Raw genomic sequence first — 288,358 nt, 5'->3', positions numbered from 1 at the left:
AAATTTTGTTTTTGAAGGCCTCCCACTTACCAAGTACACCTTTGCCAGAAAACAGACTGTCCCAATCCACACTTGCCAAATCATTTCTGATACCATCAAAACTGCCCTTTCTTTCTCCAATTTAGAATCTCAACCCGCGAACCAGACCTCTCTTCTTGCATATTTACTTTGGAACTAATGGTATTGTGGTCATTGGATGCAAGGTGCACCCCTACAGGAACTTCTCTTGTCTGCCTTGTCTCGTTCCCTAACAGCAGATCCAGTATCGCATGCTCTCTCATTAGGACTTCTTTGTACTGATGAAGGAAATTTTCCAGAACATAGATAATTTCCTCTCTCAACATTGGTTGATTAATTTGAGAATGACATGTAAATTCAAAGCAAACAAAACTTCATGGAAATCCATAAGTCACACAACTTCATGAAGCCATGTCCATACTGAAACTTACTTTATTAATTTAGAATGAACCTGGCACAAGAATAAGTTATTCAGTAAGATCATAGGCAATCTGTATTCTGACTATTCAATTGGCATAGATACATACGTCTTAATACTCCTGACTAGCAAGAAGCCATTAATCAAATTATACAATTATTAATTGAGTGAGCATCTTCTATTTTTTTCTGTGTGGGAGAAGCTGCCACAGTAGTACCACACCTTCTATTTCTGAACTTCCCTTCCCAATGTCATGGCTTGGATTTTAAGATTAAAGCTCTTTGACCTAAATTCCACCAAGGAAAATTAGTTTTCTTTCTCTGACTATCCTTCTCTACTATTTATTTAAAAATATGAAAATCAGCTAATATAACAACCCTAAGCTATCGTAGGTAACAAGTGGGCAGATAGAATATGATGTCAGTAAGTGTAAGGTGATTCACTTTACCAGGAAGAATGAAAAACAAAATATCATGTAAATTGAGTGACACTATAAAATTTTGAGGTACAATGGAGAGGAGGTCCTCATGAATGAAACCCAAATAATTGGCAGACAAGTATATCAAGTCATTAAAAAGGCCAATGGAATGTTGACCTTTACTGCCAAGGGAATGGACAATAAAAGTAGGGAAGATTAAACAAATTTAGTGTGCTGGTGGCACAACATCTGGAATTACCATGCACAGTTTTGCTTTCCAAATCTAAGGAAGAAAATACTTGCATTCGAGGCAGTGCAGATAAAGGGGTAATGTCCCAGAAGACTGGAGAACAATCAATGTTGTTCCTTTGTTTAAAAAGAGCACTGGGGGGTGAAACCAGGAAACTATAGGTTGGTGAGTCATAAATCAGAGGTATGGGATTTATTCACAGCTGGAGAGCATGGACTTCAGATTCAGTTATTTATCACATGTACATCCAAAACATGCAGCGAAATACATCATTTGTACGAAGAACCAACACAACTTAAGAATGTGCTGGGGCAAGCTGTAAGTGTTGCCACTCATTTCAGCACCAACATACCATGTTCATACAACATCACAAACAACAACAGTAACAACAGCAACAAAACAACAAAAGCAAAACAAGCCCCAGTCTCCCTCACACCTACCCACACAAACACAGACACAGACAGTCCTACAACCCCAGGATAGGCTGTCTTCAGTCTCCAGCAGCCTCGACTCACAAACATGGGGCCTTTGACTTCCCCAGTGTACTTGGGCCTTGACTTCCAGACTTTCAATTGACCGTAAGGTTTTGATCTTCAGTACCAACCCTAGCACTTGCACTGATAACAAATGTGGACCTCCAGGTCTTTTATGCCAGATTCTCCAATGAGAAGATCCCAAACACTAGGCCTCAAACTCCGATCTTGATGACTCCCATACCTAGTGGCTTAGTGGCTCTCATCCTTTTTTCCCCACATAGAATTCCCAGGGGCCATCACCTCTTATCCTCACTGGTCTGCCAGCCCAATGTCCTTTGTCACTTTGCTGGCCTTCAAATGCAGAGTGCAGGCCTAGACTCCAGCTCCTAATTTCCCCATATTCTTGTCCCTAAACCCTAAACTGATTCCTAGCTCCCCTCGCTGTCCACAAAACCATCCCTATGAACTTAGAACATGACTAAGTCTGAACCATGACCTTGACAGAAACCACAACTTGGCACCATCTTGGCCAGGAGTCCAACAGCACTTTATTAAGGATAGTTAGCTTTGTGCAGGGGAAGTCATAGCCCGCAAACTTAACTGCACATTTTGCGAAGGCAATGAAAATGATTGATGAGGATTGAGAAGCAGATGTTGTCTACATGGACTTTACTACAGTGTGGTAGGTTGATACAGAAGATTAAGGTAAATGGGACTCATGGAGATCCATGCATTCAAAATTGGTTTGGCTGTACAAGACAGAGAGTAGCAGTGGAATGGTGCTATTCTGACTGGAGCTTTATGGCCAGTGGTGATCCACAGTGCTTTGCACCTCTGTAGTTTGTGGTATAAAAAGACACAATAGTATCTTTTTATATCAGTTTAAAATATGTATGGAAAAATAGCTGATGGTATTTAATCTAGACAAGGTATAGACTGAGGTTTTGCTCTAGGAGGGGGTCAAATACAAAAGGAAGGTTTATGGTAAAGGGCAGGACTTTAAGAATACTGGTGGACAGAAGGATCTTTGGATCCAAGACCTGAAAATTGAGTAGGGCATACTTCTATTTATCTATCAAGCTATTGAGTATAAACAATTGGAAATAATGTTGCAGATGTTCAAACTTAAGTTAGGCCATATTTGGAGTATTATATACAGTTCTGGTTGCTATGTTACAGGAAGGAGGTGGGGGCTTTGAAGACAGTGTCAACAAGAATGTTGCCTGAATTACAGAGTTTTAGCTATGAGGAGAGGTTGAGCAAACTCTGGAGGCTGAGGAGCAACATAACATAAAATTATGACAGATGCACAAGGATAGATAGTCTTTTTTCCCCCAGGGAAGAAATGTCAAATACTCTTGGGCATGGATTTCTGGTGGCAGGAGGAAAGTTTAAAAGAATTATGTAAGTCAATTTTTTGCTGCCAGCGGAGGTGGTGGAAGCAGATACAATAGCAACATTGAAGAGGCATTTAGATAGACACGTGAACAGGCAGGGGATGGAGAAATATAGTCCATACGCAGGCTGATGGAATTAGTTTAATAAGGCATCACAGTTAACATAGACATTGTGCACCAAAGTCCTGTTCCTGTACCAATCTACGTTTTGCTCTTTCTTTGGTCAAAGTAGCAATAAAGATTTTAAGCTATGGGAAAATTTTGCATAAAGCTAAAACCAAAGTTGAGATAGCCCAGAAGGAGAAAAAATAATGAAAGCTATCAATGAACAGATCTTCAAAGTTCAAATTTGAAAGTAATATTATTACAGTACAATTATGTCATCATATACAATCCTGGTCATGCTCAATAAATCCAATATCCATAATAGAATCAATGAAAGACCACACCCAACAGGACGGACAACCAGTGCGCAAAAGAGAACTAACTAAACAAATACAAAAGAAAAAGAAATAAATAGTAATCTAAAATAAATAAGCAATATATATCAAGAACATGAGATGAAGCATCCTTGAAAGAGAATCCATAAGTTGTTGAAACAGTTCAGCGATGGAGTAACTGAAGTTATCCTGTCTCATTCAAGGGTCTGATGGTTGAGGGGTAATAACTACAGTCGGCCCTCCTTATCCACAGGGGTTGGTTCCTGGACCCCTACGGATACCAAAATTCACGGATGCTCAAGTCCCTTATTTAACATGTATTACTGCAATGGTCTTTAGGACCCAGCGGACCCCCGGACTTTATTTAACATGTTTCCGTGCGGTGGACGTCAGGACCTGGCGGTACAGCTGTGAATCCGCAGTGTTTCTGTTCACGAAAATAATCATGATCACGATTGAAAATAAGGTGGAAGTAATAAAGCGATCGGAAAGAAGTGAAATGCCATCGGTCATTGGAAAAGCATTAGGCTACAGTCGGTCAATGATCGGAACAATTTTAATGGAGCATGTGAAAGGCCCTGCCCCGATGAAAGCTACAATTATTACTAAGCAACGCAGTGGTTTAATTATTGAAATACATACTTTTCTTAAGTGTTTTATATGCATAGAAGGGTAAAATATGTACCATATACGAAGAAAAACGTTTGACTAACTGACGCTAAATAATACCGGATGTACCTGTTCCGACTTCAAATCCGACTTAAAGACGGATTCAGGAATGGAACTCATTCATAACCCGGGGACTGCCTGAACTCTTAAGTCATTTCTGGATTACTTATAATACCTAATACAATGTAAATACTATGTAAATAGTTGTTATACTGTATTGTTTAGGGAACGATGACAAGAAAAAAATAGTCTGTACATGCCCAAGCAACGAACTTCCGGGTTTCCCTTATCCGCAGTTGGTTGAATCCGCGCATATGGAATCCACGGATAAGGAGGGCCGACTGTACTCCTGAACCTGGTGGGTCCTGAAACTCCTGTACCTTCCTTCTGATGATAGCAGCTAGGAGAGAGCTTGACCAGGTTGATAGAGGGGTGCCTGATGACAGATGCTGTTTTCCCGCAACAACGCTCTGAGTAGATGTGCTCAGTGGCAGGGGGTATTGTACCCATGATGGACTGGGCCATGTCCACCATTCTTTGTAGGATTTACCATTCAAGGACATTGGTGCTTCCATACCAGGCTGTAATGCAGCCAGTCTATATACTCTACCAAACATCTACAGGAGTTTGTCGTAGATATCATGCCAAATCTTCACATACTTCTAAGACCTTTCATTGTAATTGCACTTACAAGCTGGACACGGGACCAGTCCTTTGAAATTACAACATTGAAGAATTTAAAGCTGCTGACCCTCTCCACCTCTGATCTCCCGAAGGGGACTGACTCACGGACCTCTGGTTTTCTCCTCCTGAAGTCAATAATCATCTCCTTAGTCTTGCAGACATTGAGTAAAAGGTTGTTGCTGTGGTACTACTCAGTCAGATTTTCAAACTCCCTCCTTTATGCTGATTTGTCACCACCTTTGATCGGCAGTGGTGTCATCAGCAAACTTAAATATGGCACTGGAGCTGTGTAAAGTCATAAGTGTAAAATGCGTAGAACAGCCTTGTAGAGCACCTGTGCTGATGGAGATTGTGGAGGAGACCTTGTTACCAATCTAAACAGAATTTAACTGAAAGAGAAAAGAATCTGTGGCTAAATTATTGACTAACTTAAATCTTCAATTGGAGGAGCAGTGAGAGTTGGGGGAGCAGTGTGTGTGTTGATTAAATCTTCAATTCCCCTGTTCTAACTTTCCCAAGGGTCCTTCATATACTATTCATACAATCACAGTATTATAATCAATGTTTTGCTAAACAGCAACTTTAATACACTGTATAACAGAACAATAAATAATTTACATTCTGGCACATTTAAATGTAACATTTGTTCAAAACATTTCACCTTGTCTTGATCCACATTTGAGTAAAATAGCTAATATTACTGCAGTATCAGAGGAAAAGTATAACTGTTAGGTTTAACACCCTGCTCAAAAGTGTTGATTAATGTCCTCTTGTTATTGTTATTTAAAGGAAGAGATTTTACAAATCAAAGGAAACATTCTCTTTGTTTCAGTTCAAAAGAAGCAGCTGAAGTTAAACTTGGTTAAAAATTGTGTCAAGTGGAATACTGTGTGACCAATTGATTGGGATACATATGAAAAGCCCTCATGGCACTTGTATAAAAGGGAATGTGCCATTTGTTGTTTTCTGTGATTGATAATCCTTATTCCTGTCAACAACTAGTAGGTATGAAGCCTGGGGGTAAAAGAGACAACTTTTTAAAATTTTAGATTACCCTTAAGTCCATGGAACATAATTAAACAATGTTCAGATTCTCTAGCTACTCTAAAGTAACTATAATTGTCAGCTTGCCATTGGCCAATTAGTGAAGGCTTAGAATAGCCACTTTTATATTTAGTGCAAGATCTATGCTAATACCCTCAGCTCTAAATATGTCAATTAAATAAAACTGATTGTTAGGAAGACAATTAAACCAGGAAAACTGAATCTCCATGGCTTCACCCATAGAAAGTCTGCAGTCTGTGGTTGTATTAACAGTAAAAGGAACAATGAACGCATTCATTAAATTGAAGTTGGCATGTTGTCCTAAAAACTTGGTTGCTTCAATTCAATCAAAAGAAGCTAACACGAGAGGGCACAGTTTTAAGGTGATTGGAAATAGGTACCAGAGGAGATGTCGGGATAAGTTATTTACGCAGAGGGTGGTGAGTGTGCGGAATGGGCTGTCAACAATGGTGGTAGGGGCAGATATGGTATGGTCTTTTAAGAGACTCCTGGATAGGTGTAGATGAAGCCACAGCTCGTGGAAGCTAGCCATCAGTAGCTTACACCACAGATGACAGGTTGCTGCAACTACTGTGTATACAAAATGCACACCAGCCACAGCCCTGCAGACCTTCACGCCATGCTGCCTTCAACTTATGAGAGATGGCGCACCACACGATCAACTTTATCTATGCCTGCTCATACTGTTCCTATGCCTGATGTGAGAACCTACACAATGGAAAGAAACTTCCTTCATTGTGCTATCAGAATTTGGAACAGCCTTCCAGATGCTGTGGTTGGAAATATCTGTGACGATGGGGTCCAAGCCTTCAAGAGTCGAATGAACAAACACCTATTATCTCTGGGAGTGAAGTCACATGCTTCTTCATAAGCTGTCATGAAGGGGATCAGGATGGCAATTCTTCGTTGTTTGCAGGTAGGGTTAATACCTGACTTTCAAGAGCACTTGTGTGTTATGTTCCAGCTGGACTTAGTCCTTAAACTACTGGAAAACAGTGCGGAAAGATCAGGTGCTGTTTTCTCCTGGTAGGGATTAGATTTTAGATCCAAGTGCTCCTGTCACGTTTTGTCACCCTGTAACCTTATCCTTCAATCTCTCTGAACTATGGAGGACAGCATGTATATAATTGTTTCTCTCCAGCAGACTTCATCATGATCATCATGACTCCAGTATTTCTACTATTTTTTAATGTTTCTTAATTGTACATATGATTTTTTTTATGTTATATTACTGAGCAGCAGTGAACCATCTGACCGGCCTATCAGACTTCTCTTTGGGAACTAGTTGACTTGATCAGCATTTCTGATCTGGCTATTGTTCATGATTGCACTTTAAAAATAGGTACATAGAGCTTAGAAATATAGAGGGCTATGGGTAACCCTAGGTAATTTCTAAGTAAATGTTCAGCACAGCATTGTGGGCCAAAGGGCCTGTATTGTGCTGTAAGTTTTTTATGCTTCTAAGCTACAGAAAGTTGTAAAATTAGTCAGCTTCATCTTGGGTATGAGCCTCCATAGTATCCAAGACATCTTCAAGGAGCAGTGCCTCAGAAGGGCGGTGTCCATTATTGACCCCCATCACCCAGGAATGCCCTCTTCTCAGTGTTACTGTCAGGAAGGAGGTGGAAAAGCCTGAAGGCACACACTCAGTGATTCAGGAACAGCTTCTTCCCCTCTGCTATCTGATTCCTAAATGGACATTGAACCCATGAGCACTACCTCACTTTTATTCTGTCTTTGCACTATTTTTAATTTAACTATTTAATATACATATCTACTTACTATATATTGACTTGCTCATTTATCTTTCTATATTATCATGTATTGCATTGCACTGCTGCTGCTAAGTTAACAAATTTTACGATATATACCAGTGATAAAAACCTGATTTTGATTCATTTTTTCACACACTACTTCCAAAGCCAGGTTGCAGTTTTGAAAATGAAATTATTTATGTAATGAATTGAAATTGCATAAATTTTTGACAATTTTGTTCAAATTATGCATTAGCAATAGGCCCACTGAAGCTGAATGCATTTAGTTAGATTTAGTTATTTGTGGACTAATCTGCTACATTGCTGTTGGATTTGGCACATTCATTCACGTTCATGTGTGGAACAAGGTTCCAGTAGAAGTGGGAGAGGCAGGTACAAAATTGTCATTTAAAGTAAAATTGGATAGGTATATGGACAGGAAAGGAATGGAGGGTTATGGGCTGAGTGCAGGTTGGTGGGACTAAGTGAGAGTTAGCGTTTGGCATGGACTAGAAGGGCCGAGATGGCCTGTTTCCATGCTGTTATGGTTGTATGGCTACTGAATTATCAAATGGACTCACTGCTTCCCAAAGAATATGCCCACGTATCCAAGATGTTCAGTATTTTCTTTCATTATTCTTTTTCAGTTTAGCCATTGAATTATAGAATTGATCACAATTGATTAGTTTTCCTCAAGCTGGATTCTAAGACCAACAAACATTTATTAACAGGTTCACGCAAACCTAATAGAATCATAGAATATATATCATTTTAGGGGGACAATAACATTGAATTGTATTGATCAAAGAAAGAGCTACTGAATCTAATTCTACCTTTCCATGAATGAGTAACGGTAACAGTCCTGTATTTCATAGTTCGTTGAGCACTCAGCCAAATAGTATTGGTTTCTTTCTTATCACCCTTTCGAGCAATCAGTTCCAGCACTTTCCCTCTAATTAATATATCTACTATTTTAAACTATTTTGCTTTTAGTTAAGGTTTTCTATTTTTGCCGACATCCTTGCAAATCTCTTCTGTCCCCTTTCCAGGGTAATAAAATATTTTCTGTAATATTGTTTCCAGTGCTCAAGCAGAGGACTAACAAGCATTGTTTACCATTTCAGTACAGACTTCCTACTCTTATGTTCTAACTAGGGGAACCATTCCATGTGCTTTTGAAATCATCTCATTTTGTTGTTGAGATACAGTGCGGAAAAGGCCCTACGGCCCTTCGAGCCAAGCTGCCCAGCAATCCCCTAATTTGATCCTAACTTCACAGAACAATTTACAATGACCAATTAACCTACCAAACAGTACATCTTTGGACTGTGGCAGGAAACTGGAGCACCCAGAGAAAACCTACATGGTCGCTGGGAGAATGTACAAACTCTTTACAGGCAGCAGTGGGAATTGAACCTGAGTTGCCTATACTTTAAAGTGTTGTGCTACCATGTCATGATCTTGAGTCTGTCCAGCTACCATTAAGAACCAGTAATTATGTTCTCATCTTCCTTGCTGATATCCTCCCCTTCATTGTATATTCCCTCACCTTGCTGCATTGCAATACCGTACATAGTTTCTGGATTAAACTCTATTTACCAATTTTTAGCCCAACTGGCCAAACTACTTGCATCCTTCTTTCCTGAACCCACATGAATAATTTCTATATCGTCTTCAAATTTATTTATTACAGCTGCAAGACATAAGCCAAAATCTTTAATATATTAAACAAAAAAGGACAATGATCAAAGCTACACAAAAGGACAGTGAAGGACAGATCAAAAAAATTCTTATGGGACCGCACTGGTAACAGCCTTCCAATCACAAGAAAGCCAATCAATCATACTCTCCATTTCTTGCCACAGGGATGATCTTGATCTATTTTGCTATTTTCTCTTGCGTCCCAAATGCCTCTACATTTTTATCAACTCTATCTTGGGCTTTTCTCTCAAGACAAATGAAATTTACTGAGGTTACGGTTATTAACACCAAAAATTACTCAGCTTATTCAGTGGCATCAGAAATATCTTGACACAACAGTTACCTCAAAACTTAAAAGCTCCATAGCAAAAGATTATAAGACTAAATTAAAACATATGGAAATAACAAGAATTTTAGTATATTCTAAGCTTCTCCTTAATGAAAGGAAGACCTTATGTATTTATAGCTCAGAAAATTTTATAGCCATTACTTCTGCTAAGAGGCAAAATTTTAAATATGGATAACTGAGGGATGTTCAAGAGGTCAAAATTTAAGGAACATGTACCATTGAGAGGAGAGGAAAGGCCAAGGGTATAGACAAATTTGAAAACAAATGATTTCAGAATGAAAATGCTGCCTAGTTGGAACACCAGCAAGTACAAAAAAAATGGGTGTACAGGACTTGACATGAATCAGAGCACAAGCTCAGAGTTGGGGATATTTCCAAATTCATGGAAAGTAGAATAATGGAGATCAGGATTGGAAATGTCATATCTTTAAGTAACAAAGATATAGAGAAATATTGCAGCAGTAGATAAAACATACATTGGGGTAGGCTTGGATGAATTGTGGAGTTATAAATGGTCAGACAACAAAATTATTGAAGTTACTTCAGTACTTTATAGGATGGGCATTAATTGAAAGTACTAGAGCTATAGTAGTTCCCTGGAAAAATAGTCATGACAGGCTGAGGTTTAACTTGCTTAAAGAATTCAGTGTGCATGAATGTGAACTATGGTAGTTGTTATTAAGTCATGCCAAGAGCACTGGCTTTATTATGAGTTAAATTCTATATAGAAATACAGGAATACAAGAAAAAGGTGCAAAATATTTAGAACTCGGGCCAAATTCACCATTCATTAGGACCATGGGTCATTGTTGAGGTCCAGTTTCCTGACTGGATCATCATATCTGTTGCTTTTCAAAGTGCCAAAAAATCTTAACATCTTAGCCTTGAATACTGAAAAGCAAAAAAAAACATATGCAGGTAATTTGAAATACCACAGAAAATGTCAGAAATAACCAGTTGGTCAGGCAGCATCTGAGAGACAGAAACAGAGGAGTAAACATTTGATGATAGGTCATTCTACTGTGAATGTCTGCAAGAAAATGAATCATGGCGTAGTGTCCTGTAACACATGTTTTGATAAAACACCAATTTACTTTGAACTTTGAACTCTCTCCCCACAGGTGAATTAGCCACCTGATTATTTTTAGAATGCTTGTTTTAATGTCAATCATGAATATGCTAGTAATTGAGCAACCTCAGGTCTCTGGAGTAAAGAATTCCAAAAATTCACTGTTATGAGTAAAGACATTTTTCATCTCCATGGAAAGTGGCCGAGCTAACAATCCTAAGGTTATATCTATTTGTCCTATACTCTCCATCTTCCAGTAAAATTGGCTTCTCTGCATGTTATATGTCAAGGAAATCACCTCTGATTCTTTTAAACTACATACAATTCTGCCCCATTCTATTCAGTGTCTTCTAATAGGGTTACTTATTTACCCCATGAATCAATCTGTGGAAATTCTGGTCCTGTCTGTATATCTTTCCTTCGGTATGGAAATGAAAATATACCCACTACTTTGAGTGCAGTATTACCGAAGCCTTAAACAATTGCAGCAAGACTTCCTTACATACGCACTCATTAAAATCAGGTATCTGTTCCATGGTGGTGTTAATTTTTTTGAACATCAGTAGAACTTACATATTAGGGTTAATCATATTTCCATAGTACAGTAGCTTACCAACAAGCACAGTTTTACGTGTGTCTTTACATGAACCAACTATCTTTATTGGATGAAGAGAGCTCAGTCAATGTAGTTATTTACCCTGGCATGGCTCTTGCTTTTGACAGAGTTCAGATGATTTTTGAATGAAGGCATGCAACACTTTCAACCCCCAGATAAAATGGAACTTAATTATTCTACTCTGCTAGTTTCAATTTCTATGCAAGTCCCTGTGGCTTAGATCGCATCATTACCTTAAGAAAACACTACTAAGGTATTTCTGTGCATAGTACTCCATGTACAGTTAGTATGTTATTCAGCAAATGTATTATATTTCTTGTAATAGTTAAGAGTGCATAGACTTCAGATATCACATTGGTATCCGAAGTTCAAAGTAAAACTTATTAACAAATTACATACATGTCACCACATACAACCATGAGATTCTTTTTCTGCAGGCACAAATCTATAGAACAGTAACGGTAAACAATGGACAATAAGCTGAGCCAATGTAGATATAAATTATGAGCAAGAAATAACAAGATAAAAGAGTCCTTAAATGAGTGTAGTTATCCCTTTTTGTTCAAGAGCCTGATGGCTGAGAGGCAGTAACTGTTCTTGAACCTGGTGGTGTGAGTCCTGAGGCACATGTACCTTCTACCTGATGGCAGCTCTTAGAAAAGAGCATAGCCTGGGTGGTGAGGATCTTTGATGATGGAGGCTGCTTTTCTACAGCAATGTTTCAGGTAGATGTGCTCAATGGTCAGGAGAGCTTTACCCGTGAAGTATCTACTACCTTTAGTAGGATTTTCCACTCAAAGGCATTGGTGTTCCCATACCAGGCTGCAATGCAGCCAGTTAGCACAAACCACCGTGCATCTATAGAAGTTTGCTAAGGTTTTTGATGTCATGCCAAATTTCCACAGACTCCTGAGGAAGCAGAGGTGCTGTTATGCTTTCTTTGCAATTATATTTATATGATGTGTCCATGACAGGTCCTCTGAGACAGTGACACCCAGGAATTTAAAGCTACTGACCTTCTCCATCTCTGATTCTCCAAAGATTACTGGCTCATGGACCTCTGGTTTCCATCTCCTAATAATGGTATCAGGTGACAGATAAATCTAGATGATCACATTACAATCAGTATAACCATCACAGATACCAGCAGCAGATACATTTAAATTGTGTTTGAGGAGGAAGCATTAATTAAAGCTGAGATTTTCATAATATGATGAAATCCAATAGAGCTGAACTACACATCAGTTCATCAAATTTTGTCCCTTCAAGGAGAGCAGCCCAGAAAACACAATTATCAGAAGAGAGTTATCTCCCAGTCTGCAGTGTTCACACAAACACAATAATTATAGTAATGTCTGAGATGGTAATCTATTGCTGTTTTGTACCAAACTACTCCTGCATACACCACTAGTTTGATCTGCTGAGCTGGTATCATAGATTCTGTAGCTTGCGTTAGCTTTGTCTTACTGATCACAGTCTTGTCTGAACCAGGGGTTATAGGTTCAAAGTTCCACTCGAGATTTAGTCTATTATCTCAGCTGAAACTTCACTACTCGGAATTCTGCAGTATTGGACATACCATTTTCAAAAGAGGTACCAACTTAGAGGGAAGTTGGAGGGAAGAATTAGGAAGAATTCAACAGATTGCTGCCTGTGCCATGCACTGGTGAGGGTAAGAATAGGATGATTTGCCAGATAAATGCATGGGCAAGGATTCATGTTTCTGGATCACTGGGATCTCTTCTGGGGTATGACCTGTACAAAAGGGATGTGTTGCACATGAACCCAAAGGGGACTGATATCCTTTTGGGCAGGTTTGCTAAAGCTGTTCAGCAGGGTTTTAATTAATTTGGCAGGGGAAGTGGAACCAGAGTAAATGGGCTGAGGATGGGGTAGTTGGATTATAAACATAGGCAGTGTATAGTCAGGCTGTTAGCAAGGAGAGGCTGATGACAGAGCAAAATTGCAGTCAATGGGATGAGTTGCAATATAAAAGGGGGACAATTGAAAAGGGTGATGAATGCAGGATTGAAGGTTTTATATCTGAATGCACACAGTACATGGACTAAGGTAGAACAGTTAAATATTGGCATGAATGACATTGTGGGCATCACTGAATTGGGGTTGAAAGAATATTCTAGGTGGGAGATTAATGTACAAGGATACATAAACAAGAGAAGATCTGTAGATGCCGGAAATCCAAGCAACACACACAAAATGCTAGAAGAACGCATCAGGCATCTATGGAAAAGAGTACAGTCGATATTTCCGGCCAAGACCCTTCATCAGTACCGGTAAAAAAAATGAAGTCAGAGCAAGAAGTGGGGGGAGGGGAGGAAGAAATACAAGATGGTAGGTAATAGGTGCAACTGAGAGAAGAGGAGGGACAAAGTAAAGAGCTGGGAAGTTGATTGGTGAAAGAAATAAAGGGCTGGAGAAGGGTGATCTGATAGGAGAGGATAGAAGAGCATGGAAGAAAGTGAAAGGGGAAGAGCACCAGAGGGAAGAGATGGGCAGGTATAGTGTGATTTCGGAACACTTGGAGGCACATGATAACTTAGGCCACATTCAGCCGTTCCCCCAAGGGAAAATCTTGCCTGACAATTCTGTTGGAAATCTTTGAAGAAATACCAAGCAGGGTAGACAAAGGAGAATCAGTGGATGTTGTATACATAGATTTTCAGAAGGCCTTTAACAAGGTGCCACACATGAGGCTGCTTACCAAATTAAGAACCCATGGTATTACAGGAAAGATACTAGTATGGATAGAGCATTGGCTGATTGGCAGGAGGCAAAAAGTGGGAATAAAGGGAGCCTTTTCTGGTTGGGCTGCTAGTGACTAGTGGTGTTCCACAGGGGTCTGTGTTGAGACCGCTTCTTTTTACATTGTATGTCAATGATCTGGATGAAGAACTTAATAGCTTTGTGGCCAAGTTTGTGGACTAGATGAAGACAGGTGGAGGAGCAGGTAAGGAAGTAGAGAGGTTACAGAAGGATTTAGACAGATTAGGAGAATGGGCAAAGAAATAGCATGGGTAAGTGTTTGGTCATGCACTTTGGTAGAAAAATATAAAACCATAGACTATTTTCTAAATGGCGAAAAAATTCAAAAACCTGAAGTGCAAAGGAACTTGGAGGTCATTATGCAGGATTCGCTTATAATTTGCAGGTTGAGTTGGTGGTAAGGAAGGCAAATTCAATGTGAGCATTCATTTCGAGGGGGTTAGAATGTTAGAATTGGGACTGCAACATTTCACTCTTATAATTAAGGGCTTTATAAGGTGCTAGTGAGGCCTCATTTGGAGTATTGTGAGGGTTCAAATGAGGTTTATGAAAATGATTCCAGTGTTTGAAGGTTTAACATATGAGGAGCGTTTGATGGCTCTGGGCCTGCACTCATTGGAATTCAGAAGAATGAAAGGGGATCCCATTGAAACCTATCAAATGTTGAAAGGCCTCAAAAGATTAGATTTGAAGACGATGTTTCCTGTGCTGTGGAAGTCTAAGACCAGAGGACACCGCATCAGAATAGAGGGACATCCATTTAGAATGAAGATTAGGGGAAATTTCTTTAACCAAAGAGTGGTAAATCTATGCAAGTCATTGCGTACATTTAAGGCAGAGGTACATAGCTTCTTGGTTCGTCAGGGCATAAAGGGATACAGGGAGAAGGCAGGAAACTGAGGCTGAGAGGGAAATGAATCAGCCATAATGAAATGACCTAGATCTGCTCCTATATCTTATGGGCTGATAGTCTAAATTATAGGAGGAGGAAATTAATAAACTTGCAGAAGAGTACAGTTACACCGATAATTAAAAGTTGCATTGAGGTCATAAAAATAAAGTACCAAATGTCATGGTTTATTTCTGGAAGGATATAATTGAAAATAAGTTAATTAAGGACCTGAAAAGGTGTTGAGAATATCTACAAGGTTGAGACCAGGGATGTGAGGTGTACATATCAGGGTGGATCTCTTTTCCCTTGATTAAAAATTAATCAGTGACACAATAGAGACTTATAAAATTATGTAAGGTATGGTAGATGGATGGTGGGACAGCATTTTTAATAGTGGGAATTTAAGATCATCGCCAAGAAATGCAATGGAGAATTCTGAAGAGAAAAACTTATTTATCTAAAGAGTGATGAAAATGTGGCTGAAGTGAGTATTTGAGGAAAAGTTGGACATGTATACGAGGTGAAGGGAATAGAGAACTTGCTTGTTAGTCACAGATGCTGAATGATAGAAAGAGCCTTAAGTGAATATGTATATGTTGTAAAGGATTAGTTGGACAAAATAGTCTTTACTTTGGTGTGTATCTTGTATAATTCTATCTGGTTAGGACTCATTGCTGAAGAGTCAAAACTTCCATGAAAGAAACGTTCACTTTGCATCAACTTACTGATCAAGTAGATATACTAAAGCATCACATTACCAAACTAGTTTACTTCCAACACTTTTTAAAAACAATTTTCATTAGTTTGCTATTCAACTTTCTTAAGGGGAAATTTATTGGAATTCTTTGAGGAAGTAACAAGCAGGGTGGATAAACGGAAGTTAGTGGATGCTGGTTATTTGGATTTTCAGAAAGACTGATAAGTTGCGTCACGAGACTGCTAAACAAGAGTCTATGGTGTAATAGGAATCTACATGGATAGGAGATTGATTGACTAGCGTAAATCAGAAAGTGGGAATAAAAGGGTCCTTTTTACGATGGGTACAGTGATTGGTTCAGTACTGCAGAAGTCAGTGTTGGAACTGCAACATTTCACTTTATATATTAATGATTTGGATGAAGAAACTGATGGCATTGTGGCCACGTTTGCAGATTATGTAAGACAGGTGGAAGAACATGTAATATTGTAGATGCGGGGATCTTGCAAAAGGACTTGCAGAAGGAGTGGGCAAAGAATTGGCAGATAGAATACAGTGCAAAGAAGAATAAAGATGTATAATATTTTCTAAATAAGAAGGAAGTTTGGAAATGAGAGTGCAAAGGACTTGTGAGTCCTACTACAGGTTTCTCTCCTGGCTAACTTGCAGGCTGAGTCAGTAGTAAAGAAGGCAAATGCAAATTAGCATTTGTTTCGAGAGGACTAGAACATAAAAACAAGGATACTGGCAAATGAGGTGTATTTGATATCTCTGGACCTTTTTTCAATGGAGTTCAAAGGATGTCATCTCACAAATACTTACTGGATACTGAAAGGCCTGCAGAGTTAGCAGGAAGAGGATGGTTCTATTGGTAGGAGAGTCTGGGATCTGAAAATATTGGAATAAAGACATATCCCTTTAAAAAAAGAGACGAGGCAGGATTTCTTCAGCAGAGGGTAGTGAATCTATGGAATTTGTTTCCATGGAGGGCTGTTAAGGCCATGTCATTGGGTGTATTTAAGGCAGAGATTGATAGGTTCTTGATTGGTAAGGGGGTTAAGTTTTATGGGAAAAAGGTGGGATAATGGATTTGAAAAAACTGCTATTATTTAATGGTGGAGCAGACAATCGGCCAAATGACCTAATTATGCTCCAATATCTTATGCTGTCCTTTTCTTGTTGCACTAAAGATCCAATTGCTCTGTAAACCTTCCATTTTCTTGTTTATATAACTGGTAAATTGCTTTATTATTGTCATAGTGTTAAAGCTGTTTGTACACCATTCAATTCCATACATAGGTACATCAAGGTAGTAAAATCAATATCAGAAAAAGAGTTACATTTAAAGAAAAAGAGGTGTGCGAGTGCAAGGGCCACAATGAGGTACACTGAGAGAGCAAGTGTTCATGTACATCACACAGCAGGTCTGTTTATGAGTCTTGTAACAGCAGAGTACAAACTGTTCTTGAGCCCTGTGGTAGTTCTCAAGTTTTGGCATCTTCTGCCCAATGGGAGGGGGTGAATAGAGAATGACTAGGCAGGGAGAGGTCTTTATGTTGCTTGCTTTTCCGTGTCAGCAGGCATTACAGACAGTCAACAGAGGGAAAGCTAGTTTGCATGATGGACCGGAGTCCATTCACAACCCTCTAAATTTCTTGTGATATTGGGCAGAGCAGTTGCCACACCAAGCTTGATGCATCCAGACAGGATGCTATCTATGGTGCATCTATAAAATTTGGTAAGACAAAACTGAATTTCCTTAGCTTACTAATGGAATGAAGGTGCTGATGTCCTCAACCCAGCATTTCAACCTGATCTTACAGCAAAGCCCGCTGCATGGGCAACAGCTTGCTCACCATTTACTGCCTTGACTTGCATATCACTAACAGTTGTGACACAACATCCATGGTTGACAATGGCCAACAGAAGGCCCGCGTCAACTTAAGTAATTAGAACATACACTTGACTTCCTGAGCTTAGGCATCATCTGTGCAAGGGCTTATACTTTCACCATGAGACCATGTGCATTTCCTCTCAGTGCGTTGGTTTCCTTCCACATCCCAAAAGGCATACTCGGACATTAATTGGCTACTACAAGTTGATCCTTATTGATAGCAAGGAGGAGGAGGTAGCTGATGGGCAGGTATGAAAAAAGACCTATTAGATAAGTGTGAGGCTGGTGCTGGGGTAGGATTACACTTTAACTGTGGGGAAACCAATATCTAGGCTGGGAGGTTTGCAGGTGCTAGACAGCCAAATTTTAACTAGTTAGACAAGAGACTGGGAATCAGAGAATCATATCACAAAGTAGAGAGATTAGGAACAAGGTAGCAATTGAGGGGAAACCCAATTAAAATTTAAGTTTAAGAGGCATAGACAGCTGATATCTTTCCCTTAAGCACCCAACGTCTCATACTAGAGATTGTGAATCTAAAGTGAAAGGGGGCAAGTCCAAAATCAGATATGCAGGTTTAGTTTTTTTAAATATACAGAGTGGTGAATGGCTGGACTGCTCTGCCAGGGGTGGTAAATGGATGCAAATACAATAGACGTAGGCACATGAATGTGCAAAGAATGGAGGGATCTAGACTGTGTAGACAGAAGAGATTGGTTTGGTTTCAGTTTTAATTATATTGTGGGCTGAAGTGCCCGTTCCTGTGATGTGTTGTACTGTTAGATACAGTTAATCTCTGTGCTACAGGACACCACACATCATAGTCTGTCTTATTTCGTAAGTTATTACTGAACATTGATAAATTGTCTATATTGTTCTGTACTTTATTATTAGTCAAGTCTGCACACTGCTAAGTGTGTGTTTAAATGTTCCTGCTGTAACTAGAGAACTTCCCACTTGGGATCAATAAAGTACTTATTATTAATGGAGAAACGATGGGGTTATGGAATAATGGGACGGATAGCATGGACCTGACAGACCGAATGGCCACGTCATAAATAATCCTGATGGCATCCGCATCACAGCAATAACACGAGGATAACATGGGTCAAAAAGATTAAATCCAGAGAGATACAGGTGACCAGGACAACCAGTTCTGAAACCCCGTTTCCCTGATTTGTCCGGCAGCATTCCTTTGACTCACCACTCTCTCACTCACTTCCCCATCTCCAGATGAAGAAACACAAAAAAAAACTTTGGCCCTGAAGCAGTCACTCTTGGGCACATCCGATTTCAAAATCTCCCCCTTCACCTTAATCCCTGTCACAGGAGATTCCTTAGAACCTCCCTCTGACCAAGCACTTGGTTTTTTCCGCCAGTATCACACCTCTTCCTCTATGCACGAAATGCGATCCAGCGTCTCGAGGCGCTTAAATGATGCAAGTTCCTGAGAATTGCTTTATCTGTTCAGAAAAGTGTCTTAAGAAGATGGCCAAGTTCATTGACCAAATGTCACGGATCTAGGCAAGTTGAATGAAATAAATTTATTTGGTAATAAACTGGAGGCTTATAACATTAAAAGCCGGAAGCACGCACACTACAGCACTGAACATTTTTAAACGAGACAGTTTCTTTGATGGCAGTCTGTGGTCGGGGGTGCTCAAGCTAACAGATCAGTGAAAAATCAGCGCAAACGAGGTCCATTACAGTACACCATTTATCACACGTTCTCGATTTTCTAAGTGTCCACGTGCAGTTTCCGGTACAGTGCGAACGTCGCTGAACAAGTGCAAACGTATTACAGGAAAAAAGTGCATAAAACGTGCAGAGGAAAGCTGTCCTTCAGTCATACCTACTTTCATTGAAAGAAACTGCTCGATACAAACACAAGTATTCAAATATGGAACTATCAACTAAGCAAGAAGAAATATTCCCAACATTTACTCGCTCGTAATTAAATAATCCCAATCTTGAAGGTTTCTCACAAAACGAAAGCCGTTTTAAAAAAAAATTCTAAATCTGGTGTCTAAAAAAGTTATTTTACTACAATCCGCAAATGGATTACAATTTATCTGTATTTCAATTATTTTCATCTCGTCTGTTCAGTTCACAAAATGAATAGACTTGTAAATTGTGAAGTCTTTTAAAACCAGCAGGGCAGGCCTCTCACCAGCTTCGGGCCCGATTTTTACGCTTGTTGTTGTTGTTATGAACTCTATTTTTCTCTCGCAGAGAGCAATAATATTTGGTCACGATTTGCCTGCATTGGTCGCATTTGACTGTGCAACACCAATGGAATTTGCAGTTGCAACTGCTGATTATTTCCGTTTTCCTCTCCTCTGGCTTGAGGCCGCACTCACCACATAGCCGTCTGCAGCTCCTCCTCTCCCACTGGGAGAGGTTCTTGCTGGCTTGGAGGCACTCTCTTCCTTCTGTCCCCTGCAGTCCCAGCGAGGCGTTACGGACGCAATAATCTGGAGAGTCCTCCAGGTAGACAAGTTCGGTCGGTTGCACCGCGCTGAATGCATCTGCAATCGCTGCACGGTTATCCGCACTGTTCCCGCCTTTCATACGCCGCTTTTCTAAGTCAATTTTAACGGCTTGTTCGTGTTTCACCTTAAGGAAGTTCCCGATGTCTCGAAAGCTAGCCAACTGGAGCCAGCATGTCTGGATGCTGCAGCTCCCCGACACCCCGTGACACTTGCAAGTTCGCTTCATGGTCTCTCTGACAGCCTACAGAATCAACATCGAAATTATAAATTAAAACTCTCCTGTAACTCATACCCACAGTAGGCTAAATAGTGACATTCCGACAACACACAAAATGCTGGATGAACTCAGGTTAAGTGGCATCAATAGAGGGGAATAAACATCGGGCCGAGAGCCTCCATCAGATTTCCCGCATCGGCAGAATCTCGTGTTTATTCCCACAGCTAGTAGTCTAGTTATAATTTATTTGCTTCCATCACAACCAAATCCAGATTTGCGAGATGTTACGGACAGAATTGCTCGATTTGTTGATTCAGTCTGCCTCATAACAGACAATCTGGATCCCACTTCAAGCTTTTACAGTTATTTATATTCAAGATCAACACTTGATGGATCCAATAAACGACAGAACTCTTACTGAATACACAACTCTGTACTCAATGCAAATCGCCCGCATCTCTTTATTACAAACCCAGACCCACTAACGATCCCCGGTTTTAGGCTCCAGTTAACCCGAACAAAAATTAAAACTGCTCTGTGGGTCAGGGGGCAGAAACGGAATGGCAGCGCTGTTGGATGCGCTGCTTCCATCATTTAATGCTTTAAAAATTCAGATTTCCAACATCTGAAAGTTTTGCCTTTTAGTGTTGAAGGAATATGGATAAAACGGAGAATTAAAATTCCAAGGGAAACCAGAAAGTCAAAAATGGCCTCTCCCTTCCAGGCACCTTTGGAGAGTCTAGCAGCAATACTAAAGAATGTTGCAACTTGCTAAGCCCAGACCGTGACTTTTTAAAGATAACAAAAAGCGACAGAGGATGGCTGTTAAGGAGTGGAAATTCCTTGGGGGGGGGGTGAGGGATGGAAGCAGCGGTATTTTAGACTGTGCAGTTACTGAGACAATGTGACCATGTGCAATCCATAAAATGAGAACGAGACGATTTTTCCCGCTTCTCAGACGCACATTACTCTGAAAAAAGTATGTCAACCATTCTTCATTACTCTGCAAGTAGAAAGTACAGCAGCAGCATCGAGGCTGACACTTGTCCTATCGAAGGTCCAGACCCCGCTGGGTACGGATTGTTATTGATGGTCCCAGTCGATCTCTAGCCAAGAGAAAGGACATACAATTTCCCTAACCCTCCGGGAAGTGTAAATGAGTACACGCCCCTGAATATTGTTTTCGAACCATCACTTCCAAGACTGCGATGTTGAGATTCAAAACAAGACGTTGCAGTGAATGTGAATATACCTCAGATTATTGCTTTGCGTCACAATGTGACATGAGAAAATTTTAGCGTAGTCCATATACTTACACTTCTTCCCGCTTCGTTATTGTGGAGGTTCATAGCGGCTCTGGAATCCTGTCCCGTCTCCAGGGCATCGACAAATTGTTTGGAAATCCGTTCTCCAAATTCAATATTGTCGCTGCATCCTCCCCAAACCCACCCCCGTCCTCCTAAAAGAAATTCAGATATGTCAGCATTGATAGCAATACAGAAGTGGATGAGAATTTTTGCCGAAAGTGCATTAGAAATAAGCATTAAAACATTTTAAACTTCGGGATGCATTCCAGGCATACAACAATGTAAAGATCCCTTATTAAGGATAGCCAACCTACCAGCCTGACCGCTTCTCGATTCATCGCAACCACAGTTGGCGAAGTCCCCCAAACTGCAGTTTCTTGTCAGGGTGTACATGACACCTGCAGAACTTATCGCATGCACGAAAGAAGTTTCTCTCGTAGCTAATAAAAGAACAACATGAGAGAATGGGGATTAATGAGGAAATAACCAACTTTAAAAGAAACACTGGGTGCTTACGATAGGTGCTTACCACTGCGAAGGCCGTTGTGCGTCGAAAGTTGCAGTGCGCTCTCTGGACAATTCCAGCGGTCCCAAGCGAACTGGTGCTTACATTCGTCGATCCCGGATTCCGCTCCCGCAGCCACACTGCTGGAATAGGTCAGGAACGCCTGAAAGAAAAGTTCGCCCACGGCCAATTAGGCGAATGGTTGGGTCCTTATCGGCACCAATAAGGCGAACGATTGATTTCGCACAACTTGTGAACCTTTACGGAGCCAGGTGCGGTAACACATCTGGCATAATTACTATTCATACTGCATTCAGTTTTATGCACTTAAAAGTTCCAAAGCATTCAACATGTTGGTAAAGTTACTACTAGTTTTTTTTAAAATGAGGGGGTAGAAATCTTTTACCAACTAAAAATCAAAGTGTTAGGGGGCGCGATGAAAGGTCCTTGCAACCTCGTAAAATATCACTGGCAATTCCAGTGATTAGTGGAATGCTGCCGCATCTGCGAGTGTGCGAGATCCAATAAATAAAGTAACTTAAAAATCGACGAACAAAAAACATTTAAAAATAGTTCATATTGTTTAAACTGATTTTAAAGCTCTAATTCGTAAAATAATTCAAAATAGTATCACTCACCTTTGGTCCAGTCATCAAAAAGTTGTTTACAGACCTGTAACAAGAATGCTATGACTGTTTAATTTGAACACTACACTTTTCCCTACACAATGAAATAAGTTGTTAATTTGTTGCAAGGCGAGCTTACCATGATGCGGCGGGAGTAACAAACACCAAACAAGCAATTATTTCAGCGAGTTTCATCGCTCGTTAGGATTCTGTACTTTTTATTTATTCTTCTGGACTCAAAGGACCGAGCGTGGAATTGAGCTCCGAGGCAGCTGCTCCACTTTTTATATGGGGTGCCCAACGGTCAGGAAAATTACTTTTGTTGTAAATTAACCAGTTCGGAACCGAGAAATGTGTAAACAGATAGCGCAACCAATCGCAGACAAGAAAGGCCATATAATGAATTTCAAAAGGTTGTTGTTAGCACTTTATCACCAATAGTCATTTATTGAATCTTCCACAATGAAGTTAATCTCATGTCATTCCCTCATAAGATTTAATCCTTAATTAAATTAGTCACATTGCAAGGTGTTTGTTTTAACTTTTAAATATATTAGCTTGTTTCGTGTTACGAGCAATCTGACTTGTTTCATCCTGGCAGTGTGATTATTGCAACAATTTACGCATTATTTTTCATTACTTTCTCCCTGTTATCTTTACTAGAAATATCGTTAATTGGGAGTCATGTAACAACTACAGACAAGTTATTTAACTTCCATCTGGCAAGTGAGCGGATTTGCGTATTGATTTAGTTTCGATTACACTGCCGAGGCTTTGTTCTCCCGAAGAGGATTTGGGAGTCTACGTGTAATATACTACCCGTCTGGCTAAAAAATGCTGGGATTTTGTATATTTCCAGGCTTAATGGCGAATCCCTTACTCATACTCATTTTGAAAGGGAAATGTTAAACTTGCAAACAACATGGCGCCCGTGTAGGAAAAATATACAGTTTAAGTTCTGGTACAGTACTGGAGTATTGAAAGTCTGCTGCTAAGATATCAAATTAATCAATTTATCTATTCGTGAGTTGTAACGGTCTCAAACTCAAATTCCCACATGCGCTGATCAACACTTATCCCAATCAACATATTGAGAATTGGCTGTTCCATGAAGAGATTGTAAGTAGCAACTTGTAAAGAAATTGCCCACTTGCCCGTATAGAATAAGAAAGTTACTTAGTTTTGTTACTCTGACAATCTTAAGCACGCTGTCACTCGCGACTCTAATTTTTAGAGTGCATTACGTTTAATGCACTATTTTGACAAATTATAACAATAATATTAGAACGGTTATCGCAGCTAATTGGAGGGATCAGATTAAAGAACGTCGACCTGAAACTTGTCAATATTGCCAGCAGCTGATGGCTTCATTAGTTCAAATACGATTAAGTTTTAGCTAACGGTGCGAGACCATTCCAAGAAGTAGTCTCACACAAATTGACTTCATGCTGGCTTCAACATAACTGTGGCCCATGTCAAAGCAACTAAAATGCTTGCGCTAAATAAGATTACAAACTATGCCACCATTAATAACGAATAGCTGGGACGATTGGTTTTCAGCGAATGATCAGGATCACGGTGAGTAACATGGAGATCTGGGGAACCTGGAGGGACAAAATTTTTTCGGAGTTGTTCAATGGGCTGCATCTTGCTTTCTGGAAAAACGAAAGACCCCCCCAAGTAAGAATTAGTTGGCCGTGATATACATCCTCGGGCTGGTCTGACATCTCTGGGATGCAGTAGCTCAACTGGATAATGTATGAAAATGTACTTCCATGTGTACTCGCTTTCACGCCGCGTAACACTGCGCATTAGTTTGTGACAATACTTTGTCTGCAATCTTCCAAGTTTTATCTTGATTTTAAGATTACACGTCAGCGTCGTTATTTTAAGATCTATTAACATTACGAAATGATTAACAATCAAATTAATGCATGTTCCACTAAGGCAGTTGATATTATTTACAAATTACGGCCTTAAACTCCCATCCATAAGACTTAGAGATGGGTTTGATTATGTTTAACAGAGAAATCTACAGCACATTAAAGACCCTTCGTCCCAGAATGTTGTGCCAACCATGTAACCTACTCTAGAAACTGCTTAGAATTTCCCTACAGTATAGCCCTTAATTTTTCTAAGCACGTACCTATCTAATAGTTTTTTAAAAGACACTATGGTAACCACCTCTACCACTGTCGCTGGCAGTGCATTCCACGCACCCACCCACCACTCAGAGTGAAAAACTTACCTCTGACATTCCCTTGTACAGTACCTACTTCCAAGCACCTTAAAACTATGCCCCCTCGTGGTAGCCATTTCAGTCCTGGGAAAAGCCTCTGGCTATCCACACATTCAATACCTCTCAACATCTTATGCATCTTCAGCAGGCCACCTCTCATCCTCCGTGGCTCCGAGGAGAAAAGGCCAAGTTCTCTCAACCTATTCTCATAAGGCACGCTCTCCAATCCAGACAACATCCTTGTAAACGTCCTGTGCACTCTCTCTATAGTATCCACACCCTTCCTGTAGTGAGGTGACCAGAACTGAACAGAGTACTCCAAGTGGGGTCTAACTAAAGTCTTATATAGCTGTAACATTACCTCGTGGCTCTTGAACTCAATCGCACAGTTGATGAAGGCCAACGTGTCATGTGCCTTCTTAACAGTAGCTTTGAGTGTCCTATGGACATGGACTCCAAGATCTCACTGATCCTCCATACTGCCAAGGGTCTGACCATTGATATATTCTGTCTTCAAATTTGACCTACCAGAATGAACCACTTCACACTTACCTGGGTTGAACAACTCCAATTTTTGTGTCATCAGCAGATTTACTAACTCACCTTTCTACTTCCTCATCCAGGTTATTTATTAACATCACAAAGAGGAGGGGGGTCCCAGAACAGATCCCTACAGAGAACAGTGGTCACGGACCTCCATGCAGAATATGAACCATTTACAACCACCCACAACCACCCTTTGCCTTCTGTGGGCAAGCCAATTCTGGATCCACAAAGCAAGGTCTCCTTGGATCCCATACCTCATTACCTTCCTGTTGAGCATTGCTTGGTGAACCTTATCAAATGCCTTACTGAAATCCATATACACTGCATCTACTGCTCCACCTTCATCAATGTGCTCTATTACATCCTCAAAGAATTAAATCATGCTTCTAAGGCATGACTTGCTTTTGACAAACCTATGCTGATTATCCCTAATCAGTTTAGGTCTCTCCAAATGCTCATAAATGCTGCCTCATGATCTTCTCCAACAGCTTGCCCACCACTAAAATAGGACTCACTGGACTGTAATTTCCTGGGTTATCTCTACTCCTTTTCTTGAACAAGGTAAAAACATTTGCAATCGTCCAATACTCTGGTCCCGTCCCTATTCATGATGCAAAGATCATCGCCAGAGGCTCAGCAAATCTCCTTGCTCGCTAGCTTGTCAGGGTCCGGTCCGGAACCGCGTTCCGGGTTTTGATCCGGTTCGAGGGCTCCGGACTCCGGGTCCTGCAGTTGTCCCTCCCGTCACCCGTGATCTAGTTAGGACCCTCCTGGTTCAAGGAGGCACACCTGTAACTCATTGAGCTGCAGGTGTCTATAAGGGGCCTTGGGACTGGGACCAGGCGGTTGATCGTTTTGTTCCTCCGCCGGCTCCGAACTCTGCTTTGCGTTCTGTGATTCTGCCCGGGCTCAGATCTTCTCTTCATCATGCTTCTCTGCGCCGTGCCTGTACTACCGGGTTGGTCCGCTACCCCACCGTTCTTCCAAAGCGTTCGTCCCGCTTCTCCGCGGTCGCGATGTCTGCCGGCCGTTTCCGAATTTCCCGTTGTCATGATTGTTGTGTTAGTCACCCTGGACCTAAGCCCGTTCCTACCCTTTGCCTCCGTCGGGCAGGTCCGGCCGACCTGCTGCTGCCTGGCAGTGGTTCTGCCCCGTCCTTCTCTTTCTGGGATAGTGCCCCGCACCCGCCTAGGGGTTCGCACCTTGCCCAGGCCTCCGGTGTTTCCGCCTGGGGGCGTCCCTACCCGGGACATATGCGGCCCGCCCAGGGAGTGCTCTCCGCCAGCTTATCTAACCTACCTGAACGAACCCCAACTTCGGGAGCCCGGTCCGCTCTGCCTGCCTGAACTCTATCTACCTGGACCCCAGTTCTACCCTTTAGCGCCATGGCATCCCCATCCTGCCCTCCCACTAGTACTTAAGTGTCTGCGTCCTGCGTTTGGGTCCATCCGGCCCCTCTTGACATAGTCACAGTAGCCTCGGGTAAATCTCGTCCGATCCCGGCGACTTGCTGTTGAAGCGGACGCTACTATTGTAACTTTAACCCATTCGTAAAGGTAAGGTTTAATTCCGATTTTCTCAAATTTGATAATTTGAGAAACCAGAATTTTTCTGGGGAAAAAATGCAAGATAGGGGATATACATATCGTCGGAGAAGTTAGATAAATGTTTTATCACCAGTGATAAAAATGCGCAGTATGAAATTGTACCAAATATGTGGCTTCAAGCATTATTAGAACATTTATTCACCAGCTATAATAGAGCTTTTGCATTCCTTGTATCGAGTGTAATTTAGAAGGGTCACTGCGAATTAGGTGCATTTTTAATGGTTGCATCGCGTGGTGAAAAATTGAATTCAAAATTCCATGACTGGCCTCCTCTCCTCGTGAGCTTGTCATTTTGGTTCACTGAAGCATCTAATTGCTGCTCCTCCCTTTAATTTAACCTCCCCTAGGAGAACCATGGCGTTATGTTTAGAGTCTATTTCATTCTCATCATTGCAATTTGTCCTCAAAGAATGCGCAAAAACAGTTGATTGTTCTGTCAAATGCTAACGCGTAGACTATCTAGGGCAGGCGTTGTCTGACTGTTTAGCCAATCGAGCGCCATCAACAGAATATCGAATATAAAGTCGTCATGTTTATGGATTAAATAATTTACCATTGGGGATTTTTTTCGGAGCATTGATGGGTGGTGGTTTCAACGGAGGTCTCTTGTTTTCGCGTAGTGCCGGGATTCTGCTGAAGTAAACCCAATAGATTCAGATCCACATTCACTTATGAAACTCAGCTGTACAAATTTAATAACTTCCTGCCCAATATCCGCCATTAAAACTATCAACCATATTGCCTACTTTCTGTCTTTACCTACATTATCTCATCCGTTCTGCAGAAGAAATCTTCACTAACATTAACTCAGCCAGAATTATATCAGCCTTCGTTACCGCGGAGTTCGGTTGTAGGGTGGAGAAACTAACTACGAATTCTACCCGAGAGAATGCTACACAATTAGTGTGGTGACTTTCAAAACGAAAACGAAGCCCATCCATTGCCATTTTGATAAACTGGGGAATAATATTTTGCGGCTAATTTATCCTGGAGCGACAGTAGGATCTTATTACATATAGTAGTTGCATCTCCTTTCGGCGATGATTGGAAAACGCCTCGGAACACAGGCCACAAAAGGTGAAAATTTTATTTTATTAATATACGTCACAAACGCTCACGATGCATCACTCGTGCTTCCATCCACTTTATATAAATTTTAAAAACTGACAAGGTCTACAACTCTATCGTCCAATCCAATCATTTAAACCCGAGTTTTAGCCGTACCTGCCTTTAAATTAACACCTCTTTAATCTGTTTATCGGTCATGTATCAAGATTAAACAGCTGAGTAAAAATGTTGAGAGCACAATAAAGTGTTTTACAAGCATATAAAATTGTTAAACAAGCCGCGTTCCTACGTAGCCAAACTCGCACAGATTGTATTATAGCAAGTTATAACTTTGAAAATAATGAAATACTTGTACTTTTATTGAAATACAAGTATGCCAAAAGTTTCACGCAACTGACCCTAGTTCGGATTTAACGCTCATCACCTGTTCGAGCTAATTAAGGAAAGGGTTTTCATGTTTGCATTGAAATCTCGAATCGCTTTTATAGATGCACGGTAATTCTGAATTTTAAATGCCAAAATTTAGATATTTAACCTGTTCATTAAAGGTTTTAGATGCCTAGGTGTTATTATTGAGAGGAAGTCGATCTAATGTAATAGTCTCTACGCCTAACTAATACTTTAAACCCACCCTAGAATTCATAGTAACGAAAAGTGCGGTTCTGCCAAAATTTACTTCTGACTCTCACTGATTAATTGCCATGTAGATTTCTATCAGTATTTTGTGGGTATTTATCTCATTACGGGTTTTTTTTGTAAATGCGCCATTCTCCGCTCTAAAACGTTAAAAGTCGTTACACCAATTTAAAGAGGCCCTGAATTAAAGGGGATTGTGATTTGATTTCAAAATTGATAATTATTTACATTTAAATTAAATTTCTATAGTTGTGAAGTGTAGTTGACACCTGTGGTTTACGTTAGGCGTTTTCAAAACTCCTACTCCAATTAAATTTTGCCATATTCAGACACGAATTTTCCATGAATTGAATTTGTACGGATAATTATTCATTTTTTGAGGCTCATATCCTTTGATAGTGAGGAACTCGCTATTTGAAACTAATTAGAAACGGCAAGACTTCAAGGGAATCGTGGATCTTGAAAACCCCAAATGTGTTTCAAACAACACTTTATAAGTGTGAATTTCTATTCTAATCCCATTAAAGCAAAGAAATTCTCTCGTTAGCATAAACTGTTCAAACGTGTTATGGGACAAATGGGCAGATTTAAAACTTGTGGCAGCTCAACGGCTGAATTTCAATATGATAGAACATTCACCGAATCTTTTCCATTCTATTGTGCGAGAATGCGGTTGATCATAAGTGTTTCCATTTCAAAGTTAACTTGCGAATAGAAGGAAATTAAGTTTGTAATATGCACTGATCCATTCTGAAATATGAATTTGAAAAGTTAACGTTCTATGTTTTTGAGATGTAATGAAAAAATAATGGGAATAAGTATTCTTAAGTTTTAATTGGACTTCGACCAATTAACTACGCAAATTAATAAATCCAAGTATTTCTGATGTCCTTAAAAATTGTTACTAGTAATCATGCATTTGCAAAATAGAAAATTAGTAGTATAGGTTATTTAGGACCTAATTTGTGGTATTATGTGCAGTTTTGGTCACCTACCCACAGGAACAGTCATCAAAAAGTACAGAAAAAATTTACATTAAGAGTTATAGGGAAAGGTTAGGACGTTATTCCCTGGAGCGTAGGAAAATGAGGGGTAATACAGATGTACAAAATTGAGGGGTATAGAGGGTAAATGGCAAAAGGCTTTTCCCACTGAGGTTGGGCGAGACTAGGGGTCATAGGTTAAGGGTGAATGATGAAATATTTAATAGGAACCTGAAGATGAATCTACACAGTGTGGAATGAGCTGCCAGTGGAAGTGGTAAATACGAGTTCGATTGCAACGTTTAAGATAGGTTTAGATGAGTGCATGGATGGGAGGGCTACGGTCCAGGTTCGGCACGGACTGGATGGGCCGAATAGCCTGTTTCCCGATTAAAACGTTAGCCGTTGATTTTATGATAGAGAATCGTTTATATTTTTACTACAGCCGCTGTTATTTTGAGTTTAAACAAGCCAGCAACATACCCAGCATAAACCTTATCCAGCAACATACCCAGCATTTGTAGGATCTCTTGTGTTTATGATTTTATCTAGTGTTCGGCGCTCATAGTTTGGGAGTCCAGCCAAGTCCACTTGCCCAAGACTACTTCGGAGAGATTGTTATATAGAATCGTGCTGCAGTATCTATAAAATAAATATGCTTACTGCCTGTTGAGCCGCTGGTGTTTAGGAAGGCAGTGAAGGTCCTCCATCTCTGTCTGCCCTTGGCCATCTTTATTGTGCCCCAAGTGTAGTTCAGGATCCTTATTTCTGTTGTCTTTGGCCTCCCATGTTTCCTCCGTCCTTCGGAGGTCCTACGAAGTGCTGTGTTAATGATGGAGTTGGCCTCTCCTCATCACGTGTCCATTCCCTCTCCAACGTTTCCTCATGATGATTGTGGCCATGCCCTCGTGATGCCACTGAAGGAGTAGGGCGTGGTTGGAGATCTTGGCCAAAAGATAGTTTTCCGGAGGCTTGTGGTGTGGAATGTCAATAGTTTGGCAAGGTCGCGCTCTCATGCACCAGCTTCCGACCTGTATAACAGTGTGGACAGAGCACAGCTCTGGTACAGCTTCACTTTGGTGTGGACGCTGTACTTGTTTGAACCCCATATGTTGTTCATTGATCTGAAGACATTTCTTAAATGTAGCGAGGGGTCATATAGCATAATGTAGTACCATCTGATGCTCGCCGTGTCAGAATCAGATTGTACGTTGGCGAGGACGGTAAAGTGTAAAGGAGGGTTAGGTAACTTAGGTTCTCATCGGCATTGTTGGTCTTGCCTAACCTGGCGTTTGGTAGCTCACACACCATCTATGGAGGAAAATTAACAGTCGTCGTTACGGCCGAGATCCTTTGTCAAACGTCGACTGTTCATTTCCCTCCATAGATGTGTCTGATCTGCTAAATTGCGCATTTCGCTTATGCTGCACCAAATTTCAAGCACCTGCAGAATTTCATGGGACTTGGAGGAGGTCGCTACTTTGTTTTGTTTTCGCTTCCCGTACATCCCAGGCTTTGTTCCTGCTCATGCACAGGTGTCGTGTCAGGCGACGCTGACTAATTCCAAATGGCAAAATCGCATATCCAAGCTCCAACGCAATTAGTTGAAGGCAATATATGGGATATTATAGGAAATCCTTTTTGGATGAGATGTTAAACAGCGACGCTATGTGGTACCTGCAGTGATGTGTTAGGGTCCTGGCTCTCCCTCCAGTTGAGGGGAATTCAGTGTTTCGGTCAGTTGACACGACTTCCTCAACCGCGGAGCCAGTTTGGCAATTCGTATTATTTTGAAGGGGCACGTGTGAAGATGTTTATTTTAACCTCACATAATTAGGTAAGTCCATGAATGAGGTCACACTCAGGATGGAGGAGGAATATCTTGCATTCCTTCTGGGTAGACTCCAACCTGATGGCATGAACACCCATTTCCCTAACTTCCGATAATTGACCCCACCCCTTCACCAGTCCCCATTCCTGTTTCCCTCTCATTTTATCTCTTAACCTGCCCATCACCTCCCTGTGTTTCTCCTTCCCTTCCCTCTTTCCATGGTCTTCTGTCCTCTCCAGTCAGATTCCCCCTTGTCTCTTTCACCAATCAACTCCCAAGCTCTGTACTTTACCCTTTCCACTCCCGGTTTCACCCATTACCTGCCACTTTGTACTTCCTCCCCTCCCCCACCTTCTTTCACTGATTGCTCCCCTCCCTTTCCACTCCTGAAGAAGGGTCTCAGCCCAAGACATCAACTGTTTACTCTTTTCCCTGGAGGATGCCTGAACCACCGAGTTCCTCCAGCAGATTTTCTCATCTTTTAGATAAGTACAAAAACAGGAAATATGGAGTTTTAAAAGTCACTTTCAAATAATCAATGGGATAAAATTTATTTGGTAAATACTCATCTATTTGTGCCCATCATTCCTTGATACAGTTCAAGGTAGTGCATCGAGCACAAATGTCTAAGGACAAATTAGCCCGTATCTTTTCCAATATTAATCCTATTTGCAATAGATGTAATATTGAGGTGGCTGGTTTAACACATATGTTTTGGACTTGTATCAAGTTATAATTTTTGGAAATAAGTCTTTAAAACCTTATCAAAAGTCTTGAATTTGGATCTACAACCGAACTTATTTACAGCAATTTTTGGGATCATTCCATCAGAAGCAGGAGATATTCCTGTTTCTGCTCAATGGATAATAGCTTTTACAACTTTATTGGCTAGGAGAGCTATTTTGCTTAATTGGAAGGATTCTAATCCACCTACTGCTATTTATTGGCTTACCTCCATGTCCTGTTGAAGTTTAGAGAAAATAAGAACTTGGACATTTAATACATCCTTTAAATCTGAGGAAATTTGGCGACCTTTTATTCAATATTTTCATATGCTGATCTATGGCCCTTCCAGTTACCTTTTCAAAGTGTTGGATTTGATCAGAAAGTTTTTCCTTCTTTCTTGCTTTCACTCTGTTTGAGCTGCCCAGTTCTTTGTTTTGTTTTTTTGTGTACATTTTAATTATAAAAGTTTCTTTCTTTTTCTTTTTATGGATAAGAGAAGAATCAATTATCTTTTTCTTTATTATATACTATTAGATTAATACTATGTATGATTTTGATAATGTTTATTTTACCTTTTGTATGAATTGTTATTGATATAGCATCTGCACTTGTTTATATGTGTACTCTTTTATTTAACAAAAAGATTGATAAAGAAAGAAAAACTGGAAATAACACAAAATGCTGGAGGAACTCAGCAGGTCAAACAACATCTATGGAAAGATGTTTCAGGCTGGGACCCTGCATTAGGACTGGAGAGGAAGAGGGCAGAAGTCAGAAGGAAGGTGGGGAGGGAAGAAGGGAAGTACAATCTGATAGACCAGGTGAGGGTGTAGGTGGGTGGAGAGGGGAAATGATGTAAGAAGATGGAGGTGATAGGTGGAAGAGGTAAAGGACTAAAGAGGGGGAATCTCATAGGAGAGCACTGTGGGCTATGGAAGAAAGAGGAGGAAGGGAAATGGAGGGAGGTGATAGTAGGTCATAAGGGTGAGGGAGAAGAGGTGAGGGTAATCAGAATGGGGAAGGAAAAAGAGAGAAGGGGGGGAGAGGAAATATCTATGTTCCCTGCTGTGGCCTCTTCTACACCAGTGAGACAAGAGGTACAAATAGAGGGAGAGCCAGAATCTGTCTCCCATGGAGGGTGGTGGGGGTGTCTTAAAATGAAATTAATGAAGGTAGAGTAGTGGATGTGGTATATATGGATTTTGGTAAGTTGTTTGACTAGGCTTCTATGGTAAGCTCATTCAGTTGGTCAGTAGACTCGGGCCACAGGGAAACTTAGCTGCATAGATTTAGAATTGGCTTGCCCACAGAAAGTGGAATAAGATAGCAGATGGAGCGTATTCTGCCTGGAGGTCAGTAACCAGTGGTGTTCTGCAGTGGGTCATGTGGAACCCCTGCTGTTTGTGATTTTTAAATAAATAAATATATATGTATACACACAACTTGGATGAGGAAGTGAAAGGGTGGGTTAATAACTTGGCAGATGCCATAAAGGTTGTTTTGTGCATAGTGTAGAAGGGTGCTGTAGGCTACAATGGGACAATGATAGGATATGGAGCTGGGTTGAGAAGTGGCAGATGGAGCTCAATCCAGAGAAATGTGAAGTGATACACTTTGGAAGCTTGAATGCAGAGAAGATTGTTAATTGCAGTTAATATTGCTGTTCAATAAGACACTGGTTAGACCACATTTGCAGTATTTTGTGCAGATTTGGCCACCTCATCATGGGAAGGATGTGGAAGCTTTAAAGAGGATGCAGAGAAGATTTACTAGGTGTGGTCAAGAATAGAGAGCATGCCTTATGAATAAAAGTTGAATGAACTAAAGGTTTATGCTGTCGAGCAAAGGATGATGAGAATTAACTTGATAGAGATGTACTGTATAAAATGTCAAGAGGCATACCTGGAATGGACAGCCAGAAACTTTATTCAAGGTGGCAAAGGCTAATATGTGAACCTGAAGTGGGCCTGGGTAATTTCCAAACTGGAGGAGCAGGGAACAGGCAACACTTGCTCCAAGTGCATAACACCTCATACCTGATGACCAAGCTTTTCCTGAGAGCACCTTGAACCTGAAGACCAGGTTCTTCCCAGTCATTGAGAGGGAGTTTCCTCCCCACAGTCCTAATTTCAGATTACCTTCCCAATCTGCTCTAGCCAATACTTGTAGCACAGCTCAGCCCGTTCAAACCAGATCTCCAGCACCCTCAAGTGCTGAAAGGGATACTAGGTCAGTTGCACCAATTGGGGAAGAACATGACCTCGTTCTTCCATGTGGTTAACTCTGGCCCTCGATGCCAACTCCAAATGGACGCAGATGCTTATCAATCTGCAAACCAACATTAGATCCAAGCTAAAGACAATAATATGTACAGAGAGTTTTCACTTGGGTCCCTACACTGCCTGGCAACATCACCGTTTTTTCTCTGGTCCTTCCTGATGGCTTTGGGAATGGCTCTATATGGCACACAAACAAGACGGAAGATCTTCTCAGTGACAGTTGGCAGCCCTGCCTGACTCCGAGACTTGACGAGGAAGCTATCAATTTTCCACCCATTAACTTGGACTGCACTACAGGTGTCTGTGTAGAGCAATTGGACCCAATTCCCAATTCCCTCCCCAAAGACCAGTTTGGAAAGCACATCCATCACGTATGCGTGTTGTATCCTGTCAAAGGCTTTCACCTGGTCCAAGCTGACTGGGCAGGCATCCAACCTTCTCCCTGTCCTGCACGTAGGTGATGGAGTCCCTCAGTAAAGTGTGACTGTCAATGGTCTTCCTTCCAGGTACAGTACAACATGGGTTTAGTCTGGGTTTAGCTTGTTTCCAATGGCCTTGGACAGGATCTTTTATTCTACAATCCACGGTGGCATAGCAGTAAGCATAATGCTAGTACAGCTCAGGGCACCAGAATTCAGAGTTCAATTCCAGTCTATTCTGCAAGGAGTTTCTGTACGTCCTACCTGTGGAATGTGATTTTTTTTTTTTTCCCAGGTGCTGAGGTTTCCCCCCTCGGTCCAAAGACATACCAGATAGGTTGATTGGTCATTGCAAATTGTCCTGTGATCAGGTTTTCAGGGGTTGCTGGGGCAGGCAGCACGGCTTAAAGGGCTGGAAGGGCCTATTCTGCACTGTATTGCAAAATATTTTTAAAAATGAAATTTAACAGTGAAATGTGTCACTAATTTCTGACATCATCCCTCTCCCCTTCTGCCCATTGTAACTGATGACCTTCTCATTGATGCTGACATGTTGTACTTTTCCAGTAGGCCCGGGCCCACCCGGTTCAACAGAACCAAGTATAACTCGTCTGCTGGAGTTTTATTTGGGTCAGCTCCTCCAGGGGTCAGTCTATCATCCAGACTCTCCCGTTTGCTGTCGTCTGACACCCCTGTGATAGAGGACAGGAAGTTCTGGAAGGTTGTGGCCTTTCAGTTGTACAGATTGGCATAGAAGGAGCTGCGAATCCTCAATATGTCCATCTGCGAGGATACTACTGCTCTGTCCTCTTACTTAAGGCTGTGGATCACAGAACTCCCACCCTCCCCCTGGTGAACATTTTGGAAGAAGTATGAGCAGGTTTCATCCTATTCCATGGTGGGGACTTAGAATCGAAGATGATTTTGAGGATTCAGTGGTGGATAGTTGGGCTTCACCTGTCATAATTTCCTTTGACTGGAATTTTCATGGTTCCCTCTGACCCTGCCTTTCTTTCTGAGCCTCTTGAGGATGAAGAACTTCTTGCTGTTCCTCTTGGTCGCATCTCGCCAGTGGTCAGGGAAATCAGAGGCACCTCCAGGTACTCCTATCTGCATACTCCCTCTTTAGTTCCTTAATGTTCTCTGAGGTCAGCAGCTTGATGTTCAGCTTCCATGTCCCCCTGTCTACCTTCTGGTCCTCCTGTTGAAGACAGAAGGCTCCAGAAGTCGATCTGGATGTGGGCTGAGCTGTCCGATTGTGACCAGGTGATTTGCAGGGGTGTTATGGGTGTTGCACAGCTTGATGACTTTAATAGTTTCCATCAGGAATCGGGAAGTGCATTAGAGTAAACTAACCAACAGGCTTCCAGTTGAAGATTCATTTCCCCCATTTTGAACAGGAGTGGGATTTCCAGTCCTCTGCTAAGGATTACTGGGATATTGTTATCTAATGATATCTCATGATATTTATCCTTCTCTTGAAACCAGGGATGCAGCCTGCCTGGATGAGACAACTTGCTCATTTTTGAGGATTGTCTAAGCATTTAATAAATGATCCCAAAACTTTCCATACTTCTACCATTTTCCTTGCACCTGACTTTGCTAGTAAAGAATCTGATCATATGCTGGGGCATTTTAAGATCGAGGAAGAGCTGGTCTCTTAAAGAACATTAATGTGATAAGTCTCCAGGACCTGATATGAGTCTCATGTCATTGGTTGGAAAGCTATTGGAAGTTATTCTTATGGTTTGGAGTTGTATGCATTTGGAAAGCAATGGCATTTTGCATGGGAGGGCATGTCTTACTGTGATTTTTGAGAAGGTGAGAGTGATCAAGGAGGGTAGAGCTGTGGATATTGTCTACATGGATTTTAATAAGGCATTGGACAAGATCCCTCATGGTAGACTCATCTAGAATATTATGATAGATGGGATCCATGGTGACTTGGCTGTTTGGATTCAGAGTTAGCATGCTCTAGCATAGAAGACAGATTAGTGATTCATGGGGATTATTCTGGCAGGAGCTCTGTCTTCGGATGTTAGCAGGGATCCATATTGAGACCTCTGTTCTTTGTCTTGTGTATAAGTGACTTGGATGAAAATGGGGGTGTGCAGATGAGTAAATCTGCACATGACACAAAGATTGGTTGTTTTGTGAATAGTGCAGAAGGATACCAAAGAATACAATGGGTGTTATTAGATTAAAGAATTCAGCCCAACATCACAAGTTGAAAGGCCTGTGATGATCAATGCTCTAGCAGTCTTCTGCACTGTCCTCCTCAAAGCTTGCTTTCATACGCAGCTTTATATTAATAAACTTGAAATTTTTGCATTTGTTTTTTTTAAACTTGTGTATGGTTGAATACCCATTACTGAATTTTGTGCCATGCTTACAAAAAAAGTAAATTACCACCCTTTGTTTCTATCATTTAACCATCACTCTTTCCATGCTGAAATGTTGCTCATAAACCCATAACTGCAAATGTGTTGTACCCTTTTTATTTAGTGCCTTCATAAGGTTTTTGAAAGTCCAAATGTGTTGCATCTACCTGTTTTTCTCAAATACATCGGTTGTAATATCAAATTGAAAAATTCCTAATCTTCCATTCATAAAACCGGGTTGACACTCCAAACATATTATGATTTTCTAAATGTCTTGCTACCACATCCTTAATGATGGCAGGCTAACTGGCCTTTGGCTCCCTATTTTATCTCTTTTACCCTTTCATATATATTAATGTTGCATTTTCTGTATGTTACTTTTCCAGAAATGTTGCTTAAAATCTTTTCTACGTCTATTCAGCAGGCGGATGTTATGTATATAGGATAGTTTTATCTGTCTATTTCCACACCCTTCATGCATGACACAAGGTGTACTCATGATATTACTGGCTAATAGTGCAGTGGCATCATACTGAATTTCCTGGGTCTGAATTCGGCCAGCTCCTTGCAGTTTCCATCTGTGCTGGGTTGAATATTGATCTAGCAACTCAGCCTCATAAAACAAAACAGGTAAAAAAAAAAAAAATGCTTAAAAGAAAAATGGCAAGGTTGTCAACTGATGCACCACAAGGTGCAGAGAGGAATAACATTCATGAAATTAATATATTTGAGATTGTTTTAACATCCTTATTTATATTCCACTGTAACTTCTGAAACCTCATCTACTTTCATCAAAGGTTCTCAGTTGGCCCATGAAATTTGTCTGCTCATTTACTGAACCATTCCTATTCATCCCTCAGAAATAGTTTGTACCTTCAAAGGTTATGCCCACAATCCTGCACATCTCCCAGACAATCTATCCACTTATTCTACTGCTGGACTCTGTATCTGTAGGAGTGCCGCAGGATATTCTGTACTCTATATAGCCTGAAGGGAAGCTAATAACTACTCGCACTGAAACGGAGCTGATATTTGTGCCAGCGGAAGGCCTTCCTGAATGTGGTTATCCCGGGAACAAAAGAACACAATTTTTTGTATGTGATGTCTCGAAATCACTCGCCTTCTCATAATTAAACATGTAAAGTGGATTCATTTAATGATTTGCTTTATCATGCTATTTACTCTGTATTTTTTTCTATATTCTCTTTTACAGTTTCATTGAATCAGTATCTATATTTGGATATTCTTGTTCAGGAATAAGCAGGTAATACCAGGCTGGCAGTGTTTTTGGCTGATGTCCCAAACTCTGCTGTTTAGGCTACATGGAAAACCTACAGCACAATGCAGGCCCTTTGGCCCACAATGCTGTGCCGAACATGTACTTTAGAAGTTACCTAGGGTTACCCAAAGCCCTCTATTTTTCTAAGCTCCATGTACCTACCCAGGAGTTTCTTAAAAGACCCTACTGTATTCACCTCCACCACTGTCGCTGGCAGCTCATTCCACACACACCATGCGTTTTTAAAAAAAAACAAACAAAAAAAAAACTTATCCCTGACATCTCCTCTGCACCTACTTCCAAGCACCTTAAAACTGTGCCCTCTCATTTTAGCCATTTCAGCCCTGGGAAAAGCCTCTGACTTTGAAGTTTTCTTACTCTATTGTTCCTTATTGATCCTTGTGGGACACGTTTGGCTCTGTTCAGCTCATTTATAACAAGGTCAATAATGCCATAGTGGAAGGGAGGTTGCTTTTAACTCCTGAGCAGAGATGTACTCAGTCATGTCAGTCCAAGCCTCCCTACTGCCATGATAAGGCCACACTCAGGTTAGAGGAGCAACATTTGGGTCAGCCTGCAACTGATGGCATGAACATAAACTTCTCGAACTTCTGGTAATTGCCCTACCCCCTTTCATCATTCCTCCATTCCTTTTCCCCTCTCTTCTTATCTCCTTACCTGTATATTTCTTCCCTCTGGTGCTCCCCTTTCCTTTCTTCTATGATTTTCTGTCCTCTCCTATCTCCCAGCCCTTTACTTCACCCTACTCCCTCTCTTGGTTTCACCTATCATCTACCACCTCGTACTTCTTCCTTCTCCCCACCTTCTTGCTCTGACTTCTCATCTTTTTTTCCAGTCCTGATGAGGAGTCTCTGACTGAAACATTGACTGTTTACTCTTTTCCATAGATGCTGCCTGGCCTGCTGAGTTTCTGCAGCATTTTGTGTGTGTTGCTTGGATTTGTAGCATCTGCGGATTTCTTGCATTTATACTCAATGTGTCTGTGTCTCCTTAAAAGGAGTTTTAAGTGAAAACATCATTAAAATCATTGGGCACCGTGGTAGCGTAGCAGTGCTTTGCTATTAAAGCTTGGGGCATTCCAGATTTTGGAGTTCAACTCCGATACTGCTTTGTAAAGATTCTCCCATTCCCATCCTCCCTGTAGAATGCCTGAGTTTTCTCCGGGTCCTCTGGTTTCTTCCCACAGTTCAAAGACATACAGGATAGGTTAATTGGTCATTGTAAATTGTTCTGTGATTAGGTTAAGGTTAATCGGGTTTGTCACGTGTTGCTGGGGCAGCACGGCTCAAAGGGTCAGAAGAGCCTAACCGTGCTCGCTCACTAAATAAATAAACATTTTGGGTACCTTTTGATTTTTCTTTATCCTCATAGAAGTACAGGTACAGCTTAGAACTAAAATTTGTATTTTACTACATTTTCAGCACTAATAGTATTCATGCCATTGAAAAACTTAATGAATCAAATCTCAATTTGAATATACTAAGGTATTTTGTCACTGCTTAGTCATGATACTGTGTATATCTCAACATGAGAGAATTTCTTCCCTCTAGTAGAACTGATATATTGATAGACCTTATATTTTGAACTTTTCTGATACAGATAACAATTTCACTTTTATTCACCCTGGGGGCTGAGAGGGGGAAAAATAATGCACTTAAACTGTAAATTTTGAAAATCCTATTTTCATTTTGTATTTCTTTGTTTTTGTAAAGGATCATCAGTATGGCATTTAACCGTCAAGCGTGTTGTACATTGCCTTGAGAAGGTATTCCACTTCCACAGCTCTTTTCACATTTTACTGTCTCATTTTCTAAATTTAAAATATATTGAAGCAGGATTTTTTTGAAATAATCCACAAAACATTGTGCATCATGTCAAAGCAAAAGAAACTCCAAAACCTGTCAACAATTTACTAAAAATTAACCAAATTGTTAACTATTCATCCCCTTTGTAATCACTATTCTAATTTTCCTCAAGTGCAGTACTGTATACTGTGGCGACCCACTTTCTGCGCAGGCGAACCAGCTCACAAATAGCCAGTGCGCGGAGGGGGGTGGGGGAGAGTCTTTGGTGACGTACCAATGACGTCATTTCCGCCAGGAGAGGGCGGGCGCTGGGGATTAAATGCTGTTGCCGCGAAGTTTGGATAAACTAAACAATCTCGAAACGATTTACCGACTGCGTGTCGTTATTTCAGCGCTGTGTGTAGCACATCGCTACAATATTACCTTACCCGCTCACCTAGTTTGTAGATGTAGAAAATTGGAGAATCACTACTTTCAATGAATTCTTAAGAATGAATGCCCCCTCTCTCTCTAAGGTCTAAGTCTAGTAGATTTTCAACAGACCAAACCAAAATGAAGACAAAAGAGAATTAAAGGCAATCAGGGAAATGATAAAAGTAAAGCACAAAACTGGGGAAGGGTACAAGGTAATCTGAAAGGCACTGAACACACCTCGAAGCTCAGTGTAGTGCATGGTGGAAAAACTGGAAAAAAATGTGAAGCCATAGCCACACTGTCTATATCAGGCTGCCCCTCTAAACTTAGTCACCGGAGAAGAACCACTTGTAACAGAGGCTACTGTGACGTCAACAGTCACTCTGACTGAACCTCTGTCAGTGGCTGCAGCTGAAGGTGAAATTCATGTCTCTAAGGCCTTGCGTAAAAAGGGTATTTATGGAAGAGTGGCAAGGAAGAAGCTCTCCCTTTTTTTAAAAAAAATCCTTGCCCATGAAGACTTTGTAACGTCACTTAGAAGATACTGTAAAGATATGGAAGACAGTCTATAGTGGTTGGATGAGCCTAAAGTGGAACTTTTTGCCCTCACATTAAGTGGTACCTGTGGTGTAAATCTAATATTGCACATCAGCCAGGTAACACCATCACATCTGTAAAGTTATGGTGGAGGTAGTATCATGCTATGGGAATACTTTTCAGCACGAACTAGAAATATGGTCAGGATTGATGCTAAGATGAATGCTGCTAAATTTTGAGAGATTCTGGCTAAAAACCTGCTAGCCTCTGTCAGAAAGTTTAAACTCGGGCAGAAGTTCATTTTTCAGCATGACAATGACCCAAAGCACACTGCCAGAGCAACCATGGAATGGCTTCAGATGAAGAAAATTGATAGTTTGGAGTAACCCAGAGTCCTGACCTTAACCTGATCAGACTTTTCTGGTAAGACCTCAAAATTACTATCCATCGCTGTTTCCAAACTAATCTGGCACAGCTTGAGCAATTTTGCAAGGAGAAATGGACTAATCTTGATCCATCACTTTGTGCAAAGCTAATAGAGACTTATCCGAAAAGACTAATGGCTGTAATAGCTGCAAGAGGTAGTTCAACTAAGCACAGAGCAAAGGGGGTGAATAATTTTGAACTGCTGACATTTCAGTTTTTGAATTTTAATTTTTTATGCTTTACAATTTTCCTTTTCTGGGCTCTACTGTGAAAAAAGGAGCATGTGAGTCATAAAAATTCTCAGTTAAATTGATTAAAATTCCTCATTGTAATATGCATTTATGTGAACAAAGGGTTGACACTGTACATGGATGACCTGTAGCTCATCCCACTGACCTTAATGTCCAAGATATTTGGCTTAACATATCTACTGATTACAGTTTTGAAACTTTCAATAAGAGTCCATGGTCTTTTAGAAGAATTTTCCAGATTTCTATTACCTTTGTCAGAAGAAGTATTTCTTGATATCAGACTAGCTCCAGTTTCAAATTATATGGATTTTATGGCCGAAGACTTTATCTACCCAACACGGTTAAATCTTTTTATTGTCTTAAACACATGCATGTAATAATATCTCAGTTTTTATTACTTGAGGGAATACAACCCAATTTTAAGCAGGTTACCCACGTGATTCATGTATTTAAACCCTATATTGTGAATTTGTCCTGTATCAAGGTACTTTATCTTGTAATGCAAAGCTAGATGTATCACAATTCTTGACAGTGTGGAACTTCACAAAATCATGGAATGGTCACAATAGAGAATTCTTGAAACCTTTAATCCTTTGAAAATGTTTTTGGAATTTTAATCAACTTTAATCTGTTACTTCCTTATATTCTCTTTTCTCCCCCATAGAAATAAATTTGTTCTAAGCCAGCAGATGGGAAGACACCATATCTTATGTCCTTGTTTAGAAAAGGAGATGGGCAAAGGTGGTTAACTATCAGCCTGTTAGCCTAAGGTCTGTAGTTGGGAAAATGCTTGAAGCTATCATCTGGATAGTAGTGATTCCAAAGGGCAGACACAGTATAGATTCCTGAAGGGCATGTACTGTTTGACAAACTTTTACTAGAGTGCTTTGAGTATACTATGAGCACAGTGGATAGAGGATGCATGAAGTTGGGGGGTAATGAATTAGCATGGATAGAGGATTGATTAACCAATTCAAGGCAGAGGTGTTTCTCTGGTTGGTTGTCAGTCGTGAGTGGAGTGCTGCAGGGGTCGATGTTGGGCCTGTAACTGTTCATGGTATACATTAATGCTTTGTAAGAGAGGTCTGAGTGTAGTGTGTCTAAGTTTGCTGATGATACTAAATTGAGTGGAAAAGCAAATTATGCAGAAGGTGCAGAGAGATATAGAAGGTTAAGTAGGTGGGCAAGGGTCTGGCATATACAATGTTGGTACAAGCTGGGTCATCCACTTTGGAAGGAAAAATAGATCATATTTAAATTGAAAAAAACTGCAGATTGCTGTTGTGCAGGGGGGCTTGGGAGTGCTGTACAGGAATCACAGAAGTTTGGTTTTGCAAGTGCAACAGGTTAACAAGAAAGCAAATGGAATGTTGGTCTTTATTGCTAAATGGATTGAATTTAAGAGCATGGCATTTATATGGCAACTGTGTGCGATTTTGGTCTGCTTACTTCAGGAAAGGCTTAGGAGGCTGTGCAAGGGAGGTTCATTCTGGAGATAAGGTGGTTAACCTATATGGAGGGATTGAGTCACCGGGGCCCGTATTTGCTGGAATTCAGAATAACGAGACAGGATTTTATAGAAACATATAAAATTATGAAAGGGATAGGTAAGAGAGAGGCAAGAAAGTTATTTCCTCCAATGGGTGAGAAAAGAACTAGGAGACATAGCCTCAAGATTCAGGAATAGATTTAAGATGGAGATGAAGAGACTTTGCTTTTCCAGGAAAGTAGGAAATCTGTGGAATTCTGTACCCAGAGCAGCAGTAGAGGCTACCTGATTAAATATATTTAAGATAGTTAGATACATTATTGCATAGCAGGGGAATTAAGTGTATGGGGAAAAGGTAGGTAGATGGTGCTGTGCACGGTCTCAGCAGCCTCTCTGACTCCAATCAATGGTGAAATTTCTTGTCTTGTTCATCTTTTCTGTGATGATAAAAATACTGCTCATCATAAAGAACACTAGAATCTGCAAGTCCACCTCACTAGTGAGCGGGATAACAAAGGTGCTGTGTAGTTATGGCCTTGTGTGTGGGTCCTTGCTCCATGCTGTGACCTACAATGCTACTCAGGAAAGCAGACCTCTGAACTGGTGGGCGAAGACACAGAAGCACAGTAGGCGCACCGGTATCTAAACAAGATTTAAACTGACGATTCTACTCTCTAATGTCCGATCGCGAGAAAATAAGAAGGATTATCCTGTCTCGGTGTCTGGGCCAACGGGAGATAAGGGACTGCTACAAACGTGGCTCCATGACACACTCCAAACTTGGCCATCCATTTACAGGACTGATCTCCTTTTGGGCAGACAGAAATGCTGTGACCTCCAGTAAGACCCATGGAGGAGGTCTGTGCCTACATTAATAAGGTGAAGTGGAGGCCTTTCTACTTACGGAGGGAGTTCACTGCCGCTGTGATTGTTGCTTTCTGTGTCCCTTCCCACCCTTGTGCTAGTGCTGTGGAAGAATTGCAGGAGCTTTAAGGCACATCTGCAACTTCAAAGCCCCTCGCCCTGATAGTTTCTTAATGCTGCTGGTGGCTTCAATCATGCCAACTTAAAGACAGTCCTGCTAAAGTTCCATCAGAATGTCAAGTTTGCTACCAGAGGAGAGGATATATTGGGCCTGGACTATATCAATGTTTGTAGAGCCTACAAGCTGCACCCACTGCCCTCACCTCATTTTCTGGGACCATTTTAGTAATCCCTGCATATAGACCACTGGTTAAACATGTCCACCCATGTTACAGGGCGATCAGGACCTGTCCAGAAGCTGGCACCTCAGCACTGCAGGCAGGACTGATTTGAAAGCGCGGACTGAGTGCGTTCAGGGAGGCAGCTACCTATAATCACCATGTCAACATTGATTGATATGTGGGATTGGTGACTAGCTACATAGGAAAATGCATTGAGGATGTTATTGTGAATAAACACTACACTGCCAGAGCAAATAGCAAACCACAGCTGACTACAGAGGTCTGTGCACTGCTTAAGGATTAGGACAATGTCTTCAGATTATGGAATAGGATGACTCTAATGTCAGCAAGAGCTGTGCTCTCGAGTGCCATTAGGAATGCAAAGCAAGAGTACTCGCAGAAAAACTTAGACACCTTTGTGACACTAGGGACACAGCGCATATGGCAAGGTATACAAACTGTAATAAGTTACAAACCCACCCTGCGCGTCAATGACAGTGACACCTCCCTTCCTGATAGGCTGAATGCCTTCTCTGCATGATTTGATGCAGTGAATGATGTGACTTTAAGGAAAGCCCCCTCTCCCCCTGAGGAGCAGGCTCTCTGCCTGGTCACAGCAGAGGTGAGGAGCATTCTAGCCAGGGTAAGCCCACACAAAACTGCAGGGCCATTTAGCATGCCTGGTCAGGTGCTGAAGGACTGTGTGGCTCAGCTAACAGAGATCTTAATGGACATCTTAAATATCTCATTGTAACAGCCTACTGTCTTTGCAGGTTTCAAGGTACCCACCATCATTCTGGTGATGGGAACCGGCCTAAATAATTCCTGTCCAGTGGCACTGCCCTCAACAATCGGGAACTGCTTTGAGCGGCTGGTACTGGATCATATAAAATCCCACCTTCCAGCTACAATGGACCCTTTCCAGTTTACCTACCATTCACACTGGTTAAGAAGGGTGTACAGGAGTGAGATAAGCTAATTAGTGGAGTGGTGCTGCAGCAACAACCTGGCACTCAACATTCATAAGACGAAAGAACTGATTGTGGATTTCAGAAAGGGTTGGATGAAGAAACACATACCAATCCTCATCGAGGGAGAGAGTGAGCAGTTTCAAGTTCCTGGGTGTCAAGATCTCTGAGGATCTAACCTGGTCCCAACATATCAATGCAGTTATAAAGAAGGCAAGACAGCAGCTATACTTCATTAAGAGTTTAAAGAGATTTGGCATGTCAACAAATATACTCAAAAACTTCCACAGATGTACCGTGAAGAGCATTCTGACAGGTTGCATCACTGTCTGGTATGGAGGGGCTAATGCACAGGACTGAAAGAAGCTGCAGAGGGTAATAAATCTAGTTCGCTCCATCTTGGGCATTAGCGTACAAAGTACCCAGGATATCTTCAGGGAGCAGTGTCTCAGAAAGGCAGTGTCCAATATTAAGGACCTCCAGCACCCAGGGCATGCCCTTTTCTCACTATTACCATCAGGTAGGAGGTACAGAAGCCTGAAGGCACACACTGATTTTGGAACAGCTTCTTTCCCTCTGCCATCTGATTCCTAAATGGACATTGAACCCTTGGACACTACCTCACTTTTTTAAATATACAGTATTTCTATTTTTGCACTTTTAAAAAATCTATTCAATATTGTCATTTAAAAAAATTGGATATATGGACAGGAAAGGAATGGAGGGTTATGGGCAGAGTGCAGGTCATTGGGACTAGGTGAGAGTAAGCATTTGGCATGGACTAGAAGGGCCGAGACGGCCTGGTTCTATGCTGTAATTGTTATATACATATACTGTAATTGATTTATTTATTTTTTTATTTTTTCCTCTTCTATATGTATTTCATTGAACTGCTGCTGCGAAGTTAACAAATTTCATGTCACATACCAGTGAAAATAAATCTGATTCTGATGATACCATAGCTTCAGCCCTCTACTCCATCCTGTCCCCCCTAGAGAACTGTGGTGAACTGCATATACCTGTCTGGACACGCCCCCTGCTGACTGCTCCTGTGGCTCCTCCCACAGACCCTTGTATAAAGGCGATCGAGGCCTGAGCCCGGCCTCTCAGTCTCCAGGATGCAGTATGGTGGTCACTCACTGCTTGTTCCTTCTTCCAGTCAATAAAAGCCGATATCTCGCCTTTACGTCTCAGAGTGAGTTGTTGGTGGTGCATCAAGAACAATGTCTTATACACCAGGTTATTGTTCATTGACTTCAGTTCGGTGTTTAACACGATCATCCCTCAGAGGCTAGTGGGTAAACTGTCCTCATTTGGACTCAACAGCCCTCTCTGTAATTGGATCTTGGCGTTTGTGACAAAAAGATCTTAGTTCAAGTTGGTAGCACCAGGTCAAGTTCCATCACGCTAAGCACTGGTACCTCCCAGGGTTGTATGCTCAGCCCACTGCTGACTCATGACTGCCATGCCACAGCCAGCTTAAAATGCATCATCAGGTTCGCTGATGATACAACAGTGGTTGGCCTCATCAGCAACAATGATGAGTCAGCATACAGAGAAGAGGTTGAGAGGCTTGATAAGTGATGTGAGAACTACAACCTGAGGCTACCTCCACACTAGACCGGATAAATCCGTAACCAAAGCTTTTACTCTTCATTTTGACCCTCCATCCACACTGAAATGGCATTTTCCTCCCCTGAAAACAGAGCTTTGCTAAAATTCCTTCCAGAGTGTGTAAATTTGATAACGCTGGATTGGGCAGAGTAATGTGGATGGGGTAATCGGATATTTTTAAAATTGCTGTCATGACTTGCCGGAACAGATGGCAGTATTTCATTGTTTTCTTGAACACAACCCCCCATACAACCTCAATTTCAGAACAGACAGCAACGAGACTGAAGCCAGAAGAGTTAGAAATGTACTCACCAAATACTTTGACCCTTGACTTACTGAATAAATAAGTATACTCACTTTGCTCTGTTTTCTGTCCTTGTTTGTATGAAGGTGGTTTATTTATGCAAATACTTCTGACAATAGATGTATAACAGCCTAATGTAACATTGTATGGAAATACAAGATAACACTGATGCAGACATGTTTTATACATTTATCAAGGTGCTTTGTTAATGCAACAGAGTTAGTCAGTTTTCCAATGTTCATCGTCAGCTGGGTCATACTGTCTGTGAACCCCATCAGTTGCCTTCATATGTTCCAGTATTTGTTTTTTTAGTTTTAACTCCTCCTGCGTGAGAGCCAACAGCTGTCTGGCGTTTTGCAATTTCCTTAAGTTTTTCTAGTCTGTAACTGCACAAACTCACGTTCACAGTGAGATTTGACTCCAAACATGTCACTTGTTTTCTGTAGATGTGTCCTGCGCATGCGCAGTAGAAGGAGATTTGCCCAAATACCCGTTTTAATGTGGACGGAAGTATTTTCAAAAGTGCTTGGTGTGGACACCTATCATTTTTATGTGAAACCGGCATTTTCAAAATTATCCAGTCTAGTGTGGACGTAGCCTGAGTCACAATGTGGACAAGACAAAAGAGATGATTGTGGACTTCAGGAAGGCACAGAACAACCATTCTCCATTGTACATCAATGGTTCTGCTGTAGCTAGAGTGAAGAGCACAAAGTTCCTTGGTGTGCACATAACTGCTGATCTACCCTGGACCCAGATAGTCTATAGAGGTGAGGCAAAGTGGCATCAACTTCACAGACCCTATACAGATTACAGAGGTGTTTGCTAGCCTGAGGCAAATCAGGGTGGATAAATCCCCAGGGCCTGACAAGGTATCCCCTTGGATCCTATGGGAGGCAAGTGCAGAAATTGTCAGGGCCCAGGCAGAGATGTTTTAAGCATCCTTAGCAACAGGAGAACTACCAGAGGATTGGAGGATAGCCAATGTTCTGCTTTTTTTAAAAAAAACTCTAAACTTAAACCAGGAAATTATGGGCTGGTGAGTCTCACATCAGTTGTGGGAAAGTTATTAGAAGGTATTCTAAGGGAACAGATACAGCTTTTATCTATTTGGATAGACATGGACTGATTAAGGATAGTCAGCATGGCTTTGTACATGGTAGATCATATCTAACCAATCTTGTATAGTTGTTTGAGAAAGTTACCAGGAAAGTGGATGAAAGCAAGGCAGTAGATATTGTCTACATGAAGTTTAGTAAGGTATTTGATAAGGTCCCGCCTGGAAGGCTGGTCAAGAAGGTTCAGTCGCTCAGCATTCAGGATGAGGTAGTAAATTGGATGAGACATTGGCTTTGTGGGAGAAGCCAGAGAGTGATAGTGGGGGGTGGGGGGGTGCCTCTCTGACTGGAGGCCTGTGACTAGTGGTATGCCACAGGGATTGGTGCTGGGTCTTTTGTTTGTCATCTATATCAATGATCTGGATGGTAATGTGATTAAGTGGGTCAGCAAATTTGTGGATCACATCAAGATTGGGGGTGTAGTAGACAATGAGGAAGGCTGTCATGGCTTGCAACAAGATCTGCATCAGCTGGGAAAATGGGCTGAAAATGGCAGATGGAATTTAATGCAGATAAGTGAGGTTTTGCACTTTGGTAGGACCAACCAGGGTACATCTTACACAGTGAACAGTAGGGCACTGAGTATTGTGATAGGATAAAGGGAGCTTGGAATACGTCCATAATTTAAGGTGCTGTTCCAGGAAGATAGGGTAATAAAGAAGGCCTTTGTCGTATTGCCCTTCACAGATTAATGAGTACAGGAGATGGGATGTTGAAGTTGTATAAGATGTTGATGAGGCCTAATTTGGAGTATTGTGTGCAGTTTGGGTCACCTACTTACAGGAAGGATGTAAATAAGGTTGAAAGAGTACAGAAAATTTACAAGGATGTTGCCAGGTCTGGAGGACCTGAGTTATAAGGAAAGATTGAATAGGTTAAGACTTTAGGTTAGGTGAAGAAGACAGAGGTATATAAAATTATTAAATTATGAAGGGTGTAGATAAGGTAAGGGTATAGACAAGCAAGCTCTTTCCATTGAGGTTGGGTGGGACAACAACCAGAGGTCGTGGGTAAAGGGTGAAAGGTGAAAAGTTTAAGGGGAAACTTATTCACTCAGAGTTGTTAGAGTGTAGAATGAGTGGTGCATGCAAGCTCGATTTCAATGTTTAAGAGAAGTTTGGATAGGTACATGGACAGTAGGGATATAAAGAGCCAGGTGCAGGTTGTTGGGAGTGGGCAGTTTAAATGCTGTCTGTATGGACTAGATCGGCCAAGGGCCTGTTTCTGTGCTGTACTCCCCTATGACCGACACTGCCTCATTAGTCAAGAAGGCACAGCAGCATCTACATTTCCTGAGGAGACTGAGGCAAGACTCCCCACACCCATTCTAACAATTTTTTTCAGAAGCACCATTGAGAGTGTTCTGTCTGGCTGCATCATTGTGTGATATGGAAGCTGCGAGGCTTCAGACGACAAGACCCTATACAGAGGATAGTAATACCTGCTGTGAGGATCATCAGAGTCTCCTCTCTCCCCCCCCCCCCATTTGTGACACTGACTGAGATTGTTGTATATGAAGGGCCCAAATCATTGGAGAGGATCCCTAGCACCCATCCCACAATCTCTTTGACCCAAAGAGGTACTGGAGCATCAACACTAGGCCTGCCAGACTGGGTAACAGCTTCTTCCCTTAGGCTGTGAGACTAATGACTGTCCTGCCACCAATGAGGGCTCGTTAAGACAGCGAGCTGTTGCCTGTATTTTTTTTCTCTGTTTACCTGTGCAGTGCACTACATACACTTCCAATCCTATTTTATTAACTTGTTTGTGGTAATGTTTAATATACTGTGTGTGATAAATGTTTTGTTGGTGCACCATAGACCAGATAGCTGGTGTTTTGTTTGATTGTATGTATGTACAGTCAGATGACAACAAATTTGAACTTGGAAATAAGTCAAGTCAATGTTTATTGTCATTTTGACCATAACTGCTGGTACAGTGCATAGTAAAAATGAGACAACATTTTTCAGGACCATGGTTTACATGACACAGTACGAAAAACTAGACTGAATTATGTAATAAAAAAAAACTCAGAAAGCTACACTAGACTACAGACCTACACTGGACTGCATAAAGCGCACAAAAACAGTTCAGGCATTACAATAAATAATAAACAGGACAGTAGGGCGAGGTGTCAGTCCAGGCTTCGGGTATTGCGAAGTCTGATAGCTTGGGGGAAGAAACTGTTATATAGTCCGGTCGTAAGAGCCCGAATGCTTCGGAGCCTTTTCCCAGGCGGCAGGAGGGAGAAGAGATTGTATGATGGGTGCATGGGGTCCTTCATAATGCTGTTTCCTTTGCGGATGCAGTGTGTAATGTAAATATCCATGATGGCGGGAAGGAAGACCCCGATGATCTTCTCAGCTGACCTCACTATCCGCTGCAGGGTCTTGCGATCCATGGCCAGTCCAGCCACAATCTTAAGAATGGTGAAACAGTCTTGAAGGCCTACTCCTGCTCCAATTTCTTATGTTATGTTTTATTTTTTTTAGTAGCTGAATTCCTCGGTTCTGATACCTTCCTTGTGATATGTTTTGAAACTGTTTCCAGGTATTTATCATGCTTTTTACAATAGGGTGATCAGAACTGCACACTGTTCTATGATATGTAGAAAATACTCCTTTTAATGCATCTTTAACGTCGCAGAAGTCCCAATTCTTTTCATCAAAGCACTGTCATAGAAATTTGCTACAGTCATGTAAAGAGATACTGGGAAATACGTTTGAAAGGTTTGAGAAAGATGTGGTTTAAAATGCCATCATAAGGAAGGAACAAGAATGAGTGAAACAAGAGGTTTAGGGGCTCCAGAAATTCATAAACTATATCAACTATTTAGATGAGGGGATCAGATGACATATTTCTAAATTTGTTGACTGTATAAAAGTAGGTGGGATAGTTGGTAAGAATTCACAATCTCTGCTAACGGAACATAGTGATAATAAATCAAATTCTGATGTAATGAGGCTTCAGAATGATTTAGACAAGCTACATGAGTGGTCAACAACTCAGCAAATGGTACAGTATGTAGAAAAAATGTGAGGGTTTCCTCTGCAGTACATTTCCTAAACAGTGACGTATTTAAAAATATTGATGTTCTAGATGTCCCTGAAGATGCAGCATGCAATTAGGAAGGTTTGTTAGTCTATCAAGGATAGCTGTCAAGGAGTTTCTATGGCCTTGGTGAGATTACACCTGGAGTATTGAGCAAAGCTTTGATGTGCGAAATAAGTGGGTAATCATTTAGGATTGAGAGGAGGAAAGTAGTCTTCACCCAGGGGCAGGTAATCCTTGAGATTCCATAGCCTGCAGGACAGTGGTTGCTCAGTTATTTATTCCGTTTGAAATAGAGATTGGTTAATTAGCACAGGAAAATAGTAATGAGGTGGATGATCAGCTTTATCATGTTGAACAACATATCAATCATGAAGACCCAAGTGCTTTCTCTCATCTCTAGTTGTTATTTCATATTGACATTTCAGTCCAGGCATACACAATTATTCTGACTCAGTTGACTTCAATGGAACCAGGTTTCAGATGCCAGTTACTGCCATTCATAGGCACTATTTGTGCAAGCCCCAAAAACTAATTTCTGCCCTTATGTGTCAAACACATGAAAGGAAATGCTAAGATATTGGGCAAAAGATATTGTATTTCTGTTATATTGACTGTCTTGTTGTAAATACTATTTATTACAAGTTACTATACATTACACATTTAGATGGAGTCATAATGTAAAAATTTTTACTCGTATTTGAAGGATGTAAGAAATAAAGTCAATTTAATTCAATTTAGAAGGTAAACATGGGATATATAGTATAATATTCAGTGATTTCCCTTCCTCCACCATTGAGGCTGCCCCCACCTGCATCTCCTTCATTTCCTAAACATCCACGCTCACCCTACCTTCCCACCACATTAACAGTTCCTTTTGTCCTTGCCTACCATCCCATGAGCCTCCGCAACTTCTGCCACCTGCAAAGGGATCTTACCAGCTAACATAACTTTACCTCCCTCTCTGCAGGGATCGCTCCCTCTGAGACTCCCTTGTCCATTCGTCCCTCCCCACTAACCGCCATCCTGGCACTTATCCCTGCACATAGCCAAAGTACTACACCTGCCCATTTTCCTCCCTCATCTCCATTCAGAGCCCCAATCAGTCCTTCCAGATGAGGCTGCACTTTGTCTGTGAATCTGCTGTGGTTGTCCATGATGTCCGGTGCTCTTGATGTGGTCTCCTCTACATTGGTGAGAGATCTTCATTGAGTCTCTCCCTCTCCCCTCTTCTATTCCCATTCTGGCCCCTTACCATCTCTCACCTCCCCCCAGATTCCCTCCTTCCTGCTTTTCTCCTATAGTCCACTTTCTTCTCGCATCAGATTCCTTCATCTCTAGCCCTGTACTTTCCCACCCACCTGCCTTTACCTATCAGCTTCCAGCTACCCTCCTTCCCCTCCCCCACCTTTTTATTCTGACGTCTTCCTGCATTCCTTTCCAGTCCTGATGAAGAGTCTCGGCCTGAAAGGTCGACTGTTTGTTCATTTCCATTGATGCTGCCTAACCAGTTGAGTTCTTCCTGCCTTTTCTGTGTTGTTTTGGATTTCTAGCATTTGCAGAATTTCTCATCTTTATAAAATTCATGAAATTGGATTAATATACAAATGAACAAAATCAGAATTGGGTTTAATATCACCTGCATAGGTCACGAAATTTGTTGACTTTGCAGTAGCAGCACAATGCAATATGTAATAGCGAAAAAGCTGTGAATTACAGTAAGTGTGTATTAACTAGTTAAACAAATAGTGCAAAATTAGAAATAAAAACAAGTAGTGAGGTAGTGTTCACGGGTTCAATGTCCATTCAGAATCAGATGGCAGAGGGGAAGAAGCTGTTGCTGAATCGCTGAGTGTGTGCCGTCACATCTGTACCACCTTGACGGCAGCAAGGAGAAGAGGGCATGTCCTGGGTGATGAGGGTCCTTAATGATGGACTCATATTCTTGAGGCATTGTTCCTTGAAGATATCCTGGATACCATGGCTAGTGTTCAGCATGGAGCTGACTAATTTTACAACTCTCTGCAGCTTGCATTGATTCTATACAGTAACAACCCCCTCCACCCATACCGGGCAGTAATGCAGCCTGTCAGAATGCTCTCCACAGTACATCTGTAGAAATTTTCAAGTGTGGCTGGAGACGTACCAAATCTTCTCCAACTCCTAATGAAATATAACCACTGTCACGTCTATGTACTAGCATCAATGTGTTGGGTCCAGGTTAGATCCTCAGAGAGACTGACACCTAGGAAGTTGAAATTGCTTGCACTTTCCACTTCCGATCTCTCTATGAGGGTTGGTGTGCGTTTCCTCATCTTACTCTTTCAGAAGCTTTGGTTTTACTGACATTGAGTAGAAGGTTGTTGCTATGACATCACTCAACTAGGTGATCTATCTCACTCCTAATGCCCTCTCGTCACCATCTGAAATTCTGCCAACAATGGTTGTATCGTCAGCAACATTATATGTGGTATTTGGGCTGTGCCTAGTTGCACAGTCACAGGTGTAGAGCAATGGGCTAAGCACACATCCCTGAGGTGTGCCAGTGTTGATCATCAGGGAGGTGGAGATGTTGATTCCGATCCGTACGGTTTGTGGTCTACTGGTTAGGAAGTCGAGGATCCAGTTGCAGAAGGAGGTACAGAGGCCTAGGTTTTGGAGCTTTCCGATCAGAACTGTAGGAATGATTGTCTTAAATGCTAAGCTGTAGTCAATAAACCCCATTCTGACATATGTATTTGCATTGTCCACTTAAAATCAACTTCAAATATAAACTAAGGATAGAACCAAAGAAAATAAACTAGATAAAATGTACTGAAAAGTTAAAAGGGGGTTCACCAGATTTTGTTAAAAACGGAAGACTTTTATAATTTACATCAGACTCCGAGAAACTTTACAAGTAACTTGTGCGGAGGAAATTTACTTTAACAAACAGGAAAACGTAATATTGCTTTGCTGATCTGTGGAACCAATGAGAGCTGTGTTTATTGCGCGGTGGCAAGCACCGGTGTCTATATAAAGGGCCGAGAACTAAGCGAATCCACACAGTCGGCAGTGGCGTCGCAGCGAGTTGTGGTCGTTGTGGGAATTAATTCAAAGAAAACTCTTTTGTAATTCCCGGACGAGCGAAGGGGAAAATGACCGACGTGGAGCAGCAGCAGGTGAAGGGATCCCAGAACGGTCATTTTGAAGAGGGAGAGGGTCCGGATGCGGGCGAGGAAATGATGGCGGATGGAGCCGAGGCTCCTACGAGCGCCGAGATCGAGGGCTCGAAAATCAACGCCAGCAAGAATGAGGAAGACGCCGGGTAAGCAGGCCGTGGCCTAGCGATGCCCCATGCCGGCCCGGGCCCAGCACACCTTGACTTTGAGGCTGGCTGGAGAGGCCGGCGCTCGCATGCGGCCCTGTGGCGGTAACAGCATGGTGCCCCAGGGCACTGCCGCCTTCCAGCGCAAGGCGCAGCGCGGCGTTACCCAGCTCCTGGCTCTCGCGTAAACGAGCCGACATTTCTTGTTGGGTTTAAACAAAGATGCGGGAGAGGGCTTCCATCTCTGCCTCTGTAGAGGTGGCGAGCGGCCCTGCGCGGCCGGCGGCGGCTTCTTTTGTTCACTCGCTGCCGCATCTTTGTTCGCGCCATGTGCTTTCCTGGACTGGGGGAGGGGAGCAGCACACGCTGACAATTGCTAGTCTTTTCTCCCTCTGTCCCCCATAGGAAAATGTTCGTGGGAGGTTTGAGTTGGGATACCAGTAAAAAAGACCTGAAAGATTATTTTTCTAAATTTGGTGAAGTTGTGGACTGTACAATTAAGATGGACCCCGCAACGGGAAGGTCGAGAGGGTTTGGATTTATCCTCTTCAAAGATTCTTCCAGCGCCGATAAGGTAAGATTGATAGGCTTCGGTTGTATTTTTTTTTGCACGTAGGATGAACTATCCAACACAAAGGTGAAAGTATTGTGGTAAAATGCAGTTAGTTGGTAGTTGAAAGTTAGTTGCTTGGGTTGTGTGGGTTTTATAATTACGTAAAATTCTGGAAGCATAATAGTTGAAAAGTGAAGTTGACGTACAAAGTGAAGGGGATAACTTGGAATGCCAATAAGAATGCATTGCTGTGCACATAGAAAGTCTATGATGTAGATGGAAGGGTATTGTAATTTTCTACACAATTAGATCTCTGCAGTGCGTGCGGTCTCAGCCCGAAACGTCGACAGTGCTTCTTCCTATAGATGCTGCCTGGCTTGCTGTGTTCCACCAACATTTTGTGTGTGTTGCTTGAATTTCCAGCATCTGCAGATTTCCTCGTGTTTGCTGCATAATGCAATTGTATTTCCTTGTAATATGGCGACCAGAAAAGTTGTGGCCTAACTAGATTTTGTGTCCTAGAATAAACTTTGCTATTTGGTGCCATGGCTGAAGGAAAACATCTGCTGTGCTTTTTGATTGTACGTTTGCCCTGCTGTCTTTAAAGATCTGTGGACACATCATCAGTTCTGTATGTATCCAGGGATTTCAAGGAAAATGCAGTAACTTTTTTTGGAGAAAAAGCTGGTCTTAAAATGACACATTCAAGACCAAATGGAATAAATCCTTGAATTTTTATTTGACCTTGCAGCAAGCCTGCAAGTATAGTATTGTACAGAGAATATTGCTGTCTGATTCTTGAATGTATTTTTGAAGAGACTACTGAAGCAGTAGCAGGGAAATGTGTATAGGTGTTCATGTGGGGAAACTTGGCCAAGGTTATTGGGGTTATAAGAATCTTTGGATCTTTTTGGGGAAATCGGTAAGTGATAGATAGTTGATGGCTTCAGAGTTGTATTGATAGGTTTGTCTTAATTGAGCAAATCAATTTTCCGCAGACAACATTGTAGAATTCTGATATAATTACTGCTGTAAACACTAGGCTCCCTTTGAATGTAGATTTTGGCCTGCCTGCCTAGCTGAATGTCTGGTGGGTGATGAGATTACTGGGACATACTCTGATTAAGAAATATGAATTCAGGCTTTTTATCACTGCCATATATTGTAAAGTGTAATTTTGCATTAGCAATCCAGTGTAAAAGGCCAGAAATAAGTTTGTGCTCATGGACCATTTGGAAGTCTGATGGAAACTGTTCCTGAAACATTGTGGGTCTTCAGGCTCCTGTCCTGCCCCTCTGATGGTAGTAACAGGAAGCGGGCATGTCCCAGAGGGTGGGGGTCCTCAATGGGTGCACAGCTTGAAGATGCACTCAATGGTGGGAGGTGGTTCTATGATTGAATTGGCTGAGTCTACGGCCTCCATAACATGGTGGTGATGCAACCAGTCAGAATGCTCTCCACTATACATCTAGAAGTTTGCATGTCGTTGACAGATCAAACCTCTTCAAACTTAACTCCTAATGATGTAGATTGGCTGTTGTGTCATCTTCATGATTGTATCAGTGTGTTAGGCCCAAGGTAGATCCTCTGAGATGTTGATGACAAGGAACTTGAAACTGCTCACTCTTTCCCCTGCTGACCCTTCAGTGAGGTCTGGTGTGTCCTCCCAACTTCCTCTTCCTGAAGTCCACAATCCTTTTGTTGGTCATGCTGACTTTTGAGTTGTGACACCACTCAATCAACCGGTCTTGTATCTTTGTTGTCATCTGAGATTCTGCCATTAGTGGTATCATTGCAAATTTATAATTGGCATTTGACAGCCATACAGTCATGTAGAGATAGTGGAGTAGTGGTCTAAGCATGCATCCTTGAGGTGCGCCTGCTTTGATTATATTGTCAGTGAAGATGACATGTTTACTGATAATCATGTAAATATGTTTGATTTTAAAAAAAACCTTGCATTCTGTATCTGAGCCACTCATTTTATGAAATGTCATTTTAAACAGTTATAAGTGAAAATAAACATTGAAATCTCCAGGGATACTGCTTGACCAGTTTGGTGCTCTCTACATTTTCTGGTTTTGTTAGGATTTGTAATATCTGCAGTTTTTTGTTTGCTTTGATTACGGGTATAAGTAATGCTAATTCAAACACTTTGAACAAGGTGCCTTGCCTGTTATTTTTTTGTGTATATATGTTAGGTATTGGAACAAAAAGAACACAAATTAGATGGGAGAGTAGTTGATCCTAAAAGAGCAATGGCCATGAAGAAAGAGCCTGTAAAGAAAATCTTCGTTGGAGGCCTTCATCCAGATACTCCAGAAGATAAGATCAGAGAGTACTTTGGAAGCTTTGGTGAGGTTGGTATTTTGATAACTATTTAAAATATTTTGTATTGCCCTTGAAAATGGGTTATAGGAATGCTTTATAGACCGCATGAAAAGCTGTTGGTTGGTGCTTTATAGCTAAGTTATAACAAGGCATTTTGTAATACTGACTGAAAATGTATCTTTCAGTCCCACTGTAGTAGTACCGACTATAGTTGAAGTAAACAGGTCTTCTTCCTGCTTGCAGGCAGTGACTAATGTGCTACTATAGGCATTAGTAGATTGATCTCACTGTCCACAATATCTCAATGATTTTGATGAAAGCTAAATTAATTTCGCAGACAATGCAAAACCAGAGTGGGAGTGAAATGTGTAGTGATGGAAAGAGGCTCTGATGTGATCATAGGCAATTGTTGCTAAATGTATGGCAGATGTATGTAAGATAAAGCAGATGTGAGATTCTCCACTTGACTCATAAAGGTAGATCATTACCTGAACAGAGGTAGATTTGATAAAGAAAATGTGCATGGAGACCTACATTTCTTTATATACAGAATACAAACTACAGGGTCTCAGTGAGACCAAGATTTAGGAGGTTTAAAAGGGTTTCAAGGGTTTATTTTTTCCATCCTGAGGGGCTGTAGGTGCAAAAACTATTAACAGGATGTTAGTATATAGACAAGCACTTGAATCACCAAGGTATTGGTTTACTCTTGTCAAATGTATGGTGAGAAATGTTTTGAAATGCATCCATACAGATTATTTCATCACATCAGTAGGACAAGAGGAAGGTAATAAAAGGATGCAGAATTGCTGAGTGCGGTGTAGAAAACAAGTCCAAGGCCATGATGAGGTAGAGGTAGGTAGGCTGTCCTTGAGCCTGTCCAATGCATTCAGGCTTTGAATCCCAACCCTCTGCCCAGTTGGGATGAGGGGGGGGTAAGAGGAGAGGAGCAAATTACTGGGTTAGGAGGCTGCTTTACTACCTAGCGAGGGGTAAGCAGGAAAATAGAATTATTATAAATAGTGCTTTATGGACATGGTGGCTGAAGGACCTAATTCTGTGTGATATGCTTCTGACATAGGGGGTTTTAGGTGCACTATTGCTCTTTATATGAAAAGAATTCTTTTGCTGTTTAAGTGCAACAGGTGTATACAAGACTGACCCTGAGATGGCTGAACTAAAGCAAAAAGTGATTGGGTTAATGTTCACTGTAGCAGAATGAGAAGGGATTTCGAACTATATCAAGAAAGTACTTGAGACTTGCAGGATTAGGCAGACTATATATAGAGAGTTGTTGCATTGTTCAGAGCCTAAAGATAGGGGCCATAGTAGAGTCCAGGAGGATTCCCACATAGTGATGTACCTGTTGTATTCTCTACCAGCGAAGGCAGTTGAGCCTAGTTATTAAATATATTTGGGGAGATGGATGCATTTTCTTGATACTAAAGGAATCAAGAGATTGCAGAAATAGGAACAGTTTACTGAAATGGGTCATCAGATATCTTGTTGAATGATAGAGCCAACCAAGGACTGAATTTCCTACTTTTTGTATTTTTAAAATAAGTTGTTTGTAGTACAAATTTTGCATTTGGAGTAGGTGTAGTTTTTTCAAAAAATGGATTCTACATTTGAACCAGTTATCAACAACTGAGTAAAGCACTCGGATATGCCTATCATATAAGAGTAGAGTACTTTTGTGACTGGCCCCGATGTGAAATGTACCTTTTGGACAACAAATAACAATTAATGCAAGTAGTCTATAAATGCATCTAATTTTCATCCATCCCTTAATAATTGTGCTAATACATTCAATCAGATGTAATGAAACTTTAGATATATATTTATCAGTGCTTTATTGGAATCTTTAATCAAGGTGGAATCAATTGAACTTCCAATGGACAGTAAGACCAATAAGAGAAGAGGATTCTGTTTCATCTCATTTAAAGAAGAGGAGCCAGTAAAAAAGATCTTGGAGAAGAAGTACCATGATATTGGAAATAGCAAGGTAGTAGCAAGAAAATGCATCTCTTTTCAAGGCAATTCTGTTGCATTTTTGATATTAAAGTAGGTTTTTGTTAAAACAGTGTGAAATCAAAGTGGCTCAGCCGAAAGAAGTTTATCAACAGCAGCAGCAATGGGGAGGCAGAGGCAGCTTTACAGGAAGGGGCAGAGGTAGTGGCCGTGGAGCTGGTGAGTTGCAAATTTATAGTGTTTTAAAGTGAGGGATAAAATTGTGTGCTTACGTTTGTCTCTTACTGAATTTAAGGTCAAAGTCAGAACTGGAGTCAAGGATACAGCAGTAATTACTGGAATCCAAGCTATGGAAGCAGTTATGGTTACAACGGGCAAAGTGGCTACAGTACATATGGAGGCTATGATTATACTGGCTATAATTACAATAATAGTTACTATGGTGGATATGGACAAGGATATGACTACAGTAAGTATATTCATAACTGCACTGCAGCAAAAGTTGATGTTGCAGAAACATGCATTTTTACATTTTTAAGTTACTTAGCTGGAAATTACCTCTAGGTTTGTTCCATTGTTATTTCTGCTCTAAATACTGAATAAAATTCTATTTTATTAATAAATTATGAATTTATTACTGGCTTTGTTTTAGAGGGGAAAAATTGCTTTTTGAGACAAGCCATTTAATCTAGCTTGTTTCTGTTCAGATCAGAGTAATGGTAGCTATGGGAAAGCACCAAGACGTGGGGCAGCTCATCAAGGTGGCTATAAACCGTATTAGAATGGAATCTGAATGCAGGTATGTGGAAATATAAGGATTATATTGGAGCCTATTTATTAAAACACACATCCTCCTAGATATTTGTAGCATTTTTGAAAAGCTTATGACTCTAAATTGATGTTTAGAACAAGGCACTGGATGCCTTTGGAACAGGCTGTTGCAGGATTGGAAAGAGGAAAGACAGTTGATGTGCATTTCTTTTAAGTTTTCCTAATCTGTTGCAATGAATTAATTGCTTGCTGTAATAGTTAATTTTCAGATCCTCACTGAGTTGCATAACGGTGCAAATTTTGTTTTGTGAAAATTTGTATGGACGTAAATGAGAATTATTTGTGGCCAAATTAGTAGAGTTTGGCTATGTTTCATGTTGCAGTCTATTTTAATTCATGATTCTTTTTCATTTTATTGCAGAATACTGTGTATTCATGCAGTGCATAGAACATGATAGGATAGGAACCTACTACCACCAAAGTATAAAATAGTAAGCGTGCATATGGCTCCATCCGACTTACGTAAAATTCGCCTTGCGGAACGGCTTCCGGAACCGAACTCTTACGTAAGTCGGGAACTTTCTATACTAGGTATAGTGTAGCCAGAAACTTAAAGGGTGTTCACTATAGATTTTAGAATGTTTTTAAAATAATTTGGATGGTATGAATTAAACATTGTATTTGTGTGCATGTTTGGGCCATTCAAAAGTCTAGCTAGTTAATATTGCTCAGCAACACATGCTTTTGACAGCATTTGATTTATTTTCATGACTATAATTAACATTGTCCCAATTTCTAGCAGTGTAGACCACGCACTTTTTAATTGGTACATTGTACTGATGACTAGAGTGTGAAGTCAACCTGAACCTTTTTGTAGAAATAAAACATTTTTTGTAGCAATTTTTTAAAGCTTGGATTCACAACTGTTTAACTTCTGATGTGTTCTGCACAATTAGGTCTAAAAACTTTTTATAACTGTTTGGATGAACAACTACAACATTCTCCGGGTTTAAAAACATAGAGAATGTCACATGAAGATTAAGTTAATAACTTCATGTAAAATTAATTGGATTTATTGTCTGAGCAATGAAATGGACTTTCAAGGAACAGTCATTGCTGTGAAATTTCAACAATTTCACCCATAGCAAGATCAGACAGCAAGTAAGTAGTTGAGAATTGCAAATAATACTGGTGAAGAAGTATTTGGACTGAGCTTGTTTGCCTGTGTTGACTTGTAGAATCTCCACCTTGTCCAGGGTAATGTGTTGTGATTTTTTGAAAAAATCATTGCACTTGATTACTATTTTGTCCAAAAATCATGTTTATTCCAGAATAGGTATTGAGATTTCAATAGTTACCATTGAGAAAATTGTTTTGTCAATAGAGTCCAGCGGAAGTGAGGGCAAGGCAAGTAAAAATGTTTTGAAACATGAACAGAACGTACTGAAATATATTTGTTTTCAAACATTGTTGCTTTTGAGAAAGATACTTGTAGAGAGAGGATGCTTGTGTTAAGGTGATCTATTTGGTTGTCAGGCCTTCTGTCTGGATAAATTTGCATACTGCACTTGGATCTATATTTCATGGAAGATCTTTATAATTGAGGCATGTGGTATAGTTCCTGCACCCAGATATCATAAATGTAAAACTCCTTAACCATGTTTTAAAATGCTTACACTTCTATTGTGAAGCTAGCTTGGGAATTTATTACTACTACAATAAATCTGTTTAAAAGCTTTAAATAGTTCATAATTGGCACTTTATTAAATGGTGGGAGAGAGATGCTTCATTTGAGGTATATGGTAAGTTTATTTGTGATTAAGGGGGGGGCATATGAAACTATAAACATGAGGCAGCCTTGTTCCAACTAGATTTATTAAGGACGCTTATAGTTTTCCTTTGCTTTGCAGGTCATCAACAGGGCAAAATCTTACACAAGTCCTCTTGATGCAACTGTGTTGCATTTGGGACTAATTTCTTTGAACTGTTTTCATCCTGGATGACTCCCCATATGTACAGAACAGACTTGTAGGGAAACTTTACAGCTTTTAATTTTGTAGTCTGTCTTCATGTTGTACATTTCCTGTGATGGAAGTGTTTTTTACTATACTTTTTGGTACCCAATGGATGCTGATAATGTATTATGTAAGTTTGTATTTTACCTAAAATTACTGGATTTGCATTACTGACTTGTTTATTGGATTAGTCAAAGTTCCTGAATTAAAGTTCCTTTTGTGTATTTTGGTTGAATGAATTTTTTTTACTAAGTAACTTTAAGGTGTCACTACCATTTGTATTTATATGCATTAGATAGTAATTCAAACCTTTTATACTAATGTGTACTTTGACATTTGTAAGGAAACTTTCTGATGCACCTGTGTTGGGTGAATGAATGATTTGGAACCGTACAGATGAACAGCTGAGCACATCAATTTCAAAACTGGGATGATACAGTAATGTGAATATATCAGATGATTCTGCTAACTTCTGAAAACATCAAAATCAGTGTCTTAGACTTGCACACTTATGTTCTTAAAAGAAATTTGTGTGAAATCAAATATTTCACAAATCTTGTAGTACTTGTGGTATTTGTCATATAGTGGCAATCTCAGAAACGTAGAAACCTTCAGCACAATACAGGCCCTTCAGCCCACAAAGTTGTGCTGAACATGTCCCTACCATAGAAATTTCTAGGCCTTCTATCCAAGTACCTGTTCAAAAGTCTCTTAAAAGACCCTATCGTATCCACCTCCACCACCGTCGCTGGCAGCCCATTCCACGCACTCAACACTTGAGTAAAAAAAAACTTAACCCTGACATCTCCTCTGTACCTACTCCCCACACCTTAAAACGGTGTCCTCTTGTGGCAACCATTTCAGCCTTCATCATCTTATATACCTCTATCAGGTCACCTCTCATCCCCTATCACTCCAAGGAAAAAAGGCTGAGCTCACTCAACCTATTCTCATAAGGCATGCTCTCCAATCCAGGCACCATTAAATCTCCTCTGCACCCTTTCTATGGCTTCCACATCCTTCCTCTAGTGAGGCAACCAGAACTGAGCACAGTACTCCCAAGTGGGGTCTGACCAGGGTTCTATATAGCTGCAACATTACCTCTCAGCTCCTAAATTCAATCCCATGATTGATGAAGGTAAATACACCGTACGCCTTCTTAACCACAGAGTCAACCTATGCAGCAGCTTTGAGCATCCTATGGACTTGGACCCCAAATTCCTTCTGATCCTCCACACTGCCAAGAGTCTTACCATTAATACTACATTCTGCCATCATATTTGACCTACCAAAATGAACCACTTCACACTTATCTGAGTTGAACTCCATCTGCCACTTCTCAGCCCAGTTTGCATCCTATCAATGTCCCGCTGTAACTTCTGACAGCCCTCCACAAAACCTCCAACCTTTGTGTCAGCAAACTTACTAACCCATCCTTCCACTTCCTCATCCAGGTCATTTATAAAAATCACAAAGAGTAAGGGTTCCAGAATAAATCCCTGAGGCACTCCACTTCTGACTTGATCTCCATGCAGAATAATGACCCATCTACAACCACTCTTTGTCTTCTGTGGGCAAGCCAGTTCTGGATCCACAGAGCAATGTCTCCTTGGATCCCATGCCTCCTTACTTTCTCAATAAACCTTGCAAGGGGTACCTTATCAAATGCCTTGCTGAAATCAATATACACTACATCTACTGCTCTTCCTTCATCAATGTGTTTAGTCACATCCAAAAATTGAATCATACCTCTCCAAATGTTCATAAATCCTGCCTCTCAGGATCTTTTCCATCAACTTACCCACCACTGAGGTAAGACTCACTGGGCTATCTCCTCCCTTTCTTGAATAGAGGAACATCTGCAACCCTCAAATTCTTTGGAACCTCTCCTGTCCCCATTGATGATGCAAAGATCAGCAATCTCCTCCCTCGCCTCCCACAGTAGCCTGGGGGTACATCTCATCCGGTCCTGGTGACTTCCAACTTGATGCTTTCCAAGAGCTCCAACACATCTTCTTTCTTAGTATCTACATGTTCAAGCTTTTAAGTCTGTTGCAAGTCATCACTGCAGTCACCAAGATCCTTTTCCATAATGAATACTGAAGTATTCATTAAGTACCTCTGCTATTTCCTCTGGTTCCATACACACTTTCCCACTGTCACACTTGATAGGTCCTATTCTTTCATGTCTTATCCTCTTGCTCTTCACACACTTGTAGAATGCCTTGGGGTTTCCCCTAATCCTGCAGCCAAGGCCTTCTCATGGCTCCCTGTGGCTCTCCTAATTTCCTTTTTGAAAGCGAATTTCACAAATTCGTTTTTTAAATGCAAGATCAAAGGAAAAAACTATCAAACTTAATTAGGTAAATAATTGAAATTGTATTGAAACTAAAACTATAAGAAATGCATTAATGTGTCACTGGTGCCATTTTCCCCCCCATACTGTAGTTTTTACTGACTCAGCTCCAGAGGTTCAGTTGGCTCCTGTTGTGTCAGTCATCTCCATTTCTATAATAAATATTCAATAAATCTTTAATAGTTGGAAGCATAAACAATGTAATCAGTTTTACTGTAACATTGCCTACTGATTAAAGAGGTATTCTTTTTCAACTTGGTACGTTAGCCTTAATAGCTAGTTTACTTTGGAGCTTTGAAAGGTAAACCTAATACTCATGAACATGAAAATGCCGTAAATGATGAATTGGTACTTATCAGAGCACCTTCCAGGCTTGCTGTCAATGGTTATTCAATTCAAGTTGCCATAACCAACTTGGTTTTACATTTTTCATTCTAACCATTTGTTATCTACTAGTCCAAAACAGATCTCTACACTGCAGATTGAGTTCTGGTGTATGATCTGTATACATGAGCATATGACATTGATCACTTTGCAGATGTAATTCCTTATTTTGAAGATGGTGGATCTATGAACCTTTGTTAATGTATGTGACTTGACTAAATAGATAAGCTGCAAACTTGAATGTAATCCATAAAGCACAATTCAAGTACTGTAAATTGTACTTTCCTACAAAGGCCTATCCATAAGACAAAGGAGCAGAAGTTGGCCATTTGGCCCATCAAGCCTGCTCCACCATTTCATGAGCTGATCCAATCTCCCCTTTAGTCCCCTTCTCACCATAACCTTTGATGCCCTGACTACTCAGATACCTATCAATCTCTGCCTTAAATACACCCAATGACTTGGCCTCCACTGCCGCCCGTGGTAACAAATTCCATAGATTCACCACCCTCTGCCTAAAAAATTTTTTTGCATCTCTGTTCTGAATAGGTGCATTGGAATCCTCAAGTCATGTCCTCTTGTACTAGACTCCCCCACCATGGGAAACAACTTTGCCACATCCACTCTGTCCATGCCCTTCAATATTCTTAATGTTTTTAAGAGGTTCCGCCCCCCCCCCCCCCATTCTTCTAAACTCCAAGGAGTACAGTCCAAGAGTGGTCAAACGTTCCTCATATGTTCCCTCTCATCCCCAGAATCATTCTAGTGAATCTCTGAACCCTCTCCAATGTCAGCACATTGGAGCACTATCCTTGAGTTTCTTTCACCCAATTTCAAGAAAGGTAAAAGTGGAAAATAGTACATAGCATTCTATTTTAAAAAAATCATACACTTTATGAGTGCAGAAGGTCATTCAGTAAAATACTTGCCTGTAAGTAGTTCGTCGAGTTTTTCCACAAGAAATTCAGCATCTTCAACAGTGAAACACATGGGGGGTTTAAACTTAAGGACATTTCTATCTGGTCCATCACAGCTCAGTATGATAAATTCTTTCTTGAACCTAAGTGGTAAACAAACAAAATGTTTGAGCTGATTTGATTCCAATGACATTTGCTGATTTTCTACAACCATTTTACTTTCATCCCTTATCCACTTAATGATCCGTTTTCCCATCCTAACTCTGGACTTCCCTATTCATGTTTCACTAATGTTACAAGGATGACCCATTAATAATACTGATTATTATCTCAACTAGCAAGCATGTAAGTTTACAGAATAACTAACTGCTCACTCACAAGGTTTCCCTGACCATGAACAGTCAAAGAATAGAAAAAATAATTGGTGGGGGGGGGGGGCGTTGCGGGGAGAAGGTCTGTTAGCCTGGTGTTCCTTGAGATCCTGATCTAATCTCAATATGCCTGATGGGTCAGCTGTATCTATAGTGGTTGGTCTCAGGTTGCCAGTGTTTGTTCCTGTGCTCCCACACTTAGTCTTTTCCTATTAGGTCAATCCATGAATTTTCAGTTTTGTGGGCTTGAGGTCATGTGACATGTGTTTTAATTCTCAGTGGATGTGCAACAGGGCTACAAGCAGTATCACTTTAACTTTTCCTCTAGCCTTGGGTGATTTTTTTCCCCCCCAACTCAAGCCAGGTTACTGAACAACTGGGCCAGCTAACCAAATCACAGGCTGTTCCTTCTGCAAACCTTCCATTTTGTATAGTAGTAGCTTTTTAACTGAGAATCATCTCAAGTTTAGCAGATCATTAACAAACTGTCCATGTTCAACTGCACAAGGTCACAGTGCAAGAATCAATTCACCAAATAGTTCACATAATGGCAACTGCAAGGATAGTCTCACAAAATGACCACCTCCATTCTTGCCACCACATGGCTTTGTTTGTTTACTGATTTGTAGATTGTGGTTTTTTCTGGCTAACATTTTTTGAAAAATTGGAGGGCCTGCTGAGATGTTGCTCATGAATTTCCAAAACAAAAAAAATTCCACGTGCACCCAACCTCACAGCTGTCATGTTTGGGTTCACTGTGCTAAGGGACTTAATGCTAGTATCAGTGACCCCGGATAGATCTTTTCAAGCTGTGAAAGGGCAGTGATTAACTGGATGTGGAGCAAATGTCTTTAATTTTTGTCTTGGGGATGGAAAATATTGCACTTGCAACATAAAGGTATGAATGGTTTGGTTCTGCAAGTGCTATCTTTGCCACAGAGTTCTGGTTACTTCTGATTTGTACTACAATCGGCCCTCCTTATCTGTGGGTTCTGCATGCACAGATTCAACCAACTGCGGATCGGGAAAATCCGGAAGTTCAGAATTGTTAATCTCGTGTCTCATTCGTTCACTACTTGTGAGCAATACGAAGGAGTTTCAGGCTGGTAAGGGATGGTGGGCTAGCTATATAAAGCACTACAGCCTCAAGAACTTAAGTTCACAGGAGAATCGGGATCGGCTGATGCCGAGGCAGCTTCAGCGTTCCCAGAAGAGCTACTATGATTGCGTCTGTAATAAACATGTACAGACTTTTTTCCTTGTCAATAAACAATACAGTGTAACAACTATTTACACAGCATTTACATTGTATTAGGTATAAGTAATCTAGAGATGATTTAAAGTATATGGGAGGATGTGCGTAGGTTATATGCAAATATTAGACCATTTTATATAATGGGCCCCAGAACCAACCTCACCGCGGATAAGGAGGGCCAACTTTATTAACACTTACAAGAGGGTGCTTTAAGTACTCTTGTAAGTACCTGAAGGGTTGAAAAACAAGGAAATCTCAAGTGATTAATTAAGGTAAAGAACATTGTAGAGTGGTTAACATTTCAAATCAGTTTCACTCTCCACACATTGGAAATGCTGAGGTTGGTAACAAAAAGATCAGAATAGGTGGTCAGTAGTCAAGGGCAATTGGAGAATTTATTTTTAATGGGGGATAGATGATTAATATCTGACTAAATGTAGCTGGCTGTGGTTTGGTTCTATAGATCTGGTCTCATGACCCAACAAAAAGTAGTAGTATTGAAATAAAATTTGTACCATTTATTCAACTAATTAAAAATTAAGGTGGGTTATTGGGAGTGAAATTCAATCTAAACTAGGTTCTCAATCCAATTGGGACTGTGAAGGTCTGAGAGGTGAATTAGCTTCAGTTCAGAGGGAAACATCATTTAAACTGTGGTAATATGACTTGCCAGGTGAGAAATTTAATTTACAAAACATGTTAAAGTACAGAAATCCATCAAGATAATGCCTAGCTTAGCTGAGGGGAGTAGTTAAAGATAATATGTAATCAAAAGATTGGGTTTCTGACATTGTGGGAACACTAGTAGGTCCGAGTACTGGGAACATTTTAGAAGAAGGCAAATCAAAGTAAGAGCACTAGTGAGAAATGAAATGTTCGTACTGGTGTCTGAAATTGAAATAATAAAGGCAAATGAGCTCAGTGTTGGCAGAAGGGAAAGAAATATATTGGCAAATATGGAAATGGCAGAGAAATTAAACCTCAGCAGAAATTACTAGTTGAGAACTGAGCACCCAGCAAGATTGAGGAATGGAGGCAAGTGGAATTAATTTTAAAAAATAGATTGATGGCCTGAAACTCTTAAATTCCAAGGATATAAGATCCCAATCCAGAATTTTGAAGGATATTGGATGCACCTTTTAAAATTCTTTTATATAGTCTCTAATATTTTCTGCAGACAGGGAGCAGCAAATGTGACTGCACTTTTTTTTACAAAAAAGGGGAAAATACTAAATGGAAAAACTACCAATCTGTTAACAAATGTCCGTAGAAGAGAAAACATTAGAATCTTTATTGAAAGGTGTAAAAATGAAACACCTAGAAAATAGGAGGATTGAGTGGCCAGCATTGGTTTAAAGATTGATTGATCTATCGGCATTTTTGAATACTTGTAAATCTTCATGATACTATAGACAAATAATGTACCTAAAGGCTCTAGCCATAAGAGTAAATAGGTAGTTTATCTTCAAATACTAACATTATTAGTACATGTAATGGTGCATTATGAGTTAATGTGTCTGCTTAGGGCCTGCAGCCTGCAACATTTTTAGTGTTAAGATCTTTTATTAAGGCCTGTTTGTTAGGACAAAAGGAGCAGTTAAGCTTATAAATTTTAGCCAGTTCATGGTGTTCTGCAGAGGTCAGTGTTGGGACTACTACTTTTTATGCTGTGTATAAATGATTAAGATTATGCAATAGGTGGCTTTGTTGCCAAGTTTGCAGATGATACGAAGATTGGTGGAGGGGCAGATAGTGTTGAGGAAATGGGTATGATGCATAAGGACTTGGACGTGGCAAATACAATGTTGGAAAATCCATGGTCATGCACTTTGGTAATAGAAATAAACGTGTGGACTATTTTCTAAATGGGGAGAAAATCCAGGAATTTGAGATACAGAGGGACTTGGGACTCCTTGTGCAGAACACCCTGAACGTTAACTTGCAGGTTGAGTCGGTGGTGAAGAAGGTAAATGCCATGTTAGTATTAATTTCAAGAGGTCTAGAATATAAGAGTAAGGACATGATGCTGAGGCTTTATAAGGCACTGGTGAAGCTTCACCTTGAGTATTGTGAACAGTTTTGGGCCCCTCATCTTAGAAAAGATATGCTGGCATTGGAAAGAGTCCAGAGGAGGTTAACAAAGATGATTCCAGGAATGAAGGGGGTTATTAAGTGAAGAACGTTTGATGGCTCTGGGTCTGTACTAACTGAAGGATGAGGGGGGGAATCTCATTGAAGCCTTTCAAATGTTGAAAGGTCTGGGCAGTAGATATGTTAAGGATGATGCCCATGGTGGGAGAGTCTAGGACAGGGGTCAGCAACCTTTACCACTGAAAGAGCCACTTGGACCCGTTTCCCACAGAAAAGAAAACACTGGGAGCCGCAAAACCCGTTTGACATTTAAAATGAAATAACACTGCATACAACGTTTTTTTTTGCCTTTATGCTATGTATAAACAAACTATAATGTGTTGCATTTATGAAATTGATCAACTCCTGCAGAGAAAACGAAATTACATTGCTGCATGCAACAAAAACATTTTGAACTCCGAAAAAAAGACGGGTTGAAGGTTACTTTTAAGTAAAATACTCAATGTCTATTTGTGTCCTTCTTGTATTTATGAAAAACGCCGAACTTAAATTTTCCGCCAGCAGCAAACCAAAAATAACATCAGCCAGCTGTCAGCCTGAAAAATAAAAGGACTATTTCATTGAACAATGAAAAAATATGAATATACGTAAAATAATAGGCAATTAAAATATTTATCATACTTGGTTAATGGGATTTCTGCTCCTGGACCTCAGCGCACAACGTCTGCACATCAGGGCTGTATGACGTCACCTTCATCTTTACACAGGATCGCAAACTGTCATCTGTGAGGCGTGCGCGATGTTTTTTTAATAAAGTTCATGTTGGAGAACACCTGCTCACATACATATGTGGATCCAAAGATCGACAGGACTCCAAGCGCATACTTTTTCATGTTTACATAAATGTCGGGCATAGCATTCCATGTTTGGAACACAAGTTTGTCTGGTTTTGGGAGGTTTTCAATATCACTCCATTTGTGATTCTGAGCAAGAACGGCCTTCTGACGGGCAACATCTTCAAGGTCTGCTGTCAAGCGTCTAAACTTGGACACCCATATGTCTTTGTTGGCTATGTCGGCCAGTTCCATCTCAAGATCAGGTTTACTCACACCTGCCAATGCAGTCGTATTCAGTAGGGAAGGATCGATGCTTAAGGGAGTGACCGGGAAGGATAATGTGTTTTTTTCCTCTCTGAACTCACAGAAGCGTTTCCCAAACGATGTTTGCATTGCGATGATTGCAGAATGTAAATACTCCGAAATTATCATGTCGTGACCTTGTTTGAACTCTCTCAAATTGGGGAAGTGAGACAAAGTGCCTTTCTGTAAATCTCTGGCAAGCACTGTCAACTTGCGCTCGAATGCCAAAACATCCTCCAACATGTGCAGGGCTGTGCGTCCTTTCCCCTGAAGAGCTGTGTTCAGCGTGTTCAGGTGCGCTGTCATGTCTACCATGAAGTGTAGCTTTTCCAGCCACTCTGGCTGTTCCAGCTCAGGAAAGGTGAGCCCTTTGCTGCCCAGGAACGTTTTCACTTCTTCCAGACACGCGACAAAGCGTTTCAGCACCTCCCCTTTGGACAGCCACCGGACTTTGTTGTGCAGCAGGAGATCAGAATATGCGCTTTCCAGCTCGTCCAGTAACAAACGGAATTGACGGTGATTTAAACTTTTTGCCATTATTTTATTGACAATCTGAATGACAACATCCATTACTTCTGTGCATTCTGGAGGAAATGTTTGAGCGCACAGTGCCTCTTGGTGCAAGATGCAGTGAAAAGTCAGCAGCTTTCTGTCCAGCGACTTCTGCAGTAAAGCCACAAATCCCTTGTGCGTTCCCGTCATATTCGGTGCCCTGACACCAGTAGCTACTGACACCAGATGGGTGGTCTTTATTCCTTTGGCTCTTAAACAATTCAAGACAGCCTCACAGATGTCCTCCCCCCGTGTTTGTTCTTTTAGAGGTATCAACTCAATCAGTTCTTCCTGTGGCCCGGCAGAGTTTACATACCGGCAGAACAGCGCTATTTGTTCAATATCACCTTTGTCTTTAGACTCGTCACAGGCAATCGAGTAGGCCACAGCTGAATTGATGTCTTCAATTTGCTGACTTGTGATGTCTTCTGCCATTTTTATGGTTCTGTCTTTGACAGTCTTTGCAGAGAGGGGCATATCCCTGATTTTCTGCACAATTTCACTCTTGTTTTTAAAGTCCGTGAATAGATGTTCTGAAATCTTAATGAAAGATTCTTTTATATATTCACCATCTGTAAACTGCTTCCCGTGCCTGACTATTTCCTGAGCGGCAATATAACTAGCGTATGTCGTTGATTTTCCAGACTTCATCCATTTCTGGAAATGATTTTTGCTCAGATCAACCTTCCGCATCAGTTCCGAAATGGCTTTTTTTCTCTCATCTCCATCCGGATATTTTTGAGCAAAAGCTGCGTGTTTATTCTGGAAATGCCTTGCGACATTTGACTTTTTGTTGTTTGCTAGTTTCTCATTGCATATTAAGCATACCGGTAAACCAGTCTCGTCAACAGTGAAAGCAAATGAATCTGTCCAAGTATCATTAAACGTTTTGTTTTCTTCAGTCACTTTTCTTTTTTTAGAATTCTCCATAGTTGGCTTACCTTGGATCGAAAAATTAAAGAAATCGCGCACTGACGGGTGTCAGGTATTGGCAGTGGTGACGTATATTAATAGCGATAAAAACACGTTGTAGCGGTGTGCTCACGCAGTCAGTAAACTGCAGTCGAATAACTTTATTTGAACTAAACAGCCTTGCTTTTAAGCCTCCCTCAACCCAGCCCCCATGGGCGCGGATGCTGCAAAAGACGCATACTCACAAACCCCCGTAGGCTATCTCCCTTAGCCTGAATGCTGGCTAATTGTGAGCCGTTTTGGATGTGCCAGGAAATGTGTCGTCACAAAGTCTTATTTAGATTGTACAAGATCACCATAATCTTCAAATTTAGAATTACATTTCAAAAGCTAACAAACTAACATAAAATACATTTTAATTAAATACTGACCAATTATTTCCCAAAGCCACAGGGAGCCGCAGCACAGAGCTGAAAGAGCCACAAGTGGCTCCGGAGCCGCGGGTTGCTGACCCCCGGTCTAGGACAAAAGGGCAGAGCTTCAGGATTTAAAACGGAGATGCAGACAAATTTCTTTAGCCAGAGGGTGGTGAATTTCTGGAATTTGTTGCCACATGTGGCCAGGTCGTTGGGTGTATTTAAGGCAGAGATCAATAGGTTATTGATTGGACATGGCATTAAAGGTTACAGGGAGAAGGGCGGAGGGTTGGGGAGATTAAAACAAGGATCATCCATTATTGAATGGCGGAGCGGATTTGATAGGCCAGATGGCCTAATTCTGCTCTTATGTCTTATTGCTGTAAGAATTTCATCACCCTAATGGGCAAATTTTAAAACTATAGGTGGAAAGTAATTACACAATTTTAGACATTCAAAAGAAGGGGGTTGAATCTGTAAACCAGAATGACATTTTCCTTACAGATATATTTGCAGTACCTTGCAATTAAGTACTGGGCTTCCTCAGTAGCTGGTGTCCTCTGCTGTTGATCTTTTACAAGCTCCACTCCGATAAATAAGCCAACACCCCTTTTTAGATATAAAAGAGCTAATGAGTCAATTTGACATCAAATATAATTAGAAATGATTTTATTGATCAGATCTGTACCTGACATCACCGATGATTGGATGTTTGTTTTTTTGAATATTTAGCAGATTCAGCAGGTAAATACCCACTTTTGTTGCATTTCCACAAAGATCTTCCTTTTTAATGACTTCTAAAACAGCAAGTCCAATTGCACAGGATACTGGGTTTCCTCCAAACTGTAATACAACAGTGACATAAGCTCTTCAGGTTGCTCTGTTTCACTCTTGACAAATGCTTCCCTTTCCACAGCATCTTTGGAGGACTGGCACGCCCACCCAGATGTTGCATGGGATTTCTGTCTCAGATCGTGTGTAGTGTAACATGTCCACTGATTAGCATGGATGAGTTGGGGTAAATGGTTTGTTGCCAAGCTGTACCATTCTATGAACATAACACTGAAGCTAATTGTGATCACTAGAAAATGAACTGCAATTATAAAGCAAATGAGATTTCTTGCTCTGAATGATAAACTCGAGACCCTGAAAAAGCAGTTAAAGGTCTTCAATTAATTTCAATAAATCAACACTCTAATTCAGGGTTGTTTTCTTCTTATCATAACATATGCAAAAACTAAAGTTCCTAAGAATCAACCTGTGTAAGCTCTTGTTCAAGTTAGCAGTTTCATTTGATACTGATTAGTGGATTTTCTTTTGTAAATGTAGCTACACCATACTTACTGTATTAAAAAACTCCACTCCAGTTGTTGCAAATGCATCTGCAATTTCTTTTGTTGTAGCAACACAGGCTAAAGGATGCCCATTTCCTATGGGTTTCCCCATAGTTACAATGTCTGGGAAAAAATCATTTCCTTCCAGCTGGAATGCCCAAAAGTGCTTGCCAACTCTTCCAAATCCAACTTGGATTTCATCAGCAACAAACAATCCCCCAGCATTCCGAATCAGTCTGTAAGAGAGAAATTGATAAAAAGCACCTAGCCTGGCCATAGCTTTATAATATAAAGAACAACATTGCCTGGTCCCTCAAAGCAGGAAGATCTTAAGACCATAAGAAACTAGAAGAAAGTTTAACTTCAGGGTCTTTTTTTCATCCTTTGATACTGATTTCCAGCTATAGCCTAAAATAATAAAACTGCCAAGTCTAGAATTACCCAGATAGCTTGCAGTCAAAAGGACATGCATTTTAGAAGTTTAAAAACTAGTTGGTTAGATAAATATTGTGAAATTGATATGTTACACTTTCATTTTTCTTAAGTTTATTCTTTGAATCTTATGGTAGGTGTGAAGTGATGTCTTGCTTTTGAGGACTGTATCGATACACACTGAAGATGTTATTCAGAACTTACTGATTGTAGATCTCAATGGGCAGATTTTTGCATTAAAGTGTAAGGTAAGAACGTTAATCCCTTTAGAATACCAAGAGATTAAAGGGAAAAAAATCTAGAAATATTTTGTAAAGCTCTATAGAGAACAAAATGCATTAAAGAAAGAATGTGAGGCCCACTTAGGTAAAGTAATATTAAGTACTTACTCTGCTACCTTCTGGAAATATCCTGTAGGTGGAATTATGTGACCTGCAACACTTGGTAAAGATTCAGCAAAAAATGCTGCAACCTGGATTGGTGGAAATTAAAAGAAATTCATTGTGAAATTATGAAAGTTGAAAATCAAGCACCTTTAGTTCTTATACACTGTCAGTTATCAATTCTTTACATAAGTCATCTTGGTTATTTCCTTAGTGGCTCATTGTGTGATGTGTGTGAATCCCATAAAATGTCTTTGTCCAGAGTTTGAATGAAGTGTTTGCTGAATTGATTGATGTTAATTGGTGCAGCATGAGGCACAATCAATTATCTCAAACATTGTGACAAATATCTGGGAATTTCCATTACTGCATTCCTATACACTGACTTGTGGAGAATTTGTGATCAGCACTCACTGACGACAGGATCATAGTCAACTCTTTGGGACATTTTCCAGATCATCCTGGGTCCCAGCTTTCATCTGTTTCTGGTAGCAGTGCTGCTTCCTGGATTTTATGGTGGATTTCCACATCCAGTGATGTTCTGCAGGGAAAACTTGTTTCTGCTACATATAAATATTTGGGTGAAAGTGCAGGTCAGTAAATTTGTAGACAACGTAAAAATGGCAGAGTTGTGGATAGTGAGGAAGGTTGTCAAAAGAATACAGTAGGATAAGGATCAGTTGGAAATGCAGTGGGGAAATGGCGCAAGAGTTTAATCCAGACAGGTATGAGATTTTGCACTGCTAGTGGAGAGTATACTGTGGACAGCAGGATCCTTATGCACACTAATGTACAGAGGGATCTTGGGATGGAAGCTATTGGCAACATGAGCAGATGGTACAGAAAGCATATTTGCCTTCATCAGTCGGGTGGGGGGGGGGATGCTGAGTATAACAGTGAAGAGGTTTTGTTGCAGCTGTATACAATAAAGCCACATTTAGACTTTTCTGTATAATTCTGGTCATCACATTACAGAAACAAATGGATATTTTGAAGGGGGTGCAAATAGTATGTCAACACAGATACTGTGAGCTGAAGGATCTGTTCCTGTGTGGTGCTGATCTATACCAAATAACCTTGCTGACACAAATCAGACATACAAACAAAAACCTTCCAAGTGATGCCACTGACTGTTCCTACCCCACCTACCTATAGCACTTTACATGGACCATTACTTCTCATCACACCAATCCATTCTGAAGTCATCTCCAATACTCCTTTCTATTATAATCAAGGAGATGCGACATCTACCTCTTCTCCTACCCACTACTGAGGAATCAAAGCTGCTTTCCAGGTAGGTCAGTGAACTGAAAGTTCTAATTTAATATTCAGTGCTTGTAGCTGCAATGTGACCTTCATTCCATTAGGGGCAACAAAGATGGAATGGGTTATTATTTTGCAGAATACCTCCCTTCAGTTTCGTAACATGAACACAAGATTCTGGTCAGTTTGCTTTTAAATTCTCCCTGACACACCTATTTTAACCCCAATTGCAGCTGGAGGTAACATTTCATTCCAACAATGAGGGGCGTGGGCAGGGCCATGATAAACTCTGCTGTAATAATAGAAAACTCCCACGAGTAGCATGGTGTTTAAGGGCTGAACTGAGATACTTTAATATTAAATTAAATTAAGCAAAAATACAAGAAGAAAAAATAAGTGCTGCTGATCATTTGTACCTGTAATCTTGCAGTCTGTCAGCGTGTACTTTTACACTCAAAACAAAAACTCTAAGCTAGTGAAAAATGTGTAAAAAAAAGAAGTGTATATTTAAAAGCTATCAGTTCAACTATTCAGTCAGGAGGGCAAACATTTCCCACTTGCCTAAACTGTAGCAAGACATTGGATGCATCTATCTTTTCCCCAAGTTATGCACAATGCTGTGGCTTGGTGAATGGTTTGCAAAAAAAAACTACCTTGCAACAATTAGAAAAGCTAACATATTATCATTTATTGTGAGGCACAGTGAATATGTAAGTGGGAAGGTTATACTTAAGATACATAGAGTACTAACTAGATCACCACTTGAGTTCTGCATCCAGTATTACTTTCCTTATTTAAAGGTTGTAAATGCTATGCCGAGGTTTACCAAACTAGTACCTAGTTATCATATAGTCAGAGGAGCTGGAATTTAGAAGAGTGAATAAAGACTTGAATGTATTATATTGATATTTTGAGGGATAGACGTAGAGAGAGTATTTCCACTTGTGGGAGAATATAGAACTACAGGTCACTACTTAAAAATAAGGAGTCACCAATAAAGGCATAAGTGAATTATTTTTCTCTGAGAATTGCAGGTGATTAGAATTTTCTTCCTCAAAGGGAAAGGAGGCAGAATCTCTGAATGGATTTAAGGCCAAGGTAGACAGATACCTGGTTTGAAAGGTTACTGATGAGAATGTGGAGATCAGATCTTTCATAATCATATTGAATGGCCTGAGGGGATTAGTTTTCTATTCCTGCTCCAGAATCATACTGACAGCCCAAATCTCAGTCTGCTACAGGGTTCTACTGAAGCCCGAGGACAAGCAACTTAAGCTTCTGTACTCAACATCAAGTACAATTTCCGATCATGATCAAAGCACCTTCTCTTGGATAACAAGTGCTGCTATTGATTCTGTTGCCATGTACAGCTCCTCCAGATAATTTATTTTGTTACCTGTACCATTTCAGTTCACTATTGCCCAAACTCCTGCCCCTTCACTCATTTTCTCAGCTTTTTCCTCCCCTCTGTTCTCACCCAGAGCATATCACATACCTTAACCTTTTCCTGTTCTAATATATCTCTCTCTGTAAATGCTGGAATACAGCGATACTCTAAGCAGGTTCCTTATGTCCAGTCTATACCGCAATTTAGCTTATGTGGCTCTCAGCTTCTGTCCCGTTTGCTCACGTTTTTTCCGTTGAAAAACTCAACAGGTTTGTCTAAGTGCAGAGTGCTTAGACTTAAGGTACCGAAGCATTTTCAGTGCTTCATTGCTTCATTAGACAGCCTCCTGCCCGTCCACCGCCAGACGCCTTGGTCTGTTCATGGGTGAGGTGAGAGGACAAGGTCAGGGCTGGAGGTCCCCGTGCCGGGGCCACGGCAGTCGCAGTCTGGAGAAAGCGACCGACCAAGCGAGGGGTGCGACAGGATGTGACCCCCCCCCCCCCCCATAGGATCTATCGGCCGACAAAAGTTTGTTTCAGTAGATCGCAGCAGGATAGCTGCTCTGCTACTTACAAAACCCTGATACCGAATTAGGTTGTCTGCCAATATTTTGGCACTGGGTTCCCCACAAACATTCGGTGTGCTGAACAGGTTTAGAGGCAGCGCCCATCTGTCCACGCTCCAGGCCAGTAGCAACAGCACTTCCTGCTAGCCGCGTGAGGGTATCACTGTAGTTCAGTGACTGATGACCTCGCGTGGGTTCAAGTTCAACAGTGGGCGTGATGGAATGAGGAAAGGTGCAGCTGACACATCGTTTCCTCGTGGCCCAGTGGTTGGGGACCACTGAAGTTCACTGTGTAGTGCGGGGGAGTAACACACATGCGCACTGGGCAGAAAGAACGGAACTAAAACCCCGCAACCCGGAAACAATCTCTCAACAGTATTTGTGTATTTCATTTTTTTTCGGGATCTACTGGGAAAGTCTCAAAGATCGACTAGTCGATCGCGATCGACAGGTTGGTGACCACTAGTGTAGAGAGTTAACAGCAGCCAGGAAACACGTCCTTTCAGAGTTGGAAATGTACCTCTACTGTGTTGGCAAACACAAAAATAAGATTGCATTTAATAAATGATAAACCTTTTACATGAGCAAATAAGTAACCAGACACACACAGGTACCCAGCGCTCTACGCTAATGGGGTAACAATAACATACAAACTAATAACATTAGTGTGAACATCTATTTCAGATACAAATTGTACTGTAATATTCATGTAATTTAATCATACATATCTCGATTAGGACTCCCGTCTGACTTTGATCTGAGTATGTGGTGGTGTCATGGTAGCATGGTGTTTTGTGATTACAGCTCGGGGCGTTGGAGTTAAATTCCGCTGCCGTCTGTAAGGAGTCTGTATGCTCTTCCTGTGACTACATGGGTTTCTCTGGGTTCTCCCGGTCCAAAGAGGTACCGGTTTGTAGGCTAATTGGTCATTGAAAATTGTCCTGTGATTAGGTTAGTGTTAAATAGATGAGTTGCAGGGTGGCACAGCTCAATGGGCCAGAAGCACCTGTTCTGCACTGTATGTACAAATAAATAAACAAACAAATAAAAAGCATGAATAAACATTGCCAACATTTTGCCTGGAATCTGGAATGGGAAAAATATGCAGCTATAATTCAGTGGGACTTTTAACCCCAGTTTTATCCTGTTAGTAAGGAAAATATCAGGTTCCATAACTTTAGGGAAACATTTTTTTCTCTATTGTACTGTACCTTGTGATTTTTCCTTTCTATTTCATCAATAACTGCTTTCACCTCACTTGCATAGGCCGATGCTGGATCAGGATGATCTTCACTGTACTTCCCTCGGTAGGTGTCTGGAATAGGAACCTGCACAGATAATATATGTTTCTTACAATAGGCAATATCACAATATAAATATTCCAATAAATAGCATCATTTAGTTAACAGGCTTCAACATACCACGTGAACCCAATCCTTTTGTGGCCTCAGTTTCCTGAATTTGTAAGGACTAATGTCAATCAATGAATTAAGATGTCCATGGTAGGCACTTGAACACAAAAATATGTATTGGTTATGGAATCTAATTAGTGTTACAACAGGACAGAAATGTATTTCAATGCATTATACAAACATTACAGACTAGAAGCAGGGAACACACACAAACTGCTGGAGGAATTCAGTCCAGGCAGCATCTATGGAAAAGAGTAGACAGTCCTCCTTATCCGCAAGGGATTGGTTCCAGGACCCCTCGCGGATACCAAAATTCACGGATGCTCAAGTCCCTTATTCAACCTGTCTCAATGCAGTGGACCTTAGGACCAAGCAGAACCCCAGACCTTATTTAACCTGTCTCAGTGCGGTGGACATTACGACCCAGTGGCAGAGATCTGAATCCACAATGTTTCTGTTCACGAAAATAATCGCGATCACAACTGAAGATAAAGTGGAAATAATAAAGCGATTGGAAAGAAGTGAAACATCAGCAGTCATTGGAAAAGCGTTAGGCTACATTGGTCAATGATCAGAACAATTTTAAAGGATGAAGTGAGAAAGGCTCTGCCCCAATGAAAGCTACAATTATTACTAAGCAACACAGTGGTTTAATTATTGGGTTTTGGGTTTTTGATCCTCCATATTAACCCGACACAGTGGAGAGCGCACTTGGGAGCGATCTGTCACTTCCGTTCCCAAGCCCGGCACTGAAACATACGTTCATAAGTGTTTTATATGCATAGAAAGGTAAAATATACACAATATACTAAGACAAACGTTTGACTAACTGATGCTAAATAATACCGGATGTACCTGTTCTGACTTACTTAGTAAGAGAACTTAAGATTTTTTAAAATCCCGATCCACGATAACCCACGCACATCCTCCTGTATACTTAAAATCATCTCTGTATTACTTATAATACCCAATACAATGTAAATGCTATGTAAAATAGTTGTTATACTGCATTGTTTAGGGAATAATGACAAGAAAAAAAAGTCTGTACATGCTCGAACAACAAGTGCTGGAAGAGCACTTCTGGGTTTTCGCGATTCACGGTTGGTTGAATTCGCGAATAAGGAGGGCCGACTGTACAATCAGCATTTCGGGCTGACACCCTTCATCAGAGTCATGAAGAAGGGTCAAGGCCCGAAATGCTGACTCTACTTTTACCCATAGGTGCTGCCTGGCCTGTTGAGTTCCTCCAGCATTTTGTGTGTGTTGCTTGGATTTCCAACATCTGCAGTTTTACGGTTGTTTGAGATTAGAAGCAGGAGTTGGCCTTTCAGCCTCTTGAACTTGCTCTACTATTCAATAAAATGACTGATGTGATTACAACCTCAACTCCACACTCCATCTACACCCAGTACTCTTTCACCATTCTGCTTATTTTGTGTCCATTTCCCCTCTGCCTTAAAAATATTTATAGCACTTTAGGCTCTGCAATGTAAATGCAGTGTCATAAAAGAGAGAAGAACCAAAACTGAGAACTCACAGAAGAAAACTCATTTGTACATATATATTTACATATCAATTTATTTCAAGCAACTTACTTCTCGAGGACCACAATGTCTTCATGCTGGGTGTAATGTTGAGCCAGCCTGAGGGCAAGATCATTTGCTTCTGAACTACAATGTCATTAAAACAAAATAAAGTTAATTTTAAATATTACATCATAATAATTCGTTATTCCAGAAATTATCATCTGTTTCTTTAAAAAGTTAATTGTGCAATATTATATTCAATGAATACATTAACCATGATGTCACGTGGTTTTGCCATTTTTCTGCAGAAAAATCAAGGAATATTTTTAATTTTTTTCATTAAATTTCAAAAATTGGGCAGGAGCCCCTTCCACTGGTTTGCCTCTTTAGCAACAATTCCTAAAGGTTCCTAATAATACATGCACCCAGTTCCTCAGGAGCCGGAAATTGCATGATCCATGTGCAGTGTGGGGGTGTGGCTTACTTGCCAGTCAAAAACCGCTTCTGCCATGTCAATTGTGATTGGTGGATCTGAAAACTGAAGCTACTCTTCCCATTGGTTGGCTTGTGTGCCAAGGCACCTAGTGTCCAGTTACAAACAGGTTATACGCCAGGTATAAAGAATAACATGTGTGGGAGGTTTCCTCTCACTCTCTGTCTCTAAAGCATGCTTCACAGAACCATTGGGAAGGCATGCTCTGTGAGCAATTTTTAACCAAGTACCTGTGTTGAATATTTAGTTCTGTCATTTGTGTAACATGGGGGACTTTAAATGCTTAGTAAAATTTTTTACTGTTTGTAAATACATTATTAATATGTTAATATATTAATATAATCATAGACTCCTCCATCTCACTCACCAAACCTGTGAACCTGCTTCCACAATACACCTCATCAACGGGGATGGGAGAGGTTCCGGAGGATTGGAGGGTTGCGGATGTTGTTCCCTTATTCAGGAAAAGGAGTAGAGATAGCCATCCAACAAGCCGGAGTTTTCAAGGACATTTTCAACCTCTCACTGCTATGGGCAGAAGTTCCCACTAGCTTCAAAAAGGCAACAATTATACCAGTGCTTAAGAAGAATGTGGGCTGCCTTAATGATTATTGCCCAGTAGCACTCACATCTAGTAATGAAATGCTTTGAGAGCTTGGTCATGACTAGACTGAACTCCTGCCTCAGCAAGGAACTGGATCCTTTGCAATTTGCCAATTGCCACAATAGATCAATGGCAAATGCAATCTCAATGGCTCTCCACACGGCTTTAGACCACCTAGACAACACAGACACCTACGTCAGGATGCTGTTCATCAACTATAGATCAGCATTTAATACCATCATTCCTACAATCCTGATTGAGAAGTTGCAGAACCTGGGCCTCTGTACCTCCCTCTGCAACTGGATCCTTGACTTCCTAACCAGAAGACCACAACCTGTGTGGATTGGTGATAATATAACTTCCTCACTCACGATCAACACTGGCGCACCTCAAAGGTGTGTGCTTTGCCCTCTGCTCTACTGTTTGTATATGGATAACTGTGTAGCTAGGCATAGCTCAAACACCATCTACAAACTTGCTGTTGATACAACCATTGTTGGTAGAATCTCAGGTGGTTATGAGAGGGCGTACAGGAGTGAGATATGCCCACTAGTGGAGTGGTGTCACAGCAACAACCTGGCACTTAATGTCAGTAACTCACTGACATTACTGACTCACTGTCTGAAAGAACACACTGTGTACTTCAGGAAGGGTAAGACAAAGGAACACATACCATTCCTCATAGAGGGATCAGAAGTGGAGAGAGTGAGCAGCTTCAAGTTCCTGGGTGTCAAGATATCTGAGGATCTAACCTGGTCCCAACATATCGATGTAGTTATAAAGAAGGCAAGACAGCGGCTATACTTCATTAAGAGTTCGAAGAGATTTGGCATGTTAACAAATACACTCAAAAACTTCCAAAGATGTACTGTGAAGAGCATTCTGACTGGCTGCATCATTGTCCGGTATGGGGGGTGGGGGAGAGGGGCCACTGCACAGAATTGAAAGAAGCTGCAGAGGGTTGTAAATCTAGTCAGCTTCATCCTGGGTTCTAGCGTACAAAGTACCCAGGACACCTTCAGGGAGTGGTGTCTTGGAAAGGCAGCATCTATTATTAAGGACCTCCAGCACCCAGGACATGCTCTTTTCTCACTGTTACAACAGACAATAGATGCAGGAGTAGGCCATTCGGCCCTTCCAGCCAGCACTGCCATTCAACATGATCATGGCTGATCATCCACAATCAGTACCTCGTTCCTGCCTTCTGCCCATATCTCTTGACTCCGCTATCTAAGAGCGCTATCTAACTCTTTCTTGAAAGCATCCAGGGAATTGGCCTCCACTGCCTTCTGAGGCAGAGTATTCCATAGATCCACAACTCTCTGGGTGAAAAAGTTTTTCCTGAACTCTGTTCTAAATGGCCTACCCCTTATTCGCAAACTGTGGCCTCTGGTTCTGGACTCCCCCAACATTGGGAACGTTTCCTGCCTCTTGAGTGTCCAATCCCATAATAATCTAATATGTTTCAATCAGATCCCCTCTCATCCTTCTAAATTCCAGTGTATACAAGCCCACTCGCTCCAATCTTTCAACATATGACAGTCCCGCCATCCCAGGAATTAACCTTGTGAACCTACGCTGCACTCCCTCAATAGCAAGAATGTCCTTCCTCAGATTTGGAGACCAAAACTGAACATAATACTCCAGGTGGGGTCTCATCCAGGCCCTGTACAGCTACAGAAGGACCTCTTTGGACAACTCAACTCCCCTTGTTATGAAGGCCAACATGCCATTAGCTTTCTTCAATGCCTGCTGTACCTGCATGCTTACTTTCAGTGACTGATGTACAAGAACACCTAGATCTCATTGTACTTCCCCTTTTCCAAACTTGACACCATGCAGATAGTAATCTGCCTTCCTGTTCTTGCCATCAAAGTGGATAACCTCACATTTATCCACATTAAACTGCATCTGCCCACTCACCCAACCTGTCCAAGTCACCTTAACATCCTCTTCGTATTTCACACTGCCACCCAGCTTTGTGTCATCTGCAAATTTGCTAATGTTACTTTTAATCCCCTCATCTAAATCATTAATGTTAATTGTAAATGACTGTTGTCCCAGCACCGAGCCTTGCGGTACCCCACTGGTCACAGCCTGCCATTCTGAAAAGGACCCGTTAATCCCTACTCTTTGTTTCCAGTCTGCCAACCAATTTTCTATCCATGTTAGTACCCTACCCCCAATATGCTGCTCTAATTTTGCCCACTAATCTCCTATGTGGGACCTTATCAAAGGCTTTCTGAAAGTCCAGGTACACGACATCCACTGGCTCTCCCTTGTCCATTTTCATAGTTACATCCTCAAAAAATTACAGAAGATTAGTCAAGCATGATTTCCCTTTCGTAAATCCACGCTGACTCGGACCGATCCTGTTACCGCTATCCAAATGTGCCGCTATTTCATCTTTTATAATTGGACTCCAGCATCTTCCCCACCACTGATGTCAGGCTAACTGGTCTATAAATCCCTGTTTTCTCTCTCCCTCCTTTCTTAAAAAGTGGGGTAACATTAGCTACCCTCCAATCCTCAGGAACTGATCCTGAATCTATAGAACATTGGAAAATGATTACCAATACATCCACGATTTCTAGAGCCACCTCCTTAAGTACCCTGGGATGCAGACCATCAGGCCCTGGGGATTTATCAGCCTTCAATCCCATCAGTCTACCCAACACCATTTTCTGCCTAATGTGAATTTCCTTCAGTTCCTCTGTTACCCTAGGTCCTCTGGCCACTATTATATCTGGGAGATTGTCTGTGTCTTCCCTAATGAAGACAGATCCAAAGTACCTGTTCAACTCGTCTGCCATTTCCTTGTTCCCCATAATAAATTCACCCGTTTCTGCCTTCAAGGGCCCAACTTTGGTCTTAACTAATTTTTTCTTCTTCACATACCTAAAGAAGCTTTTATTATCCTCCTTTATATTCTTGGCTAGCTTACCTTCGTACCTCATCTTTTCTCACCGTATTGCCTTTTTAGTTATCTTCTGTTGCTCTTTAAAAGTTTCCCAATCCTCTGGCTTCCCACTCACCTTTGCTATGTTATACTTCTCTTCTATTTTTATACTGTCCTTGACTTCCCTTGTCAGCCACTGTCTACTCCCCTTAGAATCTTTCTTCTTCTTTGGAATGAACTGATCCTGCACCTTCTGTATTATTCCCAGAAATACCTGCCATTGTTGTTCCGCTGTTATCCCTGCAAGGGTATCCTTCCAGTCAACTTCAGCTAGTTCCTCCCTCATAGCTCCATAGTCCCCTTTGTTCAACTGTAATACTGACACTTTCAATTTTCCCTTCTCCCTCTCAAATTGTAGATTACAACTTATCACATTATGGTCTCTACCTCCTAATGGCTCCTTTACCTCTATTTCCCTTATCAAATCTGGTTCATTACACAACACTAGATCCAGAATTGCCTTCTCCCTGGTAGGCTCCAGTACAAGCTGCTCTAAGAATCCATCTCGGAGGCACTCCACAAACTCCCTTTCTTGGGGTCCAGTACCATTCTGATTCTCCCAGTCTACCTGCATGTAGAAATCCCCCATAACAACCATAGCATTACATTTGCGACACGCTAACTTTAGCTCTTGATTCAACTTGCACCCTTTATCCAGGCTACTATTTGGTAGTCTATAGACAACTCCCATTAGGGTCTTTTTGCCCTTATAATTTCTGTTCTATCCACACTGACTCTACATCTCCTGATTCTATGTCACCCCTGACAAGGAACTGAATTTCATTCCTCACCAGCAGAGCCACCCCAGCCCCTCTGCCCACCTGTCTGTCCTTCCGATAGGACGTATATCCTTGAATATTCATTTCCCAGCCCTGGTCCTCTTGTAGCCATGTCTCTGTTATTCCTACAACATCATACTTGCCAATTTCCAACTGAGCCTCAAGCTCATCCACATTATTTCTTATACCTCGTGCATTCATATATAATACTTTTAATCCATTACTCCCCTCGCTTCTCACATCAATCTCTATTGCACTTGGCCATACTCTCCAATCCCTTTCTGAGCTTTCTGCCCCTTTAATTGTTGCCTTTCTTAACTTTTCTTATTCTCTCTTTCCTTTTAACTCCATCCTTATATTTCCAGTTCATCTCCTCCCCACCCCCTCCCCACCCCACTTATTAGTTTAAACACACCTGTGTAGCAGTGGCAAACCTGCCTGCCAGAATGCTGGTCCCCCGCCTGTTAAGGTGCAACCCGTCTCCTTTGTACAATTTATCCTTACCCCAAAACAGATCCCAGTGGTCTAAAACCCTGCTTCCTGCACCAGCTCCTCAGCCATACATTGAGATCCCATAGCTCTCCGTTCCTGCCCTCACCAGCACGATCAAGTTACCATCAGGTAGGAGATACAGAAGCTTGAAGGCACACACTCAGTGATTCAGGAACAGCTTCTTCTCCTCTGCCATCTGATTCCTAAATGGACATTGAATCTTTGGACACTACCTCATTTTTCTTTTTTAATATACAGTATTTCTGTTTTTGCATGTTTTAAAAAATCTATTCAATATACATAATTTATTTATTATTTTATTTATTTTTTTCTCTGCTAGATTATGTATTGCATTGAACTGCTGCTGCTAAGTTAACAAATTTCATGTCACATGCCAGTGATAATTAACCTGATTCTGATACTGAAATTATAGACCAGTGAGTCTTACTTCAGTGGTTGGTAAGTTGATGGAGAAGATCCCGAAAGGCAGGATTTATGAACGTTTGGAGAGGCATAATAATGATTAGGAACAGTCAGCATGGCTTACGAGCCTGAGTGATTTTTTTGAGGATGTGACTAAACACATTGATGAAGGTAGAGCAGTAGATGTAGTGTATATGGATTTCAGCAAGGCATTTGATAAGGTACCCCATGCAAGGCTTACTGAGACAGTAAGGAGGCATGAGATCCAAGGGTATATTGCATTGTGGATCCAGAACTGGCTTGCCCACAGAAGGCAAAGAGTGGTTGCAGATGGGTCATATTCTGCATGGAGGTCGGTGACCAGTGGTGTTCCTCAGGGATCTGTTCTGGGACCCCTCCTCTTTGTGATTTTTATAAATGATCTGGATGAATAAGTGGAGGGATGGGTTAAAAAGTATGCTAATGAGACAAATGGAGTTGTTGTGGATAATGTGGAGGGTTGTCAGAGGTTACAGCGGGACATTGATAGGATGCAAAACTGGGCTGAGAAGTGGCAGATGGAGTTCAACCTAAATAAGTGTGAGGTGATTCATTTTGGTAGGTCAAATACAATGGCAGAATATAGTATTAATGGTAAGACTTTTGGCAGTGTGGAGGATCAGAGGGATCTTGTGGCCTGAGTCCAAAGGACATTCAAAGCTGTTGTGCAGGTTGACTGTGTGGTTAAGAAGGCATACGGTTTATTGGCTTTCATCAACCATGGGATTGAGTTCATGAGCTGAGAGGTAATGTTACAGCTACATAGGACCCTGGTCAGAACACACTTGGAGTACTGTGCTCAGTTCTGGTCACCTCACTACAGGAAGGATGTGGAAACTATAGAAAGGGTGCAGAGGAGATTTTCCAGATGTTGCCTGGATTGGGGAACATGCCTTATGAGAACAGATTGAGAGAATTTGGCCTTTTCTCCTTGGAGCAACAGAGGTGACCTGATAGAGGTATATTAGATGCTGAGAGGCATTGGTCGTGTGGATAGTCAGAGACTTTTTCCCAGAGCTGAAATGGCTAACACGAGAGGACACAGTTTTAAGGTGCTTGGAAGTAGGCATAGAGCAGATATCAGAGGTAAGTTCTTTTTACACAGAGAGTGGTGAGTGCATGGAATGGACTGCCGGTGATGGTGGTGGAGGCGGATATGGTAGGGTCTTTTAAGGGACTCCTGGTCAGGTACATGGAGCTCAGAAAAAATAGAGGGCCACAGGTAACCCTAAGTAATTTCTAAAGTAAGTACATGCTTGGCACAGTACTATGGGCCTAAGGGCCTGTATTATGCTGTAGGTTTACTATGTTCTATGTCAACTGGTGATTGGAGCTGATGTGATTGGCAAGTCTGTTGTCTAATTATATTACATCAAGAAAGAGAAATAGTAAATGCTGGACATGTTTGGCAGGAACAGAATTGTGGTTTGGGTCATCACATTTCCCTGGGAAGAGTTGGAAATGAAACTAAGTCAAAATTTCAAAAATAGACAAAGTGGATGGTGAGAATTAAATGGAATATAAATTAGTTCATTATTATCTCATGTACCAAGGTACAGTGAAAAATTTGTTGTGCATACCGTCCATACATAACAGTTCACTGAGGTAGTGCAAGGTAAAACAATAGCAGAATGCAGAATAAAGAGTTACAGTTACAGAGAAAGTGCAGTGCAGGCAGACATTAAGCCACAAGGTCATAAAGAAGTACTTTGTGAGGTCATCTTATGAATGGTCCGAGAGCACCATCTCATTATTCTTCTATGGCACTAGTTATTTTTGTATGCACATACATATATGATTGTGACTTTTTAATGTTTAATGTCTTGTAATTTTTGCTGCACAAAACTACAAATTTCATGACATATATCAGTGATAATGAAGCTGATCCTGATTCAGATGGCCACAGGCCTTGCTAGAACATTGATTGTGATGGTGAGAGGTGCCACAAGAAGGGGTATAGTCATTGGTGGAGATGGAAGAATGGACCAGAGAGAATGGGGACTTTGGCATGATGATGATGTCTGGTAGTGGCAATTAGGCTAATTGATTTATTTATTGCGAAGGCTGGTGTGGTGAAATGTGGAAACAAAGGGACCCAATCTTTGCTCTGGGCAAGTGGAGAAAGACTGTAGGTAATGGAATGGCAAAGGGCCCTGCCACTAAGGTAAAGAGAACACATGCTGGGGAATAAAGGACAATATGTCATAGGCACAGATGTGGAAGGTATCATCATCTGAACAAAAGGTGGATAGAACTGAGTCCCTATATGAAGTATGATGAAAAGGCGGCATCTTTCCCTTCCTTCCCTTTTAGCATTCCAGAGATATTGTTCCCTCTACAAAATTCTAGTTGTTTCTTCTGTTTCCTGTTCTCCTTTTACTGCACAACTCACACAACTGCAGATGCAGCTCCCCCTCTTTTGCCTGCTCTTCATGTCATCTGGAGATCCAAACAGCGATTTCAGGTGAAGCAGTGGTCTATTCATGCTTGCATTTGCCATTCAGCACACATTCTCACAACAAAAAACAAATAGATTGGGTGAATGTTCTTCGAACATCAGTTCAGATCAGTAGAGTGATCATGAGCCTCCAGTCAAATATCACTTCAATGCTTCATCCCACTCCTACTCTCAACTGTCTTCAAGCTTCTAATCTGTCCAACAAATCAGCATCCAGATTAGTACATTACAGCTTTTAGTCCTTCATGCTGAGTTCAACTATTTCAGATAATTGCCATTCCAGTGATGTACCTCACATTGTCTCTTTATTCTATTTCCTCCTGTAGTATCCAGCAAAGAATTTGTGCCCCAGCTGGTAAGGTGTACATTGCTTATTGATGAGCAGAGTCCATACAAAACATGAATATAAAATTATTTACAGAATTATGAAGAATACATAGACTGTCAGTATCCTATTCTCAGTATTAAAACATCTAGTACTAGAAAGTAAGTATTTGAAGTGAGGAGGGAAATGCAAGGCAAGGTTTTTTTAAACAGAGAATGATGGGGGAAGATGTGGTGGTAGAGACCCATTTAAGATAGGCACATGAATATGCAGAGAAGGGAGGGATATGCTCGATATGCTGGGAAGAGAGATTCATTAATTAGGTGTCAATAGTTTAAGTAGTTCAGCACAACGTTGTGGATCTGTGCAATACTGTACTATTTTAATATAAAGGCTGAGAGTTTCTACTTTACAGTTGAATAAATTGATAGTAATTCCATAAAATCTATTTTCTATGATTACTTACTGGATTTATGATTACTAAGGTAATGTTTTCTAGTATATTCCATGGTCTAGTTTCTTACTGAGGTGTTGGATGAATGGGGGGGGGGAAAGAGGGGGATCACATGGTGTTTTAAATGGAGTTACAATTCCCAGTTCAATGAGGGTACACAGAGAATGACGAAGCAGGAAGGATCTGGCAACAGTAGAAATCAATTCTATTTCCAATATATACACTTGCCCGTTTTCCAAGGTTGAAACTACAAAAAAAACTTTGTATTTTTTTTTACAGAAAACCAAGGAGTTTCAGATAATTTGTCATTTTGTTGACAGGATTGTTTGCCAATATGTGAGGGAGTTAAATACTGTTACTGAATGTGGAAAACATTTGGTTTGAAATTATAATGACAAGGATTTTTCTAGTAAAATCCATTATAATAAAACGTGTCTCCTCCAATTAACTCACATAAAAGAGGATATTTGAAGTTCATTCTCTTGTCAACAGCCACTGATTTGATCTCAAATGAATGGTTTTATGATATAAAAAAACCTGAACCATCAACTTTTAAAAGACAGTTGAACAGAGACATGAATAGGTAAGGTTTAGAATAGTGGTCGCCAACCCATCGATCACAATCGACTAGTTGATCTTTGAGATTTTCCCAGTAGATCCCGAAAAAAAAAGAAAAATAAATACACAAATACTGCTGAGAGATTGTTTCTGGGTTGCGGGGTTTTAGTTCCATTCTTTCTGCCCAGTGCGCATGGGTGTAGCTCTCCTGCACTACACAGTGTAATTCAGTGGTCCCCAACGAGGAAACAATATGAGTCAGCTGCACCTTTCCTCATTCCCTGTCAAGCCCACTGTTGAACTTGAACCCACACGAGGTTATCAGTTGCCTAAACACAGTGATACCCTCGCGCCAGGGATCACTAGTTGACCTTGGGTAACCGGCCGGCGAGAAGTGCAGTTTTTACTGGCCTGGAGCGCCGCCTCTAAACCTGTTTAGCACACTGAATGTTCATGGGCAGCCCAGTGCTAAAATATTGGCAGACAACCTAATTCGGGCTCAGGGTTTCGTAAGTATCAGAGCAGCTATCTCTCTGTGATCTACTGAAACAAACTTTTGTCGGCTGATAGATCCTACAAGGGAGGCGGGCGGGCGCCATCACACTCCTCGCTCGGTCAGTCGCTCTCTCCAGACTGCGACTGCCACAGCCCCGGTACCCTTACCTTGTCTTCTCACCCCATGCACAACCAGGTGCACCTGGCCAAGGCGTCTGGTGGCAGGCGGGCGGGAGGCTGGAGTTTGGGCTGGGAGGCTGTCTAATGAAGCATAGAAGCCCTCAAAACTGCTCCGGTACCCTGAGTCCAAGCACCCTGCACTTAAAGACAAACCTGTTGAGATTTTTCAGCGGAAAAAACGTGAGCAGCGTGGGACAGAAGCTAGGTGCCGAGAGCCGTAAAGACTGGTAAGGAACCTGCTTCGAGTATCGCTGTATTCCCGTCGTGTTTAACACCCCCCCCCCCCACCACCATTGACTGGTCCAAAAGAATATTGTCAATATTAAACCGGGCCACGGTGTAAAAAAGGGATGGGTACCCCTGCTGTTTATACATTATTTCTACTTCTGGGTTGCAGGGTTTTACTTCCAGTCTTTTCTGCTCCAGTGCGCATGCTTGTAACTAATTGATCTGGGGTCGATCTTGCCTTTCACTAAGGCCGAGGTAGGGGATCTTAGGCTTAAAAAGGTTGGTGACCACTAGTTTAGAAGTTTATGGGCAAAATGCTGGAAAATGGACTAGCCTGGTCTGGTAAGCATCTTGGTCAGCATCAACTAGTTGTCTAAGGGGACTTTTTTCCCATGCTGTATGACTCAATGAGCGGCAACAAGTTAGAAGAATGAGAACAAACTACTGTATATATTTTTCCACTTCGAAGCAAATGTTATTGTCAGACCATTATTGCTAATGGGTGCGTACTTAGTTTTGGCATGCTTCTCTCACTAATCCAAGTGATATATTTTTTAAAGCTCACAGCTAAAGCATAAAGACAGACAGTCCTTTGCCAAGGTACCAGCGAGCAATTCACAACAAGAAGTGACCCCCACTGATGCAGGGAAGAGAGACCATACCTGCAAAACATTTTTGGAATTTAATAAAATCAACTACACTATCCTTGTCAATGTTTGTAATGAAGTTTGGTAATGTTTTCATTGAAGTAAGATACCTAGAATAATAGCAACATTTCAGTGACAATAGAATTATACCATGGATGCATTCAGAGTTACCAGATGAATTTAAACTAGCTACCATTTGAGATGATTAGTAATATTTTCACATTTTTTAAAAGCACATTTAGCAAATTTCAAGTATTAAATTTTACCCTGAGTTCACAAAATAGAAAGCCGATAGCTTCGGTGGCAGTGTTTCTGACAATTTCTTGGCGTACTGGACTATATTGTCGTGAAGAAAACGTGAATTTGTGTTCAGTATTGCCATTTGTGCTGATCCAGCTTTCACAACATCTGGGTGACAATGTCCAACTATGAAAGGGAAAAGAGATTGAAAGGTTAACATGCAGCTTTGTAATATTGGTAGAAAGCACACCAAAGTGCGAAACTGCACCACCATTTAATGGTGTTAAATACCATTGTGAGTCTCCCTTAAACTATTAAAGAAATTGACAAAATTGACATTTCAGGCCTAGACCCTTTATCAGGACTGGAGAAAAAAGTCAGAGTAAGAAGGTGGGGGACGGGGACGAAGAAATACAAGGTGAACGGGGGGGGGGGGGGTGAAGTAAAGAGCTGGGAAGTCAATTGGTGATAAAGGGCTGGAGAAGGGGGAATCTGATAGGAGAGGACAGAAGGCTATGGAAGGAAGGGAAGGGGGAAGAGCACCAGAGGGAGATGATAAGGTAAGGAGATAGAGTGAGAGAGGGAAATGGGAATGGGGAATTAAGGAGAGGGAGTGGGCCATCACCAGAAGTTTGAGAAATCGGTGTTCATGCCATCAGGTTGGTGTTGTTCCTCCAACCTGAGTGTGACCTCATCGCGACAGTAGAGGCGGCCATGGATAGACATGTCAGAATGGGAATGGGAAGAGGAATTAAAACAGGTGGCAGCTGGGAGATTCCGCTTGTTCTGGTGGACAGAGCGTGAGTGCTCAAGGGAGCAGTTTCCCAATCTACATCGGGTCTCACCAATATACAGGAGGCCACTCCTGGAGCACTGGACACAGTATATGCTGCCAACAGTTAACTCACCTGGAAGGACAGTTTGGAGCCCTGAATGGCAGTGAGAGAGGAGGTGTAGAGGCAGGTGTAGCACTTGTTCTGCTCGCAAGGATGTGCCAGGAGGGAGATCAGTGGGGAGGAACGAATAGACAAGGGAATCGCGTAAGGAGCAATCCCTGCACAAAGCAGAAAGTAAGAGGGGGGAATGAAACATGTGCTTGGTGGTGGGATCCTGTTGAAGATGCCAGAAGACCCAGAGAATTATGTGTTGGATGCAGAGGCTGGTGAGGTGGTTGGTGAGAGCAAGAGGAACTTGGGGTGGCAGGAGGATGTGGTGAGGGCAGACGTGTGCAAAATGGAAGAGATGCCGGTGAGGGTAGCATTAATAGTGGAGGAAATCCAAGTAACACACACAGAATGCTGGAGGAACTCAGAAGGCCAGGCAGCATCTATGGGTAAAAAAAAACAGAGTCAACATTTTTGGCTGAGACCTTTGGGCAGGACTGGAGAAAAAAAAGGTGAGAATAGATTTAAAAGGTGGGGGGTGGGGAGAGAGGAACACGAGAGGATAGGTGAAACCTGAAGGGGGAGAGATGAAGTGAAGAGCTGGGAAGTTGACTGGTGAAAGAGACACAGGGCTGGAGAAGGAGGAATCTGATAGGAGAGGTCAGAAGGTCATGGAAAAAAGAAAAGGGGGAGGAGCACCAGAGGGAGATGATGTACAGGGAAGGAGATAAGGTGAGAGAGGGAAAAAGGGATAGGGATTGGTGAAGGAGAGGACAGCATTACCAGAAGTTTGACAAATCAAACTAATAAACCACTGCTGAGTACAAGAGGACATGGCTTTAAGGTAAGGGGAGGGAAGTTCAAAGGGGATATTAGAGGAAGGTTTTTCACTCAGAGAGTAGTTGGTACGTGGAATGCACTGCCTGAGTCAGTGGTGGAGGCAGATACACTAGTGAAGTTTAAGAGACTACTAGACTGTATATGGAGGAATGTAAGGTGGGGGTTATATGGGAGGCAGGGTTTGAGGGTCGGCTCAACATTGTGGGCTGAAGGGCCTGTAATGTGCTGTACTATTCTATTCTAAATCAATGTTCATGCCATCAGGTTGGAGGCTACACAGATGGAATATAAGGTGTTGTTCCTCCAACCCGAGTGTGGCCTCATCACGACAGCAGAGGAAGCCATGGATTGACATATTCGATTGGGAATGGGAAGTGGAACTAAAATGGGTGGACACTGGGAGATCCTGCTTCTCCTGGCAGACGGAACATAGGTGCTCAGTGAAGCCGTCTCCCAATCTACGACCAGTCTCACCGATGTACGGGAGGCCACTTTGGGAGCACTGAATATATGACCCCAACAAGTGCTGACTCACCTGAAAGGACTGCTTGGGTCCCTAAATGGTAGTGAGAAGGTTGGTGTAGGGGCAGGAGGAGCACTTGATCTGCTTGCAAGGATAAGTGCCAGGAGGGAGATCAGTGGGGAGGGACGAATGGACAAGGGAGTCGCACAGGGAGAGATCCCTGCACAAAGCAGAAAGTGGGGGAGGGGGGAGGGTAAGATATGATTGATGGTGGGATCCCGTTGGAGATGGCAGAAATTACAGAGAATTATGTGCTGGACACAGAGGCTGGTGGAATGGTAGGTGAGGACAAGAGGAACCCCATCTCTGAACTGAATACTGGAAGCTGGAAATGTGTACCAGAAAGGAAATGGAAAGCATTTATTCACACTTCCTTCTAAGTCATAGGTGTCAAACTCAAGGCCCGCGGGCCGTATCCGGCCCGGTATACAATTATATCCGGCCCGCGAGATCATTTTAGATAGATCTATTATTTTAATTATTAATGGCCCGGCGATATGAAGCCTATGATTGTAAGTTAATACCAATCATAAAAATAATGCTTGCTCAGCAGTCTTCTTCATAAGAAACGGAATTTGTGAAGTGAAACACTTTGTAGTTATAGCAGAGACTGAGACACATGAGAACAGGCTGAAAAAACGGAGGCAATGAAAGCTGCGTTCGCACGCACCCGACTGATCTGGCCCGCATGAAGCTGCATTTTGCCCAATCCGGCCCGTGACCTAAAATGAGTTTGACACCCCTGTTCTAGGTAGTTGTGCATATTTAAGGAGTCAGAGTCGAACTAACCACTACAAATACAGCACCCCACTACCAATTTGTGACAGTAGCCACAGATAGTCTAGATTAAGTTTCTGGTCATAGGTGGCTCCATGGAAATTAACGAGGGCAGATTTGGTGATGGTGATGAGATTATTGTTTATGAAGACAGTCATTGCTTCATACTTGAATGACACAAATTTTACTTACCACTTATTAATCCGTACAGATTGTTGCCTAGATAATTTTACCTGTGAGCATGGACTGCTTTGTTATGCGAGGAGTTGTTAATGGGATTAAAAATGGTGCAGTCATTATAAAGATCCCTACCTGACTTGGTGACAGAAGGAAGATCACTGATAAAACACTGAAGATGGCTGAATGTGCACTGCTCTGAGTAACTCCTGAAGTGATGTTTCTGTGCTTAGAAGCTGGACTCCCAAACCCACAACCATTTCTCTTTGTATGATGCCCCTTTCCTCTGACTACCCTTCACTGTGCTGAAAACGAAGAACTATTACAAGCACATTAAAGCAAAACAGGACAATTCGATTTTTTAAAAAAATCAAAAAACTATAGTCTTTCTGTTGCTGGATTTAATATTGGTTGCATTAGTTGAGAGAGTGGCCTAGAAATTAATTCACACAACTCCTAGAATAGCACTGTGCATCAGAAAGCTGGAGTGACTCTCAAGATACACATACAGTAAAACACAGGAGGAATTCAGCTGGTCGGGCAGCATCTATGGAGTAACTCTGACCATAGATATGGACAGGTGTCCACTAGGAAAATCAACTCATCTTTTATCTACCCCAGAATTTTTCTTCCCTCCAGTGTAAGATCACCTCAAATGACTTCTAGTAGGTATGCAATGAACAAAGTCTCTGTGATAAGAGCCTGAACCATAGCTGGTATGAAGAAATCAACGGCTGTTATTTACCCATTGAACAGCTGGACATACTAACCCATCTCCCCTTTAAAGCACCACTCACACTGAACTCTTTGTCCCCACTGAATTCTGTGACTTCCTGCAAACTTAGGTGCACCCTCCTGCAATAGATTCTATGTGGTGGGCAGGCACATTATAACGCTCAACCTCTTGACCTCTATATCATTCCAGCTTTGTGCCATATCCCTGCATTAGTGAATTTACTGAAGCTTTATTCATATGGAACAACAGTTTTATCTACCTTTCCTTCAACCCAGAGGAGCCAAGTGTGCACAGGGATTTGCTTGTTGATCTGACTGCACATTCCTGTCTACCCACGGTAACTTTTCACTTCTTTGCTCATCATGTATTTTTTCTGCTTCATCCTTAAAAATACCAGACGTCAATTCCAATGTGCTGGAGAAAGGTTCTTCCAAAGAGTCATAGCTCTTGAAAGAAAAAAGTTTGGCCTTGTCTGGCTACTACATGGGTGACTCATAATTTTTAAAGAGGGACACCTTGTTTAAGGCTCCATCCTATTCCCAGACCCACTCCTCTTTACCATATTTCTATGTAGATGCCCATTGTAACTGTATTGGAACATCTTGGCTAAAAGTGCAGCTTATTCTGGTGCATATTTTTGAACCTTAATGTTGTCTGAAACGCCCTTTCAAGCCTCTCAGTTGTATCATTCTGCGCCATTTAAAGAAAGAATAAACCCGGCATTGATTCAAGTAGAAAATACAGACGCGGTAACGTCACCACCTGCTCATTTACACTGAAGTCCTCCTCACAAAACTGGGGACGGGATAAATTCTTGCATTGATCAAACAACACCCTGGCAGTTGTACTGTCAGAATCATACCTCATAGTCTCCTTCATCACAAAACCCATGAAGTCTCATGGAGTCAGGTCAAAACTAGGTAGGGATATCTGCTTCTCATTATCAACTACCATCCTCCTTTATCCGATCAGTCAGTGCTCCTTCATGCTGCGCAGCACCTGGAAGAAACACTGGAAACAGCAGGAGGTCTCAGTGGGGGCACTCCAATTCTGTCACCAAGATTTGGTAGCAACACAACAGGTGATCTGACCAACTCACAGTGAACGCTGCCACCAGACTGGATTTGTAAGTGAACCAACAGTACAGATAAACTGACTTGATCTTGTCCTCCGCAACTGACTTGAGGTGTAATGTGTCCCTGACAGCATTTGTACAGGTGATCACACACACTCCATGATCACTTTATTAGGTACACCCTGTATCTGTAAAGTGCCACTGAGTGTATGCTTGTGGTCTTCTGCTATTGTAGCCCATCCACTTCAAGGTTTGATGTGTTGTGTGTTATTTGAGTAACTGTCACCTTCCTGTCAGCTTGAACCAGTCTGGCCATTCTCCTCTGACCTCTTTCATTAACAAGGCCTTTTCACCCACAGAACTGCCACTCACTGGATGCTTTTTGTTTTCTGCAACATCCTCTGTAAACTCTCGAGACTGTTGTGTGTGAAAATCCCAGGAGATCAGCAGCTTAGAGATACTTGATCCACCCCATCACGCACCAACAGTCATTTCCATGGCCAAAATAACTTAGATCACATTCCTTCCTTATTCTGAACAACAACTGAACCTCTTGATCACACCTGCATGCTTTTTGTGCATTGAGTTAATGCCATAAGATTGGCTGATTAGATACTTGCATTAACAAAGTGTACAGGTGTACCTAATAAAGTGGCCACTGAGTATAGTCCTCATGGAGACAATGTCCTGTTATCGCACCAAGGAAATCCCCCACTGCACTACATAGGTAAGACCATGAACAGATGTGGCATAGATAGGGTGCTGTGGACCACAAGCAGCAGCAGAATATATATTATCATACCTTCTAACTTCATAGCATGGCATTTCCCTCTTTCTACTGTTTCTATAAACCAGGCTGGACCCCTGGCTTGAGGGTGAAGTGCAGAAGATCAAGCTGGGAGCAGCACCATGGCTAACCAAAAATGAAGTATCAGCAAGTCTGCATGGCTCACGTGCTAGAGCTAAGTATTTGAAAACCAGTGGATCAGACTGAAGTATCCAGCAATGCACAATGGTGAAGTGAGCAGCTAACAGGAGCAGTCTCTTGCCATCACAGAAACTAGTCTCCCAGCACTAGATACAGTAATGTCGTGAGACCAAACAACATCCTAGATGTAATAGTAAAGATCTGTACCTCTGTCTCAGCTATTGCAGTACAGTTATAACAGTGGCATCTATTAATCAGCTCAGTATGTTCCCATTACAAATCACAGGACAAATCTGATCCAATGTCAGAGCTGTCAACTGCTTCTTACTCACCACCAACCTGCTCGCTGATGCCCAAATTGGGTATTGCCTAGACAACTTGACTTCAGATCTCATCACAACCTTAGTTCAAACAGGCTGAATTCCAGAGGTGAGAGGACAGAGTGTAACATCCAGGTATTGTGGTGAAAGCTGAAGTCAATATACATTAAAGGGAAAACATTCATGGGAGTACGTTCACCAGAGGGTCGCACTGGTTTAAGGCAGCAGCTTAACAAAACAAGGATGAACAATAAATGCCAGCCATGACAGTGATATCCAGATCCCAACAAGGAAAATATTCCTGTAAATGTTTTATAACATATTAATTTTAATATTAGCAGTTCACAATTTGTTTTAATAGTTATTCTTATGCTTCTTCAGTTCCATCTATTCCCACCAACTTATCTCCTCCTTCAGCTTGATATGTCCTATGGCCTCCTTTTTGGTTTTTTTAATAATTAAGTTGGCTTTATATTCTTGCAGATCTCTCATCTGACTATTTCAAACCTTTGCCATTTTTCCTTGCAGTAAACACTGGTCTAATTCTGATTCAGGGTAATCCAATCTGTCATTGCAACAGGATACAGGAGTGGGAGGGGGATGGGCAGCAGCCTAAAGACTCCCCTACTAAATAATGCTCCATCACCAGACTATGGCAAGGTCTGTTACCCAAAGAAAGCAAGATGATCTTTATTGTTTTTGATAGAAATATTGAAAAGGACTGTTCCTTCACAAATATGAAGTGCAGGCAGCTGTTCAAGCACAAGGGTGCTCTACAACCAAACAGTCTGTAGTCAGTGTTCACACACACCAACAGAGGTCCCCTGGATCTGAGAAGCAGAGGCAAACGACAAATAACATGAATTCAACTTTTGAATAAGCTATGACTTTCTTACTCTGACACTGCACTGCACTGAGTTCTTGGATAAATGGGAATGAATAGGTAACTTTCAGAGATGTGCCAAATTGTCATTCAAATTAATGTTCTTACCATGAGCAACATTGTTAATACAGTCCAGGTATCTTCTTCCCATTTCATCATACATATACTGTCCACGAGCACTGACAATCTTGATTGGATCGTCTGGGAAAAAAAGCCTACAAAAAGGCCTGAAAAGGAAGTACAGAGAATTATTTTCAAAATAAAATTTAATCTTTTTAGATATACTCTTATTTATCAATAAATCTTTGGCATTATATTTCTTTGTTCTGCATAACATAATTAAACTAAAGGTAAATTTTATATAAGCTCAAATTGCTGTATTTGTGTCCTACTGCCTCTGTTTTAACTAATTTTCAGAAATCCCAGTTATTTAACCTCAAACGTGGCACCCGTCAAGGATGCCCTTTAAGTCCCTTTCTCTTTGATTTGGCTATAGAACCTTTGGCGATAGCATTTTGAAACTGTCCTGAATTGACCGGGATTTGGAGAGGGGGTGTTGAGCATAAAGTTTCTCTTTATGCTGATGACTGATTACTTTTTCTTTCAAATCCGTCTACATCCTTACCTCCAATGTTTTCACTTCTTGACCAGTTTAGCTAGTTCTCTGGCTATAAACTTAATTTACATAAGAGCGAACTTTTCCCAATTAATAAAGAAGCACAAGAATTAACATTTCGTGATCTCCCTTTTAAAGTAGTCCATAATCAATTTACTTATCTTGGGATTACAGTCACAAGGAAGTTTAAAGATCTCTTTTGTGAAAATTTTGCCGATCTTGCATATAATATAAAACAGAGTCTGGTACAATGGTCACCTCTATCTATGTCTTTGGTAGGTCGTATTAATGTTGTTAAAATGTATGTTCTCCCTAAACTTTTATACTTATTTCAATCAATCCCAATTTTTATTCCTAAATCTTTTTTCGATTCCTTAGAATCTATTATTTTGTCATATCTGTGGAAGAATAAGTGCTAGAATTAATAAAGTCTATCTCCAAAAACCTAAAAAAGAGGATGGCATGGCTTTACCTAACTTTCGTTTATATTACTGGGCAGCCAATATACGTTGCGCTACCTTTTGGTCTTTTTTCCATGGCCAACCCGAGTGCCCTAATTGGGTGGCAATGGAGTTGAGCTCCACTAAAGAACTATCTATCTCTGCACTTCTTGGCTATGTACTCCCTAGTAGTTTGTCCAGATTAATAGTTAATCCTCTTGTTAGACACACTTTGCGTATTTGGGCTCAGTTTAGGAAATTTTATGGTTTCCATGGTTTTTCTGTTTCCAGCCCTATCGTACATAATCACCTTTTTCTACCCACTACGTATGACTCAGCATTCCATGATTGGTATAGGAAGGGCATTAGACATTTTGAAGATCTTTTTATTGATAATCGCTTCGCTTCTTTCCAACAGCTCTCTGCTAAGTTCAATCTGCCCAATGCTCATTTTTTTAGATATCTCCAAATCAGACACTTTATTATTCCTTTAATTCCTAACTTCCCTGAAATGCCTGAGAAAAATGTTATGGACTTTTTTCTTTCCATTAATCCACTAGGTAAAGGTTTAATATCAAGTATTCAAGATAAATTAGCAGCCTTACGACGTGCCCCTGTGGATAAAATTAAAATGGCATGGGAGCAGGATTTAAATACCTCCTTATCTGATGAGACTTGGGACTCAATTCTCAAATCAGTTAATACAACCTCTCTTTGTGCTCGCCATTGCCTCTTACAGTTTAAGATTGTTCATAGAGCCCATATGTCTAAATCTAAATTATCTCGATTTTACCCTGACATCAGTCCGCTTTGTGATAAATGCAAAAGGGGCGAGGCCTCTCTCATTCATATGTACTGGTTTTGTTCTAGCTTGGAGAAATTTTGGAAAGATGTCTTTATAACATTATCGTATATTCTGAATCACCACCTAGAACCAAACCCTTTAATTGCTCTGTTGGGTTTCTGGGGTGAGACAGATTTACGTCTGAGTTCGTTTAAGTGTCGAATATTATCATTTGCCTCTCTCTTGGCTAGACGTTTAATCCTTCTTAGATGGAGAGATGTTGCCCCGCCCACACATGCTCAATGGCTTAATGATATTATGGCCTGCTTGGACCTTGAAAAAATTCATTATTCAATTCTTAATTCGGACTTAAAAGTTCCATAAGGTCTGGGGACCTTTTATTGAGTACTTTCATAACCTTCCTCCTAACGAAGGTTTTTTTTTCAGTCCCTTGCTTTCAGCTTTTTCTTTTGGTAGTAGGCATTAATATCTTCTCTTGCTAAGTGTATTCACAGTTTGGGGGTTTGATTGTCCTGATTTATATTCTCTATATTGTGTTGTGGGTGGTCTGGAGTTTCCTTTTTTTGTTTTGTATTGTGGGGCTTGGGGAGGACACTAATTTTACTTGTCTTCAATTTGGGTGCTTTTTCAATTATCTTTCTCTGTAGCAGATTGTTATTGTATGCTTATTTTTGCACTGTATCAATGTCCTTCATTTTGATCTGGGTTTTTTTTTAATCTGTAGTTATGTAGAAAATGTATAAAAAAACTAATTAAATTTTTCTTATATAAGCTGTTTCCTTTCCGAAACAAATGAGTGAAATCAATTATTTTTTAAAATAACTAAGAACATTAAAAGGAAGCAAGAAACAAAAGCATTTAGAACAGGACTCCTGAGTTTAGTGCCTTGCCAGTGGTAGGGACAGCTGTCTCTGGAGAAGATTGGTGGCATTAAATTCAACGTATTTAAGGACTTCAGATAACTCACAGTTAACATCTGAAGGTGATTACAGAGGTAAGGAGGGATCAGGGCATACATAGAGTGTGCTGAAAACAAAGATGACAATTTTAAAGCTGAGCTACTGCCTAACTCAAGTTCAAGTTAAAATTCAGGTTTCTTGTCATTTAACTATATACATGTATACCACCAAATGAAGCAACATTTACTTGGACCAAGTTGCACAACAGATAAAGTAATACGACCACAAATGGGAGCTTGTGTAGATCAGGCTGATGGGTGAGATGCTCAGTGGTAGGGTAAGGGCTGCAGAGAACTTTAGATGTTAAATATTCAAGCAGTAGGTGAACTGAGGTAGGTGTGATATCACAGAGGTGGGAACTGATAACTTAAGGTACCAATAGCTTGGTTCAGTTTCAGACAGTTGTTTTTCACTGTATTCCTTGAGAGTTATTGCACTGTGATCATATCCATTATGCTTCTAGAATTCATGCTGCACTATGAGGAGCAATTTTTCATCTACTGGAGGCAGGCAGTGGAAGGTAACTTTAATTATGGCAGACAGCAAGGAGGAATGTACGTTTATAGGAATACACATCCATCCACATGTATGGTAATGACCATGCAGAAATCCTGGTTTCCAGACACAGAACATGGAACAACACAGCACTGGACAGGCCATTTGCCCTACGGTGCTGCACTGATCTTGACAATGGATTATACTAAACCTCCTCCTGGGTATCATCCCTATCCTCCATTCACTTCATATTCATGTGTCTATCTTAAACATCACCAAACCCCAGATTCTACTACCACCCTTGGTAATACACTCCAGGCACTGTCCACAGTGTGTTAAAAAACATTGCAGTTAAACTACCCCCCCCCACCCTTAAAAGTATGTTCTCTGCTGTTTAACATATGCTGGGACAAAGGTTCTGTCTATCTATGTCTCTGATAATTTGAAATCCCTCTTAACCTCCGACACTCTAGGGAGAACAACCCAGGTTTGTCCAACCTTTCTGCAGAGTTCATACCCTCTAATCCCGGCAGCAACCTGGTGAAGCTCCTCTGCACCCACTCCACAATCTCTACATCCTTTCTGTTGTGGGATGACCAGAACTGAGTACAATACTCCAAGTGCTGACCAACTAGTTTTATTTAGCTGCAGCATGACTTTCCAACTGTTATACTCCCCTCCCCACCAATGAAGGTAAGCATTGCCATGTGCCTTCTTTACCACCTCATCCGTCTCTGGAGCCACATTCGGCAAACTATGGACCTGGACATCAACTCTGTACCTCAACTGCACACTTTCTTCTTTCATTTGACCTCCCAAAGTGCAATACCTCACAATTAAGCAGATTGAACTGCACCTGACAACTCTCAGCCCGTTTGTACCTGATCTATATTCCACTGTATTCTTTTATAATCCATAACTCCATCTCAGCAAGGTGCTAATCCATCTATCAACATGGGTCCCAGCAACAATCCTTGCAGACCACCACTAGCCATGGACCTCCAGCCAAAGTAACAGCTTTCCACCCTTCCTGTCTTCCTAGGGCAAGCCAGTTCTGAATCCAAACTTGCTACTTACCCTAGATCCCCATGCATCTTTATCTTCTGAATCAATCTACAAAAGGGAACTTTTCAAATGTCCAAACAGATAGCGTCCAGTGCCTTGCTTTCATCAAGTTCCTTTATCACCTCCTCGATCAAGGTTTATAAGGCATGGCACACCATGCACAAAGCCACTCTGACTGTCATTAAGCAAATGTGTATAAATCACACTCCTCTGTGCCCGCTCCATTCGTTTCCATACCACTGACGTGGCTTATTATTACCTGGATTATCCCAGCTTCCTTTCTTGAACAGATCCACAGCTCCAATCCTCTAGGACCCTGCTTGTTGCTAGTGAGGAAACAAAAATCTTTGCCAAAGTATCATTTAGCAAGCAAATCACAGTATGGACCGTATGCAAATACTCTGGCAAGAAAATCCTTCATTACCCTACAGGCCCTCTACGTATGTTTTGTGAGAGTGTAGATGAACAAGAGTGAAAAGGATCATACCCAGCTGTTAAAAATGAATACCTCTATATATAAAATTCAGTGTGCAGATGTTGTCACTGAGCAAAACACTGCCGAGTGCGAGATTTCTGCACACACTTATTACAAATCACAGGGAAAACTGCCACTAAGTACTCATTTAATACCTCAGTCACTTGCTCTGACTCCATCCTCTTGGTTACTCTGTTTTTCTTAATACAAGTATAAAATGCCTTGTGACTCTCCAAGCACATTGCAGGGGTCCTTTTGCTTGCTTCACCAATTTCCGGAGATATTTATATTCCACATGGGCCTTCTTTAGTCAAATCTGTGTGACAGCTAGTATGCAGCGGTAAATGAAAGCACATACAGGAAACCTCTATCAACCCTATCAACACCATGCCTCATGTGAAGGGCTCCAAAAGGAACTTGGGTTCTTGGCCTCATGGAGCAATCAGCACAAAACCACCAGCACATAGAACACAGAAGTGGTTATATCTGCGTCTGGGGGAATAGCTAGAAGTGGAAATGTCTTCAGGGCCTGGCAATCACTCAAGAATCAGTAAATCTGACACGTCAGTGATTCCATGATCCCACTCCAGCATTCCTAGAGGCCAACGCTATTTATTGGTCTTGTTTTAAAAAATTCCCCCATGGCCGCACAGCCTCTGACCTCCAGTGGAGTTTGCAAGTCTCCCCAATTGGCCTCGCTCGCAAAGACTGGTAGGTTAATCGAGCACTCCAAATTACTCAGGTGTGGCAGAAAAAATCATGGAAATTGGAGGGACTCTCTCGGAAGAACAAGCAAGCAGCGAATTGCAAGTGTAAAACGCCATTCTCCTTGTTTCTGTTCGCCAACCACGGTTCATGGACCCGAGTTGACGTACCAACAAGTCTTCTTTTGTATTTTTAAACCTAAAGAGATGGAATGAGTCTCCCTAACTCACAGCTACCTGTCTGTCAAGATGCCCCAAATCCCACCACTCACGACGAAAATGGTAACAGAAGCCTTTCGACTTCCACAGATACCTCAGGCCCACTCTGCGTCCGCGCCCCGGTAAAACCGTGCTTACGCAATTAATTTCTTCCGCAGGGCCACGGTCTCGCTTTTCTGGTAGAGTTCAGACGCCATGTTCGGGCGGCGGCAGGCCTTGAACAGAGACGGTTAAGGACACGCCCTTTGTCGTGCTGCATCGGCAGTTAAACCCGTTCCATGATCTAGTGTTGTTTTCACCCCGATTCACAGACAATTTACCTCCAACGAAGCATCTCCGAAATGAAATGTTGACCGTGACTTTTCCAAAGATGCGGCCTGACTTGCTCAGATTTCCAGAATTTTCTGTGTTTATTTTTTAATATGTAATTTAGCGAAGAAAGCCCCGCAGCCGAAACGCCCTCCTCTGGCTCAGTGAGCATTTTCAACGGGCCCTCTCTCCACTTGCGAACCACATGGGCTTGGCAACTATAATCGCTGCGAAATAATATTTTTTTTAAAAAAAGTGATAAATAACGAAATTAAAATGTCCCCGTTGGCTTGATTTGGGGATAACCATGCCACTAAATCATTAGTCTATCTAAATATTCAACTCCTGTGCCAGAATTACTGGAGCTCAGTACATGCGCTGTGCCCCTTTCTGACTGACCAATGGATCTGCTGGTCTTGGCTTTACACATCGCACCTACTCTCTTATTGCCCACCTCGGTGGGACAGTAAACTGGAGTGATAATGTTGCATTAGACACACATTTCCAGTGAATGCATGTACCATGCTTTGTTGCAGAGTTGGTATTGGTACTCATGTCTTTCAGGTTGGGTTTGCAAGAAGGCCAACATTAGTATGTAGAGGTTCAGGTGCACAGGAAGTGCTTGTGTCTGGGCTTTCCCACGACAACTCAGCAGGTGATTTGTGTAGTCCCAGCAGTGTAAAGAAAAAATGAGTTACTTAATGGGCCACAGAATATCAGGATGGCAAATGGGAAAGAGGGAATGATGCTTGTACGATGTGAATGGTTGGTTCCCAAAGGCTAATCAAGTGTTGAAATAATTTGGTAATTACAGAGAGTTATCCCTTCAAACCATTCTCTGCTCCCAAAGCTGCTTCGCCATTCCGACGAGAAGATGAGAATTAGTGATAAAGAGGCTAATGTTACACATGTGGACCAAAATAAAAAACTAATGACAAGCAAATTGATCTCATCTGAGAGATAAATGTGGACTAATAGGCCAGCACTGGAAGCTGAGAATGGAAGAAAAATTCTCAGCCACCCTACTCGTGACAACCCTCTCTAGATGGGTGCCAGTAGATTGGCCAATTATCACACAAACAAACAGTACGGTGTTTTGTAGCAAAGAGCCAAGACTTCGGAAGTGCCTTAATTTTGTGATAGGAGGACCTTAACTAAACCTCAAAGGTGTATACCCAAGAAACTAGGTGAAATATATTTCAGAAAGATGCATGAGTCCAGAATGTTGTGAAGAGCAATTGCAAAGCAGGGGGCTTTGTGGAGCAGCTGCCAGGGATGAGCTGGAGATTTTGTGGGAGAGGTACAGGGTAGGATTATTTTTGGTCGAGGAAACCAAGCTGTGGGGTATTTTGTACCCGTCATCTAGCCCCAAGGTGTCTTAACTCATTCTCTTGTCATTGAATTGGAACCAGTCAGTCAAAAAGAAAAATAATGTATGTTCAGAGTCTCTGAAATGTACCACATCTAGTTTCATTCTCTAAGCCCACGTTCTGGAGCACAGGTGCATAGATTTGTTTTGCCTTTGCCTACATTTTGTATTTTTTTTCCCTTTGCATATTTTTACCAAGCACCAGACAAAACTTTGAATCCTATCTCTTCCTTCTGAATAAAAATCTGTTTGCCATTATTCTTAAATTACAATCTATGATATACTTTATTAGTGGCTCACTAGCCATATTAATCTATCATTAAAGACCCCAAATCACTCTTCTCATTGTTACCATCAGGAAGGAGGTACAGAAGCCTGAAGGCATTCACTGAGTGATTCCGGAAGAGCTTCTTCCCTTCTACCATCCGATTCATAAAAGGACATTGAATCCACGACTACCACCTCACTTTCATTATTTGTTTTTGTATTATTTTTAATTTAACCACTTAATATACATATATACTTACTGTGATTGATTTACTTATGTTTTCGGTGTTATGCATTGCATTGTACTGCTGCTGCTAAGTTAATGACATATGCTGGTGATAGTAAACCTGATTCTGAAACTGATAATTTTTCTAACATTTTAAAACCACAAAATTAAGGTTTATAGAGATTCCTACTTTGATATTATAGTCTATTACTCACATCTGAAAGGTCATTATTTTAATCCTTTTGACACAAGTAGTTTATTAAGCATTAGCCCATGGCAGTCTTTTTTAGTTTTAAACCTCAAATTTAATTTCAGTTTAAGATAGTTACAATTTACCAGCAAAAACCCTTCTCCATGTTCTCAGATTTATACTCGATAAACCCCTGCATAAGTACACACCACTATCATTACTTTTTCTTTTGCACCATCCATCTCCTTAAAACTCTCTTGAGTCCTCATCAGCAAGTGCAAAAATCTCATGGAACCTAAGCACAGTTTCCTTCCTTCCTTAACATGGAGCCCTAATCGAACTCTAGTACCCATGTCCTCCCCCCACCTTTCTAGGAGATGGCTCTTTTTGTTGGTGCAACCTACCTTCTCTTTTAATCATTTTATTGAACTGCTGTACCTTATTTCCCTTCCAGCCTCCATGATAATATTGCAGCAGATCTCTTTACTGTTTATTTCACTTAAAATGTTACCACTTCCACTCCCTTCAACATAAAAATCAATTTTTGAACACTATGTTCTTGCAACTACTTACCTAAGCAAAGCCTGTCTCTCTAGTTATGTGCTTTCTTGTACTGAACACAGGACCAATTTTTAAAAAAAAACTACCTCAGGCTTTCAAGAACTACAAAATCAGACCCAAGAAATATTGACTCATAAGCAAAATCCCCTTTGTCTTAATTCTCAAGTTTTACTTGTTCATGAAAAAAACCATTAATAACTGCTTTATGCTTTTATAACATATTACTTTGCTAACATCTATTAGCCACATCAAGACAGCCTGATCAAAATACTCGTTGTAACCTGAAATTGGTCAGATTATACTGTTCCTTTATATCTTTCCTGACATCTTCTCAGCACACGACCTTTTCTAACAATACATCTCCCACGTGTTTTCTGGGACAATGGCTGCCCTCACTCAGATTCAATTTTCCCCACCTATTTACATAGCAGCATCTTCAATAATGGCTTAACTGATTCCCATTGAACTCTGGATTCTCCAAGGATCAACATCATTAATTCTCTTCTCCTTTCCAACTATTTCCTGAGGTTGACACCAACAGACTGCCACTACAGTGCCCTATCTGATACTGAGCTCAGACACCATAACTTTAAGGGTATTGGCTATAAGTAGAGGTTGGACAGACTTGGATAGTTTATTTTCAGTAACCTGCTGTACTTCCTCTGCTGCTTTCCTCCCATTTTTTCCAACTCTAGATTTAGTGTGTGGCTAGGCACAGCTCCAATGCCATATCCAAGTCTGCTGATGACACAACTCTTCTGGACCATATCAAAAGTGGCGATGAATCAGAATAGAGGAGGGAGGTAGAAAATTTGGCTGAATGGTGTCATAGCAACCTCTCACTCAATGTCAGCAAGACCAAGGAACTGATTATAGACCTCAAGCGAGGGAAACCAGAGGTCCATGAGGCAGTCCTCATTGGAGGTTTAAAGGTGGAGAGGGTTAGCAACTTTAAATTCCTGGGATTACTATTTCAGAGGACAGCACAGCAGTGCCTCTTCTCCCTCAGGAGTCTGCAGAGATTCAGCATGACATCCAAAACTTTGACAAACTTCTGTAGATGCTTATTGACTGGCTGCATCTCAGCCTGGTATGGAAACACTAATGCCTTTGATTGGAATATCCTGCAAAAGATAGAGGATTCAGCCCAGTACATGACAGGTAAAGTTCTCCCAACCATTGAGCACATCTACATGAAATGCTGTCATAGGAAAGCAACATCCATCATCAGAAATCCCCATCACCCAGGTCATGCTCTCTTCTTGCTGCTGCCATCAAGTAGAAGGTGCAAGAGCCTCAGGACTCACTGCACCAGGTTCAAGAATAGTTGCTACCCCTTCACCATCAAGCAATTGAATAGAAGGGGATAAATACACTCACTTGCCCCATCATTGGAATGTTCTTACAATTAATGATCTCACATTAAGGATCCTTTATCTCATGTTCTCCTTATTTATTGCAATTTAATTTGTATTTGCATTTGCACAGTTTGTTGTCTTCTGCACTCTGGTCGCTCTATCATTGATTCTGTTATCGTTAATATTCCATAGCTTGCTGAGTACACCCACAGGAAAATGAATCCTAGGGTTGTACATTGTGTACTTTGATAATGAAATTTACTTTGAACTTTGAACAGTTCCCACCTTCCCCTTCCCTCCACAGACAGCCAGTTCATCAAATCTCTGATCACTCTATCATAACCAGCTCTGGTTTTATTCACCCATCATGTGTGCTTGTTAACTCACTGCCCACGAGCTCTGCATATGAACTCTTCAAGTTCAACTTGAAATTTGATAGGGAGAAAGTAAAGTCTGATGTAGCAGTATTTCAGTGGAGTAAGGGAAATTACAGTGGTGTGAGAGAGGAGTTGGCCAGAGTAAATTGGAAGGAGCTGCTGGTGGGGATGACAGCAGAGCAGCAATGGTGTGAGTTTCTGGGGAAAATGAGGAAGGTTCAGGATAGATGTATTCCAAAAACGAAGAAATACTCAAATAGCAAAATAGTACAATTGTGCCTGACAAGGGAAGTCAAAGCTAATGTAAAACTAAAGAGAGGGCATATAACAAAGCAAAACTTAGCAGGAGAATAGGGGATTGGGAAGCTTTTGAAAACCTACAGAGAGCAACTACAAGAATTATTAGAAGGAAAAAGATGAAATATGAAAGCAAGCTAACAAACAATATCAAAGTGGATAGTAAAAGCTTTTTCAAGTATGTAAAAAAATAAATAAAGAGATGAGAGTGAATATATGATCACTAGAAAATGAGGCCAAAGAAAGAATAACAGGGGACAAGAAGAAGGCAGATGACTGAAATGAGTATTTTGCATCAGTCTTCACTGTGGAAGACACTAGCAGTGTGCCAGATGCTGTAGTGTGTGAAGGAAGAGAAGTGGGTGCTGTTACTATTACAAGAGAGAAGGTGCTCAGAAAGCTGAGGGTACTAAGGATATATAAGTCACCTGGACCAAATGAACTGCACCCTAGAGTTTTGAAAGAGGTAGTGTTAAAGATTGTGAAAGCATTAGCAATGATCTTTCAAAAATCTCTGGACTTTGACATGGTGTCAGAGGACTGGAAAATTGCAAAAATCACTCCACTCTTTAAGAAAGGAAGAAGGCAGCAGAAAGGAAATTATAGACCAGTTAGCCTGACTTCAGTGATTGGGAAGATGGTGGAGTCAATTGTTAAGGAGTACTTGGTGACACAGGACAATGTAGGACAGTCAGCATGGTTTCCTCAAGGGAAAATCTTGCCTGTCAAACCTCTTATAATTCTTTGAGGAGATTACAAGTAGGATAGATAAAAAGGATGCAGCGGATATTGTATATTTGGACTCACAGAAGGCCTTTGACAAGGTGTCACACATGAAGCTGTTTACCAAGTTAAGAGCCCATGGTATTACAGGAAAGTTACTAACATGTTTAGAGCATTGGCTGATTGGTAGGAGGCAGTGAGTGGAAATAAAACAATCCTTGTCTGGTTGGCTGCCAGTGACTAGTGGTGTTCTACAGGGGTGGTGTTGGGACCACTTCTTTTTATGCTGTACATCAATGATTTAAATGATGGAACAGATGGCTTTGTTGCCAAGTTTGCAGATGATACAAAATCCTGTGGAGGAGCAGGTAGTGTTGAGGAAACTGGTAGGCAGCAGAGGACTTAGACAGATTGGGAGAATGGGCAAGAAATTGGCAAATGAAATACATTCTTGGAGAATGCATAGTCATGCACTTTGGTAGTAGAAATAAATATGCAGATTATTTTCTGAACAGGGAGAAAATCCAAAAAATATGAGATGCAAAGGGACTTGAGAGTCCTTGTGCAGAACAACCCAAAGGTTAACTTGCAGATTGAGTCAGTGGTGAGGAAGGCAAATGCAATGTTAGCATTAATTTTAAGAGGTCTTGAATACAAGAGCAGGGATATGATGCTTTATAAGGCACTGGTGAGTCCTCACCTTGAGTATTGTGAACACTTTTGGGCTCCTTATCTAAGAAAAAGATGTGCTAGCATTGGAGAGGGTTCAGAGGAGGTTCACAAGGATGATTCTGGGAATGAAAGGGTTATCATACGAGGAACATTTGATGGCGCTGGGTCTGTACTCACTGGAATTCAGAAGGATGAAGGGGAATCTCATTGAAACCTTTCAAATGTTGAAAGGCCTAGACAGAGTAGATGTGGAAAAGATGGTGGGGGAGTCTAGGACAAGAGAGCACAGCCTCAGGATAGAGGGGTGTCTATATAAAACAGAGATGCAGAGAAATTTCTTTAGCCAGTGGGTAGTGAATTTGTTACCACAGGCAGCTGTGGAGGCCAGGTCGTTGGGTGTATTTAAGGCAGACCGTGATAGGTTCTTGATTGGACATGGCATCAAAGGTTACAGGGAGAAGGCTGGGAAAAAAATGATCAGCCATGATCGAATGGTGGAACAGTCTTGATGGGCCAAATGGCCTAATTCTGCTCCTCTGACTTATGGCCTTATGTTTTAGCCTTTCATTTCCTAACTTTTTTCCTAGCCCTGTGACCATCTGTGTTCCATCAGCCCTGGGAAAACTTGCAGCTGCATAAAACTTTGGTTAGGCCATGTTGGAGCATTGTGTGCAGTTCTAGATGCTGCATTACAGTAAGGATGTGGAAACTTTGGAAAAGACGAAGAAGAGATCACCAGGATGTACCTTGATTAAAGACTGTAAGCTATAAGGAGACATTAGACAGACTTGGACTGTTTTCTCTAGACTGTCAGAGGCCGAGGACTCATAACACAGGACTGTCTAAGGTACTAAAAGGCATAAATAGGGTTAATACTTCAAGCTCATTTTCCAGAGTGGACATGACAGATTGTAGAGAACATAGCTATAAAAGGAAAGATGAAAAATTTTAAGCAGATTTATGAAGCAAAACCTCTTCTTACATTAAGAGTACATTATTTATATTTGTATTTGACAGTTGTCTACTGGTCCTGTTTACAGTTACTGTTCTATAGATTTGCTAAGTATGTTCACAAAAAAAGGATCTCAGGGCTGTATGTGGTGACATGTATGTCCTTTGATAATAAATTTTACTTCAGAATTTGAAGGCTACCCCTTAAGTAAACCATTCTGACTTTAGAAACGTAGAACTTACAAAGACAGAAAACCTACAGCACAATACAGGCCCTTCCGCCCACAAAGCTGTACCTAACATGTCCTTACCTTAGAACTACCTAGCTTACCCATAGCCCTCTATTTTCCTAAGCTCCATGTACCTATCCAGGAGTCTCTTAAAAGACCCTATTGTATCCGCCTTCACCACCATCGCTGGCAGCCCATTCCACACACTCAACACTGCGTAAAAAATTTACACCTGACATCTCCTCTGTACCTATTTCCAAGCACCTTAAAACTGTGCCCTCTCATGCTAGCCATTCCAGCCCTGGGAAAAAGCCTCTAACTATCCACACAATCAATGCCTCTCATCATCTTATACACCTTTATCAGGTCACCTCTCATCCTCCATCGCTCCAAGGAGAAAAAGCCGAGTTCACTCAACCTATTCTCATAAGCAATGCTCCCCAATCCAGGCAACATCCTTGTAAATCTCCTCTGCACCCTTTCTATGGTTTCCATGTCCTTCCTGTAGTGAGGCGACTAGAACTGAGCACAGTACTCCAGGTGGGGTCTGACCAGGGTCCTATATAGCTGCAACATTACCTCTCAGCTCCTAAACTCAATCCCATTATTGATGAAGGCCAATACACCGTATGCCTTCTTAACCACACAGTCAATCTGTGCAGCAGCTTTGAGTGTCCTATGGACTTGGACCTCAAGATCCCTTTGATCCTCCACACTGCCAAGAGTCTTACCATTAATACTATATTCTACCATCATATTTGACCTACCAAAATGAACCACTTCCCACTTGTCTGGGTTGAACGCCATCTGCCACTTCACAGCCCAGTTTTGCATCCTATCAATGTCCCACTGTAACCTCTGACTGCCCTCCACACTATCCACAACACCCACAACCTTTGTGTCATCAGAAAATTTACTAACCCATCCATCCATGTCATTTATAAAAATCACAAAGAGTAGGGGTCCCAGAACAGACCCCTGAGGCGCTCCACTGGTCACCGACCTCAATTCACAATATGACCTGCCTACAACCACTCTTTGCCTTATGTGGGCAAGCCAGTTCTGGATCCACAAAGCAAGGCCCCCTTGATCCCATGCCTCCTTACTTTCTCAATAAGCATTGTATGGGGTATCTTATGAAATGCCTTGCTAAAATCCATATACACTACATCTACTGCTCTACCTTCATCAATGTGTTCAGTCCTATTTTATCATATGTTTCAAGTACCTTGAAACCTCATCTTTAATAATAGACTCCCACCCACTGAGGTCTGGCGAACTGGCCCATAATTTCCTTTTTTTGCCTCCCTTCTTAAAGAGTGGAGTGACATTTGCAATTTTCCAGTCCTCTGGAACCATTCCAGTATATAGTGATTCCTGAAAGATCGCTACTAATGCCACCACAATCTCTTCAGCTACTTGTCTCAGTACCCTGAGGTGTAGTCCATTTTGTCCAGGCGTGTGGCACAGGCAGCAATTCTGAGGTTAGTTAACTGGAGGGCTTGCTTTTCAGCTTTCTACCTAACTCCTTATATTCTCTCTTCAGCACCTCATCACTTTTCCTACCCATGTCGTTGATACCAATATGTAGCATGACTTCTGGTTGTTCACCCTTCACCTTTAGTGGACCTGATCTGAGACATGCTTGATCCTCTACCTCTATTATCTCCTCCTTCGTATTAAGAGGATACAAGATTCGCAGAAGTAATTCAGAGGGGAGTAATATTAGGGTGATGATATTGGTCACCGAGACCATCAGAGAGAACTACCGATATGTTAGAAAGATCATCAAATGAGACGGCTTACCTTGATCTAAGGAAACAAGAGGCAAACACACAGTTGGGAGTATACCTTAGACATTCAACAGTTCATTACAAATACAAATGCATAGTGTAGGCACATTTCTGACAACTGGAAAAACAGCACTGTGGTAGTTGTGTGGGATTTCAAATACTGGAATATTAGTTGAGATACAAACAGTCAGGTTTCGCATTCAGCAGAACTTCTTCAGTGAGTGTGATGGAGCTAGAAAGCAGCAATCCTGGATTTAGAATTAGCAATGGAAGCTGGGCAGTTGCAAGAGTAATTAGTGGGAGAGCATTTCACGCCAAGATTCTAAAAGTGACAGTGTGTTAGTTCTACATCCTTCCCCAGGCTTGTTCCTGCAGCATGAGAGGAGTGGCGGTTTTGATGAGGTTGATCACATCCAGAGAATGTTTTCTCTTGTAGGGTAGAGCAAGGGGACACTTTTTTTTGGAAAAAAAGACAGGGATAAGTTATTTCTTTTTCCTCTTTCAAAGGGTGAAGGGTCTTTAGTGGAAGCACAGTCTTTAAAAACTTTTATGGAAGAAGTAGATAGCAACACAATAATCAAGCAGGTGAAAGATTATAATTAAATATATGGAACGTTACAAACAGATCAGCCACAATCTTATTAAGTGGCAGAAAAGGCTAGAAGGACAAGTGTCCTACTCCTATTTCTAATTCAGATGTTTACAGTTTTCTGTAAAAATAGTTTGGAATTATGTTAGCATTTGACAACAATTTAAACTGCAATTAACACATTAGTGTTAACTGCACAATTATTCCGATTTTTATTTTAAACACTTAGAAGGCCTAATTGCCAATTTCTAAATACATTTCATGCTATAGAATACAAGGTCTTAATTGGTTTTTGTAGAAATCAGTCATTATTGAAACAAACTAATTATTTGTAGATGCAGTTCTGAGGGAACAAAGCTCATCTTTATTTTTAGCTAATTTTAGTTATAACTCAAGTCCAACAGTAATGAAATTAACATCTATTACTTTGCATTTAAAAAAACTTTTAAATGTTTAATGCACTATGATAAACAACAGCAATTATTTTTAGTGTTCTATGAACTAAGAAGCTACAAGATACAACATAAAAAAGGCTGTACAATATACTGATTATGACATATGAGATTTATGCAAACCAACATGTATGTTGTTTGCAAGAACCAGCTTGTCATTGGATAGCAAGATGCAAGCTGTCACCAGGGTTTGGTTCTGAGTATTTTATGGCTCATCTCACACAATCACTGCTACATACAAGGAATATCGACTCTGTATTGTGAGATATAAAATACACATTAGTAATGAACACTTGCTGTTCATCTTTAGTACTTTATGTACAGCAAGTTCCATTGTGACAAAACCAGGGTATACAAGCAAAGATTAAAAACAGTAAATTGGAATATCTTTATTTCTTATGTAAGACTTCCTTTGCAACTCAAAAAGTTTGATGATATATAATCCCATTTGATGGTTTGTTATCTTGCTATTTCTCATCTTGAGCAAGTTGTTCCTTCCACGGATTCTTGCTTTGAACTAGAGTAATTTTGAAGTTTTTAGATATTTATGCTGATCAGAATAAGAAACTGCATTCCACGTTGTTAAAATACTATGAAGATCTTCTTATGTATTTGTTCACTAAACAATCATTTTACCCGACAGACCATTTTTGAACATTGATGAGCACAGAATTGAAGCTTCTCAGGTGAGCTTTGTAAGGAAATTCAATGTATGGATCTTTGGTAGATGTCTTAGCAACTTAGGTGAAAGTGTTTTCAACATTTAACATGGTGAATATTTTGTTAAATGTTCCCTAGGCATAAAGCAAGGTGATAGGTTGGCAGACTGAATACAGGTTGGGTACCCTTTATCTGAAATGCTTGGGGCCGTAAGTGTTTTGAACTTTGTACTTTTTCTGATTTTGAAATATATAATGAGATAGCTTGGGATCACCATTATTTCTGACTCTAAACTTATGTACTACCAGTAAGCAGTCTTTGTCTTACACTTGTTCATCACAAATACATACTTAACAGTAAAAATTATTATATACCATTGATATAATGAAGATATGTGTGCAGGGTAATAAAAGCAACACAGCCACATTGGGAGAATACCCAAATCAGCTACTGAACAAACAACGGCAGGCTTTCAGTCTCCACCTACAATGCCGTGGATGATCAATAGTTTATAGTACACTATATTTTTATTTTACTTTTTAAGGTTTTATGTAAGGTCTAAAAACAAACAGTATGTAGTCTTTGTTCTGGTGTTAGATCTTCATCAGTGACAATCTTGTCAAACTCATCAATGAATTTCTCTGCTGCTTTGTGATCAGCAGATGCTTTATCTTTAAAATTGGTAAAATCTTAAAAAAATTTAATGCTGTGCCATAAAAAAATCTGCAAAGACCCTGCTGAATATTCACAATTACCTTCAATTTTCAGTTCATCATGATAGATTTGTTCTTGATTAGCCAGGCCATCAAAGGGTATGGGGTGAAAGCAGGGGAGTGGGGATGACTGGAAGAATTTGATCAACCCCTTATTGGATGGCAGAGCAAATTCGATGGGCAAAATGGCCTACTTCTGTTCCTATATCTTATGGTCTTATGATAGGTCTTCCCTTGTTTTATGATCAGTATACCATTAAGTAGCACATCTTCACTCCGCCAATGAGGAATTCACTCATTCAATATATACTTAAGAACCGCAATTTTCACTTTATGCCGTGTTTTTCTATTTTTTTAAATTAAATTCTGTTTATTTCATCCATGAGGTCACTTCTTAGAATTGTCTGATCTTAGACTTCTTAGACCTATGCATCACCCGGGAACCTTCCAGTGCTTTGTAGAACTATCCATTTATAATGGCATGTCAGCATGCAAAAATATTTTGGATTTTGGAGGTTTTTCCACTTTGGATTGTCAGATAAGGGATAGTCAACCTGCATTACTTTAAGTCCGATTGAAGGATAATTTGGATAATTTCATCTGCTCCATACTAGACATGTCACACGAGAGTCTGTTCCTGAACCATTATCTTCAGCCTAAATTTGTTCCTATCATAATGAAATTGAGGCAGAGATAAGCTGAGAATCTGAAGAGAGCTTCAATTTTAGAAAACTCTGCATTAAGGCAGCACTGTTGTTCATAAACAGTATCTGCTGATTTTTGTGGCCAACTCTTTATCAGAGATGAGAACTCTCACTGATGTCGAAGGTGGCAATGTGAGTACAGCTAGAGGCTGATATACTCTTACAACTTTAGAGCTGATAATTCAAGGTGAAAAATTTCCCTAACTCCCAAGGCTTTTCATGAAGAATTGCAAAGATTGGCAGTATTTCCAGTGTTTGGCAGCTCTGAAAGCTCCTATATGTAACATAATCAAAATGATACAGGTATTGCAGAATGCAGTGCTGTTAATTGAACCATTAAGTAAAAGCAAAATCTGAGTTTATTTATAAAAAATGATCTGAATTAATCTTGATTAATATGTCCAGGCTAGCACTAACTGCAGTTTATATGATCATATTCCTGGAATAGGTCCAGGTGTTGATAATTATGGCCCGATCATACTGGCAGAACAAGAGATGACACCGAGGAATACAACTCTCCAGCTATTCCTGGATTTGCCTGAATGGGTACAGGTAACATAAACATGGAAAGCTTTTCAGGATGGATATTGTATACATTTGCCTGACATTAAATGAACCTTTGAAAATGTGGTTTTGTAGCAATTGCATTTTCACATCAGCTCCATGCAAAATAACATCGTTGAGAGGGTCAAACACTCATTTTCATAATTAGACTCCCACTATCACAATGCCTAGAGGTATCTCCAGAAGTTACTAAAACAGTCTTCAATTGAAGTTATATAAAGCACTAGTGCTTTAATATCCACAACTGGAATTGTAGAATATATTTTTTTTTATCATAGCTAACATGTTTTCCTTTCACTTTTAATAAAAAAGGATAAAATGAAAATAAGGAATAATATTCTGTTCCATACAACCCAATCCTTGTCCAAATATGCAAGGCTTAACACGTTATTAGTTGAAGTTCTGTACAATATGGTGAAGTGCTAGTAGAATGTACACACTCTTGCTTGATGATTAGTAATCACTGGGAAAGAAAACAAAATAATTGGTTATAAATACAAATTACAGTGCCTCTGTCCACTGAAGGTATTATCAGTCACCCAAAATTCAGGGCAAGTTGGAAAAACCCATTGACATTTCCATCGTGCAGAGAGTCTGAATCATAATTATTTCATTAAGCAATACAGATTGGTCCCAGGTTGTGCTGAATCTTAAGCCATGCCATCAATTAAAAATACATGAATGTGGCACAATCTTTGCACAATCCTCTCAAAATATCACTAATCACTTTACATTTCTTTAAATGTTTTTAACTTGCAGTAACTATTGTAAGTAATAAAATAGCCATTTTACCAACAGCAATCTCCCAGCTAGACTATTGACCGGGTAGACTATTAATAGAAATGCTTATTGAGGAATAAATATTCCTAGCACAATTGGGCTAACTGACCAGTTCATCCCCAAAGTAGCATACTGATTTTTATTTAGTACCTCCATCCTAAAGCAAGCAAGATTTAATGTCTCATCTGAAAGATGGAATCTGCACTTCCTCGTGCAGCACTGGATAGATAGTCCAGATGCAGATTTTTAAATCTCTGGAGTGGGATCCAGAAACCTCTGACATGAGTGTCTGCTGGCAAAGATAAATATTCAGGAAATAGGTAGATGGAAATTGGGCAGAAACCCTATTTAAGATTGCAAGCCAGAAGAAGATGTTTAAATGCTATTTTACATGCAAGTCTCTCCATTAAGACCTAAAAATAGATGGGTGATCATTTGAATAAATAATTCATCATCACATTGTTCAATACATTTAATGATCAATAGTAACATGGGTTACCAGTGAAATAACAAAAACTATTTATTAAAACCTTGATTCAGTTTCAATTTGAGTGATAAGTACTCTAAGCTCAAATAAGAGTTGGAATTTTCTAATCTGCATATAAGATTTGAAAAATCTTTCTAGTTACTTAGATATTATCCTTATACTCTTGCTGTTGCAGTTATTTTAGAATATTGCCATATCGCATAGAAGGCAAAACAAAAATAAGATTAAAATGCAAGGAATAATCAATGTCAAGAATCCAGTCAAAATTAATTCCCTATTTTACAGATAACTGTCCAAAGTTACCATAAAGTTTGATTTTATATATATCTGAATAAATTGAATTACATAAGCCTAGAACTTCTGAGTAACACCCACAAAATGCTGGAGGAACTCAATAGGTCAGGGAGAATAAAGAGTTGATGTTTTGGGCCAAGCCCCTTCCTCAGGACTCATTCATGGATTATCAGGATTTCCAGCATCTACAGAAAATTTAGAATGAAACATGGCTGGGTACTTTGAGTGCATGTGGATGTTTGATCAGGATTTCTGTGCAAATATCGGCTGGCGAGCATGTGAAAGTGACTTCAAAGAGCAGCAAATATTTGATCGGCACCTCTAGTTGAAATTCCTCCATGCAGCAAGGCATGTGAATGCTACAAGCCTTAGGTTAGCTCTTAACCTGAGAACTGAAGCCTACACCAGTATTAGTGATAAAGTCTGTTTCATTTCCCAACTCCTGATGATTTCCTCAGATTCCCTGATGCCTCCCCAAATCACACTACCTCTCTGATAAAAAAAAATCCACCCCATTGGGATCTTTTCCTCAACCATATCTCCTGATTTCTGCCACACCCATGTCTATATGATTGTCCTCCAGATCATCACCTCCTCCTGCCCCCTTCCCTCCTCCACTGTTGCTTTATGAATAGGCTTGTACATGTGATAATGGAGTTGTTCACCAGTCCCCTGCTGGGAAGGATGGGTTTGAGGATCTAGAAAAGCTTTGCACAATGTTTGCATGTTTGTTGTACTGTGAGAAACTGCTGTTTTCACAAGTCAATGGGCATGAATTATCACACAGGCTTAAAAGAAAGTAAAGTTGCGTGCCTAAACTGCCTAGTAAGCTGCCTCAGTTTGCCACAGTACCACAAGTAGTTAATCTGGATCATCTGGTAGATAGACATCGGTGTGCTTTGCTGAAGTTACTACATTGAACAAGGTAAAGAGGTTAAAAACGCCTGCAGAATGAAACATGGTTGGGTACTTTGAGTTGCTGTGGATGTTTTATCAGGATTTCTGTACAAATGGAGGAAAAGGCATAAAAGGCTGGTTGATATAAGAGATAAATTGAGAGATCTGTTTGATTTAGGTCCCATTAACCAATTTACTTGTTGCAGGTCATATCTGTGTTGAATAACCAAGGGAGTTTTCACTGTTGGATTGGTTAAGTAAATTTGAAAGGCCATTCCCATAATATGGTTGCAGTCAATCCAAAATGTTCATTGGCAATATCTTCCAGCATACAGGCTTTTAGACAGAATTGTTGATCCATCAGGAATTATATGGTGCATGCTAATTAGCCTCCACTGACGGGAAGGAAAAAGAGTTTGCCAGTAATTGGGCATTTTTCTAAATCTGTGCCCAATGGCATGGGTGTTAATAATGCCCTATTACCGAATACTCCTTGTAACATTACATTCTCTTCACACAACCTCTGCTGAATTACAAGCTGTAGTCAGTACATGGATTCACCCTTTATTTCCAGCACCCTTAGCCAATTATAAGGCATTTCTCTTTGAAGTTCTTCAATGGGGTCACGGCTGATTGTATCATTAGCACAGTGATGTTTATTTAGTTCCATAGTGTCAATATAAAAATAAGTGCAGATTGTACTTGAGATTGTCTCAAATAGCCTGAATTAAATCTACTCATTCTACTTCAAATCCTAAATGCCATGCAGTTGAACTAAAGATCAAATGACTTCATAATTCTCCCAAGAATTCTTTTATCAAGGCATTACCTTATGTAACATCTTATTTTATCCATTGCCTTTATATGTTTGTTTGAATTCACTAGATTTGGCCAGCATTTTGCTCATTCCCTTCTTGTACATTTTGAACAAGTCTTGACCTTCTGTTTAACACAATAGGCTCATTTTCAGAAAACGAAGAAATAACTTTCGTGGTTCAACTGTTCCTGTTGGAATTAAGGAAGCTTAAGAATGTTACCTTGTGCCAACATCCTGGAATCGGCAGACCATCAGGGCCCTGTGGTGAAGACAGATATGGGAATGTAAGGAAATAATAGATTAACTGATCCTGATGAAGTCACACATTTTCTTTCTAAAACTCTTTATAGGAATCATTTGAAAACCATGCCATTTCCTGAAGACTATCTTTCAGAAAGATGTTTAGATCTTCGAGATAACCAGAAACCACTGACAGCTGATCCAGCGTGCTTGTAAAGAGATCTGGTATTGGTGTTGCATGAAGTGCTTTGAGAGGCTGGTAATGGCCAGAATTAACTCATGCCTGAGCAAGGAGCTGGACCCATTGTATTATGCCTACTGCAACAACTTGTCTACAGTGGACACAATCTCACTGGCTCTCCGCTCTGCTTTTGAGCACCTAGTCAACAGCAAATCATACATCAGATTGCTGTTTATTGATTACAACTTGATATTCAATACTATAATCCCTTCAATATTAATCATTACATTTCTAAACCTGGGACTCTGTATCTCCCGGTGCAACTGGATCCTCGACTTCCTTATTGGGAGACCATAGTCAGTACAGATCAGTGATAACATCTCCTCTTTACTCACAACACAGGTGCATCTCAAGGATGTGTGGTAAGATCACTGCTTTACTCTCTACAATCATGACTGTGTGGCTAAGATAGCTCAAATGCATTCTATAAATTCACAGTGACACCACTGTTGTTAAAATCCTAGGTGTTGACGAGGAACGATCCAGGAGTGAGGCAGATCAGCTGGTTGTGTGGCATTGCAACAACAACTTTGCATTCAGAGTCAGCAAGACCAAGGAACTGATTGTGGTCTAAGAAAGGGAAGTTGCATGACCCCCCATCACCCAGGACATGCCCTTTTCTCATTGCTTCTATCAGGATGGAGGTACAGGACACTGACCCTGTATATATATACATACATACACACGCACACACACTTACTTAAAGGGAGCCTTTTTCTGGTTGGCTGCTGGTGACTAGTGTTCCACAGGGGTCTGAGTTGGGACCCATACTTTTTTACGTTATGTGTCAATGATTTGGATGATGGAATTGATGGCTTTGTTGCAAAGTTTGTAGACGATATGAAGACAGGTGGAAGGGCAGATTGTTTTGAGGAAGTAAAGAGGCTACAGAGGACCTAGACAGATTAGGAGAATGGGCAAAGTAGTGGCAGATGGAATACAGTGTCGGGAAGTGTATGGTCATGCACTTTGATGAAAGAAATGAAAGGGCCGAATATTTCCTAAATGGAGAGAAAATACAAACTCTGAGGTGCAAAGGGACTTGTGAGTTCTTTTCCAGGATTCCCTAAAGGTCAATTTGCAGGTTGAGTCTATGGTGAGGAAGGCAAATGCAAGTTAGCATTCATTTCAAGAGAACCAGAATATAAAAGCAAGGATGTAATGTTGACATTTTATAAAGCACTGGTGCGGCCTCACTTGGAGTATTGTGAACAGTTTTGGGCCTCTTATCTTAGAAAGGATGTGCTGAAACTGGAGAGGATTCAAAGGAGGTTCATGAAAATGATTCCAGGATTAAGTGGCTTGTCATATGAAGAGTGTTTTGATGGCTCTGGGCCTGTATTCACTGGAATTCAGAAGAGTGTGGGGTGATATAATTGAAAACTATTGAACAGTGAAAGGCCCTTGATAGAATGGATGTGGAGAGGATGTTTCTTATGGTGGGAGAGTCTAAGACACAAACCTCAGAATAGAGGGGCGTCCTTTTAGAATGGAGATGAAGAGAAATTTCTTTAGCCAGAGAGTGGTGAATCTGTGGAATTTGCTGTCACATGCAGCTGCGAGGCCAAGTCTTTATGTATATTTAAGGCAGAGGTTGATAGATTCTTGATTTGTCGGGGAATAAAGGGATACGGGGAGAAGGCAGGAGACCGGGGCTAAGAGGCAAAATGGATCAGCCATGATGAAATGGTGGAGCAGACTTGAGGGGCAAATGGTCTAATTCTGCTCCCATATCTTACAGTCTTATGTAAGACTGTAATTCACAGGTTTTTTATTATTATGTATGGCTGCAGCAAAATCAACAAATTTCATGACATAGGCTGGTGATATTAAACCTGTTTCTGATTCTGTTAAACACATCACGTTGTTAGTTGCAGGTGGAAGGTTGCGACGGGAGCAGCAATACAGAAGACTATTGAAAGAAATTTGTTCAGCTCTAGCTCGTCGCTGAGTCAGCTAAATAAACAGCCAAAAACTTTGAATCCCGCCAGCATTCAGAGACATTCAAAGACCATTTAAGCCATTTAAAATAATTCAAAGATGAATAAAGTTAAATACTTCAATATTTTTAAAAGCACTTAAATAGATTCAAGTTAATAATAAAAATTAAGAATACTAATACAAAGCTTGATTACTTGCAGACAGCCTCCTTCAATGATATCAATGGAGAAAATCTCCAGATGCAAGATCTAACCTGGTGAAAATTATTCAGAGAATTGGGCCTAATTCATCCATGCCAACCACGATGGCCATCTGCACTAATCCCATTTTCCCACATCAAGCCTGCAAACCTCTACTTTTTTCCTATCTAATGCCTTTTAAACATTGTAATTATATCTGGCATCTTGTTCCATATAATTACCACCGTCTGTGTGAAAATCCTGCCCATCAGATCTTTAAATTTCTCCTCTCTCACTTTAAACCTATGCCTTCTAGTCTTAGACTGCCCCACTACAGAAAAAGGCTCTACTTACCTAGCTGATTGGGTCCTCGTGATTTTATAAATGTCTATAAATTCACTCCTCAGCTTCCTGTAATTCAATGAGAATAAACTCAACCCATCCATTCTATAAGTACAGGTCTCCATTTCAGGCAACATCCTGGTGAGTATCCTCAGCAGTCTTTCTAATGCTTCCACATGCTTCTTGTCGTGCAGTAACCAGAACTACAGGCAATAATCCAAGTGCAGCCTGACTAACATTTTACAGCTGCAACATGATATCCCAACTCTGATGCTCAGGTGCCTCAGCATTTGAAGGCAGGCATGCTGAAGGCCTTCCTCATTACCCCTTACTCCTGCATAACCATTTTCAATGAGTATGAACATGCATTCTGAAGTCTCTTTACATCAACATTCCTAAGGTCTGCTGTTTACTGTATACATCCTGTTAGTAATTGCTGTCTCAAGGTGCATTACCTCACACTTGTCTGGATCAAGATCCATCTTTCCAAATGATCTATGTTCCTCTGTATCCTTTCATAACTTTCTATGCTGTCTACCACTCCACCAATTTTTGTTAGCAAAATAACTAATCAGTCTACCTGCATTATTATCCAATTATATAAAAGACAAAATAGCCATGGTTGTAGCATCAGGCCCTGCAGTACGCTGATGGTTATGGCCAGAAAAACACCCCTCGACCACGACTTCTTCCCAAAACCAAGCCAATTCTGGATCCAATTTGCCAACACACCTTGGATCTACATGTCCTAATGTTCTGGGCTAGCCTTGGTGATTTTGAGGTGAGGCAGGAATTGAATTCTCACAACGCTATGGTCCAAGCTGTTAGAAAGTACAGGATTTAATTTCTAAGATTACTTCTCTGAGATTCACCTCCTTTTTGATAACAGTTAAAGTTTATCATATCAACCCTTCAGTGTTAAATTTAGCTTGATAATATTCCAGTGACTTGGCTTGGATGTTTCATTCACCTTATAAGCCACCACAAATTTGGCAAATGTAATATACATGGAAACTGTATGCATGTCCTTCATCCGAATAAAGAAACATTTTAACAGAAATTGTAGACTATTATAGTCAGCACAATTACAGCTAGTAGTATTATTTACAGATGATAATAATAATTCATTAAAACAAGTGTGTTATTATACTGAAAGAACATATTGTGTAAAATGCAGAAATACCTTTTGAAGATAATGTCAAAACTGAAAGATTATGGCTATAGGCTGGGGCATTTTTCTGTTAAAAAAAACTTACAGATGACCTAAAATCAATCTTTAAAATAACGTGTGTTTCCACCATGTGGAAGAATTAGGGCCTGCAGAATCAGGATAGTTAATTATAAATCTTTTGGTGAATTAAGGAAAAAGCTTCATTATTCAGATATTTAAAGTAATTTCTGTTAGACCAAATCACAGCAAGCAACTTAGGTCCTTCATTAAAGGAAATTGCATGAGATTACAAGGGAATAGAAGAAAATGCTTAAGACTACAACAGGGAGAAGAGTAACTAGGCTAAATAGCTTATTTTAGTGATAAATACATACATTAGGCAAATTCCATCAGGGAAAAAGACGTCAAAACCACTTCCCTTCTAATGGCTTATCTGGCAGAATAGTTAAGAGTGTTATCAATGTTTTACAATACAAACCTTATAAAAAAAAAGTTGTTTTTTTTCCTTCAAACATTATAACTTCCTGAAGGATTTTCAGTAAGAGAGCACAGAAATCACGTACCACTGGACAAGGTTGGTCTAATCCAGGAGGGCCTTGATCTCCCTTCTGTCCCTTGGGCCCTCTTTTGCCTGGATGACTTCTTTCACCCTGTGAAGATAATTGTAGAGTGGTCAAGAAATAAAGGACGACTTGTTTGTAATTTAAGCTCAATCAAATGTAACATGGATGCTGCTTACTTCAGAATTCATTTATTGACATCCACTAAATATGCATATTAATATCTACTAATGGTTACAGTTTTATTATTTACCGTAATTTGCAGTAGTTGCAACATATATTATTAAGATGTAGCTCAATTGATAGGGTTTGGACTTGCATGGAATTGCAGTTTAGTAAACTGACCAATCAAGATTAATTTGCTCTCATACAGCCATAGAGTCAAAGAACACTACAGCACAGAAACTGGCCCTTCAGTCCATCTAGTCTGTGCTGAACTATTAATCCTTCTAGCCCCATTGACCTGCACCTGGACCCTAGCCCTCCATAGCCCCCATCTATGAACCTATCCAAATTTCTCTTAAGTGTTCAAATCAAACCTAAATCCCCCACTAGCAGCTCATTCCATACTCTCAACACCCTCTGAGTAAAGAAGTTCATCCTCATGTTCCCAGTAAACATTTCACCCTTAACCTCTCATTCTAGTTGATGATTACTTTTAGAGATTATTTAGAGAATGGTATTTAGTGTTTTCTTTTAAATCAGTATTAATTCAAGTTGTTCTAGTCTTGGTCCTGCATCTGAAAATCAGATCTGATTCCAGCACACAATGTCAGCTTACACTCATGGGACGCAAAACCCAATCTTACAGATTTTTGTAAAAACTCCATTGCACCATTCAAAATAAAAACTTTTTCCTGCTAATTTTTCATCCATTTTAAGGTCATTGGAGCACTTCTCTGTAAACAAATTAGCTAGGTCATTTTCCTGTCTTACAATGGTAAGTGTACTTGAAAAACCCCTCACGGGTTGTGAAGCACATAAGAAAGTCCAAAGTTCATAAATATGGCTTTTTAATTGCAGATTCCTCTTCCAGTTGTAGTTGCACTGTCATTCAGAGCTGCAATGCGATGTTATTATCGATTTTAAAAAAAACTTTTTTTGTAATTAAAGTTATAATTATAATTTACTTTCATTGTATCATTTACCTTGTCTCCTTTTTCACCTCTGTTCCCCTTTTGTCCTCTGGGCCCTGGAAAACCCTGCAATATAATTGTGCAGAATGCTTGAACACAATTAGTCAATATGGCGAATAATATCAGTCACATAACTCTCCGAAATGGAGTCAGAGAGCTACAGAGCAAAAATAAGTTGTAATTTAATACAAATGTTCTGAATCTTTATAAATACATGGAGTTTAGATCTTTAAATAGTGGAATGTTTGAATACTGAGATTAAAATTGGAGGTTTTGCTTCAGGAATTTAACACACCAGGCACTTGGCAACTCTAGCCTGCTAATGAAAATGGTAGACACCAACAGATAATATGGAAGTATTCTCCAGGGTTCAAGCATATGTCTTTGTTTAAGCAATGGCAAACAGATTGCATTGGACTACAGAAAAGTTAGTTAAATAACAAGCTGAGACTGTTTTTCTGATCACAAAGGAGGTTGATGGGTTATTTTATAGGTTTACAAAATTGAGGTACATAAATAAACTAGATAGTCAGAAACTTTTTTTTTGCCAGGGCAGGGTAGTGTAAAACTAGGGGGCATAGGGTTAAGGCGAGAGGGAAAGATTTAAAGGGAATCTGAGGAGCAAGTTCTTCACACACAGGATGGTGGGTATAAGGAATGAGCTGCCAGAGGAAGTGGTAGAGGCAGATACAGTTATGGTTAAAAGGTGCTTGGACAGATACATGAATAAGAAAGGTTTAGAAAGATATGGATTAAATGTAGGCAAATGGGATTAGTATAGATAGGTATCTTGGTTGGCATGGACAAATTGGGCTGAAAGGCATGTTTCTGAGCTGTATAACTATAAATTGATAAACTTAAGAAACAAAGTTAATTGAAACAATGCAACTGGTATTTCCAGCAAATGCAAATTATGTTATGTTTCCCAATCTACTCTTATTTTTTTTAAAACTTAACTTTTTTCCCTTTTGGACAAAAAACTAACACCAGACTGTGGGGAAGCTTTATTTACGATGGCTTGGTGAAATGCTCTGTGTGTTGAGGTCAAAAGGGAATTCTGACTTTTGGCAAAACACTGACATACTAAATATAAAGTCTCCCTCACAAAAAGATATTCTGTGTCTGTAATAAGATGAACTGCAGTTTGTTTTTATGAGGATAGCAGCACATCTGAATCTTGTTTGGCAAACCACAGGGAGTCAGTCAGTAAACATTCACTTTGGGTCCTCTGTAACATTAAGTGAATTAATTATTCTATAACCAGCATCCTCACAACATCTTCCATTATGTACATGTCATAGGAAATATTTTAATTCTTTGCTAGATATATTGTGTCAAAGTGAAAATCTGTACAGTTCCAGGTTATTGATACAACTCTCTAAAAGAAGTAATTTCAGGTTGTATTGATTTCCAGAATCTGTTTAATTAATAAGCTTGTGTTCCAATTTAATAAATTACTTTAAACATGCAGACAGTATGGGAAAGTATTTAATTGGAGGAGGGCAAATTATAATGAAATTAGGCAAGAACCGGGGAGCATAAATTGGGAACAGATGTACTTGGAAGTGCATGATCAAAATGTAGAGGTTGTTTAGGAAGCACTCTCTGGGGGTTCTGGATTGTTTATCTCATCGAGTCAGGGAAAGGATGGTAGGGTGAAGGAACCATGGTTGACAAAAAATGTAGAAGATCTAGTTCCAGAAGAGGAAGAAGGAAGCTTACTTAAGGTTCAGGAAGCAAGGAACAGACAGGGCTCTGGAGAGTTACAGGGGAGCCAGGAAGGAGTTGAAGAATGGACTTAGGAGAGTTAGAAGAGATCATGAGAAGGCCTTGGCAAGTAGGATTAAGGAAAACATGTGAAGAACAGGATGATGGCCAAAGTGAGGGTTAGGACTATTCGAAGATAATAGAGGAAACATGTGCCTTGAGTCGGAGAAGATCGGGGAGGTCCTTAATGAATACTTTGCCTCAGTATTCATTATCAGTGAGAGGGACCTGGATGATTGTGACTACAATGTAAAATAGGCTGATATGCTTGAACATTCTAACGTTACTAAAAAAAAAAGATGTGGCAGAACTTTTGAAGATAAGTTCTAGTTACGAAGATAGATAAGTCTCTAGGGTGAGACGGGATATACCCCAGGTTACTATGGGAAACAAGGGAAAAGATTATTACACTCTTGGTGATAATCTTTGCATTTTCATTGGTTAGAAGAGTAGTACCAAATGAATGGGAAATGTTATTCCTTTGTTCAAGAAAGGGAGCAGGATAACCCAGGGCAATATAAACTCAGTGAGTCTTACATCAGTGATGGGCAAATTATTGGACAGTATTATTAGAGACAGGATTTATGAGTGTTTGGAAAGCATAGTCTGATAGGGATAGCTGGGCTGAGAAGTGGCAGATGGAGTTCAAACCGGAGAAGTGTGAAGTGATTCACTTTGGAAGGTTGAATTTAAAGGTAGAATACAGGATTAATGGCAAGATTCATAGCAAAATGTGGAAACACAGGGGGATCTTGGGATCAACATCCGTAGATCCCTCAATGTTGCCTCACAAGTTGATAGGGTTGTTAAGAAGGCTTATGGTGTGTTGGCCTTCAATAGTCAGGGGACTGAATTCAAGAGCCACGAGATAATGTTACAACTCTACAAAACCTTTATTAGACCACAATTAGAATATTGTGTTCAGTTCTGGTCACCTCATTACAGCAAGGATGTGGAAGCTTTAGAGAGAGTTTAGAAGAGGATTACCAGGATGATCCTGGACTAGAGGGCATGTCTTATGAAGATAGGTTGAGTGAGCTTGGGCTTTTCTCTTTGGAGGGAAAGAGGACGAGAGGTGACTTACTAAGGGGTACATGATGATAAGAGACACAGAGTGGATTGCCAGAGACTTTTTCCCCAGGGTGGAAATGGCTAAGACAAGGGGACATGATTTTAAGGTGATTGGAGGACACTACGGGGGGCGGGGGGGAATTGTCAGAGGTAAGTTTTTTTTACACAGAGGATGGTGGGTAAGTGGAATGCCCTACCAGGGGCATTTAAAGAACTCTTAGACTGGTGCATGGATGAAAGAAAAAAATGAAAGGTTATGTAGGAGGGAAGGGTTAGATTGATCTTAGAGTAGATTAAAAGGTCTTCACAACATTGTAGGCTGAAGGGCCTGTACTGTGCCATAAAGTTGTATTATTTATGCTCTATAGTATAACGTCAAAAGATACTTACATCTAATCCCGGTTCACCCGGTTTTCCCTGCGTAAGAGAAAGGAATCAATTGCTAAATTCCAGGGCTAGCTATCTGGTTTAAAGTTCAAAGTTTAAATTTATTATAAAAGTACATTTATGTCACCCTATACAAACCTGAGATTCATTTTCTTGTGGGCATTCTCAATAAATCCATAATAGAATAATAACCATAACAGAATCAATGAAAGACCACACCAATTAGGATATTCAACTACTGTGCAAAAGATGACAAATGCAAAATAAATAAATAAATAAACAAACAAACAAACAGACAAACAAACAAGCAATAAATATTGAGAATATGAGATGAAGAGTCCTTGAAAGTAAGTCTATAGATTGTGGGAACATTTCAGTGATGAGACAAGTAAAGCTGAGTGAAGTAATCCTCTTCAGTTCGAGGGCCTGATGTAATAACTGTTCTTGAACATGGTGGTGTGAGTACCTTCTTGAAGGCATGACCTGGGTGGTGGGGTCCCTGATAATGGAAGCTGCTTTCCTGCAATAACACTCCATACAGACACGCTCAATGGTGGGGAGGGCTTTACCTGTGATGGACTGGGCCATATTTACTTCTTTTTGCAGGATTTTCCATTCAAGGGCAATGGTGTTTCCATACCAGGCTGTGATGCAGCCAGTTAATATACTCCCCACTACACATCTATAGAAGTTTCTCAAAGTTTTAGATGCTTGCTGAAACTTTGCAAACTCCTAAGGAAGTAGAGATGCTGCTGTGCTTTCTTCATCATTGCACTTGTGTGCTGGGTCCAGGACAGGTCCTCCAAAGTGATAACACAGAGGAGTTTAAAGTTGCTGACCGTGTCATTTTGCACGTAATGTAATTATGAAGATTCTTATTCTTTGCCTCAACAAATTTGCTTTAAAGCAGTAAATTTAGCAAGCCTGCATATGTCACAGCTAAAATTAAAGAAACCAACAATCAAGAATACTCACATATATAAGAGCAGGCTCACTACTCAAGCATCCCAGAGATGGTCTAATTCTAAAATGAAGTTAGTGTTGGGAAAATGATGCTACTGTGCATTAACCTAATCATCTCTTTATGCACGTAGTACCAAATTTTGTGTGATATTGCCTGTGCGAAATATTTTATGGCTTTATGTAATTATTTAGCTCCCAATTCAAGTGTGCCTGATCAAGCTGAACATATCCAAGGAGTTCAACTGACTACTTTGGTCATGGACCAACTGTTAAAAACTTTGGAAAACTCAGAAGCTTCCAAACAGGCACTGCGTATTTCTGAGGAGAAACATGTGGAACACGTGAGAGGGTGAGAACTTTGCAGCCGTCACCCTTAGGTGGTCACAGCAGCTTCACTGTGAGGGCATGGGTGCCTGCCAGGCAAACGAGGAGGAGCAGCAGGAAGGTGATGCAGGAGTCCACTGAGTCAATTTCAATCTATAACAGACTTTGCCCTCATGATGCTGTTGGAGGTGATGGAGTCAGGACCAGCAATGTGGCTTGTTAACTGGGTCAATCGCACAGGACTGCAGGAAGAGTGACACAACCCCAGTGATAGGGGATTTAGTAATTAGGGAAAAATAAGGGTGGCAAACATTTGAAATTCTCTACCTCAATGATGATAGAAACTAGAAAACCAACAGCACATTACAGGCCCTTTGGCCCACAAAGCTGCGTCGAACATGTCCTTAGAATTACCTCGGCTTATCCATAGCCCTCTATTTTTTTCCAAGATCCATGTACCCATTCAGGAGTCTCCTAAAAGACCCCATTGATTATGGAGCCATTGTGTTCATTTAAAATATTTCCAGACATTAAAGTTTATATGTGAATTGTGCTGGAAAACAGCACTGAGGTAAAAGGTGAGCCATTAACTTGATCAATGATGGAGCTGGCTTGAGGGGCCCAATGGCTTACTAGTCACAGAAAGAGACCCTTCAGCCCCTGCCAAACCATTTAAACTGCCTACTCCCTTCCACCTGCACTGGGACACAGCTCTCCACACCCCTTCCATCCATGTACCTATCCAAACTTCTAAACATTAAAATTGGGCTTGCATACACCACTTGTGCTGGCAGCTCATTCTACACTCTCAGGACCCTCTGAGTGAAGAATTTCCCCCTCATGTTCCCCTTAAACTTTTCACTTTTCATCTTTAACCCATGACCCCTGGTGGCAGTCCCACCCACCCTCTGTGGAAAAAGCCCGCTTGCATTTACCCAATTTATAACCCTCATAATTTTGTATACTTCTATTCCTGCTCCTGTTTGCAATTTTATTGTTTCTTAATGGCGTCCACTCCTGGGGCAAATTGACCCAAGTTGTCTGTGTCATTTGGTGAAAACTGTAATCGGACTGGAGTGACATGAACAATCCATGAATGAATGGATTGCTGAAACGATCCGCGAGCACAACATAGGTACAGTGAAACATGTGTAGTGGGGATTATGCCTCGCTTCCGGTTCCGGTTTCAGGAACGAGGGAGAAAATCCACTAACTCCTTACAGGCTGAGGAAGGACGCGATCCTAATTGCTGAAAAACAACGGTTCCGCGCCGCCCACAAAAGTGTTTCCGCCCGGTTTCGAACCGGGGACCTTTCGCGTGTTAGGCGAACGTGATAACCACTACACTACGGAAACAAGCACGCTGGTAAAATCCGGCGTCAGATAGAGAAGTTCAGAAAGGGCACTTGCAACTACTGTCTGAACACGACTAAACGCGTCCCGAGGTCAACATCCAGTGAAAGAAAGTTCTTTTTTGAAAGAGGGTTTTGTTGTGTCTAAAGCTGGAGTAAGGGTATGCGGCCTGCAACTGTTGATTCAATTTTGCTCACAATGAAAACAGCAGCAGGTCTCGAACAGTGAGGGCAGACGGAGACTTGTCTAACCAGAGAAGAGTTCAGATTGGAAGGAGAGGGAAGCACAAAGATGCAATAATGCAAAGGGGACAGGATGAGCAGTTTATAGTTCTTGTATCCAAGAACTTGAATTCTTACCTTTTCTCCCTTTTGACCAGGGATACCTGGAAGACCAGTGGAACCAGGAGTTCCCTTTAAAAAGGACATGCCACATCATCATTAACTAATTTGTCTCTCATCTTCTATAACTTGCAAAACATTTTTAGGTCACATCATTTATTTACGTTCAGCATTACTAAGAATAATTATTGGATGCCTCCACACTGAGTAACTACATCAAATGGGTAAGAATCTCCCCCTGAAATGCACAGAAAGAAAACTAGACACATTCTGTAAAAGGAATTGTATTAGTCCTTATTATTTAAATATATTGCTCCAAAAGAGAGTTTGTAAAAGGTTGAATTTTGCATATGCTACTTTTAGTTTTAGTTTCAAGTGCATATCTTTAAAATTTATTTTGGAAAAATCCTTTTAAGAGCTGGCAGATTTTCCACCTTTACAAAGAGACCTCAAAGCTAGAGTGAGAATCTCCACTGACCAGACAAGATCAGAAGAGACAGCGTGGTGGTTGACTAATGTCAGAGAATGGGCCAGGTAATCCAGGTGCCTTTGTGAGTCATATGGTGAAAGTTGAATGTCTGTTCTTCCTACTGCCTCATGCTGTGTCCCTGATACACTGATGGTCAGAACTGGCTGACCTTTGTACAAGCAAATGACCTCTACTACAGGCAAAACCTGTAGGCAAAAACAGGCAGACCTTAGCACCTGAACTACGGCAGACCTTGCTGAATGAGACCCTCGGGAAGAACAGAAACTCTCTCGTGGTCGGGACTCCGTTGGGGAAGAGAGGTTTTGCTGGAGATAGCTCAGGGAACTGTAGATCTCCGAAGCAGCTTATACAAAATATGTCTGTAATTTCTGTTTACCGTATAATCCCCGAATCTCTCAATGTGTTTCTCTCAAATTCCTCTCCCAGCTCTCCGTAAATAATGGAACCTCAAGACCCTTAATTTGTGTTTCCCTCAGGGCTCTGTAGAGATTAAGCTCCAAACCTACTGATGAGACTCTCCTCCAGAACTGTGCATTTATTGTGCACCAGCTCTGTATACAAAATCACTAAACCTTTCAAGGTGTCTCTCTGCACCAGTTGTCTGTATACAAATGCCCCAACCCCTTCAGTCAGTCTCTGCCTTAGTTTTCTATACATGTAACTCAAAATCATTCAATGTGTCTTTCTGAAGATGATTACCTAAAGACAGATCAGTGCACTCAAATAATTTCTATAACACACAAGGTTTGCCAGACAAACTGACTGCTCAGCTGTTTTGGGAGTTTGGAAGGGACGTCAAGGGGTGAAGGGACTGCGGATGTCGTGATTGTAAGTATGCAGTCAATAGCAAGTGAGCAGCTGACTAGATGATCTGACTCAACACAATGCTAGGTAGCATCATACTGGACGACCAGTCAAGAATCTCCCCAAAAGAACGGACACAGACTTTTTAGCTTGACAAAGAAACTCACAGATAAAATTCAACAAGTAAGAATGGGAAAACTAGTGAATAAAAGAATGGCTTTATTTAGTGAAAGACACAGTAAACTGCTATAAATCTCGGTTAATCTGGCAGACTTGGGATATTAGAGTTGCTAGATGTCCCAGACAATCGGATAATAGTCTATCATTTCTCAAATGCACATTTCATTCACATTTACTTTAAATCATACATAGCAGAACAGTATTTTTTTGAGTGAACATAAAGAGTATGAAAAAGAGAACCAGACTGATTACAAGAGAGTGCAGTCAACTGAAGCAAGTAGGTCTCCATCACTTGTGTACCAAGTGCCAATGCACCCCTTGTGACACATCAGTAAAACAATTGAGCCATTGGGGTGGGTGTGCAACGATTGTGTGTTTGATTGAAGGACTGCGCCGGGCAAAGGGAGGTGACCAATGGATTACATTTTCCCCCGTGTGAGGCTGCAGTATTGAGAATTCCAAGGAAAAATGTCTAATTAGTGTTCCACTTTCATATTGCTCTCAGTCTTCCGTTTCTCCTCATGAGGAGATGATTGTTTAGCTCCTAAATTATTCTCCACCTCCATTCCTCGCCCTTGTGCACCACACTGTCATAATTCTCAATATCCTTGTAGGCAAATTCTATTTAGACTTCTGAGGTGGCCATGTCAACGTGTGTTAAATGTGCTAAATGCATGCAGTGAAGCATGAAACGTGGCACTGTGCAGATAGATGTGTGTTGGGTGTGAATACGTTACCGTTTGTATGTGCCTACCCATCCTGTCCCAACCCATTCCATTCCACAAATTAAAACCCTCTTCATTGAATTAAACTTGCAATTGCCTATGAACCAAAGTCATTTTCTGTATTAACTATTCTAACAAAATAATAATATAATGTTTAGATGTTTAGACAAACTTCAGTGTTCCCCATTTATTAAAGAGAGATACTTGTTCACATACCTGTACACCAGGGAATCCTTTATCACCAGCATCACCCCTTTCACCTTTAACACCTTTCAAACCCTGTTCACCCTAAACAGAAAGCAGAAATAATCTAATTTATTTGCTGCATTAACCAGAGATTTAAAAATAGCAGAACTGTATGTAATTAGGTAACGTTCTTTAGTGATTTTAGGAATGATGCACATCAAGAGTCAGCTTCAGAATAGGAGAGATAAACGTGGACAACCGTAAGAGAATAAGAGTTGGAAATTCAAGGGGCTAGTGTGCTCAAAGGTACCTACTATACTGTGCGTTATTAGTTACTCAAGCTGAAGTTATACAATTGTTTTGGGATTGATACTCACCGGTGGACCGAGTGAACCAGTTTCTCCTTTGTCGCCTTTCTGCCCTGGAATTCCTGGAAGTCCCAAGTCTCCCTTACGACCCACTATACCCTAAAATGTATGTGACAAAACACCAGAATTGGAAGTTCATGTTTACCTTCACAAGGAGGGATGTAAATATCAAGAGCACTGAATTTTCATGTTAGATCAGAGATTGCAAAATAAATCACGGGGGGGGGGGGGTTGGCAGAGCACTGGCAGGCACCAAATGCCCATAGATAACTGGCCTTCTGGTCATTGAGTTGCTTGTTGGGGAGGTGGAGGAATGGTGACGTTGCCTATTGGTAAGGGGGGCCGGATGTGACGAAAATCCGGCTCTCAGCAGGTTGGAAGGTGCTTGTTGGGTTAGGAGAAATAATTGAAAGAGCCAAGACTGTCGAGGTGGCTCTGTGCCTGGAAGAACAAGGCACTTCTCTCACTGGTTTCACCTCTGACCAGTCAGGGTTCCTAATGTTCCCCTGCAAGTCTGACAAATCACAATTCCTGTAGGTGGAACAGGTCCCTGGAAATTTGAATCACTCTCATACTATTTTTTTTCGATTATTTTAGTTTTCCCAACGGTGTACTCATCTTTCTCCTAGTGATACTTAGATCAGTGCATATCTGCTTTAGCCAATCAAATATACCAACTCTAACTGGACATACTGTAATACTAGAGATGTTGTCACCCAAGTCCCCATTCTCATCATAGACCACTCACCAGTGACAGCCTGCCCCTATTAAGTGGAAAAGCAGCATCTTTTTTCATTAGGCATTTGGATGATTCTTCCCATCCACTAAATGATGAATTTTCCAACTCCATGTTATAACTAGTTAACAGCAGTGCCAAAAAAGTTAATCAGCATGCCTACTGATTATTCCACAGAGCTGACCTTGGCTTTATCATGAACAAAGATTATTTCTCAGAGATGACGGCCAATCTATATTTATTCCTTGCATTGGAGCAAGTTGATAAAAGTGTTTTATCTCTGTTTTTTGGAGACACAAGGTGCTAGAATCATGAGTAAAGGACATACTGCTGGAGGAATTCAGCAGGTCAAGCAGTCTCTGTGGAGAAAGAGGGATTGCTGATGCTGCAGTTCAAAACCCTGCATTAGGACCACAAGTGTGGAATGGAGACAGACAATATAAAAAGAGGACAGAGAGAGGATGGCACGGGAGCCGATAGCAGAGGAACAGGGTGAGGTGGGGGATGCTGGGTAGATGGAGCCAGATGGGGGAGGGTGAAGTTTTAAGACAGAGGCTGGTTGGTGATAGGTGGAAACAGATAAGAGGGCAAAAACTTGGGCAGTCCAATCACAAACAAGAGAAAATCTGCAGATGCTGGAAATCCAAGCAACACACACAGAATGCTGGAGGAACTCAGCAGGCCGGGCAGCATTGCTTCGGCAGGGTTTTGGTCCGAAACGTCGACTGTACTCTTTCCCAAGCTGTTGCCTGGCCTGCTGAATTTCTCCAGCATTTTGTGTGTGTTGGCTCAAAAAATTGGGCAGAGTGAGGCAGGTGGGAGGAGTGGTAAATGGAGCCAAATAGAGGGGGGGGGGGGGGAAGGTAGAAAAAGGTTGTGGAATCAAATAAGGGAGAGATGATGGGCAAATGGGGGTAGACAAGGGAGAAGAAACCCAGGTGACTGTGCGGTAATAGGCACATGGACCAATGTTCTCTCTGAGGTGAGCGCGCGCACACATCTTTTGCTCCTAGCACACAAAGGAATTTGAACTGCACACAAAGGTTGTCACCCTCTACCCCGTTGGCATGTTAAGTATATTTCCTGATCGTACACAGTCACATTTCCTTTTCTGGTTTCTGACGTGGATGGTGTTGACAATGAGGAGTTTGTGATGATTAGTCTGCAGATTTTAGAACTGGTTTACAATACTGTTTTTATTGAAGAAATTATTGATTTCAGTATGTTAACTTCCAAAGAAACAAAGGATGTGGAGTGTAAAAGAACCACCAGTTCATTTAAAGCAGAATGGCTTAATGGAACAGTAGAAACTGCTACACTGAAAACTCATGAGGTCAGGAACATGCAGCTACGAGAGATATTTATGTACAATACAGAAACTGATGTTACCAGCGTGTATTGTCATGATGCAAAAGTTGCTGGAGAATTTGTAGCAACTTGAAACTTGATTTTTTAAAGTGTTATTTAGCAAGCAAATCACATATGGATGGTGTGCAAGAGCTCCAGCAAGAAAATCCTTCATTACCCACTACAGGCCTGCTACATATGTTTTGTGAGAGTGTAGATGAACAAGAGCAAAAATGATTAAACCCAGAGGAGGTCAAAGTTCTTATTGACAAGTGTTTCACTCGCTGTTAAAATGAATCCCTCTATATATAAAATTCTTTGCGCACGTGTTGTTGTCACTGGGCAAAAAGTTGCACAGCACAAGAGTTTTGTGCACACTGGTCATTACAGATTAGAGGGAACATCAGCATGGACCCAGGTGAGGAAGTGTAATTTGGGGCAGGTGGCAAGGGAGGAATTGAAAAGGTGAATGAAGGAAGAGTTGGAAGGATAGGAGTGGTAAAGGAACACGGAGTATAGAGACCTGAAACTAGAAAATTCAATGCTTGCATCATTAGGTTATATGCTTCCCAAGTGGAATATGAGGCACTGTTCTCCTAGTTTGCATTTGGCCTCACTGTTCAGGCTGCCGGATTTAAATGGCTTTGGAGACGGCTGATTCAAGGCCGGTGCCCCTGACTGACACATCGTGGGTGAACACAGAACATTGGGAGCAGTGGTTTGGCTGCTGGCTGTGTGTCCAGAGCCCCGAGCTCTCCGGGCGCAGAGCTCAGACAAATCAATGCAACAGACTTTAACACCATAAATCAGCGAGTTGCTTGCTATGTCTCCCCTCTTGCTGTGAAATGGGGCCACCTCTTTTTCCCTTATTAGGGAGAGAGAGAGCCTGTGGTATGTTGAATTGCCAGGTGAACGGGTAGTCTTCGGGGTACTGCAGGTCTTTGTCTTTATTGATATTTTGCTACACGCTTGAGTGATCAGTGGGGGGGGGCACCGATGGTTTTTTTGCTGGTGGGGGGTGATCATTGCCTTGCTGCTGTTTGTGCATGGGAGGGGGGAGCTGTGGGGGGCTTGGGGTTTTAATGTTTAACTGTCCTTCATCCTTTGGGGCACTCCTCCATTTTCGTGAATGCTTGCAAAGGAAAAGAATTTCTCTGACATTGAATGTACCTATTGACCTATCGCTCCAGAGGGAAAGGTTGGGGTAGAAATGGGGCGCGAGTTGAGATGACATGCAAGGAGACCATTATGAACAGAGTGCAGGTGCTCTGCAAAACAGTCACCTAATCTACACTTGGTGTCATCGATGTAGAAGAGGCCATATTGAGAATGTAAAATGCAATTGATGAGGCCTCATTTGCAATGGGTGTTTATATCCCTGGATGATGGCTAGGGACGAAATATAGGAAAAAGTGTTGCCCTAAGCCTAACACTCCTCTAGCTGTTGCAGATCCATAAACCTGGGAGTTCCTGCCTGCTCCTACTCCACTGAATTTATCTCTTCATACATCAACACTACCTTGTCTGCTTTCGATCAGTCCCTTCCCACCTACAAGTAGGACACCTCTCAAGCCCCCTGACAAAGTGACTAATTTTCAATGTGTTGCATAGGGGGGCCACTGGGATGAAAGGTAAGGATGAAAAGATCTCTAATATCGTGTCCGGGGAGAAGGGGGAAGGGAATCAGTGCAGATTTGTGTGAAATTAAGGAGATAAGCATGAGAACTCATTCTACTATGGCAGAGGGGAAGCACACTTCTGTAAAACGAGGATAACTCAAACATTCTACAGCAGAAGGCCCCATTTTGAAAACAGATGGCGCCGGGGTTGAGGAACTGTGCAAGTGAGATGGCTTCCTTACTGGAGGCAGAGTGGGAGTATAGTTGAAGAAGTTGTGGGAATTAGTGGGTTTATAAAAGTTCTCAATGGAAAGTCTGTATCCTGTGATGGAGACGGTGAGAAAGAAGTATCAGAGGTGGTGCAGATTAATTTGAAGGCAGCGTGGGCCGTGGTGATGGTGGTGATGAAATTGATTAATTGTGCACAAACATACGAGCCAGCTCCTATGTAGTGAAGAAGCACTTGGGATGGTTCTGGAACAAACTCAAATCAAGGACTGTACCAACCTGCAAACCAAAAGGCAAGCTACCTCTTTGAGAAAGATATGGACAACTCTGAGACCTTCCTGATGGAGATGTTGAAAGATTGGTGCCTTAGGGCCTAATGAGCACAAATGCCACATTCACCTCAGAACGTTATGGGAAAGGAAATGAACATTTTGTGACTAGAACTGAACATTAGGAATGATCTGGAAGTAATTTTTATCTGAACTGAACATTAGGAATGACCTGGATGTAATTTTTATCTGTCCCATCAACATTTCTCTGAATTTAACAAAGCAGGATTGAACATTACTCGGGCAATCATGCGAAAAAGCAAGGGACAGATAAAAGTTAAAATGACATCTTGGTACAATAAGGTGCTCTCTTCAAAGATTTGAAAAAATGAGTAGAGGACATCTGGTCTATTTCATACCTATATCATCTCACCCATTACCACCAGAGAATACTTGATCTTGCAGAACAAGGAAAGTAGTCCATTACTTAAATGGTTAATCTTCAGGAGCACTGTGAAGATCACTCCTAATCTATGGCATTTGAAACCCTGGGATACCTGGGGCACCAGGAGGACCCTTGACAAATTGCATGTACGTTTTGGTAGAGATGCTCCTTTGATCGTCTTCCAGCTCCAGTGCATTGAAGGAAGAGAAAGTCACTGTTCATAATCCAGAGCAAATGGGCTACTTTACCCTGGATTGTGCTGAGCGTTATGTATTGTTTGCACTTATATAAACAGGGTGGAAAGCATTCTATATTTGATGACAATAGGTAAGTCAAGCACAGCAGCATTTGTGCCCAAAAATGTGCTCTTTTGGCATAGTCCTTATGTGGCTGCTTCAAGCAAGGTTCTGAATTGGCCAACAATTACAATCATCTTCCTGTATAATACGTAGAGTTTTCTCCCTCGAGTTATATCGACATCAATTTTGCTAAATTCTCTTGATGCCAAGTGTTGTCACTTTCTGATGGACTGGATTCCTATTCTCTTCACCCACCTCATTCTCCTCTCACCTCACCCTCACCTCCCTGAGGAGTTGACAATGACTTGCTGACTCTCCAGTAGTGGGTTTAGAAGGGGCTGAAGAGCTCTTCACCTGATCTGCTTCACTTGTAGGCAAGTGGTGCTTAAGGACACAGTGCCCTCCAGATGCTTGGCACCTGCATGCTCCTGTAATGGACTCAAGATTGTAGTGAAGCTGAGTGGTCCTACACATTGGCAAGCAACTGTCTATTGATAGCACTGTTGATAATGTTTTTCATCATCTTGTTGATAAAGAGTGGGGAGGTAATGAGTGATTTTTCTTGCTGGTTTGTGTGAACTGTACTTTCCACATTAGCCAGCAGATGGCAGTGTTGTAACTTGGCTAGAGGTTCATTTGGCTGACACAAGACTTCAACTTCACGCCAAGGTGAATTTTGGGCTAGTGACTTTGATGCATCAAGTGTTGTCAGCATTTCTTGATTACATATAGAGTGAAGCAAATTGGCTAAAGATTGGCTTTCCTCGTGCAGGGATGATTCAAGGAACCAGAGTTGTTATTTATGCATTTATGCACTTTTTATTCCATATTTTATTCCATTATCATTTACTCATTGTATTTGTTGATAGTTGATTTTTGTTGCATATTATGCCAACGTACCTTGACAAATTCCAAACACATGTTAAATGTATATGGTGATTAAAGTTGATCCTTAATCAACTTTAATGAAAGTTGATGAATGAAAATACATTGATCTTTTTTATTGCCTATGCCACTTTCTGTCAATGTTGAAGATGGAGACATCTGCAAAGCTCCCTTGATTTGTTTTATAATTGTACTGAGAACACATTTTGGCAGAACTGGGTCTAGCCTTTTAGAAATGAGGCCATTTGTATATTTTCTTTGGAGCTGAAGTATTTCACAGGTCTAAACTAACGCACCTGTGATAAAGGACCTCTGTGCATGAGCAACAGTTACTTCTGTCTGCTCTGCCTTTCACACCAAACTCTCTTGTGTAATTTCAGCTTGTCATCAAAACTACTGACTTAGCTACGGCTGTTTGCCCAAATATAACATCATTGATATTAGGTTCCAGTTGAATTTAAAAGAAACATTTTTGGAAACCATGAATGGGGCAATTTCACACTTAAATGTTATATTTTGTATACTTCAGAATTTACATTAAATTTGCTTGTGTGTTAAATCGTACAGGAATCTGGCCGAAGGCACTAGGTTCATAAAGGAATGAAAACCAGGGTACTGAGACAGATTCTTCAGTAAAACAGATTAATGACTAATGGCCTCACCTGGCCTTTTGTTTCTGGTTCCAAATTTCTATGATCTTGGAAAGTGCTCAATTGAAGTGATCCTGTAATCTCTTTATCATCTGACAGGTGGAACATTTTTTTTTGCCTGGAACTGTCAAAGTAGCATATGTATCAAGGGGCATCTCTAAAAATAGAGGCTATTGCTTTCGTATGTTCCCTTAAGGCCTCATTTTGAGCAGACTCATCCCTCTATTGCTCTCAACTATATTATTTGAATATTAACACCTTAAATCCATTCTGGCTCATGTGACCTGGAGTTTAGAAATAGGGAAGTAATGTTACAATTATGCAGAATTTGGCAAGACCACACCGATAGCACTCTGAACAGTTTGCCTCATTATTAAGAATAAATATAATGCCATTGAAGAAAGTACCAGAGAGATTTGCTAGGCCTGGTCCTCAGATGAGAGGGTTGTCTGAGCATGAGAGACTAAAGTAAAACTAAATCCATTATTCTTTGGAGGTTAGACAAATGAAGGGTGATCTTACTGTAGCACAGAAGGTCATTAAGAAACCTCACAAGGGTAGATGTCAAGATGTATTCACTAGTGGGAGAATCTTAAAGAGATATAGCTACAAATTAAGAGTCATAGAAAAGTACAGCACAGCAACAGGCCCTTCAGTCCATCTAATCTATGCTGAACCATTTAAACTGCCTATACTCATTGACCTGAACCAGGACCATAGCCATTCATACCCCTACCATTCATATAGCTATCCAAACTTTCCTTAAGCATTGAAAGTGCACCACTTGCACCAGCAGCTTGGACCACACCGTTGCAACCCTCTGAGTGAAAAAGTTTCCCCTCATGTTCCCCTGAGACTTTTCACATTTCACCCTTAACCCCCTATGACCTTTAGTTGTAGTCTCATCCAACCTCAGTGAAAAAAGCCTGCTTGCATTTACCCGATCTATACCCCTCAGAACTGTGTGTACCTCTATTATATCTCCCCTCAATCTTTTAGTTCCAAGGAATAAAGTCCTAATCTATTTAATCTCCCCTTCTACCTCAGGTCCTTCTCCAGACCCAGCAAAATCCTCGTAAAATTTCTCTGTACTATTTCAACTTTATTTATATCTTTTCTGTAGGTAGGTGTCCAAAACTGCACACAAAACTCCAAATTAGGCCGCACCAACATCTTTTACAACTTAAATATAACACCCCATCTCCTGTACTCAATACTTTGATTTATGAGAGCTTTCTTTATAACCCTCTCTACCTGTGATGCCACTTTCAATGAATTATGGACTTGTATTCCCAGATACCTTTGTTCTACCACACACCTCAGTGCCCTGCTGTTCACAGTACAAGACCTACAGTGGTTGGTCCTACCGGGCCAACACTTTGCATTTGTCTGCACTAAATTCCATCTGCCATTTTACAGCCTATTTCCCCAGCTGATCCAGATCCCACTGCAAGCTCTGACATTCTTCCTTGCTGTCCACTACACTTCCAATCTTGGTGTCACTCACAAATTTGCTGATCCAGTTAATCACATTATCATCAGGATCATTGATATTCAGGACAAACAACAACAGGCCCAGTACCGGTTCCTGCGCACTCCACTAGTCACAGGGCTCCTGTCAGGGTGGCAACCATCTACTACCACAGCCTGGCTTCTCCCACAAAGCTAATGTCTAATCCAATTTATTATCTCATCTTGAATACCAAATAACTGAACCTTCCTGACCAATCTCCCACTTGGGACCCTGTCAAAAGCCATGCCATCAAAGTCCATGTAGACCACATCCACTGTCTTGCCCTCATCAACTTTCTGGGTACGTTCCTCAAAAAACTCTATAAGATTGGTTGGGCACGACCTACCACGCTCAAAGCCATGATGACTAGCCCTAATCAGTCTATGTCCAACCAAATCTCTTTAGGGATTTCCAATAACCACTGATGTCAGGCTCACCAGTTTATAATTTCCTGGTTTATGTTTAGAGCCTTTCTTAAGCAACAGAACAGTGTTGGCTGTTCTCCAATCCTCTGGTACCTCACCTGTTGCTAACAATGATTTAAATATCCCTGCAAGGGCCTCAGCAATTTCTGCACTTGCCTCCCCCAGGGTCCAAAGGAACACCTTGTCAGATCCTAGGTATTTATCCACCCTAATTTGCCTCAAGGCAAAAAGCACTTTATATTCTTTAATCTGCAAAGGGTCTTTGAAGTTGATGCTACTTTGCCTTGCATCTATTGACTCTGTAACCATCTCTGAGTAAATACAGATGAAAAAATATCATTTAAGATCTCCCCCATCTATGTTGGCTCCACACACAGATTACCATTCTGATCTTCCAGAGGACCAGTTTTGTCTCTTACAATCCTTTCACTCTTAATGTATCTGTAGAAGTCCTTCACCTTGTCTGCAAGGGCAACTTCATGCCCTCCTGATTTCTTTCTTAAGCATTCTATTGCATTTCTTGTACTCCAAAAGCACCTCATTTGTTCCTCTCTGCCTATACCTGCTACGCACCTTTTTTTCTTAACCAGGGCCTCAACATCTGTTGAAAACCAAGGTTCCCTAAACCAGTTATCTTTACCTTTTATTCTGACAGGCACATACAAGCTTTGTACTCTCAAAATTTCACTTTTGAAGACCTCCCATTTACAAAGTACACATTTGCCAGAAAGCAGTCTGCCCAATCCACATTTGTCAGATCATTTCTGAAACCATCAAATTTGGCCTTTCTCCAATTTAGAATCTCAACCCAAAGATTAGACCTATTTTTTTCCCTAAATACCTTGAAGTAAATGGCATTTTGGCTTCGTAATGCAAAGTGTTCCCCTGCACAAACTTCTGTCACCTGCCCTGCCTCATTCCCTAATAGCAGATCAAGTATCACACACTCTCTTGTTCTACATACTAATTAAGGAAACTTTCCAGAACAAATTTGACAAACTCTTTTCCACCTAGTCCTTTAACAATACGGGATTCCCAGTCATATATGTGGAAAGTTAAAATCACCTACTATAACACCCTTATGTTTCTTTCAACAGTCCGTGATCTTTCTACAAATTTCTTCCTCTAAATCCTGCGGACTGCTGGGTGGTCTGTAATATAGCCCCATTAACGTGGTCATACCTTTCTTATTCTTCAGTTCCACCCGTAAAACCTCACCAGATGAGTTGTCTGGTCTGTCCTGACTAAGTGCTACCATGACATTTTTCCTGACTAGTAATGGCATCCCTCCTCCTTTAATCCCTCCTATATGTCATGTCTAAAACACCAGAACCCCAGGATGTTGAGTTGCTAGTCCGGCCTCTCCTGCAAACAAGTCTTACTAATGGCCACAATATAATTCCACATGATTATCCATGCCGAGCTCAGCAGCCTTTCCTACGATATTTCTTACACTGAACTATACACAGCTCAGGACACTAGTCGCACCATGCTCAACCTTTAGATGCCTGACTTTGTTGGAGATCTTAGCAACATCTGTCTCCACAACCCCTCTGATAACTGTTCTGACACTCTGGTTCCCATCTCCCTGCACCTCTAGTTGAAACCCCACCATGCAGCACTAGCGAACCTTCCCGCTAGGATATTAGTCTCCCTCCAGTTCAGGTGCAAACCATCTCTTCCCTGGAAGAGAGCCCAATGATCCAAAAATCTGATGCCCTCCCTCCTACACCAACTCCTTAACCACATATTAAACTGTATAATTTTCCTAGTTGTGGCCTCACTAGCACGTGGCATGAGCAGCAACCTTGAGACCACAACCCTGGAGGTCCCGCCCTTTAACTTATCACCTAACTCCCAGAACTCACATTTCAGAACCTCATCACTCTTCCTACCTTTGCCATTGGTACCTACATTTGCCCTGACCTCTGGCTGTTTACCCTCCCACTTGAGAATGCCAAGGACTCGATCCAAGATGTCCTGGACCCTGGCGTCTGGAAAACAACATACCATCTGGGATTCTCATTCTCATCCACAGAACTTCCTTTCTGTTCCCTTAACTAATGAATCCTCTAACACCGCAGCATGCCTCTTCTCCCCCACTTCCCTTCTGAGCCACAGAGATAGAATCAGTGGCAGAGACCTGACTGCTGTGACCTTCATCTGCTAGGTCACCCCCCACCAACAATATCCAAAGTGGTATACCTTTTGTTGAGGAGAATGTCCACAGGGGTATTTTCCACTTTCTGACTGTCACCCAGTTTCCTGTGTCCTGTAACTTGGATGTAACTACAGTGCCTATAAAAAGTATTCACCACATTGGAAGTTTTCATGTCTTAATTGGTTTACAGCATTGAACTACAGTGGATTTAATTTTTTGACACTGAGCAACAGAAAAAGTCTCGCTCGTGTCAAAGTGAGGACAGATTTCTACAAGGTGATCTAAATTAATTACAAATAGAAAACACCAAATAATTGATTGCAATAGTGTTCACCCCCCCCCCTTTAATAAGACACACCAAAACAGCACTAGTGCAGCCAATTGGTTTTAAATGTCACATAATTAGTCAAATGGAGATCTGTTTTTGAAGACGTGTGTGAAGTCAAGGAATTTCAACTGATGTAGTATAAATACACCCGTATCTAGAAGGTCCAACTGCTGGTGAGTCAGTATCCAGACAAAAACTACACCATGAAGACAAAAGAACATTCCAAGCAACTCTGCAAAAAGGTTATTGAAAAGCACAAGGCAGGAGATGGATACAAGAAAATTTCCAAGTCACTGAATATCCCTTGGAGTACAGTCAAGTCTGTCATGAAGAAATGGAAAGAATATGGCACTGCTGTAAATCTGCCTAGAGCAGGCTGTTCTCAGAAATTGAGTGACCGTGCAAGAAGGGGACTAGAGAGGGAGGCCACCAAGAGACCTATGACAACTCTGGAGGAGTTAAAAGCTTCAGTGGCTGCGATGGGAGAGACTGCGCATACAACAGCAACTGTTGCCCAGGTCCTACAACAGTCACAGCTTTATGGGAGAGTAGCAAAGAGAAAGCCACTGTTGATAAAAAAAAACCTCACATGAAATCTTGGCTAGAGTTTTCCAGAAGGCATGTGGGAGATGCAGAAGTCATCTGTAAGAAGGTTCAATGGTCTGATGAAAATAAAATTGAGCTTGTTGGCCATCAGACTAAATGCTATGTTAGGCATAAGCCAAACACTGCACGTCAAAAACACACTATCCCTCGCATGAAGCGTGGTGGCTGCATCGTGCTGTGGGGATGCTTCACTGCAGCAGGCCCTGGAAAGCATGTGAAGGTAGAGGGTAAAATGAATTCAGCAAAATACAGGGAAATCCTGGAGGAAAATCTGATGCAGTCTGCATGATAACTGTGAATTTGGGAAAGATTTGTTTCCCAGCAAGAAAATGACACCAAGCATAAAGCCAAAGCTACACAGGAATGGCTTGAAAACAACAATGTCCCAGAGTGGCCAAGTCAGAGACCAGACCTCAATCCAATTGAGTATTTGTGGCTGGACTTGAAAAGGGCTGTTCACTCACAATCCCCATGCAATCTGACCGAGCTTGAGCAGTTTTGTAATGAAGAATGGGGGATAAATTGCAGAGTCCAGATGTGCAAAGCTGATAGAGACCTATCCACACAGACTCAAGGCTGTAATTGCCGCCAAACGTGCAACTACTAAATATTGACTTGAAGGGGGTGAATATTTATGCCAGCAATTATTTTGTGTTTTATATTTGTAATTAATTAGATCACTTTGTAAAGATTTGTTTTCACTTTGAAACAAAAGGGACTTTGTCTGTTGATCAGTGTCAAAAAAGCCAAATTAAATCCATTGTGATTCAGTGTTGTATAACGATAAAACATGAAAACTTCCTAGGGGGTCAATACTTCTTAAAGTCACCGTACCTCTCGATATGTCCTGTCTATCACCCTCTCGGCCACCCGAATGATCCGGAGTCCATCCAATTCCAGCTCCAACTCCTTAATGTGGATTGTTAGAAGCTGCAGCTGGATGAACTGCTTGTAGTTGTGGTTGTCAGAGACACCAGAGGTCTCCTTGCCCTCCCATATCCCACAAGAGGAGCATTCCACTATCCTGCCTGGCATCCCTAGTGTTCTAACTGAGCAAATATAAAGAAGGAAAAGGAATAGATAAACTGTGGGGGATAAAACCTAGCTACATCTTCTCGCTTTCTTGGACTGAAACCTCAAAATCCCCACTCTGTCTATTCCAAAAAATGGTCGCTCCACTTGCCCCTGCCTTATGTTAATTGTTTTCTTGGCAACTAATCCCGGTCGTTGATTGGCCGCTGCTCAAAACTGTGAGTCGATGCTTTGAGTACTCAGTCAGCGAAGAGCTACGTCTTCTCACGCTTGGATCTCTGATTGGCAGCTGCTTGAAACACCGAAGTGGCACGAGTCAATGTCTTCTGTACTCAGTCACTGAACCTGAGTAAGTTACGTCTTCTCATGCTTCAGATCTCAAACTAGAGTGCGATCATTTAGATTGGACAGAAGAAAGTGCTGGAAATGCTGCAGGTGCTGGAAATTCAAGCAGAACACACAAAATGCTGGAGGAACTCAGCAGGCCAGGCAGTATCTATGGAAAAGAGTAAACAGTTAACGCTTTGGGCAGAAATGTCGACTGTTTACTCTTTTGCATAGATATTTCTTGGCCTGCTGAGTTCCGCCAGCATTTTGAGTGTGTCAGATAGCTTGGAGGTGCATAGGAGCTTCTGCGGAACCTGGTGAACCTCTGGAATTGTCTACCCCAGGGTGTTGTAGAAGCTAGAGCAGTGGCAGTATCTGAAGAGCATGTAGATCATTTTTTGTAAGGAATTGATGGCTATAAGGAACTGACACAGACAAGAATTGAGACTTTAGGTGGATCAGCCATGGTCATGTTAAATGACAGGGCAGGCTTGAAAGGTCTTTTTCATGTTCATAAACACCAAGCTTGCAGATTGGTTTTGAGCCATTGTCTTGCACTGTTCAGGCTTTTGTAGACACAAAGCATATATTTCACGATTAGCATTTTTATGCATTGTTTCTCCTGTATTCAAGCCTGAAGTTGAATGCAGGAATGCATATTGAAATTGCTGTGAGGAACTGCATGCTTTCCAATTCACCCTACCACAATGAGTATATAGTTGCATTCAATACTGAACAACTCTGTCATTTTGGGCAGCTTCAATTCATTTCCATTCTACCTTTGTTACCAGTGTATCCCTGATGTTTTTTAGTCTATAGTGAACATGCAGAGTCTTCAAATTATAATGCAGGACACATAGAAAACTCTTAAGAGGCAAATGTGGCTCATTTGAGCTTTTGGTTGCCACGTGCACAATACATGGTTAAATAGGTCATGCAGTGATGTCATATGCATATAATCACCGCTGATATCAGTAACACCGATGTCACATAAAGCCTGATCAAATGAAGTTGCATTAGTGAATTAGAAGCATTTTTTGACAAGCTGGTACTTTTATAGATGCTCTTACTGATAATTACTGTATTCCACTTGTATCTAAATAAATTAATAACCAGAAGGTCATAATTGAATTTGAAAATTGGTTTTAAATGATCGTATCAGCAATACCACCACATTGGTGTAGAATTAATAACCAGAAGGTCATAATTGAATTTGAAAATTGGTTTTAAATGATCGTATCAGCAATACCACCACATTGGTGTAGAATTAAATGGGAGGTGTGGACAAAATATCTGCACGATTAGGTGAAACCTGTAATTAAAAAAAGGTGCCTTGAAATCATTGTAATAGCAAACATGTCAATAAATTGCCTTGATCACTTGATGTAAAGATTCCAATTTTAAGGCACATAGATGCTTATTGAATTTTTCCAAAGTCTATTGCCCCTTTTGTTCTTCCTTTACCTTTTTCACTCTTCACAAACATTTGTAACAGAGGAGTGGTAGTAATTAGACAGTACGGGAATATCAATTTAAACCACAAAGCTCAAGCATGGTTGAGATAATCTCAAAATCTCTGTGATCAAGTGGCTCAACATGAGCAAGAAGGAACAGACCAAGCACAGCAACAAGCGGGAAGTGGAGAAGTTTCCAAAGGACATGGGGCCACAGTAATGCACATCTCATACCTCCTTCCGTGTATTTGCTTGCTTGATGCCAGGAACGCATCCAGCACACAACAGGCGATCAGTGACTTTTCACTGGTTGATGAGGTCCAGCTGCTACCTTTGGCTCTTCAGAGAAATGCCTGGAGTACTAATTGGTTATGTAACTAAACAGACCTCTGATTAGCATGCAAGACCAGCTGTTTCTCACACAGGCTTTGCACAATATGCAGGGAGACTATCATGAGCCTATTCCTTGCTGCACTTTAGGATTAATCTTCTGAAGAATTTTGCAGCAGAGAAAACTGTTTGAATGCATTGTCTGATAAGATTATGGCAGATGATTCAATTGTTTTCAAAAAGGTAATAGATAAATATTTGAGAAGGGTACCAATTATAGTTTGGTAAAGATCAGAGAAGCAAATCTAATTGGATATATCTTTCAGAGAGACTGATTTTGACATGGCAAACACAGAGAAAATTGGTTTATGTATTAAAAGAGTAAGATGGATCATGTTTCCACATATCAGAAATTCATAATGCATTTTCAACCTATGGTATAGTTTGTGTATTAAGAAAAAAACTACATCTCCACAGTAATTTTCATGATCTTAGGTTATCTTTAATCTTATGATGTCCTTTTAAAGTGTAGCAACTATTGTAATGTAGGCAATAAAATATGTCTATGATTTAACAAAATGCATCTAGGTTCAAGGTTTTCAGTCCTTAATTTTCAAAGACCACTCTTCCAGTTTTACGTCCGCTTCAACTAAACTGGTGTTTGCTTTGCGTTAATGGCCGGAGTTCTGTGTTAGAAATTGTTAGTTTAAATTACACTGCACAGAATTGAAGATCTAACAGCAGCTGACATTCCAGATCGGGTTAATGTTGCATTATTGAGGATGCTGTCTTTGTGATTTAAACCAATTCAAAGAAAAAAACTCAGGGGGTTTGGCATTATCCACTGACTACTTATCCTTAACAACGGTGCTTTTACAACAGATTTCACACATATTGAGATATACTGAGTTTTCAAAAGGTAAAATGCTTTATAAGAATGTGAAAGTAAAATTTCAGATTGATGTGACACCACCATATATGTTATTTCTAGTGTATAGAAATGTGTTTCAGCCATTACAGACATTATTATTTTCACAATTAAGTCAATTGCTAATTAACATCAATAGCAGAGGAAATCTTCTCCCTTTAATAACTTAAAGATGTCAGTAGATTTAATGAGCCGGACACTGAAATTGGTACTGAGCAGAAGAAAGGACTGGAGAAGGGTGTATGATGAAGCTTAGTGATGTTACGTGGCTTTAGAAAGTAACACCTACACGGGTACTGATTACAGATGTCTTTTTCTGACTATTTGTTCTGGTTCCCTGAAGAATCCTGAAAATGAACATGATCAGAAGAACTATTACTTACATTTAATCCTGGAGTGCCACTTTCACCTTTCATCCCAGGTTCACCCTGAAACATATTTGATTAAATCTTTATTAAAATCAATGGACTGCAGGTTTAAAATTAAATACAGTCATAGTAAAATACCGTCTGAGCCCTGCCGGTTCCTGGCAGCTTCCGGTCACCTTTCTCTAGATGTGGAAGCCTGATCAGCACTTAAACAGGCAAGTAGGATGAACAAATTTAAAGAAAGTTGAAATAAAATTAAATAGTTAAAAATAAATTACATTGAAATGTTGTTAAAAGTCAAAGAATAATTCTTCTAAACATTAAAAATAATGTAATATAAGTGAAACACTGACCCATAATTATCTTAAATTTAGTAAATGACGTACAATCAAATCATATACAAGTGTTTTTGCCTTTCAGAAAACGGTTCTTAACATATCTCCAGTTGAAATTGAATCTGAAACAGTAATTATATTTGCTGCTGCATGTTTTTGTAGCACAAAAATTAACTTGGTCTGAGAAAACTGGGTTTTGCAACCAACTGGTGTTGCTTCTACAGAACCTAGCAAAACATTCTGAATACTTTCAATAAAGATGGGATATTGGGCAGAGTATTAAAGGAGAAGATGCATTGGCATGGATAGTGGATTGGTTAACCAATAGAAGGCAGAGAGTTGGTATAAATGGGTGCTTCTCCGGTTGGCAGTCAGTGGTGAGTGGGGTGCCGTAAAGGTCGGTGCTGGGCCGGCACTTGTTTACCATTTAGATTGATGATTTGGAAGGGGGGGACTAAGTGTAGCGTAGCAAAATTTGCTGATGACACTAAACTGAGTGGAAAAGCAAATTGTACAGAGGATGTGGAGGGTCTGCAGAGGGATATAGATAGGTTAAGTGATTGGGCCAAGGTCTGGCAGATGGAATACAACATTGGTAAATGTGAGATCATCCACTTTGGAAGGAATAATAGAAGAGCAGATTATTATTTAAATGGTGAAAGTTTGTAGCATGCTGTTGTGCAGAGGGACTTGGGAGTGTTTGTTCATGAATCGCAAAAAGTTGGCTTGCAGGTACAACAGGTTATTAAGAAGGCAAACGAAATGTTGGCCTTCGTTGCTAGAATTCAAGAGCAGGGAGGTCATGCTGCAACTATACAGGGTACTGGTGAGGCCGCACCTGGAGTACTGTGCGCAGTTCTGGTCTCCATACTTGAGGAAGGATATACTGGCTTTGGAGGCAGTGCAAAGGAGTTTCACCAGGTTGATTTCAGGGATGAAGGGGTTAACCTACGAGGAGAGATTGAGTCGCCTGGGACTATACTCTCTCGAGTTCAGAAGAATGAGAGGGGATCTTATAGAAACATACAAAATTCTGAAAGGGATAGTTAAGATAGAAGTAGGAAAGTTGTTTCCATTGGTAGGTGAGACTAGAACTGGGGGATATTGCCTCAAGATTCAGGGGAGAAGATTTAGGATGGAGATGAGGAAGAACTGTTTTTCCCACAGATTGGTGAATCTGTGGAATTCTCTGCCCAGGGAAGTAGTTGAGGCTTCCTCACTAAATATATTTAAGAAACAGTTAGATAGATTTTTACATAGTACGGGAATTAAGGGTTACGGAGAAAAGGCAGGTTGATGGAGCTGAGTTTATGGACAGATCAGCCATGATCTTATTGAATGGCAGGGCAGGCTTGATGGGCCAGATGGCCTACTCCTGCTCCTATTTTTAATGTTCTTATGAAACCAAAATTGTGATTGAAATAGTATGGGTTGAAGAGGTCTTTGAAAACAGGGAGAGAACTGAAGATTTAAAGTTCTGCCATCTTTGGTGGAATAAGGACTACAGTATGGAAGGATGGAAAGTATAGGTTGGAATATTGTTCCTGGGGAAGATTATAAATGTACAATCAGGTGTTCCAACACTGCATTTTCAAAATCAATATCCTTGGTTTTGGGAAGGCGACAGTGTTTGGGGATATGTGATATATAGTGCAGCTACTATGAGGTAGGAAATGGGGAGAATTGGTTCAAATGCTGATTTTACGATCATTTCAGTGTTAACAAGATAACTGAAGTGAATTTGACCAACTAGACTGACATCCCTTTGCAATCTCAACTGAGGCAGGTAATCAAAATTAGGAAGTCACCAAGGTGATTAGGGCACATACAGTGCCTGACATTGATTGACATCTAGCATAAGGTGTAATGTTGCTGTAAAGAGACGACTTCAGCTTCATCTTGGATGGTTTGTTGGACATTGTGTATAAAAATTATCCATATTAAATCATATTCACAGATAAACAAATGAGCCTTAGCCCCCTTCCCCCACCACCACCCAAAGAAAGTTTTAAAAGTTCTGACTGTGACCTCTTTGGAACAATCTTGCTGGGCTGGGAATTAGAAATCACATTAGTAAATCTGATATGAGGCAAGAACTGAGTAAAACTGCCACAGTTATAGTGCCAACGATTTACAAGCACAAACTTGAGCAGAACAGTAGTCATCCTTTTGTGATGTATGTCTTCATTTTAAAATAATTAGAAAATTGCTTGTTATCCAAAGGGATTTCACCCCATGACTAAATTAACTGAAAATGTAAATTAACAGAATTCCATGAGGGCCGAATGAAATATGAAATACTCACAGTCTTAGGTGATCAGTTCTTAATTATGGTCCAAGTTAGTTATAGTTATTGGCCATCAGTTTCATTGGCCTCACACACCAATGACATAATATAGGTCAGTCAGGAAAACTGCAACTTTTCCATAATATATATATTGATTTGGAACAGTTTCACATGAGTGCAAACACCCTTCATTAACCTAACTTCAAATGGCTGAGTAACTGAGACCCTTTCTGGTTAAGTCGGAGGGTATCTGGTGCAGTGTTCAGACCATTATAGATAGGTCCACTTTAAGCCACTGCTTGTTGTCAAGCTCGTCACCATTACAGCCTGGCCTGTTCATAATTTTAACCATTTTCCCCCCATCTAGCAACCCTGAATTCACCTCACTGTCACAACCCAAATCAATGCGCAGCTTTAATTCAACTGCTTCAGTCTTTCTGCGTGGTCCTGTCCTTCCTAATACTGATGTGAAACAGTTTTCTTAATGATGTTATAAATGATGAGGAAAGTTTGCTGCAGTGTGAATATTCTGCAGGATGTTTCAAACAATTTGCTGTAGAAAAACATTTTTGTTCAGCAAGGATTTCAAACTACTTAAAATATACTCTCCTTTCACTATTCCCATGTTGCGTGAGATTTCAAGGGATTGTTTGAAATATTTAGGGTGACTTTCTGAATCATTGTATTTAAGGCCAACACACAATTTTTAATTTTACCTCTATTGGTTCTTTAACTTAAATCTTCGTCTGCATGCTTTGAGAAGTTATTTCTCTTCAAAGTCTGATTCTTATTGCACCGTTGACCATTGAGCGGCTGGATGAAGACTCAAGTTACTACTGCTAATAATGGAATGCTGGGTGGACCCATGCCAGAAGCAAAATAACATTTATATTTTCTTGCTTAAATTAGCAGTGGATTTTTTAAAAAACATAATCACCAAAAACATCCTCCAATTTCAGTAATGTCATTGCAGGTTACCTGAAACTCTAGCCTTCTCATTTGGGATGTGGTTTTGTGAGCAGACAGTCAAATAGAGACACATGGCTATAATTTTCAATTATTTGTACCTTTAGGATTCAACCTCAGCTTAAAGAAGCTTAGATAAATAATGCTACTGACAAGAATGTTTCCATATTTTCACAATTTAGATTCAGTTGACAAAAATCATATCATTCTTTTTGCTAATGCTACATACAGTATACATTGGAAACAATCTGTGTTCAGACACAAATAACATTTGTTCAGCCTAAAAATGCACAGCTTAGAAATGCCTTTACAAGTAAAACAGTTTATAAGTTTAATTTATGCAATCCAAGCTTTAAAAGATTCAAATTCCTTAGCATCACCATTTATCAACTCCAAATGGACTGATTAGCAAATGCAGTGAATTATCAAATTGCAAGTAGAAAACCACAATTAGAGATCTATTATGATTATTTACAACATTAGTCATGATTAACCATAGGGAGTTTCAGAGTCAAATTAGATTCAGACTCATAGTATACTAAATAGTCTATTCAGTGCTTTATATTTCATGTAGTAACTCGCATTCTATGGCAACATGAAATCTCTGCCGATTTTCAACTAGAAGGCATCAACTGCCACATGGGAAAGAAAGGCAAATGGTCGTGGCATGTCCAGATCTGAAAGAAGCTTTGGGCATTTTATTTGCATATGCAATATAGCCATTTTGACAATTCCCACACCCTGTCCACTACTAAGACTTTCTCCACTATCAGATTGCTTTGTCTGAGTGAGCAAGTACGAGGCGCATTCAAGAAATGAGAAAGTCCTCCTACACAATATGTGTGTGTGTGTGTGTGTGTGTGTATAGACCATACCAGACCCTGACTTTATCATTTCCTATCAGAGTCACCTTATGCACAGATACTCCTGTACCTAGCCTCTCTTTATGGACATACAAGCTAATATTACATATTTATTGTGTTTTTATTGAGTTCTTTGTGTTTATTTTGTTTTTTATGCTGCATTGGATCCAGAGTAACAACCATTTCGTCCCCCTTTGCACTCGCGTGCTGCTGAATGACAATGCACGATCTTGTCATAGAAGAGCAGATATGCTCATCCTGCCAGCATATTGCAATTGTCTTCTCCCTGCAATCCACTATTCTCGCCTCAGCCTTTTGATTTCTCTTTGGACCTGACCTCGAATTTCCCCTCACTGTTCTCGTATCCCTCCACCCCAGTGCCTGATACTCTGTCCAAGTCTCCACTTCCCACTCGGAATACTGATCATGGCATATATGCAGGTGGACTGGGAAAATCTACAAGATGGGGCATTTCTAGAATGCCTACGAGATGGCTTTTTAGAGCAGTTTTTGTTGAGTCCATTGGGGATCAGCTACTCTGGATTGGTTGTTGTGTAACGAACTGGAATTGATTAGAAAGCTTAAGGTAAAAGAACCCTTAGTGGAAAGTGATAACAATATGATCAAAAACAAGAAAAAATCCGTAGGTGCTGGAAATCCAAGCAACACACACAAAATGCTGGAGGAACTTAACTGCGTCTATGGAAAAGAGAACAGTTGACATTTTGGCTGAAACTCTTCACAGGGACTAGAGAAACAAAGGTGAGGAGTTAGAGTAAGAGGGGAGGAAGAAACACAAGGTGACAGGTGAAATGGGAGTGGGAGGGGTGAAGTAAAGAGCTAGGGAGTTGATTGGTAAAAGAGATAAAGGGCTGGAGAAGGAAGAATCTGATAGGAGAGGACAGGAGGCCTCAGAAGAGAGAAGAGGGGGAGGAGCACCAGAGAGAGGTGATGAGCAGGTAAGGCGATAAAGTGAGTGAGGATAAAAGAGATTGGGACTGGTGAAGGGGAGGGCATTACCAGAAGTTCGAGAAATTGATGTTCGTGCCATCAGGTTGGAGGCTACTTAGAATATAATATAAGGTGTTGCTCCTCCAACCTCAGTGTGGCTTCATTGTGACAGCAGGGGAGGCCATGGACTGACATGGCTGGATGGAAATGGGAAGTGGAATTAAAATGGGTTGCTACTGGGAGATCCCACTTTTTCTACCTCACTACCCTTTCACTACTTCTGTTTTTGCACTATTTTTAATTTAACTGTTTAATACACATATATGTGTATATATATGTAAATCAATTGTAATAAGTATATACTGCTACCACTAAATTTCACAACATAGTCTGGTGATATTAAATCTGATTCTGATACCTGGATAGATTAGGAAACTGTGCAAAGAAGTGGCAATGGAATACAATTTCAGGAAGTATACGGTTGGTAGAAGAAATGAAAGGCTTGACTATTTTCTAAATGAAGAAAAAAATACAAAAGACTGAGGCACAGAGGGACTTGGGAGTCTTATTGCAGGATTCCCTAAAGGTTAATTTGAAGGTTGAGTCTGTGGTGAGGAAGGCAAATGCAATGGTAGCATTCATTTTCAAGAGGACTAGAATATAAAAGAAAGGAGATAATGTTGAGGCTTTATAAAGCACCGATGAGGCTTCACTTGGAGTATCGTGAACAGTTTTGGGCCCCTTCTCTTAGAAAGAAAGCACTGAAACTGGAGAGGGTTCAAAGGAGGATCATGAAAATCATCCCAGGATTTGATGGCTCTGGCCTGTATTCACTGGAATTCAGAAGAATGAGGGGTGATCTCATTGAAACCTGTCGAACGGTGAAAATTCTTGATAAAGTGGATGTGGAGGGGATGTTTTCTTTGGTGGGAGAGCCTTACACCAGAGGACACAGCCTCAGGATACAGGGGCATCATTTTAGAATGGCGATGCAGACGAATTTCTTTAGCTAGAAGTGGTGAATCTGTGGAATTCTTTGCCACAGGAAGCTGTGGAAGCCAGGTCTTTATGTATATTTAAGGCAGAGGTTGATAGATTCTTGATTGATCAGGTTAGAAAAGGGATATGCGGAGAAGGCAGATTGGAGTGAAAGGAATATTGGATCAGCCATGATGAAATGGCAGAACTGACTCAATGGGCCAAATGGCCTGATTCTGCTCCTATATCTTATGGGTCTTATATCTGCAGTGAACTGAGTAAGAATACTCATGAATCAGGAATGCAGGGTTTTTTTTTATTGACTCCAAAAAGGAAATAGAGGACCAGAGCAATAGCAGGTGGTGAGGTAGGAGGAACAGATCTGCATAATGTACTGACACTAGATGCACATTAATGAGTTGGAAGCCCCTGCCATTACAATGATAGGATAGTTCACTTGTATCCTTTGTCTTGATCCTTTCTACTGCAAACCCAGGTTCTGTATCCCTTTGTTTAAAATTTCTTGTGAAAACGCTATCAGAATGCTTACTACAACAAATCTCAGCCTCTTTAATGCATGCATGGAATGTAGCCTGAATGGCATGTACTAATATTTCATGATAGCCTGGCTGGTGATTATCCCAAATTTCATGGCCCTTTTGCTTTCAATTAGAAGCACATCTGAGTCAATCTTTGTAAATCACATTCTCCCCACCACCAATGACATCCAGTGCTTCCACAGCACTGTGAAGCTGCAGGTTTTGCTTTTCACAAAAGGACTACTGTTACCATCTTCTGTTCTCCAGTTCCTTTAGTTCAGAACACAAAGCTTAATTTTAGTCTCACACTGTCTGCCAACCTAATGTTGTAGGCTGGACTTATGTCGTCAAACATATTAACAAAATTTATAAGGTGCCATTGCTGAGACAGTAGAAAAATGGTTGGAAAATTTATTGCAATGCCCACCCTGTGGTACAATATAGAATATTACAGAATGTACTTTTATGCTTCACTCGCCTATTTTAAATTGATTTCTGAACATATTCTCCCTAAACTACTGTAAGTTCATTGCGAGAACTCCTCAAGTAAACATTTCAGAGATACAGACTAATTCTACACAGCTGCATTTTATTTACCTGAAAATCGCTGCATTGGATCCAAGAGCACAAACATTTCATTATGACAAAGGCTAACTGTGGGCAGCTGAACTTTTTAAATACTCATTAAATCAAAAACATTCTGATAAGTCCTGTTGGATTGAAAGAATAGCAAGCAAGGGGGATTCCAGAACTTATCTTTCAGCAGAATAAAGTAGTGAGAATGTAAGGAAAATGTCTGTAAAATAATATTCAGCATACATACAAGGCAAAATTGCAAAATTTTTACAGTATTTAAAGAGGCAATAAAAAGTGAATTTAACATCTTTCTTGGGCAAGACCAATCTTGTGATTCTGTGTATTTGTAATTTTCAACACAAGCTCTCTGCCTAAGCTATGGAATGATTTGCTCACTGCCCCAGCATTCTTGAAGGAACCAGTCACTCAGGGATAAGTGGGCAAATTAAATTAAACAGTAAATTAACTATATTAAAGATTGCTATTACTTTTCAAATATTGCTGCGGCAAGCAAACTACATGGAAAATATGTGACTGAGTAAGGAAGCATGAAATGGAATCTTAGGCAGAATTGCTCAGAAACGGAGAGCCAGTAAAGTGAGACAACTGCACATTTTTAATAATCCTGCACAAGGAAATACAAGGCAGTTTAATCTTCTATTCACTGTTAATGGCATTTTACCACAGGAATGTAGTGGTTTATACACCACTGCTGGTTCAGATTACACCACGGCAAACTGTGAATAGGCCTGGTAACTTACGCTTCTGTGTAAGTTTGCCATGGAGGTTGCCAGCTTGTCTTAAAATGCAATGTATGTCCTTCTAGGAAAGGAGCATCATATCTACCTACTCCTTTCCGCCTGCGATGGTAAATATGTAGCTAATAAAACAGGGGATGAAACAGAAAGAAAATATTGGCATCAGTCTAAGCTTTGACAGTAAACAACTCCTTCCTAAGAAACAGGCTGCTGTAGTTAAAGAACAACCTGACAGAGTACAGGCACCCATCGGTACATACTCACCTCACTCATACTTCCAGAAAATGTTTACTCGCTGTGTGCTCCAGTGCGTGAATCCTCTGCCAGTGCTCCTGCCATAGTGAAACAGTGACCTCATCCTCTCAGGGCTTGGAATGCAGTGAGCCACTGGATCACTGTACAGAGGCTGCTACTGTTGGGCAGGCAGTCAGAGCCCGAAAACTTTGGTCACATGTTGACCAGTGGTCACTGGGGTGAGCACAAAGGGAGGGCAAGGCCACAGCTTCTACCTTACCCAGCCAGAGATTGCAGACTCAAGCCAGCTCCATCACCGGTACAAACTTCCCCAACATCAAGGAATCTTCAGAAGGCAGCATCCATTATTAAGGACCGTCACCATCCAGGGCACGTCCTCTTCTCATTGCTAATATTAGGGAGAGGTACAGGAGCCTGAAGATGCACACTCAACATTTGAGGAACAGTTTCTTCCCCTCCACCATCAGATTTCTGAATGGTCCATGAACACTACCTCACTCTTCCTCTTTTGCACTATTTGTTTATTTAATTTCTTATTATAACTTATAATAGTTTTTTATGTCTTGCACTGTACAAAATAACAAATTTCATGACATACGTCATTGATAATAAACCTGATTCTGGTTACAAGGCAGACTGCAGGATCGGGGTGATCTGTCAATGCATGGAGCGCACACTCACATGCTGGCCAGGGTGCAGCGCGGAACCCACAGCTAAACCCTGAGGAGTCTCGCCTTTAGATCAGATCACAGGCAGCCTTTGGACATTACCTCAGTGCCTCACTTCGACTGAGCCTTGCAGTAATCAGAGCACTTAATCTTCCAATTGCAGCTGGTAACGGCCGAGCCCTCAACCAGGCTCCCAGTGGAACAGGGGTTGGAGCACACCTTGCATCAGAATTTTGGATAAACAGTGGTGTCATGATGCCTCTCGATATATAGTGCTATATTGGTGAGCACTCATCAGTATCCTTCACTGGTGGGAAATTGGCACGCAAGAGTATACAGAACACTTGGAAAATAGCAACAAGATAGACAGATCAACTTGGCAGCAAGGTAGCGTAGCGGTTAGTATGATGCAGTTACAGCACAGTGACCCGGGCTCAACTCCACATCTGTCTGTACATTCTTCCCCTGACCCCATGGATTTCCTCCGGGCACCCTGATTTCCTCCCAAATTCCAAAGGAACGAGGATAATTGGTCACATGGAAGTAATTCGGGTGGCACGGGCTCATTGGGCTAGAACGTCCTGTTACCATGCTGGCTCTCTCAATAAATTAGACATTGATTTCTGGAAGGCAATCACCATCGGCATCTCTTTGGAGTTTTTGTTTGAGGTTATAACTGATCGAATACATGAAGGGAAACCAGTGGATATGTAGTGCAAAATTCTCAGAAGGCTTTCAGGTCATTTTTAGTCCAAGATAATATATTATATCCCAAATATTGCCCTTTAGTTTTATCCTGATATGTCTAGCTCTTTTAGAGTTCTGTAATTTTCATTTGGTTCCTCTTTCATACTTTTGAATTCTAACCAGCAAACCTAATCTCAATTCATTAGGCAATATCGCCAACTCGAGTATTGGTCTGGTGAACTTCTGGTACCTCCCTCTAGAGTTTTATATCTTATATTTGAAGCACATTTTTAGACTTAAATATGAAATTTTGGAGGATAATTAAAACTCACAAGTATCTTTAGAACAGTTGATGACATAACTCTCTACAGAATACATGAGACATTTTCCATTTTACATTCATAAAGCTAATGAAAAATGGTGCTCATTACACAAAGTTAAGACCCATGCACAATCAGTAACTGCATTTGGCTCTGCTGGGCAAAACCATGAAGTTAAAGCCGAGGCTTCTGAGACACCAAAGCAGAAGTGACGGGTGAAACTGAAATAAAACCTAACAATGGTATAAAAAAAATCAAAAGAAAACCATTTAACTGTGTGTCCATAAACACAAGAGATCCTGCAGACGCTGGAAATCTACAGCAAAATGCTACAGGAACTTAGCAATTCATGCAGCATCTGTGGAGGGAAATAGAGTTGACATTTCAGGCTGATGCCCTTCCAACAGCATTGGAGTTAACTGTGTTGTCGGACATGATAGGCACCAGAGCAAGTTATGTTTTGAAGTACGTAATTCTTTTGATATTTTGTTTTATTCTAATGCTTATCTTGATGTTTGTGATTGGTAATGTTTATTATTGTTACATGTACTGAGATACAGTGAAATGCTTTTGTTTACATGTCATCTAGACAGATCATTCAGGCAAAATGACATTGCGTTAGCGCGAAAGAAAGCACACAGAATGCAGAAGGTAGTGTCACAGTTACAGAGAGACTGCAATGCATTTGCATTTGCAAATTGCAAATAAATGAAAGGTCATTGATCAGACAGATTGAGAGATCAAAAGTCAATGTGGAGAATTATGGTTACTACATTTTTAATAAAAAGCATATTTGGTGATTCTATTAGTTAACATTCCATCCAAGTTTCCTTGAATGTTCATTCAGGATTGGAATTACAGTGCATTTTTCCTGATTTGCTGATTACCTACTCTTCAGTTCCCTAATCTAAAGTGTAGTTGTTTAACTTTGAGACAAGTGTGCCAATTTGGAAGGAGACATGAATATTTAAAAACCTGGAGAATTAATACAACCAAGGTTTATCTTAATCTTAATCAGACCTTTGTGATTAGCCTCTGATATTGACATCTCTGCGCCTCACACCAACAATCCCCTGGAGGAAGGACTGGGCATACCATTAACCACTAAAGTTACAGACCAACCACGTACTGCCACTACAGCAGCATGTGGGAAATATTCCCTGTCTCCCTCGCCATCCACAAGGCACATCATGATGAATCATCCATTTGGATAAGCTTCAAGCTGCCCCTCTGTAGGTGCTCATGCTTTGATGCAGATCTCTGGAATTCTGTGCCTGGGTTTTTTTTAAAGCTCATTTTTCCTTTTTTAAGGTGCTCCTTGAACAGTCTTCTGATTTTCTGCCCTAATATCTCCTCGACACCTGACAATGATCCCCACCCCAAGTGCTGTTGTAACTGGCACACCACAGTTTCAACAACGATTCATTGATGTTGGTAGCTTCCCAATGCATGTTAACTGCAACTCAGCTCTATATTTCTTACACTTCTTATTGCAGTGAATTTGGACTACTTAACCCAGAATTATTTGTGAATGGGCTGCATTGCTACCTGGCTAAATATCCACAGGTTGGTCTCTAGCACAAATTCTCTCTTCGGTCACTGTTTAAGGCACTCTGGCATTCCACCTTGTTCCAAGCTAAACTTCCATCCAACATGACAAAGACTCTCTATTTCCACTCCCTGCCCCCAACTCAGATTCCAGCCAACTTGTTGAAACCTTCATCCATACAATTAGAAGGAAATTGTACACCCAAGGGGGAAATCATCAGGGTGCAAAGACAAGGTCAAGGAAAATCCCATGAGATTCCACAGGTAAATTAAGTGTAGGAGGGTGGCTAGGGAGAGAGTAGGTGCCCCTAAGGACCAGCATTTCCATATGGATGTGCAGGTGCAGAAGATAGATCAGATGAATGAATTTTTCCATCAGTTTTTACGGTGGAGGAGACCATGGAAGTTAAGGAGTTGAGGCAAAGAGCCATGATGTCTTGCACCGATATGAATGAGCAAAGACAAGATATTGGCAGTCTTAAGGCACGTTAAAGTGTATAAATCCCCAAGGCCCGACCAGATCATCCTCAGACCTGATGAGAAGCTAAGGAAGAAATTGGGGAAGAATTATCACAGATATTTGTATCAGCTTTAACCACAAATGACCTTCTGGATGACTGGAGGGTGGCTAATAAGGCACCATTGTTTAAGAAGAACAACCAAGTCAAAATAGTGAACTACGGGCCGATGAACCTGACATCAGTGGTGGGTAAGTTTCTGGCGGCAATTCTGAGGAACAGGATCTACCCGCATTTGGATAGAACAAGGACTAATTGTGGATATTCAGCATGGCGTCGTGTCTACATAGAACGTAGGTATCTACAGCACATTACAGGCCCTTCAGCCCACAATGTTGTGCTGACCCTGTAACCTGCTCTAGAAACTGCCTAGAAATTCACTACTGCATAGCCCTCTAGTTTTCTAAGCTCCATGGACCTATCCAAGAGTTTGTTAAAAGACCCTATTGTATCTGCCCCCACCACCATCACTGGCAATCCATTCCATGCACCTACCACTCTCTGTGTGAAAAATGTACCCCTGACATCCCCTCTGTACCTACTTCCAAGCACCTTAAAACTGCGTCCCCTCGTGTTAGCCATTTCAGCCCTGGGAAAAAAGCCTCTGGCTATCCACACGATCAGTGTCTCTCATCATCTTATACACCTCTATCAGGTCACCTCTCATCCTCTGTTGCTCCAAGGAGAAAAGGCCGAGTTCACTCAACCTATTCTCATAAGGCATGCTGTCCAGATTGAGGAAATAGTGTCTCACAAATCTGTTGAGCATTTCTTGAAAGAGGCAAATAAGCAGATTAGCGAGGACAGGACAGGGGACGGTGGATATTATCTATATGGACTTCAGCAAGAATTTTAACAAGGTCCCCTTTGGAAGCTCGTCTAGAATGTTAGATCACAGGGGATCCAGGGAGAGCTGGCTAAGTGGATACATAATTGACTTTATGTAAGCCAACGGTGATGGTGGAAGGTTATTGTTCAGACGGGAGCCCTGTGACTAGTAATGTGCCACAGGGATCAGTGCTATGCTCATTGCTTTCTTTTATTTATATAGATGATTTGGATGAGGTTTAACAAGTCATGCTTGCAGGTTTGCAGACGACATTAAAATAGATGATGTCATAGACGGTGGAGAAGGATACCAAAAATTGATCTTGGTAGCTATTTAAGTGGGCTGAGGAATGGCACATAGAGTTCAATTCAGATAAATGCAAGGTGTTGCATCTTTGGAAGTCAAACCAGGGTGGGAATGGTAGGGATCGGGGGAATGTTATAGAAGAGGAATCTAGGAGTACAAGTGCTTTGCTTGTTGAAAGTGCCATCACTGGCAGACAGATTGTTGAAAGAAGAACTCGGCATGCTGGCTTCCCTCAGTCAGGGCACTGAGTATTAAAGATAGGATATTATGTTGCTGTGGTAAAAGATGTTGGTCAGGCTGCCCTGGAACATTGTGTAGAGTTTTGATGACCATCACAGAGCTGAAAAGGGTGCAAAGAAGATGTATGAGAACGCTGCCAGGACTCAATAGCCTGAGCTATAGGGAAAGCTACGACTTTATTTGGAGCATATGAGACTGATGGGTGACTTTATAGAGGTGGATAAAATCATGAGGGGCATAGATAAGTCCTTTCCAAAAGATTGGGGAATAAAAAAAGAACTAGATGGCATAGTTTTAACGTAAGAAGAGAAAAATTTAAAATGGACCTGAAGGAAAGTTTTGTCACACAGAGGGTCGGTATACATGGAACGAGCTGTCAGCGGGAGTGGTTGAGGCAGGTACAATAGCAACATATACTAGGCTCTTGGACAGGTACATGGGTAGGAAAGATTTAGGGAGATTTAGGTCACAGGCAAACAGTACAAAGTTGTAATGGAGGCTAAATATTTGCAACCCTTGAAAAATCATATAAACGCAGTTTTAATGTGCTTACATTGCAAAGCATAAACTTGAAAGATTGTACGTGTTTGGTTTGATTTAATGGCTTTTACAAATCAGCTTTGAATAAATTTGCAATACCTCTGCAAGAACTTTCAAAATAGTCTTGAAAGCTGGAAGGGAAATAGAATTAGCCACAAAACAAACAAGTCTGCATTTAATTTAGGCTTCGCTGTGACCAGTCAACAAGTCCTTCAAGAACAGATTGTTTCATTCAGTTAACAAACTTCCAAAGGATCGTGATGATAATTATATTATATCATTTCTGCAGGATGCCTCTGTAAAATATGATTCAGATGTGTGGACTTACTGAAATGAAAGTTCATGAAAACAAATACAGTATGGCATGCAAGACATAAAATTGCAAAGCTCACTCCACTTTTCAAGAAGGGAGGGAGGCAGAAGAAAGGAAGTTGTAGGCCAGTTAGCCTGATCTCACTGGTTGGGAGTTGATTGTTAGGGATGTGGTTTTGGGGTATGTGGAAGCGCTTGATAAAATAAGCCAAAGTCAGTATAGTTTCTTTAAGGGAAAACCTCGCTTGACAAATCTGTTCAAATTTTTTGAGGAAATAACAAACAGGATAGACAAAAGAAAATCGGTGAATGTTGTGTATTTAGATTTTCAGAAGGTGTTTGACAAGCTGCAACACATGTCTGCTTAACAAGATAGGAGCCCATGTATTACAGGAAAGATACTGGCATGGATAAAGCATTGGCTGATTTGCAGGAGGCAAAGTGTGGGAATAAAGGGAGCCTTTTCTGATTAGCTGCTAGTGACTAGTGGTGTTCTGCATTGGTTGGTGTTGGGATCACTTGTTTTTATCTTGTATGTCAATAATTTGGACGACGGAATTGATGGTTTTGTGGCCAAGTTTGTGGATGATACAAAGATAGGTGGAGAGGTGGATAGTGTTGAGGAAGCAGAGAGGCTGCAGAAGGACTTGGACAAATTAGAAGAATGGGCAAAGCTGTAGCAGATGGAATATATTGTCAGAAAGTGCATGGTCATGCACTTTGGTAGAAGGAATAAAAACATAGACTGTTTTCTAAATGAGGAGAAAACTCAGAAATCCAAGGCACGCAGGATTCTCTAAAAGTTAAATTACTGTTTGAGTTGGAGGAGAGGAAGACAAATGTAATGTTAACACTCATAAGGAGGACTAGAATATAAACACAAGGACATAATGCTGAGGCATTATAAGTCACTGGCGAAGCCTCACTTCGAGTATTCTGAGCAGTTTTGGGCTCCTTATTTGGAAAGGATGTGCTGACATTGGAGGGGGTTCAGAAAATGATTGTGGGAATGAAAGGCTTATTGTATAAGGAACGATTGATGGCTTTGGGACTTTAGTCACTGTAATTTAAAAGAATGAGGAGAACCTCATTGAAACCTATCGAACGTTGAAAGGCCTAGAGAGAGTGGATCCGGGGAGAATGCTTCCTATGGTGGGGTAAGTCTAGGACTAGGGGACAAAGTCTCAAAACAGAGGGATGCCCATTTAGAAAGGATAAGAAGAGGATCCTAGATGGTGGTGAATCCATGGAATTTGTTACCAGAGGCAGCAGTGGAGGCCAGGTCATTGGGTGTATTTAAGGTGGAGATTGTTAGGTTCTTGATTAGTCAGTGCCAGAAAGGTTACGGTGAAAGGGCAGGAGAATGGGATATGAGACAATGATGAGATGATGGAGTAGAATCGATGGGCTGAATGGTTTAATTCTGATCATCTGTCTTATGGTCTAAAATTATGCTATTTATAGTAGACAGATTTTAACTCTGCCCAATCATCTGAACTGAAGTGTACGTGGGATGCACACTCCTGCACACTGTCGTCCCAACCAGACTGCTCTGTGAGCCAGAGACCAAAAGAACAATCTGAAGGGGCAGTTGAGCACTAAGATATTGGGCTGTAAATAATGGATACCCAGTTGCAGGCAAGTGGATCACCAACATTTATTTGTAGTTCTGATTATCCAGGGGACTTTGCTGTCTCAATTTCACGCATTTCTAACTTTCTAGCCTTTTCACCATCAGTTTGCTTCCATTATTACTGGGTTAATTTGAATGAAAGAAGATTTGCAGGATAAGACTCAGTGTAGAGCAGCCACTAGCCCTGTTGGAAGGCAGATGAGGTTGCCTCATTGTAGAGCTATCAGTCTGTTGGGCCAAAGGAAACAGTTTCAGTCCCTGCAGCAACTTTTTGGGATATTCTACCCACAGAGATCAGGGCCATCCATATGTGACAGCCTAAGTCTTTGCAGAACTTCTGCATTTGGTCTTCCCAAAATAATTTTAGGGATTACAGATACATCTCCCTAGTCCTTAAATCACTGCCAAAATACCTGTTCTTAAATGTTCACCTTCTCTACTAATGCAAGAAAACTTTAGCCATTGTATCAATGGCAGGCCTGCCTCACATCCAGAGCAAAATTGACTCATACGTTTTGGTATCAGGTGCCGGAAAACCAGCTAGAGCATTCATTAACAGAGACAAATACCTTTTTATTAATGAGCAGATACTGAAGGGTGAGAGAAAGAACATCATGCCTGAATGAACACTTCTCAAGCTTCTAGCCAGAGAGGAGTTTATTCGTCATATACTCCAGGAAAGCACTAGATCCTTCTTCAAAATCATGCAAATTTCTGCGTAATACCTTGCTGTCATAATGCACTTATCCTTCACCTTTCTACCACTGCACCACTCTCTCCAATCCCCAACCACTTTCCCTAGGTTTGTTAGTCAAAACTGTTGCAAAATCATTTCAGTTATTTACAGGCCTAGAACTCATGTCTTATATAACCTGGATTCTATGCATCACCTATCAAAACTGGTCAAAATTATTATTTAATGACTATAGATAAATGTGAAAAATTGGTCTACAGCACTGGCACAAAATAGGCTACTTACTGCACTGAACTACAAAATTGGAAAAGTTTCAAGTAGTAACGTTAATTATCAGTCGCTTTTGTCACCATCTGTCAGGAAAATGTAACACCCAAAATTGTTATTATTTGTTAACCATTCAAAGTGAAATCTGACAAGTAAGAAAATTAATTACATAAAATGTGCTTCATAGTCTATATCTGCAGTGTCACATGATAGGTAATAAACTTTCTTACGGGAGCTCCTGGAAATCCACGTGGGCCATCTTTTCCTGAGACTCCTGCAGAACCTGTTGGACCTGGAGGACCAGCAGGTCCAGTGTAACCTTGATCACCCTACATAACAAAACGAAATTAGTAAAGAATTAGCACTAAACAAGTATTACATATTGGGCAATAGAATAAGGAGAGGCAACATGAGCTGAACGATAATATTTTAAAAGAGAACCCTAGGGGTATAATGCACACAAATCTTTGAATCTTGCAGGACAAGATGGAAGTGCTGTTAAAAGAGGAAATGAGGCTCTTTGATTTATTATTTGAAGATTAAAGTACAAATGCAAGGAAATTAAGCAAAGACATCAGTTAGGGTTCATTTGGAGTGTGGCATTTAATTCTGGCCTTTACACTTATGCGAAGATGAGGTTTGCTGGAATGTATCAGTAATGATGGATGTCAATCATATGGAGGGACTGGACAAGTGGCAGAAATGTTCGTAACCAACCAATGCTGGCACTATGGTACAATTCTTTTTGTTCCGCAACATTTTGTGGTTAGGAAAAGTAGTACAACCAGATGTAATAGTAAAAGCCCTAGGACTGAATGGCCAAAGGAAGGAAAAATGAGCCCTGGGGAAAGAGAAAGAACAGTTTAGTTAGTGGTGGGATGAATGGCTACTTGTGTTTATTCACTTGTGACTTGGATGGCATTAATATCTCGTATTTTCCAATTGTCCTTTAAAAGGTGGCGGTGAACTACCAGAGTCTCTAAAATGAAGCTGACTCCCACAATACATAAGGGTAGGGTGTTTTAGCATTTGACCCAGCAACCGGAAATATACTTCCAAGTGAAGATAGTGTGTGACTTGAATGAAAACTTCCAGGTGGCAGCATTTCTTGCACCTGCTGGCCTTGTCCACCCACTTGCTAGAAGTAGCATATCTGGGACATCCTGTTGAAGATACTGTACACAGGTACATTGATGCATCACGCTTTGTTGATGGTACATGCTACAGAACAAAACCCCAGGGTTAGTGAGACTGAATGTTCAGGATGGTGGACGCAGTAGTGATCAAGTAGGCTGCTGCAGTCTAGGTGCTTTTGAGTTTCTTGAGTGTTTTGGAAAGTACTTATCTAGACCAGTAAAGATAATATCATCTGACTATGATTACCATCTTTCAAATGGAAGAAAGAATTTCAGGAGTCAGATGAAGTACTTACTACAAAATCAGTACTTAACCTGCTCTTGGAGCTACCACACTCAAGTGGCTAGTTGTCAAGTCACACTTAGATGTTGATGGAATTTGCTGACGGTAATGCTAATGAATGTGAAGGTTAGGCAGTTCTATCCTGTCCTGCTGCAGATGGTGGTGCCTGATTCTTGGGTGAGACAAATGTTACTTCAAGAATATTTAATCTATTGAAAACTTTTAAAAAATTAAACAAGATGAATCTTGAAAAAGGATCGAAACATCAAAGTCGATTATTGTACCCGGCTGTAAGTCTGAATTTATTTGTCAAGATTAATCTTATTTGTCTAAATAATTGCAACTTATTTTAATGATAATAGCAAAATAAGGGAAAGGGGAAAAAATTGAATTTAAATAAAAGTTTTGATTCTCCTTTCCAGATGACCCAAAGAGCCCAATGAAATGTAGGCTTCATTGCAATGCAGGAAATATAGCAGCTGATTTATACCAGCAAGTTCACTGAAGTTGCAATATTGTATTCAGCAGGTAATATGTGAGTGAGGCTGAATAATTAACCTTGGCTGGACTACATGGTGAATCCTACAGGCTTTCTTCATAACAATGGTGTAGCAGAAAGGGAGCAAAGGTGAGGTCTGAAGTTCAGTCCAACATTGCAAAATTCTCGCAGATTTTTCTGTTCAATTCTGACATTCTCTGAAAAATCATCTATTTTTGGTGTACTAACAGATAAGCAGCTACATATCTTTTCTCTACTGGTAGCACATTTTATCCCAAAACGTTAAGCAAGAATGGATCATCATACTAAAAGCATTTCAATGATGAATATTTAAAAATAGCTTTATTAGAAAACAAAAATATCAAGATTTTAAAGCACTGAATAAACCAAGAGGTTTTAAAAAAATAAACATTATTCTACCTTTTCTCCTTTTGATCCAGGAAGGCCCTAAAATAAAATAATTTCAGTGGATTAATGCATATTTTACTCAATTCCTCATTCAACCATCCTTTCTGGACACTCTATGCTAATTATTTGTCATCAACAAGATGAGGCTGCTAGAACTTGGAAATAAAACAAGTTTTCCTTCTTGCTGCCCAGTGACACAGAAACAATGTTACATTATGTGCAGAATAACATTTCTTTCACTTGATTAGGAAACAAATAGCAGATTTAAGGGAAATTAATGAATGCTGCTGAGGGATCTGGATTGCCTCATCTGCTTTCAAGCATGTACTGTATATGTATTTATTATAAAAAGGAGGAATACATGAAGTTAAGAGTTCGAGTAAGCAATGTAGATGGGACCACAAAATGACAAGGACAAGCTAAAAGACCATGCAACACTAATCCAGGTAGAACTTAATCTGGAAAAGTGAGGAACCTTCCTTTTAGAATTTGAGATAGATATAGTGATTTTGAATCCGAGACAATGTGAGATCGGTAGTTGTTAAGGGATGGGAAAATTTATATCTTCACACACCAAACAATAAAGCAATGATGCAGAATGTGTTGACAAAAACTCATGGAATAATGCCGTTTTTTAAAATTCTGTCAAGTGTGTTGTACATAGCCTTTTTCAGACAATCAGTACGTTAGTCTGTAGTACTGTTTTCTGTGTAACACAAAGAACCTTGGGAAAGATTTGCAGGCCTATACCACTGGAGAAACCAAATGCAGATAGGGCAACCACTTTGCTGGAGGGATTTTGACCTTCCAGTTCCAAGCTATTTTAACGCTCTGTCACACTCCCACTCTGATCTTTCTGTGACCTGTGGGAGTGTTATAACGTGGTTCAGAAATAACACATTTACAGCCTCTGGAGTCAATACTGAATTCTCTAGCATTGGGCAGTTTGTGTTCCATGTTTATTTCAGAGCTGGCTATTTCTGCTGCATTACCATGGAAGAGCTTTTCCCTTTCCACTACAGCATGGCGACTGCGGACACCCCACAGCCCTGCTATTTGCAATATATTATTCAACTTTGTCTGCCTTATCACCTCCTGAATGACTGGATAACCTAACAATATATCCCCACAACAATCCTGGCATCACCCTGTCACAAGTATGTCCATTTGTCATACAGTTCCCTCACTTTCTCCACAACTTCAATCTCCTTCCCAGTTCTGACAAAGTATTTTTGGCTTTATGTGTTAATTCACTCTCTTTCCAAGGATGCTGTCTAACCTGCTTTGTTTCAGCATCTGCAGGTTTTTTGATTTCAGTGGGATTGATAACCTTCATTTGTTTGTATGTTCACTTGTTATTAAGATGGTTAAATAAAACCACAAACGGCAGTGCGGTGTATCACTTCACACTGTGGCATGCAACACAAACTCCTTCACTTACCCAATATTTCATTTTTCCAAAGGATAATTTCTCAGTGAAGTTACATAATAGTACAAGTTATTAATTAATGAACAAAATATCTGTTTAGTTTGATAAACAAAATTACTTATGGATAAAAAGATATTTTAGCTCTTGGCAAAGGAAATTATAATGCATTAATGTACTTTTACCATGTAAGTGCACGCCTAGCGTTCTGAATACTTTTTTCCCCACAAAGGTATGAAACAATTAATATATCACAAAATGTTTACACAAGGGGTAAGATATAAAGTTCATTGAATCTGCGTTTCCCAGATGGAATAGTTTTTCCCAATGAAAGGGTCTTTGATGTACACTCACCACCATTGGGGAAGTACCCAGGTGCTGGGAAGGGAAATGCTGAGGCTAGTCATGATTGTGTTGATCAGATTACTCTTCTGAAAAAGCATCCCTTCAATTACTTGATGAGGCACAGAAAGATGGTGGTTAATTTACCTCCTCGTTTTTTTCTGTCACTTTCCTAATCTTTCCATTCCATTTCTTAATGCCTCTTTTTCTGGGGTACTGCATTTATCCTCTCTGATACACCCCCGTCTCTGTTTTTCCACTGTTAATGTACATATTTGAATACCACTTTGGTTAAGGGGATAAACTGTTTAATAGAGTTGCTCACTAAGAATCCATTTTCCCTGTTCTAAAACGATTGCCCTCCATTTATTTAAATGTTGTTGTTGGTTAAAAAAAAGGCACAAAGAAATTAAATAACTAATGAGATAAGTCTTGAGATGACTTGATCGAACATAATTTGGCCTGTTAAATATGGAAACTGGTTGCTCTGTTTAACTTCACTTCCTCAAACATTGCTGCAAGTATCCTAAAACTATATGCAGAACACTTTAAATAGTCAGCAGGTTGCTGTTCGGGGTTTATCTATAAAGTTACATTCATTAAGTGTTGCTGAATTTGGCTCACTGAAGTTTTTACAGAATCACATTCCGAGAGAATGCAGATTTATTGCTACACCACTAAACAAATATATGAGATACTGAAATTAAGGAAAAATGAGCCAGCCAACATTCTGGCTACAGCCTGAAGCTGAATGCACCAGAATTAGCCTCATTTCTAGACTGTTACAACTACAATGATGATATTTACCTAACCATCTGGAAAACAGTCCAGATACACCCTATCCTCAAAAAAGCAAGACAAATTGAACCATCTGATTAACACCCTGTGATCCATTCACCAGCAAATCATAAACAAAGAAACAGAAGAGGACTTAATTATGCTATAAAGGAACTCCTACTCACTAATAAATTGTTAAATGATGGCCAGTTTGAGTTTTGCCAAGATCTCTCTACGCCAGAACTAAATATAGACTTGATCCAAACATGACAAGAGACCTGAATTCCTGAGATGAGTTTTGAGTAACACTCCACGACTCCAAGACTGCATTTGAACAAGTACAGTATCAAGACGCCTTAGTAAAATTATAGTCAATAGGAATTAATGAAAACCCTTCAAATATGGCTGAGATCGTATTGTAACACAGCAGAAGGTATCTATATTTGCTGGAATTTCAATTACAGCACAAAGACATCACTGCAATGTCATTGGTCCAACTACTTTCATTCTTTTAATATCCTTCTGTAAGGTCCAAGGGGGAGTTGTTTACTGCTGATTGTGCAACAATCAAATCAATTTGCAACTCGTCAAAGAAGCAAAGTTAGTTCTTACATCAAGACCTGAGCAACCTTTAGGCATGAACCTATATGTAGCAGGTAACAAGTGTACCATACCAGGCAACAGCCATCCCCAGCAAAGGTACCTTGATGTTTTATCATCGAGAGCTTTGGAGAATCTTCAGGCATCCACACAATTTGGATTGACACTTGGTTAGAAACTTAACTGGACATTATACTGTGGCTATTACAGCAGGTTCAATTCTGCATTTTCTGCGATGAGTGACCTACAGTACTTCACTTCTCAAAGCCTTTCTACTATCCATCAAGCTTGACAGGAATGTGATGAAATGCTCTGCATTTTTTGCATTAAAGAAATTAGCTAACTGGAGGGGATTCTATCCAATAATAACAAAAAAACGCAAGCTTAAGTGGGGTAGTCATTTTCGAGTGGTCATTGTGAGAATGGGCCAGTGTAAAAGTGGAGACTTGAAGCTTTGCCTAGAAAGGCTTCTGCAGGGAGGAACAGGTGATCAGGGTTTTAAAAGTTTCTTATCCATCCTTAGCAGTTTACTCAGTGTAGGCAGTATGGTGGTTCGGATAACAGAACGCTCCTGCAAGCTGTGGGAGGTCAGGGAACCTCACGGTCTCCCTCATGACCCTATCTCTGGGAAGTGCACCCTGCTGCAGCTTCTGGGGGGGTCTGAGGATGGCTTAGATGAGATTTACCCAAAGCACAGGCTTCTGATAGATGGGCGGCCACCAGGAGTAGGAAGTGTGTAGTCATTCCCCTAACAGATGTGCCTCTGTAAACAGTTGAGAGGGACCTTCTTTCAGAGACTAACACACTAGACAAATCTCTGGCGCTGAGGCTCAGTTTGACAGAGTGACAGTGATGGGAGATGCGTAGCAAGTGAGAGTGGGAGGGGTCTCTGTGGCAAGAGATTCTGTGGCTGCCAAAGGGACACCAGGATGGTGTGTTGCCTCCTCTGTGCCAGGGTCAAGGATGTCTCTGAGTGGGTGCAGAACATTCTCAAGAGGGAGGGTGAAGAGGCAGAGCTTGTTGTCCATGCTGGTACAAACGACACAGGCAGAGCAAGGAAAGATATCCTGCAGAATGAGTACAGGGAATCAGGTACAAAGTTAAGAAGCAGGACCTTGAGTGGAGGTGACCTCCGGATTATTCCCGGCACCACTTGTCAGCGAGATGAGGAATAGAAGAATAGGCTTGATGAATATATGACTGAGGAGCTGGTGCAGGGGTCAGAGATTCAGGTTCTTTCACCATTGGGACCTCTTCTGGTAGAGGCAACGTGTACAAATGGAAAGGTTGCACTTAATTGCAGAAGGGACAATATTCTTGCAGGGAAACTTGTTACTGCTACACGAGAGGGTTTGAACTAGATGATCGGTTGGGGGGGGGGGGGGTAACACTGAGCAGAAGCAAGTCCTGTGAGAAAGCATTAGCCAGCAAGAGGGAGAGGAATACTTATTTAAATCCCATTTATTTCAACATATGAGGATTAACATGTAAAGTGGATGAACTCAGAGCACAGATTGGCTCTGGGGACTGTGATGTGGGGTTGTGAAGGAAAAACTTTATTCGAAATCCTCAGCCTCACTTTTAAGCCTCCCTCAACCTGCCCCCCGTGGCGCAGAGGCTCCAAAGCTCTGTGCCCGCCAACCCCCAGCCCAAGGAACACTGGTGCTTCTACCGCCAACGGTGGGGCACAGAAGCCCGCCGTTGTCGCCCGCCCTGCAAGTTCCCGGGAAACGCCAGGGCCAGCCACCGCTGATGGCTATGGCGGCTGGCCATTGGGATAGCCTCCTGTATGTGTGGGATAGAAGATCGGGACGCTGGTTTTTGGTCGATACTGGTGCCGAGATCAGCGTTTTACCTCCGACGAGTTACAACACCCGCAGCAGGGCACCGGGTCCCCCCCGAGGGCTGTGAACGGCAGCACAGTAAGGATCTATGGCACCCGTCAGGTGCTGCTACAGTTCGGCTCCAGCCAGTTCACGTGGGACTTTACACTGGCCGCCGTAGCCCAACCGCTTCTGGGTGCGGATTTTTTGCGGGCTCACAGCCTACTGGTCGACCTGCCCAGGAAGAGACTGGTCCACGCCGAGACCTTTCAGACGTTCTCCCTGGGTGCAGCCCAGTTGCCAGCCCCTCACCTCGTCTCCGTCACGCTGTCCGTCAACGACTTCACCAGGGTCCTGGCGGATTTCCCTTCGGTTCTGGCACCGCAGTTCACAGCGGCCATGCCCCGACATGGCATATAGCACCACATCCCGACCCAGGGACCACCCCTCCACGCCCGCGCTCGGTGGCTTCCCCCGGACAAGCTCCGACTGGCGAAGGAGGAGTTCCAGAGGATGGAGGAATTGGGGATCATCCGCGGTCCGACAGCCCATGGGCCTCCCCCCTGCACATGGTGCCCAAAGCGACGGGAGGCTGGAGACCGTGCGGTGACTATCGCAGGCTGAACGAGGCTACCACACCGGACCGCTACCCTGTGCCGCACATTCAGGACTTTGCAGCAAACCTGCACGGCGCACGGATCTTCTCCAAGGTAGACCTCGTCCAAGGGTACCATCAAATCCTGATGCATCCTGACGATGTCCCCAAAACGGCTCTCATCACCCCGTTTGGCCTTTTCGAGTTCCTCCGCATGCTGTTCGGCCTGAAGAATGCCGCACAGACGTTCCAGCGGTTAATGGACGTGGTGGGACGGGACCTGGACTTCGCGTTCATCTATTTGGACGACATCCTCATAGCCAGCAGCAGTCGTCAGGAGCAACTGTCCCACCTCCGTCAACTCTGCGCCCGACTGAGTGAGTACGGTCTTACCATCAACCCCGCCAAGTGCCAGTTCAGACTCGATACCATTGACTTCCTGGGCCACAGGATTACTAAAGACGGGGCAACTCCTCTGCCCGTTAAGGTAGATGCGGTCCGCCACTTCCCCCGACCCACCACGATCAAAGGCCTTCAGGAATTCGTAGGTATGGTCAATTTCTACCACCGCTTCCTCCCTTCAGCTGCCCGGATCATGCGCCCCCTGTTCGCCCTGATGTCGTGTCTGAGCAAGGACATTACCTGGGACAAGGAGTCCGCTGCTGCTTTCGTTCAAACGAAGGAAGCTTTGGCGAACGCTGCAATGCTAGTACATCCCAGAATGGACGCCCCTACCGCCCTTACAGTGGACGCATCTAACACGGCAGTCGGTGGGGTGCTGGAGCAACTCGTCGCAGGTCGCTGGCAACCCCTGGCGTTTTTCAGCAAACACCTGCGGCCACCCGAGCTCAAGTACAGTGCTTTCAACTGGGAACTGTTGGCGCTCTACCTGGCAATCCGGCATTTCAGGTACTTCCTAGAAGGTAGGCCCTTCACCGCGTTCACGGACCACAAACCGCTTACCTTTGTGTTTACGAAAGCGTCCGACCCCTGGTCGTCCCGCCATCAACGCCACCTGTCCTACATCTCTGAATACACGACGGATGTCCGGCACGTCTCGGGTAAGGGCAATGTCGTGGCGGATGCGCTCTCTTGCCCTACCGTTCATGCCCTTTCCCAAGGGGTAGACTTTGAGGCACTGGCAGAGGCACAGCAGGCGGATGAGGAGATTCCGAGTTACAGAACCACAGTCTCCGGTTTGCAGCTCCACGACCTCCCCGTAGGCCCGGGTGAGAGGACCCTACTCTGTGATGTCGCCACCGGCCAGCCCTGTCCCATTGTCCCGACAGCCTGGCGGCGCCGTGTTTTCGACTCCATTCATAACTTGGCGCATCCCTCCATCCGGACAACTGTCCGGATGGTTTCCAGCAGGTTCGTTTGGCACGGACTCCGCAAACAGGTCAGTGAATGAGCCAAAACGTGCATGCACTGCCAGACGGCCAAGATGCAGCGGCACACCAAAGCCCCACCGCAGCCGTTCCATCCCGCCCACTGGCGTTTCGACCACATTCATGTGGATATCGTGGGCCCCCTGCCTGTGTCCGCGCGGCACCTCCTGACTATCGTGGACCGGTTCACAAGATGGCCAGAGGCGGTCCCGCTCACCGACACCACCTCTGAATCTTGCGCCTGAGCCCTGATCACCACCTGGATATCTCGCTTTGGTGTACTGGCCCACATTACCTCCGACAGAGGCGCCCAGTTCACCTCCAGCCTGTGGTCAGCTATGGCCAGCCTTTTGGGGACTCAACTGCACCACACAACTGCCTACCACCCACAGTCGAACGGGCTAGTGGAGTGTTTCCACCGTCACCTGAAGTCGGCCCTCATGGCCCGCCTGTGAGGAGCCAACTGGGCGGATGAGCTTCCCTGGGTCCTACTCGGCATCCGCACAGCGCCCAAGGACGACCTGCACGCCTCGTCGGCTGAGTTGGTATACGGCGCGCCCCTGGTCGTCCCCGGGGAGTTCCTACCAGCCCCACGGGGGCAAGAGGAAGATCCCGCAGCAGTCCTGGGCAGACTACGCGAGAAGCTCGGTAACCTGGCCCCCATACCCACTTCACAGCACGGGCGGAACCCAACCTGCGTACCCAAAGACCTGCAGAACTGTAAATTTGTGTTTGTACGAAGGGGCGGGCATCAGCCACCGCTGCAGCGGCCATACGAGGGGCAGTTTATGGTGCTCCGGAACAATGGGTCCACGTTCGTGCTGGACGTTGGGGGGAAAGAGGAGGTTTTCACGGTGGACCGCCTCAAACCGGCCTATGTGGACCTGGCGCAACCGGCCGAGTTTCTGGCACCTCGGCGCAGAGGCCGACCTCCCAAGCAGGTTCTGGCCCAGACTGTGAACATTGGGGGGTGTATCGCCGGTTCTGGGGGGCGGGGTTATGTGGTGACCCATTTCCTGGCACATCCGAACCGGCTCACAATTAGATAGCCTACGGGGGTTTGCGAGCACAGAGCTTTGGAGCCTCTGCGCCACGGGGGGCAGGTTGAGGGAGGCTTAAAAGTGAGGCTGAGGATTTCGAATAAAGTTTTTCTTTCGACTGCAGTTACCGACTCCGTGTCGTAATTTTAGCGCTGCGTGTAGCACACAGCTACAGGGCTGTATTATAGACACAGTCCTAATAGTCACTGGGGATTTGAGGAGAAGGCATGTAGAGAAATTGCCCATAATTGTCAGAATAATAGGGTTGTATTAGTGTGAGAGATTTTAATGTCTTTAGTATTGGCTGGACCATTCAGAGTGCTCAGGGCCAGGATGGGGTGGAAATTGTGAGATGTACCCAGGTAAGTTTCCTTAGTCATTATACAGAGGACCCTACTCAGAAGGATGCAGACCTTGACTTCCTCTTAGGGAATAAGGCAGCAGAATAACTGAAGTGTTTGTCAGAGAGCACATGTTAGTCAGTGACAATAATTCTATTAGTTTTAAAACAGTGATGGAAAAGGATAGGACAGGGTCCACAAGTTAGGGTGTTAAACTGGAGCAGGGCTAACAATTCAAATTCACAGGCCCTTTGAGCCAAGTCATTCCAGCAACCCCCAACAAACCTAATTAACCCTAACCTAATCACAGGACAATGACCAATTAACCTATGTCTTTGAACTGTGGGGGAAAACGGGAGGATGTGGGGACAACCCACGCATTGCACAGGATGGATGAAAAGAGACCCTTTACAGGATTACAGGGAGATCTCAATCAGCTGGGGATGTGGCAAATGGACTTCAATGCAGCTAGGTATGAAGCAATGCATTTTGGAAAGTTGAACTAGAAAAGGACTTACAAATGGTAAGGTACTAAGGAGTATAATGGAAAAGAGAGATGCAGAAGCACATCACAAGTAGACAGGCTGGTGAAAAAGCAGTTTAGCATGCTGGCTATCATCAGTAAGGACAATGAATACAGGAGTTGGGACATTAGATTGCAGTTGTATAAGTCACTGGTGAGATCACACTTAGAGTGTTGTATACAGATTTGGTCACCCTCTTATGTGATTAAACTGGGAGAGAAAGAGAGCAGAAAAGATTTACAAAGATGTTGTCATGACCAGAGGACCTGAGTTGGCAAGCTGGCTCTCCATTCCTTGGAATGTAGACCAATGAGGGGCGACCTTGTTTAAGTGTTTAAAAATCAGGGAGGCTTTCATAAAGGCTTTTCCATGCATAGGGGAGTCCATATCTAGGGGACATAAAACTAGGGTGAGAGGGGGAAGATTTGCGAAGGATTCGAGGGTGGTGAGCGTACCAGATCATGGCTGATCTGGCACCAATATGACACTTCATAAAACACTGTAGCCCAGATTAAAATTGCATGCGCTCTTCAATTCAGAAAGACGAGGCAATGTCATGTCAACTTTGCCAGAAAACTCACAAAAATTTTTCTCCTTTCATAACACACTTTTACAGGGTATTCTTAGCAAACTTAGTACATTTAACCCCAGATTTTTTTCCAATTACATATTTGGTCATTACTAATAGGTTTTCACCACCAGAACATCATTTTACTGCATCACCTGTTCCTCAAACTCTTATCCATGTCTTCTGTTACTTCCATTCTTCATTGTTTCAACATGGTCCTGACTGGCCTCCTTTGGTCTAACCTCTGTAACATGAAGTCTGCTTTCTAATTCCCCTCTGCTGGCTGTGCCTTCCTTTTTAAAATCCTGATCCTTGCTTTCAAATTCCTCCCTAGACTCACTCCTTCTGGAATTTTATTGTATTTTAGTGCACTAATGGATGTCATGGTTAGTTCTAACACTCCATTAGAGACTACAAAAAAAATCAGAACTTTGGAAAAATTGACCTAAAAAATTAACCTTAAAAAATTTAGGATGGTCTTCTCTCTGATTGCTATACTGAATGTGACTTGAGTTGCTCCAAGTTGCTAAGGTTTTACTGTCATGAAATATGGGAGGTGAATTATTGCCTTAAAGAGTCTTCAAAGAACAGCAGCATAAAATGTGGGAACAGAGGGAAATTCCTTCAATGTGGGTGGCAACACTCCTTCTTCCCAAGATCACCCTTACAGGCTGAGCCATATGCCACAAGTGCCTTCAATCCAAGGGACAAGCTCACTGTTCAGGCAGAGGCCACAATAGAAATGTACTGGGGAAAAAATGCTATGAAACCTCGCAGTGTGCATACTTTTGAAAATTCAGGCAGGTTACAAAACCTTAGTGTCACAGTCAAATCATGACCCTTCTGACTTGCAGCGGGCTTTTCTCCTTGTTTTATCAGGAGTAGATGTTATTGCTCTGACCTCCTTTGGTAAGGCAGAGAAGAACATGGTCAAGGTTGATGACATCATCATGAGCATGGAAGACGCTGCAAAACGTACAACTCGCTGAGGTGACTGGTGAACAGAAGTGCCCGGTCCAACTTCCTGACGGTGGGAATTCCACAAGAAATGGGCATTGTTATAGTAAGGAATGACTCAAATATAGGAAGGCCATCAGAGTGGAAAAGATTTTTATTAACATAAGGAACACTTACTTCAGACTGTACAACATAGGATTTATTCAGATTTGGTCCTCACTTGGTAAGCAAAAAGCAGGCCTCACCGGCATTGTCTGCTTGGTTATTAGAGGCCTGCACTGTCTGTCCTGCTCATTATTTAGTGCACTGCCCAGTTTACTTGTTAGATTAAGGGAGGAACTTCAGAACATCTTGCACCTGATAGTTTTCCTAAATAATCACTTCCATTTGAAGTGTTACCAAGCAGCAAAATTTCTATGACTTTGATCATTTTTTCTTGTGTACCAATCCCTGAAGGCATATTTTTTCCTCACTCTCCAAAACAAGATTTGCCACATTTCCTAACTGAGAAAAGCTGGAAGCCCTAATAAGCTGATAACTCAAATGGAAATGATAATAGCCCTGAATAAAAGGCAATCAAAGCAATGAAACAAATTTCTGCATTACTTCATTGCACTTCAGAATGTTTAAAGCAGTTTTGTGATCACATCCCATGATGAAAACTGAAATCTAATAGATTGATAGGTGGTTTGTCAAGAAACAGTGAAGGATGAATTCAGCTGCAGCTACACACTATTCCATGAGTCAAACTCTCAGGAGGATAAAAGAGATCTTGTTAAAAATAGTTCTGGGTAAATGGTCTTCACCTTTGAAACTATTTTGAACATTATCTCTTTCCAACATCTTTCCCAATGTTTTGAAGCATATAAAGTACTGGACCCAGAGAGGGGTCAGAGAACATATGGAGAAAATGAAATGTAGCAAAAGAGCTCAGCAATACCAGAGACTGTCAGCCATGTACTGTTTGGTTTGCTCTCACGTCCCTGGAGTTCAAACAATTACTAATATTTTTCTATCTTACTTTAATGTTTAGTTATAAAGGTCTAGATTTAAGGAAACCTACTAAATTTGACACGAGGAAACAATATAATGAATAAGATTAAGAATACACCGTTAACACATTGAGATTAATATTAACCTGCCACATTTCTGGTAAGCAACAGAGAGGCATCTCTGAGAAATGGAAATTTTGAGTAAGGAAATACTTTATTTTCACATTGATTTTTATTTACTCAAACTGAACTATAATTTCCGATTTCCCTGCTCTTTCTATATCAGGTAACAGTAAAATAAGGCAGGATTCTTTTGAACACATATACCAGACGGTACCTACTGGTTTTCCATCCAATCCAAGAGGGCCCTAGAATCCAAAACCAAAACAACACTTTAGGATGATTGAATTATTTAATGACCAAACATATATCAGCAAGGCTAAGTACATAAAGAACTAGGAAATAATAAATCGAGATGATTTTCAGTTTTGTACTTCGATAAGTAATATAAGTAATGAAATTAAGTACAATGTGACATTATTCAAAAACATTAAAAGTGCAACTTGAAAACATTCTTCTGTATGCCAATTTCATGCAGATGGATTTAAAAGGCTGCAGTTGCATGAAAAGCTATTTTTGGCACTTACGAAGAATAATTAAGTAGTGTTAGTAATTCCATTATCCTTTAAAGATTTTATTAAAATAATTTTAACATGTAAAAAGAAACAAGGATTATCATTGATTATGGTGGCTGAAAAAATGATTAAATGTTTTCTGGTTCTTTTGGATCAGTGGCATGCCAAAGAAGAAAGCCAGTCAGGTATTATGCTCTGCTACATACCACTGTTTGAGAACTCTGTCACACCACATGTTAGTGGACACGAGGTAATTATAAATGTGTCACAAATTTCCTACTATTTTCACTCTTCACCATGACACATGGATTGTCAGTAAGAAATAACATTGTGTTCAGAGTGAGTTGAGGAGAAACCCAGAGCAAGAACTGAAGAAGATTTGTACAAGTGATTTAAGAGTAAAGCCATACACAGGTCCAATCAGTTCAATGAAAATATGGAAGATATATTAAAAGGAGGCAGAAGATCAGCAACTCCTTCTCCTGTTTCACAAATGCTTGAATTAGACAGTTCAGCAATATATCATGAGAATCTTTATTTCTTCACCCGGATTACTGCAATGAACTTCCTCAAACCAGTGTAATTTGCAACTATCTTCTACTTGTCTCCCTGTATTAGTCTGACACTTACCTCCAAATCCCTGCCAGCAGGAGGCACTTTTTTTTCTAGTTGCTGAATTAGGATACATTTAAAAAAATTACAATACAGTATTGCCTAAATAATGGTTTCAGCTACATAAATATCTATGAGAAGCTTTAGAATAGAAATACTTACTCTTGGTCACTAAATGGAATGAGATAAAGTATACACACAAGTGCATATATCATGGAAGAATTTTTACACAATAATCACACCTGGAAAATATATAAAAACTTTGCTGATTGTGTTCTGCACTCCACTCATCTTGCTACAGTTAATGGCTAAGCCTTGATACAAGTAGTTGCAGGGTATTTGATTTCCAGGGCCATTACTGTCAAAATGTTCCCTTCTCACCTGACATGACACGCAGACCTCAAAAGGTAATTGAATAAATTTGAGGAACCAGAAACCTAACCAGCTTTCTCATTGTAAACCAGCACCCAGTAAGCAGTTATATGAAGTTAACTAATTCAGAACAAGGTTTTTTTCTGGGGTCTTTGTGGTTTAACTTGGTACTCTCAAAAACCATTTAACAGCTCTGCAAGAAATTTCTAACTGGGGGAACTACGTACAGCTTCCACGATTTTGTGTTATCTTTATGTGCACTATTGAACCTGAAGGCATAAGGCAATGGAAGTTAAATTGGCATCTGATTATCATGATAAAGTCAATTACTGATAGATTATCAATTGAAAGTTTATCCCTGAAATGATTATGCAATGCTTAAAAAATCTTAATACAAGGAGGTTAGAATCAAAAATGATTCTTCATGGTTATGTAACAATAGGTACAGTATAATTTTAAGAGTAGTCATCACTGACAATCATATCATCTAGCAGTCACCATCCACAATTGCCCACCGCAATGAAACAGACATTTCTAATCTCCCATTACTCCTATTGCTCAGGTACAAATGGTTTGGTATGTGGGCACTGAGCAGAGGGAAGCTGGTTAAAGTGGAAGACAAATTAGTTTCATATCACATTCTCGCATCTTAACATAACTCTAAGAAACCACAGAAGTCTGAGAAAGAAGATGTACATATTCCCAAGAGCTGCATACAGAAGTTAGATTGGTCATCTGAGCCCAAGCCACCAGGTCCTACTCTGGTCTGTTCATGTTTTGTTATCTGTCTTCAGAGGGCAGAAGGGAATTACACAATCTGGGCTAAGGTCAGTTCCTTGCAGGAGATTGCTCAGCCTTGTGAGAAAGGAGATAGAGGAGGGAAAGAGCATCATGATACTGGGATATGATGGATTTAATAGACTGTGCAGAGCTTGGTTTCTAAGTTTGCACATTTGGAAACATGTCAGCATGTATTTCCCTTTTAATCTAAACCATCGCCATTCCCCACCGCAGCATCCCTCTAGAAACACACTCAGCTCTTTAGTTCTTCTTCTCCCCATGTCCCCATCTCACATTCTCCTACCGTAATGATGAACTCAGGGTAGTGAACCCAGGTGGGGAGTAACTGGAGATTTGTGAACAAAACAACAATGAGAGTTTATTCACAGAAGAATGAATGAATGAAATTAATTTATTTCAGTCAGTACAAACATAACAAAAAGCATCACTTACAATGACGATTTCATAAATTAGAAGCTTTCTGTATGACGCATGGCTCCGGGGTTGTACCCCCAATGGGTTTCTTTTTTTTCTCACTTTTCTTGCTTAGTAGGGTTTTTCTTTAATTCACAAAAATTTTCATTCTTTAAGATAATTTCTTCTTTTTTGAGGCATTATAAGTATTGTTACTTCAATGTACCTGCGCTATTTTTGAATAATACTAATAATAAAAAGATTTGAAAAGATGATTTCATAGGAGAAAATTACAACAAACAACATAAATATTCTTTAAAACAGACCTGAAGGGTGTAGGCTCAAGCTATAGCTTATTATACCTACTTCTCTTACTTCTACAACAACATATTTATCAACTAACATACATAGGTAACTCAGGAAAGGACAGCACTATGGAAAGGCTAGTGAAGACTGAGTGACAAGGGCTCAGTACATACAACTTAAATAGTATAAGGTTGCAAGAGAAACCCGCAGTTACTAATAAACAGCACAAAAAACTTCAGAACAATTAACAGGTGACAAATCCATAAATTAATGATATTCAGGTGAAGTAGAGCAGCAAGGTCTGGGGCTATCATGGGCCTCTGGCTGATCCAAAGGGCAAAAACTCCCTCCTATGGCAGGCTCCTGATGGCCCAGGGTGATCAGAATGGTGGTTGTGAAAGTCAGGGTCCAAAATGTCCTGGAAGGAACCCAGCACCTCTCCTCTGTACCATATCCTTCCTAGTCTACCATGTGTTGCATCTTGCCACATACCATGTGGGAGCCCAACAGTCACCGAACTATATACACCAGGTTCCATCAGTGATACGGGGAGGTGTAGGAGGCCTTGAGACAGAATCCAAGAGGTTTAAGATGGGACACGTGAAAAGTAGGGCGGATGCACACAGCGTGTGGTACCTTCAAACAATAAGTAGCAGAATTGATCCAGCAAAAGATCTTAAATAGATTGATATAAGGGGGGAGCCAACTTCTGACATTTCACTCGTATGGGGAGCTCTTTGCTTCATAGCCACACTTGCTGTCCAGAATAAAATGATGGGCCTTGCCCTTTCTGATGGTTAGCATGGCATTGGTGTTGTTGAGAAATGGCCAGCATGGTTGCCCTGGCCTTTGACCATTTGTCCTGCATCTTTGAATTAGTTGGTCAGTTGACAGAGCACTCACCTCAGATTCCTGCTCTGGAAATAATGGAGACTTATAGCTGAATTGGCATTCAAAAGGTGACATTGCTATGGAAGAATGTTGGAGAATTCAGCCCAGATCAAATGGTCACTCCGTGCTATAGGATTCCCTGAAACCAGGCACCTTAAGGTTCTCTCCAAATCCTGCTTAACTCTCTCAGTCTGCCCATTGGTCTTCAAGTGGAGGCCTGAGGAAAGAATTGCAGAGGCCCCAGTGAGATGACAGAAAGCTTTCTAGAATTTAGATATGAACTGGGGACCGTGATTCAAGATAATATCCTGGGATCAAACCATGTATTCAAAAGATGTTCTGTAGCTGTGGTGAACTGTATATATACCTGTCTGGACAAGCACACCCCCCCACTCACTGCTCCTGTGGCTCCTCCCATAGACCCCTGTATAAAGGCGATTGGAGGCACTGCTCCTCCCTCAGTCTCCAGGATGTTGTGTGATGGGCTCTTGCTGCTGACGGTGCTTTCTTCCAGCTAATAAAAGCCTATCTCGACTCACATCTCCGAGAGTTATTGATGGTGCATCAGTAGCAAACCGATATCACAATCATAATCCCAATGAGGTGGAAGTGTGGTGGCCCTCTTGTTGCTAAATACCTCCAGCAAATCAGAATAATCAGGGGTGCTCCAGAAAATTCAGGTGAAATAGGATCTGGCTCCAAGGAATCTAGAGAGGATCCAGGAGAACCAGGAAGTGACTCAGAAGTTCCTGTAGGCAACTCGGGAGAACCAGGAAGTGACTCAGAAGTTCCTGTAGGCAACTCGGGAGAACCAGGAAGCGACTCAGAAGTTCCTGCAGGCAACTCGGGAGAACCAGGAAGTGACTCAGAAGTTCCTGTAGGCAACTCGGGAGAACCAGGAAGCGACTCAGAAGTTCCTGCAGGCAACTCGGGAGAACCAGGAAGCGACTCAGAAGTTCCTGCAGGCAACTCGGGAGAACCAGGAAGTGACTCAGAAGTTCCTGCAGGCAACTCGGGAGAACCAGGAAGTGACTCAGAAGTTCCTGCAGGCAACTCGGGAGAACCAGGAAGCAACTCAGAAGTTCCTGCAGGCAACTCAGAAGATAAGCAAGATTCAAGAACTTTATTGTCATTCTAACCGTACATCAGCTCTGCAGGGCAGAATGAGGCAGCATTTCCCAGGGGCAAGTGCAATCATAACATAACAAACGCAACACTAATTAATAAACACAACAATAAATAGTAAAACACAACAGCCACATGTCAGTTAAAAACAAGTTATAAGTGTCCAGTGCAAGTTAAAAGTGTCCAAAGCAGAGTCAGGTAGAGCAGCTATTTAGCAGTCTGACTGCCTGTGGGAGGAAGCTGTTTAGTAACCTTGTGGTTTTAGTTTTGATGCTCCTGTAACGTTTGCCTGATAGCAGAAGAACAAACAGTTCATGGAGAGGGTGTGAGGGGTCTTTAATGATGTACCGTGTCTTCTGGAGGCATCGACTCTGAAAAAGGTCTTGGACAGAAGGTAGGGAGACACCAATAACCTTCTCTGCTCCCCTAACCACCCTCTGCAAGGCTTCTTTGTCGGCAGCACTGCAGCTGGAGTACCAGATTGTGATGCAAAAGGTCAGCACACTCTCAACCACTCCTCTGTAGACTATAGTTAAAATGTTAGTTGGGAGTGATGCTTGTTAAGGTTGACCACCCTGGATGGAGCAACTGGACCAACTGATCAGAGGGTTTTGGAAAGCCAGCCAAGGATGACCAAGAGTGAGTGAAATCTCAGGGGAATGGATAAGATAAAATTGAACAGATTGCACATGCCAGCTATAGTAAGCTTGAGAGGAGAGGTAAGAAAACAAACTTGCCCCGGCACCAATGATCTTCCATCCAGAGCCGTGGTGGAGAGTAACTGGTCTGGATGGGAAAATAAGTTGTCTGATCAGCCCGAGATTTAGGAAATCGCCCGGAGCATCAAAATGAACAAAGGCTCCAAGGGCATGCTGATGTTCCTTCCATGGTAAAAGAGAAGGTAGCTCCACTCCTGAAGCAGCAGAGCCAGTAGAGACTGTCACAGTCCTCCCCTTCCTGAACGGTCCTGGGAGTCTTCCTGATATTGCAGGGTAAGAAGAGCGATAGTGGCCAGCCTCTCTGCAATAAACACAACACTTCTCTCTTCGTCATCTCTCCCACTCAGACTAGTTCTGCCTAGTTACATTTGTTCCTCAGGAGGAGGGGGTGGGTGGAGGTCTGGGTGAAGTCCTTGAATGCAGGGTCGAAGAAGACATTGAATCCGGGTGAAGGAAAGTTCTTTGGGAAAATTCACCACATCTTTCTTGCTTCCTTTCAAACAGTCAGTCATCAATCTGGATTTCCAGGTCTATGAGACTCTCCAGATCTTCAAACGGTCTCTGGCTGCTAAAACATCCTTAAGGTCACTATTAGGACCCTGATGAATTATGGTGGTCAGTGCCTCCGTGTTCTAACTCCTCTCTGCAGCCAAAGTGCAGAATTCTCTAGAGTAGTCCACCACAGACCGTACTTCCTGTTGTAGACAGAGGGGCCTATTGGCTGCCTCCTGACCACCGGTGAGTGATTGATAACTCCTGACCACCGGTGAGTGATTGATAACTCCTGACCACGGGTGGGTGATTGATAACTCCTGACCACCGGTGAGTGATTGATAACTCCTGACCACGGGTGAGTGATTGATAACTCCTGACCACGGGTGGGTGATTGATAACTCCTGACCACGGGTGAGTGATTGATAACTCCTGACCACGGGTGAGTGATTGATAACTCCTGACCACGGGTGGGTGATTGATAACTCCTGACCATGGGTGGGTGATTGATAACTCCTGACCACGGGTGAGTGATTGATAACTCCTGACCACCGGTGAGTGATTGATAACTCCTGACCACAGGTGGGTAGATAGAGGAGCCTATTGGCTGCCTCCTGACCATGGGTGAGTGATTGAACACCCTCCTCATTGTTCCAGTAAAGAGGTCTACTTTGAAGCAGGTGGGCAAATTCTTCTCCTGTAGTGCCATTGTCCAAAAGAGGGCCCAGTCCAAATAAAGTGGGATAATGTATGCCTCCTGACCGCAATCTGAAGGGACCCAGAAAGCTGCAACTCAAATGCAAAGGTGCATTATATCAAAATGCCCAGCAAGACATGGGATTACCATTGAACCAATACATTTAATGCTCCTTCACAGGGGTTAGAGAAATCCATGGCAGGAGTGCTCGGAACTAGAACCAATCTCAGAAGAACATAAATCACGCCCACTGGACTTGGAGAATTTCTACAGCGAGGTTAGTATCTCCTGGAGCATGTGTTCATGTCTCCCAACAGCTTCTCCTTGGCGGGTCAACATTGTTCACATCTGTCCACAGCCAGCTAGGTCCATGTGCTGTAAATATGAACTCAGGGTCGCAAACCCAGGCGTGGAGTAACTCGAACTTGAGTATAAAACACAGACGAGAGTTTATTCACAAAAGAATCAACAAAGATACACAGATCACTTGGTATGATTTTCTTTTTATTTATTCCCTTATGGGATGTGGATGTCACCAGCTAAGCCAGCATTTATTGCCTATCCCTAGTTGCCCTAAATCGTTACTATAGAAAGGCTGGGTAAAGACTGAGTGATGAGTGCTCAGTGTGTGGAACTCAAATAGTACAAGATCGCACGAGAAACCCACAGTTACCAATAAACAGCATGAAAAATCTCAGGGAGCAATTAACGGAAAACAATTGACAATGAGGTAAATTAATGATGTTCAGGAGAAGTAGAACACAGAGGTCTGGAGTCTGGGGCTCTCGGGGACCTGCCACTGATCCAAAAGGTTTATGTTGCCTGCTCATTACTCACAACACATAAATAAAAGACCTCGACTTAAAGTCTTGGGAGAATCGGCCCAATCCAGAGACAATGAGAAAGCTGGGCTTGCCACCACAAGCAGCAGGTGAGGTAACTGGCTCTAATGCATTAAAGGGACAGCTAGATAAAAAGAATGCAATGGAGAAAAGGATGGAGAGATACTTTGATGGAGTAAAAATATTCTGGAGGAAGCTCATGGACTGTAGAGCCTGCAGAGCTGATCTGTTTTGGAGTAATAAGAAATGTTTTTTAAATTTTGTATTCACACTCCTTCCTCACAGTACTCTGCACTTGCCTCGATATTCATCTTCTCCCTCCCAATTTAACTCACTCAGCTGCTTCCACATCACTCAATCCATCCAGTATTTGAACAAGTGCAGCATGTCACTACTCACTTGCAACACACTGTTATCCCCTTTCTGGAAGAGGGCACAGCCCCAGAATACAAGGATTTAGAAAAGAGATGAGGAGTTTCTTTAGCCAGAGGGTGGTGAATCTGTGGAATCCACTGCCACAGACAGCTGTGGAAGTCAAATCATTTCTTGTATTTAAACCAGAGGTTGATAGGTTCCTGGTTTGTCAGGGCATCAAAGGGTACAGGGAGAAGGCAGGAAAATGGTGTTGAGTGGATAATACATCAGGCATGGTAGATTGGTGGTGAAGGAGACTTGATGGACCAAATGGCCAAATTTTACTCCTATCTCAGATGGTTTTATGATCTTACATGGAGGTGGGGCAGAAAGAGGTCAATACTGGAAAGACGCAGTAATCCCCCACCATGCATTTAATTTTATGCTTTCTATGTTACTGGTACTTGGTTAGGATTGTACTTTTCACGGCCAAGTGTTCTGGCTCACTTTAAGATGTGTTTTATATGTTCATCAGCTCTTTCCAGACTATCCTGGGATGAGGCCAAACCTGTTCTTGGGAAAAGTTATTAGCATCATTACATGGAAAGACAGAGTCAATTAACTGAAACCACAGTGTGGCTTTCACAGTAAAAATGGCTTATATACGTCACCTGGATGTCAAGCTCAGACTGTTACAAACATGTCTTATAATTTGGTGAACCATTCAAGCACATGATACTTTTTCCTATCATCCTTTCAGAGGAGGATTAGGATGGTACGGTTAGGAAATAACTGACTGTAGTGAGTCACAGTCTCCTGTGACTTGCTGAGAAAATAATGGCTGTTCCTAGGTTACAAAATTATTTCAACTTTGTACCCGTTTCTGGTTGCAGCACAGAGGAAGACTACTTAGGAAATCATGCCTGTACAGATCTTCTGGAAGAATTAGTCCCACTGCCCTGTTCTTCCTTCATTGCCATGCAGACATTCATTCCCTACTCAAGTAGTCAATTTTCATCTGTACATTCCCCTGGATCAGCTTCAATGATTGATTCAGCCACCAGATTCCAGATAAAATAACAATATAACCATATAACAATCACAGCACGGAAACAGACCATCTTGGCCCTTCTAGACTGTGCCCAACACTTACTCTCACCTACTCCCACCAACCTGCACTCAGCCCATAATCTTCCATTCCTTTCCTGTCCATATACCTATCCAATTTTTTTTTAAATGACAATATCGAACTGCCTCTACCACTTCTACCAGAAGCTCGTTCCACACAGCTACCACTCTCTGAGTAAAGAAGTTCCCCCTCGTGTTACCCCTAAACTTTTGCCCCCTAACTTTCAACTCATGTCCTCTTGTTTGAATCTCCCCTACTCTCAATGGAAAAAGCCTATCCATGTCAACTCTATCTATCCCCCTCATAATTTTAGATACATCTATCAAGTCCCTCCTCAACTTTCTAGGCTCCAAAGAATAAAGACCTAATTTATTCAACCTTTCTCTGTAACTTAGGTGCTGAAACCCAGGTAACATTCTAGTAAATCTCTTCTGTACCCTCTCTATTTTGTTGACATCTTTCCTATAATTCGGTGACCGGAACTGTACACAATACTCCAAATTTGGCCTCACCAATGCCTTGTACAACTTTAACATTACATCCCAACTCCTACACTCAATGCTCTGATTTATAAAGGCCAGCATACTGAAAGCTTTCTTCACCACCCTATCCACATGAGATTCCACCTTCAGGGAACTATGCACCATTATTCCTAGATCACTCTGTTCTACTGCATTCCTCAATGCCCTACCATTTACCATGTATGTCCTATTTTGATTATTCCTACCAAAATGTAGCACCTCACATTTATCAGCATTAAACTCCATCTGCCATTTTTCAGCCCACAAATAAATGGCAGAAAACTAATACTCCTCTCATTCTGCCTCAGAAAGGCGACGTACATTATTAAAGACCCCCACTGTGACATCTGGCTCAATATTTTCTAGACCAATGACCCGGCCACCCCCCCTTAGCACTACATACTGATCTGTAGTCTGTGCACATGCTATTGTCCATGCATGTGCATTGTTCGCACTTTCTCTCATTGCAATGTGAACACACCAGTTAAAGCCATCTCCTGTGTGTGTGCTTTTACTTAATTGATATGTATTTGTGCACAGGCAAAACAAATGGGTAATGAGTACAAACCTGAATGTCAGAGAATATAATGAATGGCACCGACAGTCATGGGACGAAACAGCGAGTGTTAAACAGCATGAGTAAGTCATCACATACACTAACAAAGGCATGAGTAGTTGCCTGCATTGTGTCCAATGAAAGATGGCTGAATTTATAGTGAAAATAATGTGGTGATGCCTTCAGGTGGGAAAGTTGATGAATTTGATAGCATTAATGAAGGCTGGCAGTCGCATCTCGAGAGGTTTGTAATGTGAACCAGATTCACATTCTGATCTGTGATCAGATCACAAAACCATCTGGATCACAATAGATGTCTCTGGTGTAAAACTGAAAATAGAGCTGGATACATGGTCTGTTTTGTCTATAATTCCAGAGGCTGACGACAATAGACTGTTTTGTAAGATACCATTAGAAAAGACCTTAGTGACGCTGAAGGCTTACACAGTTGAAAAAAACGTCTCTCAAAGGCAAACTGAAAGTAAATGTTGTGTATGGAGGCCAAACACAACAGCTTGAGCCTTATGTATTGAAATTGGAGGGTCAGCACTTTCTGGATGTGAATGGTGGAGAAAAATCCAACTAGACCGGCACTCAATCAAAGCTCTGTGTGGCATCAACAGGTAACAGCAGTCCAGAGACAGGCACAGATACTTCATGCTAATGAGAAGATATTTGAAAAGGGGATTGGTAAACTCAATGGCATCAAGGCCAGAAATGAAATGGGTGAAACAGCAGCGCTGACATTCCATAAAGCGTGACCAGTGTCTTTCGCACTGCGTTCTAAAGATGATGGTGAACTGCAGAGCCTGGAGGTTTCTGGAATTCTCTCCAAGGTTGAGTGGAACAATTCAGCCATGTCCATTGCCCCAGAGGGCAAGGAAAGGAAGGCCGGAGCCGTTTGTATATGTGGGGATTTCAATGTGAATGTCAGCCTGGTGCTGCGTCCTGTGTATTATCCCCTGACACGAACGGAATACATTTTTGCATCTTTGACATGTGGGGAAAGGTTTTCAAAGGTTGACTTGTCACAAGCCTATCTGCAAATGGAGATTGAAGAGTCAAGCAGGAAGTTCCTCACAATCAACACTCACAAGGGACTGTTCCAGTATAATTGTCTTGTCTTTGGCATTGCATCAGCTCCAGCAATTTGGCAAAGAGCAATGGACCAAGTGCTCCAGGATATCCCCAGGAACACAATGCTATCTTGACGATGTCATTGTGACTGGCAATAATAATGAACAGTACCTCCAGAACCTTTGTAAAGTGCTTACCCCAGGCTGCGTGAGTATGGTCTGCACACAAAGGGAGAGAAATGTGAGATTTTCAAGAATGAAATCTCATATTGTGGATATGCCATTGACAAGCAAGGCTTTACATAAGTCACAAGAGAAGACTGAAGCAGTGCTACAGGCACCCAAACTGGAAAATGTGTCACAACTCAGGCCTTGTAAACTACTGCCACCAGTGTCTCCCAACTATTGCTACAGTGCTGCATCCATTGAATGCACTGTTACAAACAAAGGCAAGGTGACAATGGTCAGAAAGATGTGAAAGAGCATTCAAGGAAACAGACTAAATACATCTGATGAAATGCTCACCCATCCCTGCCCATCAGACACATCCCCTGATGGCGTTGGTGCCATTCTGTCACACATAAAGAAAGATGGATCTGAATCCCGATTGCATTTGCTTCAAGATCGTGGATGAGTGCAGAACACAATTATGCACAGATCAACTAAGAGGCCCTTAGTTTAGTATGAGGAATAAAGAAGTTCCACTACTACCTCTACGGACAAAAGTTTATGCTAGTGACAGATCACCAGCCCCTTGTGTCCATTTTCAATCCCAGGAAGGGAATTCCAGTGATGACTGCTACCCAGTTACGATGTTGGATCTATTCCTAGGAGCCCACTCTTATGACATAGAGTTCAAGGGTACCAAACAACACAAAACTGACCTTGCTTCCCATATTGGCGCCAAACAAGACCTTGTAGAGTTACAGTTGTACCGTTTGATAACTGACAATTCCTTGGAGTCATGTTTTCCAAATCTAGAAAATGCCTTGCGCATCTATTTGTCACTCATGGTTACCAACTGCAGTGGAGAATGCTCATTTTCAAAACTGAAAAGGATTAAAAATGAACTAAGAAGCACCATGGGTCAAAACAGATCGAACAATCTCACTCTAATGAGCATTGAACATGAACTTCTGCATGAAATAGACATTTCCAGTATCATCAACAAATTTGCTCATGCTGAATCTAGAAAATGTAACTTTTAAATTGTAGTTTTGTTACTTCTGACATTTGAAATTGATATCTACATGTAAGTAATACTATTACTGAAGTGTCAGATATTTGTTGTATTATCTGGCTGTATAGCAAATGAAAAAATTGAATTACCTTACTATGCAAGTAAATAGTTTATGTTTTAATACTTATGTGCATTTTTAAGATTTAGGGCCCCTTTATAACATATGATATAGGCCCCGCACTAGCTTAATCCGGCCCTGACTACTACCACCAGTTTCTCCCAAACATTGCAATAGTGCTGCATCCATTGAATGCTGTTACAGACGGGAGCAAAGTGGGAATGATAAGAAAGATCTGAAAAAGCATTCAAGGAAACAAAGAGATTAATAATATCAGATGAACTGCTCACCCATTGTGACCCATCCCTGCCCACTAGACTGATATGTGATGCATCCTTTTATGGCACTGGAGTCATTTTGTCACACATTCAGAACGCCTGCTTATGGTTGCTTCAAGATCGCTGACGAGCGCAGAATGTAACTATGCACAGATCGACTGACAGGCCCTTAGTCTAGTATGAGGAATAAAGAAGTTCCACCACTACCTCTATGGACAAAAACTTATGCTAGTGACAGATCACCAGCTCCTTGTGTCCATTTTCAATCCCAGGAAGGGAATTCCAGTGATGACTGCTTCCCAGTTACGATGTTGGATCTATTCCTAGGAGCCCACTCTTATGACATAGAGTTCAAGGGTACCAAACAACACAGCAATGCTGATGGCTCGTCACGTCTTCCACTTTTGGCAACTGAAGAAGAAAAGCTTTCATACTGTGATCCAGAAGTGTTCCACACCACATTGATGGACCAGTCGCTGGTAATAAATTCCAAAATACAAAGGGAAACAAGAAATGACCCGACATTGTCAAAAGTCTATGATATCACCATGCAAAGATGGCCAGCTCATGGTAACTCTATGTTTTCAGAGTTCTCAGTGAGATGAGACCAACTGTCGGGATGTTAAAGAATGCTGATGTCCACACAACACATTGTGTTGTGGTTCCCTTTAAACTGCAACCCAGTGTGTTAGAGAATTTGTGTGAAGGACAGCTGGGTACAGTCAAGATGACGAGTCATGCCTGGAGCTATGTGTGTGTGGCAGGGAATAGATAAACAGATTGAAGACTTGGCCAAAAGCTGATTGGGATGCTAAAAGTTCAAAATGCACCCCCACAGACACTGTTACACCCGCGGGAGTGATATCACCATGGCAAAGAGTACATATTGACTTCGCTGTGCCATTCATGGACTCCATGTCTCTGATTGCTGTGGATGCTCATTTGAAGTGGCTGGAGGTTATACCAATGAAGTCAACCACCTCAACAAAGATTGTCACTGCCCTGAGGACTATCTTTGACAGAAATAGCTTACCAGAACAAATTGTGAGTTTCAAGGGACCACAATGTATGTCAGAAGAATTCCAACTGTTTATGAAGAAAAATGGCATCAGACATTTCAAGCCAGCTCCTCACCACCAAATGGGGTTAGCTGAAAGGCTTATCCAAACCTTCAAAAAGTTCATTACAGCAATGGACAAGGATGGCATTTTGTACAGCACAAGGTGGACAAATTCTTTTTTGTGTATTGGAAATCTGTTCATGTGATAACAAATCAAACACCTTCAATGCTGTTCATGAGCAGCAGGAATCTGAGATCTGGCATAGACCTCCTGAAACCAGATCTTCAGAGGGAAGTACAGAATAAGCGGTTCAGCTACTTGCCAAATGAAGCAGCACGGAGCTTCGAAATTGGACAGGAAGTCCTAGTGCATGATTTTAGAGAAGTCAAGTGGACACCCGATAGGATAGCTACAAGAACTGAACCCTGATGTACATAGTTGATGTTGGAGATCAGACATGGAGACGTCATGTTGACCAGATACTGGATGCTCAACTGAAGGACATACCTGAGTCAACTGCAGCCAACAAGACGGACACGTTACAGTCACCGGACTCACCTCTCAGTGATGATCATGTCACCGACAGCAATGTGACACGGAAAACTGATAATGTTGTGTTAGACAAGCTGTTGCCACTGCACAGATCCAGAGGCATTATCCTGATAGAAACAGAGCACCACCCAAAAGACTGGACCTTTAGAACTATAAAGTTAGTTCTGGACTGTTATTGTGAAAGCATGTTTATTTGGAATGTGGATCTATGAAAGGGAAATTTAATTTTTTGTATGTATACAGTTTATGTTGTGTTTATCTAAAGAGGGTGGAAGTGTAATGTATAGATCTATTTCTTTTAGAGCAATGACCTCTTCCCCCAGCGCTATGTATTGATCTGTTGTCTGCACAAGTACTGTTGCCTACGCATGGGCATTGTTCTTTCCAGCTCTCACTGCAATGTGAGTACACCAGTTAAAGGTATCACCCACATGCGTCCTTTTATTTAATCGATATGTAGTGGAGCACAGACACAACACCCATCACCCAGGACATGCCTTCCTCATTGTTACCATCAGGAATGATGTACAGAAGCCTGAAGGCACACACTCAGCTGTACAGGAACAGCTTCTTCCCCTCTGCCATCTGATTCCTAAATGGACATTGAACCCATGAATACCACCTCACTACTTTTTAAAATATATTATTTCCATTTTTGCACTACTTTTAATCTATTCAATATACATACATACTTAGTAATTGATTTATTTATTTTTTCTTTCTATATAATCATGTATTGCATTGAAATATTAAGATAACAAATCTCCAACATATGCTGGTGATAATAAACCTGATTCTGATTCTATGATGCAGTGGGTCTTCCCATGAAAGCTATTTCTTCTTTTTCATTCTCTAATAAATCAGAAGGATTGTGACAATTTTATTGGGTGGCATCTAAAATGCCATTTATAACTTATAAACTTGGGTATAAAAAATAAAGAATCCCAAGTGAATTTCCAGGTTTGACTGTTATATTTGACAGTAACTGACAGAAAGGGAATTAACATTTGAGGCAATATGGGGAGGAGGCAGAAGACTGATGTAATAATTACATCAATGTGTTTGAGACAATATGGAGACATACTGTATGTATACATAATAAATTCAACTTCTCATTCAGTGACATCTATATGGCAAGTTAGATCATTTCCTTTATCGTCTGGCATGTTAGAATAAGTAGATGTCACAATCCTTATTATAATTAATTGCTCCTTTTCTTTGAGTTTTCTTGCTGATTTCAAATGGCGTTATTAAGCAAAGAATCCTAACAGGAAACTTAATATATCCTTCGAGTTTGTGCTTTTCTAGTTTTCACACAGAATCTCACACTTCATTCCTGTTCAATATATTGTGCCATAAGAAAAATTCTTAAAGGTAGAATTCTACCTGAAAAAAAAACAATAAACCTTTCATTGAGTGTTCACTGAAAACTATCCGTCACCTAATTGCTTTAAATGATTTGTAACGATGATAAAATTAGGGCAGTTCTTTAATGCAGACTTCCAGTAGAGTTTGGGTAATAATTCCCAAAATACCATCTTTCTCTATTGATAGCAATTATTCTCATCAAGATACTACGACAAACAGGATTGTTGTACAAAGCAACTGGGAAATTTAAAATGGGCTGTTAGTTTTATGTTACACCAAGCCTGTTTCAGATTTTACCCCTAGGCAAAGCATCTGCATTACTTCTGTTATTGTTTATTTTTGTGCACAGTACCCAGAATTTTAAAGTATTGTATCTCAAGGCCAGCCTTTAAGAGTAACCAAATGAAGATTTCTAATTCAAGTCTGTCCAATTTCTGTGGCTCATTACCAGGGTAGCATTCAGCCTTGCAGGATCATTAATGTTGTTCTGTTTTAGACAGTGTGCCGTAACCACAGATATGATAATGGTCTTGATCTTTTTCATGTCTTCTGCCAAGCTTTAACTTTAACAATGCTCTTTAATAGCAAGGTCTGCACTTGCCTAAATATTTGCATGTTAAAAAAAAGCATTTCCGAAAGTTAACTGTTTATAGGGATTGTTAACTCCCTGTATCCACTAAAAGCTTAAAATAAGTTAAAATCCAAATTCTGCACTTAATTCTCAGTTCAGGATGTTTAAGTTGTTTTAACACAGATTTAATCCTTGTTTACAAAGTACTGGCCTGGTTCAAGCACTAGACACAACAATACATGTGTGCTTTAATGCAAGTTTAATAGCCTACTAAACAAAGTATTTAAGGTCAGACACCAGCAGATAAGCACTCCAAAGATAAGAATTCCAAAAGGCAGAATAGAGAAAAATAACAGGCCACATGAATGGATTTGAATGGATACTCATGCACTAATTTGGCACTCTTAAATACGGATGAATTTTGCTCTCTCAGTTGGGTGCACAAAGGCAGAGTCTCAAGCCTACAAATTTGGTCCATGTATGAACATTTTTCTTGTAGAAATCACACATAGAAGCAGATTTACTTTGTTAAATCACACTAATGATCATTTCCGGTGAAATTACACCCACTGAGGAACTGGACCAGGCACTTCCATGGCTGTCATTATTCTGGTTTCAGTCAAGCATCTGACTTGGCCAGATCCATGTAATTTCTGCATTGAGCATGTTTTATAGAAATATTGCGTGCAATCTACAACTTTAACTAATCATTCGCAAATAAACCATGTCACAGTGAGACGGTGAGTAAAGGATCAGCACTGTAACATCAATGTCTTACACACAAATCCTAACAATTTGGATTATGGAACCTGTGTCACTGGTGCTCCGTTCACTCTGCACAGGCTTTTTGTTTAAATCAACACTGAGCAGCATATTATGATCCATTTACAACTTGTGCTGTTTTGGGGACACTTGTGGCATGAACACTGCATGGAGAACTGGAGACAAAGATTTCCCTGTCCCCATCCCTCAGCTCAACGGCGTCCCTTTCTGTCTGGGGGTGCCGAGGGGACACTTCTTTAAGGTAACTCTTTTCTCAGAAGTCATAAGCTCCTCAAGCAGCCGGGGGTCACATGGATCCTATTACATTATAACACACTACTGTGTGTAAAATGTTACATCACTGCTTTTACTATCTTGTATCCAGCTTCTCATACCTTTGTGGAGCATTGTAACTGGTGTTAGTGCTATGCATTTGGCGACTGAAGCATAGCATTCTCAGACTCTGTTGGCTGTTGACTCAAAGGACACACTTCACTGAATGTTCCAATCTTTTGATGTAAACAGAACAATTGAAGCTACTTTTTTAAATGCACAAAACTTATTGGTACACTTAGAAGAGGTTCTCAATCCTTTCCAAATTTTGATACTTTCTTCAGTGATTGTCACTTGAGGACACATAAAATTAACTAAGTTCACAACAAAATTAATTTTTACCTTGAAAAGAGTCACAGTTTGGAGTTTGGGTACTTTTTTTTTGTAAAGGAAAACAATATTTGAATTGCTCCAGATGGCTTAGACCTAGCTTTCAATTGAACCTAGTTACAGAACAAGTTTGGAGGAGCCCCAAGGGGAGACTGGTTTCTTTCATGCCAAATTTCCTGTTGAGTATAAACAGTGCAGGTAGAATACAGAGAAACAGGGACAATGTTTGCATGTTTTTAATCATGCAATTAGATCAAAATTGCTTTAACAAACAAGTACACAGAAAATCTATTTTTCTTCTCCCTGTGGATCAAGGATGACTTCAGTTTCATGGGTTCTGGAGCGGCTAATGTAGGAACAGCTGGCTCTTTTACAGATGGGACAATCAGAGCCTGACAGGGTGAGTGGGGAATCTACCAGTAGATCCAGGCATCAGTGAGGATGCTGAATTTTTTAAAGGTGTTAACAATATCCTTGAACTTTTTCCTGTTTACTTAATGTTCTTTCCCCAAGACAAAGCTCTGAACAGATTAACTGTTCCAATAGTCTGATGTCGGACATGCGAACCACATACCCTGGCCAATGTAGTCAAATGAGTGCAATTCAAGCCCTGGTGCTCAGATTGTTGGGCTGTGAGAGGACACTGGTAATCATTAGCTTATTCTTGAGGTGCATGTTATACGTAGTTCAGGCCTCAGTAGTATGAAGTACAACAATGAATGTAACTGCCAAGGATGATAAGCTTTGTTTCATGTCTAAGATCTTGAACTTCAAATGCTTTTTCCATCAATCGACCTAAAGCTGAACTGGGTGCAGAAGGCAGTTGTGAATCTCATCACCAATGCCTGCCTTCACCAGATTGCGGTCCACGATTTCCAGGGTACCACCATGAACTTTACTGTCAGGCAGCATTATGGTGCAGCAGAAGCAAGCTGGTCGAGGAACTTTGTCTTGCCGGTGTTGAGCGTATGGCCCATCCTCCTGCTGGGTTCAATGAAATACCGTAAGCAGCCAAAGAAGGACATCAGATCAGAAATGGACTGAAAACTTAAGGTCATCCTTGGAGATGTCCCACAAAGTCATTGCTCAATCTACATTGGTTTTTCCAATATAGATGAACACTGAATGCAGCCCACTACATTGGAAGAATTCTTTGTACACAGGCATAACTGCTCCTGCTCCACCACAAGCCTTCTTTACTTGACTGAAACGGAACCAGTTCTCATTTGAAAACCTTTTCCTGTAACTACCTTTTTTCTTAAAATTGAAGTGTCCCAATGGGAACAGGCATGGGTCTAAGTGATACCTGTTTCTCTGTGGGGTACAAGGAATAGCCTTTGTTTCTTTCCTAATCACGGCCCCTCCCTCACCCAGTTTTCTAGTATATAAGTGAATGTATAAGTACTACTTTCTGCTTTTGTAATTAAGTTACATCAACTTTGTTACCAATTTCCACCCTACTCTCAGATTCTAAAGGTCAATCACTGCTTCATCATTAATTTCTATTTCACGCATTTAGCTTCGTGACAATGTCCAATAACATCCCACAGACTTTGTTGACAGGGCTCTCAACCAAATTTCCTGCATTTCTCTCCTGCATCCCTCCACTTAGAGTGAGGATGGGATTCCTCTTGAGTACTCTCCTTTCACATTCAGCCAATTATCCTCTGTGATTTCAGAATTCCTCTTTTATGATGCTCCCACTGGACACATTTATGCTTCCCCTTTCAGCTTGCGGTTGAGATGGGGTGGAATGAGAGATCCCTCATTACTGCTTTCCAGTGTGGGCTGAGTGCAGGGATTCGACGACATGAGAACACAGTGTGTGATGAGCAGGACAGTCTTGGTGACCTCATAAATCTGCCTTCCAAACTGCCAATCAAGCATCTGAATAGAGCAGAGAAAGAATACACCAGGCTTCCTACTCTTTAGATCACTACCTTCATGCACTCCCTTATCACCCAGTATCCAGTACATGAAGGAGCCTTTACAAGTGAGTTGTATCACCTATCACAGGAGGAATGAGATCAGAGCAGGAGAACGGGTTCCTTCCTCTACTGTGCCGATTCACTTCCAGACTTTATGACCCAAATATCCAGTAAAACAGGATACCTGTCAGCAGGAAGGGCAATTCTGATGGGTCGATTCTCCCTTCAAACATCTTCCCCTAATCGTGTAATGCTCCCAGCTTCCTTGGTGTGGGAGTCCCAGACCCATGAGCCTCAGGCACTTATTGACTCCAGGGCAGCCAGGAACCTCATGGATATCTCTCCGGCTCAAATCGAGAGACAACATTGACATTGAGGCTCTGGATGGTCATCTGCAAGATCCATGGAACCCCTCCAACTTGTGCTTGAAGGCAACCACAGGGAACAGCTCTCCTACCTGTACATTTGCCTGAACTGCCCCAGGTGCTTTGCCTTCCCTGGCTATCTCGATACAACCCATCGACCGACTGTTCGCTAAGGCACTTCAAGAAGGGGACTGACATGTCTGTCTACCTGTCTGGGTCCAGCTCAAATCCCTGTCAGCATATCCCCTTGTGCCAACTGCCAGTGTGGACCTGTCTGCTGAATATGCCGACCTTCCTGAAGTCCTCAGTAAGAAGACCACCTCCCTATCTCCATACTGGCCACACAACTGAGCCATTGCCCCCTTACCCAGAACTAGTCCTCCTGGGGACAGCTACTTTCCATCCCTGATCCAATGGAAGAATACACCAAGGAGGCATTAGCCTTATGGTTTATCCAACTGTCAACTTCACCAACAGTAGCAGGCTTCATTTTTGTAAGCCAGAAAGATGACTAGCTCATCCCTGCATTGATTATTGGCCCCTTAGTGAAGATCCTCTACTCTCTTCCTCCTGTGTTTGAACATTTCCAAGGCGCAACCATATTCTCCAAGGTAGACCTGCACAATGCTCACAAGGTGGTTTGAAAGGGACGAGTAGAAGGCAGCATTCCATGCCATCACTGGCCACTATGAGTACCTCGTGATGCCATTTGGTTTGGCTAATGTCCCTGCTGGTTTTCAGACCCTGGTCAACAATATGCTCCGGGACATGTTAAATCAGTTTGTTTGGGTGACATTCCTGCTCCTGCCAGGAACACATTCAGCATGTTTGGAAGGTTCTCAGATGGTGCCGTGAGAGCAACCTTTATGCTGAGCCAGAAATGCGCGAGTTCCACTAAGAGCAGGTGTTGTTCTTGGGCTACCTCCTTGCTCCTTCCACTGTTCAAATGGACCCATGCAAAGATCAGGCAGTCACAGAGCGGCCAAAACCATCTACAGTCAAACAGGTGAGGTGCTTCGTGGGGTTTGAAAACTTTTATCATCACTTCAGCAGAAACGTCAGTTCCACTGCCGCCCACATAAATGCACTCAACAAAAGAGACCTCTACAGGATTCCTATGGACAAGCGGAGGAGATCAAGCATTCTCAGAACAAAAGCAATGTCCTGCTGCTGCAACATCCAGACCCATTTCATCTATTCATCAGAGGCTGACATATCAAATGTCGGCATTGAAGCTGTCCTCTCCCTGCTCTCTTCAGTAGGTAATCAGCTGCACCTCTGTGCTCTCCTTTCCCGTCCCTTGACTCCTGCTGAATGTAATTACGATGTTGGGAACCGAGAACTTCTGGATGTCAAGGAGGCTCTGGAAGAACGGCAACACTGGCTAAGGGGGGCCGATGCCAAAGCACTCAACTCCTGTCAAGCTTGTTGGGTTCTTTACCTCACCCGGTTTAACTCCCCCCCCTTACCCTACCTTCCCAGCAGCAAGAATACCATGTCTGGTGTCCTGCTGAAGGGTCTTGGCCCAAAACGTCGGCTATACTCTTTTCCATTGATGCTGCCTGGCCTGCTGAATTCCTCCAGTATTCTGCATGTGTTGCTTGGATTTTAGTGTCTGCAGATTTTCTCTTGTTTCTGATGCTCTTTCCCACCAGTTTGGCATCTCTGAGGACAATGCCAATCCACAGTCTATCCTTTTTCACTCGTGCATTGCTGCTCTGGGAAATAGAGGTGGAGGAGATGGCTGCCCAACAGTCGGATCCAGGCCCAACCAGCTGTTTCTCCTGGCACTGTGTTGGTCACTCTTCCTGACTGGCTGGCCATCTGGGAATTCAACAGCTTCTGAAATTTATAAAGGGATGATTTTGGTAGCCACCTATGTCCCAGGATGTCCATGACAATGTCTCTGTCTATCCCACATGTGCCTAGAAAAGACAACATGTCAGCGCCAAGCAGAACTGCAATGTCCACAGCCTGTGCCTCACTGCCCCTGGTCCTGCCCTTAGGTGAATTTCCTTGTCAGATGGAAACATTACTATTCTTGTGGCTGTGGACAGTTCCTCAAAGCTGTCCACTTCATTGCTCCCCTCAGACTCCAGTTGGCTCACGAGACTGCCACCCTCATGGTTCAGCAGGTGTTCAAGCAGCACGGTCTCCTTCAGGACATCCTGTCTGATCGAGTGCCACAGTCCATGTCCCATTTCAGCAGCACGGTCTCCTTCAGGACATCCTGTCTGATCGAGTGCCACAGTCCATGTCCCATTTCTGGAAGGCTTTCTGTTCTCTTTTGTGAGGCTCAGCCAGCCTCTTGTCAGGTTTCCACTCCCAATCTAACAGCCAGTGACTCAGGAATTGGAGACAATCCCCTGACCTGGAGCTCCCAACCAGTTTGGGCAGAGGTGTCCACAATAACCTCCAGTTGCCCTCCACGGCCATGTTCCCCTTTGAATACCAGAGGGGACTCTAGCCCCCACTCTTCCCTGACCAACAGACTAATGTGGGAGTTCCTGCTGCTGAACAGTTGATCCGACATTACAAGCACACGCTGAGTTCGGCCGGGGCTGCTCTGCTGTGCACTTGAAAACAGTAGGCCTGGCAGGTCGATCAGCTCCATCAACAGACGAGGCCTCTAAAGCCAGGGTAGAAAGTCTGGCTGGCGCATGTAGATCTTCCACCAGTTGGCCCCATGGTACGTGGAACCATTCACTGTGGAGAAGGCCTTCAACAGAATCTCATTTAGACTGAGCCCACCATAATCGATGAAGATTCTCCTAGTGTTCCAGGTTTCTCTGCTCAAGCCTGTGACTTCCTCCCCCCTTGCTCCAGTCAGCCCCTCCCTGCTTGGCAGACGGGTCTCTGGCTATTCTGTGCAGTGCTTCCTGGCATCTTGCCAGGTGTGGGGCAACAACCAGTATCTCATGGATTAGGAAAGGTATGGGCTTGAGGAACGTTCTGGGGTTCTGGCCTATGACATCCTGGGCAGGTCTATCATCTGGGACCTCCAGTCTCTGGCACCTCAGGAGGTGCACCTAGGGAGGGGGCCCTGTCACAACCACTTGCTCTGCTACAATACTGTTGGAGGTGGGCAGCAGAATGTGGTGGGCCTGTTGCAGCCCATTAGTGTTTCGTTGTGATTGTGTTTAACCCCTTCCTCTCATTTCAGTCTTGTCAAATCTTGACCAAAAGCACAGCAACATCAACGCTCCCTGCTTACCTTTGCCCTCATTCCAGGAAAGACGATGACCATTTAGATTGACGTCGTAAAGGTGCACTTTTTGGTATTAAGCTGCTGCTTCCGAGCTAGATGGCCAGTGTCAGTTAACAGCCCTGCTGCCTGGTGTTTATCGTTTTCCCTTTAATTTTGTGCAGTTCTTATTATAAGTCAGTGAATTGTTCATTGCTTCAGTTACTCTCCCTCTGCAATTAATGGTCAAATGCATCTATACATTCAGGGAATATTAGGCTTTGCACTCAGTGGAGATCATCAGGTTCATTTGAAAGCTTGTATCAAACTGAGCTGACAGGTATCATTCACTGAAAAGATGGGAAACCTGCAAACCTGACTAGCTTATACGACCACAATACCTGCTACTGACGACACGAGGAGGAGAGGAATCCCCTTCTCTTTAGTAAGAACATCTGTCATATAGATTGAAATTGTTGTGTTTGCTTCATAAGGTTTTCACAATTATCTGCAAATGAAATCTTCTTTTCAATCTTCTGTTGAAATTTTCAGTTAAAAACTACACAGATCAATTAAGAGCAACAGGAAATGAGGCACAACTATTATCCTGCATCAGTTTTAATTTAATAATAAAAGTTATATTTTCTAGAGGATTAGTCAAATTATCAGATAAGAAAGGTTATTTTAAATCATGTTTATTTAAGTATGAATATCATTCCCGTTAGTTTGATGAATCAGTTGAAAATGAATATTGTGCCATCTCTCTTTGATTTCATTGTAAGTGCAGAGGATACAAAACAAATTTAAATGTAATGGTCATTTACCGGATAGCCATCTCTTCCTGGTTCTCCCTGTGTTGGGGAATCAATCATAAAAGAAATAGAAAGCAGTCAAATCTTAAGTTATTTTTTCTTCTGCAGCCCAGAAGTAATTCTTCCCTGAAGTTAAATGACAAATGAAACAAATATTCCTGATGCATATCTCAAATGACAAATGTTAATAAACCTTGATGTTCACCAGTTTAGCAAAACTTTTCATTCATAATCTCCAGATCCATAAAATCTAAACAGCAGAACTAGAGGGAGGGCTGACAGGATTGAATTAGCCAGCATATAAGAGCTAGACTGCCTGGCCGCAACAGCACTCGTGCCCACAGGGCTTTGGGTTGGACAACCCTGCTTCAAGGCTTCAGTTAGCCAATGCATATGGCTATGAAATAGACACGGTATTTCAGTAATAATCTGCAGTAATCATTTGCTTTTAAGTTCTCTCACCAAAGCATACAAATAATAATAAAATGTGAATCTATTTGTTTGAAAAATATACATAGACAAAGGAGATGAGGTTCCTTAACTCAGTAGACCCAATCAATTCCGTAGCATCCACCACACTTACAGGGAATCCTAAAAAAAAGCAAATGGGGAAACAATCAATCAAGATATCAAGAATGTGTTACTTCTGTTAATTCTGTTTTACTTTCTACTTGGCAGAAATCTGTACAAGAAAACATACATAGCGGTAGAGCAAGATTCCTTGTAGACTTCTTCTGATAGCAGAAGCCCAAATTTTACAACAACTAGGCTTAGTAGGATAGCAACACTCACAAAATGCTGGTGGGACGCAGCAGGCCAAGCAGCACCTATAGGAAGAAGCACAGTCAAAGTTTCGGGCCAAGACCCTTCGTCAGCCTGTACTGTACTTAGTCAACTGTACCTCTCCCTATAGATGCTGCCTGGCCTGCTGTGTTCCACCAGCACTTTGTGTGTGTTGCTTGAATTTCCAGCATCTGCAGATTTCCTCGTGTTTGCATTAGTAGGGTAGAATTTTACTGTAAACGTTATCTCGTTCTTACATATAGATGCAAAAACATTCCTATGGATAAATACGCAAAATGGAGAATAAGTGCATGTGTGACAAACCATATAAAGTTCATTTTCCCTTCCCCCCCTCTGCTTTTCGCAGAGATCGCTCCCTACTCGACTCCCTTGTCCACTCGTCCCCCCCATCCCTTCCCACCGATCTCCCTCCTGGCACGTATCCTTGTAAACGGAACAAGTGCTACACCTGCCCCTACACTTCCTCCCTCACCACCATTCAGGGCCCCAGACAGTCCTTCCAGGTGAGGTGACACTTCACCTGTGAGTCGGCTGGTGTGGTATACTGTGTCCGGTGCTCCCAGTGTGGCCTTTTATATATTGGCGAGACCCAATGCAGACTGGGAGACCGTTTCACTGAACACCTAGGCTCGGTCCGTCAGAAAAAGCAGGATCTCCCAGTGGCCACACGTTTTAATTCCACATCCCATTCCCATTCTGATATGTCTATCCATGGCCTCCTCTACTGTCAAAATGAATCCAAACTCAGGTTGGAGGAACTACACCTTATATACCGGCCGGGTAGCCTCCAACCTGATGGCATGAACATTGACTTCTCTAACTTCCGTTAATGCCCCTCCTCCCCTTCTTACCCCATCCCTGACATATTTAGTTGTTTGCCTGTTCTCCATCTCCCTCTGTTCCCCCCCCCCACTTTCTTTCTCCTGAGGCCTCCTGTCCCATGATCCTTTCCCTTTTCCAGCTCTGTACTACTTTCGCCAATCACCTTTCCAGCTCTTAGCTTCATCCCACCCCCTCTGGTCTACTCCTACTATTTCGCATTTCCTCCTCCCCCCTCTACTTTCAAATCGCTTACTATTTTTCCTTTCAGTTAGTCCTGACGAAGGGTCTCGGCCCGAAACGTCGATATTGCTTCTCCCTATAGACGCTGCCTGGCTTGCTGTGTTCTACTAGCATTTTGTGTGTGTTGTTGTTTAAAAAGAGCCACTCTAATGTTTCCTGGCAAACACAAAATGCTCTTAATGACCTTGCCACACCAGCCAACAGGCACTAATAATGAACAAGGTCTCACTGAATGAGCCCCAAGGCCTCTTCCACAGGCTCTATATTTCCCTGAAACTGCTGCCAGTAGAAGTGGCTCACAAGTGATGTGCATTGTGTCAGAGTAGCAGGGATACTGGGAAATGGCAGCTGCAGACCATCAGTATGGTATCTCAAGCTGATATCTCAATAAGGCAAGTAGCATTTACTATGTATAAACCACCTTTTATATATGTTACAAGATTACATACAGCTTTTAATTGTATACTGCCATTAATAAATTGCTCCTACAACACCAATTTTCCATTTTCTGAAAATATAAATCAGTATCAAAATAAATCAAATCCCTAAGACAAAATCTTATCTTTAATTAGAATATTTTAAACAAAAAATTGTATTCTACCAAGCTTAAACATATTTTAACAAAGTCCTGGTAAGTAGCTCAGTTGAATGTTTGCTAACTTTATTGAAGTATGAAAATCAATTTCACATTGACATAACATTGCATTTCACTCTCATATAGTAACTAGCTAAAAACTACAATGTTAACCTGTAGATCATACAAAACGTATTTAACTAATCAGAGTCAGATTACTGTTTTACTGTTGTGTACTGTTGTGGAACACTTGATGAATCAAAACAGATCTGAAAATCATATAGAGGGCTATGTTTACACAAAATAATAATCTGGAAATTCATGCTACGCTTCCCTGCTGGTATTGTGTGGTCTCATTCAAAATGCCAATGCAAATCTGTTAAGGACAGGAATGCAATTTCCTGTTCCCACAGACTGATTATGTTGAGTGCTAGCATTTCCCATTTCAAATCCATGTTCAAGACAATTATTTTGGATATAGTCTAACATCTTTGTGTTAATTTCTTCTTACTGCCACAAACAATACCAGATGGCACCAGAGATTCATTGTTGTATCTACTAAAACTTCACTTAACCTAGAACTAGCCAACCGCTCATTGTGAGTGAAGAGCACTACAGAGGGACAGTGTTACTTCTCTCAAGGTTGCTGGAGGAAATGATGGGTAGGAAGAGGGATGGACCAGCAAAGGAGTCATGGAGATTGTGGTCCCTATGGAAAGCAGAAAGTGGTGGGGGTGGGGAAGATGGGATCACATTGTAGCTGGCACACGTCAAAGAATAATGTGCTGGATGTGACTCGGCTGGAAAATCTGCGTAAACTCCTGCAGCTCCTTGCCAGAATAAGGCAAGGCTGTCAATGAGTGAGCAGAACCTTCAGCAATAGGCCTGGCTCATTTCTGATTTTAAAAAAAGGCAAAAAGAGACTGAAAGCACAACTCCTTGGATATCAAAGTCCTCCTCCAGACATGACAAATGACACAAATTACAATAGCTATGTATTTGCTATTCCCTGTCTCTTGAATATTACTCTTCAGGAGTAATACTCACAAAATGCTGGAGGTACTCAGCAGGCCAGGCAGCATCTGTGGAAAAGAGTATTGTCAATGATCCTGCCAAAGGGTTTCAAGCCAAAATGTTGACTGTACTCTTTTCCATAGATGCGGCCTGGCCTGCTGAGTTCCTCCAGCATTTTGTGCGTGTTCCTCAGATTTCCAGCATCTGCAGATTTTCTCTTGTTTGTGATTGGATTACTCTCTAGGTTCTACGTTCATTCCTTGTTCTCTTCAAAGAATTTCAGCTGCTGGCTGCTAATTTATTCATGTAGCTCTACAATCTGTCTCACACATTTGTTACTTTCTCCTCAATCAGTAACATGAAGATTACAGCACAGATTCCCCTCCCTAACGTTCAACAAACTTGGGGGAAAAATCACTTTCTGTCTCCCAATCATTCCTTGATTTATATGAATGAACAATTTAGGCACTTTAATATCCCTTGATTTCATAACAATTCCCTTTTCAAATATTTTCTGAAATCCCATCTGCCTTATTTTCTTTATTTCTTCAGAACCCACAAATAAATTTATAAATTTATCAAATCCACATTTTTTGCTTTTCTAAAACATTTCTGAATTTTAACCCACATAATAGAATCAGCCTTTCATTCTTGTACAAGGCCTCACTGAGGTTGGTCGCTGTTGGTATAATGGGGACTGCAGGCTTGCACACCCTGCAAACAGAGACCGACGAAGGTTTGCACTGTGGCAAAGAGAACCTGAGTCTTAGTTAAATCTGCACTTTGGATGAGCAAGATCTCCATTGCAGACATTGCAATCAGGCCCAGAGTGTTGAAAACCTGGCGCCACAAAATTTCATACCAATTCTTCATTGTGAGCAGTTCAAATTGGATTTTTAAAAAAGGTTACCGTCATAAATACCGACCACATTTTCTGAAAGCAACGATAGTTTAATATACAGTGGATTCTGGTTAATTTGGCACATCAGATACATTTTGGCCCAATTAAGTTAGGAGTTTCTATTCTACTTATCCTGCTTCTCCAGAAGCTGTACTATTCAGATTCAGCTAAGCTGCCTCTACTGAAACACACAAACCCAAAGTTGCAGTAATTATGCGATAGATGCCCACTAAATAAGAAAGAGAAATTTAAATTTTGTCAATTCTAGGACAAGTAAAATTTTATCAGAATAATAATTGTTTGGCTGAAATTTTAACTTTTACAATGATAATTCCTACAGATTTATTTTGTTGGCAACTTACAACAATAAAATAAAATATATATTTAAGACACATTTTATTTTTATCTCATATAAACTATATTTTTCTGTCTCTACTCTGTCCAGTACATGATTTACCATTGATTTAACCATCTTACATTTTCTGGTTTAAATCTTAGTTCTGATTGGTTGCACATATTCTTGATTTTCTAGTGAAAGTGATTCACTTGCAAGGATTTCATACCACATCATTTTCTGGTACTAAAACCCCATACTAGGTCTGTAGGCAAGTGTGAGAGTGATGTACGAATGCTGTTTGTGCAGCACTGACTACAAGATCCATACCGTCATTTGGAGATTTGATACTTTAAAGAGCAGAAACATCAGAACTAGGGACCTTGAACAATACTTAAATTGTTGTGAGTCCAAATACCTACTCAAGAATCCAGTCTAATCTGTTGCAAGAATCTTTAACTTTTGTTGACCAAGTTTAACTGCTGACTAAAATATTCGGATTAAGTATTTCTCCTCAGTTCAGTTGTCACCTCTACAGTTTAGGACTTCACTGGTGAATGAGTGACTGCTTGGTAGAATTCAAGAAAAGCTACTCAAAACTAAGACAAATCAGCTCACATTTTCCCTGAGGTAGACATGTTATTATTGATTATGCAAGCATACAAAGGAGATTAGCATTTTAGTCAGTATTCAAACAGGGATTTTTTCTCAGATTATTTTGCCAGTGCCTTTGTAATTCTCCCAACAGTTGCTATTAAATACCAGTTCAATAAAACCAACACACAAGGAGACAAAGTAGCAGTTTTTAAAAAAGAAAGTATGTACTAAAAATGGGACTTAAAAAGGTGAGTTGGCTAAATCATCAAGCTACTTCAATAATTGAAGAGGTATTTGACCACTTGACAGTAACAGCAGTAATTACAAATAAGTGGTGAGTGAACTTAAGGTCAAGGAAAATTTAAGGCAGACTTTTCTTTGAAAGTACTTCTTCCATGATTTTCTTTGGCTTTTTTGTTTACATATCAGTTTTCTTCACAACACAGGGAGCCAAGGCCTCCCTCCATTCTTCTTGTACCAGTTGATGGATGATAATTATGAGAAGGTATCAGTATGGCTCCACTGCAATCAGCGGCAACTTTAAAATGACCTGAGAACTCTGACCTTGGAAAACCATGCTAGAGTGCAGAATTAACACCCCCAACATCGAAAATGTTTCCCCTGGGCCCTTTGCTTCCCTGGCCAATTTGAACCTGTTGCCCTATTGCTCAGTCTATTATTTTTCTTTGTAAAGGTGGGGGCACTTTAAAATAAATGTACTCGCTTGGAATTTTCTTTCCCTTTCAAGAGAGTAATTCTATATTCCACATGGTTAACAAGCTGTTAGGAATAGAGGCCAGGGAACATTAGGTGCAGTGTGCAACTCTTGGAAGTTGGGGATTTCTCACGCTCTGTAATTGATGATACAAGCTCTTAAACTAATTTCACAAGAAAATGGCAACTCGGCCTATCTTAATTTTACAAACAAAAAAAAACTCAAGTGCCCTGATTGTAGAACTCAATAATTTCCTACTTGATCCATCAACTTTATTCTTCTGCTATTCTATCTATAAATTATCACTGCACATTTAAGCAAATTGAGGACATCGAGGGCCGCCATTGTTCGGGATCATTCATGGATGTGGTGTCCTAGCTGTCTATGAGATACTCAAGCCAGGGCAGTGCAATATGGAGGGAAAGCTGTTACCCATGCAGCAGGCTCCCCTCTCCATGCAGCTGATGAATCTAAAGGAACTGCAGAGACCAATATGGTTTGGTACCAGCAGCGTTGCAGGAGTTGCTGGATATGTTGAACTCAATGTAGAACTGCTTTAGGGACTCTAGCTCTGGATTTTTCCTCGGGTTTTATTGCTGAAGCCTTCCCCATGAATGGGTATAGCCGCAAGGGAATGGTGGTTTGAGATCAGAGTTTTCCTTCTCTTAGATGAGCTGCAACCATGTCTGATAAAACCTATCTGCCCAAAGTGACTGGTTTTAGGGTGTCAGTACCCTCAATTGCCCCTTTTTTTGTCAATAGAAACAGTTCCATCTAGCTTAGTAGCTAGGCCACATATGAAGGCCAAGAGTCGAACTTGGTTGTCAGAGGCTATCAGAGACGCACGCTATTCGGAGCATTTAATAGGTAGTGGGAGCTTATCCCCAGTAGCCCCCACCCACCACCAGCTATGACAACCTTAAGGAACCTGAGGACATCAGCCCTAAATTAAATTAAACATACTTTCAAGCGTTTCATAGAACATAGAAATTTACAGCACATTACAGGCCCTTCGGCCCATAATGCTGTACCAACCATGTAACCTACTCTAGAAACTGCCTAGAATTACCCTAGCACATAGCCCTCTATATTTCTAAGCTCCATGTACCTATCTAAGGGGATGACAAAAGACTGTATTGTATCCGCTTCCACCACCGCCGCTGGCAGTGCATTCCACACACCCACCTCTCTGTGTGTGAGAAACTTACCCCTGACCTCCCCTCAGTGCCCACTTCCAAGCACCTTAAAACTATGCCGCCTCACGTTAGCCATTTCAGCCCTGGAAAAAAACCTCAGGCTATCCATATGATCAATGCCTCTCAACATCTTATACACCTCTATCAGGTCACCTCTCATCCTCCGTCGCTCCAAGGAGAAAAGGCCAAGTTCACTCAAACTATTCTCATAAGGTATACCCTCCAATCCAGGCAACATCTTTGTAAATCTCCTAGAAGTTTCATTAGAAGTTTGCATAAATGTGATATTCTAGAATATCTATTTTGACTCTATCTCCACTGACAAAGGCATACAAGATAATCTCTTGTTGAATTCCAAGTTGAGAAACTGGATTCTTTGGGGGCACAGCAGTTAGTGAGATGCTATTTCATCTTGGGGCATCGAAGTTTGGAGTCCAATTCTGGCACCGTCTGTGAGGAGTCTCTGTACGTCCTCCCTGTGGAATGTGTGTGTTTTCCCTAGTGCTCCAGTTCCCTCCCACAGTCCAAAGACCTACTGGGTGGGTCGCTTGGTCATTATAAATTGCCTTGTGATTAGGTTAGGGTTAATCAGGTTTGTCAAGGGTTGCGGGATGGGCACGGCTTGAAGGGCTGGAGGAATGGAAAGTAGAGAGACATTCAGCTCTCTCGTTTTTATGCAACTCAACTCCAATTTAGGATATCACTTTCTTTTCTGCAATGCCTCCAGAACTTGAGTGTCTTCCTAGCTTCTTGATGGACAGCTAAATAAAAGCAAGGATATAATGCTGTGACTTTACAAGGGAAACTGCCCTTAGAGCGTACTAAGCAGTTTTCCTTGGGCCCCTTGGGCAGAAAGGACTTGCTGCCATTTGAGAGGGTCCAGAGGAGGTTTACAAGAATGACTGAGAGGATGATGTCTCGGATCATAGGGTACAGCCTCAGAATGCAAGGACATCTCTTTAGAACAGAGATAAGGAAGAATTCCTTTAGCTAGAGGGTGGTGGATCTGTGGAATTCTTTGCCACAGATGTCTGTGGAGGCCAAGATATTGGATATACTTAAAGCAGAAGTTGATAGCTTCCTAATTAGTAAGGGCAAAGCTACGGGGAGAAGGCAGGAGAATGGATTTGAGAGGGATACTAAACCAGCTGTGATGACGGTAGAACAGACTCAGATTGGCCTAATTCTGCTCCTACGTGCTTTGGTCTTATTTGCATTAAGCAAGTTCCATTCAGAATGTAATACTGTTTGCTTATTAATTTTTAAGTCATGTATTGCATATTAACTTGATACTTCAATATCAATTAGCTTTGTTGATTGTTATTCTGTCTTGCTAATGATCAGCTCAAAGACTTTAGGGCATCTTTTAACTTCATTTTTCAAGAAGTTTTGTTTCATTTTCTCTTTAGCTGCATTCAATTCTTTTCAAAGTTTCCCACTTTTTATATAAGAAAATAATCTGATATCTCTATGACCACTTAAATAATTGGGCTGAACTTCAAATCTAGTGCTCGCAGTAATAGTAGAATCTACCTGTGTGACCCTACAGAAGTTCCAGTTCCCAATGTTGTTGGTTTGACTCAGCAATGCTATCCTCCAGTTTGAAGCCAGTGTTGCTGGCTGTCCAGGTAGCCTTCTCAAGGAGCCCAACAGGGCAGTACCATGTTCCACAGATTTCCCAGGTCTCAGGTCAGAAACCCTGCACCTTGGACTGGTAAACATTCCACAAGCATGGCATAGCCCTTTCATATTAATACATAACTGATTCTGGGTAAAAGGAAAGTAGTTATATTTTTATTATTTGCTTAGGTTGGTTTTAGTGATTTAAATTGATATGTTGTATGTTTCTTGGATTTTCAAATGCAAAGAAATCCGTATTTTTTAAACAGTATTTTATATTTTTTTCAAGTTCTAATTGTTAATGACGTCATCCAAGCTGATGATTTTCATAATCTCAAGTCTAAGGGCATGTGACTTCCCTTCATGCCAAAAGAATTTAAAGAAGGCACTTCTCTATCTCTGCTGAGACAGCCCCATGCTACAGTTTATTGTGTCAACGTGCTAGCAGCTGAAGCCTCTTTCCCAGTGAAAAACCTCCCCAGAGGTGGGGCAAAAACCGGGAGATGTTGTGATGAACCATGGCTGAGGAGCAGAGGCCAGCTATTTTTGTGGTAAAAGAAAATCTCTCCCATTTCATTCCACTGTCTGTTTGGAATTCAATGTAAAGAGGTGTGAAGCTGGAGCATTATCTAAGGCTACGTCCACACTAGACCGGATAATTTTGAAAACGCTGGTTTTGCGTAAAAACGATAGGTGTCCACACCATGTGTTTTAAAAAATATCTCTGTCCACATTGAAACGAATATTTCGGCAAATCTCCTCCTTCTGCACATGCGCAGGACACATCGGCCGAAAACAAGCAACATGTTTGGTGTTGAATCTCACTGTGAAAGTCCGTGTTTGTTCAGTTACAGACTAGAAAAACTTAAATGACAGGCAGCTGTTGGCTCTCACGCAGGAGGACTTAAAAGTAAAAATACTGGAGTGTGACCCAGCTGACAACGAACTCTGTTGCATTAATAAAGCGCCTTGTTAAATGTATAAAGCAAGTCTGCATCAGTATTATCTTGTATTTCCATACAATGTTACATTAGGCTGTAACACATCTATTGTCAGAGAAGTACTTGTATAAATAGGTAAACCATCTTCATATGAGCAAGGACAGAAAACAGGGCAAAGTGAGTATACTTATTTATTCAGAAAGTTATGGGTCAAAGGAGTGAGTACATTTCTAACTCTTCTGGCTTCAGTCTTGTTGCCGTCTGCTCTGAAATTGTTAGGTTGCATTCAAGAAAACATTGAAATGGCGTGCTGCCATCTGACTACATTTTCAGATTTCTCCCGTTACCCCGTCCACACTGATCTGCCCGAGCAGCGTTTTCAAAATTACACGCCCTGGACAGCGTTTCTGAAAAGCTCCGGCTTCAGGAGACGAAAATGCCATTTTAGTGTGGACAGAGGGTAAAAACGAAGAGAAAAAGCTTCGGTTATGGATTTATCCGGTGTAGTGTAAATTTACTGGAAATTGGAAGAACAAAATTTTAGATGTCAACATAGAACAGTACAGCACAGGATGGTGCAGGTTTAAGATGGCACAGAGACTGCTTGTTGGTAGCAAATAAAACTACCTTATTAATCACACACTTTCATGAAAACTATCACTGTAAATAATAGCCTGTAACTTCCCCTTTAGAGTTGAGCCTTTGAACTGCCTGTATGACCTGGCATTTTTGCAGTGTGAACTGAAGTTTCGAAGGTGCAGGACAGTTGTGCTTGGTGTGTTTGGGCCAAGGCCTGAGAGCAAGGAGAGTCCTGAGGTTTGATTGATTTAAGCACCAACGTGAATTGGAAAGGTTGGGTACAAGCTGAATTGAGGCAGCAGGGCCAAGACACTATAATGTAGCGGTGGCAGGGCATGGGTCTGAGAGTGAGGTTTGGAGGACTAATGTACTGGGCCAGAGGTGAGGGATGAGCCAGTTCAGCTTGCTGCTCCATGAGGTTTCCTCATCTCTGTGCTGAACTGAGGCTGTGGCCTGCAACTAATGGGCCACTGGGTCAGCCGTAGTGCTGACTGGCTTTGCAGTTGTGGACTCCCTTCTGTGAACTCCAGCTGCCTGCTTGCATGATTTGTGTTTGTTCTGCACATTGGGCGTTTGATGGTCTCCTTTCTGTTTAATGGGTTCTATTGGGCTTCTTTTGTTTTGTGACTGCCTATAAGGAGACAAATCTCAAGGCTGTATATAATATATATACTTCCATAATAAACATACTTTTTACTTTGAAATGATGGGAAAATGGAAGAACAAAAATATTAGGAGTCACCATAGAACAGAGAACAATACAGCCCTAGATCAGGCCCTTCGGCCCACAATGTTGTGTTGAACCAATTAAATTAGTAATGAAATAGCCAAATAAACTACTCTTCTGCCTGTCCAATGCCCATATCCTTACATTTACCTCACAGTCACGTGCTCCTGACTACCATTACCTGAGGCAGCACATTCTAAACACCCACAACTATGTGTAAAACCATACGTGCCCCTCACATCTCCTTTAAAATTATCCCCTCTCACCTTAAGCGCATTCCCTCTGGTACAGGCCCAGAGCCTGGACTGACACCAACTTACTGCCCTCTACTGTGCCTATTGTCTAGTTTATTATTTATTGTAATGCCTGCACTGTTTTGTACACTTTATGCAGTCCAGGGTAGGTTTGTAGTCTAGTGTAGTTTCTTTTTTCTGCGTTGTTTTCACGTAGTTCAGTGTAGTTTCTGTACTGTTTCATGTAGCACCACGGTCCTGAAAAACATTGTCTTGTTTTTACTGTGTACTGTACCAGCAGTTACGGTCGAAATGACAATAAAAAGTGACTTGACTTGACTATTAGACATTTCAACCCTTGGAAAAGATACTGTCTGCCTACTCTGTCTAAACAATCGGTAAAGTCCCCGTGCCTTGTTTGGCACTTTGGGTGGCCACCTTGCCATTTCTTTAGCGCTTGTCTGTTTGACGAGGCCGAGTTGCTAGCTTGACACTCAACCCAGCACGGATGGAAAATGAGCATGGAGCCACTCGCCCTTAAGCCTGGTGCAGATGCCACTTCTATGACTCTCAGTCTTATAAATCTCAGATCTCCCCTCAGTCTCTGCTGCTCCAGAGAAAACAACTCCAGTTTGTCCAACCTTTCGTAATAGCACTTGCCCTCTAATCCAGGCAACATCCTGGCAAACCTCTTCTGCACCCTCTCCAAAGCCTCGACATCCTTTCTATAATGGGGCAACCAGAACTGCATGCAATACTCAAGATGTGGCCTAAATAGAGTTTTATAAAGTTGCAACACAACTTCCTGACTTTTGCACACAATGCCTTGACTAATAAAGGCAAGCATGCCACATTCCTTCTTAAACACCCCAATAACTTTTAGCCACTTTCAGGGAGTATGGACTTGGAAGCCATCAACTCTGTTAACCATCTTACCCCAAGCAGTGTACTGTATCTTTACATTTGATCTTTCAAGGTGCAACACTTCACATTTGGCCAGGTTAATCTCCATCTGCCATTTCTCCAATCATATCTGCAACTGACCAAAATCCCACTGTATTCCTTCCCACCCTTCTATGCTATCCGCAACACCACCAATCTCTGTATCATCTGCAAACTTCGTCACCATCTATATAATCATCTAGGTTATTTATATACATCAAAAACAGCAGAGGCCCCATTCCAGATTCCAGACCCCTAATTAAAGACCTCCAAATAAAGACCACAGTTCCTTTGACCACTACCCTGTCTTCTACGGGTATGCCAGTTCTGAATCCAATTGGCTGATTCGCCATGGATCCCTTGCAACTTAACTTTCTGAATGAGCCTCCTATGAGGGAAGTTGTCAAAAGTCTTAATAAAATGCACATAGACAACATCCACAGCTCTACTTTCATCAGTCACCTAAATGACCTTTGCACAATTCACCAAAAGCCGGTGGAGAAGTGAACTATGTATTCAAAACACCATGGAATGTTGGAATTTACCTCAAAGTTGTTCAAATACAGTAGCAAGGAACTACCTAAAATGCTGTATTTGAATTTATGTACTGTAACTAAGGTTAAGGAACTCTTAGGGAACAGTGATCACAATATGATCGAGTTCACATTGAAATTTGACAGGGAAAAATTAAAATCCAATGTGTTGGTATTTCAGTGGAAAAAAGGAAATTGCAATGACATGAGAGGGGAACTGGCTGAAGTTGACTGGAAAGGGACATTTGCAGGAAGGACAGCAGAGCGGCAATGTCTATTGTTTATGTGAAAAATGAGGGAAGCACAACATAGATATATTCCAAATAAGAAGAAATTTTCAAAGGGAAGAAGGACGCTACCGTGGCTGACAAGTGAAGTCAGAGCCAAAGTAAAAGCAAAAGAGAGGGCATACAAGGAAGCCAAAGCTAGTGGGAAGGATTGGGGAGCTTTTAAAAACTTACAGAAGGAAACTAAGAAAGTCATTAGGAAGGAAAGATGAATCATGAAAGGAAGCTGGTGACTAATAGCCAAGAAGATACTAAAAGCTTTTTTAAGTATATAAAGGGTAAAAGAGAGTCAAGGGTAGATATAGGACCAATAGAAAATGACACTGGAGTTATTGTAATGAGAGATGCAGAGATGGGAGAGGAACTGAATGCGTATTTTGCTTCAGTCTTCACAGTGGAAGACATCTGCGGTATACCGGATAATCAAGAGTGTCAGGGAAGTGAAGTTTGTGCAGTGAAAATTACGACTGATTATGTGCTCAGGAAGCTTAATGGTCTGAGGGTGAATAAATCTCCTGGGCCTGATGGAATGCACCCTCAAGTTCTGAAGGAAGTAGGTGGAGAGATTGCGGAAGCATTAACAACAATTTTTCAAGAATCGATAGATTCTGGCATTGTACTGGATGGCTGGAAAATTGTAAATGTTACTCTGCTATTTAAGAAGGGTGGGAGGCAGCAGAAAGGAAACTATAGACCAGTTAGCCTGACATCAGTGGTTGGGAAGTTGTTGGAATCAACTGTTAGAGATGAGATTGCGGATACCTGGAGACACATGACAAGATAGGCCAAAGCCAGCATGGCTTCCTGAAAGGAAAATCCTGCCTGACAAACCTACTGCAATTCTTTGAGGAAATTACAAGCAGGGTAGACAAAGGAGATGCAGTAGACATGGTGTACTTGGATTTTCAGAAGGCCTTTGACAAGGTGCTGCACATGAGGCTGCTTAGCAAGATAAGAGCCCATGGAATTACAGGGAAGTTACTAGCATGGGTGGAGCACTGGCTGGTCGGCAGAAAACAGAGAGTGGGAATAAAGGGTCCTATTCTGGCTGGCTGCCAGTTACCAGTGGAGTTCCACAGAGGTCGGTGTTGGTACTGCTGCTTTTTTATGATGCATGTCAATGATTTGGTCTATGGCATTAATGGATTTGTGGCTAAATTTGCCGATGAGACAAAGGTAGGTGGAGGAGTGGGTAGTGTTGAGGAAACCAAGAGCCTGCAGAGACACTTAGATAGTTTACAGGAATGGGCAAAGAAGTGGCAAATGAAATACAATGTTGGAAAGTGTGTGGTCATGCACTTAGATGGAAGAAATAAATGGGCAGACTATTATTTAGAAGGGGGGAGAATTCAAAATGCACAGATGCAAAGGGACTTGGGAGTCCTTGTGCAAGATACCCTAAAGGTTAACCTCCAGGTTGAGTTAGTTGTGAAAAGGTGAATGCAATGTTGGCATTCATTTCTAGAGGTATGAAATATAAGAGCAGGGATGTGGTGTTGAGGCTCTGTAAGGCACTTGTGAGACCACACGGAGTATTGTGTGCAGTTTTGGGCTCCTTATTTTAGAAAGGATATACTGACATTGGAGAGGGTTCAGAGAAGATTCATGAGAATGATTCCAGGATTGGAAAGGTTACCATATGAGGAACGTTTGGCAGTATTCCTGTATTCCCTGAAGTTCAGGAGAATGAGGGGGGATCTCATAGAAACATTCCGAATGTTAAAAGGCCTGAACAGATTAGATATGGCAAAATTATTTCCCATGGTAGGGAAATGGTAGGGAATTCTAGGACAAGAGGGCACAACTTCAGGTTTGAAGGACATCCATTTAGAACTGAAAAGCAGAGAAATTACTTTAGCCAGAGGGTGGTAAATCTGTGTAAGTCAGAGGGCAAGTCATTGGGAGTATTTAACCATATAACCATATAACAACCACAGCACGGAAACAGGCCAGCTCGGCCCTCCTAGTCCATGCCGAACTCTTAATCTCACCTAGTCCCACCTACCCGCACTCAGCCCATAACCCTCCACTCCTTTCCTGTCCATATACCTATTCAATTTTACCTTAAATGACACAACTGAACTGGTCACTACAGGAAGCTCATTCCACACAGCTATCACTCTCTGAGTAAAGAAATACCCCCTCGTGTTTCCCTTAAACTTTTGCCCCCTAACTCTCAAATCATGTCCTCTTGTTTGAATCTCCCCTACTCTCAATGAAAACAGCCTATTCACGTCAACTCTATCTATCCCTCTCAAAATTTTAAATACCTCGATCAAATCCCCCCTCAGCCTTCTACGCTCCAATGAATAGAGACCTAACTTGTTCAACCTTTCTCTGTAACTTAAGTGCTGAAACCCAGGTAACATCCTAGTAAATCGTCTCTGCACTCTCTCTAATTTATTGATATCTTTCCTATAATTCGGTGACCAGAACTGTACATAATATTCCAAATTTGGCCTTACCAATGCCTTGTACAATTTTAACATTAAGGCAGAGATAGAAGGGTTCTAGATTAGCCAAGGCATCAAAGGGTATGGGGAGAAGGCAAGAGAGTGGGGATGACTGGAAGAATTGGATCAGCCCATGATTGAATGGCAGAGCAGACTTGATGGGCCAAATGGCCTACTTCTGCACCTATATCTTATGGTATCGCACTTCATGATGAATTTTATGGAAAGTTTACATAAACTTTGTATGCCCTGAATTCCACAGACTGTGTGGAGATCGAATCTAAGAGTTAAAATAATAAAGGAATTCAATAGGGTACATATACAGAAATTATTTCCTCAGGTGGAGAACACAAAGTAAAGGAATATAAACTGAGCAGAGCCAGACAAGAAAGGAGTCTTTTTCATACAGAGCAAAAATCTGGAACACTTTCTCCTCTAAAATAAACTTTCACAAATTAAATCATGAACTTCCATTTATATAACATGATTAGCATGACAAAAATATCAGAATCCACTTAGTTTTATTAAATAAGAAAACATTTATACCTTGTCATATAAAGAGTCATAAGATATATTTGCTGAGCTTCTTAAAGGAATAAAGAGGTTGTGAGGCAAAGAAAATTAGAGTAGGAATTTCATAGCTCATGGCCTTGGTAGTTGAAGGCAAGACTATTAATAGTGGAGTGCTTACATTTGGAGAGGTTCCGGAGACAAAAATGGGAGGAATTCAGGTTCATTAGAGGGTTGTAGAGGCGGATAAGGAACAGGGAAAGCCAAGCATGTTTGAATTTAGCACATTTGAATTTTAAAAGCTGGTCAGTGCCACACAAGGAAACGAAGATAATGATGACGGGTGCACAGGACACGGAGAAAGTTATGAAATGGGCAGTATATTTACACTGTAATATGAGAAAGGTCAGCCAAGAATATGCTGAAGTAGTCAAATCCAGAAGTCACAAGGTATGGCTGAGTATTTCAGCAGCTGGTAAGTTGAAGCATTGGCAGATTTGAGCAACACTACAAGGTGGAAAGTGGTGGTCTTATTAATATTATTGATATAACCTGGTGCAAGTTGTGACAGATGCTAGAGAAAGTAGAGTCAGTGACAAGGGAACAGAGCTTGTGATGGAGATTTATGATGCTGGCTTCAACTTTCTCAGTGTGTGATTGGAAAATTTTTGAATCTACCCATCCTTACATAAAGTAGACCGTGAAGGGGCAAAGGACATTCTGGTGAAGATTGCAAGTCCAGTATACTTGATAAAAATTGTATTTTTTGGATGATATCACTGAGGGGCAGCACTTTGATGAGTGACAAAAGGTCATAAACTTTGATCACCTTAGTCTTTATATTTGTGACTGATTCTACCAACTCACTGGTGAGCACATTCTTCCTGCAACACCCTTGATACTGGCATTGTTCTGAATTATACAATGTCTTCAAAGGGAAATACACAGTTTTTATAAAAGGGGAATAGAACACTACACAACAACATAGATAAATAAATCATTAACAACACAAAAACAGGAAACCCTGAGGTAAATCCTTGGCTGACACCAGAGGTAACCGTGCACAACTGGAGGGAAGAGAATGGAATCAGATGAGTACAATTCTATCCATCTGGACAATAGTATGGAATTGACAGAGACCATACCATACCATAATCAAAAACATCAAAAGTTGCTGCAAGGTCAAGAAGGAATATATTACAGCGGTCACATATTAGTAATTTTGAACAAGACTGCTCAGAGACATTCAAGTCTAATAGTTGTGGTAAAGGTGGATCTGAGAGGCCATAAGAAGATCAAAGGTTATAGCGAGGGTAGGAAGGTTGGTTTTGAAAACTGTGAAGGTTAATGGTTGGCTTTCAATGGAAGGGATGATTTCAGAAGCCCTGAAGGAGAGCAATGCTACTAATGGAAGGACAAAATAGAAAGGATAATTATCCCACTCCAATCCTGTGCTCTCCGCAGAGTTTAAGTACTAACAATGAAAGAAATTCATTATTCATAATTAGCTAATGTGTTCTGTCACTCTGCCACAATGAACAACTATTTTAATGACTAATTATTTTCAACTTCATTCAAAGCCATTGAGTATTGCTCAGTAGTGTCATAATTACTATAACCTAATGATAGCTTCTGGCTATTATTACTGGAATGTTTATGATAACAACACAACTGATAAAGATAAACAGTTAGAATTGGATCGAGTCATGCTGTATTTTTGCATGCTGCATGATCTAACTAGTGAAAAACAGAAGAGTTCTGAAAAATTGAGGACTCCAGAGTTGCAGTCTAGTATTTGTTCTCAATCTTCCATGTATTTAATATACTAATACTTTCCAGAAGCCACTTGATTAATTTTCAAAATGTGTGCATATGACTTGCACTGTCTACAAGCCATCAATGTAGAAATAAGCATTCTAAAATCTTTTGAGGTCTACTTATGCCTGACCAGAAGGAAGTCTGCCTACACAGGTTTAGGTTTGCATTGGGAACCTGATTTGGTTATGCCTCTTTTAAGATTAATTTCCTTTCATGCTATCCCAACCATCTCTAGGATTACAATGTGCATTGATTCAGAGGCCCTAGTCACCAATCTCTTATATCAATTTTCCCCTCATGCCAACTTGCAGCCCTCCCAGTAACTGATCATAAATTTCATCAACCTCTGATCACAACTTCTCCAAATCACTCCCACAACAATCAATCCCTCCAGTTCCCCTCTGTACTCAGCATTTAGCCCTTGCCCTGAACTATCTAGTAATTAAGACCAATCAGATTCTCTTATGAACCCCTTCCATCCCTTTTGTACTTACAAGCTTATCTCACCATTTTGGACCTCTGCCACAATCAGGGCACATCTAACTTCCTTCCTGCACTCTCCAATCGAGAAGTATCTAAAGAAATGACCCAAGTGTACAGGACTGATTCTTTTCAGTCCTGGGCCTCACTGGCTATGAACACGCCAATGCAATACCCTTAGATAAAATGTTTGCTGGTCTGGGTCAAGCCATCTGACTAATGCACCTTTTGGGGCAATGAGCATCTTTAAGCTCAATGTTTTTTTCTGCATATATCGAGAGCTTTTAATTATAAATAGGAAACAGCAATAAATGAGAGCCAATATATCAAAGACCTGAATGCTCTTTCTCAAATCCAGCTGAAATGTGGAACCAATTAAAATTTTTTTTTGCTGTTACCAAGTTCCATATTCACTGTAATACGTCGGACCATAAAAATAGCATTAATAGACTTCTAGTCAGAGGAGCAATCCCAAGTCAACATCAAAAACTGGGACCTAAGGAAGCTATAAAACCTATTTTTGAGTTTTAGGTTACAAATTTTAATTAATTCACCTCATCCTCCACTTGTTTTTGGCAAATTAGTCTTGAACTTCTCATTACTTATGCTGGTTTGTATGGTGTAATAATGGGCTTAACTAGTGCAAACACTCACCCAGTTTTAAGTCCAAATTGTGTTCCCATTATTTTGTGAATATTAAAAACCTATGATCAAAGTAGATCCTGACCATTATACTATGTCCACAGACATTGAATCACAATCAGGAGTTATTGCTAACTGTATGTTTGCAGGCCTTCAAGGAGCCTTTGATTCCAAAACATCCTATCAGTATGTCTGAAGCAAGAGGGTAGCCAGTGAAGGAGTGAATCTCTTTAGGAGGTGAAGGAATAAATCTCTGTGTTGAGCCAGGTGACACGGACAATGTCTTAAATGAATATTTATCATCTGTATTCTCCAAGATTGAGCATTCAGGAAGAGGTAAATAGATAACATGGAGCAGAAAGTGTTAGATGTTAGAAATGCAGAAGCATTGAAGAATCTCCAGATGTTTAAGGACTAAGTGAAGAGCCAATGAGATGGCATCTGCTCTGGGCCTGTTGCTCCAGTAAGCAAACAAGAGCGGAACCAAGGTATCTGATATGTTTCATCACCAACCTCTGAAAACACTTCATCACTATGGATATGTGCAACTTGGCGATCGTCCTGGAGGGCAGTTCACTTCATGCTTCTTGGGCACCAGTGCAAATGACGCCTGCTTGAAGCAGGTGGGTACCACACTGTGCCAAAGCAAGAGATTAAAGAACAAGTGAACACAGCAGCCAGTTGGTCAGCGCAGGTCCTTAGTATGTGGCTAGGTACCCCATCCGTTCCAGATGTTTCTGAGGATCCATCTTCCGGAAGGCAGCCCGCATGTCAGCTTCAAAGACTGGGATCAGTGGATCATTGGGGGGATGTGGGGGTTTGGGATGGCTTCTCCATGTTCACATGGTCAAAGCCAGCATAAAAGGCATTGAGCTCATCTGAAAGCGAAGCCCTACTGTCTCCCGTGTCACTTGGTTTAACATTGTGGGAGGTGATAGCAGTCAAGGCTTGCCACAGCTGTTGAGTAACTCTCATTGATTCAAGTTTGGTCCAAAATTTCCACTTGGCACATGAAGTGGCTTTCTGGAGACCATATCTGCACCTCTTGTAGTTTTCCTGGTCACTAGATCTGAATGCCTCTGATCTGGTCCTCAGCAGATCTTGGTTCATCCAGGGCTTCTGATTGGGTTTAGTGGAGACACATGCATCTACAGCAGCTTTAATGAAGCCCTTTACAACCATGGTGTATTCACTCAGATCCCTAAACGAGTCCTTGAACATGGCCCAGTCCACTGACCCAAACCAATCCTGTAATCGCTCCTCTGCCTCCTGCAACCATCTTTATTGTCCTAACCTCTGGAGCCTTGCTTTTTAGGATCTGGCTTATGCAGGTAGAAGGAGAACAGCTACGTGATCTGATTTACCAAAACGTTGTCTGGGCAAGGAATGGCAGCCATTCCTTATCTTATTATAGCAGTGGTCTAGATAGGGCCTCTGGTGCTAGAGTTTATATGCTGGTGATAACTGGGCAGGGTTTTCTTCAAACAAGCCTGGTTGAAGTCTCTGAAAATAATTTGAAATGCATTGGGATGGACTGTTAAGAATCTGCATTTGCTCTTCACTGCCAGAGTGACTTTTATGCCATGGACATAAATAAAAAACAATAAAAGCAGAAAATGCAGGTCATCAGACAACATCTGTGGAGGCAGAAATTGATTAATGTGTCCAAGTCGATGAAACTTAACCAGCACTGGCACATTCTACTTGAAAGTTATAATAAAATGCAGTTAAATAGTAGGGACTACCCAGTTTACTCACCTCGCACCCAAAGTTCTGCAATCTTTAAGCAATGAATTGTGCCCAAATGATAGGTGTATGTCAGAATCTACACATCTGAGATGCTGCAGCAAGCTTTTCACTGTATCTGTACTTCACTATGCTTGTGCATAGAACAATAAACTCGACTTGACATGTGTGAGCAAATGCAGAGGAAACACCATGCCTTGCGTCGTTGGGTACCTAAATCCATTCATCAAGTTATTCTACATTTACAATATTCTACATGTACCCTCTGATCTACCAATAAAGGACCTACGTACTTACACGGCTGGCCATGTGTTACGGGGTGTGTTAGAGCCCTTTCTTGTAGTGTCATGACATAGATTGCATTCGATGCCTCGTGCTGGGTACGTGACTGGAGCTGGGTCAAAGTCGGTAACACCAGCGGTCAGAAACTTGTTTAGGTTTGAGGCTGGAGCAAAGTCTAAAGGGTTTTTATGCTCAGCTTCGTACAAACTGTAATAGTTACTCTATCCAAGGGGGTGCGTCATTGGCAGCAGCATCAGGTGGAATCCAGGGGAAGTCCTTGCCCCTGTCCCTTGGGAGAAGATCAGGGCTTAAAATATTTAAGAAAATAATTAAAACAGAACTAAATAGTCCCAAATTCATTAGTAACTGACAGAATAACCACATAGAAATTAATATCCTGTGTATCCATAGTAAGATGGGGACATTTTTGTGAATAATGTCATTCACACAGGATACCTTTCTGTTTTCTTATTAACGCTAATACATGTGAACCATATGTATCATAATAGGTAACAGAAATGTCATTATAAATGGGTATGAGTAGTGTTACTTTTCCAAATTGGCTACAGGGGTTTTGTGCCCAAGGACTTAGACAGACAGAACAAAACAACTACATACAAGAAAGACAGCTTCGGGCATAAATAACACAGATTAGAGTTGGGCAATTGGTCCAATAAATCTGCAGTGGTAGTTGTATCAGCGATGACAGGAATTCTGCCAAAGATGATTTACATTGCATTGAAAGGATTGCGTGCAAAGCTTGAGCTGACAGTTTTATCACCCACCAATAGGTGTACCCGTCAGGCTCACTGAAAACCAGAAAAGCACAGCTGCATTTAGGAGAAAAGAGCACAGTTGTACTGCATTCAAGGGTAGCATCTCTTACTGCTGGTAGAGCAATGGCTTTAATAACTTCATAAGGATTCAGTAAATCCCAATCGACTTGATGCCAAACCTAAGAATTAATTTACAAATTTGATGGATGATCAAAATTAGACCATTAGACCATTAAACCACAAGACACAGGAGCAGAATTAGGCCATTCTGCCCATTAGTCTCTTCCACCATTCCATCCTGGATCCCACTCAACCCCATACACCTGCCTTCTTGCCATATCCTTTGACACCCTGACCGATCAAGAAACTATCACCTTCTGCCTTAAATATACCCATAGACTTGGCCTCCACCACAGTCTATGGCAGAGTATTACACAGACTCACTACTCTGGCTGAAAAAATTTCCTTTTACCTCTGTTCTAAAAGGTGGCCCCTCAATTTTGAGGCTGTGCCCTCTAGCTCTAGATACCCCCACCATAGGAAACATCTTTTCCACATCCACCCTATCTAGTCCTTTCAACATTCGGTAGGTTTCAATGAGATCCCCACATATTCTTCTAAATTCCAGTGAGTACAGGCCCAAAGCTGCCAAACTTTCCTCATATGTTAACCCCATTCAGTCGCTGAATCATCGTCATGAACCTTCGCTGGACTCTCCCCAATGACAACACATTCTTTCTGAGATATGGGGCCCATAACTGTCGACAATACTCCAAGTGCAGCCTGACTAGTGACTTATAAAGTCTCAGCCTATGTCCTTGCTTTTATATTCTATTCCCATTGAAATAAATACCAACGCTGCACTTGCCTTCTTTACAGCAGACTCAGCCTGTAAATTAACCTTCTGGGAGTCTTGCATGAGGACCCCAAGTCCCTCTGCACCTCCGATGTTTGAACCTTCTCCCCATTTAGATAACAGTTGTACTATTGTTCCTTTTACTAAAATGCATTATCATACATTTCCCAACACTATTCCATCTGTCACATTTTTGTCCATTCTTATTTGTCTAAGTCCTGCCGCAAATCATTGCTTTCTCAGCACTACCTACCCCTCCACCTATCTTTGTATCATCCACAAACTTTGCCACAAAGCCATCAATTCCATTAGCTAAATTACTGACAAACAACGTGAAAAGCAGCGATCCCAATACTGACCCCAGAGGAACACCCTAGTCACTGGCAGCCAACCAGAAGCCTCCTTTATCCTCACTTGCTGCCTCCTGCCTGTCAGCATTCCACTATCTATGCCAATATATTTCCTGCAACAGCATAGGTATTTACCTTGTTAAGCAGCCTCATGAGTGGTACCTTATCAAACATCTTCTGAAAATCCATCTAAATCACATCCACTGCCTCTTCTTTGTTTACCTTGCTTGTTACTTCCTCAAATAACTCTAACAGATTTTTTAAGGAAGATTTCCCTTTGCAGAAACCATGCTGACTTTGACTTATTTTATCATTAGTGTCCAAGTACCCTGAAACCTCATCCTTAATAATGGATACCAAAACTTTCCCAGCCACTGAGGTTAGGCTAATTGGCCTGTAAGTTCCTTTCTTTTGCCTTCCTCCCTTCTTAAAGAGTGGAGTAACACTTGCAATCTTCCAGTCCTCTGGGACCATGCCAGAATCAAGTGATCCTTGGAAGATGATGACCAATGCATCCATTATCTCTCAAGCAACCTCTCTCAGGGCGCTGGGATGTAGTCCATCTCGGCCAGGTGACTTATCCACCTTAAGGACTCAGTTTGCCTAGCACTTTTTCCTTTGTAATAGTAATGGCACTCACTCCTGCTCCCTGACACTCAGTGACTTCTGGCATATAGCTAGTGTCTTCCACAGTGAAGACAAATGCAAAGTGCCCATCAAATTCATCTGGCATTTATTTTGTCCCATTACTACCTCACCAGCATAATTTTCCAGTGGTTCAATGTCAACTCTCACTTCCTCTTTTACTCTTTATATAACTGAGAAAACTTTTAGTATCCTGTTTTCTATTATTGGCTAGTCGGCCCTCATAGTTCATCTTTTCCCTTATAGCTTTTTAAACGGCCTTTTGTTGGATTCTAAGAGCTTCCCAATCATTCAACTTCCCACTTACTTTTGCTACATTATATGCCCTTTCCTTGGCTTTTATGCAGTCCTTAACTTCCCTTGTCAGCCATGGTCCCTACCTCTGCCATTTGAGAACTTTTCCTCTGTGGGATATATCTACCCTGCTCCACGGTAGAGATCGTTAAGAGCACCAAATTTCTTGGTGTTCACCTGGTGGAGAATCTCACCTGGTCCCTCAACACCAGCTCCATAGCAAAGAAAGCCCAGCAGCGTCTTTACTTTCTGCAAAGGCTGAGGGAAGTCCATCTCCCACCCGTCATCCTCACCACATTCTACAGGGGTTGTACTGAGAGCATCCTGAGCAGCTGTGTCACTGACTGGTTCGGAAATTGCACCATCTCTGATTGCAAGACCCTGCAGCGGATAGTGAGGTCAGCTGAAAAGATTATTGGGGTCTCTCTTCCCGCCATCACGGACATTTACACTACACACTGCATCTGCAAAGCAAACAGCATTATGAAGGACCCCACGCACCCCTCATACGATCTCTTCTCCCTCCTGCCATCTGGGAAAAGGCACCAAAGCATTCGGGCTCTCCCGAACAGACTATGTAACAGTTTCTTCCCTCAAGCTATCAGACTCCTCAATATCCACAGCTGGACTGACACCTTACTGCCCTATTGACTTGTTTATTATTTATTGTAATGCCTGCACTGTTTTGTGCACTTTATGCAGACCTGGGTAAGTCTGTAGTCTAGTGTAGTTGTTGTGTTTTTTTTCTCTGCGTTGTTTTTTTAAATAGTTCAGTCTAGTTTTTGTACTGTGTCATGTAACACCATGGTCCTGAAAAACGTTGTCTCATTTTTACTATGCACTGTACCAGCAGTTATGGTCGAAATGACAATAAAAGTGATTTGACTTGACTTGACTTGCAACTTGTGAACTATTCCCAGAAACTTCAGCCACCGCTACTCTGCCGTCATCCCTACCAGTATCCTCCTGCAATCCACCTGGGCAATCTCCTCTCTCATGCCTCTGGAATTCCCTTTATTCCATTGCAATAATGACCCATGTGACTTAAGCTTCTCCCTCTCAAATTGCAGTATGAATTCAACCATATTATGATCACTGCCTCCTAAGGGTTCCTTTACATTAAGCTTCCTATTAAGATCTGAGTTATTACACAGCACCCAATATAAGACAGCCTTTCCCCAAGTAGGCTTAAGCACAAGATGTTCTTAAAAATCCATCTCATAGGCATTCAACAAATTCCCTCTTGTGATCCGACACCAACCTGATTTCCCCATCCTCTTGCATATTGAAATACCCATTACAATTGTGTCATTACCCTTATTACTTGCCTTTTCCAGTTCCCTTTGCAATCCCAACCCCACATTTTGGCTGCTATTTGGAGGTCTTTATAGGATTCCCATAATGGTTTTTTTACCCTTGCAATTTCTTAACTCCACCCACAAAGATTCAACATTCTCTGATGCTACGTCACCTCTTTCTAAAGATGTAATTCCATTTCTTACTAACAGAGCCACACCACTGACTACGCCTTCCTGCTTATCCTTTTGATGCAAAGTATACCCTTTGTTGTTTTTCAGGACCATGTTGTTACATGACACAGTACAAAAACTAGACTGAATTACGTAAAAAAAAAACAATACAGAGAAAGCTACACTAGACTACAGACCTACCCAGAACTACATAAAGTGCACAAAAACAGGGCAGGCATTCCAATAAATAATAAACAGGACAATAGGGCAGTAAGTTGGTGTCAGTCCAGGCTCTGGGTATTGAGGAGTCTGATAGCTTGGGGGAAGAAACATAGTCTGGCCGTGAGAGTCAGAATGCTTCGGTGCCTTTTCCCAGATGGCAGGAGGGAGAAGAGATTGTATGAGGGGTGCGTGGGGTCCTTCATAATGCTGTTTGCTTTGTGGATGCAGTGTGTAGTGTAAATGTCTGTAATGGCGGGAAGAGAGACTCTCTTCCCACTCAGAGACACTCAGTAAGTGTGTAGACAGTGTTAGTACCCAAAGAACAGTTATATCACAGCCTAACCAGAAGCCCTGGCTGAATGCAGAGGTGCAGTCACTACTAAAAGCCTGGGATGCTGTTTTCACATCCCATGACAGAACTGCTCTCAGAGCAGCTAGGAGAAAGCTCATCTTAGATGGGCATTACTGACTGTACAATGAAAAACAATGTTGACGGTACTAGTGATACGTCCCTCCCTGACACTCTAAACAACTTTATGCACACTTTTGAGGTATGCAGCACAACACCGGCCACGAAAGCTGCCCTCCTCCCAGGTGAGCTGCCATTGGCTGCAACAGCAGCTGACGTGAGAGGGACTCTGCAGAGAGTCAATCCAGCCAGACTAGACAACCTTCCAGACTGAGTACTCGGTGAGTGTGCTCACCAGCTCACTGATGGCTTCATGGACATCTTCAACATCAAGGTTGCTGTCATGTGTGGTACCTTATCAAACATCCTCTGAAAATCCAAGTAAATCACATCCACTGCCTCTTCTTTATCCACCCTGCTTGTTACTTCCTCAAAGAACTCTAACAGATTTTTTAGGGAAGATTTCTCTTTCCAGAAACCAACAATTTCTCAATCACTGAGGTTAGGCTAATAGGCCTATGATTTCTTTTCTTTTGTCTTCCTCCTTTCTTAAAAAGTGGAATGACATTTGCAATCTTATAGTCCTTGAGGACCATGCCAGAATCTAGTGATTCTTGGAAGAAGATGACCAATGCATCTGTTATCTTTTCAGCAACCTCTCTCAGGACTCTGGGATGTAGCTCATCCGGTCCAGATGACTTATCCACCTTTGAGTTTGCCTAGCACTTTTTCCTTTGTAATAACAATGGCACTCACTCCTACTCCTTGAATCTCCTTATATCTTTGCTAGAAAACAACCTATCCCAATTCATATTTGCCAGATCCCTTCTGCTACTATTAAAGTTCTTCAATTTATAATCTCAACCCAATGACTGAACTTACGCTTCTCTATAATTCCCTTGAAACTAATAGCATTGTGATCACTAGATGTGTATACAAACCTCTAAACCCAGCCTCTAATAGGAGATTAGAGTAGTATCATACTCTCGCTAGTTGGGAACACTATGTTTTGATTAAAGAAACTTTCCTGGGCACACTTGACAAACTTTATCCCATCCAGCCCTTTTACAGAATGGAAGTCCCAGTCAATAAGTGGAAAGTTAAAGTCACCTACTATCACAACCTTATGTTTCTTGCAACAGTCCGTGATCTCTCTACAAATCTGCTCCTCTAAATCCTGCGGACTTTTGGGTGGTCTATAGTATAGCCCCATCGATGTGGTTATACCTTTCTTATTCCTCAGTTCCACCCATAAAACCTCAGATCAGCTGTCCAGCCTGTCTGAGCATTGCTATGGCATTTTTCAAGACTAGCAATGCCAACCTTTCCTCTTTAATCTCTCCCACTCTACCACCCTAGAACACTGAGCTGCCAGTCTTGCCCCTCCTGCAACTGTCTCACTACTGGCTACAATGTCATAACTCCACATACTGATCCGTGCCCTAAGCTCATCTACCCCTTCCACTGAAATATACACAACTTAGGACATTAGTCCCACTGTGCTCAAACTTATGATTCCTGACTTTAGGCTTTGCAACATTTTTCCCCACAACCACTCCACTATCTGCCCTGGAGCTCTGGTTCCCATTCCCCCTCCACCTCTAGTTTAAATCCACCCTCCCCCCCAACCTTGCAGCACTAGCAAACATTCCCACTAGGATATAAGGATATTAGTCACCCTCCAGTTCAGTTGCAAACTGTCTCATCTATGCAAATCCCAACTTCCCCAGAAGAGAGCACAATGATCCAAAAATCTGAAGCCCCCCCGCCCCCTTGCAGATCTCTTTATGCATGTGTAAACTGTATGATCTGCTTACGTCTGGTCTCACTGGCACTGGCACGTGTAGCAATTCTGAGATCACAACCCTACAGGTTCTGTCCTTTGATTTAGCATTTAACTCCTTGAACTCAATTTGCAAGACCTCGTCAGTCTTCCTACCCATGTCATTGGTTCCATCATGGACCACAGCCTCTGGCTGCTCACCCTCCCACTCAAGAATGCTGTGGACTTGATCTGAGTCATCTCTGACCTTGGTACCCAGAACATCCGGGAATCTTGTTCTCATCTATAGAACCTCCTGTCTGTTACCCTAACCGATGAATCACTTATTGCTACAGCTCACCTTCGTCCCCACCTTTTGTTCTGAGGCAAGGAGCCAGATTCTGTGCCAGAGACCTGACTGCTGTAGCTTTCCTCTGCTAGGTCACCCTCCCCCCCAACAGTACCCAAAGTGAAATACCTCTTATCAAGAGGAATGGCCACAGCCATTCCATATTCACTGCCCATCCCTTTGCCCCTCCTGACAGATACCCAGCTACCTGTGTCTAGATCTTGAGTGTAACTACCTCCTTAGATCACTCATCCTCCTGAATGCTCCAAGTTTATCCAGTTCCAGCTCCAATTCGTTAGAAGGTCTGAAAGAAGCTGCAGCTGAACACACTTCTTGCAGTTGCAGAGGTCTCCCCGCCTTCCCACATCCCACATCCCACTATCCTGTCTGTCCCTACTGCTGTAACTGTGCTTCAAGAAAGAAAGAATTAAACAAAAAAAACCTACCTCTCCAGCACCCGCTTATTAGGGTCATTCCTGGACCTGCCTGCTTGGCTATGAGGGGATGGAAAGGACATCTGGCAGTATGTTTCCTCCTTGCACTCCACCTGGCTATGCTTTGCCTCATTCTCCACAGTGAAGCCAACCCTACAAAAAACTGTCATGCTTGTTCTGAGCAGCCATCACCGAGGGTGGAAGAAAGGGCAATCTCACAATTGCTCACTTCCTGAAGAGGTGACTTTGGCAGCAGCAATTTATTTCTCCTCTTCTGACTTACCTCTAGGGCGCTGCAAGTGTACAACCATTCAGACCAAGGTCACTGACAACTAGTGCTTATTACAATAGATGATTAAGTGCTCAGTGAGTGTGTTCTGGAAAGGGGTAAAAAAAATGGCTACATCTAAAATGTGGAGAAAATGCCTACATTAAACAGAAATACCTGTAGGAGAGATTTGAAGAACAAACTGCAAAATCAGGTTCAAAGCTGTTTTCTTCTGAGAATGGCAGGAGAAGTCATGTAATTCACCACACCATATGTACATGCCAAGGAAAACAGTAATTCAAATACAAAACTTACCAGTGGCTCCTCTTCTTCCTGTTTTGCCTCGCTTCCCTGGGGGACCTAAGGGTAAAGATCGAAGAGAATCAACTTCTGTTCACTGTTGGATCTAAGGAATGTTTTCTTTAATTCCATTATCGAACCCTGTGGCATTTCTCCCTTCAGAACTGAATACTTTCAACTAGAGTTATACAGTACATACCATCTGGCCTCAGCAGACTGCAGAGCAGGTACTCTGTTGATTGTGCATTCCTGGGAGTTTTAGCTAAAGTTTATTATCATAAATTAGTTTGGTCAAAGAATGGAGAATTGTTTGTAAACATCAAAATTATAACTAAACTACTGCTGCTCACAGATGAATCTCATGAAGGAAATTTTTAATCTGCTCCACCTTCCAGAAACACAAGCCATGGAATTCCTTACAAATGCTACTTTCACAGCAGTTTTGGCAAAATAATCATAGAAAAGCAGTATTAGGTCTCAAGTATTTTCTGAACATAGTAAGTGGACAAGAAAAAAACCTTTCTGCCACTGAAAGTCCATTTTATTGCCAGCCGAGGCAAATTCTTCAAAGTAACAGATTACTCATAATTTGGCTTTGTTTTAACTTCTTTTAATCAATCATTTGTGCTTTTTTTGGTTAAACGTGACATAATTACGTGCAGAAATCTATTCTCAGCTAAATGACGGATCACAGTCAATTGAGCCTATTTACCAACATATGGTGTTCATCTAAAACATATTATTGAACACCTATGCAGAATATGTAAACCAAACAACAACAAGGTCACAGAGAGATGATGCAAGTTCAGATTCCATATGGACTGAAGCTTGTTCACCAAATTACTTTGTCACACTAGCAAATTGCAGAGCGGTTCACCGGAAATAATTTTTCTTTTCGCTGGTAATGAAAGAAGCTAATTTTCCACTAGGAATCCCCATTTTCCTGGGAGAGAAACCCACAGTTAAAACATGGGATACAAATGGCACGTGGATGCTGCCCGAAGTCTTAATTTGTGAAAATCTCATTGTTTGATGTGCTGCTGAGGATTTTTCTTTGCATTTAATTTTTCATGCTTTCTGTGGTTATTACAATTTTTTATTTTAATTTTGTAATTTTTGAACTTGATAGAATTGAGTATGGTAAATCTTTCTATGCATAATTATTTCAGTTTTGTTTTATTACAAACTTCATCTTCAAAGGTCTCTTTTGAGGCATCATTCAGTTGTAGAGACGCTGCTGTTTAATATCATAATTATTATTGTCTATTTGCATTTCATTTAGTTTCAGCATCTGGCATTACGTTACGATTATTTTGATAGGATGGGGGATACACTTGGGGTGGCAGGTTGGAGAAATGTTGCTACCAAAGGAGGTGTAAAGTGCTTCTTTCCTTCGCTAGTCTGCAGATCACCCTGTGGCAAGGTGTAGTACCTACTTCGCGCCCCCCCCCCCCGAATCAGGGTCACGTGAAGCCACGGGAGCAGGTGGCGGATAGTTGTATGAACAGCTACTGCATGTCACAAGGCCTGGTTATGTGACCACTGACACCAGGCAGAAAATCTTGGAAGAGTATTGATAATGGCTGGGGTCCCCATCCTGTGAAGGCATTGCCCAGAAGAAGGCAATGGCAATGGAGTTTTGGCCTGAAACGTCAGCTGTTGACTCTTTTCCATAGATGCTGCCTGGCCTGCTCAGCTCCTCCAGTATTTTGTGTGTATTACTTTGATTTCCAGCATCTACAGAATTCTCTTGTTTGTGAGAAGACAATGGCAAACCACTTCTGTAGACTAAGGAACAATCATGGTCAAAGACTATGTTCGTGCACGTCATACATCACAGTACATAACAATGCCAATGGGAGATACAGTGTGTACAAAGAGAGGTTCCCTCCAGTTTTAAAAATATTATATTGCTTGGTAGAATTGATTCCAACAGGGTGTGAATCATAGTGGTTGCAGTGTAACAATGTTAGACTACAGGTAAAACAACAGTCGGAATTCTGAAACTAAAATATAAACATCTGTTTTCAGTGGAATATTTTGTATGAAAATATTCGAATATGTTGTGATATTATCTGATCAAATTTGTTTATCAGGCAGGAAGAAACAAAATTGGAAAAGATAAGAGCCAAGAAATTTGGATGCATTCTTTTTCCCCGGTTACTGATCTGAAAACCAATTACTGTATTTCCAAAGGGGGAGAAAAGCTGTGGCTGTTAACACATTGAACTCTGTAGGGAGCTCTATAAAGGGAAGCAGGGACATAGAAGGGTGCATTGTTGCTTCAGACAGTGTGAAAGATTGTCAGGAGTTGCAGTTGACTGGATCCACATCACAGGATCAGGTTTGGGAAATCCTGTTGGAATTAGGTGAATAATTGCAACAATATTCACAAAACACCACTGTGTGCTGTGGAAGAGGGAATAAATGTTTAGGGGGCTGGATGAGTTGCCATTAAATGGACTGCTTCAAGCAGGTTGGAATTAAGCTTCTTGAGCGTTGTTCAAAGTACTGAAGGCTGTAATGTGCATAGTTGAACATTGAGCCTGCATTGGGCTGCACTGGAGCATTGTAACAGGCAGAGGACAGAGGAGTAGGATGAAAAATTGAAGTGACTGGCAATAGGAAACTCGGGAGTCACCCCTCCAGACTGCAAAGCCATCTTCCAATTTGCGTTTGAATTTTCTAGTATAGAGGAGACTACATTAGAGTACAAAGGCATCCATCAGTGAGTTCCTCACCATCCAGGACATGCCCTCTTCTCATGTTTGCCATTAGTGAGGAGATGCACACTCAACACTTCAAGAACAGCTTCTCCCCTCCACCCTCAGATTCCCGAATGGTCCTTGAACACTACTTCACTATTTTGCTTTCTTTATGCACCACTTCATTATATATTCCTAATGATAAATTATGATTTGTCTTGCCCTGTATTGCTGCCACAAAGCAACAAATTTCACGAGATACCCTGGTGATGATAAAACCCGATTTTGATATTGTGAGCATCAAATGGAGAAGATGAAAGTGGAAGTGGTGAAATTCACCTGTAAGGAGCTTTTGGGCCCACTGTTTGGTGGAAAGGGAAGAGATAAGAAGAGAGTATTAAAAAAAAACAAATAAAACAAAATGTACACAGAAAAATATGGAATTTCCAAAGCACTCAAAGGATTACCTAAAGACAATTGGAAGTGTGTGATGGTAGTTAGCAACCTGCTGTGAAAATATAGGATGCCACTTTTAAAATAACATAGAATGATTTCAGTATAAATTAGTTCAGGGAAAATGAGTTGAAGCTCAAAGAAAGAAATTAATATTTACAATTCGTAATAATAATTTAACGGGTTGAACCTTGTATGGGTCATAAATTGACTTGCTGTGGACAGGAAGTAATTTACAGTAAAACCCATGTATGCACCTATTAAAAGGCATTTGAACTAGCTGAGTTAAGATATAGCAGAAATGGGCAAATGATGACAGCAAATACAACATACAGAAATGTAATATAAAAAAAGTATCCTGACCTATGCAAGGAACAACATGGTAACATTGGTGTATGAATCTATTATGCTGCTCTTCATCTCACAAGTAACTTCACTTAAAAATGACCCTGAAAATCAAAATCCAGAGCAAAGATGCAATGTAATTAAAATTAAAAAGAGAAAACAATAGAAAGAGAAAGAGTGTCTGGTCTTCAGGTCTGCCCCATCATTCAAAACAATCATGATTTTTGGTCCCAGCACTCAGCCCCTTTTCTGTCAATTCCTCAAAGCCCTCAATTCTCCAATCTCCCACAAAATATCTACATCCACTTTAAATATTTCCAGTGATCTAGCCTCCACAACTCCTTTGCTTAAAGAATTTCAGAGAGTCCTGTCATTCTGCAAGAAGAAATTCCTAGAGGTCTCAGTTTTAGAAGAGATCCACATTCAACTATCAAGGGCACAACTTCAAGATTGAAGGACGTCCATTTAGAACAGAGATGCGGAGAAATTACTTTAGTTGAGGGTGGTACATCTGTGGATTTTATTGCCACGAGCGGCTGTGGAGGCTGAGTCATTAGGTGTATTTAAGACAGAGATAGATAGGTTCTTGATTAGCCAGGGCATCAAAGGATATGGGGAGAAGGCAGGGGACTGGGGATGACTGGAAGAATTGGACCAGCCCATGACTGAATAGCGGAGCAGACTCAATGGGCTGGAAGGCCTACTTCTGCTCCTATATCCTATGGTCTAACTCTGTCCCTTGTTGAGACTTTTCCATTGGTGCAAACATAACAATGTCAAATTTGTCATACCTTCCTTAAGAGTTTATTTCAAGACCATCCCACTTTTGTCTAAACTTCAAAGAATACTTATCTGTTTCAGTCATTTCTGAAAATAATAACTTTCTTATCCCAGCAATTCTATCCAAACTATTTCCATGTCAGGATCCACTGTCTCTTTAGCAATACTCAATATTGCATTGATATATTCTTGAATAACAATGCTATCTCTCCTCCTTTCCCATTTTGCTGATTTTCTTAGATCACTGAATAACTTGGAATATTGAATTCCTGGTCTTAGATAGCCTGTAACTGCTCTAATAGTAAGTAAAATCAAACTGACTTACTTGCTTATGCTGTTAACTCATCTATCTTGTTACAAATGAAGTATTCATTCCAGTGAAGAGCCATAGTTTAACATGTTACAAGTTTTGCTCTAGATTCACTCTCTCCTGCGCAATTTTTCATATATTTCTGCCTCTTCCTATCAGGCTTGGATTTTCATTCTCCGCTACCATTCCAATGGCACTGGGGCCAATACTTCATCAATCAGAATCTATTTCTCCCACACCAAACTTTGATTTGCTTGTTTACTTCTCTAATTATATTTAGCCTCTGGAAATCTGGCTGTCGCTCAGGTAGTAATCCAGAGATTATGATCACGCATCATTGAATTGAAGATTATTCATAATCTCTCAGCAAAACCAATTTGTTCAACATGGCCATGTTGTTTAAGAGCACTCAGCCAAGTTCCACCTATTATGTCATAGGCACTTGGCCAATGAGAGGATGACATGCAAAAACAGCATTAGCACCCTCATTCCCAGAAATGTATCCTGATTGATAATAATCTAATTGTTGGAATCATTGCCAGCAAAAGATGTACACCAGCTTGTAGCAGAAAAGATAGACAATGGCTGAAGATCCCAATACAATAGAGCAAAATGTAGTACAAGTACCTCTATAGATATTCCAAAGCCATCTTAGGAAAGTAAGAGTTTCTGGTAATGAAGTAACAAGAAGTGCATTTGAAAAGAGTTCAATGATAATGGGCAATTCAAGTGACCCCACAGTTGTTATGCTTGATTTCTACATGATTGTGGATAATATTTGATTGAATATTTCAGAGGAATAAAACTTAATTGAGTAGTGGAGGATGATTGAGGTATCTTGGCTCAAAACATCAACTGTTCATTTCCCTCTTTAGATGCTGCCTGACCTCCTGAGTTCCTCCATATTCTTATATGTGTTGCTCAAAATTTTGAGCATCTGCAGAATCTCTATTGGTAGAATAGTGGACCAAGATTGAGGGTTTTATTGTTTTTTTGTTCCTAGCTCCATAATGCCAAATTTTAACAAAGGAACAAGAAAACTCTTCCGAAGCAACTAATTAATTTCTGAAATCTGTTTAAGTATTTGCCCATTTATATCCAAAGAGCTTGATTTAAATTTCTTGCAAATGCTAGCCCTCAGAGCATTGTTACTGTGTTTGCATCAAACAATGTTATTAAACAATTTCTCAAAAGTCAAAAGAATCTAAGTTTATATTTGATTGCTAATTTTCAGTTGGAGTTAAGCTAACTGTTTGATTTCATTCATTAGTGTACATTTGGAAATGTGTGCATGTTGTTCTGTTCAGTACATCTTCTCATTTACAAGGCCAGTATTACAAGTACAAGTATTCAGGAAGCAAAATATCATTGATCAGAAATCATTAATATTTCTGAGTGTCCATTAAAGAGAATTCTATACACTTAAGAAATAAATGCAAATAAAACCGCATGATAATGAATTATCAGAATTCAAAACAGTAGTTAAAATTGTACCCAGTGTCTCCAACACTGATATATTATAAAACAGGAATACAATTAAAAGGAAACAGAATAAAAGAGAAGATGAACAAAAAATAGATTTGACTAATGCTGTCTTTAAATAGTACTAGCAAAAATTAAATGGAAGTGGCCAACCTCTATTTCCATTATCACTTTTGCTTAACCTTAATTTTATTTATAAAAGAAACCAATTGTGTATTTATGCCCCAACCTATCCATGGAGAATTAATTTTATAAGATGAAGTATTGGTTTGAATTAAAGTCAAATATTCAGCATTCTCAAAGATTGGCATTAATAAGAGACACAAACATTATAACTAATACCAAGCCTAATATGTCTTCAAAGTCTGCTGATTTATTTTTTTAATATGCATATTTGGAAGTCAAATTGTTTTACTGCTGGAGGCTCAATCTTGATCTTATTATTTGCTCATGACATACCATGACTCAGCACAAGTCAATTTCTTAAGCCACTCTGCTGAGTATTTTATTACCTGATTTGCATTTAACAGGAAGCTTCTGTTAAACTTGTACCTTAAAATGCTTAAGATCAGCAACCATATCCCCTGTAAAGTGAATAGTAATGAGAATCTATGACCTAAAAAGTCTTGAATTATATTTAACTACTCGTGTCCTGACGAAGGGTCTCAGCCTGAAATGGCAACAGTGCTTCTTCCTATAGATGCTGCCAGGCCTGCTGAGTTCCACCAGCATTTTGTGTGTGTTGCTTGAATTTCCAGCATCTGCAGATCTCTTCGTGTTTGAGTCAAAAGTATTTTTAAGCTTCAAAGTGCAAGATAAATTAAGTAGCTTGTTTTAAAAAAAATGTGTTCATCAGTTTCCTATTTGGTTTTATAATAGTTGTTAATGTTAATCTGTGATTTTTTGAAGCATTGTATTCATGTTAGAAACCACCTTTCATTACCCTTTAATAATTGTAAATCTTTATTCTAAAAAATAAAAAAAGATTACATCCTTCTTGTAAATGGGATGGAAACTCCCATTCAACCACACACTTAGAATAATTTCTATGATGGAAAAGGCACAAGCTAGAAACGTGTCTACTAGGGTTGGTGTGTAGCAGTATTTTATTAAATATACAGCCAGCCATACATTCCTCTGCATTTCAGGGTATGTTGAAGAAATACCTAGTCTCAGTTTTAGCCATGTGCATTTGATTAGGCTGCGACAACATAATCTTCCACTTATAGCACTCCATGTCAGTACATTCTCTTATTGAAAAAAACAATTTCTTACACATCAAGAATTGGGTCTAAGAAGGCACAGCTGAGCTAAGACTACTTGTTACCTGTTCTCGATACATCTTCAGACTTGTTTCAGGTTTTAGAAAAATTCACTGACAATTGTATTTACTAAGCCTTTTCCTGCATTTAACATCATTGTTACAAACAGTCAATTATTCACAAAGGACTTTCTAGTGAGAATTCTACATCCATCCAAGAAAGAGACATGCACAGACTGTAGACTTCAAATTCTTGCAGAGGTCAGACCCATACAAACCAAATGGGTTGCACCTCAACGGAATGGAGGGAATTATTGGGGGAATCAGAGGTGGAGAAGGCCAGCAACTTTACATTCCTCGGTGTTATAATTTCAGAAGTGTTGGCACATGGCCAAGTGGTTAAGGTGTTAGTCTAGTGATCTGAAGGTCACCGGTTCGAGCCTCAGCTAAGGCAGTGTATTGTGTCCTTGAGCAAGGCACTTAACCACACATTGCTCTATGGTGACACTGGTGCCAAGCTGTATCAGCCCTTGCCCTTCCCTTGGACAACATCGGTGGCACGGAGAGGGGAGACTTGCAGCATGGGCAACAGGCAGTCTCCCATACAGCCCTGCCCAAGCCTGCACCCTGGAAACTTTCCAAGGCGCAAATCCATGGTCTCTTGAGACTAACGGATGTCTATTATTATAATTTCAGAAGATCAGTCCTGGCTCCAGCACATAAATGAAATTACAACAAAAACATGGGAATGCCTCTACTTTCTTATAAGTTTGTGAAGATTTGGCATATCATTTAAAACTCTGACAAACTTCTATAGATATGTGGGGAGTAAGTTGACAGGTTGCATTATGGCCTGTACAGAAACACCAATGCCCTTGAATAGAAGTGCCCACGAAAAGTTGTGAATACGGCTCAGTGCATCACAAATAAAACCTTCTCTCCCACCACTGAGCACATCTACACCAAGCGCTGTTGCAGGATCTATCATCAAACCCCACCACCACCCAGGTCATGCTCCCCAGGATGAAGGTACAGGAGTCTCAGGACCCACACCACCAGATTTAGAAACAGTTATTACCCCCTCAACCATCAGGCTCTTGAACCAGAGGGGATAACTTCACCTAACTTCACTCACCCCATCACTGAGATGTTCCCACAACCTATGGACTCACTTTCAAGGACTATTCATCTCTTGTTCTTGATATTTATTGCTTGAATATTATTCTTTTTGTATTTGCACATTGTTACCTTTTGCATATTGGTTGGGGGTGGTCTTTCATTGATTCTATTATATTTCTTGTATTTACTGTGAATGTCTGCAAGAAAATGAATCAGGCTTTTTTATGGGGACATAGGTACTTTGATAATAAGTTTACTTTGAACTTTGAACATTGCTGTCAGAGTGGTTGAGTTTGATCATACGATGGAGGAGGGTTTAAATTACAAGTTGGGTGGAGATGGGAATCGAGTGTAGCTTTAGAAAAGAACAAAGCACAAAGGATAGAGAAGGTAAGATAATATCAGAGTAAAATATAGCTCAGTATTAAATCATACAGTATCTTAGCGTTTCATTCTCCCTTAACAAAGCAAGTTTACTGTGGAATGTATGGAGTCAGAAAGCTTCGAAAATAAGATTAGCATTTGATATTTAACAAGTTTTTAATTACAGCAATTAAGTGCCTGGTCCAGATACTTTTCAGTAAATGTAAAGAAAAAAATCTGCATATAATGGAAGCATTAAATAAAAACAAAAATGCTAGAAGCACCAGGCAAGTCAGATATCATCGGTGGACATGGAAACAGAATTCATGTACCAGGCAGAAGGAACTGGAACAGGAAGAAAACAGGTTAGTTTGAATGCACAGGGAGAAAGTGTTAGATAACACAAAGAGAACATTTCTGATAGGGTTCGGTCAAGGTACTGTTGAGATAAGTTTTTGATATTTGGTTAATGAGGGCAGTTAAGTAGAGAGAGGAAAATAACACTGAACAACATAAAAGCTGTGTTATTAGGAAAGTTGTGAAGTGCGGTGTAGTTGGAAACACTCAGCAGATCTGTCAATAGAAGTGGACAAGGAAACAGAGCCAATATTACAGATGAATGATAGACTACAGAACTGGCCAGTTCTGACACAGAAACTGAGTTACCTGAGGTTGCTGAATTTGATATTGATTCACAATGTTACCTTGGAGAAACCGAATGTAGCTGGGTGACCGTGTTACAGAGTACCTGCTACTAAACTGTAAAGATAACACCGAGCTTTCAGTTGACTGGAACTTTAATTCTCCATCCCACTCCCGCCCTGCTCTACATGTCTGTGGCCTTCCACATTGTTATAAAGAGGCTCGATGTAAGCTTGAGCAATGGCACCTCATCAACTGGGCATGTTATAGACATTTAGATCCAATGGCAATCACAGCAGTTGGGTTCAAAATGATAAAGTCATGCAAGTTGCAGTTGGCTACAGGACTTATTTTGTGAGGCCAAAGGCTATCTGAATATTATGGAATAATTGTCTTTGCAGTTCAAGAACAGCTCTAGAATCACATGATGTCTGAAGTATCACAAATATTCCCATCTCTACTTGAACATTAGAGAAATTTACTCATGTCAAACCTATATAACAGCAATGTCTGTAGCTTTCCACTCGAGAAGGAGGAATCAGCACCCCAGCAGTGGAATTTACAAAAACAAAATGTGGCATATGTAGCTACTGCTTCTGCCAAAAATAATGCTAAAATTAAATTCATATCACCCCATGATGCTTTTCACTGCAGACAGTAGCTTAGGCATAGTTGTGGCAAAAGTTCTTTCTGCAACAGGTTTCAGATCTCTCACCACTTACTCAATAAATTGCACTCTTCAGAAATGTGGAATATTGCTTCTGAAAACTCTTGGAAGTCAGTCTCTCACTGCCAAGGATCTTCTTCACTCTTCTTTTGACCTCCATTTTTGAGAATGATCACACCTTCTTCTCAGTCATACTGGAGGCCCAATAGTTAAAGCCAGCTATATCCAGCCAAACACACTGCAAAACCTCTGCTATCTTCAACACTGTAGTGTATTTAATATCTCAGTAATATTGTAAATATTATTTGATAAAGCAAACATCATTATGGGTTACATGTGAGAAGTACATGCATGGCATACACCATTATGCCACCAGTCATGTGTGAGCATCTCACTAAATAAAAGGGGGGGGGGGGATGAATCAAGACAACCAATTGATCCTGGCTCTTGCATTTTTCTTACTTGAACTAGTGTCAGTATTACTGAGCGTAATGGGTAAAAAAAGCATACAGTTTGGTTAGATTTTTATCTGCTCCAACCAAACCAGCCAAAACAAGCTTTGCTGATAACATGAATGTACTTCAAAAACATTTAGAGTTGAAACCATTATTGTTTGTAGGACACTTTAGGTTTCATAAGGAGAATCAAAAGGAAGGTACTCCATTTCTGCTTACTCGACTGAATCGAAGAAAGTGTCCAATTGTCCAAGCATTATCAGTTCAGTAATGGGCTTAATGATACACTGAGAGATTGTTTCATTATTAAACCTTACAAGAAAGCATTTGAAAATGGCTCCTAATTACTGTATCAATAGAAACAGCAGTCAGGAATGTAAGTGAGCGTGAAGTCTAAACGGAAGCGTCCCTGTCTGAACAAATTGTGTTACCATTGTAGCAGGTGCTCACATACACCAGATCAATGCAGATTTAAATGTGAAACTTAGTAGGATAAATGCAACAAAGTAGGACACATACGAATAGCACGTTGGGCACACAAAAATAAATGGGCAGTACATCGAAGAGATGAAGCTAAAAAGTCAAGTTGCAGTTTCAAAAGGAGAATAATTTGCATGCTGTTGATGAAAAATCTGATAATAATGAGAGGGGCACAGGACTGAATAGCCTTGAGATTTAAAATATGAAAATTAACAAGAGACAAGCAATATGGCTTTCATCAGCAGTGAACGGCAAATTAATTAAAATGGAATTGATACAGTTTCAGTTATTCCACAAAATGAGCTTGAACGGCATTTCAAAGACATTGAACTGAAACCTACAAATATCCAAAGAACTTATACTGAAGAGATGACTCCTGTGGGAATGACATTTGTAACAGTGAAATGCAACAACCAACAAGTCACTTTGGGCTTGTATGTGATAAAAAAAAACAGGAGGGCTGGCGTTGTGGGGGCATGACTGACTGAGACAACTACATTTTGATAAAGATCGATCCACCATTTGCATGCCACACTCTGTGCAATAGTCAACTGAAAGTGAATTAAGAAAGGTACTGGATGATGCTACAGTAGTGTTCAAGGATGGCTTTGAACAAATCAAGCAAACAAACCAAAATTATCAAGGGTAAAATAGCGCTTAATGAAAATGCCACACGAAAGTTTTGCAAAGCATGTCTGACTCCTATGTATTCTTTAAATCAAGCACCACTTACTGTGGTCACACCATTGACACACAGGGACTACACAAGTGTGCTGAGAAAATTCAAGCAGTGGTGGATGGACCAAAGCCAAAGGACGTGTCACAAGATTTTAAAAATTACTATAACCGGTTCCTGCCAAGCCTGGCTACTGTGCCCCTCTTCTTGAACTCAATACTACAGATCAAGAAGAAATGACAATGAAAAAGCAGCATGACATGTCTTTCAAAAAGGCAAAGGAAATTGTGACATCAGACACTGCTCACACATTATGTTCCACATCGTCCAGTGAAGCTTGCCTGTGATGCCTTGGCTTATTGTGTAGATGCAGTCATGCAATACCTTTCCTTACCATTGCACAGAAAAATTATGCTCGACAAAGCGGTCCCCCAATTTATGACATGTCTCAACAACATAGAAGAGGCCACATTGTGCGCACTGGACACAACAGACGACCCCAGCAGATTCTCAGGTGAAGTGTTGCCTCACCTGGGGCCCTGAATGGAGGTGAGGGAGGAGGTGTTACGGGGCAGGTATAGCACTTAAACCGTTTATAGGGTCAAGTGCCAAGAGGAAGATTAATGGGGAGGGTCAAATGGACAAGAGAATCACAGAGGGAGCAATCCTTGTGGAAGTGGAGGAGGGGGAGGTAAAAATATGTTTAGCAGTAGGATTTCCTCCTTGCATATCACAATGTGGCCCACTCCACAACCAACAACTCACCCACTGTGCTGTTCCTGGGTCATCCCTTGCGCTCATGTTTAGAGCTCCTCAAACCCAATCTCAGAAAGACTATGCAGACAAACAGCTGAGACAAATTGAGGGCTGGTTCGATGTTTCATGCCTGGACCGGCAGTCCTGGTGAGGGACTACAGAGGTGATCAAACGTGGGTACTTGGAAAGGTTAAGGACAGAACTGGACCACTCTCTCACATGGTGGAGATTACATCTGAGGTCATCTATAGATGACACATCCAGGAGAGCAGAGTCAATTGTTTGAGAAGAAAGCTGTCCAGAGGTGTCAGAACCACTTCCTGCAGTCCCAGAATCAACTCCTACAACCTGAAGAGGAGGCTGCAGAACCTGAGATTGTTTCACAGCCACAAGTCTCACCTGCCAGCAGGGTGAACCCCCCACCCCCCCCCCCCCACCCTTGTCAGGAAAGGCATTATCCCACAAGAGTAAGAATTCCTCCACAGTGACTAAATCTTTAGGCCTGAATGGGACAATTAAAAATATAGTATGCTGTGAATGTCTATATACAGTGCCTACAAAGAGAATTCACTCCCCCCCCCCCCGGAAATTTTCATGTTTTATTGTTTTACAACATTGAATCACAGTGGATTTAGTTTGGCTATTTTGACACTGAACAACAGAAAAGACTTTTTCGTATCAAAGTGAAAGCAAATTTCTACAAATTGTTCTAAATTTATTACAATTATTAAACACAAAATAATTGATTGCATAATTACTCACCCTTTTCAAGTCAGTATTTAGTAGATGCACCTTTGGCAGCAATTACAGCCTTGAATCTGTGTGGATAGGTCTCTATCAGCTTTGCACATCTGGACACTGCGATTTTTCCCCATTCTTCTTTTTAAAACTGCTCAAGCTCTGTCACATTGCATGGGGATCGTGAGTGAACAGCCCTTTTCAAGTCCAGCCATAAATTCTCAATTAGTTTAAGGTCTGGGTTCTGATGTCTTAAGCCATTCCCGTGTAGCTTTGGTTTTGTTTTTGGGGTCATTGTCTTGCTGGAAAATGGATCTTCTTTCAAGACGCAGTTCTCTTGCAATCTGCATCAGATTTTCTTCCTGTATTTTGTTGCATTTACTTTACCCTCTACCTTCTCAAGCCTGCTGCGGTGAAGCATCCCCACAGCATGATGCAGCTACCACCATGCTTCACAGTACAGATGGTGTGTTTCTGATAATGTGCAGTGTTTAGCTTATGCTGGAGGGTCTCGGCCCGAAACGTCAACTGCACTCTTTTCCATGGATGTGGCCTGGTCTACTAAGTTCCTCTAGCATTTTGTGTGTGTTGTTTACATAATTAATTATGGGTTATTTGTAAAACTAAGCGAATGGCACACGTCATCATGCCACCACATATTATGAATGCCTCACTACTAAAATAGGGAAATAAATCTAAATAGACAAATTCATCCTGGCTCCTACATTGCTCGTTTGATTAGCTTCTGCAGTTACAAAACATAATAAGCACTATTCAATGCAACGATCTTTCTGCAACAGACTGTGCAAAATATGTTCAGGTAATCGACGATCCCTCCAAATTGCAGATGTTGTTCAGACGTGCATTCTTGTATGTGGCTTGCTCTGACTTCTACATGACTGTACACGAAGCTACTTCACTGGAAGGCATGGCAAATGCATGAACATCATTCAAGGTTTTTGATTGCTCGGTGCGTTTCACATGAAAGAAGTGATCAAACGTCTCATCAGGCGCTATCAGTGCTACACAGCTCCATCATGTTTACTGATCAAATTTATGCCACAATTCCAATGTAAAAAATACACCTTTAGGACAGATTTCAAAGCCATTCAAAAGGGGGGAGGGGTCGCTGAACATCCTGGTTGAGGTGCTACCACTCTTGATTCGTTTAAGGAAGGTCTAACTTAGGCATCCATGAATTGGTGTGAACTAATTAGCAGCAAAATATTATAGTGCCATGCCATTTCCTTCATTTCCCCTATCACCTCCAAGCCAGCACAACATCAGTGATAAAGAACGCTGAAGCAACACTGGCTTACATTAAGAATACTGAATTTACAAGGAAGTAGTATATAAATGCTGTGTAACGGCAGCAGAATGCCATAGACAGATTTAAACAACCAGATAACCAAAATTAAACCATGAGATTAATACTCAGAAGGCTTGAAATATCAGGTTTGCACTGTGTAAAATAATTAAGCAATTCACAGGCAGGGGTTGTACCATGAACAACCTCAAAAGCTGTGTATCCAGCCCTGCACACAAGCACAAAAGACAGACTTGAACCATTTAATACCATCTCAAGCCACAAATCACCTCAGCACCCTCTCAAAGTCTTCATTCAAGATACCAGGCTTTAGCCAGGTTTATTCACACAGAGACCAAGTGAACCAGCACAACATTACGCTATTCCAATACTGCCAGCACACTGACGTCTGTGGCAGGCAAATTGCCCAGGTATGTGCTGTCCATCAAACCAGGCCAAATCCCACTGAGCCACCTTTTACCCCTCAGATTCAATGTAAATACAAAAACATCCTTTATTTAAGAGGCGAGGTGACAAAATAACTGGAATCAAGGTGCTCTAATAAAACCAAGTTCTCAGTAGTGAGGGGAAAAAACCAGTTCAGTGACTGCAACAATACCTGATACAAAGGTGGACATTTTAGTTGTTGGATCCCAAACAGCTGATTGCCAGTACAGCATTTTAAAAGCTCTGCTGGGAAGTCCTCATGGCTAATTTTTTGCTAATCAGTGAATATCCAGGCTGAAGTTGACAAATGGCAACATGATAATAGCCATAAGAAATGCCAGTCAATTACCCTTTTCAGCAAAGCAAACCTAGATACCTCCCATTAATAGCTAAAGGCAGTATCTTCAGCTCATCTGATATTGAAATCCTCAACTATGCCCTTTTCAAATATAAACTTCCCTATTAGAAGGCAAAATGGAAGAACTTGCTGCTATCCAACTGATCAACAGATGTCCAAGAATTTAAATATCTATTCCCTCCATTACTAGTATACCTTGACTATAGATTATGTTATGAATAAATAAATAATCTAGGCATGTAGGTAATACTGTCAAAACATCTTAACATATTCTGTGAAGGAAGAGTAGGTAATGTTTTTCAAAAATTAAATAGTCTTTCTTACGGCTTCGCTGATATAATTAAATATTCCTGTGCACGGAACCAAGTCTGTTTATTATACACAGGATGATTAAAAATAGATATTCACAAGTAATTTAGATCACACAAATTCAATTAACAAAATGAATACAAGAAGATCAGATTAAATGTTAACATTAGCTTTAAATTTAAGGAAGAATTTGTTCAGAATCAATTTCTTTCATTTTAAATTAGCTGTACTTCTACAAACCCTCAATTAAACAATTAAGCTTACTTACAACTTTACTTCAGTTCATATATTTTATTGTCTTGTCATATTTTTTCTATAATATAACAATTTACATTAATATTTCTTAATAATAAGCTTGTCTGGCATATTGTCTATCACTAGATCTGGCTGCACTATTACATTTTGTTAAGACCACCCTTTTTTTTTAAGGATCATCCAGAAGAGAAAATCACAGCTTGTTTTCATCTTGAAAGAGAATCTTGCACTGACATAGCGTTTTGATTCTTCTAGTGATTGGAGTCACACAGGAACTGTGTGCACTTACTTTTTACCAACTTTGTTGCACGATATTTGCTGGCAGAGTAATAAAGGAGGGAAAAAGTCTGATGTGTAGTTAAGCTGCAAGAGGAACTGGACATTAAACAGTGAAATATACAGAGGAGGGAGAGATTCCCTTTTATAGTTGTCTAATTAGAACTGACTTAGACTTGATAGTCAAGGAACAAGATCCAGACAAGCTCTGGGTTTTGAGGCTGCTTCATAATGCAAAGTTGATAAGGATGACAATGGTAGTAAGAAAGTTAAAATCTATCCTCCAGGGTGTTCCCTGATCACTAAGACCTTTGTGATGTTCCTTGTGAGCTTCCATTATTTTTCTGCTTCCAAAGCAACTAGGTCCTTCTCTTTGTAAGTGTTTTATGACCAAGAAAACCTAAATGGAATTATCTACTTCACAAATGCAACCAAATTATTGTCAATAATGTCCATCTTGAGGCTGCAAATGCTTTCTGTGGCACCCGGTGCATGTACAGTACTGTAACCATGATTATGTGCAGGATGTGCCGTCTAGTGGCAAAGAGTGGCAAAGCTTACAAACGGACTTCACAATTTATAATAATGTTCCTAAATTCAAAACAAATTCAGTCTTCTAATCAATAAGTGCACCAACTAAATAGAGGCCAGTTTGAGTTTACAAGTAATATTTGCATCTGTGATGCAGGTCAACGTGGTTGATATGAGTAACGGTAGAGGGTAGAGGGTGAAGAAGAGTACACTAATTCAAGATTGTTTAATGTCCATTTCCAGTGCGCAAGTGTAAAGAAGAATGAAGTAATTGTTACTCCAGATCTAAAGCAGCACAGAAAAAACACAATAAGATAAAGAACACAATAATAATAAAATAAACTCAATAAATATAAATATAATGCCCAACCAATAGTGTGGACAGTAGGGTCAAACTATTTTCATGGTTAAGTCACATCAAGAAACAGTTGCTATTGGAAAAGTGTCAGTAGTCAGCTCATTAACTCTGGGGCAGACTATGCGTTACAGGAACAGCCCTCACATGCCATATTGGTTAGATAGGGTCCAGCATTTTGAATTACCTGACAAAATTACTTTCAGCCACCAAGATACAAAAAAAGCTAACACAGGCCATCCCTAGGTTATGACACCTGACATATCGAGCTCTTACAATATTAAATTTTAAAAATTAACATATGTACATATATTTGTTCCTATAAACAATAGAAAAGAATTTTCTCTCTCCACTTTTAGTAATTGTACTTACATATCAGTCTTGAGTGCTTCAGATGCCGTTCATTGTAATACTCTGGAAGTATAGTTACCATACCAACCAAGTTTTATGCATTTTCTGACTTACAGACAACCTTGATTTATGGACGCTTGTATATCAGAACCTGTTCATTACCCAGGGATAGCCTGTATCACTAAAGTACTGCCACATTTTTAAAATATCCCATCTGGGCAGAACTGCATTCTTGGGATACTTTGCTCATTTTAAAAGAAGGGAAGAGATACGGAAATAGTTTACATGTAAAGTACACACTCTAACCTCTTCTTCTCCTTTCACTGATGTAACACAGTACACCATATCTTTTATCTTCATTACTTCAATAGAACAGAATGAACTTTATTAGCAAAGCACAAAACCTATCCCATTATTCTCCCTTTTACAAATAAGTTATTAACATGCCCTCAGGCTCTCATTATGTGATTAAATATCATTGAACAGTTGGTTTCAAATTTGATTTAAAGTGAAATCACTCATACATTAACCAAGCTCGTGGAAATATTGGAAGTGGGGGGAAGGTGGGTTTCAGATTTGTGGAGAATCTAGAAAAGTGCTGATGGCTAGAAATTACATCTGTTTTTTTTCTTTCAAACTCAAGTCATACCATTTTCATTACAGATTATCAAAATAAATCATTGTCAATGTCAAAATTAAGCAGCATCTGGACCACAATTGGTTCCACCTTTGATTTGTGCATAAAGTTCACTTAGAGGATAATGCAGACTTCATGTTTTAAATATGTGATTTTCTCTTTGGACTATTCTTTTCATACACTTAAAAAGGTATCTGCTAATAATCAAAATAAAAATAATGAGATACATTCACACGTGTATCATTGCACTCCATTGACTTAGCACAGTTGGTAGCAGCGTTCTTTGCCGCGCCACTGTACTGACGCATTTCAGCGTTCAAACAGCTGTAGAAGGTAGGTCATACACAAAGGCTGACACACAGGTTCGAGAAGGAAGAACTTGCTCAAGGAATTTGTAAAAGGATGTTGGTGATGAGGCACTGAGTTTCAAGGGTTAAGGATATACATTTTCAAGAGAAAAATGATGCATGCATTTTAATGTAATGGATATAGAACAGGGAAGGGAAGCTCCTCCCGACGTCAATTTGCACGAAGCAGGGAAGGATTTCAGATAATAATCAAATTTTTGGGACAAAAATGTAAGTGGATTTCACAGTTTGTAAAGACACCTTTGGAAAGCCGAAACCAAATAAAGAACAAATCAATTATACTTTTAATCTTCAAATTATGAATCTGAATTTCATCTTATTTTTTATTTCACCTTGATTGTTCACTTGTTTGAATGTCTTTCAGAAATAAAAATATTTTTAAAACTCTGGTTTAAATGAAGCTATAATTACAGGAACAATCTATTGTCTAAATCAAACATAGCAATCAACAATAGTTCAGATTTGAAATCTGATTACTCAGCTCTCTTAAAATATTACGTTTCAAACCATACTACTGTCCTAAACAAGATTATCTCTCAATAATAACATCTGGTTAATGATAACTACGTTGAGAAGCTTTGTCGAGCACCAAATCTGAAAGGCAACAAAAGTAATTATATGAGAATAATTTGGATTGATTTTTCTCCACAACCCTAATCCATAATCATTTTGGCTTTCATTTTCAATAGCTGACTCAAAAAAAACCCCACATAATGGATGGATAAAGCCTGCTGAAGGTCTCCAACTGCACCACCCCGAAGACTCATTTTTCAGGCTGCAGTCACCCTTTTGGCAGCAAGAATCTGAGGACGGCCTTGGCAGTGACCAAGGGAGATGGGCAGTGGAGTCAGGTGGAAATCTTGTCTGCTGCAACACCATCTAGGCTAGCAGTTAGCACATCGCTTTATAGTGCCAGTGACCAGAGTTCAGTTCCCACCGCTGCCTGTAAGGAGAATGTACTTTCTCCCTGTAACTGCGCAGATTTCCTCCAGGTGCTTCCCACCTTCCAAATACATATGGGCTAGTAAGTTAATTGCTTACATGGGTGCAATTGGGCACTACTGGCTCATTGGGCCAGAAGGAAATGTTACTGTGCTGTGTCTCTAGATTACATCAAATTAAAATCTGATTTCACATAAATAAAAGGAATGTGCTGTGGTCTAACTGAGCAGATACCACAGAAGAGAAGTTCACTCACCTGGTGGACAAAGACATTCAGATGAAACTTCTCGAATTGTCCTTATTTTCCCAACTGTGCTAGTTAACTCCTGTGGAGATATTAATGGTATAGTAAAATCTACTTACTGTGATTAAATACAATGATTACTTGTGCTTGAATCATAGCTTCCTAAACTAAACTACAAAATGTCTTGTTTGCTTGCATTTGATTCTATTGTAATAATCAGTGTGTTATGCTAATCAGTTTCAGCTTTCTATATTGGTTAGTTTATCTGTGATGTTTTCATTGTTTAAAAGACCAGAAAACCTTTTCACACTACTTCATCTGTAACTTTTTCTCCATATTTGTATAGTTTTCCCTTTTTGCACTCCTGCTATACAAACAATCAGCAAAACATCAATAATATGCAGCAAATTCACAAGCAGGAAGAAAGTACTCCATGTGCAATGTGCCAGTTGCATATGGACTGCAGCACTGCTGAACAGCCTGGCAGTAAATTAATCTGCAAACCAGGAAACAGCACAAAACCAGAAAAATGCTGCTCAGCCACTGTCCAGCTGTTCATCTGCACGTGTTAAGAAGTGAATGTGTGCCACATCTAGATTTATAAATACTTTAGATGTTTAATTAATTGGTCAGTAATGCTTTGAGGTTAAATAATGATGTTCACTTGCACTTTAAGTAGCTTACCGATGCACTAATCATTATGTTGAGCAATTAAAATGTTATTATATTTTAAAATTCATTCCTACTGTTTCTCCATCTTTACAAGTGGACTGATATTTCACTCTCCACTCAAACCCCAGAATTCCCTTCAACCAATTTGGACTTAGATAGATATTGAATGTTTTGATCATCAATAGTGATTTTATTAATCAAAAAAAGTAAAATTAGAATCTTTCACATTCAAGACATCCCAGAGCACATTACAGCCAATGAAGTACCCTTGAAGTGGAATCACTCGTGATGCAAGAAATATGGTACAAATATGGAGATGACAACCATCCACAATGTGATAAGTGGCCAAATATTTAGTCCTTTTGATGTTAACTGGTATTTATTTAATAGCCAAAATATCTGGGTTAACGCCACTACTCTTCTTCAAAATAATGACAAGGAATCTTGGAGAGGAAATGGGGCCTGCTTAAACATTTCATCTGAGAACCAAGTGTTATTATCTCCTCTAGCAATAATTTAAATACCCAATCAAACTGATTAATGTGGCTGGGTTCCACTATATTTGTAAGGTACTGATTAAGTCTAGACGTTAATGCTAACTCAGAAGACTTTGAATTAAAAGTACCCAACAGACCCAACAATTTGTTATCATCAACTTGCAATTATGGAGCATGGTTTCGTTAAAGTGCCAAGACACTTCACAGAAACACATGTTGAAGAGATGTCAAACCAAACAAGAACTGAAATCTTATCCACCAAACAGAATAACTCATAGAGGATTAATCAGATGTATCAGAAGGCTAAGATAACAGGATCTATGAGGAATGACCAGAACCTTCTGTCTTATGGGGTACTAAAGGAGATAGAAGTAGCTGTTGATTACAGAGAGGATTTAAACACAGCCTCCAATAATGGAAGGAGGGATGGGAGAAGGAGTCAAAAGGTGTATTGTGTGAAAGAACAGATTCAGAAGATCCTAGGTTTATAGTGACATTAAGGGATAGAAAAAGGCCATGAAGAAATGAGTGAATGGATAGGTTGCTCTGCTGTACCTGCCGGTACATTACAGTTTGTGACAACATTACAAAGAATATATAAAAAAAAGCTGTTCTACTTATGAACATAGCATTAGATCCTCTTTTCTGGTTTCAGGTTCTATACTACATTAATCCTAAGGATATCCACAAAAATGAGATTATCAAGTAGATTAAATACTGGGCAGATAGTCACCCACATGGAAACAAATTATGCTGGGAAAAGCAACAGTGTGGAGCTAGAAAGTCTGATTGATCAATAACAGGGATCAACAGTAGAGTTTGGGGTTTGAAATAAGGAAGGGGGGGGTGAACAACATCTAATTTATGAAAATATACTGCAAATAATTAGCCGATTATGTTTTGTACTTAGATTTTTAACAGAATTCTAAACATGCATCACATAAAATAGTACAAAATGGAATAATGTTTATAATATTTCAGAAGACACTGGATAGGCACTTGAATCACCAAGGCATAGCAGTCCAAGGACCAAGAGATGATAAGAGGGAATAGTATCAATATGTAGTTGATGGTTTTTATAGATATGATGGTTATATATAATTAATGGTTTTTATTGATATGATGGTTATATGTAGTTAATGGTTTTTATGATGGTTTATAGATATGATGGTTATATGTAGTTAATGGTTTTTATTGATATGATGGTTTATAGATATGATGGTTATATGTAGTTAATGGTTTTTATAGATATGATGGTTATATATAGTTAATGGTTTTTATTGATATGATGGTTTATAGATATGATGGTTATATATAGTTAATGGTTTTTGTAGATATGATGGTTTTATATATAGTTAATGGTTTTTATAGATATGATGAGCTGAAGAGCTTTCTGTACTGTATAGCTGAACAATATCTTGCTCCATGATCAGATCGCTGACGTCTGAAGATTATTCTGAAGCAAACCTGTGGAGCAACAAACCCTACGTTGTTGAGGAGCATGGAATCAATGACACAGCATTTGCATTCTCAAAGTTTGCCAGTAAGTTCACAACATAATGATGGCAATAGTTTTACAGTCAATTCAACCACAAAAACATTATTACTTCAAGTATTCAAACAGATAGAGGGATGAAGCAAAAAGAAATGCTAAATTAATATTCTAATTCTCTCTACACTTTCTACACACATTCTTCCCTTTCACCCCTCCCTGCACTTTGCTCATCCTTATATCTCCTCCCTTGTCACCATTTGGAGACCAAAACAACTTGTTCAGGTGAGGTAGAGACTCACATGCACCGCTTGTCTACTGAATTCGGTTCCCTTGATGTGGCCTCCCCTATTTACTGTATATAAAGGTAAAACTAATCATAGACTAGGTGGGTGTTCTTCAGAGCACCTGTGTGCTGTCCACAGTAGCCAACTTTCCTTCCCATTCCTATACCAACCATTTGTCTTTGGCCTTCTTTGCAGCCATAGTTAGGCCAAACACAAAGTAGAGAACAACACCTCCTATTCCACTTGGATAATCTCCCATAGGTACAGTTCAATAATTCAATTTCACATAACCCAAACTCAATGTTCCTTTCTTATTCCTACTGGTCCACCTAATTATCTCATTTGCTTCACCTTTTCCATTCTATTTCTCCACCAAATCCACTCATTCATATATTTTAATGGACAAATTCACTTTGGAGAGTGCTACTTTGACATTTATCCTAGCCATTACCTTGTATTGCACACTGTTATTATTGTGTTCCTTTTTCTCCCCATATGGTACTCAATTTATATGGCACTTTTCTTCCTATCAATCAAACATACTGATAGATAATTACCAAACTTTGTGCCAGAACAATTCATACACTACTCAGACATTTTTGTAAACATTCAAAATTATTGTAATTAGCTTTTAGCTGCCATTATGCAATAATTAAATTATTATGCAATACTTAAATTACAACCATATACCTAAAGTTGTTTAACCATCCTGTGAGGGAAAACTGAAAAATGGCATGGTGTCTTTCTGACTTCAAAGTTCTGTGACTGAGTCTATAATTATTGCATTCAGCAAATATCATATATCATGCTTTCATTCTTTGGGTTAAAAATAGACCATATCTTAACGTAATTCCCACAAAGTGCTGTCAGAACATTAATACTTGACTACTTGAGCCTCCTCTGCCATTCAATATGATAATTACTGGTACCATACCTCAAATCCATATTCCCACCTGTTCCCTTAACGTTCAAACATCTAAGGGGCTCAGCCTTGAACAACTGAGCATCCACATTCTTCTAATATACAGAATTCCAAAGATTCTCATTCGTTTGTTCCAAGAAATTTCTTGTCATCTCAAACGTTTAACCTTTATTCTGAAAATATGTTCCCTAGAGGCAGATTATCCACCTTGTTAATCTCTTTCAGAATCTTATACGTTGCACTGAGATTACTTCTCATTCTTTTAAACTCAAGTCAGTAATGCAAATTTTATTCAATCTCTCCATTTAGGACAAGGTTTCATTCCAGGAATAAATCCAGTACGCAACTGTTTCTCGTCAATCTGCACAATTCATTAACTACTTAACTGTCTTCAAGTACAGAACATTGTATCCATATATCAGTTAGTAGTGTACATTGAGGTTTTTATGAGCATTCATTTCACAAAATTGATTCACTTTATAAATGCAAATTGGAATCATTTCAAACAAGTGATATGAACTGAGGAAACAGTTTAATCTATCAAGTATAAACTACTGCATAAAAAATAATGTGATATGAAACATTTACATGAGGTTATGTTTATTGCTATTTATGTCAGAAGCAAGCCATTCAGCTCAACAGGTCTGTGATTCCAAGGCACCCTCCTCTTACTTTATCTCAGTTTATTAATACATCATTCCTTCTATATTTTCCCTCCTTCATGTACATTACCAACTGCACTTTAAATCTGTCTTCAACCATTCCATACCGTAGCCCGCTCCACGTTTGAATAAAGAACATTCTCCTAATTTATTTACTGCATTCACTCTTGAACTCACATAAAGGATGCAAGAATCCTAATCTGATTTTAAGCAATTCCTTCAAAATTTACAGCATGAGAGATCAATTTTTCAAATTTTTTTTTAAAAAAAGTAAGATAGTCTTTCAACAATGATGCCATCACGTAAATCAACCATCTCTGGCGAGATATCTCCCTCTCCTTTTTGTAATATGGATATCAAAACCCAGAAGAGCTGTGGTTGTGGTCCAATGGTGATTTTTTAATGCTTTCCTCTACTTTTCAATGTTGCAAGTGCTTTTAATGTAATAATTAGCCTCAGGACACATTAGTATGCATTGTTAATTTTAACATTTCTTTGCTCCTCTTGCTCATTTAGGTTTATTTTCCGAAAGGTATTATCTTACTCTGAAATCCGTGCCCATTCTGCAAGTTTTTTTTCTGCAGTCATCCTCCAATTACTTCCCTTTGATATGACTTTCTCCGTACGTTTTAAAATTATTATTTAGAAAACGTTTATGGAAAATATTGGTAATATTTCTAATCCAGTCTGTAAAACTAAATATAAATTAATTCCATTCGGTGTTTTATTTAAGTCGCGGATGTTCAGACAAAACGGCAGTCTGCTAAGTAGATACAAATATACCTGTATGAATACGACTGACGCAGTAACAATAGGCAAAGCTGCAAGAGCAAACTTAGCTGTTGCTCTTATTTTGCAAGCGTCAAGCAATGGTATTTTGTTTCATTGCAGAGATGGGAGAGAGCAGAATGAATGCAGCTGGACTCACGGCAAAGAACGAAATACAGGAGGAAAGTAGAAAGAAGGCATGTTATACCCAAATCTTGCTAATGAGACACATCTCCTACACCCTCTGTCACTCTGAATACTTATTAATTAATTTACCTCCTGAAGTTTGTCGATCCTTTTCTGTAGCACAAACAACAAATCTGCATTGTCTCGCGCTGCTTTCAATGAATTGCTTCCGTTTTGATTTTCCAATAGCTTTATTTTGTCTTGTAAAGCTGCCATTTTAACATTTAATAACAAACAAAATCCTACAGAAGCGACTGATAACAGTAAATTGACTAGTGTAGGCAGTGTCCTTAAACAGGCTGCGGGATCTGATGTGGGTACCAATTGCTTTTTGCATTCTTCAAGTTTGAGTGACTGCTGATTCTCGCCCATCCTTCTGTTGCGCCAAACAGAAATGCTTCTTCAGGTTTAAAAAAAGCTCTAGTCAAATATAAATAAATCCTGTCTCTAGAAAAACAATAACAAGAAACAATTTCTTTCTGGCACTTTATACCAAAGATCTCGCCGTTGCCTTTCAGTATGCCCACGATCCTTAACGGTTGTATGTATTCTCGCTCGTTAAACGCACCGTTTTTTAAGAAGATACAAAGTTTTAAGTTTGTCAAGTTCCAACAATAAATGACCTGTCTGCGATTAGCCAAAGTTTAAAATAAATGGTGCAATAGATTCTCCACCTCTGTTCCCTTTGGCCAGATGTAGAATATTTACATGCGAAGTTAACTTCCCTTAATGAAAATACACCACGCCTACCCTGTGCTGGCACACATGTGAAACCACGCGAACTTCACAATACTCTCGTTGTAGAAACGTGCATCAACTTAAACCGTTTAGCAAATGTACGAAACCAATTAGGATTCCGGAAATAACTTGCAAAGGGCATAACACCGTAGAAACCCCCAAAAGATAACCTCCCAAAATGAATGTAACAAAACTGCACACCTTCCAACCAAATTTACCTTTTTCGCCTGTTGACAGGGATTCTCACTCATCCGCACGGACAGAGTGAAGGGGGTAAAGTAAGAGGTTTGTGTTGCCCAAGCTTGTTGAATCCTCTCGGTGACACCCCCCCTCCTCCCACACAGTCATTTTGAAAAACACTCGGAAAATTAATAGATTCTGCGCTACAAATAATTTTCCGCACAATTAAAACACATTGTTACAGCATTTCGCCTCTTGGTTGCATACCGCGGGTCTGTTGGTTCGCGGTCGCCCTCCAACGGCGAGTTGAAAGGAAAAGGCCGAGAGGGCGGCATCCTGCTCCTTCCAGCAACCAGTCAGGCCGAGCCTGCGACCGCAGCGAAACTGGGGGGTAAGAGGGATTAATGCGGGTCTCAGCGGCGGTCAATTTATCTGCTCTCTTAGCAGAATCTGATTGGTCCATTAAGTGCTGGTTGAATTTTATAGTTATGGAATCATGTGGTACTTTTTAAAAAGCCTTTGGCAGGCTTTACTGAAGGAAACCACAGAATTTTTTGTTCTTCAGTCATTGTTCACTTTTTTTCTTGATTGGATCATTGGTTACGGGGAGAAGGCTGGGGAGTGGGGCTAAGGAGGGGAAAAAAGGATCAGCCATGATTAAATGGGCCAGATGGCCCCATTCTGCTCCTATATCTTGTAGTCTAATATACATAAATTAAGACGAAAAGAAAAACACAAGTTGATCCATAAAATTTGTTCCAGTTAACTTTGATGCTATACTAGCCAATATAACATTTTTCATTTAAGATTAACCACGAAGGGAACAGTATAAAACAGTATAATAACAGTAAAATACAGATTTTCAGTATTTCAGGAAATTCAACCTATCATATCCAACCAGATTTATCATTTGTTTAGTTTTCCACTTCTTGGGTAAATTTCTTCACATCAACTCTCATCCAATCCTTTCACTAATCAAGTTCATGAGGTCATTCAGATACAACATGAAAACAAACCCTTCAATCCACCAAATCTCTGTCAACCATTGACTTTCCTCAGTTTCAACCCATACACTAGGGGCAACTTAGTGGTCAATTTATACCTTTGGGATTTTGGAAGAAAAAGAGCCCCTGCAGGAAACCAGCTCTCGGAGAACTTGGGAAGTCAACATGTGCAGTTGAATTTAGTTGACTGACCCAGGTCTTTGCGGCTGTTCGACTGTATCAAAGTTGCTTTCCCATTACACTTCCCTCATGTTCACACCCCACGCAAGTCTCTTTTGTTCCCAAGTAAACAATCTCCTTATAACTATCATTTCCCAATAGTGGTACCCTCTCTTGGGACAAAACCTTGGTTGGGTGTAAATATTTATTTCTTTAGAGATATGCAGCGTGGAATAGGCCATTCGAGCCGCGCCGCTCCACAACCCCCGATTTAACCCTAACCTAATTACAGGGCAATTTACAATGACCAGTTAACCTACTAACCGTACGTCATTCGACTGTGGGACGAAACCGGAGCGCCTGGAGAAAACCCACGCATTCCACGGGGAAGAAATAGACTCCTTACAGAGGACTCAGGGATTGAACTCCGACCTCCAATGCCCCGAGCTGGTGTGGCGTCACGCTTATCGTCATGGCACAGGTATGCTGTTTTAAACAGGGGCAATCCTATGGATATTCCTAAGGAATGTAACTTAAATAAAACTCTGATAGCATAAAATAATTAAGACAAAATATATATTGCCCAGCAACTTTTGTTCTAATGGAAGATGATCTACTGTAATATAGACTCTGTTCATCTGTATTGTTGCTGCCTGACCTGCTAATGATTTCCAGCTTTGTTTTTAATTTTCTTTGTGATACAAATATCCCCTGGAAATTTGTCCATTTGGTTCCCCCTTAAGACATTCTTGAATCAAAACCGCGTCAAAAGTCATGAATCAGAGTAAACTAATGTGAGGCCAGAATGAATGTTATCGTCTGCCACTGAAATATTCTGTAATTAATTTCATGTGGGATCGCTCAGAAAATGGCAAAGAATGGCCTTGCTGCCACATTCATTTACTTGCCATTTCTTAAAACATAATACTTATTATTTTGTTTTACTTCTATCAGGTTTCCACCAGGAACAAGGAAAACCATCAGTGTGCAGACCATGTCCAAGATGCCAGTCTAATTTGAAAATTATTTCCCTATTTCCTTAACTAGGTGTTGCTTTCATGATTGGACCTGTACTGTAAGATGGATCAATGGAATTTAACCCAGGAAGATGAAGTTATGCACTCTGGAAGGATGAAGAAACCTAGGATATACAAAAGGAATTAAAATAAACACAATAGGTGAAGTAGGCCACATGGCCCTCAAGCTTACTCCGGTTTTCAATTTGATCATGGTTGATCTACCTCAGACCTCAATACATTGCTTCTGCGAGGATCCTTATAGCTCTCAATTCCCTGATCTTTCAAAAATTATCTCCACATAGTTTAAAAGTGCTGATAAAACATTGATTACCATGGACCTTTTAAACAAATAAGCATTCTGGATCACCTGCTTCAGTCTTAACAGACCCAACTTTAGCACGATTTTGCATGGGATGCAATAGCTAATATTTGATGTCAGTCTAATTATGCCAATAAAAAGCACTTCCCTTTCTTGAACTCACATATTGCGAGACTGTCTTGATTTTGTATTTTTCTTAAATGTATCCAAATGCAGGCTAATCCCATCCCAATACCTTGCCACTTGATAGTACAATGTTAAATTCAACAGATTTTATTTCAATCAAATCTTATTGTTGGATCTGAGACTTGATATCAGTTGGGGTGCTTTCACAAAAGGGTGTTGAAGACAATTTAAAATTATTTATTTAAAATAACTGTTTCAAAACAGTTGACATCTATATGAAAGTCAAAGATGAGCTCCAATTCAGTGTCTGCCAAGTCAAAACACCACCCAGTTTTGCTTGCTATTTACTCTAGATAGAGCCTTTGCACAAACTAGTTGCCAACTAGTCTCACTTACTCATTGGAGAATTTACAGGTTAAGACATACAGTTAAGTCCTGCACTGTCAGTTCTGGCAATGTTATGATAGTCAAGGGAGATATTAACATGCAGGTTGATTGGGAAAATCAGGTTGGTAATGGATCTCAAGGGTTTATTGAATGCCCAAGAGATGGATTTTTAGAGCAGTTTGTTGTTGAACCTACTAGGGGATCAGCTATACTGGATTGGGTGTTATGTAATGAACCAGAGGCAATTAGGGAGCCTACGGTAAAAAAAACACTTTGGAACCAGTGATCACATGATTGAGTTCCACTTGACATTAGATAGGGAGAAAGTGAAGTCTGATGTAGCAGTATTTCAGTGGAGCAAGGGAAATTACAATGGGATGAGAGGAGTTGGCCCAAGTAAATTGGAAGGAACTGTGGGCAGAGATGTAAACAGAGCTGCAATTGCATGCGTTTCTGGGAAAAATTAGAAAGGTGCAGGACATATGTATTCCAAATACTCAAATGATAAAATAGTACAACCATGGCTGACAAAGGAAGTCAAAGCTATTGTAAAATAAAAGAAAGGGCATACAACAAAGCAAAAATTAGTGGGAGGATAGAGGACTGGTAAGTTTTTAAAAACCCAGAGAGCAGCTAAAAAAATCATTAGAAGGGAAAAGATGAAATACAAAAGCAAGCTAGCAAATAATATCAAAATGGATAGTAAAAGGTTTTTCAAGTATGTTAAATATAAGAGAATTGAGCAGATATAGGACAGCTAGAAAATGAGGCACGAGAAATAACAATGGGGTTAAGGAAATGGCTGATGAACTAAATGAGTATTTTGCATCAGTCTTCACTGTGGAAGACACTAGCAGTATGCCTGATGTTGTACAAAAAAGCTGGATGAGCTCAGCAGGTCCCGAAACATTGACTACTTCAACAGATGCTGCACGACCTGCTGAGTTCATCCAGCGTTTTTGTACGTCTTGATTTGACCACAGCATCTGCAGTGTACTTTGTGTGACGCCTGATGTTGTAGTGTTTGAAGGAAGAGAAGTGGGTGCAGTTATCATTACAAGAGGAGGTGCTCAAAAAGCTTAAAGACCTAAAGGTACATAAGTCACCCGGACAAATGAACTGCACCCAAGGGTTCTGAAAGACGTAGTGTCAGAGATTGTGGTGGCATTAGAAATGACTTTTCAAAAATTATTGTACTCTGGTACTGGAAAATTGCAAATGTCACTCCACTCTAAGAAAGGAGGAAGGCAGTAGAAAGGGTATAGGCCAGTTAGCTGGATCTCAGTGATTGGGAAGCTAGTAATAGTCAATTGTTAAGGATGAGGTGATGAGTAACTTAGAGACACAGGACTAGATGGTACAAAGTCAGCATAGTTTCCTTAAGGGGAAATACTGCCTGACAAACCTGTTGGAACTTTTTGAGGAGATTACAAGTAGGATAGAAAGAAGGGATGCAGTGGATGTTGTGTATTTGGACTTTCAGAAGGCCTTTGACAAGGTGTCACCACACAGGAAAGCTAAGATGGTTAGAGCATTGGCTGATTGGTAGGCAGTGAGTGTGAATAAAAGGATTCTCTTTTGGTTGGCTGCCAGTGACTAGTGGTGTTCTACTGGGGCTGGTGTTAGGACCACTTCTTTTTATGCTGTGTATCAATGATTTAGATGAAGTAGATGGCTTTGTTGCCAAGTTTGTAGATGATAGGAAGATTGGTGGAGGGGCAGGTAGTGTTGAGGAAACAGATAGGATGCATGAGAATTTAGACTCATTTAAGAGAATGGGCAAGCATGTGGCAAATGAAATACAAAGTTGGAAAATGCATACCAGAAATAAACGTGGTCTAGTTTGTAAATGGGGAACGAATCCAAATATCTGAGATGCAAAGGGACTTGGGAATCGTTGTGCAGAACACTCTAGAGGTGAACTTGCTAGTTGAGTCAGTGGTGAGGAAGGCAAATACCATGTTAGCATTCATTTCAAGTGGTCTAGATTACAAGAGCAAGGGTGTGATAGTGAGGCTTTATAAGGTACTGGTGAGGCCTCACTTTGAGTATTGTGAACCGTTTTGGGCTCCTCATCTAAGAGAAGATGTGCTGGTAGGTCCACAAGGATGATTCCAGGAATGAAAGGGTTATCATACAAGGAACGTTTGATGGCTCTGGGTCTGTACTCACTGAAATTTGGAAGGATGGGGGGGCAGAAATCTCATTGAAACATTTCACATGTTTAAAGGCCCAGACAAGTAGATGTGGAAAGTATATTTCCCAGGGTGGGAGAGTCTAGTACAAGAAGGCACAACCTCAGGATAAAGGGGCACCCTTACAAAACAGATGCAGAGAAATTTCTTTAGCCAAAGCATGGTAAATTTGTGGGATTTGTTGCACATGCAGCTGTGGAGGCCAGGTCGCTGGGAGTACTTAAGACGGAGATTGAGAGGTTCTTGATTGGAAACGTCATCAATGGTTACGGGGAGAAGGCCAGGAACTGGGGTTGAGGAGGAGAGAAAAAAAGTATCAGCCATTATTGAATGGCACAGCAGACTCAATGGACCTGACGGCCTAATTCTGCTCCTATCTCTTAACGTCTATAGAAATCTGCCCTTATAGAAGCACAAATCAAAAATTAAAAAATCTGGGATATGAACAGCCTGTGAAAGTACCAGCCCTCATTTCTTAATGCACGTGAAGCTCGACATGGTTCCACGTTACAGAAAATCATGCTACATACCATTTTATAGGAATGCACCCACTAACACCCCTCCACCAAATTTATGGTGGCTTTGGCATACAGGAAGATTGATTGCTTCCCAGGTATCTACCAATTGAATTTAATTTTATCAGTTTACACATGAAGTTGTACATAGTAGTAATAGCCAATTAATAATTAAGGCTGAAATAATTAGTTTACAGAAGACACATTTTCTTCATATTATGCAATTACAACAAGCCTTTAACTATTCTTGAAATGTGGTGTTTTTTGTAAATATAGAAAATTCAGAACTTTAAATATATCCAATTTACTTTGATCATTCAAACAGCTTCTCTGAAATTGATCATTTCTTAAAACACAACCGAAACAAATCAGAATACAATAAAAATTACAACTTTATTGCACAATGTTAACATACCAATTATTGAGGTAGTTTAATACAAAAACCTTCAGTTTAAGAAAATGCTTACCAAACTTTCAACAATTGCTGTACTGTAAAGCAACAGTGGTTCCAAAACAGGTCAGCACATGCCCACATGACAACACCAAAAAAAATGGCATCTTAGTAAATTTTTACTTTACAGTATGAACAATTTTACAACACTTCCATTTTAATATTTACAATTTCAATGCAGACTGACACAGTCTAGTCATTTTCCTATTAAGAATGTCAAATTAATTTACAAGTTATACAAAACTTCATTTTGTCAGCCTTGACCCTTCTCAATGTGTAAAAAATGGATGTTGCAATGCTTGATCTAGCCGTATTCTTTTTGAAGGTTCATATGTCATCATCTTTTCAATTAAGTCAAAAAGTTGCTGATGTTCAGCGATCTGGCAAGTCATATATTCCTGAAAAATATATAGATAGTATTTAAATATATAGCAACAAGTAGGCCAAGCAAAGCTTCAAGATTTGGCAAAGATTTATATTGCACCTGAAGGTCAAGAATAGGCCACTTATAAAAGCCTTCTGTACCTACCTTCAAAGGTTTGCAGCGCTTCCTAACATACCGCCCAGCAGAACTATGTTCATCCCAATCTAGCTGCTCATGACGAAAATATTTGCTCTTCCTATAAAGCAAGCAAGCTACTATTACTTTTCCACGCATGTATGACTTAAGTTACCAGGTAAGTCTGGGAAAATAGCTAGTGAAATATACCTGCATTCAGAATTATGACTTGTTGGTACATTCATGTTTTGAATCATACGTTACTTAAATACTTCCAAGATCACACATAGGGTAAATCTATAGCAGTAACGACTGTTTGCAAATACAAGCCAATTAATATGGCCTCTTCTGGTTCTAACCGCTAGGGAGGATGTACCAGAGGCTGAAAAACCATGTTCTGAATTAGCTTCTTCCCCTCCTTTCTATACTTTTTTAAAAACATTATTTATGTAATTTATAGCAGTTTGATGTCTTTGCACTGTATTGCTGCCACAAAGCAAATTTCAAATCATGAATATATATTAAAAGCCTCGTAACAAATTTGATTATAATTGGATGGTTTGAATGAACTTTTTTAAAAAAGGTGTCATTCCATATGTAATAAGAGTACCAACAGCTGTATCTAGTTGTCTTACAATATCTGGAGAACAATGGAAAATTCATTGCACTGTGTAAAGATTCTGTTACAGGTGGAAGGGAATAAAAAGTTTGATACGTTTCTCTATTGGGCCACACTAAGCAATCATCAATAACCCCTTTAATTAACTTAGGTAAAATTACTTTCTTCCAATTCTAAGGGTATGTTATTCTTGGAATTACTGCAGATGCCCCCAATATGAAAGTAATAAATAAAAATGCCAATGTTATGCCAATAAAACCCATAATACTTAACTGCTATCCTTAGGAGGTAGTGATTGCCACAGTTCATAGGATAAAAAATGTCAGTACAGTTGCTATTAGGTGGCATCAAGCTATTTTCTTGCCAACAGCAGTTGGATCAAATAGGTTCCTAACCCATTTTTGGAATAAAAAGTGCACAATTCCTGAGAAGCATGCATACTACATACAAAATTCAAAAGGACAAGGATAGAGGACAATTTAAAGCCCAGAGGAAAACCGAATCAGTTTTTATTAGTACAAAGACCTCAGTATCAGGAAGTTTAGTCTGGTTATTGCCCTCAATAACCAGGCTAACCTTCCTGATAATTACAGTTGTTTGTTACACTGCACAATGAATTTTCCATTGTTCCTTGGGCAATTATTTTGGCAAGTTTAATCACTGAGCATTTCTTCAAATATTGAAAGGAAAATGTGTATAAAAATAAAATTTATGGAGCACAAAAAATTAACATAAGCAAACATTTACTTCAGACGAAAGAGTCATTGAATAAAAATAATTACCTTGTTCTATTAATCATACTAGCTGGAATAGGCCCAAGTACTCTTTCCATCATAGCAAGATGCTCCCGGCTATCATGTGTCTGAATAAGGAAGGCAAAGTATATTAAGCATCTAGAAAAAGCAATGGATTATAGTGCCTTCTGCTATTCAATAGTATCATGGTTAATCTCTTAACCTCAATGTTGCTTTCTATACCAATTCCACATTCAGATTCATTTAATATCTAAAAATATCATTGCTTCACTATTCATTCACTATCCATTGGACAAAAACATGTATTCTCATTTCAGTTCGAAACAAATGGTTCACTCTTATTTTGAAAGTGTGATCCCTGATAATACATAGCCAGCTAGGGAACATTATCTATACACTGAAACAAACTTTTCACAAGGTCAATGAGATCTCATTCTTCTCAACCCTACATTAAAAAAGACCCATTCTATTTCTTGCCCCAAGCATAATCTTGCTGTAGAAAATCCTAATTCATACACAACTAAGTACCACCTTACCAAGACCCTACACAATTTTATTGAGACATCTTTACCCTCTAAGTCAGAAGTGAAAACTGAGGAAGGACCAACAAATTATAGGACATGAAAAACATACAGAATGGACAAATAAAGCTCACAGATAGATACAAGTTGTACATTTTGGAAGATATCACATTACTTATAAGCTAAATCTACATGGAATAGAACACTTATCAAAACTGCTATAAACAGATCAAGCACATGTAGATTTCTAGGGAGAATAGAAAAGCTGCAAACTATTCCAGTTGCCACATGACAAAAAGGATGTGGGGATTCACAAGGATGACAAATGCTCTGCAATATACAAAGGACAGAGGCTAGGCCTCTCCACTTCAGCAATGGCCCAATATAAAGGTCTTGATTGCAGAAGTAGAGAATCTTTCCTCTTGTGAGAAGATCGCATGAGAAGAATTAAAGACTGCCACCAAGAGCTCCAAGATGGAGTTTAGAAGAAATAGTTAAGTGGCGAGAACTACCAGTGAACAGATTGGTAAAAACAAAATGGGAACATTTTTTGTAAACACAGCGAAATATGAATTTTTTAAATCTACTTACCCAAAGAGGTGCAGAGAGACTAATTCAGCTAAACACAAGCATGGACTGGCTCACCCAAATAGCCCCTTTATGTATTGGATATCATAGGCAAGTATTTTTTAAACTCTACATGCACTTGGATGTAATTCCCCATACAAGAAACATTAAAATAATTACAGATTAAAATTACCAGAGATGTTGATATATTAAATAACTATTTCCCCTAGAAAAGGATATGTTTCTCACCTGAAACAACGTCAAGCCAAGATAATATTCAATTAATATACATCCTATACTCCAGACATCACATGGATGCGACCATCCTAGTTCTTGAAAGAAAATAAAACATTCATTAACAATAGCTCAGAATATTTAACGAAATTCAAGATAATTATTTAACATACTAACCTAGGATGACTTCTGGAGCACGGTAATGTCTAGTAGATACAACAGTACTGTGATGCTCATCATCAAATGTTGCACTACCAAGATCCACAATTTTGATGTCTGGATTTATAACTGTTCTGTCATCATGTTTCTATGATACAAGAATCAATTTCCCAATTAAAACAGCTAATAAAAACAGAAGTGAAATGAACTATTAAATAAATCACATTGCTTAGAAATCCGACTTACCGTTTTACTGTTATATTCTATGTGATATTCAGAATTCACAAAAAGAATATTTTCAGGTTTGAGGTCTGTGTGGGTAAGCTTGTTCTGATGCAAAACTAGAAAGAGAAAATTTGTATACAAGTTTGAGTAGCAGAAACCAAATTGCTTGCTAAAATTAAAGGGAAACCAGCTGCAAGGAAAACATTTTAATTAAAATATATTTTTTCTTTATAGGAAGAGATTTTTATCTTAAATTTATAAACCACTATATTTTGAAATTGCGACAGTAAGACAAAATATATTTTATATTTTACCCTAAAAAAACCCTGCAAGTCTGATCATTTGGATGACTGTCCATGTAATCAGAATTGCTCTTCAAATAACAGTACAAGATATATTGTTATCACTTTACTCATGTCTAAAGCTGCAATCTTTTTGGACATTGTATAATTGCATAGCAAGCCAATTGAAAACAATGTTTCAAGCCCCAAAGCTGACCCATGATTGACTCAGAATGAGAGTATCTATAGACAAATATAACTTTATAAATCAGTTTTTACTTAAGTTGTAAGCCATTACTCCACTAAAATTCAAATCCATAATACTTGAACATTAGGTCAGGTTTAGTAATTTGCACTCAATCACATCGGTCATGCACTGAAAGAAGGGACTAAAATAAAATATACGATTTTTGAAAGAGTGTAATACATAAAACACTACAGTTTGCAAGTGGAAAGATGTTTTTACATACAGAATATAGGTTTACATAAGTACTAATTCAAATCAAACACTTAAAACAAGAGTCATGCCATGAAGTAATTTCCCATCCATACAAATTTAGTAATACACATTTTACTCACAATTCAAGGCATGACAAATCTGATAACCCATATGCTTGATCTGATGCATTGGAAAAGGCATGAAACTGTTTTCCTTTAAGAAATCATAGGTACTGAGTCCAAGTAGTTCAAATCCAATGCAAATATGTCCATGATGATCAAACCAATCCAGCATTTGTACACATCCACTGTAAATTAGAATATTCACATTAGAGTGTTAGAAAATCAGCTATTTCGGATGCAATCCACTGAATACCTGTCCAAAGAAATAAACAAACTACTCAAATTGGAGTGTGCATTTCTTAATTCCTCCTAAAGGATTAATGCTTCTAAAATGAACCTGTCAAAAACACCAGGGTAAAAGCAACAACAGCCAACACTGCATTGCAGGAAAAATTCTCCTTACATTTTCCATTCTTTATTTGCTCTCAGAATGGAGCCCTGGAAGAACATAGAATTTACCAAATTTTGGTGCAAAGACCTGGGGAACACCAAAATAAACTCACCTCTTATTGCTAAATTAGTTCGAGATTATCTTCCCACGTGTCCTCAAAAATATGTCCAGCAACATCTGAAGCCAGTTTGTGATGTGGGACTTGACAAATGCCTTACTAAAGCCCTTGTAAATTACACCTACTACCTTGTTCTCTTCAATACAGTTTATTACCTCTTAAGGAATTCAATCAAAATGGTCAGACAGGATAAATCCTTGACAGAACCAGACAGTGTTTAGTCTCTGCATTTCTAAGTCTTATTAACCCTCTCCCTCAAAATTTCTTCCAGCATCTTCACCACCAGTGGTATCAGGCTCAGTGTTAACAAACTTAAAAGGATTCACATTAGCTCCTCATTATAATGAATTAATTATCACACAAAATTAACAAATGGGTAGCACAAGGATCGAAGAAAGTGGTTGGTTTGATGCTGCCAATTACTATGCAGCCATAGTACCATAAAAAGAACCTTCCTGTAGCAGAGCTCTAAGACCTTCTGCTTCAAACTGCTACACTGTACATGGCACTCTATTCTTTTTACTCGTAAGTCTGAAACTGAGTGTTTCTTTTTACACTCATGGAACAGCATCTCAAATCACCAACTTTTGGAAAGAAGGGGAAATAAATTGAGGGTAATTAGTACTTTAGGCTCATCAAAAATACTTAAATAAATCTAAATTGTCTAATACTTTCTGGGACAGGAGCTTCATCAAAATCACTGTCTTAAAATCCAAGACAGTTGGAAAGTTTAAACTGCTATTCATTATTTGCACACAACAAAGTGTGCCTAAAAATTTGCACCTAACAACTGATGTTTCACAGCAGAGAACGCTGGTTCAGTTGAAGCATCGGAGAGCTTTCGTTCTAAGTTTTTCTTGAGGTTAATGTATCCTGCCGCGTTATGAAGACACATCCAACAGAATAAGTGATCACTGAGGCTGTCCAAGGAACGTTATAACTTGGCTAACAGACTGGCTGAATTATGGTTTCATAAGTAAGAGCATTTCTTAAAATACAACTCCTGCCCATGTAAACAAAACTCCAAGATATATGCAGAGACAAAATAAACATTGAATTACCAGAAGAGGCAAATTAAAGGACCATTTACACTCTAGGTATGAAAATATAGACTCAATTTAAGTTGCGGAAAAAGAAACTGCTTCTGAATCTGGCTTATTCTTTAATACCAGTTCTGCCTGTAGTGAATACTATTAGCTGCTCATCAGAAATTGTACTTACTATGCATCGGCACCTCTGCTATGCAATTCCTCGAGTACACGTACTTCAGAGCGAGCAGCCTCACGGTATCGAGCAATGTTCTTTATGATCTTCAACGCAACATATACTCCTCTAAAAGAATAGCAATGTACCATAAAGGTTAATTGGTCTCAGAATAATGTTTATTTAACATTTAGAAAGTGTCAATCTACTACCGTTTTTAATTAGTTTAGAAAGTAGGTGGTGTATTAACTATGGACTGTTTTCAAACTATTCTTCGAATTAAAATTTGGCTTTAAAATTGCAATACTGTGGCGACCCACTTCCCAGCGCACTCGAACCGGCTCACAAATCGGCGCGCGCCAGCATTGAGGCCAGTCCCAAAAAGGGCGCCAAGTCTGCTTCACCAGCAAGGGGAAAAGCCCGCATGCGGGACAGGACTGTGAATACACGCCCCCTACAGCATTCCCACCCGGGGAGGGTGGGATCAGGAAGGCTTTAAAGCAAGGCCGCGAAGTTCGAATAAATCTCTCTTGCAACTGTAGCTCATCGTCTATGTGTCGTTATTTCAGCGCTGCGTGTAGCACACCGCTACAATTGGTGACCCCAACGGCCCAAATGATATTTGAGCCGAAGATGAACTACGCCACATCTGTTCATGCAGTTTTGTTAAAACTGCCAAGCCTCTGGACGCTGCGACCTCAACTATGGTTCCAGTAAGCAGAAGCCCAATTCCACATTCGGCAGATAACCTCGGAGTACACATTACTACTACGTGGTGAGCTCCCTCGACCAGGTAACAGAGGCCCAGGTTGAGGAGTTCATACAGTCTCCCCCAGCAGATGGCAAATACACGGAATTCAAAGCCCTGCTCTTAAGGACTTTTGGACTCTCACGGTGTAAGCGAGCTGCCCGCTTACTGCACCTGGATAGCTTGGGAGACAGACCGCCATCGGCTTTGATGAACGAGATGCTGTCCCTGAACGGAGGACACAAGCCCTGCCTCATGTTTGAGCAGGCATTCCTGGAGCAGCTGCCCGAGGACATACGCTTGCTACTGTCCGACGCAGATTTCAGCAACCCCCGGAAGGTGGCAGCCCGGGCGGACTTGATGTGGAAAGCAAAGGAAAGTGGGGCGTCCGTCGCACAGATCACCAGGCCACGCTCCCAGCAGCAGACCAGGCCAGGCCTGGCAGCAGAGCCCACTAACCCGAGGGAGGGGTGAGGAGACCAATGAACAATGGCGCTTCTACCACCAGCGGTGGGGCGCAGAAGCCTGCCCTGCAAGATCCCGGGAAACGCCACGGCCAGCCACCACTGATGGCTACGGCAGCTGGCCATCGGGATAGCCTCCTGTATGTGTGGGACAAGCGGTCAGGATTCTGCTTTTTGGTCAACACCGGAGCCAAGATCAGCGTCTTACCTCCGACGAGTTACGACACCCGGAACAGGGCACCGGGTCCCACCCTGAGGGCTGCGAATGGCAGCACAGTAAGGACCTACAGCACCCGTACGGTGTGGCTACAGTTCGGCTCCAGCCAGTTCACATGGGACTTCACACTGGCTGCCGTAGCCCAACCGCTCCTGGACGCGGATTTTTTGCGGGCACACAGCCTACTGGTCGGCCTGCCAAGGAAGAGGCTGGTCCACGCCAAGACCTTTCAAACGTTCTCCCTGGGTGAAGCCCAGTTGCCAGCCCCACACCTAGACTCCATCACCCTGTCCGACAACAACTTCACCAGAGTCCTGGCGGATTTCCCATCGGTTCTGGCACCGCAATTCATGGCAGCCATGCCCAGACATGGCATACAGCACCACATCCCGACACAGGGACCACCCCTCCATGCCCGTGCTCAAAGGCTTCCCCCGGACAAGCTCCAACTGGCAAAGGAGGAATTCAAGAGGATGGAGGAATTGGGGATCATACGGCGGAGGTGCAGCAGGCAGACGAGGAGATCCCAAGTTACAGAACCACAGTCTCTGGTTTGCAGCTCCAGGACCTCCCCGTAGGCCCAGGTGAGAGGACCCTACTCTGTGACATCACCACCGGCCAACCCCGTCCCGTCATCCCGGCAGCCTGGTGGCAGCACGTTTTCAACTCCATTCATAACGTAGCACACCCCTCCATCAGAACAACTGTCCGAATGGTCTCCAACAGGTTTGTTTGGCACGGACTCCGCAAGCAGGTCAGTGAATGGGCCAAAACGTGCATGCACTACCAAAATGCCAAGGTGCAGCGGCACACCAAAGCTCTGCCGCAGCAGTCCCACCCACCAGCGTTTCGACCACATTCATGTGGATATCGTGGGCCCCCTGCCAGTGTCGCGTGGCATCTCCTCACTATCGTGGACCGGTTCACAAGATGGCCAGAGGCGGTCCCACTCACCGACACCTCCTCCGAATCTTGCGCCCGGGCACTGATCGCCACCTGGGTATCTCGCTTTGGTGTACCAGCCCGCATTACCTCTGATAGAGGCGCCCAGTTCACCTCCAGCCTGTGGTCAGCTATGGCCAGCTGCACCACATAACTGCTTACCACCCACAGTCGAACGGACTGGTGGAGTGTTTCCACCGTCAGCTGAAGTCCGCTCTCATGGCCCACCTGAGAGGACCTAATTGGGTGGGCGAGCTTCCCTGGGTCCTGCTCAGAATCCGCACCGCACCCAAAGAAGATCTGCACACCTCGTCGGCCGAGTTGGTGTTTGGCGCACCCCTGGTTGTCCCAGGGGAGTTCATACCAGCCCCAAGGGAGCAAGAGGAAGAGCCCACAGCAGTCCTGGGCAGAACCCAACCTGCGTACCCAAAGACCTGCTAAACTGTAAGTTCGGTTTTGTACGACGGGGCAGACATTGGGCACCGCTACAGCAGCCGATTACCCGTTTACAGTGATCAGAAACAACGGGTCCACATTCGTGCTGGACATTGGGGGGAGAGAGGAGGTTTTCACGGTGGACCGACTCAAACCGGCCCATGTGGACGTGGCACAGCCGGTCGAGATTCCGGCACCGCGGCGCAGAGGCAGACCTGCCAAACGGAGTCCGGCCCAGACTGTGGACACTGGGGGGTGTATCACTGGTTCGGGGGGGGGGGGGGGGTTGTTATGCGGCGACCCACTTCCCAGTGTACTTGAACTGGCTCACAGATCGGCATGCGCCGGCATTATTGAGGCCAGTCCCCAAAAAGGGCACCAAGTCTGCTTCACCAGCAAGGGGAAAAGTCCGCGCGCGGGATGGGACTGTGAATACGTGCCCCCTACAGCATTCCTGCCTGGGGAGGGCGGGATCAGGAAGGCTTTAAAGCGAGGCCGCAAAGTTCGAATAAATCAACTGCAGCTCATCGACTACGTGTCGTTATTTCAGCGCTTCGTGTAGCACACCGCTACAATACTTCTGATTTTTTCTTGACTTAAATAGATTTTAAAACCTTATAAGCTTCATCCTTAAAAACTCAACAGAATTTTGCACTTCACAGATATGTAATCATTTTATAATTAAAATATGAAATGCAGACCACAGTGGTCCACAAGTCAAGGAATCTTTACTACCCCACCTCACTTCAAAACACTGATCACTAAATCAAACTCTATTCAATGATGAATAATTTTAAGGTTTTCTTTTAAAAGATTGTCGTCGAAACTGTGTTCATCATAAATGGGATTTGTGATAAATGGGACCGCACTTGATAGCAGTCTATCACTGGATCGTACTCGGGAACTTCTGTTCCCGAGCCAGGCACTGAAACATACATTCTTAAGTGTTTTATATGCATAAAAAGCTAAAATATAATCTATATACTAAGACGAACATTTGACTAACTGACGCTAAATAATACCGGGTGTACCTATTCCTACTTAGTCAGTAAGAGAACTTCTGATTTTTTTTTGGATCCCCATCCACGATAACCCATGTATATCCTCCCGTATACTTAAGATCTCTAGATTACTTATAATACCTAATACAATGTAAATGCTATGTAAAATAGTTGTTTTACTGCTTTGTTTAGGGAATAATGACAAGGAAAAAAGTCTGTACATTCTTGAACAAGTGCTGGAAGAGCACTTTCGTGTTTTCTCGATTTGCGGTTGGTTGAATCCGCGGATGCGGAACACAAGGACAAGGAGGGCCAACTGTACTTAAGTGGTTATAATAGCAATGCCTGTCCTCTTATGAAGTGAGTCAAAATCCATATAGCTTACTTCACTTTCTCAGTATGATTGTTGCCAAGAGATATTGCGTTCTACTTTAAATTACTTTATATTACTTATTTGGCAGTAGCTTCTGACATCCACTTTCTTCGGGTGGTTTGGAAAGAAGCTGTACATTACAATATCGCAATCTAAAATTTACTCTGGTAGTGCCATGGGAAATGAATATTTAACAAGGTTACAAGCAAATTAGAGGATTGATAAAAACACTTACTTTTTCAAATCAAAACATTCGACAACTTTTCCAAAAGCTCCTTCACCTAGATTACAGATTATTTCATCTGGATGGGAAAGAAAAGCACTTTTAAGAATATGCACAAAAAAAATTTCTTATTCAAGGAATACACACAAAACATTAAAAGATTACAAAATGCTAAATGGCTAACATTTGAAATTTAAGCAATTTTACACTATTAATGGTCAGGTCTAAAAATACTAAGGGTAATCCTAATACTGCCAACCTATGAAATAAACTTTCAAATTAAGTAACCCTTACTCCAATTAAGAAGAAAATAATACCACCCCACCATTCACCAAAAGCTAAACCATTTTGAAGATCTGCTGGACTTTTTTTTTCTGTATAAGATTAACAGGCTAACTTCAGAATAATATGAAACACTAAACTTCAAATGCTTTTTTAAAATTACGTTTGGCTCCAAGTATGAAATACAAGGTTTATAATACATATTCATGAACTACCCCCAAATATATAATGTCCTCCTCCCTCCCGTACTATTCCCAAACTATGCCTTTAAAGTGTTCTGTAATAAGTTGTTACAAAAATATTCTATACATCTTGCTTTCAGTTTGTCTCCAGTGTGATATACCAGATGACCCTCCTCATCATCCTCAACATTCTTGGTTCTCCTCTGGCGGTGACTCTTCTGTACACGATAAGTAGTCAGCAACATCATCCAGCCATTGAAAAAGGATAGTATTTCGGAACAGAACACACCATTCCCCAGGAGAGGATTCAGGTATTCATATATACGCCAATCCACGAAAGGCCACGGTAGGTTGACGGGTGCAAATTCAAATTCAATCCCCAGAAATTCACATGGCACACAGTGTATGTTACAGAAGAAAAACATGGCAAGGAACAGATTTTAAGATAAGATGCTTCTTAAAATTTTCAAAGCAATAAATGCATTAATACAAAATTCACCAAATTAAAGTTAATAAAAGACATTAAGTTCAAAGCATGTTGGGAATTACAAACAAAACATGGGGAAAAAGTGCATTCTGAGGGGTTGAAGATATTGCACACCTTGGATGCAATATGTGTCACAACTAAAGTTTCCATCATTGCTTGGGAAGCGGGGTGGAGGATTCTGTAAATTTATCAATAATTTTGAATTGTAGGATGAATGATTTTTTAAAAACAGCATAAATGATTGGGAATGAAAATGATACAAAAATGATCAGATTTTCAAAAACAAAATGGCCATTGTGGAAATTGGTTTTAGCATTCTGAAGGAGTGGCAGAACATATTGAATTGACACAGGCGCAGGCAGCATGATGACAGAATGTGTTTAATTCAACAGCATACTGCCACATTATAGCAACAAAGCAGTTATGATACATAGATCATTAACACCAGTTCAATTGCCTGTAATTAGGTAACTCCTTCTCAGAATGACTGGCATGGTATGAAAACTATTAGGATTAAAAAAAGGTCTTAGTTCTCTAAATGGGCTCTATATCTATTACCTTATTCCTAGGAACTTCTCACCAGTAAAACAATATCATAATAAAAGACTGGTAATTTTTATTTTTTTCTATTAAAAACAATTTTAAGACTGCCACTGGTAACTATATGCACAAATACTTTTAAAAAAATTCAATAGAACATTCCTAGATTGCTCTTTCTATAGTTCAACAACTCAGATTTCAAAACCAAATGGGATTCCTTCCCTATCCCCAAAACAGATGCCTAAACTTTTTTTTAAATATAAAAACAGAAATATTTAAATACCCCCAAATCTGTCAATTTCAAATAAATTCATTCTTACCGAGTGTGAATGATTACTTGAACCAGAGTGATGTTTTTTAGGCCTATGTCTTTCCCGGCTACTTTTTTCATTCCTTCCACTATCACGTTTGCCTGACTTGCTGTAATTTTGATGACTATAGCAGTAGCGCTGATGTCGGCATTCTCTGTTGTGACAGCCATTCCTATATTCCATTTTGTACCCATCTCTGTATTCATGCTTTCCGTCATGGTAATCCATGTGCTCATTAACAGATTTTGTTTCCAAGTAATGGCTATAAAAAAAACTTACTAAATTACCAATCTTAACTATTGTTGCAGAGACTTCACAGGTTGTACACATGCATTACTTACTTGTCTGAAGGACGATGGCGCTTGCGCCGTCTATTTTCCCTTTCACTGCTGTGTGATCGTTTTCTGCGCTTATGACTACTATAATAGTCACGGTGGTCCCAACTCTCTCCACTGCTCCAATCGGAACTTCGTGTACATTTTAAATGAGGCATCTACAAATGGTACCAATACAGCTGAATTCATTACAATGTTTACATTATAATTTTATGACAATAAATTATCTTTTAAATAATGAGTTTATAACCAATATATTCCAATACAAAGCCAACTTACAGGAATACAAAAACTTATGCTGTCAGACTGAATTCACTCACTCAGATTATAATGGACTACACGTACTTCCTTTCTTATCTTAATAACCATGCTTACTCCAGTGGAAGCTGAAGTCCTCATGCATGTATCTATCACCACAGTGAACAGCTGGTTTCATATCTTCTTATGAACACCAGCTCATGTAAATACAGCAGCATACATGATGCACACCTCTGTCTCTGATTAATTCTGGACCCAGAGAGCACCAATGACATTATTTTCCTGCTCTAATCTCTTCATCCATCACTGGTCCTACAAGTTTTGGACCCCATTCTTGAGAACTGAGAGCATTACTGAGACTACGCCATAAGCACGAGAAAACTGACTTTCCAACCCTTCTCCCCCCCCCCAAAAACAGACCATTTGATTTAAAAAATGGACAAATCCAATAATATTAAGTTTTGCTTTTGTTCTAGTGTTTAAAGAAACAGAGATGATACCCCATTTTTAAATATACTGCACACCTTAGGGTTACATGTCCCACTTTGGCCTAGAATAGGGGTAGCAAATTTTGAGATTTGAGCAGATTAATTTTGTTCAATTAATTCTGAAGAGATCATTGATAAATTGGTAACAATGATCACAAACTTTAAGGGAAAAAGATGAGTCCTGTTAATTACTTGTATTCGTTGCTTTACTATAAAGTATGACAGATTGAAATAAAAAATTTTAGAAACCTGTTCAAAATTATTAAACTTTTAAAAATTTAAAAAGTAAAATTTCTAAAAAGCATGGTTATTGTATCTCGTGACACAAGAAATGTGAACATGAAATTACAAGTTTTGGTTCATAAGCTTTTAATTATGGGTGGTGGTTTAAAGAAAGAAGGGTGGCACTGCATTCTACTTGACAACAAGATGTTTTGCCAAAGACTATCCATCCCTGATCTAGAAGCTACAAAATGTACGCATCTCTCTTTTAATTTTGCCTAAGATTAGCTGACAACAGTTCAACACCTTCAATCCAATTCCCTGCAGAAATTAAAAAAACTATTTGTGAAGCAAATTCCACAGGATCAGATTAGGCTAATTGGCCTATGTTTTATGGTCTACAAATCTTTGGTAATCAAATCATTGAGAATTTGATGCTAGATCAAAATCAGAACAATTTACATTGAAATAATATTGTATTGATAACATGCAGGATAAGTGCTTTACATCTGATTACTGTTACAATGTAGTCAATGCCAGAACTCCATTAACAATTTTCATAGATAAAATGATCAAAGACTGGATAACTCTGCTCAGCCCCACACTGAACGGATTCCATAATATATGGACTCACTTTTGATGACTCTACAACTCGTGTTCTCAATTTTTTTAAAATTTGATTTTCTTTTGTGCATTTGAACAATTTGTCGTTTGCAATTGGCTGATTGTCCATCTTTGTGAGCAGTTTTTCATTGATTCCATTGCGATTCTCTGTATTTACTGTGAATACTGGCAAGAAAATGAATCTCACGACAGGGAAATATGACATTTACTTAGACAAGAAACAACATTGCATTTTCATTGTGCTTTATATATATATAGCCACTTAAGAGGACATTTAGGGCCGCAATTTTAATGATTTGTCCAAATTGACAGTCTTACAAGTGCGTCAATTCTCCTCAGTGATGGTTTAAGAGGTCATAAAATATTCATAGCCTGCTTCCACATTTAATATGACAAATGACCTTTTACCTCAATTCTTTCTTTCACCATTCCACCTCTCATTTAAGTTTTCTGGAGCTATATTTCAGGAATGGCACCTCAGTACACAATTTTCAAACCAAGAGCAACTTTAATTGATCACAGGTTTAGAGGTGGAATTTGATACACCACTATTATCATATGTGTGCTGTTAACACAGATATTTATCCTGTTGTCTATGATTCTTATACATTAGAAAATGTGATGACTTGGAGATACTACATTAGTGGAATAAAGTAAAAGCTTGCAAACTACTTCTTTCAGGCCCTTCCCCCCCCCAAAAAAGAACCCATGATTACATGTAATTTTGGATTTTTTTTTAAAAACAAGATACCTGAGGATACAGAAGGAACATCAAACTGGGGACTTGCTTAAAAGTAAATATTGCATTAACTACACAAAAACAGTATCATACCCCTTGTTCTGAGCCAGTTAATCCTTCTGTGTGATAGTCATTTAATTCAAAGATCAAGAGAACAAGGTACTAACCCAGAATTTTTTTTAATTTAGGCTTTTAAATCTTGTTTGAACACAGAAACTGAAGTACTTTGATGAAATAGATGGCAGTGATGAACCTCAAATTAAAGATGCTGCAGAAGCCTAATCCAATTTAACTCAAATAGGAGAGAAGCTTGTTACTACAAAATCTGGAATTGCTGCAATGCATTAAAAATTCACTAAACATTGAGTAGTGCATGCGAATTAAACCACACCTTTATTCAGAACACTGGATTATGAGACCATTAGCATGACTGATAGCTGTGTGGAAATGTTTACTGCTGTCGTTTAAACGATGCCACTGTCTGTAAATGAACATAAAATGGCCACCGAAAGTAGATGTCCCTTCCAGCCAACGCCAATGAATTTTTATTTCTGGTCGAATATATATTGCTGCCTACAAGTTAATTTAAAAACGTTTCGCCAAGTCAGAACCACAATTATACACAAAGGGTATAGCTGTGAAAAATACAGGGATGTCAGTAAAAAAAAACATCGATACGGCATATCTCTTTCTAGTAAACTTATTAGGCTCACGTTGCGAAATAAAAATGAAGCGCATCGAAAACAAAATGGAAGATATCGTGCGTTTGCTTTGTCAAAAGAAAGCACAATAGGAGGTGTACTGGGCAGGACTGCATAGCCAACTGTGCAATTTGGCCCCTCGGACCCGAGTCAAGCGAATTCTATGATATACTGAACTAAAGCAGCAAACTTCCAATGACTTCTCGTTTTCACACTAGCCACAGCTGGAGCATTTTGTGCAAACACGTTCTTTAGAATGTGGTCATCAAACTTGATTAAAAAGTTAACACAAGATCCATACTATTAGATATTTTAATGTAAGTTTAGACTGCTTCTCAAGGTCCTGATCAGATAAACATTGGAAAAGGCGTTGTTCGGAGAAAGCCTCAGGGCAGTCAGGCTTAAGGCCCAAGTTCTGCCGCTGCCTCAGATCTCTGCACTCGGCGCAAAACTCGCAATGGGGCCAATACTAACCACGCAGCCGAAGAGGCAAGCGCTGCTGGAGGTTTACTGCAACGTCTGTAAAGGAAGGGAATTCTAGAAGTGGCCGAAGGCAGACACCGACCACGATTCTTTTGTTACCGATGACAAAAAAAAATGTTGTACAATGCTTATTTAGAACTCATCCAACAAAAAAAGCCAAGATGTACACAACACCGATGTATTTCAAGTTACTCAAATGTCCCTTTCTGGAAGGGAAGATATCACAAAAAACGTAAACTTCAGAATCAAATATACCAGAAATACTGTATGATTTTCCTAAAGAAGAAATATCGAAGCATTAACTTCCTCGGGAAGGAAAACCCGAGTTAATCGTCAGCTCTACCTCCGCGATTACCAAACTAGCCCCCGGAACACAGAATGCCAACTCGTTCACAACAAAAACCAGCATGTTCCATATTATACCGAATCGACATGTTTAATTCTAACAAAATTACGTCCCTGGTAGAATAAATAAACAGTAACACAACCCCTGAAAAACATCCATCGAACCACTCCCTGGCAGATCTCGCCCGGAGGGGGAGGGGGGAAGGAGACGGCGCCATTTTGTTGAATTGCCTGCGTTTCAAAGCTCCGCCTGACAATACATTTTCTCCAACAATAAAACTAAAAGGCAGATACTAGAAACGGTATCAGTCGGTGAAGCATCTCTCTCCACGTTATGTCAGTAACCTCTGCCACAACGGACACCGAGGAAAGGGTCGTGTTAACGCCAGAATAATTGAGACAATCGCGCCTCCCCCAGAAGAATTTAAATCCTTCCCGGATTTAAATAGTTGTCAAAACGGGGCCTCAAATAAGCCAGCAGTAGTGAAAACAAACCATTCTCGATCATCTTACCTCGACAATGCCGCAAATGGAATAAACTAAAGACACACAAATTAAAAACAACCTCCTGCACAAAATGGTGGACAACGCTTCGGCAAGAGAACAATCAACAATCTACAGCAGCCGTTGACGCACTTCCTGTTGGGCTTGGGGGCGGGGTTTAGGGCCGGACTGCTGACAAATACTGGCAGGGGTTGGCTGCCTCAATGGGACTAAACGCATTGATGAACAGGCCGATGAGCCACTCCTCTGTCGCTGCTGTACTGTATCTGTTTGTTAAATAATACAGTTTGAAAATTTTAAAGGAATAATTTATTGTTATAATACTATTTACATAATACCCAGTTTCTCTGCTGGATAAAATGCATTTATCTAGATTTCAAAACTCCAACCTTGACATTAGCCTCATGGCCTCTTCCCTATTGCTTATTGGGTCAATGTTCCATTAAGTAGGTACAACCTTGTCTTAGAAAGAGTATTAATGTGTGACCAAGCAAAATGACATAAGTTAACAATATTTTAGGAGTTAAAGCTCCACATTTGATTAGTAAAGTTTGTGAATCCTGTAGAATTTTCTCTATTTCTGCATAAACATGACCTAAAATGTGATCAGATCTTCATATGTCTTAAAGCTAGATAAAAGAACCCAATTAAATAAATAACACAAACATTTATTTATTTGCTTATTTGTCCATTTATTCGTTGAGAAAAGTGATCCAATACTACATGCATTTACGTTAGCAATACTAAACCTAAAAGTGCGGGTATAATAATAATCACTAATGAAACAAGCTCTATCATTGTCTAGGGTATAATGAATCGTCAGATGGAAATATAAAGTTCAGTTCAGTTCATGCAGTTGTTGGTCGCTGTGTTGCAATTGTTGGAGAGAGAGGGAGAGAGAGAGAGAGAGAGAGAGAGAGAGCGAACAGTAACAGCTATTGACTTGCCAACTTTCCTTTATGATCTTGGTCCATCGATGTGTTATTGCTGTGGCCATTCAAGTATGACCCCTCCGTCCTTTAGCTAGACCATTCTTCCGTGGTGGACTCGTCACCCAGGCAAGGATGGACACACACTCAAGCCCCCCACTGGCCTCGCTATAAAACATTGTGAGTTAAAATTTACCGACCCTTTGTTCGGTCTTCGATGTCCCACCCTGTCTCATGGGTTTCTGATGCTCACTAGCGTTTCTCCTGGTGCATCTGAGGGGTGTTGCCCCAGACCTCACTTTTATCCCCACTCACGGGGTCTCAGGTGTCAATCAAGTTGGGATGATGTAACCCATCAAACCAGCCCACTCTGGTTGCCCCCTGAGGGGTTTCAATGAATAGAACAGTACCAAGTAAACAATCCTTCTCCAAAAGACAATAGCAGTAAATCAATGGCTCTTGTCAGTAGGAGACATTCCACCTTGTGTATCTCTGAGCTGCGTCTCTCTCTCTCATTAACTTTCATGAGCTGTTATCAATAACAACTGCCCTGGCAGATTTCCTTTCGTCTCTCTTACTTCCTTGTTAGCAGCATCGAAATAGTAGTGATTTGTGATTATCCAAAAGGGAGGGGGGGCCACTCTGCATCCTTCTGTCCATCAGAGTTGTTCATCCTTCGTAACAATGACATGTCATCACACCACCATGCCATACGTACACAATACACTTAAAGTAAAAACAAAATTAAGACATGCAAACCGGATACCCTTGCTTTTATTTTGATTGTTTTTATGTTTTGGAGTTACAAAATGAAACAATCATTCTCTGCTTCCTACCACTGAACTAGTCATGATTCCAGTCCTCCATCTCCACCAGAATCGCATGCAACCTAACTTTCCAGACTAACCTGTCATGAGGGACCTTGTCAAAGGCCTTGCTAAAGTCCATATAAACAAGACAATGTGGCGACCCATTTCCTGGCACATCCGAACCGACTCACAATTAGATAGCCTACGGGGGTTTGCGAGCACAGAGCTTTAGAGCCTCTGTGCCATGGGGGGCAGGTTGAGGGAG

General features: G+C 40.9%; 5 protein-coding genes, 1 long non-coding RNA gene and 1 other non-coding gene across 24 annotated transcripts; 2 read left to right on the top strand and 5 right to left on the bottom strand.

The window, feature by feature from the left end:
- Positions 1 to 19,757: 19,757 nt before the first annotated feature.
- Positions 19,758 to 22,791, bottom strand: LOC132405221 (protein Wnt-8-like). The gene is made up of 5 exons (XM_059989910.1): positions 22,751 to 22,791; positions 22,137 to 22,275; positions 21,922 to 22,047; positions 21,617 to 21,759; positions 19,758 to 20,324 (listed from the first exon to the last, which is right to left on the bottom strand). Exons 1-5 carry the CDS (start codon positions 22,763 to 22,765, stop codon positions 19,758 to 19,760), a joined length of 990 nt encoding a protein of 329 aa, XP_059845893.1. The 5' UTR covers positions 22,766 to 22,791.
- Positions 22,792 to 54,950: 32,159 nt separating this feature from the next.
- Positions 54,951 to 63,107, top strand: LOC132405498 (heterogeneous nuclear ribonucleoprotein D-like). Its single transcript, XM_059990363.1, has 8 exons — positions 54,951 to 55,242; positions 55,648 to 55,816; positions 57,997 to 58,155; positions 60,000 to 60,131; positions 60,211 to 60,316; positions 60,393 to 60,566; positions 60,805 to 60,896; positions 62,779 to 63,107. The coding sequence occupies exons 1-7, from the start codon at positions 55,073 to 55,075 to the stop codon at positions 60,876 to 60,878; spliced, it is 984 nt and encodes a 327-aa protein (XP_059846346.1). The 5' UTR covers positions 54,951 to 55,072; the 3' UTR covers positions 60,879 to 60,896; positions 62,779 to 63,107.
- Positions 63,108 to 65,242: 2,135 nt separating this feature from the next.
- LOC132405497 (5-phosphohydroxy-L-lysine phospho-lyase-like) lies at positions 65,243 to 106,377 on the bottom strand. Of its 10 annotated transcripts, none has more exons than XM_059990358.1 (13): positions 105,892 to 106,347; positions 104,735 to 104,801; positions 100,204 to 100,322; positions 92,979 to 93,138; positions 81,648 to 81,722; positions 80,062 to 80,149; positions 79,852 to 79,968; positions 75,432 to 75,514; positions 74,621 to 74,846; positions 73,965 to 74,119; positions 73,796 to 73,885; positions 66,553 to 66,683; positions 65,243 to 65,391 (listed from the first exon to the last, which is right to left on the bottom strand). In XM_059990358.1, the coding sequence occupies exons 3-13, from the start codon at positions 100,256 to 100,258 to the stop codon at positions 65,357 to 65,359; spliced, it is 1,215 nt and encodes a 404-aa protein (XP_059846341.1). In that variant the 5' UTR covers positions 100,259 to 100,322; positions 104,735 to 104,801; positions 105,892 to 106,347; the 3' UTR covers positions 65,243 to 65,356. The 10 variants fall into 10 exon arrangements, 8 of the variants coding, with proteins under 8 accessions (XP_059846341.1, XP_059846342.1, XP_059846340.1 ...); XM_059990359.1 differs by having other exon boundaries at positions 105,968 to 106,347; XM_059990357.1 differs by having other exon boundaries at positions 106,012 to 106,347.
- Positions 106,378 to 117,121: 10,744 nt separating this feature from the next.
- Positions 117,122 to 263,342, bottom strand: LOC132405494 (collagen alpha-1(XXIII) chain-like). Of its 6 annotated transcripts, XR_009515896.1 has the most exons (18): positions 262,316 to 262,730; positions 256,752 to 256,821; positions 237,144 to 237,188; positions 208,519 to 208,595; positions 208,017 to 208,043; positions 183,983 to 184,009; positions 172,281 to 172,307; positions 170,173 to 170,271; positions 152,888 to 152,932; positions 136,932 to 137,021; positions 136,585 to 136,656; positions 134,188 to 134,241; positions 131,192 to 131,218; positions 127,976 to 128,029; positions 126,831 to 126,917; positions 125,109 to 126,700; positions 122,374 to 122,412; positions 117,122 to 119,341 (listed from the first exon to the last, which is right to left on the bottom strand). XR_009515896.1 is itself a non-coding variant. In XM_059990353.1 (17 exons), exons 1-17 carry the CDS (start codon positions 263,212 to 263,214, stop codon positions 119,339 to 119,341), a joined length of 876 nt encoding a protein of 291 aa, XP_059846336.1. In that variant the 5' UTR covers positions 263,215 to 263,342; the 3' UTR covers positions 117,122 to 119,338. The 6 variants fall into 6 exon arrangements, 5 of the variants coding, with proteins under 5 accessions (XP_059846336.1, XP_059846332.1, XP_059846335.1 ...); XM_059990353.1 differs by lacking the exons at positions 125,109 to 126,700; positions 262,316 to 262,730 and adding an exon at positions 263,182 to 263,342; XM_059990349.1 differs by lacking the exon at positions 125,109 to 126,700.
- Positions 133,759 to 133,831, bottom strand: trnav-aac (transfer RNA valine (anticodon AAC)). Its single transcript has one exon. It is a non-coding gene; the product is annotated as a tRNA-Val (tRNA).
- A 67-nt stretch (positions 263,343 to 263,409) lies between the features above and the next one.
- Positions 263,410 to 265,806, top strand: LOC132405496 (uncharacterized). The gene is made up of 3 exons (XR_009515897.1): positions 263,410 to 263,534; positions 264,599 to 264,787; positions 265,354 to 265,806. It is a non-coding gene; the product is annotated as an uncharacterized LOC132405496 (long non-coding RNA).
- Positions 265,807 to 269,241: 3,435 nt separating this feature from the next.
- Positions 269,242 to 286,512, bottom strand: LOC132405493 (dual specificity protein kinase CLK4-like). 4 transcript variants are annotated; one of them, XM_059990346.1, is made up of 13 exons: positions 286,365 to 286,512; positions 281,998 to 282,149; positions 281,666 to 281,918; positions 280,446 to 280,536; positions 279,867 to 279,933; positions 275,470 to 275,580; positions 273,758 to 273,924; positions 272,919 to 273,013; positions 272,691 to 272,820; positions 272,529 to 272,611; positions 271,219 to 271,298; positions 269,848 to 269,938; positions 269,242 to 269,716 (listed from the first exon to the last, which is right to left on the bottom strand). In XM_059990346.1, the coding sequence occupies exons 2-13, from the start codon at positions 282,147 to 282,149 to the stop codon at positions 269,588 to 269,590; spliced, it is 1,449 nt and encodes a 482-aa protein (XP_059846329.1). In that variant the 5' UTR covers positions 286,365 to 286,512; the 3' UTR covers positions 269,242 to 269,587. The 4 variants fall into 4 exon arrangements, with proteins under 4 accessions (XP_059846329.1, XP_059846328.1, XP_059846331.1 ...); XM_059990345.1 differs by lacking the exon at positions 286,365 to 286,512 and adding an exon at positions 283,594 to 285,833; XM_059990348.1 differs by lacking the exons at positions 280,446 to 280,536; positions 281,666 to 281,918; positions 286,365 to 286,512 and having other exon boundaries at positions 281,998 to 282,128.
- Between the last annotated feature and the right edge of the window lie 1,846 nt (positions 286,513 to 288,358).

The sequence above is a fragment of the Hypanus sabinus genome, chromosome 15, assembly GCF_030144855.1.
Source record: "Hypanus sabinus isolate sHypSab1 chromosome 15, sHypSab1.hap1, whole genome shotgun sequence".
Taxonomy (NCBI): domain Eukaryota; kingdom Metazoa; phylum Chordata; class Chondrichthyes; order Myliobatiformes; family Dasyatidae; genus Hypanus; species Hypanus sabinus.
Note: the sequence above shows the minus strand (reverse complement) of the source record. Positions and strands in the feature narration are given on the sequence as shown.

What these genes read in the sequence shown, in the direction of transcription:
- LOC132405221 (XM_059989910.1), bottom strand. An exon ending in ATCGAGAAGCGGTCAGGCTG is followed by an intron (nt 21,760 to 21,921) that starts GTAGGTTGGCTA and finishes AATTTCTTTTAG; the next exon opens with GAGGACGGGGGTGGGTTTGG. An exon ending in ATAACGAAGCGGGAAGAAGT is followed by an intron (nt 20,325 to 21,616) that starts GTAAGTATATGG and finishes TTGATTCTGTAG; the next exon opens with GCTGTCAGAGAGACCATGAA.
- LOC132405493 (XM_059990345.1), bottom strand. Translation starts at nt 283,788, where the DNA reads ATGTCATATTTCCCTGTCGTGAGATTCATTTTCTTGCCAGTATTCACA. An exon ending in CGCCATCGTCCTTCAGACAA is followed by an intron (nt 281,919 to 281,997) that starts GTAAGTAATGCA and finishes TTTTTTTTATAG; the next exon opens with CCATTACTTGGAAACAAAAT. An exon ending in GATTTGTCATGCCTTGAATT is followed by an intron (nt 273,014 to 273,757) that starts GTGAGTAAAATG and finishes TTCTCTTTCTAG; the next exon opens with TTTTGCATCAGAACAAGCTT.
- LOC132405494 (XM_059990349.1), bottom strand. Translation starts at nt 262,597, where the DNA reads ATGGGCGAGAATCAGCAGTCACTCAAACTTGAAGAATGCAAAAAGCAA. An exon ending in GTGGCACTCCAGGATTAAAT is followed by an intron (nt 137,022 to 152,887) that starts GTAAGTAATAGT and finishes CATACATTTTAG; the next exon opens with GGTATAGTGGGTCGTAAGGG. An exon ending in CTGGTTCACTCGGTCCACCG is followed by an intron (nt 136,657 to 136,931) that starts GTGAGTATCAAT and finishes CTTTCTGTTTAG; the next exon opens with GGTGAACAGGGTTTGAAAGG.
- LOC132405497 (XM_059990355.1), bottom strand. Translation starts at nt 106,070, where the DNA reads ATGGCGTCTGAACTCTACCAGAAAAGCGAGACCGTGGCCCTGCGGAAG. An exon ending in CTGCGGAAGAAATTAATTGC is followed by an intron (nt 100,323 to 106,011) that starts GTAAGCACGGTT and finishes CTTCCTTTTCAG; the next exon opens with GCCTTTTTGTAGGCTTTTTT. An exon ending in GAGTGGAGTTTTTTAATACA is followed by an intron (nt 74,120 to 74,620) that starts GTAAGTATGGTG and finishes GTTGTATTACAG; the next exon opens with TTTGGAGGAAACCCAGTATC.
- LOC132405498 (XM_059990363.1), top strand. Translation starts at nt 55,073, where the DNA reads ATGACCGACGTGGAGCAGCAGCAGGTGAAGGGATCCCAGAACGGTCAT. An exon ending in AGGTAGTGGCCGTGGAGCTG is followed by an intron (nt 60,317 to 60,392) that starts GTGAGTTGCAAA and finishes ACTGAATTTAAG; the next exon opens with GTCAAAGTCAGAACTGGAGT. An exon ending in TGGACAAGGATATGACTACA is followed by an intron (nt 60,567 to 60,804) that starts GTAAGTATATTC and finishes GTTTCTGTTCAG; the next exon opens with ATCAGAGTAATGGTAGCTAT.